The 288,358-nt window shown below is 40.3% G+C and overlaps 4 protein-coding genes across 13 annotated transcripts in view; 2 read left to right on the forward strand and 2 right to left on the reverse strand.

Annotated features, from left to right (window-relative positions):
• Positions 1-27,984: 27,984 nt before the first annotated feature.
• LOC134347099 (F-box only protein 34-like) lies at positions 27,985-69,740 on the forward strand. Of its 6 annotated transcripts, none has more exons than XM_063049247.1 (5): positions 27,986-28,190; positions 28,330-28,535; positions 56,115-56,230; positions 56,339-56,416; positions 60,744-69,739. In XM_063049247.1, exon 5 carries the CDS (start codon positions 60,754-60,756, stop codon positions 62,926-62,928), a length of 2,175 nt encoding a protein of 724 aa, XP_062905317.1. In that variant the 5' UTR covers positions 27,986-28,190; positions 28,330-28,535; positions 56,115-56,230; positions 56,339-56,416; positions 60,744-60,753; the 3' UTR covers positions 62,929-69,739. The 6 variants fall into 6 exon arrangements, with proteins under 6 accessions (XP_062905332.1, XP_062905340.1, XP_062905317.1 ...); XM_063049228.1 differs by having other exon boundaries at positions 28,330-28,512; XM_063049253.1 differs by having other exon boundaries at positions 28,330-28,389.
• Positions 69,741-70,002: 262 nt separating this feature from the next.
• Positions 70,003-114,747, reverse strand: atg14 (autophagy related 14). The gene is made up of 10 exons (XM_063049283.1): positions 114,534-114,747; positions 101,155-101,217; positions 100,932-100,974; positions 96,304-96,385; positions 93,916-94,153; positions 92,656-92,885; positions 90,027-90,144; positions 80,873-80,963; positions 80,339-80,424; positions 70,003-72,637 (listed from the first exon to the last, which is right to left on the reverse strand). The coding sequence occupies exons 1-10, from the start codon at positions 114,731-114,733 to the stop codon at positions 72,328-72,330; spliced, it is 1,461 nt and encodes a 486-aa protein (XP_062905353.1). The 5' UTR covers positions 114,734-114,747; the 3' UTR covers positions 70,003-72,327.
• Positions 114,748-119,508: 4,761 nt separating this feature from the next.
• tbpl2 (TATA box binding protein like 2) lies at positions 119,509-146,275 on the reverse strand. Its single transcript, XM_063066572.1, has 7 exons — positions 146,141-146,275; positions 143,313-143,749; positions 140,984-141,071; positions 132,685-132,776; positions 132,396-132,563; positions 122,970-123,064; positions 119,509-120,557 (listed from the first exon to the last, which is right to left on the reverse strand). Exons 1-7 carry the CDS (start codon positions 146,183-146,185, stop codon positions 120,481-120,483), a joined length of 1,002 nt encoding a protein of 333 aa, XP_062922642.1. The 5' UTR covers positions 146,186-146,275; the 3' UTR covers positions 119,509-120,480.
• Positions 146,276-171,846: 25,571 nt separating this feature from the next.
• ktn1 (kinectin 1) overlaps positions 171,847-288,358 on the forward strand; it is a 131,201-nt gene continuing 14,689 nt past the window's right edge. Inside the window, exons 1-41 of one of the 5 annotated variants that reach the window (XM_063049322.1) lie at positions 171,880-171,994; positions 185,659-185,706; positions 195,667-196,216; positions 213,616-213,783; positions 213,868-214,044; positions 223,221-223,351; positions 224,895-225,017; positions 228,472-228,615; positions 246,882-246,976; positions 248,638-248,782; positions 249,531-249,642; positions 254,124-254,311; positions 255,379-255,447; positions 255,890-255,927; positions 256,879-256,960; positions 257,859-257,927; positions 260,992-261,029; positions 261,115-261,205; positions 264,544-264,612; positions 265,541-265,578; positions 265,659-265,749; positions 265,905-265,958; positions 266,191-266,228; positions 266,306-266,396; positions 267,226-267,294; positions 268,434-268,468; positions 268,544-268,634; positions 268,777-268,845; positions 273,877-273,917; positions 273,996-274,086; positions 274,181-274,249; positions 276,069-276,106; positions 277,405-277,495; positions 280,265-280,351; positions 280,963-281,052; positions 281,974-282,051; positions 284,490-284,579; positions 284,671-284,763; positions 286,536-286,607; positions 287,992-288,075; positions 288,341-288,358. The exon at positions 288,341-288,358 is cut by the window's right edge and continues 66 nt beyond it. In XM_063049322.1, the coding sequence (XP_062905392.1) occupies positions 195,694-196,216; positions 213,616-213,783; positions 213,868-214,044; positions 223,221-223,351; positions 224,895-225,017; positions 228,472-228,615; positions 246,882-246,976; positions 248,638-248,782; positions 249,531-249,642; positions 254,124-254,311; positions 255,379-255,447; positions 255,890-255,927; positions 256,879-256,960; positions 257,859-257,927; positions 260,992-261,029; positions 261,115-261,205; positions 264,544-264,612; positions 265,541-265,578; positions 265,659-265,749; positions 265,905-265,958; positions 266,191-266,228; positions 266,306-266,396; positions 267,226-267,294; positions 268,434-268,468; positions 268,544-268,634; positions 268,777-268,845; positions 273,877-273,917; positions 273,996-274,086; positions 274,181-274,249; positions 276,069-276,106; positions 277,405-277,495; positions 280,265-280,351; positions 280,963-281,052; positions 281,974-282,051; positions 284,490-284,579; positions 284,671-284,763; positions 286,536-286,607; positions 287,992-288,075; positions 288,341-288,358 (3,780 nt within the window). In that variant the 5' untranslated portion in view covers positions 171,880-171,994; positions 185,659-185,706; positions 195,667-195,693. Of the gene's footprint in view, positions 171,995-185,658; positions 185,707-189,135; positions 189,175-195,666; positions 196,217-213,615; positions 213,784-213,867; positions 214,045-223,220; positions 223,352-224,894; positions 225,018-228,471; positions 228,616-246,881; positions 246,977-248,637; positions 248,783-249,530; positions 249,643-254,123; positions 254,312-255,378; positions 255,448-255,889; positions 255,928-256,878; positions 256,961-257,858; positions 257,928-260,991; positions 261,030-261,114; positions 261,206-264,543; positions 264,613-265,540; positions 265,579-265,658; positions 265,750-265,904; positions 265,959-266,190; positions 266,229-266,305; positions 266,397-267,225; positions 267,295-268,430; positions 268,469-268,543; positions 268,635-268,776; positions 268,846-273,876; positions 273,918-273,995; positions 274,087-274,180; positions 274,250-276,068; positions 276,107-277,404; positions 277,496-280,264; positions 280,352-280,962; positions 281,053-281,973; positions 282,052-284,489; positions 284,580-284,670; positions 284,764-286,535; positions 286,608-287,991; positions 288,076-288,340 lie in introns of all 5 variants that reach the window. The other 4 variants (XM_063049297.1, XM_063049314.1, XM_063049305.1 and 1 more) reach the window with 4 other exon arrangements.

Genomic DNA, 288,358 nt, shown 5'->3' on the forward strand with positions numbered 1-288,358 from the left:
AAACCTGTGCCAACCAACAGGTGGGTGTGTTCAAAGACATTTTCAATCCCTCATTGCTACAGTTGTACATTTTCACCTACTTCAAAAGGGCAACAATCATACCAGTGCCCAAGAATAACAGGGTGAGCTGCCTTAATGATAATCATCCAGTAATACTCACATCTACGGTGATAAAGTGCTTTGAGAGGTTGGTTATGACTAGAATGAACTCTTGTCTCAGTAAGAATCTGAACCCACTGCAATTTGCCTACTGCTACAACAGATCTACAGCAGATGTGTTCTCACTGTCTCTTAATGCTGTCTTGGATCACCTGGAAAACACTAATACTTATGTCAGGATGCTGTTCATTCACTACAGCTCAGCATTTAATACAATCATTCCTACAGGTCCAAAACTTGGGCCTTTGTACCTTCCTCTGCAACTGGATCCTCTACTTTGGCACTGGAAGACCACAGTCTGGGTGGATCAGAAATAACATCTCCACCTTGCTGATAATCAACAATGGCACACCTCATGGATGTGTGTTTAGCCCATTGCTCTACTCTCACTACACTTATGATTGCGTGGCTGGACACAGCTCAAATGCCATCTATAAATTTGTTGATGACACAACTATAGTCAGAATTTCAGATGGTGATGAATAGACGTACAGGGGCGAATTACTGTATATCAGCTAGGTGATGCAGCATCAACCTTCTCGCATCTCGCACTTAGCTCCAACAAAGTTTGTCATATTATTAGAGCACTGTTCACAAACCTGTCCTTGTCTTGCTATAAAGCATCAAAGTGCATTAACAAAGAAATCTGTATCTAAAAAAGATGCCACTTCAATGTGAACAGCTCGCATAGCTGGACAGGTAAATATGACCCCATACCTCTTCACTCTACTCTTCTGGTGCTTCACCTTACAGTAGTCTACTCCTACACCTGTAAATGGAAGTTTATCTGAGGAGACCCTGTCCACAGGTAGATCTGCCATGTGCTAGCATCCTGGAGCTACCTGCAACCAGTGATAAACAACACACTTAGGCTGGATTCTTGTTAATGCTGTATGGGCACTGGGAATCCAGTCATTTTGGTACAACCTGGATAACATATGGTTACCGTGTCCCGCCTCTTCATGTAACGGCCTCAGAATGATGTCTGAGATATGAATATCCTTTGCCAGTATAACAGGATGTTTAAACTCTACAGGCATGGCTGCCCTACTAAGCTGTCCAGCAACTCTCCAGGCACCATCTTCAAGGACTGGATTGAGCTTGAAAATATGGCTGTTCTTTTTCACACTTTCTCCACTTTGCAAACTTAAGAATTCATCTGGAAATCTTTCTTTGACAAAACCCAATGATATCCATTTCAGCCTTTCTGAACTCCTCCATTGAGTGCCAATCTCACCTGGTCTGATCCTTGGCCTTTTCAATCTCTTTCTCTCTTCCCTCCCCCCCCCGCCCCCAAAAGAATACCCTTGTCGTCCTTCATCCAAGTCAGACTGAGGAAATATTTGTTTGCATTCTCTTGTGAGTAAGAAATAACAGCAGGTTCTTAAATCTAAGAATCCAGGCCACTGTCTTTCTCAAACAGATCCAAGATGAGAAATGATGGATTATATGTGTTACTGCATCCACCTTCCCTTCAATTTACGTGGCATTCATTGTAACATTCCCCTTGACTTCCAGGTCATCTAGCAGAAGTTCTCCAGGACAATCGGGATTCACAGGCCATTCACTTTCAGGCTGAAGAAGATACTGAGGCCCTGACACCCATGTCTCACTCCTCAGGAATGCTTTCACTTTCAACTGCCTAGATGCCACATCTACTGGATGTTTACATACCTCCGACTGAGATGCTTGTGATACCTTAAGCGTTTCTGAAAGTCTGTTTGTGACGAAAGTTTGGAACCTGGAAGTTTCATTTTTGATATACTTCAGCACAGAACACAAAACACTGAGTCCTGAAACTGCACGTGCAACTCCTTCCTCCACAATGTGTTCAAAGGGCTTGCCATTGTAGCAGTGGTGAGCTCCATTTGAGGGATGGAAACTGGCTTCACCAGACCCACCCTAGATTTTCCCATGATAAAAGCACTGTGCACCTGACAGTGCATGCTGTGCAACAATAGGTAGGTCACTGCTCCATAGCCATCTTTGCTTGCATCTGTAAAATGGTGTAATTGTGCAGCAGTAACTTCTCCAAACTCCAGAAGTTTCAAACATCTAACAACCTTTAAGTCTTCCAACTGGCAGAGTTCTTTCAGCCAGCTTGTCCACTCATGAGCAACTGATGTTGGTATAGTGTCATCCCAGCCAAGCACTTACTTACATAGATCTTGTAGGAAATTCTTAAGACAATAGGTGCAGGAGTAGGCCATTCGGCCCTTCGAGTCAGCACCGCCATTCACTGTGATCATGGCTGATCGTCCACAATCAGTATCCAGTTCCTGCCTTATCGCCATAACCTTTGATTCCACTGCCTTCTGGGGCAGAGCATTCCACGTATCCACCACTCTCTGAGTGAAAAAGTTTTTCCTCAACTCCGTTCTAAATGGCCTACCCCTTATTCTTAAACTGTGGCCTCTGGTTCCAGACTCACCCATCGGCAGGAACATGCTTCCTGCCTCCAGCGTGTCCAATCCCTTAATAATCTTATATGTTTCAATCAGATCCCCTCTTAGCAGATAGCACCACTGGACTCAAGATTCCTAAAGATCACAGATGGAACTAACTGTGCAGAGGATCCCCCGTCTGGTGATCGGTCTATCTTGGATCATGATCTTAAATTTGCAAGTATCAGACTGAATGCAATGTTGCACACCCAGTACTCTCTTCACTGAAGGTATATCTTGATCCAGATCCTTCATGTCTTTCACTCTTTGCTCTTCTGGTATCACAGCCAGCACACTATGTCTGTTGCTTATCCACCTTGTGATTCTAAAGCCACCTCTAGCAAAAATGGATACAGGTGTCCCCCGCTTTTCGAATGTTCGCTTTACGAAACCTCACTGTTACGAAAGACCTACATTAATACCCTGTTTTCGCTTTCAGAAGGTGTTTTCACTGTTACAAAGAAAGGCAGCGCATGATAAAAAATCAGCGCGCGCCCCGAGCAGCCGCTCTGCCCCGGATTTGGAATGGCATTGCTGAAACACGTTGCATTGAGCAGCCGTTAGCAAGATGAATTGTAAGGTGTCGGAAAAGCCTGAAAGAGTAAGGGTGTTACACTTAGCGTAAAACTAGACATAATTAAGCGTTTCGATCGTGGTGAACGAAGCAAGGATAAAGTGAGTTTAGCTTGTGGAAGGTGACGAAGATGCTGTTGAAGAGGTTTCGGCATCCCATGACCAAGAACTGATAGATGAAGAGCTGATGCAATTGGAAGAGGAAAGGATAACAATCGAAACCGAATGCAGAAAGTGAAGCAACTGCATGAGATTTTCGCTGCAATGATAAAGTACGACTTTAATTTTGAAAGGGTACATAGGTTTAAGGGATATTTGCAGGATGGTTTGAGTGCTTACAAACAACTGTATGATAGAAAACTGCGCGAGGCTCAGCAGTCAAGCAAGCCTTCTATATTAGCCACAGCAGACGACGAACCTCAACCTTCGACATCGAGGCAGGCAGTCATAGGAGAAGATGAGCTGCCTGCCCTGATCGACGATGAGATGACACCCCCGTGTCCCACCACCCCAACATCCGGGCCCCGGACAGATGCTGTACCGATTCGCAAAGAACACAGCGGTAGCCGGGAGGCACACAGCACATCTTTAAGAAAAAAGCCAAAATAAACATGCTAATTAATTAGGTGCCGCCTAGAACGTAATTGTCAGCCCAGATCAGAGGCGATGCAATCGGCAATCGCCTCTGATCTGTGCCGACATTTATGTGCCGGGCAGCGCCTAATTAATTAGCATGTTTATTTCGGCTTTTTTCTTAACGATATGCTGTGTGCCTCCCGGCTACCGCTGCGTTCTTTGCGGCAATGTATCGGGTTGGCGGCCCGTAGGGTGGGGGCCACTGCACCACCCAGCCTGCGACAACTCAGTCTAACACACCATCATCAGTGTGCACGGCGCTGTTTTCCCAATTCCGGTAAGTGATACTACACTGTACATACATTATTTCTACTTTATATAGGCTGTGTATTTTTAAGTGTTATTTGGTAGATTTGGCAGCTTCATAGTTTAAAGGTTACTGGAGAGTGCGTTTATGCCAATAGCGCTTGTGTGAGATTTTCGCTACTGAGATCTGTGCAATCGTTGTACAGAAATATTTCTACTTTATATAGGCTGTGTATTTATCATATCATTCCTGTTTTTACTATATGTTACAGTTATTTTAGGTTTTATGTGTTATTTGGCATGATTTGGTAGGTTATTTCTGCGAACGCTCACAAAATTTTCCCATATAAATAAATGGTAATTGCTTCTTCGCTTTACGACATTTTGGCTTACGAACTGTTTCATAGGAACGCTCTACCTTTGGATGGTGGGGGAAACCTGTATAAGGCCATGATAGCGAGACACCGCTTCTTCCTCAGAGGACAATGACACAAGATAGTCATCAACATAGAAACAATGCATAACCTTATCTATCATCAATGAAGAACTGTTCTTCATTGCCTCTGCACATTTCCTAAGAGTGAAGTTGACACAGCTCAGTGATGAAGTTGCTTTAAAGAAATGTACCACCATATAAAAGTCAGAAGTTGAGCTGCTAATAGAGCCAAATGGGAGCCATATCAAAGCTGAGGTCACCATCAGGCCACTAGAGAAACCTCAGCAGATCTGCATCTTCCACTGGTACCTCAACCTGAGAAATATTAATTCAATCTCTGTCATGATCATTACTGGTTATGAATCTGGCTATGACTCCTATCAGTGAGCTAGTATGATACGTTCTTTGTAAAAGCTGAACATTAAGTGGTCACTCCACAGTAAACACAACATGAAGTTTCCCTTTCCTTTTTCTGGGGTGATAAACACTACGATGTGGAATATACCAGACTTCCACATCACTGCATTCCAGATCCTCCGCTGGCACTCTTTCAGCATAAACTTTGGAGATGACATCACATGAAAGTTGTGTAGTCAGTGTGAAATGACAAATCTTCCTTAAAACTCTTCCTTAGATTTAGAACACTCTGTTCTGCAATCCTCCTATTATTTGGCATGTTCACCTCTTTCTTTCTCAAAAATAAACTAATCTGGTAGTGGCCAACCACCAGTTTTACAGAATTTGCAACCAGCTCCATGAACTTGTGGTCCTCTCTTGACAAACTAGGTTGTTCATCCTGACTGCTTTCAGGGAAGTCTGCTTTAAACTGCTGCTGTCAAAGCTCGTCCTATTTCAAACCTGAGATGCTGTTAACTGTCAGCTCATGCTTTGCACAATCTCTCCCATCATTGTCTCCTTTCAGTGGTCCATTAACAGTCCAGCTCAACATTGTTCTGGTTGCATAAGGTCCATCATTAAGACTATGAATCTCTTGCAATGGCTCCAATGCTTTAGCAGCTCAACTTCTGAATCAATCGCTGGCAAATGGACACACTTCAGGTGAGACCATCCCTGGAAATCCCTCTCTCGTGGAATGTTCCATTTATGGACAGGCATACTTTCCTGCATATAGATGTTAAGTAGTTCACAATAGTTTTCATTATCTAAGCCAGACGCTTCCAATCCTGAAACAATGTAGCTACTCACGATCTTCTCTTGACCCATGGCATGTAAGATAATGTGTCCTTTTTCCTGTGAGGTTGGGCTTGTTCATGGAGCTGTTCCAAGCACTGCTGTACTTCCTAGGAAAGCATAAGTAACCACCGTGTTGTTACCCTTCTTAGATTTCACTTGTACTGGAAGTTTACAATCATGATCACCAGCCCTTGCAAGGCCATTAGATACCTGGGCACTATTCACTGCTGTGTCTGTTTCTTTCACGGCTTGTTCAAAGTTCAAAGTAAATTTATTATCAAAGTGCATATGTAACATGCTGTAAAGTTTCACTGCTAATGTAATGGCCTCTCTGTAATGTTTCACTGCTAATGTAATGGTTTCTCTGTAGCAGCAATGTTTGGGTTATGACTAGAGACAACTGGGATTTTGGAATGTACGTTATCCAATAAGAGGGATGTTGTTCTTTCTTGTGAGTCTGTTAGAGAGATTTTCATGGTCATTTGTCGGTGAGAGAAGAAGAAGGAAGACGCGTGTGCAGGGAGCTGGGAGATGACCAGACCGAGTGGACTGGGAGCGAGGGTCCGAAGGTTGGCGACTCATGGAGGAGGTCGATGGTTGATGAATAGCCGTACCAGTGAGCTTCAACGTGCACCTTTGACTTTTTTCCTTAAAATGGGCTCATTTTCTTTACTAACCCTGTATTCAGATTAAGATTTATAAAATTCAATCCTTTAATTGTATATGGTGTACTGTCTGATATTTTGCGGTGCAGATTTGTAACCGGGCAACACACCATGAGGTTTCTCAGTTTGGCGGGGCCAGAAGTGGTCTTCCCCTAGACAAACGCATGCTGGCCAAGCCTGAGGGTTATCACCACGTACAACCCGGAGATTCTTTTTCTGCAGGTGTGTTTAACAAATCTATAGAACAGTAAATGTAAACTATAAATATCAGGAACTTTAACTGTAAATAAACTGTACAAATGCAGATATAAACAAATAGCAGATGTTTTGATTCTGCACCCTTTTCTTCAGAGTGAATATGATGTCTGCTGGGATGCTTGCCATTGCAGGTCATGCATGAAATATGCTTCCTGCAATCCTTGCTGATGAGTCCTGTACACAGATAGCTAAGCAGATCATCATCATCAGGTGCCATGCCCAGTTTGAGCTTTGACTGCCATGGCCCACACACTCCAGTTTTGGGTGAAGTGGATCAATTCATTGGTATTCACTTCCAGTTCTCTGGCTGCTGTCTCATTTATCATTTGTCTTTGCCTTCCTTTTGCTTTCTTCCCTTCAACCTTTCCCATAATTACTGTACATTCTAACTCCTCTTTCCCAGTCACATGTCCAATGAAGTTACGTTGCCTTTTCATGATCTCATACATTATTTCCCTTTTTGTGTTTGCTCTGTTCATGACATCCTCGTTAGATATTCGTTTCATCCATGATATTCTTTGCATCCTCCTCAAAAAACATATCTCTACTGCTTCAATTCATTCCCTCATGTTACTAGATATTGTCCAACATTCTGATCCATATAACATAACTGGATAAACGTAACATTTCAGTACTCTGAGGCGGGTTGTCATGCCTAGTTTAGTGTTGGTCAGTATACTCTTCATTCTTGTAAAGGTGTCTTTTGCCATCCCTGTTCTTCTTTCCATGTCGCACCTGCCATATGATTTCACCCAGCTTCCTAAGTAGCAAAAGTTCTGTACTTGTTTTATGTCTTCCCCGTTTATTTTCAGCCTACAGATAGGAATCTCCTTCTTTTTGGATATCACCTGTTACGAGAATACACATAAAATTAAGATGTTTGCTGGCCTGGGCTAGCATCAGTGGCATCAGCAGTTGGTCTGCCACCTGCCCTCAGGGGAAGGAGAGATAAGGAACAATGGAGCAGCGTCTGGAGATGTGTAATGAAGGGATGTGGGAGGAAGAGCTGTCTGGAGCGGCTCCCCCCTTTGAACCCTGAACTGTTTGAAGTGATGGACAGGCGATACCCCAGCAGGGGGATAAAAAGGGGACAGGTTCGCTAAGACAGACACACGCCACCCGAGGTAACGAGACCCTGGAAGCGGTGCGCCTCTCACGAGTGGTGAGAAGTACCGGACAACGCACAGGGTGGAAAGGTACGATCAGCGGGAACCCGGTGTGTGTCCGCCCTTGCCTGGGTGCCGGGTTCACTGCAGAGGATCGACCGCATCTGGAGGAGGGGTCACAGTCGGTGACCTCAGGTGACATCACCAAGGACCCGCCCAAAAGTTGCTCGTGAGAAATCTCGCTGGTCTGTGAGTGAAGCTGTGCTGAATGATGAGTTGTTCTCTCTGTCTCTCTTCCCCCACCTTTGTCCATCGCCATGGCAACGATTACTGCGAACTGAACTACAAACTGGACTGAACTTTGAGTCATTTTGAAATTGGTCATTTACCCCTAGACAACGATAGAGCTTGATTGATGCTGTTATCTTAATTCTGTGTACATGTGTGGTTATCATTGTTGAATTGTTGCATTTATTATCCTTTCGATTACTGTGTTGCTTGTTTCTTTAATAAAACTTTCTTAGTTCTAGTACTCCAGACTCCAACTGAGTGATCCATTTCTGCTGGTTTGGCAACCCAGTTACGGGGTACGTAACATAAGTGGGGGCTCGTCCGGGATTTTGAACGCTAAATTTGGGACGGAGTAAATTGATTGGGTTAAAATTCCCGAAAGAAAGAAAAGACAAACAGCAGAAATGGAGGTTAATTTATAAAGGCGCCGACCTTGGAGGCATTAGAGGATGCCAGGAAATCGGAATTGATAGCTGTGGCAAAACGGGTGAATCTTGCTAAGGTGAAGTCGACAATGAGGAGAGAGGAGATACACAGAGCTATTGTAGAGCACTATGTATCTAAAGGTGTGTTTCCCCAAGGTGAGCTGGGGGAGGTGTCTATTGAAAAACCTGCTGGAGACGCGGTACAGGTACAGCTTGAAAAACTGAGACTCGAGCACGAGTTCCGGGTACGGCAGTTAGAACACGAAGAGAAGCAGTTAGAAAGGCAGGAGAAAGAGAGAGAGTTAGAAAGGCAGGAGAAAGAGAGAGAGTTAGAAAGGCAGGAGAAAGAGAGAGAGTTAGAAAGGCAGGAGAAAGAGAGAGAGTTAGAAAGGCGGGAGAAAGAGAGAGAGTTAGAAAGGCGGGAGAGAGAGAAAGAGTTAGAAAGGCGAGAGAGAGAGAAAGAGGTAGAAAGGCAAGAGAGAGAAAGACAGTTGGAGAGAGAAGAGAGAGAGAGGGACAGACAGTTGGAGAGAGAGGAGAAACAGAGGGAAAGGGAATTTGAGCTGGAGAAGTTAAAGATAAGGGCCGAGCAGGGGCTCGTGCCGAACCAAGGTGGAGGGTTCCGGGCGACCCAGGAGGTTAGGCTGGTTCCCCCATTTGACGATACCGATGTGGATCGGTACTTTCTCCACTTCGAAAAGGTGGCTATAAGTCAGGAATGGCCGAGGGATAAGTGGGTTGTCTTACTTCAGAGTGTACTGAAAGGGAAGGCCCAACAAGCTTACTCCGCTTTATCCGCGGAAGATGCCCAGAAGTATGAGGTGGTGAAGGAGGCCATCCTCAGGATTTATGAGTTGGTCCCGGAGGCATACCGGCAGAGGTTCCGGAATGCGAGGAAGCGGTGGGACCGCACGTATTTGGAGTTTGCTCGCGAGATGCAAACATATTGTGAGCGTTGGTGCGCCTCGAAGGGGGTAGAGGGGGATTATGACAGACTGCTGCAGCTGATTCTGATTGAGCAGTTTAAAGGTTGTGTCCCTGAGGGTATGAGACCCTACCTCGATGAGAAAGAGGCAGCCACGTTAGCCGCAACTGCTAAGTTAGCGGATGAGTATGCGTTGACGCATAAAATGAAGGTTGCCCCGAGTAAAGGCTACCAGAAGGGTAGTCAGGACGGAGGGGAGAGTCCGCCGGAAAAGTCAGAAAGTAAGCCGGGGACTAGTGAAAAGGATAAGGTAGACCGGGAGCAGTCTGGTAGGAAGTCTCCTGGGGTCGTCTGTTATAATTGTGGGAAAGTCGGACACTTTGCGTCCAGGTGCTTTGCCCCAAGGAAGGAGACGGGGAAAGGAAAAGCGGAAATTTGGAATGGCTGTATTGAGCTGTTAAGCGAACCGCTAGGGAAGGACAGGTCTGAAAAAGTCCAGGAAGGGCGCGAGAGGTTTATCTCGGCCGGACTGGTGTCAGTGAAAAAGAGGTTAAAACCAGTTCCAGTGCGGATCTGGAGAGACACGGGAGCGTGTCAGTCACTAATACTGAAGAGTGTATTAGAGTTTAGCTCAGAGACCCAGACTGGGGAGGTAGAGGTCAAAGGTGTTGGGGAAGGGACAGAGTCAGTCCCTTTGCACCAGATACATTTACAGAGCAACCTGGTCTCTGGACTAGTCACGATCGGGGTGAGGTCCGAATTACCAATGAAAGACGTGGAAGTCTTGCTCGGTAATGACATCGCCGGAGGAATCGTGTTCCCAGTCGTGAGATTGACGGGTCAGCCTGCCAGCATGGAGGCCCCGCCCGCGATGGTGAATTTGGCTGAAACATTTCTGCCAACCTTGTATGAGACAGGGTGTAGTGAGATAAGAGGTAGTGAGGGAGCTGGGACGGACGTAGCAGTAGCCAGGAAAGAATTTGTGCAGACGCAGGAGCGAGACGAGGGGCTGATGGTTTTTGCCGAGACCGCTCTCTCTGACACAGCCTTGACAAGCTATTGCGCGGATGAGGAAGTGCTAAGGAAGAAAGGGAAATCAAGTACAGCATCCGCAGATGAGGAGTGGGGGGTGGTGCAAAAGAGTTATGGGGATGAGGTTTTTAACATGGCCCACGAGGTACCCCCCGGTGGACATTTTGCGGTGCTGGAGGAAACAGTTGGTGGAATCATGAAAGAGAGTTACCGGCTGCCCAGGGGGAAAAATGTTATTGATCATGACCGACGCGAACTGAGACGGTCACCGGCTTTTGATATGCTAACAAACCTAGTCGGTGTTAGCGTGGAAATCAATGAAGCTAGGGGCCCCCTGCTAAGAGAAAAAAACCATTTTGAAAAGATTAGGATGGGATCGGTCAGATGGGAGAAGGCTATTGTTTTGGCCAGGTCTACTGATAAGGTCTCTCCCTTAATCCCCGAAGGAGTAATTAAACGACTCGCACCTATGTGTTTGATTGTCCCGAGGAAATGCAAAGAACTGGGACGTTGGGTTATGTCTGTTACAATAGGGCAGCCAAGTAAACAACACCCATATTTTTCGAGTAATTCAGTGACTAAAGGGCTGATGAACACAGAGGTGTGTATTGGCAATTTAACACGGCTGTCTGAAGCCAGCTTGATAGTGAACCTTGGAAAAAATGAATTCGGCCACACGAATGTCACTTACCTGGGAATTGTGGTGACACAGGGGCAGCTGGCAGTGATGCAAGCTACAGTGCAGGCTATCGCTGACCTCCCAACCCCGACAGACAAGAGGGCCCTCAGAAGGCTTTTGGAGATGGTGGGGTACTGCAGGAAGTTTTGCAATAACTCTGCGGTCAATACCCGTCCCCCTCCTACTAAGCCCTTGCGAGAGAAAACTGAGTCGGAATGGGACGACCCTTGTTATTGTGGTCCGGGACAAAACCAAATGAGAGGTTACATTGGTCGCAATTCATCAGTGTTTTTGGCCACTATGAAGTTTGCTGAGTTGGAGCCTGGTCTAAGGGATTATTAATAACACGTGTAAAAGGAACAGAAAATGTGATGACTGTCTGTCAAGGTGTTGACAGCTTCAAATTCTCTGTATTAGCTAAATAACTGTTAAAGATGTATATTGTGTATGTATCAGATAATGTAGTCATGTTTGTAATTTTTACCTCCCGGTAAAAATCCTTAAAGGGGGGAAGTGTTACGAGAATACACATAAAATTAAGATGTTTGCTGGCCTGGGCTAGCACCAGTGGCATCAGCAGTTGGTCTGCCACCTGCCCTCAGGGGAAGGAGAGATAAGGAACAATGGAGCAGCGTCTGGAGATGTGTAATGAAGGGATGTGGGAGGAAGAGCTGTCTGGAGCGGCTCCCCCCTTTGAACCCTGAACTGTTTGAAGTGATGGACAGGCGATACCCCAGCAGGGGGATAAAAAGGGGACAGGTTCGCTAAGACAGACACACGCCACCCGAGGTAACGAGACCCTGGAAGCGGTGCGCCTCTCACGAGTGGTGAGAAGTACCGGACAACGCACAGGGTGGAAAGGTACGATCAGCGGGAACCCGGTGTGTGTCCGCCCTTGCCTGGGTGCCGGGTTCACTGCAGAGGATCGACCGCATCTGGAGGAGGGGTCACAGTCGGTGACCTCAGGTGACATCACCAAGGACCCGCCCAAAAGTTGCTCGTGAGAAATCTCGCTGGTCTGTGAGTGAAGCTGTGCTGAATGATGAGTTGTTCTCTCTGTCTCTCTTCCCCCACCTTTGTCCATCGCCATGGCAACGATTACTGCGAACTGAACTACAAACTGGACTGAACTTTGAGTCATTTTGAAATTGGTCATTTACCCCTAGACAACGATAGAGCTTGATTGATGCTGTTATCTTAATTCTGTGTACATGTGTGGTTATCATTGTTGAATTGTTGCATTTATTATCCTTTCGATTACTGTGTTGCTTGTTTCTTTAATAAAACTTTCTTAGTTCTAGTACTCCAGACTCCAACTGAGTGATCCATTTCTGCTGGTTTGGCAACCCAGTTACGGGGTACGTAACACACCATACATTCTGCCTTTTTGCAATTGATTGATAGACCCATTTTCGCACTTTCTTCAACAACTATATCAATTAAGTTTTGTAGTTCTTCCTCCGTACTTGTAATTAACACAGTGTCATCCGCATATCTAAATTATTGATGTTTTCATCGCCAACTTTGATTCCCAAGATGTCTCTTATTTTTTGTAATATTGTTTCACTGTACACATTAAACAAATCAGGGGAGAAAACACACCCTTGTCTAACGCCTCTCTTGAATTTCATAAAGTGACTCACTTCTCCATCTATACCAAGCAGATACCATTTTTTTTTCCACCAAGAGCCCTTTTCTCCAGCCAAGGGTATGTATCCCTCACAGAACAGACAAACCGATGGACTATTTCTGTTCCATTAGTTCTAGCCTCAGTTAGAGCACAGGACCTTAAGAAATAGGAGCAGAATTAGGCCATTTGGTCTACCGAGTCTGTTCCATTATTTCATCATGGCTGATCCATTTCTCTCTCAGCCCCAATCTCTTGCCTTCTCCCATATCCCTTCATGCCCTAACTAATCAAGAATCTATCAACCTCTGCTTTAAATATACCCAATAACGTGGCCTCCACAGCTGCCTGTGGCAATGAATTCCACAGATTTACCAATCTCTGGCCAAAGAACCACTTGCTGGCTAAAGAATCATTAAAGAAACAAGTGTTTGCTTTACTTCTCACAGTGGCCACAGTAGTGGCAAAGCTGCTTCCTTTAGCCTTAAAACGAAATTGTGACTTAGTTTTGTTTACACCTTTGCTTATTGTCGGTGATGTAGCATCCTGTATATTTCCAAACACTGGGTGTGTAGTAATCCTCACTTGCCTATCAATAAAATCAACAAGGTCTGTGAAAGTAATCTTCCGGTTGTGTCTTTCTTGCTGTTTTCAGACCATTCTCCATTTATCCCTAAGCACATAGGGCAATTTCTACATGACAATCTACATATTAGCAGGCATGTCCAGCTCATGTATGTGCAGGACTTCTTCCACGGCTTTGCAACACCCTTTAAGAAAACGACTGTTCTCGGCCTGAAACATTGACTCTACTTTTTCCCATAGATGTTGCCTGGCCTGCTGAGCTCCTCCAGCATTTTGCGAGTATTGCTTGGATTTCCAGCATCTACAGATTTTTGCTTGCTTGTGTAAGAAAAAGACTGTAGACTTGAAGTGTTTTCACGTATTCAGATTCCCATCGCCAAGACTTAGCTTTTAACAATCATTTCTTATTTGTCAACATGCTGGCAACTTCTGATAAGTTCTCAAGGGCGACCCCTAGTGTACCTCAAGGAAATAGAGGCAGTCACCATAGCTCTCAGTCTTGCCTTCAACGTTATTTTCAAAAGCCCTCATGAAAGCATGATACTGCACGGCTCTTCATCAAAGATTTGAAAATCTCTTTTAGGCAATGATGAAATACATTGTCGTTGTACCAATAAGGTTGTTATTTCATTTTGTTCCACATGATATCAATAATACTATTCTAACATCTATTCTCTAAAGAGCAGTTCGATATGACATAGATTCAGAGTACCTCATTAGTGTAGGCTATAAGTAAACACTCTGAACAATCTCTTGTGGGGGGGGAGGTTATATTCATGTTTCACAGACACTTGAAGAAGAAATGAATCAACATTGACTTTCAGCTTGCTCCTGCCCCACCGAACTCATTTCTGCATACCCCCCACCCCGTTCAATCCCTTCCCACCTATGTTCGTGACACTTCTCACGTTCTGAATCTTTTCAATGATTTTAAGTTCCCTGGCCCTCACCGCTTTATTTTCACCATGGATGTCCAGTCCCTATATACCTCCATCCCCCACCAGGAAGGTCTCAAAACTCTCCACTTCTTTTTGGATTCCAGACCTAATCAGTTCCCCTCTACCACCACTCTGCTCCGTCTAGCAGAATTAGTCCTTACTCTAAATAATTTCTCCTTTGGCTCCTCCCACTTCCTCCAAACTAAAGGTGTAGCCATGGGCACCCGTATGGGACCCAGCTATGCCTGCCTTTTTGTTGGCTGTGTGGAACCGTCCATGTTCCAAGGATCTGGTTCGGAGGGGCTGAGGCGTGCAACAAGAACTGGCAGGAGCGGACTGCCAAGGCGAAACAGAAACTGGGACTGTGGGGAGGGCGCTCCCTGTCGATAACGGGCAAGAACTTGGTCATCAGGTGTGAGGTGCTCTCAGGGCTGCTGTACTTGGTGCAGGTCTGGCCTGTCCCCCACTCTTACAGCTCGGAAATCACCCGGGCTGTCTTCAGATTCGTCTGGGGATCCAAGATGGAGCGGGTGAGACGGACTGTCATGCACAAGTCCCTGGACAACGGGGGCAAGAACGTCCCCAATGTCGCCCTCACCCTGATGGCCAGCTTCGTATGTGGCTGCATCAGGTTGTGTGTAGAGCCCAGGTATGTGGGCACCATGTACCACTATGTGCCCAGGTTCTACTTGTCGCCCTGGCTACGAAGGACGGGTCTGGCCCCACTCCCGCGCAACGCCCCAGTCAGCTGGTCGTTGCCAGCATACCTGTCCTACGTAGCAAAGTTCTTCCAGGAGAACGCCTTTGACCACAGGGCCATCAGGCAGTGGTCGGCACGTAGTGTCCTGCAGGCACTGCAGGAGTAGGACGTGATGGACACAGTGGGGTGGTTCCCTGAGCAGACCGTCCAGTTCATCTGGCAAAATGCCTCATCGCCAGATCTCACCAACAGGCACCAAGACCTCGCCTGGCTGGCGGTGAGAGGGGCCCTCCCAGTCAGAGCCCTCCTGTACGCCGGGAACGTCGTCTCCGCACCTCACTGCCCACGGGAGGACTGCAATGAGGAGGAGTCTGTGACCCACCTCTTTGCACACTGCCAGTTCGCATAGAGGGTGTGGAGGAGGATGGACGGGCTAGTGTCACGTTTTATCCCCAGCAGCTGCGTAACAGAGGACTCTCTGATCTACGGGCTGTTCCCGGGGACGCACATGGAGACCAACATCCGGTGCTGCTGGCAGATCATCAACTCGGTGAAAGACACTCTTTGGTCGGCCCGAAACTTGATGATCTACCAGCACATGGAGATCTCCGTGGGAGAGTGCTGCCGACTGGCACATTCTCGGCTGCAGGAGTACGTGCTGAGGGACGCACTGAAACTTGGTGCAGCCACCGCAAGGGCCCGGTGGGGAAGGACCACAGTATAGGTTTCTCCACCCGTGGGAGTGGGAGGGGTCGGTGGGCGGGGAGTATACCCCTCAACAATGATATGCTGAGCTGAACTACTGGAGTGCCACGTGGGTGGCTATAAATACGGATATGTACTGAGTATAATGGAAACGTATGTAAAGGATGAAAAGTTATTGAATGGTTTTTTGTACATAGTTATTTTTGAATAAAGTATATTTTGAAATAAAAAAAATATACTGGTATCCGTCCCCAGCTTTTCCTTTGCTACATCGACGACTGCATTGGCGCTACTTCCTGCGCACATGCTGAGCTTGTTGACCTCATTAACTTTGCCTCCAACTTTCACCCTGCCCTCAAATTTATCTGGTCCATTTCCGACACCTCCCTCCCTTTTCTTGATCTTTCCGTCTCTATCTCTGGAGACAGCTTATCTACTGATGTCTACTATAAGCCCATGCCCTCTCACAGCTACCTGGACTACTCCTCTTCCCACCCTGTCAAAATACCATCCCCTTCTCGCAATTCCTCCATCTCCGCCGCATCTGCTCTCAGAATGAGGCTTTTCATTTCAGGATGAAGGAGATGTCCTCCTTTTTAAAGAAAGGGGTTTCCCATCCTCCACCATCAACTCTGCCCTCAAACGCAGAAGATGGCGGTGTGACGCAGTGCGCAGCGGCCACTCTGGAATGAATATCTGTTATTTGTTGAGTAGGATGCCGTGCACAATCCTGATTTGATGGAGGCGGACATGAGAAGCACGGAGGAACATTTGTTGAAACTTCTGAAATGCCTGTTTCGCTGCCGCTGCTACTGTGCGATCCAGAATCTCCAGAGGGGAAGGCCCCGAATCCTCGGCTTTGCCTATTGCTCGGCGGCCGGGGCCAGGGTCGAAGCGCTCAGCAGAGATGGTGCTCGGTGTTGGAGGCTCGAAGTTTTCGGACGGACTCAGAGCTGGCTGTGGTCAGGTGCTTCCAGAGTGCTGCATCGGCAAGTTTGCGGCGCTAGAGGTTCATGGCAGGGAGAGTTTTTCTTCCTTCTACCGTCTGTGTGAGATGATGGGCTATTGGGGCTTTGAGACCTTTTTTTTACCGTGCCAATGGTCTGTTCTTTATCAAATTACGGTATTACTTTGCACTGTTGTAACTATATGTTATAATTATGTGGTTTCTGTCAGTTTTAGTCTTGGTCTGTCTTGTGTTTCTGTGGGATCATACTGGAGGAACATTGTATCATTTTTTAATGCATGCATTACTAAATGACAATAAACGAGGACTCAGTGTCCTCATAATCTAATCTAACCTAAACGCATCTCTCCCATTTCACGCTCATCTGCTCTCACCTCATCCTCCCGCCACCCCACTAGGGATAAGGTTCCCCTTGTCCTCACCTACCACCCCACCAGCCTCCGTGTCCAACATACAATTCTCTGTAACTTCCGCCACCTCCAACGGGATCCCACCACCAAGCACGTCTTTCCCTCCCCCCCAAATTTCTGTTTTCCGCAGGGATCGCTCCCTACACGACTCCCTTATCCATTCGTTTCCCTACCTCCCCATCCCTTCCCACCGATCTCCCTCCTGGCACTTACCCTTGTAAGCAGAACAAATGCTACACCTGCCCTTACACTTCCTCCCTCACCATCATTCAGGGCCCCAGACAGTCCTTCTAGGTGAGGAAACACTTCACCTGTGAGTCTGCTGGTGTGATATACTGTGTCCGGTGCTCCCGGTGTGGCCTTCTGTATATTGGTGAGACCCAACGCAGACTTGGAGACCATTTCGCTGAACACCTACGCTCTGTCCGCCAGAGAAAGCAGGATCTCCCAGTGGCCACATATTTTAATTCCACGTCCCATTCCCATTCTGATATGTCTATCCACGGCCTCCTCTACTGTCAAGATGAAGCCACACTCAGGTTGGAGGAACAACACCTTATATTCCGTCTGGGTAGCCTCCAACCTGAAGGCATGAACATTGATTTCTGTAACTTCTGCTAATGTCCCTCCTCCCCTTCTTACCCTATCCCCTATTTTATTTATTTATTCATTTATTATTTCCCCCCTTTCTTTTTCTCTCTCTCTTTCCCTCTCGCAATCACTCCTTGCCTGCTCTCCATCTTCCTCCGGTGCTCCCCTCCCCTTTTCTTTCTCCCGTGTCTCCAACTTTGTTTTGCTTTTAGCCAATCAACTTCCCAGCTCTTAGCTTCATTCCTCCTCCACCTGTCTTTGCCTATCATTTTGGATCTCCCCCTCCCCCTCCCACCCTCCTTCTTTCAAATCTCTTACTATCTCTTCTTTCAGTTAGTCCTGACGAAGGGTCTCAGTCTGAAATGTCGACTGTACCTCTTCCTATAGATGCTGCCTGACCTGCTGTGTTCTACCAGCATTTTGTATGTGTGTTGCTTGAATTTCCAGCATCTGCAGATTTTCTCGTGTTGACATTGACTGTTTTTGCGCCCTATCAATATAAGAACTCACACCATAGGACTGTCCTGCTGGAGCACTTTTAGCACATGGCTCACTTGAAGCCCTTAGCACATTAACCTTGGCCACCTATGTGCAAATTTCTTGCTGCAGCTTAAGCTGCTCCTCTCTTTTCCATAGCTGTTCCTCTTGCTTTTCCAGTGCATGCTTGTCCTTCGATAATTGTTGCTGTGTAATTAATGCAGCTAAATCAACCTCTATCTGAATGCATGCAGAGGATGTATTAAATAGGAGTTGGGATGTAATGTTGAAATTGTACAAGGCATTGATGAGGCCAAATTTGAAGTATTGTGTACAGTTTTGGTCACCGAATTATACGAAAGATGTCAACAAAATAGAAACAGTACAGAGAAGATTTACTAGAATGTTACCTGGGTTTCATCACCTAAGATACAGAGAAAGGTTGAACAAGTTGGGTCTTTATTCTTTGGAGTGCAGAAGGTTGAGTGGGGACTTGACAGAGGTATTTAAAATTATGAGGGGGATAGATAGAGTTGACGTGGATAGGCTTTTTCCATTGAGAGTGGGGGAGATTCAAACAAGAGGACATGAGTTGAGAGTTAAAGGGCAAAAGTTTAGGGGTAACATGAGGGGGAACTTCTTTATTCAGAGAGTGGTGGCTGTGTGGAACGAGCTTCCAGCAGAAATGGTTGAGGCAGGTTCAATGTTGTCATTTAAAGTTAAATTGGACAGCTATATGGGCAGGAAAGGAATGGAGGGTTATGGGCTGAGTGCAGGTCGGTGGGACTAGGTGAGAGTAAGAGTTTGGCACGGACTAGAAGGGCCGAGATGGCCTGTTTCCGTGCTGTAATTGTTATATGGTTATACGGAAGATGCTCTGCCTCCAGTAGAAATTCGAGCACTGACATGTTGCTCAGGTTGACAGCATCCTGTGGGACCTCTGCAATAGAGGAGCAGATTGGGAGGCAGATCTTGGAAAGGTGCAAAAATAACAGGGTTGTTATCATGGGTGACTTTAACTTCCCTAATATTGATTGGCACCTTATTAGTTCCAATGGTTTAGACGGGGCAGCGTTTGTTAAGTGTGTCCAGGACGGATTCCTGTCACAGTATGTTGACAGGCCAACTAGGGGGAATGCCATACTAGATCTAGTATTAGGTAACGAACCGGGTCAGGTCACAGATCTCTCAGTGGGTGAGCATCTGGGGGACAGTGACCACCGCTCCCTGGCCTTTAGCATTATCATGGAAAAGGATAGAATCAGAGAGGACAGGAAAATTTTTAATTGGGGAAGGGCAAATTATAAGGCTATAAGGCTATAAGGCTAGAACTTGCAGGTGTGAATTGGGATATTTTTGCAGGGAAATGTACTATGAACACATTTTCGATGTTTAGAGATCTCTTGCAGGATGTTAGGGATAAATTTGTCCCGGTGAGGAAGATAAAGAATGGTAGGGTGAAGGAACCATGGGTGACAAGTGAGGTGGTAAATCTAGTCAGGTGGAAGAAGGCAGCATACATGAAGTTTAGGAAGCAAGGATCAGATGGGTCTATTGAGGAATATAGGGAAGCAAGAAAGGAGCTTAAGAAGGGGCTGAGGAGAGCAAGAAAGGAGCATGAGAAGGCCTTGGTGAGTAGGATAAAGGAAAACCCCAAGGCATTCTTCAATTATTTGAAGAACAAAAGGATGACAGGTGTGAAGATAGGACTGATTAGAGATAAAGGTGGGAAGATGTGCCTGGAGGCTGTGGAAGTGAGCGAGGTCCTCAATGAATACTTCTCTTCGGTATTCACCAATGAGAGGGAACTTGATGATGGTGAGGACAATATGAATGAGATTGATGTTCTGGAGCATGTTGATATTAAGGGAGAGGAGGTGTTGGAGTTGTTAAAATACATTAGGACAGGTAAGTCCCCAGGACCTGACACAATATTCCCCAGGATGCTCCACGAGGCGAGGGAAAAGATTGATGAGCCTCTGGCTAGGATCTTTATGTCCTCGTTGTCCACGGGAATGGTACCAGAGGATTGGAGGGAGGCGAATGTTGTCCACTTGTTCATAAAAGGTAATAGGGATAGTCTGGGGAATTATAGACCAGTGAGTATTACATGTATAGTGGGAAAGCTGTTGGAATAGATTCTTAGAGATAGAATCTATGGACATTTAGAGAATCATGGTCTGATCGGGGACAGTCAGCATGGCTTTGTGAAGGGCAGATCGTGTCTAACAAGCCTGATAGAGTTCTTTGAGGAGGTGACCAGGCATATAGATGAGGCTAGTGCAGTGGATATGATCTACATGGAGTTTAGTAAGGCATTTGACAAGGTTCCACATGGTAGGCTAATTCAGAAAGTCAGAGAGCATGGGATCCAGGGAAGTTTGGCCAGGTGGATTCAGAATTGGCTTTCCTGCAGAAAGCAGAGGGTGGTGGTGGAGGGAGTACATTCGGATTGGAGGGTTGTGACTTGTGGTGTCCCACAAGGATCAGGTCTGGGACCTCTACTTTTCCTGATTTTTATTAACGACCTAGATGTGGTGGTAGAAGGGTGGGTTGGCAAGTCTGCAGACAACACAGAGGTTGGTGGTGTTGTGGATAGTGTAGAGGATTGTCGAAGATTGCAGACAGACATTGATAGGATGCAGAAGTGGCCTGAGAAGTGGCACATGGAGTTCAACCCGGAGAAGTGTGAGGTGGTACACTTTGGAAGGACAAACTCCAAGGCAGAGTGCAAAGTAAATGGCAGGATACTTGGTAGTGTGGAGGAGCAGAGCGATCTGGGGGTACATGTCCACAGATCCCTGAAAGTTGCCTCACAGGTAGATAGGATAGTGAAGAAAGCTTACGGGGTGTTAGCTTTCATAAGTCGAGGGATAGAGTTGAAGAGTCACGAGGTATGATGCAACTCTATAAAACTCTGGTGAGGCCACACTTAGAGTACTGTGTCCAGTTCTGGTCCACTATAGGAAGGATGTGGAAGCATTGGAAAGGGTACAGAGGAGATTTACCAGGATGGTGCCTGGTTTGGAGAGTATACATTACGATCAGAGATTAAGGGAGCTAAAGCTTTACTCTTTGGAGAGAAGGAGGATGACATGAGACATGATAGAGGTATACAAGATATTAAGAGGAATAGAGTGGACAGCCAGCACCTCTTCCCCAGGGCACCACTGCTCAATACAAAAGGACATGATTTTAAGGTAAGGGATGGGAAGTTCAAGGGGGATATTAGAGGAAGGTTTTTTACTCAGAGAGTGATTGGTGCGTGGAATGCACTGCCTGAGTCAGTGGTGGAGGCAGATACACTAGTGAAATTTAAGAGACTACTAGACAGGTATATGGAGGAATTTAAGGTGGGGGGGGTGTTATATGGGAGGCAGGGTTTAAGGGTCGGCACAACATTGTGGGCCAAAGGGCCTGTACTGTGCTGTACTATTCTATGTTCTATATGTGCGTAGTCAAAACTAGCCTTGGAATTTGACAAACATCGTCTGTTGGAAGGTGAGACATGTATTCACTTGTTGAAGCAGTATCACCTTCAATGGAACATTTTTGGTTAACCATTGTTTCATATCCTCTGTGAGTGCACTACTAACTCATCCAATGTTTGAAAAACACTGGTTCTGTTTTTCTTGCTCGACCTTGGGAAGTAATAAGATCAACATGTAATGTTACTTAGCAACAGCTTCACAGAGACTAGTCAAGTCCTCAAGATGAGATTGCACTTGTAAGTCATTTCCCTTATTTCCCATAAGATCCATGATTGATGGTATTCATTATCATCATTATCTGCTGAGTCATATGACATAAGCAATCATGGTCTTATGACCATGACTGACCTTGGCCAATTTTTCTACAAAAGTAGCTTGCCATTGTCTTCTTCTGGGCAATGTACAAGACGGTTACCCCAGTCATTATCAATATTCTTCAGTGATTATCTGCCTGATGTCAGTAGTTGCAAAACTAGGGCTTGTCATATGTACCAGTTGTTCATACGACCATCCACCACCTGTTTCCATGGCTTCACGTGACATTGATCAGGCTAAGCAGGTGACATTGCCCAAGAGTGACCTACAGGCTAGCGGAGGGAAGGAGCGATTACACCTCCTTTGATACAGATGTATCTCCACCCTGCCACCCAAAATGGTATTAAACCTTTAATTTTGTTCACACTTATTTTATATTCCTTTTGAAAACTTTCGATTCTACCTGCTAAAGCTTCAAAGTAAGTTTAATTTCTCTTTTGCCAGCCCTGATGTGAGGATCGCTGACATCAGTTCCATGCTTCGATTCACGAATGTTACTTTCTCCTTCATGCACCACTCATAATTAACTCTTTGTTCATCCGCAGCACCAGCAATATTCGATTCAATAATCGTAGTCAACAAACTGTTTGTGCATCTACAGTGCTTAAAACCAGACTGAACAAACAGCCTTCAATTCAAACATCAGCAACCAGAATATTTCAGCACCTCAATAAAACAAAATGACAAACCCTTGGGCAAACACCGCGCGATTGAGCAACAATGGATGGGCAGCGCAGACCATTGAAAACTGTGTTCAAACCACAAACACACAGCATGAATCAACAAAAGGTCGGTACTTGCTGCAATCTGCTCCAGTTTCGACATGCAGTTTTCAGTGTAGCAATTCAAATTTCTCTAACAGCTCTGAGGTAATCCTTTGCGTAGATTGTTGTTCATTTGGAGTAACTATTTTTTGTTGACAAAATGTAGCAGCTACTTTAAAACAAAGACCGCTGAGAGATTAAGCCAGGAAATCGACACTATATGATGTGCTTCCAAAACAACAAAGTTCCAAAAATTGAAAAAGGCATGTTTAATCCTCTATTACAAAACCAACAAAGACAAAAAATCTTATAGTGATAAAAAAACTAATGAAACTAAATTTGTGAACTCACAAAGTTAGTGTTGAACTAACTTATTTAAGTTAAGTTATCAATCTACTTAGTATTCCAATAAATTTCCAATTTGCGCTCCCAATTAGGATAATTGGTTGAACTAAATTAGTAGTCAACAAAAAATATCATTCTCTGTGGCTCAATCCCTCTTCATTAGACTAAACAGAACAACTAACCACAAGAGTGAATACGTAACTATACTCAATTTATTTCTACAATGCCCCAACCCTCGTGACAGATTACCAGAGCAAATGTGCCCACCATAAAATGTAATACAGACAGAAAATTGACAGATAGCTCCAACAGACAGAAAATAGATACATAGCTCCTATTGTGCCTTTGAACAAAGAAACACAAAAGGGAACCCCAGTGTTTCACTCTTAAAGCAAAACACAGAAGATGTTCATATTTACGCAAATAAGGGATAGTTTGCTCACTGTTCTATGAGTCAGGGGCCATTTCAGATCTTGTGATTGTACATTGCAGTTAATTTTAAAAAAGCCTTTAAGAAACAAAATTTTTGCCCCCATGAAAAATATCTTGGCACAATTGTCAGCCGAAGAACAGTTGGGTGATTTAAGAGTGCTCATTAGTTTCACTTACATCAAACAGTAAAGACCATAAACTGCTTCCATCCTGGTGAAGTATTCTCTCCCAAGAACAAGACTGAAAGCAAAAATTAAGTTTACTTGTCTACCAGGTAAAACAGCAACTTGAGTTGATGAAAAATGATTTCATTGGAAGGCTTGTTGGACATTGTACCAGACAATACTAATATAAACATTGACAGTGCTAAATGAGCTGAAAAGAACAGTATCAATGGTGTAAAAGTTGTTATTTCATATTTCCTTACAATATGGGAGAAGCCATTTAGCCCACTGAGTCTATGCTGGCTGTCAGAGATTTATTTCTATTTCAAAAATAGACTTCATTCACGATAAAAATCTATATAAAGGACACAACAGTATAAAACATTTGGTAGCGTGAACTTAAAAGAAAAAACAATCATTGCACCATTGCCACTCACATGACCTCCTGAAGTGATACACCCTCTATGTGTGGTCATGAAGGAGCCTACACTGTAGTCCTTCCCCACTTAGCTTTAGCATTGGTTATATTGAGTTTCAAGTGCATCCCTCAGCACATACTCCTGTAGCCTATTCACTGTACTGCAAAACCACCAAGTTCCTTCACTGAGTTAATGACCTTCCAGCAGCACTGGATGTCTGTCTCAGTGTGTGTCCCCTGTAGATCTAAGCATCCTCTGTTAAGCACCTGCTGGGGATGAACTGGGACACAAACTCTTGCATCTGTCTCCACACGCTTTTACAAACCCACGGTCTGCAAAGAAGTGGGTGACTGCAGCTCTCCCGAGGGTAGTATACATCATCTGTAGAGGAAAAGTCTGACTGGGTGGCTACCTCTCACTGCCAGCCAAGTGAAGTGTTTATTGGTGAGATCTGGTAAATAAGGCAATCTGCCAGATGGTTTGGACTATTTGCTTAGGGAACAAACCACAGAATATACAGCGTCCCTGTCCCACGGTGCCTAATGGACTTGTGTCAAAGGTGTTTACTTGAAAGAGTTCTTCCACAAAGAACAAGTGGTGCAGCAGCATCCATCTGATTGGGCCTTTGTGTGGTAAGAGAGCCAGGCCTATCTGCCACAACACCCGGGGCAGGTAGAACTTCAGTATGTAGTGATATATTCTGCAGTTTGGTTCCACATACTGAGTGATATTCCCACGAAGGTGGCCGTCAGGATGAGAGCAATGTTGCGCACATATTTGTCCCTATTCTCAGGGGACTTGTGCATCAAGACCCATTGGACCTCTCAAATAGATGGAAGACATCCTGGGTGATTACAGAGGCAGAAGAGTGAGGAACAGGTCACACTTGTGCCAAGTATGGCAGCTCTGAGAGGATACAGCACATGATGACCAGGTTTTTCCCAGTTCTTGACACAAAATACCATTTCCACAAATCCAACTTTGTTCAATCTGCTTCACGCAATTTTTGTTACATCCCTCCTCTGCTCTGAACCAGATCCCCAGCACCAAAGAGCATGGCCTTGCTCTTCCTGCAGTTGACTCTGGCCCCGGATGCCAACTCCAACTCGTTGCAGATTAATCTGTAACTGCGAAATACCTTCACATTTACATTGTTTGTTTCAGAGAACTAAAATACTTATGCTGATTTGTAGGCTTTGAGCATTCCAATTTGTGAGAATGCAACAGCACACCGTTCCTACCTCTGTACTAGAGTTACACTTAATTTGGTGGATGAAGGCATGTTTTCTATCACAAGAAAAGTCACCAAACCTGTTGAAAAATATCTTTACAATCCTTACACCAAATTATGGCCTGTTTTTGCAAGTAAACATAGAACCAATTTTCAGAAACTGGTAGGGGCTATTGATATCATCTGTGTGAAATTGCACTGGAAATATATACCTTCATGCAGAACTTAGCAGAAGGGAAGTTGGTCACATCAGATGCAAAGATATTCCAACAAATCCAAACATCTTGTAGTGTTTAGTTGTGAATGGAGAAATTCTTGAGGGGGAATTTTATAAAGCAGTCAAAATTGTATTTTTGTCTCAAAAGCACTGAATTGCCTGGATCTGTAGAAATTGTTTTTTTTTCAATTCTGTTTGAGTAGGCTTTTAGCTAAGAGGAAATATTTAAATGGTAGAAGTGATACCAATATTCTATTTTTTCAAAAATCCAAGAGGATTCAGTTGCTAGTTGACAGCAGTTGGAATGGAAGGTTTCCACACGTTCACCTTATAAATACAAATACTTCATCCCACTGCAGCAGACCATCCTAAAGAAGAAAAAAACGAGAACTATAAGTAAGAACAGAAGTTTGAATCTGAATTCAAACAAGGCTGTGTGCTTAGCCCCCTGCTCTACTTGATTTATACTTATGCCTGTAAGGCTAAGCACGGCTCCAATACCATATTTAAGTTTCCTGACAACACCACTGTCATAGACTGAATAAAAGGTGATGATGAATCAGCATTTAAAAGGGAGATTAAAAATCTGGCTGAATGGTGCCACAACACCAACCTCTCAATCAATGTCAACAAGACCAAGCAGCTGGTTTTTGACTTCAGGAGGAGGACACCAGAGGTCCATCAGCCAGCCCTCATTGGGGGATCAGAGGCGGCGAGGGTCAGCAACTTTAAATTCCTTGGCATTTATCATTTTAGAGGATCTATCTTAGGCCCAGCACGCAAGTGCAATTATGAAGAAAGCACAGCAGTCCTCCTACTTCCTTAGAAGTTTACGAAAATTTGGCATGACATCTAAAAATTTGACAAACTTCTATAGATGTGTGGTGGAGAATATATTGACTGGCTGCATCACAGCCTGGTATGGAAACATTAATGCCTTTGAATGGAAAATCCTACAAAAAGTAGTGGATATGGCCCAGTCCATCATGGGTAAAGCTCTCCCCTCCATTGAACACATCTATATGGAGCACTGTCGCAGAAAAACAGCATCCATTATCACAGAACCCCACCACCCAGCCATGGTCTCTTCTCAGTGCTGCCATCAGGAAGAAGGTACAGAACCTCAGGATACACACCACCAGGTTTAGGAACAGTTATTAGCCCTCAACCTTCAGGCTTTTGAACCAGTGGGGATAAACATCATGTTCTTGATATTTATTGCTTATTTATTTATCTATTATTTTGCTCTTCTGTATTTGCACACTTTGTTGTATTTCACACATTGGTTGTTTGTCTGTCCTGTTGGGTATGGTCTTTCATTGATTCTATTGTGTTTCTTGGATTTACTGAGTATGCCTGCAAGAAAACAAATCTTAAGAATATATATCGTGACATATGTGTACTTTGATAAAAAATTTACTTTGAACATGAATCCTGAGGCCAGTAGGTCACAGAGCACATAACAGATAGAAGGCTGCCACTCAGATTTAAACTGAATTGCATGAAGTATTGAAAGCAGAGAGGCAGAGAAACAGAATTGAACTGAGACAGGAAATTCAAATTGCAGGAATGGCAGGAGGAGTAAATACCATTGGAAAGCAGAAGGGAAAGGGTTGCTGGTGTCAAGTGTATTGAGGATTTTACATATTATTTGCCAGGGTTAAATTGGCTGGATGATGGTGGTGGGGTGGCAATAAATTAGTTTATTATTGTCACATGAACTGGGGTACATTGAGAAGAATGTGCTTTACCTAGTGAAGTAACGATGCAAGGATGTGCTCAAAAGCTCGTTGAAGAAGTGCAACCTCCTTGATGCCTCCAAGGACTATTTGGCGCATGCTCACTCAAAATGGAGTAGGAACGTTGAACTTGGCACAGTATTGAGAACCATGAAGCCATTCAACTGGAGCATTTGGAGGGGGTAATGTAAGCCATGGAAGGAATGGACCACTTCAGCTGTTCCAAATGTGGAAGTCTACAGTTACCTCATGGGTCCAACTCAGAATCCACAAAACCCAGAGTGAAAGTATGTCATCCTCAATCACTTTTGGTAAATCATGTAATTCTGCTACTTTATATTATTTTTCCCCAAAAGCTATTATCTTTGTTCCTTTGTACGTTCGCAGGTCAGAACGCACTCTGAAGTGAGTGAGACTACATGCGGTATTTCTCTTCCCTTTCACATACTGTTATCTCTTCACGGATGCTGTGTGACTTGACTAATGTTTCCTGAACTTACTGTTTTTGATAACTTCGACTGCTTGTTCAGCAGAAAGCAAAAAAACTTGTCATACATTTTTAAAATCATAGTGCCAACTTCTCTCGCCTAGTCTACGAGTTTTGAAAAGTCATACCTTGTCTTTTGAAAAGTAAAAGCATGTACTTTCACACCGCACTGGTGTGACTGCTGGAAGTCTGCGGTTGTTTTCCTAAGTCATCACATTTGAACCTAACGACAATATTCGTATCTCACGGCAGTGGCCGTGGCCTCGGGAATCCTCAGCGCGCAGCATCCTGGGATACTGGCTGTCTCACGGCCTTAAGTGCGGGAGGAACAACGGCGGAGGTAGATTCCGGGAGGTCGACGGCTGTAGTAACTGGACAAGTAGTTTAGAAGGCCAGCAAGGGACTTACGTGTGAGTGCAGAAAGAATATTGCGGGCACACAGCCTACTAAGCTTCGGTTCTTCCCGTGAATCGTGACTCCGATTCCAAGGAACCGGTACAGAGGGTCACGAATTCAGGTGAGCGGTTGTTTTTCAACCACGTCCCGGATGCAAGCGGTTTGAGGGTAGTAGGGTGCGGCGGGCTTGTGACTCGGTAGGGACGGGTTGTATTCGTGTAGCTTTTGTTTAAAATTCGGTAACTTTTTTTAAAATATAGGAATCACCGAAACACAGCCGGTTAGGCCGCAGCCATGGCCTCTACTGACAACAGTATCCTGTAAGTCGCGATTTTCACAGTGCAGGGTGGCGAGATGATTTAGGGTACAGCAACTTTCCTTTTCTTCGACTGCTGAGATCTGAGTTGAGGCACTGCAGGGAAACCTGAGCCCCGAGCATCAACGTAAGCTCCGTTAGTGCCATTGGGTCAGTTTGATATAAATACTTGCTAATTAATAACCTATGCTCTTCCAGTTTTTTTGCGCGTTTTGGTCCGTTTGTAAAGCAAGAACATTTAGATTTGTAGTTCCCAATTTCAGTTTAAAATCAAGCTGTAAATTTAATATCAATTATAATTAGTACAGATGTAGTCTTTATTGTTGCCATTGTGATAGCACTACACCTCATTTTAGTTGAACTGAATGCTCTTGGCTTTGACTTTGGCGAGGGGAAGGGTGGTTTGACGATATGTCCACCTTACCCCATTTGTTGATGGTTGTCTATATGTCATGAAATAAGTGTGCCTTTCAAAGAAGGCTGTCAAAAATTGTGTAAGCTGAAAAGATAAATGCAAGAGTGAAGGTTTTAAGTTTTCTGTTTCTGAGAGACCGAGGTCTGTAGAACGTACACCTGGGCTGGATGTAGAAACATAAAATAAAGACTTTTAAGAGAGGTTTAGAAAGGCACATGAATGTGAGGAAAATGGAAGGATGTGGACATTGTATAAGCAGAGGGATTAGTTTAGTTGGCCATTTGAATACTGATATCATTGGCTTGGCACTGCATTGTGGGCTGATGGACCTGTTCCTGTGCTGTATTTCTCTATTAGTGTTGCCTGCATAACTAAGCCACCTTGGACATCACAGTTTTGTCACTTGAACCTTGAAAAGTGGTAGAGTTATTGTAAATTCTGGCCTTCCAAATGTCAGGCAGTGTTTGACAATATAGATCCTGAGCATACAGGGGAATTGGTTGTTTTTTTTTGTGGTGACGTAGTTTTTGTGTTTTTGCCTTGCGTTTTTAATCCAAGCATAGACAAGGTAAAAAGCACATGCATAATGATGTGTGTGATCTTTGAATATCTGCCAACTCATCCCTTGGATTTTCTTTGTAGTAGTGTTGATAGTGATCTGAAATAAATCAAAGCTTTACTAATGTTGGAAACCTAAAATAAAAAGAAACAAAACCTGCTGGAAATAACATGAGGCAAGTACAGAGAAAAACAAGGTTTCATATTGGTTGACCTATCATCATAACCAATTAAAAGCAGCCTTCTGGCTCATGTCACTTTAGGCCATGACACTTGAGTAGCAATATTAAATGTATTGGTAACACTGTTGTGGGATAATTAGCATTGTTGATATGAATCATTATTATCTGTTACTAAGTCTTGACTAGAAGTTGTTTGTAAGTTAAGGTTGTCATTTTTTTTGAGACTGGAACATAAAAATTGACACTTTCAGCCATTCCTTTAGCTTTCGTTCTTGTATCTCTGCTGATTTGCTTCATTTCAATTCTGTAATTTTGAAGGTTTGGAAAAGCTTTTTTAATAGGGGAAAAAGCTTTTTTAATTGATTCATTGGCAAATAAACCAATGGTTGTGTTTTGGCAATTTAAGGTGAACACGAATCTGTAGGAAACTTGATTTATAATAACATGTGAAACCAAAAGATGTTGTGGGCTTGTACTTTTTTGACCAGTATTGTTTCTGATTGGCTTTCAGTTTCTTTCTGGTAAGACTGAAGTTTACGAAAAACTGAGTTAATAGAACGAGAGTTGTAGTTCCAGTATTGAATAGCTGCTGAAAGTGCTATAACTTCCATTTGGTTGTATCTGTAGTTAAAATAAGTATAAAATAACTTCTGAAGTGCTTGTCAATAATATAGTCACTTTAATAGAATTACTATATTTCTGGAAGTCACTTGTTTTCTCTGAAAACAGACAACTATAAATATATTTAATATCTGTGTAGTGATTCAACTTGGTGACCATTCTTAAGAACTAATGAAAGGTAATTGATCTGTAATATTAATCATTCAACATTAATGTACTTTTGAATGGTCTAAATGAACCAGCGATTTCACGATTGGGAAATGTATGATAATGCATTTTGATAAAAGGAACAATAGTGTGGATTATTATCTAAATGGGGAGAAGGTTCAAACATAACAGTTGCAGAGGGACTTGGGAGACCTCGTGCAAGACTCCCAGAAGTTTAATTTACGGGTTGAATCTGTGGTAAAGAAGGCAAAGCAATGTTGGCATTTATTTCAAGGAGAATAGAACATAAAAGCAAGGACATAATGCTGAGTTTTTATAAGATGTTAGTCAGGCCGCATTTGGAGTATTGTCAACGGTTTTGGGCCCCATTATCTCAGAAAGGATGCACTCTCATTGGAGTGAGTCCAGAGGAGTTTCACGAGGATGATTCCAGGATGAAGGGGTTAAGGTATGAGAAGCATTTGGCAGCTCTGAGCCTGTACTCAGTGGAATTTAGAAGCATACGAGGGAATCTCATTGAAACTTAACCAAATGTTGAAAGGACTAGATAGGGTGGATGTGGAGGGGATGTTTCCTATGATGGTGGTATCCAGAACTAGAGGACGCAGTCTCAAATTGGGTGGGGGGGGGTGTGTTACCCATTTAGAACAGGGAAAAGGAGGACATTTTTAAGCCTGAGAGTTGTAAATCTGTGGAATGCTGTGCCACAGACTGCGGTGGAGGCCAAATCTGTGCATATATTTAAGGTGGAAGTTGATAGTTTCCTGATAGGTCAGGGCATCAAAGGATAGGGTGAGAAGGCAGGTGTATGGGGTTGAGTGGGATCCGGGATCAGTCATGCTGGCATGGCAGAGCAGAGTCGATGGGCTGAATGACCTAATTCTGCTCCTATATTTTATGGTCTTATGATCCTCTGAAGAACTTGGTGGACTTAACTCTCAAGGATGCAGGTATGGCACCTTTAAGTGGATGAAGGTATATCACCATCCCAGAAGAGGGGGAGGAGGAGAGGACTCCATGCCATGCTAAAATGCTGAGGAATGAAACTCTCTCTACACCATCTTGTTAGCAGAAGTAAAGTTGCTGGAGAACAAAATTGAGGACCTATGGGCTGGAAATGTGGAATTGCTGTATTTTGTGTTTCACAGAAACATGGCTCATTCCAGATACGTCGGTAAAACCCAAGGGCTACTTGTTATACAGGATGGACCAGACTACAGATTCTGAAAAGGCAGAAGGTGGGGGTTTGTGATTCATGATAAACTCTTGGTGATGCTCGGATACAGCAATCTTGTTGCTCTCTTGTTCCCCTGATCGGGAACATCTGATGATGTTCTACTTCTACTTACCAAGAGAGTTTTCTTCCATGATTCTGACCGCAGTTTAAATCCCGCCAAAAGCGGATGTTTAACAAACAATCAATATTTTGAATGCAGTGATTTGCAAACAAGAAGCGGCCTACTTCTACGCTTTTCAAATCATAGTTGGGGACTTCAATCAGTCTTGTGTGAAGAAATCTCTGCTTGATTATTATTAACATATCATCTGCAGCACCAGGAGTCCCAACACATTCTACCACTGTTGTACTACAATTAGGAATGCCTACTGTTCTATGCTTGGATGGCATTTTGGGAAATCTGATCAATTAGCTGTCATCTAAAGACCTGTGCTTATCAACTGGCTAGAGTGTTCACCAATATCTTTAATCTCTTGCTTCGGTTGTCTGAGGTACCCACCTGCTTCAAGGGGGCTTTAATTATACTGGTGCTAAAGAAGTACGTGGTAACCAGCCTCAATGACTATCGTCCAATAGCATTTGTATCCACATTAATGAAGTGGTTTGAAAGGTTGGTAATGAAACGTACCAGCTCCTGCCTGGAAACTACTTAGATACACTCCAATTTGCCTACCATCACAACTGGTCCACAGCAGGTGTCATTTTATTGGTTCTTCACTGAATCTTGGAAGATCTGGATTGTGAAGATGTTGTCATCATCAGTGTGCTCTTTATTGTCTACAGCTTGGCATTCAATTTTATCACCCCCCCTCAAAACTAATCAATAAACTTCAAGTCCTAGGCATCAATACCTCCTTGTGCAACTGGATCCTCGATTTCCTCACTTGCAGACCCCAGTCAGTTCGAATTGGCAACAACCTCTCCACAATCTTCGTCGGCACAGGTGAACCATAAGTCTGTGTGCTTAGCCCCCTGGTCTACTCACTTTATACTTATGACTGTGAGGCTAAGTACAGCTCCAGTACCATATTTAATTTTGCCCGGGTCTCCTCTGCAGGTGGCTGAATCAAGGGTGGTGATGAATCAGCATATAAGAGAACGATTGAAAATCTTGCTGTATGGTACATCAACCTCTCACTTGATGTCAGCAAAGACTAGGAGATGATTGTTGACTTCAGGAGGAAGAAACCAGAGGTCTATGAACCAGTCTTCATCAGGGATCAGAGATGGGAGGGCCAGCAACTTAAAATTCCTTGGTGTTATCATTTCGGATTACTTATGGGCCCAGCATGTATGTGCCAAAGAAAGTACGGCAGCGCATCTACTTTCTTAAAAGTTTGAGAAGATTCGGCATGACATCTAGAACTTTAACTAACTTCTATAGATGTGTGCTGGAGAGTATATTGACTGGTTGCATCACGGCCTGGTATGGAAACACCAATACCCTTGTAAGGTATATCCTATAAAAGTAGCAGATACTGCCCAGTCAATCCTGGGCAAAGCCTCCTCACAATTGAGCACATCTACATGGAGTGCTATCACAGGAAGGTCGTATCCATCATTAAGGACACCCACCATCCAGGCCATGTGCTCTTCCCATTGCTGCCATTGGAATGAAGGTATAGGAGTTTTGGGACCTACTTCGGCAGGTCAGGAACAGTTATTACCCCTCAACAATCAGGCTTTTGAACCAGAGTGGATAACTTCACTCACCTATCACTAAACTGGACTCACTTTCAAGGATTCTTCCTCTCATGTTCTCGATGTTTATTTTTCTCTTTTGTATTTGTACAGTTTGCATGTAGGTTTGTCCGTCCTGTTGGGTGTGGTCTTTCATTAGTTCTATTGTGTTTTTTGTCTACTGTGATTGCCCACAAGAATATGATTCCCAGTGTTGTATATGGTGACATACATGTATTTTGTATTAATCAGTGCTGCCTGGTCTCAGTATTTTTAATTTTATATTTATTACAGATTGCTTATATTTGATATTTTGCTAAAAATGTCTATGGGGATTTCTGCTAATATCTACTGACTTTGAACATGTTGCTCCGTAATAAATAGTGGTGTTGTGACATATTTAAAATTGGATGACTGGAACTGAGGGGATTATTTTGAACCTCAAGAAACAACTGACACTGTAATGTTCAACCTGAAAGATACAGTATAGAGCATGTACTATATACTTCCAGGAAGTGGTGATCCCACATTGAGTGTATGTAGACAAAGAGGAAACCTTCCATGACTAATGAGTTCCAGCCCTGAAGTATGAAGAACAAGACAGGTAGTGCTGGAATTCCCTGACTGAGTCTTGCCCTTTTAATAGGTTTTCATACTTGAAGGTTGGAAAAGGGAATAATGCTGTTCTTGGCACTGAGCATACTTGTCTGGGGTTTGAGTCTGTGTGAAGAGAGATAGAACTTGGAAGGAGATAAAAGAAGCTTGTTAATCTGCAGAGAGCTTGGGAAGCCCAGCATGCTAAGTATTTCGAGCATTTTGTTTTACTTTAGATTGCCAAAGGACTTGAGAGCAACATCAGGCGTTGTTAAACAGATGAGATACTAGCTAAGTAAAGCTACTTGTGTACTAAATGACAAACAACAAGTAGTATGCAGAGTTAGTAGTTGTTACAACCAACTTTTCATATGAAAGCTTTGCATTTCTACCACATTTGGTCATGAAGTGCGTTGGACAGTTAAACATCTTGAAAGATGGTCCAAAAAACACCTCTACACATCACAGTGGAAGGATAGAGCTCATGAATGCCAAAAAAAAGGACATTTGTAACCTTTTTTCACGAAGTGCAGATCTGTGGATCTATCTGGTCTTATTCCTGAGGTCCCCACCATTAGAGAAAACGGTCTTCAGCCACTCTACATGAAATCAAGAAAGCACTGCTTACAGCAAAGGCTGTCATTATAGACAATATCCCAGTCGTGGACCTGTGACTCAAAACTAGTTATGCCTCTAGCAAAATTGTTCAAGTACAGTTACAAAAGTTGACAAAAAAAATAGAAGTAAATGAAGTTGGCTTGATTACTTTCTCATCAGCCTACTGTCGATCATCAGTAAAGTGATAGGATGTGTTGTCGTGTGATGTTTATCTACATACACACTGATAGTCAGTATGGTTTCCAGTAGGATCATCCCAAACTTTATTAGAATCTTCATCCAAACAAGGCAAGGTGAAAGTGATATCGAGGCAACTTTTAACCAGTTCTGGTAAAACCAAGGTCAGTGGATTTCAAAGGGAAAAGTTCCAGCAGCAGGAGTTGTACTTTACATAAAAGAAGATGGTTGTTGTTTGTGATCAATAATCTCAGCCCCAGGATCTGATTGAAGGCATTTCCAGGCAGTGACCACTGCTCAATGGTCTTTATTAAATTGGTTTATTATTGTCATATGTACTTTGGGGAAAAATGTTTTTCATGGCATCTGTAAAGATCATTTTATTACTATAGTCCATTAAGATCATACAAGGTAAAACAAATGCAAAATAAATCGTTATAGTTAGAGAAAATGCCCTGCAGGCAGACAATATGGTGCAAGGCTGTAACAAGGTAGATTATGAAATCAAGAGTCCAGTTTATTGTATAAGGGAACCATTCATATAAGCTTCCTTCTATCAAAACAACACACACAAAATGCTGGAGGAATTCAGTAAGCCAGGCAACATTGAGGAAGAGTACAGTTGACGTTTCGGGCTGAAATCCATCCGCAGGACTGGAGGAAAAAAGCTGAAGAGAAGATTTAAAAGGTGGGAGGAGGGGAGAGAGAAACAGAAGGTGATAGGTGAAACCTGGAGGGGGAAGGATGAAGATAAGATCTGGGAAGTTGATTGGTACCAGAGACAGAAGGTCATAGAAGAAAGAAAAAGGGGGAGGAACATCAGAAGGAGGTGATGAGCAGGCAAGGAGATAAGGTGAGAGGGAAAAGGAGATGGAGATCCCACTTTTTCTGGAGGACGGAGCGTAGGTGCTCAGAGAAGCAGCCTCCCAATCTATGTCAGGTCTCACTGATTGTACAGGAGGATAATTATCTCCCAGTGGCCACTCATTTTAATTCTGCTTTCCATTCCCATTCTAATATGTCCATCCATGGCCTCCTCCACTGTCGTGATGAGGCCATACTGAGGTTGGAGGAACAACACCTTGTATTCTGTTTCGGTAGTCTCTAACCTGATGGCATGAACATCGATTTCTCAAACTTCTGGTAATGTACCCCCCCCCCCACCCATCTCTCCTTCACCATTTCCCACCCCCTTTTCCCTCTCTTACCTTCTCTCCTTGCCCATCTATCACTTTCCTCGGTGCTCCTCCCCCCTTTCTTTCTTCCATGGTCTTCTGCCTCTTTCACCAATCAACTTCCCAACTCTTTACTTCATTCTTTCCCCTTCCAGGTTTCACCTATCACCTTGGGTTTCTCTCTCCCCTTCTCTCCCCCCACCTTTTACATCTACTCAGCTTTTTTCTCCAGTCCTACCGAAGGGTTTCAGCCCAAAACATCGACTATACTCTTTTCCTAGATGCTGCGTGGTCTGCTGAGTTCCTCCAGCATTTTGTGTGTGTTGCTTGGATTTTCAGCATCTACAGATTTTGTCTTTTTTTTTTATCATAAGATGAGATGCACATGATTGTGCAATATTTAGTTCTCATCTCTATGGCAAATGAAAGTAGCTTCAAAGACCAAAACCCATCTGGATGAATGGAAGGCCAAAAAGAAAGGAGTTAATGGAGATACAAAAATAGGGGATTTATCAGCTGATGTTGTGGATGATCAAACTAAGAGATGATGTCAGATCGTAAAGGGAGCAAGAGGAGGAATAAGAAGAGAATACTTCAGTGAACTAAATGCACCTTCCCAAGATCAAGATACACATTTGAGAAAGAAAAAGAGTGGGAACAAGAGGGAAAGAAGCTGGGACTGGGAGAGAAGCAATGTTTGAAGTAGATGCAGAGAGAAAAGCTGAGAAAAGGAGAAGAAAGGTGTCTAGACCTGTCAGAAACACTTCCTGTACTCCCAGAGTCGAATCCTCCAACCACCATGGAGGAGGCCCCCAGAACCTGAGATTGTTTCACAGACGCAAGTCTCACCTGTGAAGCCCTTGAAAGCCTACTGCGATTAAATCTTCGGCCTGAAAGGGACAATTTAAAAGATTTCCTATGCTGTGGATGTTTGTATAGTAGTTGTGTAATATAGAGTATATTGTGTATATAGTTGAGATGTATTCTATATTGAGTTTGAATTTATAGCGAACCGGGGAGGACTGTTGTGTACTTAATATTTCAGTAGTATTTGAGTGCCGTGAAGTACGGAAAGGGCATCCCTTGCATTGAAGCTTGGTCTGGCCATTCACTGCAACAGAACTTCCCCCAGCCGTCTTGGACCCCACCATGCTGCTGGATCCGGGAGGGGATGTCGAGAGGGTGGGTCTGGACCTGTGCAACCCCCTACTCACCTAAAATCCACTCACGCACATGCTGTTCTTTTCTGAGGAGTGGGATACCACCCCACTAACTGACTGAAAGGAACCATCATCATCCTATGGGCTGGATAGCCAGAGAGTATTTGAGTAATATTGTAAATATTGTTTGGCTAAGCATTTTTGTTTAAGTAATTCACTGAGTTGTATGTAGAAATAAGTGAAATGTAAATGCCATGACACTACCATGTGATATGTGTACACCTTGTTTAAAGTTTGAGGAAAACACTAAGACTTTTATTTCCAGCTCCTTTGTTTTCCCTACAATTAGTTACGTTTTGGAGTTCTAAAACATAAGTTAGCATATAGGTATGGAAGGCAACTTTTTACAGGAAAAATTGACTAGACAATAGGTGCAGGAGTAGGCCATTCGAGTCAGCACCGCCATTCACTGTGATCACGGCTGATCATCCACAATCAGTATCCAGTTCCTGCCTTATCCCCATAACCTTTGATTCCGCTATCTTTAAGAGCTCTATCCATCTCTTTCTTGAAAGCATCCAGAGACTTGGCCTCCACAGCCTTCTGGGGCAGAGCATTCCATATATCTACCACTCTCTGGGTGAAAAAGTTTTTCCTCAACTCCGTTCTAAATGGCCTACCCCTAATTCTTAAACTGTGGCCTCTGGTTCTGGACTCACCCATCAGCGGGAACATGCTTCCTGCCTCCAGCGTGTCCAATCCCTTAATAATCTTATATGTTTCAATAAGATCTCCTCTCAGCCTTCTAAATTCCAGAGTATACAAGCCCAGTCGCTCCAATCTTTCGACATATGACAGTCCCACCATCCCGGGAATTAACCTTGTGAACCTACGCTGCACTCCCTCAATAGCAAGAAAGTACTTCCTCAAATTTGGAGACCAAAACTACTGACTACTGATGTGTAAAAGACAAACTGTTCAAATAAAAATAATACTGAGAGCATTGAGTTGTAAAGAGTCCTTGAAAGTAATACTGTAGGTCATAGAATCAATTCTGAGTTATCCATGCAGGTTCAAGAACCTGATAGTTTTGGAGTAATAACAACTTGAACCTGGGAGTATGGAATTTAAGGCCTCCTGCCTGATGGTAACAGTAAAATGAGGGCATGTCCTGCATGGTAGTGGTTTTTTTGATGATGAATGCTCCTTTTCATTGTGCAGAACTCTATGTAAATATGCTCAATGCCGGGAAGGGCTTTGCCTGTTTTAGGCTGGGCTCTATCCACCACTTCCTGTAGGCTTTTCCGTTTTTGGGTATTAGTGTTTCCATACTAGGCCATGATGTTAGGATACTCTCCACTATAGGCATCTATAGAAGTTTGTCAAAAGTTTGATGACGTGCTAACTATGCAAGCTTCTAAGAAAGTAGAGGCACTGTTATGCTTTCTGATGACACTTGTGTTTGAAGTTTCATAACACTCCACCTCTGATCCCTTAATGAGGATGTTACCTCATTAAAGGAAGTGTGGTAGCATTGATAGAGCTGCTAAGTGGTCAGAAAAAGCAGCCTTTTGTGCTTCATCTGTACTGTTCTAGAGCAGCAAACAAGGTGCTGGAGGAGAACAAGTAGATTATGCACTACATTTACAAACTTTAAAATGATTTGGGGTTCAGATACTAAGCTTTTAAAATATTTGACAAAATAAATGGAACCCTATATTTTGTATTGGGCATCTAAAGCATGGAAAGGCAGCTAAATCTATGCACATGATCAGGAGCAGTGAAGTACAGCCTGTTTAAGGAAGATTGTTCAGATGGAAAGAGTACTGAGCAAATTATAATAGTAGAAATATTTCATTTAGGCTCAGACTTAAGACTGGAGGTGATTTAACAGTTGTTCAAAATTGAAGTTTTGAGATAATTTGATCATTGCACACAAAATGCTGGAGGAGTTTGGCTGGTCAGCCAACATCAACAATCAACATTTCAGGCTGAAATCCCTCATCCAAACTGAAAGGAAATATAATTGGGCATGGAAAGGAGCAGGAGCTGGCAGGTGGAATTAATTCAGGTGAGAAGGGAAAGGCAGGAGGGTAGGGGGAGGGGTGAAGGGAATAATGTGAGAAACTGGGAGGGTATAGGTAGAGAAGATAAAGGGCTGAAGAACAAGGAATCTGATGAGAGTAGACATTTGAGTTTGGAATAAAGGAAGGAGATTCGAAACCAGAGGGAGGAAAGTAATGGGCAAGTGATTAGGGTCGGGTAAAGGAAAAGGAAGGGGTACAGGGTCACGGGGTAATAGGGGGAATAGAGATAGTGGTTGCTGGAAGTTAGAAGACTCAATGTTCATAATGTCAGGTGGAAGTTGAAGATGGAATATGAGATGTTCCTCTTCTAGTCAGCATTGCGCTTCATTATGACCACTGGAGGTGGCTATGTTGGTGTAGGAAATACAAAGTGGGATTTAAATAGCTGGCAACCGGGAGATCCTGGCTGTTGTGGGAGGCAAAGTGAAGGCAGTTGATGAATTGATTTTTTTTCTTCTTTTTCCCTGCCCCATTTGCATTGGGTCACACTGATTGTAGGGGCTGCTGCACTGTTTGTTTGGGATACAATAAATTACATTGATGGATTCGCATTTGAACTGCTGCCTCACCTGGAATGACTGGGGTCCTGAATAGTAGTGAAGGAGGCAGTGCAGGGATAGGTGCAGCACCTGGGCTGGTTGCAGGGATAAGAATCTGCAGGGTGATCATTAGGGAAAGATGAGTGGACAAGGGAGTCACAGAGTGATCCCTCTGGAAAGTAGGGAGAAGATGATGTCCTTCGTGATGGGGTCCCATTGGAGATGGTGGAATTTATGGAGGATGATGTGTTGGATAAGACATTATGAATGAGTTCAAGACAGCATGAACTTCATGTTCTTCACAACTTATTACATAGGAAATCACACTCTGATACAGGATTAATGCATGTATTATGAAGTAAATTTGAACAACAAAAACATGAAATTCAAGCCTTATGAAGCCAATGCATAAATATTCTGGGTTTTAGGAGTCTAAGTAGTTACTCATTGTCAGATTGCTACTAAATTCTTCAGTGCTGATTTTGAAAATTAACAAAGCGGAAGTGATGAAGTTGTATAGAAAATGTGGACCATAGGAAATGGTAACAGGGTTTAGTTCATTGATATTATGATCTGGAAGTTATGGTTTTCCTCTTGGTGCTTACTGCTGTCACTGTGCAACCGAACCAGCATCGGCACAAACATGGTTAAATGTTGAAGTGGAATTTGCTGTTCAAATGATCCTGTTTAGGGCGTGGCGTCAGAATCTTCAGTTAATGAAATGATGTGAACTATACCCTTGCGTGTATTTTTTAAAATATATTAGAAGTGGGATCTTTTCAGAATGGCAGGCAGTGACTAGTGGGGTACCGCAAGGCTCAGTGCTGGGACCCCAGTTGTTTACAATATATATTAATGACTTGGATGAGGGAATTAAATGCAGCATCTCCAAGTTTGCGGATGACACGAAGCTGGGCGGCAGTGTTAGCTGTGAGGAGGATGCTAAGAGGATGCAGGGTGACTTGGATAGGTTGGGTGAGTGGCAAATTCATGGCAGATGCAATTTAATGTGGATAAATGTGAAGTTATCCACTTTGGTGGCAAAAATAGGAAAACAGATTATTATCTGAATGGTGGCCGATTAGGAAAAGGGGAGGTGCAACGAGACCTGGGTGTCATTATACACCAGTCATTGAAAGTGGGCATGCAGGTACAGCAGGCGGTGAAAAAGGCGAATGGTATGCTAGCATTTATAGCAAGAGGATTCGAGTACAGGAGCAGGGAGGTACGACTGCAGTTGTACAAGGCCTTGGTGGGACCACACCTGGAGTATTGTGTGCAGTTTTGGTCCCCTAATCTGAGGAAAGACAGAGGGAGTACAAAGAAGGTTCATCAGATTGATTCCTGGGATGGCAGGACTTTCATATGAAGAAAGACTGGATGAACTGGGCTTGTACTCGGAATTTAGAAGATTGAGGGGGGGATCTGATTGAAACGTATAAAATCCTAAAGGGATTGGACAGGCTAGATGCAGGAAGATTGTTCCCGATGTTGGGGAAGTCCAGAACGAGGGGTCACGGTTTGAGGATAAAGGCGAAGCCTTTTAGAACTGAGATTAGGAAAAACTTCACACAGAGAGTGGTGAATCTGTGGAATTCTCTGCCACAGGAAACAGTTGAGGCCAGTCATTGGCTATATTTAAGAGGGAGTTAGATATGGCCCTTGTGTCTAGGGGGATCAGAGGGTATGGAGGGAAGGCTGGTGCAGTGTTCTGAGTTGGATGATCAGCCATGATCATAATAAATGGCGGTGCAGGCTCGAAGGGCCGAATGGCCTACTCCTGCACCTATTTTCTAAGTTTTCTATGTTTTTCTATGTGTACGGTGTAATTAAATTTTAGCTTTTATTCACTTTTTGGTGCCTAAGGAATTCTGGCAAGGCTAGCATTTAATGTCCATTCACAGTGCTCTATGAATTGCTGCAATCCTTATGGTGGAAGTATTCCCAGAGTGTTGCTTCGTAGGATATTCTAGGATTCTGACCTATGACTGACCAAGAAGGGAAAATTATACTGTGTTTTCATATCAGAATGGTGTGCAACTTGGAGATGATGGCTTTCCCGTTTGCATGCTGCCTTTTCCTCTCGGCTTCGGAAGATCCAGTCAGAATAGATGAGTAACAGCCATGCATTTTGTTGAGTGCAGCCACTGTGTGAGAGTAGTGCAGGAAATGAATGTTTGAAGGAGAGCAGTCATGGTGCACAGCTTTGCTAATCAATGCAGTTAACTTTTTAAAAAAGCATTTGATGAGATTTTCCAATTCAATAGAGCAGGGATTTTTTTTATTGACATATCCATTAATCAGAATCATAAATTGTGAAAATCTGATATTGTCTCTGATTGTGGTTCTGGATTAGTTTTTTAATGGATAATATTCATATTTGATTACTGGATCAAAGACAGGTGAGATATATAAATCAGCTATAATCTAATGAAATGGTGGAAAAGGCTTGATTTTTTTTGTGTGTGAAAACTGAATTTGTGAAAGCTATGAAAGTGATGCTTTATCTTGATGTTATCAAACATTAGTGTAGGTATATTTCCTGATTGTTTTGCTATTTTGAGAACCTATTATGTACACAATGGTGTAAGATTAAGCAGTTGAGTTCTTTCTTCTTCATGTGTTTCAGAAATACCAATTGCCCAAGTTCTGTGGATTGTATAGGTTTTCCTTTTAAGGTTGTGCGTAGAACAGTTGGCCCTCCTTATCTGCGGGTTCCACATGCACGGATTCAACCAACTGCGGATTGGGAAAACACGGAAGTTCTCTCTCCAGTACTCGTTTGAGCATGTACAGACTTTTTTCTTCTTGTCATTATTTCCTAAACAGTACAGTATAACAACTACATCGTATTAAAAGTAATCTAGAGATGATTTAAAGTACAGGCAGTCTTTAAGTCAGATTTGTACGTAAGTCGGAACAGGTACATCTGGTATTATTTAGCATCAGTTAGTCATACTTTTGTCTTAGTATATATTTTACCTTATTTAGCATCAGTTAGTCATACTTTTGTCTTGGGATATATTTTACCTTTCTATACATATAAAACACAAGAAACGTATGTATTTCAATAATTAAACCACTGCGTTGCTTGGTAATAATTGTAGCTTTCATCTGGGCAGGGCCTTTCGCGTGCTCCGTTATTCTCACTTTATCTTTTAAAATTGTTCCAATCATTGACCGACTGTAGCCTAATGCTTTTCCAATGACTGACGTTTCACCTCTTTCTGATCGCTTTATTATTTTCACTTTATTTTCAATCATGATCGTTTTCCGTCAACGGAACAGAAACACTGCGGATTCATCAGCAGCCATGGGCGGCAGGTCCTGAACTCCACTGGGTCCTATAGCCCACTGCACTGAGACATGTTAAATCAAGGACTTGAGCATCCGCTTTTTTTGGTATTTGCGGGGGGCCCCGGAACCAATCCCCTACGGATAAGGAGGGCCGACTGTATAGAAATATCTGTAAGATGGAGAGGATCAATCAATATCATCTCAGAAATGCAATTAGTGTAGTTTTCCCAATTGAAATCTAATGAAGGGAATGAAATTGCTCAGAAATATGGGTAGAAAGTCTTGCAGAAATACTGCAAAACATCACCAACATTCTCTGGTTCTCATGTAGCAAATGCACAATAGGGTTCATTTTAATTGCAAGATTCCATTCCTTCCATATTATGGCTCTGTTATACCTGATCTTATCAACTTCAGCTCCTCAAAATCCTTACCAGATATTACAGTGAGGATAGACAGTAGACACTAGATACTGGTTTCTTCTCCACAAATGCTGCCTGACTTGCAAAGTTCCTCCTGCATCTTGTATCTGTTGCTCTTGATTTCCAGCATCTGCAGACTATCTTGTGTTTAGATTCCACAACTGCTTTAGACATAGAAACATAGAAAACCTACAGCACAATGCAGGCCCTTCGGCCCACAATGCTGTGCTGAACATGTCCCTACCTTAGAAAGTACCTAGGGTTACCCATAGCCCTCTATTTTTCTAAGTGCATGCTTTGTCTATCCCCCTTCCCTCTCCACCTCAACATTGCTATTTCATGATCAGTGAACAATATTTCAGCTGTCATGGACCTACATTTCCCTAAAGCCTTGCGTCCTGTACTTTTGGAAAATATATTCAAAACATGTGCTTTGGCTTCCCTGCTAACTCACATCCTCCAGGATGGAAGATAACAGAGGTTTCTTATCTGTCAGTTCCAGTCATCTCAAGTCACGTGCTCTCTTTTGTTTTCCTTTGCATTGTGCACTTATTTTTGATTAACCAATGTAATCATTATTGACTTAGATAAAATTAAGATGTATCACGGAAATTGATCAGCAAATATTTCAAAGCTTGATTCAGTCCGGATTTTGATTTCATAGGTAGTAAACCTTTGACACTTGGTGAAGATCAAGTATGCATACATGATGATAGATTTGAATAATGATTGGCTTTGTGAGACAGCTCCATCGTGTCCCCTCATGTCACCCACTTTTCAACTGGCTTTGTTGAGTTCTAGTCAGGAAAATACATTTGGGCAGATTTCAGTCTCCTCTTTCCCTGTTTGAAGTCGTATCCCATTTGAAGTACTTTTAAGGTCTAGACTAACTTGATGGAAATCCATGGCTCACAAGTTGAAGCACTAGATTTTGGGCTAATTTTGTTGGCATTACATATGGACTTGCAAAGTTTAATTTGGAAGTGCCTGTTGACAGGTAAGGGGGTGTCTGCCATGTGGGAGGACTTTGGAAAGTGAGCAGCAAGGCTGGCAGGATTAGGGAAACCTGGATGACTGGGATCTTGAGGATGTAGTCGGGGTGGGGGGGGAGGAGGCAACTAGGGTAAAGTAAATCTCTTGAATATGAGGGATTTAGAAGTACTTTTAAGAAGGAGACCAGGCAGGAAGGGCAAATGAGATATCCTTGGCAGATCAGGCAAAAGAGAATCCTAAAAGATTCTTTAAGCATATTAGAGCACGATGATAACTGAGGAGAGAATAGGTCCCCTTAAAAATCAGTGTGATGAGTGAGGTCTTGTATAACTTTTTTTCCCTCTGTATTTACTGTGGAGAAGGTCATGGAAGCTAATAAGCTCAAGAACAGTAAATTCATCGTGAAATAACTTACCAACGTTATGAAAGAGATGTTGGTGATCCTGAAGCACACAAGGTGGATAAATCCCTAGGGGCCATCCAAGTGTTTCCTAAAACATGGGGTTGGTTTATGATGTTAAAAGTTCGTTTCGTCACTTTTTTCGAGCTCTGTGCCTGAAGATTGCAAAGATCTTGCGTCTTCGGGCCCACAGCGAAAGATTTTCCGGCCTCCCTGATGACACATGAGTCTCCTGCCGTGATACCGACCCTCGATCCGCCTGTCTGCAGAGCCCCGAGATCTTAGGCTTCTGAACATGATCGAGAATCACAGGCCAAACTCTTGGCATGTCGAATAATGACCAGTCATGGAAACCCTAGGACGGGTCCCATTCCCACAAAGAACTGAAGCCTGCATGTAACTCCAGGTTAGGGTCTTCAAAAGAACCCTGAAAGGGAAAAATGAAGATATTAAAGGTAGAAATAGAGCTGTTTACGAAGATGCAAGCAGAGGAGTCACCGTTAGGTGCCATTATCCCTCCTAAGCTCCGCCGCCTTCGATAACAATTATCTATGTGGGACTTAGCAAGACTTTTAACAAGGTCTTGCCTGGTTGGCTGGTCCAGAAGGTGGATCACATGGGATGCATGGTGTAACAGCTAACAGGATATAAAATTGGTTTGGTAATAGGAGTCAAAGGGTGGTGGTGAAGGATTTCTTTTCTAGATTCAGTTCCTGCGATGATGCCAAAAGTGGTGGTGTGTTGTTCAGTGACGAAAGTTGTCTGAGATTACAACAGTAGCTAGATCAACACAGAGGCAGAAAAACTTATGGTATCTACTATACATTAAGCATAAATTTATCAAGAACTACTTAACTACATTGCTTTACAACACAAAGGAATGGCAGGTGGAATGTAACTCCGCGATGTGACACACTTGGAGAAATTAAACCAGAGCAGTGCATGGGCATTAAATGGCAGGGTCCTGGAGTGATGTGGATCAGCATTGTTGCACAGTGGTGAAGAAGACAAATGTCAAGGCATTGAGTACAAGAGTCGGAATTTCGTGTTACAGCTGAAACAAGACATTGGTGGGACAGCACTTGGAGTAGTGTTCATTGAAGTGCAGAAGATGATCGGCAGATTCTTCCAATGATAGTGAAATCCAAAGTTCAGGACACAAGCTTGACAAATATTTGAAAGATGCATGACGTGCCAGAAAACACATTCTGGAGCAGCAGGAAAGTTACCAAGGTTAATTGCTCCCATCTCATCTGCTCCATTTTTACACTTACCAGTGGACTACATTTATTTTCCAAAGCGTCAATGATACTCAGGAGGTACTGGTACTAGTGGACAAGTTTTCAAGCTGGGTGGAAACTATTCTAACAAGGAAAGCCACTCTCACGTTATATTCCTGGATGGATATTGCTATGTCATATCAGCTCTGACCAAGAACACATTTCATTGGGAGTGTTTGTCAGGAATTATGTCGACTGATGAACAATGAATGGTCTTTTTTATTGTCCACGTCACCCAGAGTGATCAGGACAAGTCAAATGAATGAATGGAACCATCAAACAATGACCGAGTATCATGTGGAAGGTGTACCATGGCCTGTGGTTCTTCCTATGGTTTATTGTAGCATCAGAACAACCCCAAACAAGGAAACTAAACAAAGTCCATTGGAGGTGGTAACTGTCACTGCCAGGAGCTATCGATCTCAGAAAAGCTACACATTATGGCAGACAGTTTAGTTAAGTATTGTGTGAAATTAACCCAAGCTGTCCAGTCTGCTTCTCAACAGATTTCTGCTACTTGGAGCGATTCAAGAGAAGGAGAACACACCCTGATTCCTGGTGAGTGGGTCCTGATTGAGAAGCTACATAAGGAACCATTGGGAGATCGATGGAAAGAATGCTGTTAATTAACAACTCAGCAGTTAAAATGGATACACCTCAGCCACTGCAAGCGACCTAAAGTGGTACCCAACAAGGACAACAAGTGCTAGTAACCTCTGACAGTGCCTGTGCTGCTGGGCTACAGTGAGAGAATCACTAACTAGCCAAAAAACATTGTAGAAAGTTGACTACTACTGGACATTATAAAGTTGCTTCTAATATTAGTTATATTTTTGCCAATTTCCCCAACTTAGAATGGGTACTAATATTTGTACTAATAAGCTTTCTCATAGTTTACATCTTTTTACTTGTTTAAGGATGATCATTAATAGAATAGTTTGAACTTGTGTAAGTGTTGTCTACTAAGCTACCTAACCATGACATAATCCTATAATACCATGCTTTGATATTTCTGTAACTTAAGTATAAAATTATCAAAAACTACTTTATGTACAGTAGTTACAAATTCTTCTGTCTCTGAATTTTCAGATGCAATGATTCTAAATGTGTGATTTAGAATCAAAGGTGGGGATTGTTGGATTGGACTAGTTAATTGATGTTTTCTTTGTAGCTTAACAATTACTTGCTAGTATTTTTGCAACTATTTGTATATAGCTAATTGTTCAATATGTTTCCTAGTGGTCACAGTATGTATATGCAAATATTCAGTGTGTCCCCAAGTGGTTACAATACTATGTATCCTGGAAAGGTCAGGAAGCTTTTCTGATGCTGTACTATTTGAATAGGGGAAGTCTGGTTGGTTGACTCTTATCTACAAATTTGAATGGAATGTGCCTTATGGCTACAGAAAGTGCTGACCATGTGGCAGCACAATCTTTTTTGCTTCTCTCACCCTTCACTTATTAGACCTCTATGACTGTTTGTTTTTCAATTTTCTTTCTTCTGTTAATGCTTAATAAAATGATCCAGAAGCAACAAGTTTTGTGCCTCTTTCCTGACTTCTAAAATAGCCTAGTATTTAAAAAGCATCAGATTCCAACAATGCCATACTATAGGAAGGATTACAGCACAGAAATGGGGTCTTTGGCCCATGTAGTCTGTGCTGAACCATCAACTTGCGATTGGACCATTGCTGTCCATACCCCTCCCATCCATGTACCTATCCAAATTTCTCATAAATGTTGAAAGCAAACCTGAATCCACCACTTTAGCTGGCAGCTTGTTCCACACTCTCATCATCTCCTTTTACCCTTTTCACCTTTTACTCTTAACACATGCCTTTAGGAGCAGGAGTAGGCCATTTGGCCCATCGAGCCTGCCCCGCCATTCAATAAGATCATGGCTCTGATCTGTCCGTAAACTCAGCTCCATCTACCTGCCTTTTCCCCATAATTCCCTTACTATGAAAAAATCTATCAACTGTTTCTTAAATATGTTTAGTGAGGAAGCCTCAACTGCTTCCCTGGGCAGAGAATTCCACAGATTCACCACTCTCTGGGGGAAAAACAGTTTCTCCTCATCTCTGTCCTAAATCTTCTCCCCTGAATCTTGAGGCAATGTCCCTTAGTTCTAGCCTTGCCTACCAATGGAAACAATTTTCCTACTTCTATCTTATCTATCCCTTTCAAAATTTTGTATGTTTCTATAAGATCCCCTCTCACTCTTCTGAATTCCAGAGAGTTTAGTCCCAGGCAACACAATCTCTCCTCATAGGTTAACCCCTTCATCCCTGGAATCAATGTGGTGAACCTCCTCTGGACTGCCTCCAAAGCCAGTATATCCTTCCTCAAGTATGGAAACCAGAACTGCACACAGTACTCCAGGTGTGGCTTCACCTGTACCCTGTATAGTTGCAGCATGACCTCCCAGCTCTTGAATTCAATCCCCTTAACAATGAAGGCCAACGTTCCATTTGCCGCCTTAATAACCTGTTGTACCTGCAAGCCAACTTTTTGTGATTCATGAGCAAGCACTCTCAAGTCCCTCTGCACAACAGCATGCTGTAATCTTTCACCATTTAGATAATAATCTGCTATTCTATTATTCCTTCCAAAGTGGATGATCTCGCATTTACCAACGTTGTGTTCCATCTGCCAGATCTTTGCCCACTCACTTAACCTATCTATATCCCTCTGCAGACTCTCCACATCCTCTGTACAATTTGCTTTTCCACTCAGTTTAGTGTCATCAGCAAATTTTGCTACGCTACACTCAGCCCCCTCTTTCAAATCATCAATGTAAATGGTAAACAGCTCTAGTCTACCATTTTTCTCAGTTCTAGTCTGACACAACCTCAGTGGAAAAAGCTTGTTTTCATTTACCCTATTTATACCCCTGATAATTTTGTATACCTCCATCAAATCACCTATCATTTTCCTACGCTCTAGGGAACAAAGTCCAAACCTATTCGACCTTATGACTTAGGTCCTCAAGTCCTGGCAAAATCTTTGTAAATTTTTTCTGCACTCTTTCAATCTTATATCTTTTCTGTAGGTAGGTGACCAGAACTGCACATAATACTCCAAATTAGGCCTCACCAACATCTTGTGCATCTTTAATGTAACATCCAAACTCCTCATACTCTGATTTATGAAGGCTAGTGTGCTGAAATCTTTCTTTACAACTCTGTCTAGCTGTGACGCTTGTATGTGCTTGTCAGTATAAAAGGTAAACATAACAAGTGTAGGAAACCTTGGTTTCCAAGAGATATTGAGGCCCAGGTTAGGAGAAAAAAATGAGGTGCATAGCAGGTACAGGCAGGTAGGAACAAATGGGGTGCTTATGAAGTACAAGCATTGCACGAGAACACTGAAGAAAGAGATCAGGAGTGCCAAGAGAAAGGCATGAAGTTGTCCTAGTAGACAAGGTAAAGGAGAATCCTAAGGGATTCTACAGATATGCTAAAAGCAAAAGGATTGTGAGGGACAAAATTGGTCTTTTGGATGATCAGAATGGTAATGTATGGAGTCAAAACAGATGGGGGATATCTTAAATAAAGTGGTTTTTTTGCATCTGTATTTACTCAGGAGACGGACACAGTCTATAGAAATGAGGCAAAGTGGCGTCAATTTCATGGACCCTGTACAGATTACAGAGGAGGTGTTTGCTATCCTGAGGCAAATAAGGGTGGATAAATCCCCTGGGCCTAACAAGGTGTTCCCTCAGACTCTGTGGGAGGCAAGTGCAGAAATTGCCCTAGAAGTGCCTTAGCAGAGATATTTAAATCATCCTTAGCGAAAGGAGAGGTACCAGAGGAATGGTGGATAGCCAATGTTGTTTTGCTGTTTGAAGAAAGACTTTAAATGTAAACCAGGAAATTAAAAGCTGGTGAGTCTGACATCAGATCTGGGAAAGATATTGGAAGGTATTCTAGGGGACTGGATACAAGTGTTTGGATAGACATGAACTGATTAAGAATAGTGTGTGGCAAGTCATGTCTAACCAATCTTAGTTTTTCGAGGAAGTTACCAGGAAAGATGATGGCAAGGCAGTGGATGTTGTCTGCATGGACTTTAGCAAGGCATTGGACGAGGTCCCGCATGGGTGGTTGGTTAAGAAGGTCAGTCGCTTGGCATTCGAGATGAGGTTGTAAATTGGATTAGATATCAGCTTTGCAGATGAAGCCAGAGAGTGGTTGTAGATGGTTACATCTCTGACTGGAGGCCTGTGAAGAGTGGTGTGCAGCAGGGATCGGTGCTGGGTCCATTGTTGTTTGTCATCTGTATCAACAATTTGGTTTGCAGAAGACAGTGGGGAAGGCTATCATGGTTTGCAGGGGGATTTTGGATCAGCAGGAAAAACAGGCTGGAAAATGGCAGATGGAATTTAATTCAGACAAATGTGTGGTGTTGCACTTTGGTAGGACCAACCTGGGTAGGTCTCACACAGTGAACAGTAGATCATTGAGGAGTGTGGTAGAACAAATGGATCTGAGAATACAGGTCCCTAATTTGTTGCAAGTGGCATCACAGGTAGATAGGGTTGTAATGAAAGCTTTTGGCATTTTAGCCTTAATAAATCAAAGTATTGAATAAAGGAGATGGGATGTTATGTTGAAGGTGTATAAGATGCTGGTATGGCCTAATCTGGAGTATTGTGCACAGTTTTGGTCACCTACCTACAGGAAAGATGTAAATGAGGTTGAAAGATTACTGAGAAAATTTACAAGGATATTGCCAAGTTGACCTGAGTCATGAGGGAAGATTGAATAGGTTAGTTCTTTATTCCTTAGAGTGTAGAAGATAGAGAGGAAATTTGATAGCGGTGTACAAAATTGAGTATAGATAGGGTAAATGCAAGCAGGTTTTTTCCACTGAGGTTGGGTGGGACTACAAGTGGAGTTCATGGCTTAAGGGTGAAAGGTGAGGTTTAAGGGGAACATGAGGAGAAACTTCTTCACTCAGAGTTGTAAGAGTGTGGAGTGAGCTGCCTGGACAGGTGGTGCATGCGAGCTTGATTTCAAGGTTTAAGCAAGTTTGGATAGGGGTATGAAGTGCTATGGTCCTGAGGCAGGTCAATGGGAGTCGGCTGTTTAAATGGTTTCACTATGGACTTGATGGGCTGAAGGCCTGTTTCTGTGCTGTACTTTTCTATGACTCTATGATTCCACTTTCAAGGAATTATGGATCTGTATTCCCAGGTTCATCTGTTCTACCACATTCTTCAGTGCCCTGTTGTTCACCATGCAAGTCTTCCCAAAGTGCAACATCTCACATTTATCCAACTGCCATTTTTCAACCCATTCTCCCAGCTGGTCCTGATCCCATTGTGAGCTTTGATTGCCTTTTTTTGCAGTCCACTACACCCCCAATCTTGGTGTCAAGCTAGATTGGGTGCAGGAAAGATTCACAAGGACTTTGTTGGTTCCTGTGGATTCGGGTTATGAGTAGAGCCTGGATACCCTCTGACTCTTCCCTGGAGTGAAGTGATCTTGAAGGGTTTTCTAACACATTCATTCTGTAGTGTGATGACGAGAACTATACACAGTCCTTCAAATGTGATCTAAACAATGTTTCTATAGCTGCAGTGTGAGTTCCCAACTCTTGTACTCGATGCTCTGGCCTTTGAAGGCAAGTTTGCCTAAATCAGGAGGGACATAGATAAGTGGATGGTTAGTCTTTTTCCAACTTGAGCAAGTATAAAACTAGAGGGCATATGTTTAAGATGAGAGGGGAAAGATATGAAGAGACAGGTTTTTCATACAGGGTGGTGATTGTATAGAATGAGCTGCCAGTGAAAGTGGCAGTGGCAGGTCAGTTACAACATGTAAGATATTTGGATGTGTTCTTTGACATAAATAGACCAAATGTAGGCAAAGTAGACAAACTTGAGAAGGAATCTTGGTCAACATGGATGAGTTGGTGCAAGTAACTTCTTTGCATGTAGTACATCTTTAAGGCTACATATAGATTTCAAAGTTATAACTTTTATTATACAAAATTGAGATCATTTCCACATTTCTCATTAAGTGTGATTATTCCTTTCTATATTATGTCCCTTTGACGTAAGAGCATGTAAATATTTTGTATGCTTGCCAATAGACACTTCATTGGGCAAGCCAATAGAATAATTATTTGGACATCTCCAGTAAAGGTGTTATGAAATTTGCAAAATACTTGCAAGGCTGGACAGGTTGGATGAAAGGGAGGATGCTTCTTTGGGCTGGAGATAAGAATGAGGGATATTATCTTAGAATAAAGGGTAGGTCTCCTCTGCACCTTCTCTGAAGCTTCCATATCCTATAATAAGGTGACCAGAACTGAACACCATACTCCAAGTCGGTCTAACCAGGGTTTTACAGAGATGCAATACCACCTCACAGTTCTTGAACTTAGTCCCTCCACTAATGAAGGAAAGTACACAATACACTTTCTGAACAATCCTGTAACCTTACACAGAAACTTTGAGGGATCTATGGATGTAGGCACTTAAGTTCCTTTTGCTCCTCCACGCTGCTAAGAATCCTGCCATTAACCCTTCAGGTTTGACCTTTCAAAGTGTATCGCTTCGTACATTCCCAGATTGAACTCCCATCTGCCACTTCTCAGCCCAGCTCTGTATCCTATCAATGCATCCATAACTTTCCTATCATCTACTAATAGGCAAACCTACTAACTCACCCTATTTATAAATCCAAGTATTTTATTTTTTAAAAATCACAAAGAACAGTGATCCAGAACAGATGCCTATGAAATATCACTACTCACCAATCTCCAGTAGAACACACTCATTTTCTACCACCCTCTGCCTTCTGTGGGCATGCTAATTTGGAATTCGTATAGTCAGGTTTCCCTGGATTCAGTGCCTCCTGATTTTATGAGCCTACCATGGAAACCCTTGTTAACCACCTTACCAAAATCCATGTACATCACATCCACTGCTGTACCTTCATCAATTTCTTCTAGCTCTTCCTTGAAGAATTCAATCAGGCTCATGAGGCAAACATATGTCAATCTCTCCTACTTCCCATAGTAATTTGGGATATAACCTGTCTGGCACTTGGGGACTTGCTTATCCTAAATATTTTTCAGAAGTTCCAGCACTTCTTTCTTAATCTCGACATGTTCCAGCATCTCAGCCTATTCTACACTGTCCCCACATTCGGCAAGGTCCCTCTCACTTGTGAATATAGAAGCAAAGTATTCATTAAGGACCTCTTCTACCTTCTGTGACTCCAGGCACCTGTTAAGAGCAACACACACAAAATGCTGGAGCAACTCAGCAGGTCGGGCAGCATCTATGCAAATAAATAAACAGTCAATGTTTTGGGCCAAGATCCTTAATCAGGCTGGAAAGGAGGAGGAGTGGGATGGGGTGGGGGAAGGGGAAGGAGTGCAAGCTAGAAGGTTGATAGGTAAAGCCAGGAGGGTGGGATATGTCATCTGGGTCACCTCCAGCCTAATGGCATGAACATCAGTTTCTCCAACTTCCAGTAATTTTTCCAATGACTCCTTCACTGTTCTTCAATTCCATTCTCTGAGCTCTTACCTCCTCTCCACAGCTGCCTATCACCTCCACCTTCTGCCCCTCCTCCCCTTTCTCCCATGGTCCACTCTCTGCTCCTGTCAGATTCCTTCTCCAGCCCTTTACCTTTTCCACCTATAACCTCTCTCACCTTATTCTGGCTTCTTCCTCCTTCCTTTCCAGTCCTGATGAAGGGTCTTGGCCTTATTTTCCTTATTTGGTTGTTGCTGCTTTTGTCTGAAAGGCTGCATCCCCCAACAGTATCCAGAATGGAGAGGGAATAAAGACTGGGTACTCTTGTCTGCCCTTCCTGGTGGTTGGTCATCATTTCCTATTGAGCTGAACCTGTGCTATGCTTCCATCTATGACACTTTGTCCCCTAAGTTCTTCTGTGAGTCCACCTGCAGCTTAAAAATGAAAAGTAATTTTGTGTGACCTTATGAGAAATATGTTTATTATTGTCACGTACCACGATACAGTGAAAAACTTGTCTTGCATACTGTCCAAACAGATCAAATCATTATAGTGTATTGAAAGCAAAACAGTAACACAGTACCAAATAAAGTGCAACTATGACAGAGAAAGTGCAGGCAGGCAGGCCATAAGGTGCAGCATGTTAATGAGATGGATTGTGAGGTCAAGATTCCAGCTATCGTACTCGGGAACCATTTAATAGTCTAATAATGTGGGTAGAAGCTGTCCCTGAGCCTGGTGGTCCATGCTTTTAGATTTTTGCATCTTCTGCGCAACGGGAGAGGGGAGAAGAGAGAATGTCCAGTTTGCGTGTGGTCTTTGATTATGATGACTGCTTTACTGAGGCAGCAAAAAGTATAGGCTGTCCATGGAGGGGAGGCTGGTTTCCGTGATGTGCTGAGCTGTGTCTGCAGTTCTGCAGTTTCTTGTATTCACAGGCAGAGCAATTGGCATACCATATAGTGCAGAATAGACCCTTCCGGCCCAATAAGCTGCACTGCCCAGAAACCTATCTATTTACACTCGCCCAATCATTGGACCATTTACAGTGACCAATTGACTTATTAACCGGTGCATCTTTCCACTGTGGGAGGAAACTGGAGCACCCGGAGGAAATTCAAGCAGTTCGCAAGGAGAACATACAAACGGTGCCAGAATTGAACTCCAAACTCTGGAATGCTCTGAGCTATAATAGCCTTGTGCTAACTGCTACACTTCGTGGTGCCCCAACGGTGACAATGATCATGATGAATGTATGATTGGAATTGGCAATGCATACATAGTTCTAACCTACTTGAGTTGATTAGGCCAAGATCTTTGGGTCAAACTCTACTAGTTGTGAAAGTATCTTGTGTATTTTGTGCAGTAGAACTAAAAAAAAGAACTAATTTAAGTGTCCAATAATTGGAGCTGAGTTTTGCCAGGCATTTTGTGTTGATGTATGTGCTAAAGGACAGAATTGAACTTTGTGTGTGTTTAAATATCCTACATATGTTTGATTTTCAATGTAACAGGTTTTAATTTGAAAAGTAAACAAAGGATCAGAGTTGTTGGCAGCATTGATTCTCTTGGAATGGAGGGAGTGAAAAATGAAATATACTCTTTATTGATTGTATAGTTTCATGACTAATTCTTTCACAAAATGTATAAGGTCATCAACAGAAATATTTTCTCATTCTCTGCTTCGATAATTCATGGTACTTTGCATGAGTAAGCTATCCTGCTATGACAGCTGGCTAACAGAGCAGTTAATATATGTTATGAACTCAGGGCTGAGCCTAAAACTAAGTAAGTCATCAGATAATACTTTATAGGTTTGGCTTCTTTTATCAGTCAATTGCTTGTGATAACTAACAGCCCGCCCAAAGGAAACTTAACCTTTTTGTTTAGGAGTAATAAAATATAACCATCTTGTGTGTCAGGTACTTTGTGCAAAATTCAAGTGCAGATGAGCCATATAGCATGGTGTTGGATATTTTTAAGGATGTGCTTGCCAAAAGGAAAATAACTTTTTAAGATCAGCTCTACATTTTTTTGCATTGCTGTAAGTTGATTAGTACTCTGCTGCAGAAGTGGTATTGTACTTGATAGCAAAAATAGTTAGATATGGATTTCTTGGACAGAATTTGCTACAAATGCTAAGTCAGAACTTGATCTCTGGAATATCTTGTAAAATTCCGTTGCTCTGAAGCTCAGCATTGGAATCTTCTCGTCTAGCTTATGATTTGTTCTGTGACCATTCTTGTGCTATGTGCATATTTAGGTCAGAACCCATTATGAGAAATGGGTTACTTTATACTTGTCTAATTCTTTCTATGTTACTTTGAATTATGTAGTTTTTAACTATTTAGTAATATACTATTATGTATTTTCATTAGATGAATTTGTAGTTATAAACTCACTCCAGTCCTTTGCAAAGATAATTGCAAAGGTGCATATTTATCAGAGAATTTGGAATTTTATTTCCTTGTCCAAAAACAAGTTGAATTACAAATATGACTTTAATGATTTTTAGTATCTGTTTATATTATTTGAAGTCAACAGAAGTGTGATTTGACTAACATTTGTGTACAATAAAACTAGTTTTGGTACTTCTCCATGTAAAGTAACATTATTTCCTCTCTTTCAGTCTGTTCTGAAGAAAATGTGATAATATTGTGTGGTAAGAAGCCATGCCAGATTTTCAGAGTTCATGATAAAATGGTGAAGGAAGTGACTGTATGCCTTACTTTGGAATTACCTCGGGTAAGAATGAGTTATTGATTGCTTATTCAATTCATTATTTAGTTGTATTCATGTATGGTTGAATGACAATTAAAATTGAATTGAATCCTCTTACATCAATTCACACAGACTTTTGTTCCCTTGAGCAAGTTCGCTTTGGTGTACTTCGGACTCCAAATGAGACACAAGGATGTGATATGATTTATGGTGGGTAGCTTAAAAAGGTATACTTACAAACTTAGTAGTTCTGTATTTAATCAGCCTGTTTCTGATTGCTTAGTTTCTCAGTTTGGTATTATCTACAAACTTTGAATGATTGGTTTCAATTCCCACTCCAACATATTAGATACATTATAAACAATATTTAGCCCAGCACTGTTCAATGATGAACTTGCAGGTTACATTGTTCAATGCTTGTCTATATCTTTATATCATTTGCTCTGTTTAAGATAGTTGTCCGTGAATTTTGGAAGTATTGCAACTGTGGTTTGTATGCTAACTTTGTGCTAGTGCCTTGTTAGTACAATGTGAAAATAAACAACGAGATCATTATTCCTGAGTGTGAGAAATATCTGAAAGAACACCGATGACTAGGTTATATCTATAAGTGTTCTACTGACCTCTGAGCTTTGGCTTTGTTTAAATATTAATTGGAAATTTTATCAGTTGAATCTAATTTTCTTCAAATCTTGGCAAGTTGCATTTATGACACTAATATTAAACCTTTTTTAAATTCCTGAAGTGTAGCAGGGTGGCACTGTTGGCTCACAGATCCAATGAGCATTGTTTGCTCCTGACCTCCAGTACTTGCAGTTATAGTTTGCTCTTCCCTGAGGTAGTCTGCTTTCCTCCAGAATACCAAAGAACTGCTGGTAGGTTAATTGGCTTCTGTAACTTACTCCTAGTGTGGCAAAAATATCAAGGGGGAATTGAAAGCAATCAAGTGGGAATGTAGTTCAGGGAAATAAAGGATAGTGGGACTGATGAGATATCTCTGGAAGGTAGCATCACCTGTTGAAAAGAAGTCTTCCCTTCTGTAATACACTATTGAGTTAACTATTAAGTAGTTGCTTCACTTTGTGGAAATTACAATGGAAAAGCTCACACTGTGGTAATAAACTGGAAAACAATTTGTATATCAGAAAATGGTGATGTTTCCTAATCATTTACACAAGAACCTCATGGTGATTCTACATGGAGATGCAATAATTATTGTAAAATTTGCCTAAAAGAAGGGTTAGGTTTCTTAATTTGAGAGGATAATAAGTATACATTATTACTAATTACTATTAAATAACCACCTTGGCACTGAAAATTATTCCTTCTGACTTTAACCATTTGCGATTTTTGTATATAAACCAATTAAATACTAACTTTTCCTCCCTCTGTTTTTTTAGAACATAATTTTGCATGGAAATGATAATTATCGTATTTAATTCACAATCTTCATAGGTACTACCATATCTGCTTAATACTTAAAGAATTTGCTTTAGTTTACTTTTTCTATCGCCTGTAGTTTATGTTGATTTTTCTATTGTTTTGTACTCAGAACAATCCAATTCTCATGTATTTTGGCTTGTGAATCTTTTGTAATTTGGTTTTGTATTTGAGGAAGACATTTTTTTTAATCTATGCCACCACAACACAGCATTTTTTTTTACTCCTGTTCATCTCATTTTTTAAATCAGGTTTCTCTTTTATATTATATTCCACCATGCACTAACAGGAAGATACTCTCTAATCTTCTCTCTTAAATAATATCAAGTCTATATTTTTGTCTTTATAAATCAGTGGATTCCGGTTAATTGGGCCATCAATTAGTCAGGACAGCTGTCTATTTTGGACAACTCTGAAAGAACAAAACCTAATCGAGAAAATAGCTGGGATTCTTTTGTTTATTTGGGACACCATGCTGCTTATTTGGCACAGGAGACTGTTGCCAAACGGTTTCCAACAAGCATCGGTCACAAGTACTTTTGTGGCCATTAGGCACTACACTTTACTTGCAGTGAATAGTTCTTAAATGGTGGCAGTTGTGTGTACTTCTGTTCAAAAAACATTGATTTTTATCACTGATAGTTGGCAAGAAATAAGCAGTGAGACAATTTGGAACTGTTTTGCCCTCTGCAGTTTCAAACATTAAGGCTTGGAGATGTCAGAAATAGCCAGGAGTTAAAATAAAACAATTTCACTACTTCAACAGGTTAGGAATTACGAATGTATCAACAATCATCTTGAATGTTACAATGAAAATGAAGATTGGAGAATGCAATTGTCGATAACAATTAAGAACTAATACATAGTTTTATAGAACTGTAGTAGTTTTGCTAGTGTTTTAATTTATTCTGTATTTCATTTTAAAACCTAATTTGTTATTCAGTTAAACGATAGTTTGTCTTTTTTTATATCTTTTTAACTATTTCCATGAAACTTCGACTAATTGGGACAGCTGCTTATTTGGGCCAAAATGCACTCGTCCTGATGTGTCCCAATTAACTGGAACCCACAGTATTTTCTTTCAAACAATCTTCTACAAAATTTGTTTTATTATTATTATAATTTTTGTTTCATTTTTTTCTTCTATATTGTGTATTGCATTGCTGCTGCTAAGTTAACAAATTTCACGTCACTGCCAGTAATAATAAACCTGATACTAATTATTCACTTTGGTTGGCATCAAGCAGCCACTACGTTCCACTATGTTCTGATTACTATTTCCAAGGTGATATCTCATAATAAAAACAGAATATTTCCAGAAACACATTTTAGTTGTGGAAATGTCTGTGGAAAGAGAAATAAAATTTAACAATTCATTTAGCAGAATCTGCATCAGAAATGAAAAAGAAAGATAGTGTACATTTTAAATTAGAAGGTGAGAAGGAGGGATAGAACAAAGGGCTTTTATTTGTCAGTCTCTTTTCACCAACAGCAAGGCTGTAGGAATACCCAGCAGGGTAGTCTGTACTGATGGAAAGAGAAAAGCGATAAAACTCAGCATCACAAATGGATGGAAAGGGCCGGCTCTGATAGAGAAACAAAGGTGGAGAGTGCAACATTGCCACCAGAAGCCTGCAGTGTTCCCTGGTAGAAAATGAGGTGTTGTTCCTGAAGCTTCCAATAGAACTCAGCAGTGCTGGATATTACAGGTAGTTAGCAGTGGGAATAAATTAGAGATCTGTTAGCTCAGTGGAAGCTGTTGAGGATTGAGCACACATGCATTGCCAAGTGATCACCACTTTTTATTTCCTCATTGTAGAGAAGACTGTGTACTGAATACCGCATGCCCTACACTAGATTGGAGAAGTGCAAGTGAATCACTGCTTCATCCAAAAAGATTGTTTGGGTCCTAGGATGGTGGGAAAAGAAGCTGTGAAATAACAGATATTAGATATCTTGCAGTTACTGTGATATTTTTCTCACTCCTTTTTATTTAACATTACCGTATGAGATGCGAAATAAATTAAGTTAAATCCCTACAATGTTAATTTATAACAGCCTGAACAACTGAACTTGATTTCTGTTTTCCTCCATGCAGTTCAGTTCTAGAAAGTTGCATTGTCATGGAGAGCATCAAATGTCAGGATCAAACTTGAGTAACTGGAGCTGTGAGGCAGCACCACCACCATGCTGCCGATTGAAAGAACTTATTCATTCCTTTCACGTGAATCCAAGTGCGTTACAACTTAGCTGTTCCCAATACCAATCTGGCAACAGCTTTGTCATTATACCTTGAGTTACCTTGCAGTGCATTCCAGTCCTAAGAATTTATTCCTAGTGTCATTATGTAGTTAAATCTCTATAATGCTGTTTATTATTAGCACACACATATTTATTTCCCTTTTTTTTTGACAAGGAGTTAACTTTCCTCTAACTTCAATCCTGAGTACTCTTCCTTGTGCCATTTGGATAATGCATTTGTTTTAAGCCAATGAAGGCAAAAGCCTGCTTTGAGTTAGGTATAAAAATGTAATGATACTCAGTAATGTGGCTTGCCAACAATTTTTTGTTCATTCATAAACACCATAAGACATAGGAGCATAATTAGGCTATTCAGCCTGTGGAATCTGTTCTGCTATTCCATCATGGCTGATTTATCAAACCTCTCAACCCCATTCTCCTGTCTTCTCCCTGTAACCTTTGACACCCTTACTAATTAAGAACCTATTAAGCTCTGCTTTAAACATACCCAATGGCTTGGCCTCCACAGCCATCTGTAGCAAAGAATTACATCGATTCACCACTTACCCGCTAAAGAAATTCCTCCTCATCTTTGTCCTAAAGAGACGTACTTCTACTGTGAGGCTACGTCCTCTGGTCCTGGACATACCCATGAAAGGAAACATCCTCTCCATGTTTGGTCCATAAGTTTAGGCCTCCAGAACTTGAACCATAGAGTAGTTTGCTGCTATTACTATGATATCAAGACTAAATATTTCTGGGTATCATTCACAGTATATGAAATATTGCAATCTCTTCCTCTTTTTTTTATGTTTCTAAATGGTTGTATTATGATTATCTCTCTCTTTATCTGTAGGTTTGCAGCCATGCATCTTAAGCCGTACCCAAAGCTACAAAAGAAAGATGCATCGCTTGAATCAAGCCAAGAGGCACTCAGAGAGCTCCATTCAAACCACCATACATCCGTAAGGGTTGAAAGATGCCAATCCACCTACAACAAACCATTATGCTGTAAATCCATTGCTTTGGCATCTCATATCAGCTTGTGGTGTCCAAGACCTTTTAATTTCATTTCTCAAAATAAAATGTGCAATATGAGGAATCTAGCTGATAATGTTAGCTTTAAGGGAAGAAAGAAACCCTTGTCTGAAAACATTCTGCCTCCTTCAATTCATCAGGAAGAAGGGGAGGCACAATTGGATATTTGGGCAGTCATAAAACCTGGTAACACAAAGGAGAAAATTGCCTTCTTTGCAGCACATCAGTGCAATAACAGGACAAATTCCATGAAACTGAAAAGCAGTTGGGATGCTGAGGTCACAACTGCTAAACGCAGAAGGAAATCTATTGATCGAGAGAAAATAAAAATTCAACCACTGAGAAAAGATAGTGTAAAGGATGATAGACGATATTTGTGTGCTGACCCACAACCAACCAGTACCTATGATGAGAATTCATTTGTAAACATTGATAAACAAAATGCTGATGGACATTGTCATAGCAGCTCTCTTTCTGTAGCAGAAATGGTGGCTCTTCTAGAACAAAGGGCAAATTCCCTTCTCCCTGACTGCAGCAAACCATTTACAAATGCCAATGCTCACTTGCCGAATATTGTGCATTCAAAGGGAGGGTCCCCATCAGTTGAAGCCATTTCGCACACAGGATCTGAATCTGATTTAAGTCACAAAAAGTCCACTGAAAATAAAAAACTACAGGGTGAATACGTTCGAGTTATAGAAGTAATAGCTAAACTTGAATCTGAGTGCTTAAAAAATCAACACAACAGAAATGGAGAAGCTAGAAATAATAGCTTTCGAAGAGGGGTGGGGAGAGTTTTGTTGACTAATCCTCACCTTTCAGAAGAAAGTGCCAAGAGTATAGGCATAATTCGAAAATCAGCTGGTGCACCCAGAGCAGTTGATAACATTGGGCAAAGCAAAGAACAATGTAGCCACATAAGCACAAGCTATACTAAACCATGCACTGAACCACAGGATAACGCTCCATCTCTAGCTATTAACTTTTCTGGTGTGGTATTGAATCTCTCTTCTAAAGAGGCTTCATTAACCCACAAGGAAACAACATCATTGCCAAACAGTACAAGAGAACATTTTAGTAGTGATGTTGAGACATCAGTGGAGTCCTGTAATACCCCATCACTGTGTTGGGAAATGGACAATAAGTTTGTATCAAACTTTACTTTACCGGAGAGTGGTATGGGTGAATATGCAAATGACTTTATTGTCAATGAGTTAGAGTCTTGTGTGGTGGATAGGAATATGGTTAGGAGGGTCAAGGAAGCAACAGAATGTACGTCAGTGACTAAACTAAAGTCTGAGGAACCCCTTCCTGGAAAACTATTTTTCACACTTGAACAGTCCCACTTGGAAAACTTGGATTCAATTGAAAATACTACTGAGGAAATCCTGGATATTGCACATTGCAGGGATGACTTTCTGATTGCTGAAAGCAGAACATTGAACAGAAGTTGCTCAGAAGCGAATCAGAGCAATTCTTGCACACCTTTTGGAACTATGTGCCCTTCATTAACTGAGCCCTTTCCTCTAAGAAGGCAAGTATCTCATGAGTTCTTAGAAACTCGCTTCAAAATTCAACAGCTTCTTGAGCCTCGGCAATACATGGCCTTTTTACCACACCACATCATGGTGAAGATTTTCATGTTCCTTCCTACTAAAACCCTGGCAGCTCTCAAATGCACGTGCCATTATTTTAAGTTTATTATAGAAAACTATGACATTAGAGCAACAGATTCACGTTGGGTCTGTGACCCACGATACAAAGATGATCCATGCAAGCAATGTAAAAAACATTACACAAAAGGGGATGTGTCAGCATGTCGGTGGCATTCAAAACCTTATTATAAAGTTCCACCCTATGGGCGTTCCTACTGGATGTGTTGTTGGCAGACAGAAAAAGATTCACTAGGCTGTAAAATTGGGCTTCATGATAATAACTGGGTGCAGTCTCATAATCATGTGCAACAAATATGTGAAAAGGTAAAGAATGGAGAAGGAATATGACATTTAAAAAAAAAAGTGAATTTGGTTCAGTATGATTGGGGATATAAAATACTGTTATTGAATTGTTTGCTTCCTGTAGAAATTGGAATATTGGTTCTGCACTGTTTACATTGTACAGTATGAACATATTAGCTTATGTGAATCTGCATGAACCAAACTGCAGCAGCCAATAGCTGTAAGAGAACTGCAGTATTTGCTCTATCATGTGTTTGATTTACGATAATATTGTACTGTTAATGTAGCTGGCACAGCAACAAACCACTACAATGCAGCTATATCAGTGTTGCAGTTAGTCTGTTTTAAGTAATGGTCTTTCTTTTGAATAGATTGTATATTCTACCTAAACTTACATTTAAGTGCAAAAATATTGGCATGGAAATGAATAAATATAAACAAGATCGACCACTTAAGACCTGAGAATTATGATGAGCAAGTGTTGCTAAACAATGTTAGAGCAAGTACAAAAAAATAGCAGCACTGCAGAATTACAGGTTATGCAAAATGAAAACTGGTTGAAAATTAATCGCATTACTTGAATTGCCACTGTCAGTGTATAGCAATGCTTACTTTGGTTTAATGAGTCTCAGATCTTTGGGGGAGGGGTTTACTGCTCTTAAAGGTTTGGTGGTATATATGGAGTTATATGAACTATTGTATAGTGATCATTTTAGTGGGGTGGATGTTTTAATAGGATTTACCAATTTTGTGTTGAAGCATATAACTCAACTGTACATCAAAAATAAAATTCATTGTGCCATGGCAAACAATTCTTTGGTCCAATTGATATCTCAATCATAATTGAATTCTTGTTTGCAGACAAGAAATAAATATTTTAAACAAAGCTTTCCACACAACGATTCTAACTCAATGTATACCTAGGTATATAAAGTGCTGTGGGAGGGAAGGAAATTGGGTTTTCATCCCATATATATCAAGAATAGGCCACGTTTAAATCCAAACACATAATAAATTGCCAGTTTTTAATATTAATACTTGAGCTTTAGCACCGAATTTAAAACTTGAATCTGTTTTTATTTCCAGTCAAAAGCCCTGTTCCAACTTGACTTTAAAAAGATTAGTTTTATTTTTATTGTTTATCTTTGCCTATCTCAAACGTAAAAGCAAAGTAAATCCTCTCATTGATTTAATGGTTAAAATTATGTGTCGAGACTCTTTTACGTTTATTTGTGATTTAATATCTGATCTGCAGTGTTTCCCTTGAAAGGGAAAAGAACTTGATGAAAATAAGACTCAATCCAAGTCCTGGTATGAATAACTATTTATTTTCTTAAGTCTTTATATAAATGGAATTTTATTTTCATAGAATTATACTTGTTGCATTAATAAAAATTCCCAAAATTCTGAAACAGTTGAATCTTAAGGCTAAAGCTGTAAATATTCATCAGGCTATGCTCAGCAGAAAGAAGGGAAGTGGAGTTCTGAAAATGAATACTTTATTCTTCAAGGATACTCCTGATTAGACTATATTTCTCCTCCCATTCTATAGTTTGATTTTTTTTACTTGTGGATAATCCCAAGACAGAATGTAAGAATGCTGTAGAGATATTAATTTTGTTATATAAATGTTTAAAGTGCTTTTAATACTGCCTTTGCAAGCTTGGAGTACATATTTACATATTTGTACATTTATGTTATTGGGACTAGGATTTTTATTTTTGCATTTATATTGTCTTAAGTATTCCCCTTTAAATTTCATTACTTGTAAATTTATTGCATCTTTGTTTTTCTTTTATTCTCACTGCACTTATTCATATAGTGCCTAAAATATTCATCTGTTGCCTACTTAATTCTGCATAACCTGTAACACTGCATATAGCTTTGCTTTAGAATATATTTTATTCCCACTAAACTTGCTGCTTGTTCTGAATCTCCATTTACAAGGGAGCACAATTATCAAGCTACTGTTTCTGTGTATCTTGTACATTACTTGCAATTTTCTATAAGCTTAAAAAATGTTGTAAAATGAATAAAATGGAACATTAATAGAAAATATACTGGTTGTAAATGTTTGGTACCAAATTTTGAAATTCATTTCATCTACTTTTCTGCATTAGAACTTTAAAAAAATATATTATGTTGGAAGCTGTTTAAGACTCCAGATATTCCGTTTGTTAATAAAACTAGATTCTTGGTTGATTGCAAATTAATCAGTATTTCACCATTGAAATGAATTCTCACTTTTTAGCTACAGTGTTTTGCAACTGCACTAATACACAATTCTTAAGAATTTTGTTCCAAAATTAGATCTTTGGACATCATTTTCAGCTGTTGTGGTTATATCTGTTATTAGTTATTCCTTTACATTTGGTTACTTCTGTCATACCCCTTACTGTTGCCACGTGTGTTTAATATGCAGATGTACATGTTCAACTCGCATTTTTGTGCAATTTTTCAGTTTGGTGCAGTTTAAGACGCATGAAATGGGTATCCATGCTTTGGACCGTTAATTCTTCTTGGATGATGGCAACATTAGTGGCTTTGTGTAATCCAACCTATGGTGAATTAACCAATGTTGACAGTAGTAATTCTAACACAATGTGCAGGTAATTACAGGTGGTAATATAGTTTGTGTTAAATTGAAGAATAGTTTACCTGTGTGAAGTTCCGCAAATAATGCGTGTTTGATTTGATAGTTTTTGAAAATATTTGCCTGTCAAACCTGAACTACTTATTCCCCTCCATAGATGCTGCCTGACTTACCACGTTTCTCCAGCATTTTGTATGAGTATTACTCGACTTCTAGCATCTGCCGCAGAATCTCTTGTATTTTTGTTTTTTGGATCGGGTAGTCTGGCCTAAAAGTTTGAGCCTAGTCTTTGAGGAATGAAGTTCTGCTTGCAGAGGTTGATACCTATTTGAAACTTTTCCATAAATTTTTAAAAACATTTATAGTTGAATTAAAGTAAACTACTGGAAGAACATAAGGGGTCAAGCAGCATCTAGAGAGGCAAAAGGATGGATGACATTTCAGATCAAGATCCGGCATCAGTTTTCTTTCTGTTTCAGATTACAGCAGCACAGTAGTCTCCATTTAAATTAGAATATTCAGCTGTTTGCTAACCCGTGGAAAATTCAGGAAAGAATGCTATGCAATGACACCCAATGGGCAGAGATCGTAACTACAAAAATCCATAAAGCCATAAATTTTGAACTAAAATGAAAAGCATTATTGACATTACTTACCTAAAACTGGAAAACAATGTTGAGTAACCAGTTGGTTGATAAAATTGCTAGCCGAGATTTGCTGTTTGTCCCAAAACTGCAGTAACTATTGTTTATTAACCTAGGCCTTCATAAGTCAATGTATTGAGGACAGAAGATGGGATGTTATGTTGAAGTTGTAAAAGGCATTGGTGAGGCCTAATTTGGAGTACTGTGTGCAGTTTTAGTCAACTACCTATAGGAAAGGTACATGTTTGAAAGAGTGCAGAGAAAATTTATAAGGATGTTGCTGAGTCTGGAGGACCTGAGTTATAAGGAAAGATTGAATAGGTTAGGACTGTATTCTTTAGAACGTAGAAAATTGAGAGAAGATTTGATCAAGGTATACAAAATTGTGATAAGTATAGATAGAGTAAATGCAACCAGACTTTACCACTGAGGTTGGGTGGGACTACAACCAGAGGTCTTTGCTTAAGGTATAAGGAGAAGTTTAAGGGGAACGTGAGGGGAAACTTCTTCATTCAGAGGATCATGAGAATGTGGAATGAGCTGCCAGCATAAGTGGTCCATGCGAGCTTGATTTCAACCTTTAAGAGAAGTTTGGATAGATACATGGATAGCAGGGATATAGAGAGCTATTGTCCAGGTGCAGATCGTTGGGAGCAGGCAGTTTAAGTGGTTTCGGAATGGACTAGATGGGCCAAAGGGCCTGTTTCAGTGCTGTACTTCTCTGACTCTACTTAAATAGAAGCACAACTCCTTTCCCTTTCACAGGTTTCAAATGCTGTGTTGAATGCACTGTCTCATTTGGATCTTTAATATACAAATCAAATTCCAGTACAAAACACATGGGTATAAACACTAAGAATGCTGTACATAACACAGTTGGTGAGTTGACGCACTGTGGTTTAAGGACCTAGGGAAAGATAGGGAACCAACAGGCAGTGCAGGAGACCTTTGTGGTCATCTCCTTCAAAACAAATACCTCTCTTTGGATACTATTCGGAATACTCATTAGGGGAAGACAGCAGTAACCAGGACCATGGCACGGTGAATGGCTCTGCTGCATAGGAGAACAGGGAAAAGTGGCTGAGCTATTATAAATGATTCTACAGTTACTTCTATGATCGCAAATGGGACTCACAGTTCGTGTGTAGTCTCACAGTTACAAGCCTCCTGGTTCTGATGGGTGCATCCTAGGGTAGTGATATAAATGGTGGAAGTTCATGTAGATGCACTTGTGATGATTTACAAAATTCTTTTGACTCTGGGCAGGTCCCAGAAGAATGGAAGACAGTGAATGTCATGCCACTGTTTAAAAAAGGATGTAGAACAGGTGGGTAAGTATAGACTAGTTAGCTTAATGTCTAATCAGAAAAATGCTTGATACTATCATTAAGGAAGACATAGAGAGACATTTAGATAGAAGTGGTTCCATCAGGCATAGGTCCTTTTTGACAAACTTACTGGAGTTCTTTGAGGTTATAATGAATGCGGAGGATAGAAGGGAAAAGGTGGATATTGTATACTTAGATTTACAGAAGCCATTTAGTAAGGTGTCTCATAAAAGACTCCATAAGATTGCATGGATTTAGGGGTACTGTATTAGCATACACAGAGGATTGGTTAACCAACAGAAGGCATAGAGTTGGCTGTTTCTGTGGCTGGCAGTCAGTGGTGAGCCCATTGTTCATGATATACGTTAACAGTTTGAAAGAGGAGACCGAGTGTAGCATATCTAAGTTTGCTGGTGACAGTAAATTGAGTGGAAAAGCAAATTGTGCAGAGGATAGGGCGAGTCTGCAGAGAGATGCAGTTAGACTGAGTGGGGCAGGGTATAACAATATAACATTAGTAAAGGCGAGGTTCCACTTTGGAAGGAAAAATAGGTCAGATTATTATCTGAATGGTGAACAAGTGAAATTATACAGAGGAAATTAAGAGTCCTAGTGCATGAATTGCAACAGACTGGTTTGTAGGTGCAACAGGTTATGAAGGCAAATGGAATGTAGGCTTTCATTGTAGAGGAACTGAGTGAGAAAGTTATGTTGCAATTATAGAAGGTATTGGTAAGATCACACCTGGAGTAGTGCATGCAGTTCTGGCCTCCTTACTTGAGGCAAGATATACTGGCTTTGCAGATGGTACAGAGGAGGTTCAACAGGTTAATTCCATAGACAGGGTTAATATATGAGGGGAGAGAGTCACCTAGGATAATACTTGCTGAAATTCAGAAGAATGAGAGTGGATCTTTTAGAAACATAGAATTACAGAAGGGATAAGATAGAGGTGGTAGTTTTCATTGTTAAGTGAGAGTAGAGCTAGGGAACATACTTCACTATTTGTGGTAACAGATTTAAGAGGGGGATGAAGAAAAACTGCTTTTCTCAGAGTAGTGAATATGTAATTCTTTGTCCAGGGAAGCAGTAGAGTATAGTTCATTAAATATATTTAAGCCATTGTTGGATATTTTTGCATAGCAGTGGAATTAAAGGTTATGGGGAAAAGGCAGGTAGGACGAGCTGAGTCAACAGCCAGATCAGCCATGATCTTACTGAAAGGCAGAGCAGCCCTGATGAATCAGATGGCGTACTCTTGCTCCTATTTTTTTTATTTATTATGTATAACAATTAGTTAGCTTTGTTAATTTACTAGTGGCTGTACAACTGGACTTGTGACTTAAGACTTGACTACATTAAAATCCTTAAAAAAAAACAACAACAGAAGATAGGGAACAAAGTGAAGTTGAGGCAGGAGATTACTATGATAGTAAATGGTAGAACAGGGTTCAGGAGCTGTTTTGCTTTCTGTTTAAAACAAAAAGTTAGTTCATGCACCCTTTTCATGATGGGACTTTGTCAGTAACTGAGTTACTTTTTTTTATACTGCAATTATTATAAGTGACTGACCACTGTGAAGCACCAATAACACATTGAACAGATGAAGTGCATGCACCTATCCCTTCAAGATACATATTTTTTGAAAATTCTGCATGAATACCAGATCTTAGGTTTTCAAATTTAACACTTTTTTAAACCCTCAATTGTTTCTTTCAAAAGTATTGTACTCTTTGACATTGTGTTGTTTAAAATGGCAGAACAGGTGTCAAAGAGTTGTTAAGGTTTTTTTTTGGCATATTTGGATTATTTCTCCCATTTCATAAAATTCTACTTTTCCTATCATATTTATGATAAATATACGTTAAGGTATATTTTGTAGGTTTAAGAATCATGATTGCATTCAGGAATGAGACATTAAAGAGCCTGACACTGCAAAGGTGTATTGGAGCTAGACTGAGCAGTAGGCGTGTGTTCCAAACTTAAATATAATTCTACCCACATTTGTTCTTCATGGACGACTATCATCAAGCCAGCTGAAGGAGAAAATCTGGTGAGCCCAGTGCTAAATGTTACTTTAAAAAATTAAGTTGTAAATTGCAATCAGTAGATTGACTTAGTGGTTAAAAGATATTTCCTGTTTCGTGAGGTAAAAATTAACTTAAACTTTCAACAGAATGGTCTGACTTTTAAATTATAAACCCTATCTATTTATATTACTACAATATGTTAACTTTTAAAGCAGTTAATTTCCTTTGATTGCTTATTACCATAATTGTTATTGGTGGTAATAATGATTAGTGTTTTACTACTTATTTTACTACTAGTAGTTTAGCCAAAATTAAAATTAATATTATTAATTAACTGGATAACTAGAAGTCATCAAGCTCATAATATTCTAATAACTTAAAACAACTAGTTTTATTTAATTTTAAAGTATTATAGTTTTGTGGTTATTTTACCTGTGATTTAATGGATTATTTTCAAGACTGAAAGGAGTTAAATAGATTTTAAATTGCTTTAAATTCTTAAGTGCTGTGCACTTGGTGATTTAAGAATTGTCCATTCACCTCATTAGATTACATTGAACTGAATACCAAAAGAATTAAACTTACTCTATTGTATTGAATTAATCTGTTAATTTAATCAATATACCTTAGCTGTTGAAACTGCTGAAATGATTTTATTTTGGCATACCAGTTCAGTTTTTCAAGAAAATATTTAGAATTTCTACAGTGGAGTTGATTACTAAAAGTGTTGGTTTGATACTTAAGCAAAATAAAATCCCTTCAAATAGACAATTAATTTCAGTGATTAAGAGACTTGACCTAAGTGAATGTGATTTATTTTTACAGGTAAAAGTATAAATAAGTAAGGGGAGGGGCTGTATGTTCATGAATGAAAGAGAGAGCATCTAAACCTAGGAATGCCTTGATACCTGAAGATGGACTGAAAGGAAGTACCGTACACAAACTTGTCATGTTCATCAACATTCGGAACCATTCTTAAATCAGAAAGTGAATGAGAAACACAAAGTTTGTAGCAAACTTAGCTAGACCATTAAAGGGATTACAGAAGTAATCTGTATGTCACTCAAAAGCAAGGTAGAGTATCTTGGGTACCAAAATCCAGATTGTATGGCGACAGAGAATGTGTAGTGGATCTGGCATTGAGTACTTAGTACCTCTCTTTAGTTAAAAGAATGCTTGTATAAAAGAATTACATTTGCTTAATTTTGGCATGGCATGAAATTGTGAGATCACTCAAACTTTCCCTAAACCTAAGTAAATATTTCAAATATTACAATCTTTTTCAATGTGGGGTACAAGATATACCAGTCAACCTTCAGTTGTGGGAAAAGTTTAAGATTTTAATCTTGTACAAGATAGTGGCACTTAGGAAAATATGGTTTTATGACAAATGCAAGTCAAATTGCATTTGTGTAACTGAATTTTTTTTTAATGTAATGGAGAGGTGAATTACAGTGTTAATGTACGTTTTTTTTCCCCCAAGAGATTTGATAAAGTACCACATAAGATTCATCAGCAAAACTGAAGTCCATTGATTAAAAGGGGAGGGGCTTCATCAATATAAAACTGACCTGAACGAAAGAAATGAGGTTCAAGTGAGCAATTTATTTCTTAGCTGCTGTGTTTAGTACTGGCATCACTGCATTTGAAATTATAGATACAGACAACACTAATTTTCAAGTCATGTATTAGCGGCCCAGATATGGATTTATTTCAAATGTTTGCTGATGACATGAAACTTTGAAATTGTGCACAATGAAGTGGATTTGAAACACAGGACAGAATAAGAAATAGGAGCAGGCCATCTAGCCCCCTTGCTTTTACTGCACAAGGTGAAATGATGATGAAACATTACAGATGCAAATCAACACAAGTTTGAAGTGAACATTTTAGTAGTTGGAATAGGAGACCACACAAACTGAACTATACAGTTTTAATGTGGGTGCAACAATAAGAAAGGTATTTATAGACAAATCTTGAAAATGCTAGGATAAATTGAGAAGGTCATTTAAATACTCGTGTAAATCCATAGTTACGAAGAGTAAAAACAAAAATTACTTCAAACTTTTATCAAATGCTGTTTAGGCCCAAGATTGAAATCACAGTTTGGGAATGTGGCAAGATGTGAGAGTGTGCTGAAATGATTATCATCAAGGAAAAGAGACTTCAGTAATACAGTGTTTCTGTAGAAACTGGTGCTTTTCTTAGAGAAGCTCCATCAGTGCTTAGAATCTTGAGGGGTTTCGAAAATAAAAATCACAATAAACTGTTTGGGTGACAGAAGGGTTGAAGGGTTACCAACTAGGTAATTTGCAAAATAACAAGGCAAAATGAGAGGGGAAAAAGAACTGCTGTCATTTGGAATAGTCAGCCTGAGAATGGTAGAATTTGAACTGGTACCATTAGTAAGGATGAATACCTTTCAAATTCTTCAACAGTGTATGCCTTGAGCTTAGTGAATTGCAAACAGATTTAAAATTGCACCATCCTTAGTTTTCAAGTGTCACTTAAGGATTCTGCAAATATTCCAACAGCTGACATTCACTGGTGCAAACCACTGAAAAGTCCTTCATTAATAAAGTTGTCATTTAAATCACATCTGATAAGATCATTACCTAGTACTCTGAAATAAAAATGTGCTCCTACCATTTCCTTTGCACAATTACATCTTGTACACAAATTTGTTCAAAGTAGTTCCATTATTCCAAAACAAAATTTAACCAGTTCTAATCAGCTGATTATGCTTCTGAGCCATATAAAGTTTATCTAGTTTTATATATTTTATAGGCACTACAAGTAATGTTATGTGTTTTTCCCTTCATAAATTTATACTCCAGTGCAGCAAGTAATCAGCGCTGTCCATAGTACTGCTTCCACCATGATGTAACAGAAGCTGCTGCAGAAGATATCATACCACCAGTACTGTTACTGTTGCTGACAGGTTGAGATGCTTGCATGGCTTGACTTTGCAATACTTCAACTGGTTGAGAGGGAATATCATAAAATTTAGGACTAGGTACAGTCTCCCAATCTGTTCCCAGATCAGTTTCTTCATCACTTATGTATTCATCACCACTTTCATCAGTCTGAGCAGCAATATTTGGATCCACTAATTCCATTGAATCTTCAAGATCAGCACTGATTTCAAAAGGACCAGATCTAAATTTAAAAGAAAATATTACTTTGTACACATGTAATAACACAGATTTTCAAGTATTAATGTTTTGGTCAAAGAATTTTTGTTCTACTCATGGAAATGTGTGGGTGTCAGAATTAAGCCAGTAAGTGCTGTCTATCATTGGCCTTAGAAAGTTAGTGGTGTGCACCTTCCTTGAAAAACTAGCCTAGCTGACGTTCATTCTATGCTACTATCAATCAAGGAGCCCATTTGGATACTGACTCAGCAATAATGAATAGCAATATTTTCCAAAGAAAGTATCTAAAAGGTTGTGGTCTTTCCATTCATCTGCTGTCCTTGATCTATTGGGGAGTGGGTTTATGAGAAGCTTCAGTGAATCTTATAAATATTACACACTATAGTGATGTCATGCATGAAGCTGCATTCATCCAATTTTTTAAAAATTCCATTACCTGCCTTGTAAATAAAAGGAAGTACTTAGGAGTTGTCAGTTAAATCAATCATCAATGAATGCTAGGCTTTGTTTACTAATGTAATTAGTAACTATACAACTGATCCAGTGGTTTCCTCTCGATGAAAGACTATTGGCACATTTTCTCTCCTTTCAAAACAACTCAAAATGATTTAAAACAAATGAAGTTCTCTGAAATGAACACTGAGGTAATATCAAAAAGCCCAGCAATCAGTTTGTGAAAAACACCAGATTATTTGTTTTTGGCACATTGAGATATTCTACACTTAGTTACAGTGTGATAATTATTTTTCTTTAGATTTGCATAAGGGAACTCATTTTAATATCTCATTCAAAAAATTGGCACCCGCACCCCCCCAAAGAATCCCCACTCCCTCATTACTGCTTTAGCGTCAGCCTTGATTTTTGTGCTGAGACAACATCCTGATTCAGAGTCATGATGAACTCAAGTGAATTCCACTGATTTCCCAAAGTACTGCAAACTTGCTTGTGGGAGATTCACAATGATAGTATGACTGAATGTCAAGGAGACCATATGAGATTCTCCCCCCTCGGCTATTAGTGACTATTATGATACATTTCTGTATTATACTTAATGTTTAACCAGGTTGTGTCCAAACATTAGCCTTATTTTGGTGCACAAAGGCACAAACTGCTTCAAAATTCCAGTTAAGATGGTACTACCAAACGTGAGTAGCCTAGCATTTTTTGTCTTTGTATAAGAAACTAGAGGTTGTTTCAAGTGATCCTGTTAAAACTGCTGTATGCAGATCAGCCATTTCAGTTGCATTCACGGTCATCACTGAGAATATGTACAAAGTTTTGATCTAATCTGTTAAACAACCCATCTCTTTTGTGTTCTTAACTGAAGCATGGTTGTTCAGAGTCAAATCAGGTTCATTATCACTGATAATTTATTATTTTTGTGGCAGTGTGAAACAAAAAAATTACGATATTACATTAAAAAATGTGTTAATGGATCATTCATAAATCTGATGGCAGAGAGGAGAGGCTGTTCCTAAAACACCGAGTGAGTGTAAGTTTGAGTATGTATGTATGTTCAAGCTCCTGTACCTTCTCGATGATGGTAGTAATGAGAAGTGGGCATGTCCCAGATGGTGAGGGTCCTTAGTGATGGATGGTATCTTCTTGAGGCACCACCTTCTGAAGATGTCCTCAGTGGTGGGGAGGTTGAGCCATAATTGAGTCCACTCTATTAAGGCCTTTCACCATTCGATAGGTTTCAGTGAGATCACCCCTCATTATTCTCAATTCTAGTGAATACAGGCCCAAAGCCATCAGACGCTCTTCTTAAGACAAGCCATTCAATCCTAGAATCATTCTCGTGAACCTCCTTTGAACCCTCTCCAGTTCTGGCATGTCCTTTCTAAGATAAGGGGCCCAAACCTACTCATAATACTCCAGGTGCTTTATAAAGTTTCAACATTATATCTTTGCTTTTACATACTCGTCCTCTTGAAATGAATGCCAACATTGCATTTGCCTTCTTCACCACCAACTCAATCTGCAAATTGACCTTTAAGGAATCCAGCACAAGTACTCCCAAGACCCTTTGCATCTGTTTTTTTGTATATTCTCTCCATTGAGAAACCCTTTCATTTCTTCTATTGAAGTGCATGACCATACACTCACCAAGACTATTCCATTTGCCATTTCTTTGACCATTCTCCTAATGTGTCTGGCCTTCTGTAGCCTCTCTACCCCCTCAAAACTACCTGCCCCTCCAGCTATCTTCATATCGTCTGCAAACTTTGCAACAAAGCCAACAATTCCATCATCCAAATCATTGACATACAACGTAAAAAGAATTGGTCCCAACACAGACCCTTGTGGAACACCACTAGTCACCAGCAGCCAATCAGAAAAGGCTCGCTTTATTCCCACTCTTTGCCTCCTCCCAATCAGTCACTGCTTTATCCATGCTGGAATCAATACCATGGGCTCATAGCTTGTTATGCATCCTCATGTATGGCACTTTGTCACAGGCCTTCTGGAAATCCAAGTACACAACATCAACTAATTCTCCTTTGTCTATCCTGCTTGTTACTTCTTCAAAGAATTCCAACAAATTTTGTCAGGCAAGGTTTTCCCTTGAGAAACCACGCTGACTACGGCTTATCTTATCATATGCCTCCAAGTACCCCAAGAACTCATCCTTAATAATCGACTCCAACATCTTACCAACCACTGAGGTCAGACCAACTGGCCTATAGTTTCCTTTCTTCTGCCTCTCTCCCATCTTGAAGAGTGGGGTGACATTTGCAATTTTCCAGTTTTCTGGAACCATTCCAGAATGTAGTGATTCTTGAAAGATCATTTCTAATGCACCCACGATCTATTCAGCCACCTCTTTCAGAACTCTGAGGTGTACACCATCTGGTCCAGGTAACTTATCTACCTTCAGACCTTTCAGTTTCCCAAGAACCTTGTCTCTAGTTATGGTAACTTCACACACTTCATGGCCCTGACACCTGGAGCATACTGCTCATGTCTTCCACAGTGAAAAATATTTGTTCAGTTCATACTGTGGGAAGACCTCAAGCACAAATATAATTATTTGACATTATTATAATCTACATTTTTTGTTTGTTTAAAAGTGATTATTATCAGAATAGCCCAAACTTGTATAAGCATCACAAGTGTATCCAACCATAATGCAGTATTATAAATGCTTTTGTGAAGTAGTTTTTGACTACCCAGTCATGTAGATAAAGCTTTTTCCACCTCTCAATTTTCAGGTGTGTTTGATGTGATTCTGCCAGGGTCCCTTATAGAATCACTGGGGGGGGGGGGGGGGTGGCGGGGAGACTGTTGGAAACCGCTGGTTTTTAATACTTTTTATAAGATGAATTAATGTCAGACTAAAGTTGTATTTTAATTATTTGTACTTTTTAACAAACATGTATTTTTCACAGTATATGGTGGGTCGTCCCCACTCACTAGCAGAAAGCGGTATCACAGTCAAACGAACAGTTTATCACCTTTCTCATTTTGCCTTGGCTAAGTATTAGCATTTTACCAACATGATGGAATTGTGCAAACATCGATCGGTTTATTTTATCCAAGGTATTTTTCTTATCTCAATTATAAAAGAAATGGATGTTTCAGAGGCTTTGCTTCTTATTCTCTCTTTTTTTTCTTTGGCTTCTGACTGCTTTTCGTTCATCTTAGCTTTGTTTCTCAGGTTAGTATTTAGTTTGCTTAGTATCTTTATGTTTGTTTGTTCTTTAAAATAAATGATTGTTAGTACGAACTGAGGCCATAGGAGAATGGTATAACAATTTGATCCAGGATATAAATTTCGGGCTGAAGTTAAATATTTCAAGCACCTTAAATAAGTAGGGCCATCCAACTCTATCAAAGGCTTTTTCAGCGTCTAAGGAAATGACACATTCAGGATCGTTTTGTGACGGGGTATAGACAATAGTTAAAAGTGTATGAATATTATAAAAAGAGTAGCGATTCTTAATAAAACCCATTTGGTCTTCCGAAATAATATAAGGAACTGCCTTTTTCTAGTCTATTTGCTAATAATTTAGAAAAAATCTTAGAGTCAACATTTAACAAGGATATTGGTCTATAAGATGCACATTGAGTGGGGTCTTTATCCTTCTTTAATATTAAAGAGATCGATGCTCTATAAAAGGATTCTGGTAGTTTACCAAGTTTTAATGAGGCCTCCAGAACCCTGGATAATCAGGGGACTAATGAGGGTGCAAAAGATTTTTAAAATTCCACGGTAAACCCATCAGGGCCAGGAGCTTTCCCCGAGTTCATAGAAAAAATAACATTCTTAATCTCATCAGTAGTAAAGGAAGTTTCTAACATAGAAGATACATCGTGTGTAATCTTAGGGAAGTCTAGGTTATCTAAAAAGTCACACATATGTTTAGAATCTCGTGGAGATTCTGATTGATATAAAGAGGAATAAAAATCAAAAAAGGATTGATTAATCTCAGCTTGATCAAACGTCAGTTGATCTTTTTGATTATAAATCTGATTAATTTGAAATTTAATGGAGTTTGTCTTCAATTGATGTAGCCAACAGTTTACCAACTTTGTCTTTATGTATATAAATTTCACTTCTTGTCTTCATTAATTGATTTGCAATAGAGGACGAAAGTAATAAACTGTATTCCATTTGAAGTTCAGTTCTTTGTTTATACAGCTTCTCAGATGGAGCTGTAGCATATTTCTTATCTATTTCCTTAATCTTGTCCACAAGAGCAACCTCTTCCTTCTTCAACCTTTTCCTCAACGCAGCAGAGTACGAAATGACCTGGCCACAAATATAAGCTTTAAAAGTATCCCAAAGGGTGTTCATGGAAATATCGTCTGTACTGTTAATTGTAAAAAAAAAATCAATCTGTTCATTCATAAAGTTAACAAAATCCAAGTTTTTGGCCTCAGTTCGTACTAACACTCTAAATTCACCTTTTTTCCCTCTTTTTCGAGGTACCAGACAAGGTTGTCCTCTTAGTCCTTTATTATTTGATATAGCATTAGAACCTCTTGCAATTGCTATTCGAGAATCTCCTAACATTATTGGTATAACCCATGGGTTAAAGTCTCATAAAGTATCACTTTATGCTGATGACTTACTTTTATATATCTAATCCACTTTATTTAACTTTGACTGGTCGTATTAATGCTGTTAAGATGTTTATTCTGCCAAAATTTTTGTATATATTTCAGGCATTACCGATTTTTGTTCCAAAATCCTTTTTTGATAAAGTAGACGCTAAAATCTCTTCATTTATTTGGCAAAATAAAAACCCAAGATTGGGTAGAATCCATCTACAGAAAGCTAAGAGAGATGGAGGCTTGGCATTACCTAACTTTAGATTTTATTATTGGGCAATTAATATTTGACACATGAAATTTTGGTTACTTGACCAAGATATACTATCCATTCCTAAATGGGTAGTTCTGGAATTACATTCTGTTCAAGGCTATGCACTTGGTTCTATAGTAGGTTCTTCTCTTCCTTCCAATTTGAAACGCTATAAACAGATTTGCAATCCGATAGTTAAACATACCTTACGCATTTGGTTTCAATTCTGAAAATTTTTCGATCTTAATCAATTTGTGCTAGCGATTCCTATTATTGGCAATATATTTTTTCTCCCCTCCTCTATGGACCGTGCCTTTCAAATTTGGAAGACTAATGGTATATCATGGTTTTTGGACTTGTTTTCAGATGGTTTCCTTATGTCTTTTGAACAGTTATCTAATAAATACAATTTACCAAGAACACATGTTTTTTAGATATTTGCAAGTTAGAAATTTCCTAAATACCATACTTTCTTCCCTTCCGGCGTTACTCCCTACAAATATTTTAGACGCTGTCATTAACCTCAACCTGTGTCAGAAGGTGTAACGGCTATTACTTATAATACTATCATGAAAATAAATGATTGTTAAGAATTTAAGCCATTCTTGACTCTTGGTGGAACTCCAAGTATCAGAAAATAACACATACCAAATCTTCTCAGACTCCTAATGAACTATGGCCCCTGGCATGCTTTCTTCATGATTGCATCAATGTGCTGGGCTCAGGATAGTTATTGACACCCAGGAACTTGAAGCTGCTCACCCTATCCACTGCTGACTCCTCAATGACTTTCCCTTCCTGAAGTCCACAATCAATTCCTTGGTCTTACTGACGTTGACTGCAAAATTGCTGTTGTGACAGCTGATCTAGCACACTCCTATACGCCCCTCCTATGCCACTTGATATTCTACCAACAACAGTGGTATCATTGAACTTGTTGATGGTGTTTGAGTTGTAACCAGCCAAACAGTCATGAGTGTAGAGGGAATTATAGTTATTATAGGCATCCGTTAGTCTCGTGAGACCATGGAATTGCACCTTGGAAGGTTTCCAGGGCGCAGGCCTGGGCAAGATTGTATGGAAGACCTGCAGTTGCCCACGCTGCAAGTCTCCCCTCTCCACACCGCTGATATTGTCCAAGGGAAGGGCACTAGGGACGATACAGCTTGGCACCGGTGTTGTCGCAGAACAACGTGTGGTTAAGTGCCTTGCTCAAGGACACAATACGCTGCCTCAGCTGAGGCTTGAACTAGCGACCTTCAGATCACTAGACCGACGCCTTAACCACTTGGCCACGCGCCAACATGTAGAGGGAATAGAACAGTAGGATAAGCAGGCATCCTTTAGTTGTGCCTCTGTTGATTGTCAGCAGGAGGAGATGCTATTACTGATAAACACCGACAATGGTCTCCCTCTGAGGAAGTTGGAAGGGGAAGGCACAGAGGCCCAGGTTTTGAAGCTTGTTGATCAGTACTGAGGGGATGTTGGTGTTGAATGTTGAGCTGTAATTAGTAAACAGCAACCTGACAGAGGTATTGCTGTTGTCCAAGAGGTCTAAGGTTGAGTGGAGAACAATTTGCCTTTTAAATGTTTGCTGCACTTGCATAATTGTTGTACAGGGATACTCAGATCCATTCACATCAACATTCCCCAGTCTATCACCATGTAAATAATATTCTGCCTTTGTTTTCCCTATCCAAGTGGATAATTTCACATTTTCCATGTCATACTGCAACTGCCATGTATTGATGTATTGGTTAGCTTCTTTAAATGGTCTTGAAACTGTCTGACTTGTGCCCTAGGATGCTCAAACACTGTAAGAGTAGGTCAGAGCCTGAACATCCTACGGCATGTGGCTCAACTCCAGATACGTGAAAGTTATAATACAATCTACAAGGCACAAGTTAGAAGCATGATGGAATACTTTTCACTTGCTTGGATAAGTGTCCCCACAATACTAAAATATCACAAAGTTGAAGGACAAAGCAGTCTGCTTGATTAGCACCCCCTCCAACACCTGGAGCATTTATTCTCTCTTCCTGTGCACTTGGTCTGCAGTGTACACCATCTGCAAAAGTACACTGCACCAAGCGAAGTGTTTCCCAACCTGAGATGCAAGAAACCCTTGGGAAGGATGCCAGTGATCATGGGGCAACCATGAGAATTCAATAAAGTTAGGTAGTTACAAATGCAAAAATGCAAACACCTTCAGCAAATTAGCTACTCAGAAGCAGGCTAGGCAAATAAATACAAAAGCCAATTTCTATTTGAAAATGTGCCAATTGACATAAATATTTACATATTGTGCTTTGAGTTTATAGAATTAATTTAATCAGAACTACACTTTGTAATGCAAGCTAAATTCCCTTCAATTCAATTAAAGATCCAACCTACCTTCCCAGGCTTTTATTTTCTGGACTGACCAAGTGCATAATGTTCCGCAGTGTGTGCAATGGATGTAACAGCTCTGGGTTAACATGCTGTACAATAAGAAATGTTACAATATATGAGCAATGTTGCTTACTGAAAATAATAAAATGAAATAAGAATTCTACCTACTTCGTTACTACAGCAAAACTCATATTCTGGCAAGTTTGGGATGTGCTGATTTTCTTTTAACATCCCAAAACATTTGTAAACTCCTTTTAAAGTTGAATGGGAACATTAGAACTGGGGTACCACTGCAAAGATGATCTCATAAGCCAGATATTGAACTATCACAATTTTTCAATAGTTGGATGTTAGATTACTGCAGTTCTAGTATTTTTTTTAAATAAACAGCCAACTTATTGTTGCACTTTTTTCAGTTTATAACAACTTGATCTGCACCAAGAGGCTCAGCAGCAACAATTTTCAGTGTAAACAAGTCATACTTCTTTAAAAATATGTAAAATAAAATTTAATCCATTTCACATTAAAATGAGATACCTGGGAAAAGCAGAGGTACAGGATATTTGTATTTAGTTTATTCACTGCTCGAATGAACTTCTTTCTGCTCATATTCTCTTCACAAAATTCACTGCAAAAAAAATCTTGGTTATGAAAATCATCAGACATATTTTAAAGCAATGCCAAACTAGAAAATTGGGAGAATGTTAACAACTGAATGAAATTCATGCCTACATTTTCAATCATCTCAGACTCCTAGTTTTTTGCCATTTCAAGCAGTTATAAAAACCAAACTCTAAAATAATGGGGAATATAGACACGAGTTTTATTTCTATAGAATTTAATTTTTTAATATTCTCCAAATTCTCAATTTCTGATGTGTACCTTCACACTCTTCAAAGCACACTGTCATCTTCAACCTTTTCTCTGGTCCAATGATAGCCCCCCCCCCCCCGCCACACACACACACACACACATTTACCCACCCCCATCCTTTATTTTTTTGCGGCGCAGTTGAATTGGTGCAGGAAGCTTCATGCAGGTCAGGAAGCATGAGATTTTAAAAAAGGAGCTTTTGGCTTTTTTCACGTCACAATCACAGTCACCAATTTGTGCAGAAGATCTCATGCAAGTCAAGGAGTAAGAGATTTTTTTAAAAAGCGTTTTCGTGGGATTTCGGCTTTTTCCGGTGACATAGTTGCAATTCATTAGCAAGGGCAAATAAAAATAAGACAGGGACAAGTGGAGTGGCCACTGTGTGAGTTAATCAGTGAGTTAAGGAGTGGGAAGGCTTTGGCAGGAACAGGTTTGGGCAAGGTACAATATCTGGTAATTTTCTTCTTCATTCTTCGTCTCTTAGTGCATAGTTAAAGCAGCGAGGATGACTCCAGACACTGTTGTGTTCTTTGTGTGACTTCCTGCCTCCCAGATAGCTACATCTGCACCAGGTGCATGGAACTAGATCTGCAGTTCATATGGGAAACTGAGGAGATGATAGGAGCTACAGGGAACTATTCACCTGAAAGTGGCCTGTGGCTGGAAAATAGGTGACTGCCAGGAGAGGGAAGGGAACTGGGTAGTCAGTACAGAATACCCCTGTGGCTGTTTTGCTCAATAAAAAGAATACCGTTTTGGATACTGTTGATGGGGAAGACCTACTGGGTGGGAGCTGCAGCCACCAGGTCTCTGGACTGTTTGGCTCAGAAGGGAAAGGTGCAAAAGAGGACTGCAGTAGTGGTAGGGGATTCCACAGCTACAGGAGTAGACATGAGATACTGTGGGTGCGATACAGATATCCCAATGGTATGTTGCCTCGCAGGTGGGTGCCAGGGTCAGGGACACTGGGATTGGGTCCACAACATTCTAAAGGGGGATTGTGAGCAGTCAGAAGCCTTGGTAAATATTGGAACCAATTACATAGGTAGGAAAAGTGAGGAGGTCCTGAAGAGAGAATTTAGCAAGCTAAGCAGAAAGCTGAAAAGCAGGATCTTCAGGGTAGCAATCTCCAGATTGCTGCTTGTGCCATGTGTCAATGAAGGGAAGAATAGGATATTCACAGATGAATGCGTTGCTGACAGACTGGTGCAGTGGGCAGGGTTTCAGATTTCTGATCATGGGGGGGGGGGGGGAAGGCATGACCTGTACAAAAAGGACAGGTTACACCTGAACCTGAGGGGGACCAATATCCTTCCAGACAGGTTGAGTGTTCAAACTAATTTGGCAGGGGAGTGGGAACCAGAGTGATGGGGCTAAGGATAGGGCTGTTGGTTTGGTAGCAGAGACAGTCAGGCAGATGATAGGGCAAAATTGCAGTCAGTGGGATGAGTTGCCATGTAAAAGGGGGACAAAATTGAAAAGGGTGATACATAAAGTACTGAAGGTGTTATATTTGAATGCACACAGGTACAAGGAATAAATAAAGTAGATGATGTTGAAACTCAGGGATTGGCAGGTATGATGTGGGCATCACTGAGTCATGGCTGAAAGAAGTTTATATTTGGGAGCTTAACATCCAAGGATACACGTTGTATCGAATGGACAGGCAGGTAGACAGAGGGGGTGGTGTGGCTCTGTTGGTAAAGAAAATGAAATCAAATCCTTAGAAGCAGGTGACATCAGATCGGAAGATGCAGAATTCTTGTGGGTAGAGTTAAGAAACTGCAAAGGTAAAAAGATCCTGATGGGAGTTATATACCGAGCTCCAAAAAGTAGCTGGGCTGTGGGCAAAACAATTACAAAGGGAGACTGAAAAGGCATGTCAAAATGGTAATGTTACGATAATCATGGGAATTTCAATACACAGATAAACTGGGTTCAATATGAAGATAAACTGGGAAAATCAGGTGGGTGCTGGATCACAAGAGAGGGCATTTCCAGAATCCCTACAAGATGGCTTTTGAGAGCAGCTTGTAGTTGAGCCCACTAGGGGAGCAGTTATCATGGATTGGGTGTAATGAACTGGATTTCATTAGTGAGCTTAAGGTAAATGAACCTTTAGGAGGCAGTGATCATAATATGATAGAAATCACCCTATAGTTTGAGAGGAAGAAGCTAAAGTCTGACATATCAATATTACAGTGGAGTAAAGAGAATTACAGACGTATGAGAAAGGAACTGGCCAAAGTTGATTGGAAGGGGAGACTAGAGTAGTATTCTAAAGGCAGGATGACACAACCATGGTTGACAAGGGAAGTCAAAGCCAACATAAAAGCAAAAGATAAGGTGCATAATAGAGCAAAAAAAAAATTAGTGATCAGTTAGAGGATTGGGAAACTTTTAAAAACCAACAGAAGGCAACTAAAAAAGCCATAATGGGGGAAAGATTAAATATGAAGGTAGGCTAGCCAACACTATCAAAGAAGATACCAAAAGTTTTTTTTCCAAATATATAAAGAGTAAAAGAGAGACAAAAGTAGATTTTGGACTGCTGGAAAGTGACGCTGGAGAGGTAGTAATGGGGATCAAGGTAATGGGGAATGAACTGAACAAGTATTTTGCATCAATCTAAATCATGCAAGACATTAGCAGGATGCTAGAAGTTCAAGAGTGGCAGGAGGCAGAAGTGAATGCAGTTGCTATTACTAGGGAGAAGGTGCTTGGGACACTGAAAAGTCTGAAGGTAGACAAGTCACCTGGACCAGATGGACTACACCCCAAGGTTCTGAAAGAGGTAGCTGAAGAGATTGTGGAGGCATTAGAAATGATCCTTCAAGAATCACTGGATTCTGGAATGGTTCCAGAAGACTGGAAAATTGCAAATGTCACTCCACTCTTCAAGGAGGGAGAGAGGCAGAAGAAAGGAAATTATAGGCTAGTTGCCTGACCTCAGTGATTGGGAAGATATTGGAACTGATTGTCAAGGATGAGGTTTCAGGGTACTGGAGGCACATAATAAAACAGGCCAAAATCAGCATGGTTTCCATCAGGGAACATCTTGCCTGACAAATCTGTTGGACTGCTTTGAGGAAATAACAAGCAGGATACACAAAGGGAAAGCAATGGATGTTATGTACTTGGATTTTCACAAGGTCTTTGACGAGTTGCTGTACATGAGGCTGTTTAACAAGATAAGGGCCCATCATATTACAAGAAAGATACTAGCATGGATAGAAGATTGGCAGGAGGCAAAGAGTAGGAATAAAGGGAGCCTTTTACGATTAGCTGCCGGAGACTAGTGGCGTTCCACGGGAGTTGGTGTTGGGAACTGTTTGTTTTTACGTTGTATGTAAATGATCTGGATGGCAGAATTAATTGCTTTGTAGCCAAGTTTGTGGATGATACAAAAATAGATGGAGCGTCAGTAGTGTTGAGGAAGCAGGGAAGCTGCAGAAGTACTTTGACAGATTTGGAGAATGGGCAAAGAAGTGGCAAATGGAATACAGAGTCAGGGAGTGTATGGTAATACACTTTTTTGTGGGGAGGGGATTCAAAAATCTGAGGAGTAAAAACACTTGGGAATCCTCGTGCAGGATTCTCTGAAGGATAATTTACAGGTTGAGTCGGTGCTGAGGAAGGCAAATGCAATGTTAGCACTCATAACGAGCGGACTAGAATATAAAAGCAAAAGATGTAATGCTGAGGCTTTATAATACACTGGTGAGGTCCACATGGAGTATTGTGAGCAATTTTGGGCCCTTATTTAAGAAAAGATGTGCTGACATTGCAGAGGATTCAAAGAAAGTTCATGAGAATGATTCCGGGAATGAACGGCTTATCATATGAGGAGCAATTGATGGCTTTGGGCCTGTACTCACTGGAATTTAGAAGAATGAGTGTGGATCTTATTGAAATGTACTGAATGTTGAAAGCACTAGATAGAGTGGTCATGTAGAGGATGATTCCTATGGTGGGGGAATCTAGGACAGAGGGCACAGCTTCAGAGTAGAGGGATGCCCATTTAGAACAGAGATAAGGAGAACTTCTTTAGCTGGAGGGTGGTGAATTTGTGGAATTCATTGCCACAGGTGGCGGTGGAGGCCAGGTCATTGGGTGTATTTAAGCGGAGGTTGATAGATTCTGATTAGTCAGTGCATGAAAGGTTACAGGGAGAAGGCAGGAGAATGGATTCAAGAGGGAAATAGATGAACCATGATAAAATGGCAGAACTGACTCAATGGGCTGAGTGGCAGAATTCTGCTCCTCTGTCTTATGGTCTTATCCTTCCATTACAACCTTTTGTCATCATAGACTGCTCTGGAAACTCAGTTATCACCATCTATCTCTAAAAGCTTATGCGAAGACGCTAACAGGCAGCATTCTTGAACCTTTGCAATCCTTCTGGTGAAGCTGCTGGATAGGGAATTCCACAACTTGGTCATTCCACAACATGTGTCTGTGGTTGCGATATATTGCCTAGTCAGAAAGGTATATGTGTTGGAGGTTTATATGGATATTTTGTTTTCCTATACAATTGTTCCTCTTGATGGTAGAGTTTAAGCATAGGCTACGTGACTGACCGCAGACACTGTACGTTGATGGTGGAAGGAATGAATATTCAGAGTGGTGGGTGGGATATAATCAAATGGGTTGAATTTATTCTGGATGTAATGTATTTGAAGTTCTTGAGTGTTGTTATGAGTTGTACTCATCTGAGCAACCTACACTCTGCATATGTCTTATTGATCGAAGAAAGGGTTGGGATGGCACCTGGCAAGTCATATACTGAGGGACACCCTACGTTTGCAGCCAAATTGTTTACGTGGATTATGCATTTACCCTTCTGTTCTATATGGTTAGACTTCCCTTTTCTTTTGAAAAGTATCATTGTCTGGAATTTTTTAAACAGCTCAGGCCTGAATGCGTCCAAGCCTTGCTGAATGCTGGCATGAATATTTTGGTTTACTGAGAAGTAGAATTGGAATTGATATGGTGTAACGCTCAGTGAATATGCCTACTTCTGACCTTATCATGAAAGGAAGGTCAACAATGAAGATAGGACTGACAGCATATTGGATAGTGCAGTGAAGAACTTACATTTCTTTTTGTGCAGCCTCTAGTGACTGGAGTCATACCTTCCAGTAAATGTTATCCTCAAGGGTGAAACTGATATGAAGAGACACTGAGGGTAAAACAGATCTCACTTTTACCAGGGCACCTCAGTGCCACATTGGATTAAATGCTGCTGATATCAAGAGTGTTCTCTCTCCCTTGTGGAACTGAGCTCTTTAATTCACATTTGGACCAAGCTTGTGACAAGATCTGGAGACAAGCTATTCTGGCAAAAGCCAAACTGAGCAATGGTAGATAAGTTATTAGTGAGTATGTAGCTGGCAACATCAATTTCCATAACTTTGCTGATGATTATGAGCAGACTGATTGAGTATGTGCTTTGGAATAAAGTGTACAGAAATACACTGGGAGAATTATGTTTGAAGGTTCTGAAATGTTTACAATTCATATTAAAAATGCGGCCAAAACCCTCACTTTGGCAATGTAATCTAACTTCAGTAATGAAAAATACCAGGTCAAAAACTAGGAGTTACTTTGTGCTGGACATTTTTACCTTCTGGTAAAGATGTCCAAGTTCTATTTTCATTAACCATGATATTTACTGGTTTTCATCAGTATGAAAGGTGGGTATATTTTAAAAGAAACAATTACAGAGTGCTACAACTTATAGCATGCATCTTATGAAATGGTATTTTGTTGAGGTTCAAATTCTTATAAATTTTGCTTCAAGTAAGTCACAAGCTTTACTGCAATTTTTGCAGCTCAACATGCAGATAGATTTTTTAAAAACTGGTGAATAAAGCAAATTCAAACTCAGAAACTGAATCATTTAATATCACAGGCATATGATAATTATATGATATGAGGTAAAGAAAAATTACTGAGGTGGTGTTCATGGGTTCATTGTCCATTCAGAAATCTTTTGGCAGAGAGGAGGAAGCTGTGGCTCCTGTATCTCCCTCTTGATGGTAGCAATGATAAGAAGTATGTCCTGGATGATGGAGGTTCTTAACTATGGTCTGGATGCTACCTTTTGAGGCATCGCCTTTTGAAGGTGTGCCGGACGTCGGGAAGGCTGGTGCCCATGATGAAGCTAGCTGAGTTTACACCATTCTGCAGCTTTTTCTGATCCTGTGCAGTGGCTGCTCCATACCAGATGGTGCTGCAGCCAGTTAGACTGCTCTCTACGGTACATCTGTAGAAATTTGCGAGTCTTTGGCGACATACCAAATCTCCTCAAACTCCTAATGAAATATAGCCACTGTGGTGTCTTCTTTGTAAATGCATCAATATGTTGGGCCCTGGATAGATCCTCAGAGGTGCTAATGCTCAGGAACTTGAAGCTGCTCACCCTTTCCACTTCTGCTCCCTTGATGAGGACTGGTGTGTTCTCTCCACCTCCCTTTCCTCAAATCCACAATGAATTCCTTGATCTTTCTGACGCTGAATGCAAGGTTGTTGTTATACCACTGAACCAGCTGATCTATCTTGCTCCTGTATGTCTCTTTGACACCATCTGGAATTCTGCCAACAATAGTTGTGTTGTCAGCAAATTTATAGATGACGTTTGAATATGCCAAGCAACATAATTGTGGGTGTAGAAAGAGTAGAGCAGTGGGCTAAGGACACATCCTTGAGGTGTGCCAGTGTTGACTGTCAGAAAGGTGTTATTTCCGAACCGCAAAGATTGGTCTCCTGGTGAGAAAGTCAAAGATCCAGTTGCAGATGGAGGTACAGAGGCCAAGCTTTTGGAGCTTGTTCAGTAGAACTGAGGGTATGATTGTGTTGAGCGCTGAGCTGTAGTCAGTAAACAACAGCCTGACCAAGTCCAGGTGATCAAAGGCTGAGTGAAGAGTCAGTGAGACTGCATCCACTGGAGACTTACTGAGGTGACAGGGAGACTGCAGAACGTCCAGGTCCTTGCTGAGGCAGGAGTTGACCAACCTCTTAAAAATATTGCATCACAGTAGATGAGAGTGCCACTGGGCAATAGTTGTTGAGGCAGACGTTTAAGTTAATTTAAAGTTAACATTAAGTTACTAATTCCAGTAACTTAAATATATTCTTTCTACTTTTGTATTTGTGGGAAAAATCTGAAAACGTTCATTATGATAGGAAAATAATCCAACTGGTGACCCGAAAATTTAGCTTGCAGTTACTACAAACAATAATATAAGAATAAAGACCATAAGATATAGGAGCAGAATGAGAACCATTGAGTCTGTTCTGCCATTTCATCATGGCTGATCCATTTTCCCTCTCAGCCCCAATCTCCTGCCTTCTCCCGTATACCTTCATGCCCTGACAATCAGGGGAAGTTAACAATATCACTGTTTATTGCAAGGAAAACTGAATACAAAAGGAAGAATATATTTGGTTGTTTTCGAATTGGTATCAAATAAAGAGTGCTGTGAATAGTATTAGTCTGTCTATTCAAGGAATAATTGATAAGGCTTTGGAATAAGTTCAGAGAGGATTTACTAGCCTAACCATGGAAAGGACAAGATATCTTGTGAAGAAACTAAGCTTATATCTTCTGGAGTTTAGAAGTGTTAGAAAAGATCTGATTGGAACATAATATCCGGAGGTACTGAAAAAGAGGAATTGGAAAGATGTTTCCTCTTGCAAAAGGGTCTAGAGCTGGATGTCACTGTTTCTAAATAAGGAGTTGCCCATTTATGACAGATGAGAAGGTTTTTCTTCCTCCAAGGACTACGAGTCTTTGGGACACTTCCTCAAGGGGCAGTTGAAGCAGACTCTGCAAGTTTTATTAAAGTGATAGGTTAATACTTAACAAGCAACAAGGTGAAAGGTTACCAATGGATAGAGGAACAGCCAGACTGAAGTTACGAACAAACCAGTTGTAAACATGTTCAATAGCAGAGCAGGCTTGAGAGCTAAGTGGTCTACTCTCTCCTTAACTTGCATGTACTTCAGATGATACAAGTATTAATCTTTGGCCAAAACTAAGTTAATAGTAATCTACTTCAATGCTCCACAACCAAGACAAAACTCAGACCGAGAGTGACAAAGATATTCCCTACATGTTCCTTACATCCAAATCCACAGAAAGTCTTGTTTTTACCGATCTCAAGGAATGCAATTTTTCTAATTCCTCATTTTTTTCACTTTTTTATCTTCCATTTATTTAGGATTTATTTTCAATCCTTCCAGTGCCACAGACTATTCTTCAGATGATTTGCCACACAGTAAACCTGCTCAAAGGGGGTTGTTCTGGGTGGGTATAAATTTTGACCTGCATTCTTCTGAGTTAAGTCAGTAAAAACATAACATGGATAGGACCTGAAATATGAATATGATTAGGTCCCAAGTTTAATTCATATTAATGATGATTAACCAATGCAGATTATAATAAAACAGGTCAGTACAGAGATGTTTCTTCCCAGACCACAAAATGAAAAAAAAATGTATCTGGGGGCACCAGTTTCTACTTACTGCAAAATTGACTGCATTTCTAACACACATTTGTTTACTGTCAGAACTCACAACGAATCCCAGAAAGATGAACCACAGAACTTTCCCCTTCCCTTAGGCAAAGTAGGTATCTTAAGGTATTTCTTCATGTTTACCACCTTGAATATACTCATTCTTGATTTCAAGAATTAGTTCAATTGCTATTGGATTTAGCTTAAACAAATAAAAAAGCAATTTTCAATTCAAAGTAGAGTTCAATATGCATGACGAAGATTTACTGTACTTACTACTATGACTTTACAATACTTGCCTGTTGCAAAGTCTTTTGGGAAGATTTACATCAAGAATGTGAGAAAGTATGTTTGCTAGTTGAGTGGCAAAGCACAAAGCTGCACTGATGGTAAATGCAGAGTTACTCTGTTCCATATCTGCGTGAGAAATACAAGCCAAGATATAAACTGACAAATGTTTAAAAACACAATTAATAATCTTTAATAGTATCAAACACTTGAAGATGCTGACTAAATAGAATACTGTAAGATATAGCATAATGCTTCAACAATCGTGTTATCAAATAAATTTTGACATAAAGTCAGAGAAATTAGGACAGGCAGCTAAGAGGAAACAGAATTTACTACTAATCTTTTCAAGGAATAAAGGGAGAAAATTACAGGACAAGCCACAGCTGCCAACAAGGGAACAGTTAAACATAGGTATGCCAAGGAGTTCAATGGTGCAGTCACACTGAAATCTTGGAAGCTGCTTGGAAGATCTCTTATGGATGCACAAGTACACCCTCAACAGACTGTAAGCCATTGAGACAGAAATAAATTAACACTATATTTTCTTGCAAAGCTGTAAAGCATGAATGTGTTCAAGATTAAAATAAAAAGTAGGCACAACAGCGTGAGCTGAGGGACCTGTACTGTGCTGTAATGTTCTCTCAAAGTAGAGCCCTCTTCGTGACTGCATCAATGTATTGGGGCCAGGTTAGAACCTTTGAGATGGTGATGTGCAAGAACTTGAAGCTGCTCATTTTTACAGAAGCACTACTAGTGTTATGTCTGTAGCGCCCTGGGATGCCACGGTAGCTGGTCCAAGTCTCAGCAGCATGTAGGAGGGATGTGACTACTGCTGTCCTGTACCATGAGTTGTGTGGCAGGTTAGAGGTCTTGATCTTTAAAAGGCCCTTTCTTTAAATACAAAGGCAGTTGCAGGTACACTGAGGATGATGGTGAATAGATGTCTGCCTTCATTCCGGAGAATGAATAAGTGGTTCACAAAAACAATCCCAGGAATGAAAGAATTAATGAGTGAGGAGCATTTGATGGCTCTAGTACTGTACTTGCTGGAGTCTAGAAGACGGATGCGGGGGGGGGGAGGGGGGGTAATCTTATTGAAACCTATCGAATATTGGAAAGCCTAGGTAGAATGGACTTGAAGAGGATGTTTCCTAACGTGGGCGAGTCTAAGACTAGAGGGCACAGCCTCAGAATACAAGGACATCTTTTTAGAACAGATATGAGGAGAAATTTCTTTAGCTAAAGGATGGTGAATGTGTGGAATTCATTGCCATAGATGGCTGTAGAGGCACAGTCATTGGGTATAGTTAAAGCAGAAGTTGATAGATTCTTGAGTTGTAAGGGTGTCAAAGGTCATGGGGAGAAGGAAGGAGAATGGGGTTGAGAGGGATAATCAATCAGCCATCATAGAATGACAGGTCAAACTCAATGGAGACAAATGGCCTTTTGTTCCAGTCTTATGGTCTAAACCAGCTATAAAACAAAAACAGTATGTAACTCTGAACCTGGATACACAAGGAATAGCTTTATGTAAAGATGACAAATATGCATCACTGATTTACACATGTACCTTTACACCTCCCAAAGCAACGTTGTGTGGAAATCACGAGTGACATAGGCATATAAAGCTTACATATATAATTGTACTAAAGAATAACAGAAAAGTCAGATTGTGCAATGATGATCACTTTTTAAACAGAAATTGTCATAAGTTGACTTTAATTCACAATCCTGCTCCTACTCTGACCTATCCATCTATGACCTCCAGCTCTATTAAGTATGGCCCAATGCAAGCTTAGGGAACAACTCCCCATTTTCCATCTCAGCACACTGTAGTCTTCTGGACTCAACACTGAACTATCCAACTGAAGTTGTTCAATTGTTCTTTTTATTTGTGTAAGAACCGGACATTTCTGCATCTTGTCATTTTGGCTCAGGTTTTCCTTTTCCTCTTCGTAGTTTGCCCTCCTGCACATTCCCTATCGTCGTAGCACTAGCAATACATTACACAGACACAGAAGCATTACATGATTTGATCTGCTACATTAAATCATTTGATCTCAACCTACCACAGATGGTATCTTTGTTCTCTTCATTTCCATTTCCTACCTTCTCTGTTCCCTATCTTGATGAGTAAATAACTTGACTGATCTGTTGTATTTCTAGCATTTTTTGTTTTTACTTCAGACTTCCAACATCTGTGTTTGATTTTCAAAAGCTGATTATTTTTGTGAAATGGATGGGAGAGTTCTTTCTTTACTAAAATAAGGCAAATATAAAAATTATATAGTCTGTGTTAGGCATTCCAAGTTAAACAGACATTAGATTCTGTAAACACAATGTACCTTAAAGTGCTGCACTGGCACACTACTGCTCTAATGCACCATTTCAGTTTCGCATTTTAGTCAAGCAGAGTGAGACTAATCATTTACAAGATGGGCAGTCTGATCCTTTTGCATAATTACTCTGACTTGCCCAGCTACACTTCTCTAATAGCCCTTAGAGAAAGAAAATAAATGATTACACATTGGTCACATTTTGACTGAACCCCTATCTGAATTTCTACGTATTAAAAAAAAGTTAACTTGGGTAAGACACATGTCATTAAGTACAATAAAACACACATGAAAACCTCACCTGGCCCTTGTGCAGATTTCTTCTCTTCCACCCAGTTATAGTAAGCAGAATAATCCCCATTGCTGGGCAGGTATATCCAACGGCCTACAATCCCAATGTTAGTTTCTCCATTGTTATCATCACAGATCCATCTTCCAGAGAGATAAGTGGTTCTCCTTGCCTCTGCCAGCTCACTTACGGTACTAGAGGTCATGCCACTGTCAGATTCAAATGGTGTATCTGCTGGATCTCTAGCAGTAAAAATCAAAAGCTGAATGGAAAGTCACATTTCATGCTAAAAAAGTTACTTTGATGGATGGTTCTGCTAAATCATAAAGGTTACTTTGAGAACCAAATATGATACTTAAATAGGGTTTGTATGAAAGTTAAAAACCGCAAGAGTTTTCATTTTAAAAACATTAACTGAATTAACAATTGATATGATTTTCAATTAAAATGTAAGGTTCTCAAAATACTGTTTTGGGATCCAAAAACAATGGATCACTGCCTTAAAGAACTATCTAATGCCTGACCATGTGTGTAGAGTTCTCCCTTCTGTTCAAATAGACCCAATTACATGCACTTTTAATCTTACTAAGGAAGGACCAAAGAGAGCTAAAGCAACGGAAAGGGGAAATATTCTTGGGAGGTATCATTGTCCAGAAACTCATGAGATCAGCCACAAAATTACAGCGGCTCCAAATACAGATCAGAGGCTGAATATGCAGCATCTAATCCATCTACCAACCCCTAAAAGTCCTTCCAGCATCTAAAGGCTTAAATCAGTATTGTGATAAAGTACTCTTACCTTCATTCTTTGAACACAGATCACACAATACTCAATGATCAATGCCATCTGTTGAAACCAATCATTGCAACAACTCACCAAAATTTCTATGGAAGAACCACCATTTAAATAGATAAGGGCAACAGGCACATGGAAACTCTACCCTTACAGGTTTATCTCCCAAGATTACACAGCATCTTGCTATGAAAATAAACTACCAAAGAATATTATCATGGTGTTAATAATGGAGCTCCTCAATCAAAGACTGGAGCAGATTAAGACAGTGCAAACCACCACACTGTAAAGAACAGTAAAAAAATTGCAATTATAATTGACAATCCTAGTGGTGTTCACATTCTGGCAACGAATTAAAAAGCCTCAGCTGTGCAATACATTTTAAACTGATGACTTTGTATCATTGGTCTACATTCATGGTAATCCAGTTATATAAACATATATAAAGAATATCCAATTGTAGTCTTAATGCTTCTTACCTCATTCCTGTTTTCACTTCTTGTAATGGGAAAATCACACGTGTTAACTCTAGGATGTGAGTCCAACGGTTGCGAGCAAGGTGTTCCTGATAATTCAAAAATTCTATGTTTTTCTTCTCAACTAAGTCACTCAGTTTTCGTATATGCCTCTGAATCTTGTCCTTTTTCTCATGATGTCGTTGGGCCCGTCGTTGCAACTTTTGGTTGTCTTCCTGATTTTTACATACCAGTTCTGCATCTAAATTTAGTAATAAAATTCTTTTTTTTTAAACTTTCTTCAAATTTCCATTAAGGAAAACATATATTTCTTAATGTTTTCCTTTAATGCGTTCCACAACTACCTCCTGTTCTTGGTCAGCGCTGTTTTAATCCTGGACAGTACATCATGCTTATACCTGGCTTCTGCTAGAGGGTCTCATTTAGATGTTGCTCTTTAAACTTAGTGAAATAATGAAATTGCTGCTAATGTGTACGAAGCAAAATAACTACTCTGAAACCAATTTGGGAACTTAAAAAGATGCAGTTCATAGAACTGTTCCATTATTCTAAATGTAGAAATAAGAGGAATATCGCATTATTCTGTCACATGATAGTTTACGAATAAAGCTCCTGTCAGAGATAGCCTGTCAGCAAGCAATTTATTTACAATGATTACTTGCATACTGGTTAAGCTTCAATGTCATAAATGAGATTATGATGTTCACTTTAAAATGCAAATAACTAAAAACACTGGAGATTTGAAATAAAACCAGAAAACGCTGAGGATACTTAGCAGACCAGACTTTATCTGTGGACAGAAGGAGTCTCACATCTGTGGGGTGAAAAGCATCAAGAAGGCAGCTTTAAGAGAAGCAATAATGGAGTATGGTGTCAACTCTGGGCAATGATGTGGTCGGGGTGGGGGTTGCAAGCCAGAAAGATGGCAAGCAAGCCAAATTGAGAAGGGTCGAGTGATAAGAAGGGCCTTAACAGTGAGTCCAGAAGTAATAACCAGGAAAATAGGCGCAAGGCTGAGTAGTAGTAGGAGCAGGTATTGGGCTAAAGGGACCCTGACAATGTGAGAGCTCAAGCGGTGTCTATTCTCCCATAGCCCTGCCATCCCAAAGCTAAAGGCTGAGGGAAATGAGCCAAAGACTCAAGTACAATGAGTCCAAACAAAAGCAAACAGAGAAGAGGAGTTGTTGTTCTTAACATTTATACCTCTTACTGCACTTTCAAGAGGTAGCATTTAAAAATTTCAGGAAAGCAATCTACAGAGCATGGACTCAGCCTAGGAATATACGATAGAAAGAATAGAGTACCTATGAATGTTTTCTAAATGAAGATTTATGAAGATATTTTTTATTTAAAGGATTGAAATGACTGAAGAATTTTTTAAAATAGCCACACAATAAATGAAATAGCAGATTATAGCAGTTACAGCCTGAAGTCCACTTACCATTTCTAATTGCACAGATTCAGTTATATTCCGTAAAAATGACTTTAGTTAATCTGGACTTTGCACAGTTAGTAAGTTATTTACCACAGTTTCTTGGTGACAAAATGTTATTTGCCTCCAATTAGTTTCTTAATTAGCTATTTTTTATGTGAATGTAGAATAAGTGCTATTTCTTTGAATATAAAAATGAACTAGTTAAGAAACATACACAAATTAAAAACAGATTGTTGCTTTGGAATTTTGTTTCAGTTTCTATTGCAATGTAGTTGAATCTTTAACTCGTTAACTTTAACACTAAAATTGGCAACACATTGCAAATAACAGAATGGGACATAGACTATTTTTTTGTATTTCCTGCTTTGCCAAGTATTTTCAGCACTCTTTGATTTGCTTTCAGTTCCTCCTGGCTAGATGCATCACTGCCTGGTATGGTCCCACAATCGCAGGACTCTGCAGAGGGTGGTGCGGATAGCCTAGCATATCTATGGATGTGAACTTCCCACTATTCAGGACATTTACTGCAACAGGTGCGTAAAAAGGGCCCAAAGGATCATAGAACATAGACCAGTGCAGCACAGTACAGGCCCTTCGGCCCACAATTTTGTGCCGAACCTTAAACCCTGCCTCCCATATAACCCCCCACCATCACTGGGGACCCAAGTCACCCCAACTACAAACTGTTCCAGCTGCTACCATTCAGGAAATGTTACTGCAGCATTAAAGCCCAGGCCCACGCTCTGGGACAGCTGGGCCATCAGACTAATTAATCCACGGTAACACAACTGTATTTCTAAGCTATTTTGCCTGTTCTGTTGTATATCTTACTGTACATACTATAAATTGCACATTGCACATTCAGACAAAAGACCTAACGTAAAGACCGTGACTCCTCACATACGTGAAGGATGTAAGAAATAAATTCAATATGATTCAATTAAAGACTTCTGTACCTTTTTGTACTTCTTCATTTCCTGAACAAATTGCATCTTTCAATAGTTCAATCCTTATCTGACAAGACATAATCTTCCATTTCTGAAAATAAAAATGGATGTTTGAAAATTAAGCAGCAGTACAAGACTAGGTAAATTCAAAGAACAATCTACACCAAAGATTTACACAATTCATATAACCACGTATTGCAAAATTATCCAATGCTTACTTCAATAAAGTTTTTATGATGGCAAACCATGGCTTGTTGATCAGAGGAGAGAATATTTTACAAAGAGAAGATAAAGTAAAAGAGAACAAAAATATTATTATTCCACTGCTAACTTTTAGCTTAGTATAATTTGATATATCCAATTCAAACACAGGTAAACTTTTGCTCGCTTTTCCTATTAGAAAAGTAGAGTCAATTTGAATACATATTCTGTTGTACTTTCCACCTAAAAATCATTTGCTTCATCTAAAGTAGGAAGCACACATTTCACTTTATTCTCATTTAAGTATTGAGAAAATTTTTCACAGTTGTATTCTTGTAAAGTTAAATGGTGTACGGTTTCTAACATAAAGTAAGAAGACACTCGTTTAGGACTGATGTAAGTGCTTAAGTTATTGGAAAGTTTTAACAACTTTAATGGTGAATGCATATAGATATCAAAATTTGCAGGACAAATTTTTTGCCCAGGTGTTTCTTAACAAACCTAATCGTTATTAGCGGAATACAGAGTTAAAGGTAAACACGAGGAATTCTACAGATGCTGGAAATTCATGCAACGCACATCAAAGTTGCTGGTGAATGCAGCAGGCCAGGTAGCATCTCTAGGAAGAGGTACAGTCGACGTTTCGGACCGAGACCCTTCGTCAGGACTAACTGAAGGAAGACTTAGTAAGAGATTTGAAAGTGGGAGGGGGAGGGGGAGATCCAAAATGATAGGAGAAGACAGGAGGGGGAGGGATGGATCCAAGAGCTGGACAGGTGATTGGCAAAAGGGATATGAGAGGATCATGGGACAGGAGGCCCAGGGAGAAAGAAAAGGTGGGGAGGGGGAGGGAGGAAAACCCCGGAGGATGGGCAAGGGGTATAGTCAGAGGGACAGAGGGAGAAAAAGGGGGGGGGAGGAGGAGGAGGAGGAGGAGGGGGGGGAGGAGGAGGAGGAGGAGGGAGGAGGAGGGAGGAGGAGGGAGGAGGAGGGAGGAGGAGGGAGGAGGAGGGAGGAGGAGGGAGGAGGAGGGAGGAGGGAGGAGGGAGGAGGGAGGAGGGAGGAGGAGGAGGAGGAGGGGGAGGAGGGAGGAGAGGAGGAGGGAGGAGGAGGAGGAGGAGGAGGAGGAGGAGGAGGAGGAGGAGGAGGAGGAGGAGGAGGAGGAGGAGGAGGAGGAGGAGGAGGAGGAGGAGGAGGAGGAGGAGGAGGAGGAGGAGGAGGAGGAGGAGGAGGAGGAGGAGGAGGAGGAGGAGGAGGAGGAGGAGGAGGAGGAGGAGGAGGAGGAGGAGGAGGAGGAGGAGGAGGAGGAGGAGGAGGAGGAGGAGGAGGAGGAGGAGGAGGAGGAGGAGGAGGGAGAGAGAGAGAGAGAGAGAGAGAAAGAAAGAAAGAAAGAAAGAAAGAAAGAATGTGTGTATATAAATAACGGATGGGGTACGAGGGGGAGGTGGGGCATGAGCGGAAGTTAGAGAAGTCAATATTCATGCCATCAGGTTGGAGGCTACCCAGACGGAATATAAGGTGTTGTTCCTCCAACCTGAGTGTGGCTTCATCTTTACAGTAGAGGAGGCCATGGATAGACATATCAGAATGGGAATGGGATGTGGAATTAAAATGTGTGGCCACTGGGAGATCCTGCTTTCCCTGGCGGACAGAGCGTAGGTGTTCAGCAAAACGATCTCCCAGTCTGTGTCGGGTCTCGCCAATATATAGAGGGCCGCATCGGGAGCACCGGACGCAGTATATCACCCCAGCTGACTCACAGGTGAAGTGTCGCCTCACCTGGAAGGACTGTCTGGGGCTCTGAATGGTGGTGAGGGAGGAAGTGTAAGGGCATGTGTAGCACTTGTTCCGCTTACAAGGATAAGTGCCGGGAGGGAGATCAGTGGGGAGGGATGGGGGGACGAACATTCATGCACTTGTAACCTAAGGCCATCTGCACAGTTCCCTTTTGTCAGTCTTCTCTTTATACCCTACATGATCCCTTTAGATCCACCTTTGATGGACTGTGAGATAGATTATTTTTGTTTTGGTTTCTTATCACAAGGAAAATTATTTCCAGTTTATCAAATCTTTACAGAAGCTGAGCTCAGAAGCCCAGGTTTATTGTCACTAACAAATGTCGTGAAGTTTTTTTTTGTGTGGCAGAATACAGTGCAGGATTAACAAATTAGTATAAGTCACAATAAAAATGAATGAATACTGCAAAAGAGGAGTAGTGAGGTATTGTTCATGTGTCCATAGACAATGACATCTGATGGCAGAGGAGAAGAAGCTGCTCCTGAACTTTGGTTGGCCACCTCCAACGGGATCCCACCACTAAGCACATCTTTCCTCCTCCCCCCCCGCTTTCCGCAGGGATCGCTCCCTATGCGACTCCCTTGTCCATTCGTCCCCCCCATCCCTCCCCACTGATCTCCCTCCTGGCACTTATCCTTGTAAGCAGAACAAGTGCTACACATGCCCTTACACTTCCTCCCTTACCACCATTCAAGGCCCCAGACAGTCCTTCCAGGCGAGGTGACACTTCACCTGTGAGTCGGCTGGGGTGATATACTGCGTCCGGTGCTCCCGATGTGGCCTTTTATATATTGGCAAGGCCCGACGCAGACTGGGAGACCGCTTTGCTGAACACCTACGCTCTGTCTGCCAGAGAAAGCAGGATCTCCCAGTGGCCACACATTTTAATTCCACATCCCATTCTGACATGTCTATCCATGGCCTCCTCTACTGTAAAGATGAAGCCACACTCAGGTTGGAGGAACAACACCTTATATTCCGTCTGGGTAGCCTCCAACCTGATGGCATGAACATCGACTTCTCTAACTTCCGCTAGGCCCCACCTCCCCTTCGTACCCCATCCATTATTTATTTATATACACACACATTCTTTTTCTCTCTCTCCTTTTTCTCCCTCTGTCCCTCTCACTATACCCCTTGCCCATCCTCTGGGTTTTAACCCCCCCTCCCCCTTTTCCTTCTCCCTGGGCCTCCTGTCCCATGTTCCTCTCATATCCCTTTTGCCAATCACCTGTCCAGCTCTTGGCTCCATCCCTCCTCCTCCTGTCTTCTTCTATCATTTTGGATCTCCCCCTCCCCCTTTCAAATCTCTTACTAGCTCTTCCTTCAGTTAGTCCTGACGAAGGGTCTCGGCCCGAAACGTCGACTGTACCTCTTCCTAGAGATGCTGCCTGCCCTGCTGCGTTCACCAGCAACTTTGATGTGTGTTGACAGAGTTAAAGGTTGTAGTTATTGTTGATCACTGGCCAGAAGGATGAACCCTACTATACTCTCTGTAGATACTTGCCCCACTGAATCTTTGCACCATTTTCAGCTGTTAGTCTAAGTTCTCTATAACAGGAAGAGCTTCCATATCCCTTTCTAAAACACTAGAGAGGAAATTAAATGAAAATCAAAGAATACAGAGTTTTACAACTGGCAAAATGTTGCTATGTCACTTTAAAATACACGATGAAATTGTTCAGTCTGTTTCAATGGAATGGCAGATTCACAAAATGATTCAGAGGTTTGAAACTAGTTGTTCAACAATGTTATTTTATAAGTATTTTGAGAGACACATTTTGGCCTTAGAACTGTGGTAACAATATCTTATGGACTGAAAATTTAGTGTTTAGGTGTGCTGAATGGGACAGTATGCTTTGTAAAGATGCAAAGATGGTTTTTCGATGTAGAAGACTGGGTGGCTGAGACTGTAACAATGTTGGAAAGATGGGTTGGGGTGTGAGCATATTAGAAAAACCTCAAGGAGCAGCAACAGTTATTTAGTGATTATTATTTGGGTACTCTGGTTCTGGGAGAAAGGACATCTTGGGAATACCCAATATTGAGCATATATTAGAAACACGTACATTACCCTGAACCACTACTGGGGTTAACAGAATGAAAGAATTTTGAAAAAAAATTCCGTGGTGGAAAGAAACAGACTGGCACTCTTGAGAGAGACCTTTAGTGGAGAGTTAGAAAACAAAGTAAAATAGACTGCTGTCAATCAAAATAAACTAAGGACACTGCCACTGAGATATTCTCTGCGGAAGTTCATCCCTTTATCTTCGGGTCAGAAGTGGAGCTGTTCAATGATGGTGCTTGAGTTGCATTTTTTTTTTAAGAACTCTGCTAATAAAGTAGCCTAAGCCAATCTACAGTATTCAGTCTTTGGCTGAAGCAGAGTGAATAAAATTCACACTATACTAACAGTAAATAATGTCAAACAGCATAAACTTTCAACAGGCTTACAGTCAGATTAGGGATAGTAATTCATCAGATGGGTTGCTCCATATTGGTCCAAAATATAAACTATTAAATGTTATAAAAATTTATTTTGATTATTCAGGTGGAACTGAATCTTTGTGCAGCAATGTGAGCATACAAATATCAGCTACTAATAAATATTTACAAAATGCATTGTATACTAAACTCACCAACTGATCAGTTTTCCACTTCCCTTCAACAGCTTTTATAACTCTGAAAAAAAAATACAGGATTGAAATCCAGTCTTATATAGGTCCAGACAAGTACAATATTTATTATTTAATTTCCCAGCAGATATATTGAACTAAATGTAATTAGTAACATCTCAGACACATGCTGTAGCAAAATGTAGATGAGTACTCCAAATAAAAAAATGGTAAGATCAGTACTTACTGTTGCTGGTACTTTTCCTTCTCATTTCTGAAGCACTTTAACCGTTCCATTTTGTCAGCATATCTAAGGTAAATGAAAAGTTCCAGTTTTTGATTTAGTGATTATTGATAATTCATAAACACACACTAATTATTCAATATATACACTTATTTTTAAAGACAATGAGTAATGAACATTTCATAATTGCAAAGCAAATCATATTAAAAACAACTATGGAACCTGAAAATTTGGAGTTGCTGTGTCCTCTTTACATTGGTGGTACAGCAGAGGAAACTGCAAGGAGTTTCAAACTCCTGGGAGCGCACATCACACACAACTCATTCATGTTCCCAGAACACATCCTATGTGGTCAAGAAAACTCACCAATGCCTCTACTTTCTTGAGGAAGCTGAAGAACTGGATTTTGCACATCCATATTAGCATCATTCTACAGATGTGCAGCAGAGAGTATCCCAATAAGCTGCATCACTACTTGGTATGCTAACTGCACTGTGGCAGTCAAAAAGGTTCTACAATGGGTAGTCAAAACATCAGTGGCATCAGCTTACCTACCATCAGAGACATACATACAGAAAGGTGTAAAGAAAAGGGCCAGTAACACTATGAAGGATCCTGCCCACCCTGCTCATGGACAGCTTGTACCATTCCCATCAGGGACAGAAAGAGGCTACCCGGCTTCTACACCAGATCCACCAGACTTAAAAAGTTACTTTCCCTAAGCAGCATGCAAACTTAACTTTGCTGGATCAAATAACGACAGCACAAAAAGATCGTTACTTATCTTTTCACCCGTTTATTTCTTCAAGCTCAGCCGGCGAGTGAACTTGGACCCGACATCAAGGAGAGACCCTTTCTCATCTCCCCGATGGTTCTACAAGTTCACTGCCCGATGTCAGAATTGTCAGAAGTTATAAGGCCACCGATACAAAAGAACAACCAGTTTGATAACCATTCCGGTCAAGTCAATAGACTATTGATACAGAGAACAATCAGTTTGAGAACCATTCCGGTCAAGTCAATAGACTATTGATACAGAGAACAATCAGTTTGATAACCATTCCGGCCAAGTCAATGGGCTATTGATACAAAAGTGCAATCAATTTGTTAGACACTCCAGCCACCTTAATTAAAGAAAAGAATGTCCTTCCTGGTTTGCTGGAGCCACAACTTAATTACAAAGATAAGAACATCTGTCAAATTTATGCTTGAATTAAAAAGGAATGTTTTGTCTAATTTCCATCAGGTACTGCTTTTTGTCAAAATCAAAAGGTGTGAAAAGCCCAGAGACATCTTATGTGGATCTGGGCGACCTTTAATCCTCATCTTGCTCCAAAGAAAGCAGCTGTGAGACATTATTCAAACACACTTCAGACACAGACATAGTACTTAATTCATTGTTTACAGGAATCTGAGAATCCCCCATTCCATTAAACTTCATCAAACCGAACAATAGCAAAGATGTGGGCATAAATTACAAGGTAGAAAAGTTATGTAAAAAGGACAATGTTATGATGGCCATGGGGGATTTCTTTCTTTTCTTTATTAATCTTTTCATTGATTTAAAAACATAGATACAATTAAATACAATCAAGAGGAGAGGGGGATTTCAATATGCAGGTAGATTGGGAAAATATGGTTGGCACTGGATCCCAGGAGAAGGAATGTGTAGAATGCCTATAAGAAGGCATTTCAGAGCAGCTCATGGTTGAACCCACTAGGGGAAAGGCAATTTTGTATATGATGTGTAATGAACTAGGTTTGATCTGGAAGTGTAAGGTAAACGAACCCTTAAGAGGTAGTGATCATAATATGACAGAATTCACCCTGCAGTTTGAGAGGGAGAAAATAAAGTCAGATATATCAGTATTAGAGTAGAGTAAGAAGATTAAAGAAGCATGAGAGAGCAGCTGGTCAAAGTTGATTGTAAAGGCACACTAGCAGGGATGATAGCAGAACAGCAATGTCTAGAGTTTCTGGGGGTAACTCAAAAGGTGCAGGGTTGATACACCTCAAAGATTAAGAAGTACAGCGGATTCCAGTTAATTGAGCCATTGGTTAATCGGGGCAGCTGCTTATTTGGGAATAAGATTCTTGATTAGTTAGGGCATGAAGGGAGATAGGGAGAAAGCAAGAGATTGAAGCTGAGGAAGAAAATTGATCAGCCATGATGAAATGGCGCAGCAGACTCGATGGGCCAGTGATCTAATTCTGCTCCTATATCTTATGGTCTAACACTTAAAAATCAAGAAAATAGCCAGGACTCCCTTTGTTTATTTGAGACACTACTCCACTTTATCGGGACATGAGACTTTTGCCAAACAGTTCCTAACTAGCATCAGTCCCGTGTGCTTGTGTGATCATTAGATACAACATTGAGCGTCAAGCGAAGTTTTTATATAGTTTCAGTGTGTGTCTTTGTGTTCAAAAAGCAGCGATTTTTGTCACCGATGGTTGGTGAGAAATAAGTAGTAAGAAAATTCAGAACTGTTTGGCTCACTGCAGTTTCAACCATTCAGGCTTGGAGCTGGCAGAAACAGTCAAGAGTGAAAATGAAACGATTTTACTACTTGAATAAGTTATAAACTACAAAGAATTTGAATGCATCGATAATGATCTTGAATATTACAATGAAAAATGAAGATTTGGAGGTTGCAATTGTCGACAGCACTGTACGAAGGCAGTCCATTATCCGCACTAGGTGTCTGAGCCGATTTTGTTCACTTACACTCATAAGAATACAACATATATGAATTCCTCCACTGAGTTAGTGGGTAGAGGTGTAAATCATCCTTATTGCTTGGGGAAAGTAATTGTTTATCAGCCTGGTGGTGGTCCTGGCATGGATGTTACGTAGCCTCCTCCCTGACGGGAGTGGGACAAACAGTACATGAGCAGGTGGGTGGGATTCTTCATGTTGTTACTGGCCCTTTTTTGGAAACCTTTCTGTATACATGTCCTTATTAGCAAGTAGGCCGATGCCGGTGATGCATTGGGCAGTTTTGACTACCCGTATATTAAGCTTTCAGGTGCAGTGCATTTTCTGCACCAAGCAGAGATGCAACTTGTTAGGATGCCCTCTACTGCGCATTTGTAGAATGGTAAAGAGTATAGATGTACATAGTCAAGCTCTCTTCAGCCTCCTCAGAAAGCAGAGGCATTGATGAGCTTTCCTGATTATGTAGGATGTGTTCTAGGAGCATGAAAGGTTTTGCAAGATGGGATACTCCCAGGAGTTTGAAACTGTTCACAATTTCTACTGTTGTGCTGCCAATGTAAAGAGGGGGTTGAGCGTTGCAAGTTGTCTTGAAGTCAATAACCATCTCCTTTGTCTTGCTGACATTGAAGGAGAGGGTATTTGCTTGGCACCAGGTCTCGATCTCTTCTATCTCCTCTCTATAAACCATCATATCGTTGTTGGTGACGAGCATCACCACTGTTGTATCATTGGTGAACTTGAAAATGTGATTACTCAAGTGTTTGACCATGCACTCATGTGTGAGTGGATCCTACATTTTCTTATATGGAATCACAGACCCAAAACTCAACTGTTTCTCTTTCCGCAGATGCTGTCTGACTGACTGAAAAACTTGTTTTTGTTCAAGACTTCCAGCATAGAAACATAGAAAACCTACAGCACAATACAGGTCCATTGGCCCACAATGCTCTGCCAAACATGTCCTTACTTTAGAAATTACCAAGAGTTACCCATAGCCCTCTATTTTTCTAAGATCCATGTACCTATTAAAAGACTCTATCATATCTGCCTCCATCACCATTGCCAGCAGCCCATTCCACACACTCACCACTCTCTGCGTAAAAAACTTACCCCTGACATCTTCTCTGTACGTACTTCCAAGCACCTTAAAACTGTGCCCTGTCGTGATAGCCATTTCAGCCCTGGGAAGAAGCCTCTGACCATCCACACGATCAAAGCCTCTCATCATCTTATACACCTCTATCAGGTCACCTCTCATCCTCTGTCGCTCCAACGAGGAAAGGCCAAGTTCACTCAACCTATTCTCATAAGGCATGCTCCCCAATCCAGGCAACATCCTTGTAAATCTTGTCTGCACCCTTTCTATGGCTTCCACATCCTTCCTGTAGTGAGGTGACCAGAACTGAGCACAGTTCTCCAAGTGGGGTCTGACCAGGGTCCTATATAGCTGCAACATTACCTCTGAGCTCCTAAACTCAATCCCACGATTGATGAAGGCCAATGCACCATAAGCTTTCTTAACCACAGAGTCAACCTGCATGGCAGCTTTGAGTGTCCTATGGACTTGGACGCCAAGATCCCTCTGATCCTCCACACTGCCAAGAGTCTTACTATTAATACCATATTCTGCCATCATATTTGACCTACCAAAATGAACCACCTCACACTTATCTGGGTTGAACTCCATCTGCCACTTCTCAGCCCAGTTTTGCATCCTATCTATGTCCCGCTGTAACTTCTGGCAGCCCTCCACACTATCCACAACACCTCCAACCTTTGTGTCATCAGCAAACTTACTAACCCATCCCTCCACTTCCTCATCCAGGTATTTATTAAAATCAGGAAGAGAAGGTGTCCCAGAACAGATCCCTGAGGCACACCATTGGTCACTGACCTCCATGCAGAATATGACCCGGCTACAACCACTCTTTGCCTTCTGTGGGCAAGCCAGTTCTGGATCCACAGAGCAATGTTCCCTTGGATCCCATGCAACCTGACTTTCTCAATAAGCCTTGCATGGGGTACCTTATCAAATGCCTTGCTGAAATCCATATACACTACATGTACTGCTCTTCCTTCATCAATATGTTTAGTCACATCCTCAAAAAATTCAATCAGGCTCGTAAGGCATGACCTGCCCTTGACAAAGCCATGCTGACTACTTCTAATCATATTATACCTCTCCAAATGTACATAAATCCTGCCTCTCAGGATCTTCTCCATCAACTTACCAACCACTGAGGTAAGACTTAATGCATTTCACTTTAGGAAGGACAAATCTGTGGAGTGTGTTTAATTCAAATTTTTTCCTATTCCCTAAATATAACTTTCTTAATATTCCTGAACTTATATCTTATATGTGTCCAAACGCATTAAGGGTGGGGGTGGTTTAATGTGGTTACTATTTTGTAAACCTCTAGTGCTAATTTTCCTAGCCATTTCATGAAAGACTGACAAAAGTTACACAAAAGTTAACTATAGGAAAATAAACAAGTTTAGTTACAGATTAAAACCTAAAGCCAACACCTTATTACATCTTTTTCTTTTTGGCTTTTTGCTTTATTTAGCTCAAACTTTCATCTTCTCTGAAAATTCATTTTCAATTATCTTTCTCATATATTCTGTGCAAACTTTATAACAAAATGTGTTAGATATTAAGCTAAATTATTTTATACAAGTTGTTAAAGTGATGATATGATTTGCCACTAACGACAGGTTCAATTACGTCTGCAACTCACCCAAACCCTTTACTACATTGATAACTGCATTGGTGCTCCTTCCTACACTAGTGTGGTAGTTGTCAGTTTCATCACCTTTGCCACCAACTTCCACAGTGCCCTTCAATACATCTGAACACCACTTTGTATTCCAAATGTATCTGTATCACTCACAGGAGACAGATTTGCCATTAATATCTTCCATAAGTATATAGTTGTGTGAAAATGGCAACACAGGTGTTTTCCTTTATTGGCTATAGTATTGAATAAAGGAAATCAGAATCAGGTTTATTATCACCGGCAAGTGTTGTGAAATTTGTTAACTTAGCAGCAGCAGTTCAATGCAATACATAATATAGAAGAAAAAAAAAGTAAATTAATTACAGAAAGCATATATTGAATATATTAAAAATTGTGCAAAAAACAGAAATAATATATTTAAAAAGTGAGGTAGTGTTCAAGGGTTCAATGTCCATTTGGGAATCAGATGGCAGAAGGGAGAAGCTGTCCCTGAATCGTTGAGTGAGTGCCTTCAGGCTTCTGTACCTCCTACCTGATGGTAACAGTGAGCAAAGGGCATGCCCTGGGTGCTGGAGGTCATTAATGAGGAGCTGCCTTTCTGAGACACCGCTCCTTGGAGATGTCCTGGGTACTTTGTAGGCTAGTACCCAAGATGGAGCTGACTAGATTTACAACCCTCTGCAGTTTCTTTTGGTCCTGTGCAGTAGTTCCCCCATACCAGACAGCGATGCAATCTGTCAGAATGCTCTCCACGGTACAGCTATAGAAGTTTTTGAGTGTATTTGTTGACATACCAGAGCTCTTCAAACTCCCAATGAAGTATATGGGAATTGGGATGTCATGCTGTACAAAATGTTGGTTAGACCACACCTGGAGTATTCTGTGCAGTTATCATTGCCATGTTATAGGAAGGATGTGATTAAGCAAGAGAGGGTGTAGGAAAGGTTCACAACGATCGTGCCTGGGCTGGTGGGATTGAATTACAAATAGATTAGGTAAACTGGGGCAGTTATTCCCAGAGCAAAAGAGGCTGAATTGTGACCTTATAGAGGTTTTCCATCGCACCCACAGCTTGAGCCTGGCAGTGGTTTGGGGAATTAGGAGACAGGATTCCTAGCCTCTGAACCGCTCATGGCCATATTGTGTTTAATGGCTACCCTAATTCAGTTTCTGGTCAATGGTAATCCCCAGGCCGTCGATGCTGAGGGATTCATGGATAGTATATAGAATCATAGAAAACTTACAGCATAATACAGGCCCCTTTGGCCCACAATGCAGTGCCGAATATGTAATTACTTTAGAAATTACCTTGGGTTACCCATAGCCCTCTATTTTTCTAAGCTCCATGTACCTGTCCAAGAGTCTCTTAAAAGACCCTATTGTATCCACCTCCATCACCGTTCATTCCACGCACTCACCACTCTCTACGTAAAAATCTTACCCCTGACATCTCCACTGTATCTATTTCTAAGCACCTTAAAACTGTGCCCTCTCGTGTTAGCCATTTCAGCCCTGGGAAAAAACTTCTGACTATCCACACAATCAATGCCTTTCATCATTTTATACACCTCTATTAGGACACCTCTCATCCTCTGTCACTCCAAGGAGAAAAGGCCAAGTTCGCTCAACCTATTCTCATTGAATATCAGGGGGTGATAGCTAGATTTTCTTTTGTTAGATATTGTTTTTGCATGGTACTGCATTGCAGATGTTACTTGCCACTTATCAGCCCAGGTCTGTATATTATCTAGATCCTCCTGCATTTGGATGTGATACAGGGAGGTACAACCACATTTAGAAGGCATTTGGATTGGTAAATTGGACAGGAAAGGTTTAGAGCAGAGGTTCCAAATCCTTTTTTATGCCATGGACTCCTACCATTAACCGAGGGTCCATGGACCCCAGGTTGGGAACCCCTGGTTTAAAGGAAGATGAGCCAAATTCAAATAAATGTGATCAGCTTAGACAGGGCCCTTGTTTGGTATGGATACGTTTCCATGCATTATAACTCTACGAATCTCGCTGGCTCTCCACTTGGCATTGGATCACCTAGACAATAGTAATACCAACATCAGGCTGCTGTTCATTGACTACAGCTCAGCATTCAACACCATCAAACCCTCAGTATGAATCAACAAGCTCCAAAACCCGGGACTCTGTACCTCCCTCTGCAAATGGATCCTTGACTTTCTCATTGGGCAACCACAGTCAGTGCAGATTGGAAATAACATCTCCTCCTCACTGACAATCAACACTGGCACACCTCCAGAACACGTGTTTAACCCACTGCTCTGCACCCTCTCTACACACACGACTGTGTGGCTAATCACATCTCAAATGGCAATGGTAAATTTGCCAATTACACACCTACTGTTGGCAGAATTTCAGATGGTAATGAGGTGTACAGGAGTGGGATAGATCAGCTGGTTGAATGGCATCTGTTCTCTATCTACATTGTATTCAGTGTTGTGCATTTATTATGGTAACTAGTCACATAAGTGGGGTCATGGTAAAAGCAAAGGGAATAAGTGACATCTTGTTTGTGGCAGTTTGCAGCTGGGGGCCAATGGATGTTGTATCTTTTGTTGACCACTCAATTACACTCAACTTACACTTGGGTGCTCCTAAGTTGCATCACTTTAAGATTGTAAGTCTGCTAATTGCTAATAAAGGATCAAATACATATCTTTGACTTTTGGAACTATCATTATTGGAGCTGAGGACACGTTATACAAGTACAACAAATCCATGGGGGTCGCCAGCAGCTGCAATTTGGTTTGGTTAGAATTGACCGTTACATTCTGTCAACAAAAGTTTTTGACAGTTGTACCAAACAGACATCAGCATTCGGATGTGTCTGCGAAATTAGAAGCACTGCAGCCTGGAGCAGGTTGTGGCAAGTAACAACCTTTTGTTGATTCCACAGTTTGAATGGTCAGCCCTGCCTGACCAACTGGGGACTGTAAGCTCTACAGTGCAGTGCTTGCCTAAGGGTTCAGCGCTTGGTTCTGTAGAAATGTTAACCACTTTGAATGTCGATATCTGAATTCAATTGTTGTTGCTTGGTCTGCTTTGTGCACTTGGTAAACAACACAAGTCGAGCAGTGACCTCAAGGTCAAGACTACGAGAGAAATTAAACCTGCTGGGAAAGCTCTGTCGGCTAGAATTGACAACTTTCAAAAGGACTATAACAAATTTGATAAAAAGATTAAAGATTTGCGATTGAATGCTTGGTGAGTGGAAGGTGCTGATGCTTTTTTGTGGAAGGGTCGTTGTTTTGCTGCTGCTTGTGCGTAGGAAGGGAAGGGGGGGGCTTAGAGGTTCTGATGTTTTAACCGTCATTTATTCTTTGGGGTACGCTTCTGTACTCGTGGATGTCTGCCAAGAAAAAGAACTTCAGGGTGTATATTGTGTACATTTCTTTGATATTAAACAAACTATTGATTTAATATTAATTAGAAACCTCTTACATGTAGACCAGCATGCTTCACAAGTACATTCTCATTTGGATGATTGAAAAACTCTTTGTGAAGACATTGCTAAGCAACATAACTTATTGTTGTCTTTAATGCTTATCTCTGACATAGACTGAAAACTTTGTACATACTGATACACTTATTAACACAGTCACAGTAGAGGCTGAACAATGGGTGAAACAAATGTGTGGTTGAAGGTCAAGATGCTGGAGAAAATGAAAATATTTATAAAGCCACAGAGCATGCTGTGACTAGGTATAAAGCTAATGACTTCCAGGGTGACGTATACCCTGAAGACAGCATGTCTAATGTGTGTGCAGCAGATTCTATTGCTAGCAGAGCATCCCATATGGCTGATACCTCATCAGCACACATTAGAATGGAGGTTGATTTAGCTGAGTTATGTGCAAGACGACAAATATTGAAGGATAAACACGCATTGGAAGAAAAGATGGAACGACTTTGGAGAAACTGAGCAGAAAAGATAGAACAGCTTCAGAGAAACCAGGAGCAGATGGAAGAACAGCTTCAGAGAAACCAGGAGCAGATGGAAGAACAGCTTCAGAGAAACCAGGAGCAGATGGAAGAACAGCTTCAGAGAAACCAGGAGCCACTTAACTTGCAGGAAGAAATTGCAGCCAAGATGGGCAGGGTTGAAGTGCTGTGGGTGCTAAAGGTGCTCTAGCAGGGCAGTTCTATGGCAAAAGATCCTATGTTGATATAGCACAGAGAAAATCTAACATACTCGAAGTCAATGTGAATACATTTGTTCCTCAAATGTCTATGAGCCACGAGTTTGGACCCCAAAGGGTAGTTCAGAAATGTTCTCTCTCAGTCTGCACCAAGGAGGCATTCTGAACCCATGCCATCTCCAATAGCACAAGATGTTTCTGAGGACATTAACTTACAGTATGGTGACACTCGTGTTTCAGATGATACAAGTCTAAATGCTGCACTGGAGGCCATAAGGACGTGAAAGGAAATAGCAAGCTTAGTGATTCAACAACAACACATTGCACTTCTGCCTAAAAGAGAGATTCAAATCTTCACTGGCAATCTATTGTAATACCATTCGTTTATGAGGGCTTTCAAGAATAGCACTGAAAGCAAGACTGATGATTATGGTGACTGTCTCAATTTTCTCAAACAGTTCACTGGAGGTTACCCTGGAGAGTTTGTCAACAGTTGCCAGCAAGCCAGGCAGGAACAAGGATATCTAAAGGACCAAGCTTTATTGCAGGAACACTTTGGTAATGAACATAAAATTGCTGTGGCTACATGGAAAACGCTCTTTCTTGGCCACATATAAAACCAGAAGATGTGAAAGCTCTTCGAGGTTACAGTCTTTTTCTAAGAGGCTGTTGCAATGCTATGGAAGATGAGCAGGACATGTGCGAGTTGGACATGCCTGCTAATATGAGCATTGCATAAATAAGTTGCCCCATAAGCTTAGGGAAAAATGGAGATCGGTGGTCTGTAAACTGCAAGAAAGGCATAACCTTAAAGTTACGTTCAATGACATTGGTGATTTTATTGAAAGGAGAGTGAAGATTGCTACCCAGTCAGTGTTTGGGAACGTATACGATACTACACCACCAGCAGTAAGCAAAGGTGTGAACAAAACTGGATCACAAATTTATTCTAAGGCTAAAGGAAGCAGCTTTGCTACAATTGTGGGGCTACGGCAAAAAGTAAACCTAAAACTGAGCCTGTAAATAATAAGAGGGTTTGTCTGTTTTTCCAGGGTGAACATACTTTGACTTCACGCTTTCAGCTGGAGAAAAAGGTTCATTTCAAGAAGATTGCCTTCCTAAAAGAAAATAGTGTCAGCTTTCATTGTCTGTGTATGGAACACTTCAGCAAAGATTGCAGGAAGCATCATTCATGCAAGGTATGCAATGGCAAGCATCCCAACATACCTCATACTCACTCTGAAGAAAAGGGTGCAGATTCAAAACAAGTCATGAATGAATCAAACACAGCAGGGAGTAATGCCCCGGTAACTAATGGCCTTAAGGGAGCTGGTGATCATGATTGTAAATCTCCTATAATTCCAGTTCAGGTGAAGTCTAAGAAGAGTAACAAGACAGCAGTTACTTATGCTTTCCTAGATCAAGGAAGTACAGCAGTGTTCTGCACAGACAGTTTCCTGACCAACCTCAACCTGGCAGGAAAAGGAACACACATTTCCAGCATCTGCAGATTTTCTCTTGTTTCGGAAAAGGAAAGCACGTTCTTTTATGCACCATGGGTCAAGAGAAGGTCGTGAGTAGCTACTTCATTTAAGGGTTGGAAGTGCCTGGCTTAGACAGTGAAAACTACTGTGAATTGCCTAACATCTCTATGCAGGAATGTATGGCTGTCCACAAGGGAAATACTCATCAGAGAGATTTTCAGAAATGGTCTCACCTAAAGCATATTCATTTGCTGGAAATTGAGGCAGCGATAGAGCTGCTGATAGGAGTGCACGTGTCCAAGGCATTGGAGCCATTGCAGGTGATTCACAGTGCTAATAATGGACCTGATGCAATCAGAACAATGCTGGATCGGACTGTTAAAGAACCATCGAAAGGAGACTGAGGTGGTGGAAGAGACTACACCAGGCCAGAGCTGACAGTTAACAGGATTCCAGTTTTGAACTTGAATAAGCTTTGGCAGCAGCCCTTCGAGACAGATTTTCCTGAATGCAGTCAAGAGAAACCACCTGGTTTGTCATGATCCAGGTTAGTCTACTTACCAGAAAGAAGACATTTTGTGTAAATGTTGAGATTCCATGGCTCCTGTGTCTTAATAGCATGCAGTTGTAATTATTTTAGTGTAATAATTAAGGGGCTGGAATGTAGGAGCCATGTATCTGTTCTCTATCTGCATTGTATTCTGTGTTGTGTCTGAATGTTTATTATGGTAACTAGTCACGTTAGTGGGGGCATGGTAAAAGTGAAGGGAATAAGTTACGTATTCTTGTTTTGTTCGTGGCAGTTTGCACCTGGGGGCCTACGTCTGTTGTATGTTTTGGTTGTTCACTCAGTTATGCTCAACTTACACTTGGGGACGCTTAATCGCTTCAAAGATTGTCTGTTTGCTAATAAAGGATTGAACACATATCTTTGACTTTTGGAATAATCATCATTGGAGCTGAGGGCTCGTCATACAAGTATAACAAATTCGTGGATGTCACCAGCAGCAGCAATTTGGCTTGGTTAGAATTGACCACTACATTCTTGCACCAACAACCTTGCACTCAATGTCAGGAAGACCAAGAATTGTGGACTTCAGGAAGGGAAAGTTACAGAAACACACACCAGTCCTCATCGAGGGATCAGCAGTGGAAAGTTCCTGGGTGTCAACATCTCTGAGGATCTATCCTGGGCCCGAAATATTGATGCAATTACAAAGAAGGCACAACAGCACTATATTTCATTAGGAGTTTGAGAAGACTAGGTATGTCACCAAAGACTCTTGTAAATTTCTACAGATGTACCATGGGGAGCATTCTAACTCATTGCATCACTGTCTGGTACGGAGAGGCCACTGTACAAGTTTGGAAAATGCTGCAGAAACTTGCAAACTAGCACGGGTACTAGTCTCCCCAGCATCAAGGGCATCTCCAAAAGGCAATGGTTCAAAAAGGCAGCATGATTATTGAGGACCCTCCATCACCCAGGATATGCCCTCTTCTCATTGCCGCCATCAAGGACACACTAGAATCTTAAGACACACAGTCTTTCAGGAACAGCTTCTTCCCCACTGCCATCAGATTTCTGAATGGAAAATAAACCCATGTACCATTACTTTTTTCTTCTTTTGCTCTTTTTGCACTAATTTTATATAATATACCTTATTACATCTTATATTTTTGATTATGTATTCTGCCGCAAAATAACATAAACTAGTGATATTAAACCTTATTCTGATTCTGAATCTGATAGTACCCATTGCACTAACGTTGGATCTAACACAGCAAATCGCTTCCAATTTTTTTTAAAATGTTAAAATCATAAGTTGGAAATGAGTCCCGCACAAACATAATATGCGCAGCATTTGCATTTATTTTCCTTTGAATCTATTCTTTCTCCATTTGACTCCAGCAATGGATTTAATCCGATATCAAATTACGTCCACACCAGAGGAAAATATACAAATTTTAAACTTGAAATTTGAATTAAAAGATTGCAACGGAAATAATAATATTCCACTCTCGCCTGGAGTCAACTAGACTCCAAGCGAGAGCGGAGGATAGAAAAATAAACGATCACGTTTCCCTGACCGAGGTCAAGGGTAATTTTAAGTATCAAATATCTTATGCAATCCCCAAGGGAATCTGACCGTGCTTTCCTCAGTGTTTCAGCACTCATTAAACTTCGCACCGATGCTGGGTGCGGCCCGTCCGCTTCTTGTACTAGCAGCAATGCTGTCATTTTAAAAAATGTATTTCTGTTAAACAATACCTTTCCGAGTTTCTGTTGTCGAAGTAGACGAAATCGCCGGCCAGGATACACTTCGCGCACGTGAGACGCCTCCTGGCTGTGTTGCAAAGCGGACAGCGCTCCACGGCCACATACAATCCCTCGGCATCATCCACCGAATCCAGCGGCGGCTGATCGCGACCTGCTCCGGCTCTGAGAGGAGCCACCGTGGGAGACGCCATACTAGCAGAGCGGGGTCCTGTCACGTGGTTTTGTTTTACTGCGGGGCGTTGTGGGTACAGCCGCCTGTCGTCACGTGGTTCTGCAAGAGAGCGTCCACCAATTGCCATTCGAGTCCCGGAACGAAGAAGGAGATTGGAAAAAGTAGACCAGAGGCTACTTCTCTGGCCAAGCTCAGTATTACCTGGAAGTTCTCGACATCACACGAGCAAAGAGTTTTTTTTTTGTCGTTTTGTGCACTTGGACATAGGTAAACTCTTTCGCTACCTTTTATTAAAAAAAAGTATTTTTAAACGGGGGAAATCAGCGTCATATAAATGAATGATCGAAGACAGAAAAGTTCACCTTTTTTTGGCAGGGAATACAAATCCTAATTATGAGCTGTAAAGTTAAATGCTAGAAATATACACTAGTTGGAATCTGAGAGTATTAGGGAGAGTATTAGGGTCGAGCAGGGGATTATAACGCTCCCCAATTACAACTGAAATATAGTCATCTATTTAAAAATTAGCTCAAAACATGCAGATGACTATAACAGGAGTTTTAAAAATTGCTCTCGCTATTACACTTAACATGTTCCTGATGATGGTGGCTTGACATTTTACCAGCGTGACAAAGCGAGAATAGAGCATCATTTAAAATATATTAGATATGCTGCATAATTTACTTGGGCAATAAATCTTATATAGGTATACGCACTAATTATTTCAAAGATTCTTGCCTCCAGATAAATAGAATTTATACCAATAGCATTTATAATAGCAAGTAAATTTAGAGTCCTCTTGTCACTTCCCACAGTCCCACCGCCCTACCCCTTCAGTTAGAATCAGGTTTAATTTTACAAGCATACGTCGTGAAATTTGTTGTTTTGCGGCAGGAGTAGAGATTGGGGGATGAGGGATGGGGTATAGAAATATAACAATACTGAGTCATGTCATCTGCAGAAATTCTCTGATGACTCAGTAATGGTTGAGTGTATAAAGGGAGGATGAATACAGTCCCTGGTGGAGGACTTTGTCAAATGGTGCAAGCTGAATCATCTGTAGCTCAACATTAGTACAACAAGGAGATGGTAGTGGACTTTAGGAAGACTAAGCCTGCACTGTCCACTGTTAATATCGATGGTGAAGATGTGGATGTGGTGAGGACCTACAAATACCTGGGGGTGCACCTGGATGACAGGCTTGAGAGGAGCATAAACACAGAGGCCGTGTACAAGAAGGGCCAGAGTCACCTCAACTCCCTGAGGAGATTGAGGTCCTTTGGGGTATGCAGGCCTCTCCTTCACATGTTCCACCAACCTGTTATGCCAGTACAATTTTCTATGTGATGGTCTGCTGGGGCAATGGCATCAACATGGGTGATGCCAACAGGATTAATAAACTGATTAGAAAGGCTGACTCTGTTATAGGAGTCAAACTAGACACACTGGAGGCTGTAGTGGATCAAAGGACCCCGCAGAAAATCCTGGCAGTTCTGGACAATGTTTCTCACCTTCTGCATGCTACCTTGGCTGAACAGAGGAATAGTTTTAGTAATAGTCTAAGACAACTGTGCTGCTACAAAGACGTCATTCTTACCCTCAGCTATCAGGCTCTATGAGTCAACCTACAGCCGGGGGAGTGTTGACTCCCTCCTGTTTGAGGTAACTTTTTTTTAATTCTTTGTTACTTCTCTTCTAATATTTGTATATCTGTACACTTGTAATGCTACTATGATGCTGTAATTAATTACTATAAGTGTATATAAATTAAGTAAGTAGGGCAAAAAGAGAGGAAAGAATACTAAGGTGATGTTCATGTGCTCATTGCCCATTCAGAGTCTGATGGCAGAGTGGAAGAAGCTGTTCCTGAAACATTGGGTATGTGTAACTCCTCCTTGATGACAGCAATGAGAAGAGGGCATGTCTTGGGTGATAGGGGTCCTTAATAATGGATGCTGCCTTTCTGAGGCTTGAAGGTGTCCTGGAATCTGCAGAGACTAGTGTCCATGATGGAGCTGGCTGAGTTCCCAACTTTCTGCAGAGTTTTCTGAACCTGTGCAGCAGCCTCTTCCGTACCAGACGGTGATGGAACCAGTTAGAATGCTCTCCACAGCACACCTAAAGAACATACCAATTCTCTTCAAACTCCTAGTGAAATATAGCCACTATTGTGCCTTTTTTATAATTGCATCAATATATTGGGCCCGGGATAGATCCTCAGAGACATTGACATTCAGCAACTTGAAACTGCTCACGCTTTCCACTTCTGATCCCTCGATGAGGACTGGTGCGTGTTCCTTCAATTTCCCCTTCCTGAAGTCCACAATCAGTTCTTTGATCTTACTGATGTTGAGTGCAAGGTTATTGAAGCGACACACTCAATCAGCTGATCTGCCTTGTTCCTCTACCCTTCCTTGTCACTGTCTGAAATTCTGCCACGATAGTTGTGCTGTCTGCAGATTTATAGATGGTGTTTGAGCTGCGTCTAGCAACACAATTGTGGGTGTAGAGAGAGTAGAGCAATGGGCTAAGCATGCATCCTTGAAGTGCACCAGTGTCGATTGCCAGCAAGATGTTATTCTGATCCACACTGACTGTGGTCTCCTGGTGAGGAAGTCAAGGATCCAGTTGCAGAGGGAGGTGTAGAGACCCAGGTTTTGGAGCTTGATTAGAACTGAGGGAATGATTGTGTTGAAAACTGAGCTGTAGTCTATGAACAGCAGCCTGACATAGGTAACAATATTGTCCAAGTGATCCAAGGTCCAGTGGAGAGCCAGTGAAATTGCATCTGCTGTAGACCTATAATAGCAATAGGCAAATTGTGAGGGTCGAGTTATTTGCTTAGGCAGGGGTTGATTCTGGCCATGACCAACCTCTCAAAGTACGTCATCACAATAGATGTGAGTGCCATTGGGTGATAGTCGTTGAGCTAACTCACCTTACTCTTTTTCATACTTGTATGATGGTCACCATTTTGAAGCAGGTGGGAACTTTTGACTACAGCAGTGAAAGATTAAAGCTGTCCTTGGAACACTCCCGCCAGTTGGTTGGCACAGGTTTTCAGTGTCCTAGCAGGTACACCATCAGGGCCTGACACCTGGCAAGGGTTCACCTTCTTGAAAGATGTACTGATGTCTGCCTCAGAGACAAATCACAGGGTCACCAGATGCTGCAAAGATTCACACGGGTCTAGTTTTATTCTCCCTTTCAAAGCAGGCATAAAAAGTATTGAGCTCATCTGGGAGTGAAGCATCACAGCTTAGGTTTCGTTTTGTAGAAAGTAATGGCCTGCAAACCCTGCCAGAGCTGTTGTGCATCTGATTCCATCTCTAACCTCAAATGGAATTGTTTATTTGCCCTTAAAATAGCCTTGTCTAGCTCTCAATAGATCACAAATCTCCTTGTTCATCCACAGCTTTTGGTTTGGGCATGTCCATTATGTTTTCAAAGGCACACACTCATCCACACAAGTCTTCAAGAAGTCAATGACAACTGTAGCATTTTCATTCAGATCCAAAGGTGAATCCCTAAATATTGTCCACTCCATTGACTCAAAGCAGCCCTATCAGCACACCTCTGCCTCCCTTGACCATACTTTCAGGGTCTTCATCACTGGTGTTGTGGTCTTTAGTCTCTGCCTCTACGCTGGGAGTATAAGTACAGCCAGGTGATCAGAATTTCCAAATCCTGATTTATCTCTGTCAGAAGCTTGCTAATACAGTAATAGTACATAAAAATCAAAACTAAATATACTGTAACTTACAATCAACATTGAAATGAGGCATGTAAACAATCCTGAGATATGGCTAGTTATTTAGTTAACTCAGTACAGACATGAACCCTTTTAAGTATGATGAATAAAGCTCTCTGGGCGGGGGGGGGGAAGAGATGTAGTGAAGGGAGAATGTCTGGGGTAGCAAAGGTCTTCGATTATACTGGCTGCTTTACTAAGGCAGCAATAAATGTAGATAGAGTCCGTAGAGCAGAGGCTAGTTTCCATCATGTGCTAAGCTTCTCCAGAACACTGTAGTTTCTTGCAGTCACAGACAGTGTCATTGGCAAACTAAGCCATCTGGATAGAATGCTCTCCATAGTTTCTAAGGTTGGAGAACAGAGCCTTGGACTAAAATTGTGGCAACTGAAGCCTGAAGCCCTGCTGGTTTTATATCACTTGTGTAAGATGTTGTCACTTTTGTGAAACCATGAGCTGATTGAGGCTTGGCTTGGCAAGGGTTCACCCATTCTGGGATATTGTTTAAGCTGTCCACATTCCTTCAGGTTGGTGCAGTAAGGCGCCTCCATCAACAACTTTTCCCAACTACCCACTGCCACTGTCCTTAGCATACGTTAACATATTCCTAACCCTCTCCAATCTTCTAGCCCAACATCACCATCCATTATCTGGAAGACTCTCGTATTCTCTTAACGTTACATCTCCACATGACGTTCTCCCAGCTCACTTCCTTCAATACCGGAATGTGTCGGAGTAAGGCACTTAGCTATTGCAGGTGATTGTTTTGGCCTTGTGTGATAGAACTTCCAAACTGCTCCAATTGGATTATTCCCTTTCACTGGGCCAGGCCAGGCCATGTGGTCCTGTGGAAAAGTGTGATCCAAGGGCCATAGGGTGGACGTTCCAGTTCTTCACAAAGTAGCAATAAGTGTGCAGGGGAAAAATGCAAAAAGAAATTTCAATATTGTTTAAAATTTCCAATGAAACCAATACATAAAGATCAAATGCCCACATGCCAGAAAAAAAAACACTAAGAATACTGCTAGGAAAGGTTTATTTTTGACATAATTATATGTTTAATAAACTATGAGTTACTATTTGCAATATGGTACAATTTATTTTGCTTATTTTCTGTGTAATATTTTGTCTCATAAGGTTGGCACCTTTAAAGCATACAACTTCTTTCCTCTCACATCAGACAAAATTGACATTGTTACATAATTTAGGTCTGTTTATAAAAGAACATTTTAAAGAGAGGCTAAAATATTGAATGTGCTGCTCTAGAGATTAATGTTGGAATTACTACTTTCAAATTTATACTAACAGTTTGGTTCAAAATGGTAAAACATTAGGAACAATAGTGCAAAATTTACAAAATTACCTGAGCAAAACATATGTGGTTCAAGAAATGAAATGAAATTTAAAGAAAAATAAATAAGATGCTGCATAGAAGTGTGTGTGTGGGGGGGGGAGGAAATGGCACAAACACCACAAAGAGATCTAGCATTCCATTTTCAATCAATGCAGAATAACAATTAGAAAAAGTTAAATAGAAAAAGAAAGTTCAAAACAAAAGAACCTAAATAGCAGGGTACAAAAGCAAATTGCATTTAAAATTTAGAGTTCAGAATCAGAGGTCAGTGAAGAATCAAATGGCTTTCTGAACAATTTGGAGAAAAGTCTGAGAAAACTTGGACTTTTCAGTCTTAAAAGGAGGTGAGTTAGCATTGATATCGTCTGGTATTTATAAGGGGTGAATAGTATAAATAAGTTAATAAACGGATATTTGAAAGGATCAAAAGTAAAACATTAGTTGCAACATCAAGAAGCTATTATTTAAATAAATTGTGATTACTACATGGAATGAATTCCCAGCAAGAATGTTACCTAATGAGGACTGTGTGAAAAGGTGGTGGTGTGAATATTTATCATCTGAATTTGTGAACCTGCAGCATTCAATGTGCTGCCCTGTGCTCAGCTGTGTGTATTGATCTCAGTATCTAGATGTCAGCAGAGAGGTCCTGCTTTTGTCATTATGCCTTCTTAAACCCTTTTAAGATGGGATAAATATTCTCAAATGCTTCATAGATCTCCGAACGTACTTTGGCACCTACAGGGAAACAAACATTTTTAATTTCTTTGAGAACTACATCCTGATTATAAATTATAAAACATAAATTGAATAATGCATCAGGAAAACTAAAAAATCAAATAATGAATCAGCAAAACTAAAAAATCTTACATTGATGTTCTCTAAATTTCTGTGATAAAACCAACAGCTAATTCTGCAAAACACTTGCCTTTGGTGGAACATGAACAATGAAAACACGAATGAGGAGCAGAGGTAGGCTGTACAGCCCTTTAAGCCTACACTGCCAATCTACCAGATTTCCATTTTCCTCCTCTGCTATCACACCCCTTGATTACCCCAACATCCAGAATTTGTCAATCCCTGTTTCGAATGAACTTATTGACTGAGCGTCCTCCACTGTCTAGGTTAGAGTACCCATGACTTACCTATAGGTGAAAAGGTTTTCCATCATTTATATTTTTAGATATTTCAGAACATAACCACAGAGTCCTACTTAATTCAACTGATAGTTTAATTTAAGATGAGATTTCAGTTATCTATTCTTAAGCAATCTCTTTGAGAAATAAATACATATTTTCACAGGAAGTTATATTAGAGACTACAGAAGTATAGAATGATTACGATACATTTCTCCAATTCTCATCTGAAGGCCATAATGGAACCTATCTCACACTACATTTACAAAATGCTGGATTCCAGATGCCAACCAAACACAACTTATAAAAAGGATTTTATAATGTTGTTTTAAATTCTTTCTCCTTTTATATCCATGACTTCTTATCCTTCAACCCTCCACCAAGTGGAGCAGTTTACTGTATCCACAAATGTCATTTGATCAAAATTAATGAGTGTCTTTGCATCAAATGCTGACACAATCTGTACAACTAGAATACATAGTCGCTCAGTAACTATACAGTTACTTAAGGAAAGTGAAAAGGAAAATAAGTGAGAGAATGAAAATAGAATCATAATTGTAAATTGCAAGTTTGTAGTAAGGGGATGACCAATACACAGGAGATGGAGGACCTGGCTGCATAACTTTTTTAAACTGGGGAAGAGGATGCTGCAAAACTCTCAATATAAATGGAAAGAGCAGATATGGTAAAAAAAAATAACAGAGAAGGGACATCCTGCAAATTGTGCAAATTGGTAGGTTGGCAGAATGGATAGATGAAATTTAATTCAGGGAGTGTGAAGTACTGCATTTTCACAGAAAATTGGGAGAAAATAACAGACTGTTATTTGAAAGGGTGAGCAGGAACAGAAGGGCCTTAATGCTTATGTTCACAAGTCTTTGAAAGTAGCAGGACTGGGTCAGAAAGCAGTTAATAAAGTTGAATGGATCCTTAGATTTGTAAATTGAGTCAGGAAGCTCTGATAAACTACTGAAAAAAATACAGTTTGAGGACTGAGTCAGGAAGCTCAGATAAGCTACTGAAAAAAATACAGTTTGAGCATAGCTGAAGTTTTACATCTAATTCTGAATACCACACCAAGATGTAAAGATCCTTGAGAAGGTACAGAAAAGATTTATACAGTTGTTCAAAGATGAGGAATTGTATCTGCAAGATTAGACTGGAGAAGCTGGTGGTGTTCTCCAAAGAGCAGTGAATGTCAAGAGAGTCAGGTGTGCATTCCTGGTTCTGAAGGATTAAAAAGAGATAATCTACTAATAATCAGAACACAGACATAAATAATGGATATGAGATATAGGGATGATACAACACTTTTAAAGTAGAAAATTATTACAAAGTGGAACTGAATACCTCAAAAGGCAGTTAGTTAGTCAATATTGGTGCTTTCAAAGGGAATTGGACAAGCAGCAAGGAAACTAAGGTTGAAGTCTGAGGAAAGAGCAGAACAGGAATGAATGGGTTGGTCTGCAAATAGTCCACATGGATGGTAGATCAAATGGCCTCCTTTACTACTGTAATAGGCGTGATTTCAATTATTCTTGTAAAGTGCATGATCTGACCTGCAGCCAAATTGATGTTTCTTATGCAGTACTCGCTATTTTTACTTCAGATCACTGGAAAAAAAATCTACAAAAACTAGACAGCATATGTACAAATACATCTAAATTCACTTTTTTTACATTTATTTGAATCAGAAAAAGATTAATAATTAGATTATCCATCTTTTCAAAAACGAAAATGAAACAGGTGACATGAAACAATATATAAATCCCACTTCAAGGTGAAATAGAATTTGTTAACTACCATAGGCTGTGAGGTACTACAGCGTTTGGCTATATTTTTTATGTGTCTTTCCACCCACATTAGAAACAAGTTTGTTTCAATCTATCCTTCATTAAACAGACACCAAGCAACAAATGTGCTCAATTAAAAACATGAAATTAAAAGTGAATGTACTGAAATTACTCTTAAAAACAATAGATTAAACTTAAAAATGTAACATAATTGTTTTTACCTGTCAAAACAACCTTGCCAGAAACAAATATGAGCAAAACAATTCTTGGCTTAACCATTCTGTAAATAAGACCTGGGAACAATTCTGGTTCATAGCTGAAAGTTAAAATACGAAGAATGAAATTTGTGAATCTGGCAGCCCTGAAATTTAATATTCTTGCAATTCAGCTAAGATTCCTAAAATGTAGATCACAGTTTGCTCATCTTCTTAAGTAGTTATAAGCCATCTGCTCAAACTTAAATCTATCAAAACCAGCTTTGTCTTATAAAATAAGGGCAAAATGGTTTTCTCAAGACACCACTCAATGGGTGACCAATCTGAACCACTAATTCTACAATATTTTCACAGCAGCCTTTGATTTCACAGCAGCCTCCCATCATCCTCTGCTCATTGCTTTGAAAATTTCAGTACAGTCCTGATTTACTGAGTAGCTAATTAAACACAACTATTTATAGCATTGAAAATTAAAGAATGGATAAGCCTTGGAAATTGTTTACTAAGCATTACTGCAGTGGTCTTAAGCTTGCCAATGTATTTTTACTCAGTCGAATCTGAATTTCAATGGTGAATAATTGTACATTGCAATTCAACCAGAGAAATTATTAATTGAAACTCTGATAAGGAAATTAAGTAAATATGCTTTGACGTGAATGTGGCAGTGTGAAATCTCTCACTTGAAAAGAAAGAGAAATTGATTTTATATGTAAAATTAGTTACATATAACCCATTGTCTCTAAATTAACAGATAATCAATGGAAATAAAAATGAATACAATAACAGGAACATCATACATCATATAGAAATCTACAGCACATGTTGTGCTGACCATGTAACCTACTCTAGAAACTGCCTAGAATTACCCTACCACATAGACCCCTATTTTTCAAAGCTCCATGTACCTACCTCAGTCTCTTAAAAGACCCTATTGTATCTGCTTCCATCACCGTCACTGGTACTGGTAATGTATTCCATGCACCCACCACTCTGTGTGAAAAGCTTACCCCTGACATTCCCTCTGTACCTACTTCCAAGCACCTTAAAACTATGTCCCCTTATGTTAGTCATTTCAACCCTGGGAAAAAGCCTCTGGCTAGCAACAAGATTCAAATTCCTCTAACTCTAAAAATTCAAATGTTCCCACTGTTGGAGGGGTAATGTAAACATGTTATATCATACATGAGCATTAGGAGCATGCCTAATGATTATTGGCTTCCTTCAATGCTCCAGCAATGGACACCTTTTGCTCTTGAACCCTCAACCATCACAATACAGGTAAAAGAGATTTTGTTTAATTTGGCATAGACATCGTGGGCCAATTAAGAAAATTGATGCATGCCCTTTACTGGCTGACAATTATGAATAAGTCATTTTGAGTAAGTCACATTCACTGAAAATAAAGCAGTCACGTAATTTTATGCAGTTATGTAATCTCTCTACTTTTAGTGTGTTGTTTCTTATCAGTCTTATGTGCATTTGATACCATTTATTACATTAGTGTGGAGTTGTTACTACATTGAGGGTTTTTGTGTATTTTCCAACCTATGGACATCTATTAAAGTAGAACCCATTTGCCTCCCAGGAATGTGTACAGGTACACGTAAATTCAGTAACTCCATGTTTACATTTCGTTACTACGGTATTTACAAATTAGACTACCATCAAGTGAAATTTTTAAATTTGATAGAACTATTGAGCAAATGATTGGATATTGAGTTGATAGTGACAGACTAAAATAATAAACCAGATTTTGCAGGGAAATATCAGTATTTTCCAAGCACTATTATCGTTAGGATGTATATGTACAAATGGAAATCCTAAACTCATTAGGTGATCTTCACTGATGGTGTCCTGTCTGTGTTGTACTGTTGGAGCCCAGTATCAGAGCACAATATTACAATATTTCCCACATTATTCTTCTAGGGAGTTTACTGTTAAAAATACATCATCACTGCCTACATTAATGTGAATGAAGCTGAATGCTTGCAGTAACATAGGTATTGGGTCATTTATTTTTTAATCAATTGAATTTAGTTGAGAATTTTTAAAAAGTTAACACTTGAACTATCTTCAGCCAACATCTCCAGGCACTGTGAAATACTATCTGCACAAAATCCTCCAAATGCACTGGAAGGATAGTTAACCACCAGTGTCATCTCCTAGACCAACATCCCCAGCGTTGGGTCTCTATGTTATTCTGGTGTCAGTAAATTTATTCAGCATTTCTCAACATCTCAAAAACTATTAAATATCAAAAAAAAATCCAAAATTTTATGTTAAATTATGCAAACATCCTCTTGGACAATCCGTCATGATTGAGTTTTACTTACTTCCACTCTGATTTTGAGAGTGAGGTCATACGCTCTTTCTGGCAGTCTGCCCACTTTGGGCAGAACAATCTGTATACTCCCTGACACCAGAGTACAAAACAGATGCTCATTTCAAAATTACCTCCCGAGTGATTGATTGCTAGGCAGACAGAGAAAATAATTCAAGGAAATTTTCTGCACATCCATCAGATACAACATCCCTACTAACTCCCAGAAACTTCTGGCCATTACCATTCATGGTGGAGGAGATTTGGGGACATTGAGCATATCTAGACAATACACGAGAAGATCATGAAAGTCTTGGGTGACTGCCAGAAAGGGTGTATGACCTCACTCACAAAATCAGAGTGGAATTAAGTAAAATTCAATCATGGCAGATTGCCCAAGAGGATGTTTGCATAATTTAACATAAAATCTTGGATTTTTTTTTTGATATTTAATAGTTTTTGAGATGTTGAGAAATGCTGAATAAATTTATTGAAGTTTGGCAGCCAGTTAATCCAGAGGTGGTGGATTAGTTGACCAATGAATTTTTCTTGATTTTTGTATAAGAGTCTTATTTTCTCTCCTCAGATTATGACAGTATTTACTTGCACAAGGATGGAATGTCTCACAGGAATCTCAAAATAAGTAGTTGACCATTCGGGGTACAAGATGAGAAGAAATGTATTCATTTAAGACCAACAGAATCTCAGTCAGGATATGTTTCCCAACACAGATCAATAGATTATTGGAAATAAAGGGAATTTAGGGAAATACAATTACTATAGGAAAGGCAGCCAGGTGCAAGAAACTGAATGCCCTACTCCTGTTTCTATTTCTTAAAAATGTTTCAATTGCCAGGATATCTCTTTTCATTAAAATAAAATGAAATCATACTGAATAACAAATATAAATATTAGGAAGTGCAAAATCAAGGAAAGCTTTACTATTGCCCTTTTGAAAGTAATAGCATTACATTTTAATGATATTAAAATTTTAAACAAAGCAACGTTAAAGGGGAAGTTTAAAGCAAGAATACTTAATACATGGCTTCAATCATTTTCAGAACATCCCTTTCCACATTACTGGTCCAGTGCCTCTCCTTTTACATATATGAAATATTTTATTTAAATAAAAACATTTCCTTCCTGGGGTGCGACCTTGGCAATTCCAGAATATTAACTTTGTGTATATTATTAAATATCCATTCTAAGAAGTTGGGAATCAGCAGTATTAAATTCTGAGGTTTTGGTAAAATTAACAATTCCTGGACTAGAGTGTGGGAGTTTTGGAATTCAGTAGGGCCATATGAATTTTTGTCATCTTTGTGTTTGCAAGTTACTTTGAGTGATTATTTTTCATTATCATTACAAAGTAAATATAGTACTCCTAGTAGTCTGATCTGAAATACCAAGCTGGAACTTGCTTAATCTAGGTATCTCATTGCGTGTACCACTTTATATTTCTTACCATAATATTTATTTGCATTATTGTAAATTAAGCCATTCCATGTACCTCAATGAGAAATTTCAGGATTATTTGTTATTCTTATAGTTTATTGTGATTATATAGGAATTTGTAGATATCCTCAACATGTATATACTTTCTTCATGCCAAATTACCTGATTTAAAAACCAAAGTGATAATGGTAGCTGGTGTTAGTGCTTCATTATTTTCCTAGCAACTTCTAATCTGTAGAATTAGTGCTCCCAAAACATACAGTTCTAAATTACAAGTATAATAATGCAATGATTGAACTGCACAAGTTTTTAAGATTAGAGTCATCTGCAAGCAAAAGTATGCATTAATACTTTAATTGCATCAGTTGCAAAATCCTCTGTTGGATGTATGTTTATTAAGTAAAAGGTATGTGACAACTTTTCAAATTCAGTCACCAGTGTGGTTATTCTGTGCAACTCACTTCAGTTTGTTCTATGGCAAAAAAATTATTACTTCATGAATTAAATTCTTTGGAAAACTGATCAAAAACAGTGATTAAAATTTAGTAATTGATGACATTAAAGTAGAGCAGTTTGATCATCTGAAGCTTTATGGGAGCAATGTTTGACATTTAAGGCAAAGTTAGCACTTGTTACAAAATACTGCGCATCCAACGCAATTCATTGCTAAATTACTGGATGAGGGGAGGGCTTCTCATGAGTTTACAAACCTGGATGGTTGTCCGGTTTTTAAAATCATCGAAAGCCCTCCAAAATATGATAGTTATATTCACATCAAGAAAGAATAGCTACAAAACAAAAATACTCAAACCTGGTAGCAGCTATAAAGAAATCTAAAGACTTTAGGATGTGTTTACCCTCAGTATAAAAATCTATGCTCCCATTAATGGGATTATCTACTAGTAATTGCAAAGCCCGAATAAAAAAAATTTAAAGATCACTTTATTAATATACCAAAAAAAATCATGCTTGTGAGATTTAGTGGAAACAGTATCAGTTGTCTGTTCAGCTGGCAAACATACTTAATGTCCAGGAAAAAAAAGCAGCAAGAGATTTTCTTCTCCTCTGTGGTCTCTGCTGCTTTCTGACTCTTCAACCATGTGCTCACACAGACTCACTCTTGCTTGTGTCCCTCCTCCTTCCCTTTGTCCCATGGTCCACCTTCCTCTCCTATTACATTACTTCTTTTTTAGCCCTTAACCTCTTCTCTGCTTCTGACTTCATTCCCCCTCCTCCACCCACTTTCCCTCTCACCGGGTTTCACTTATCTATCAGCTTGTACTCTTTCCCCTTCTTTTCCAGTCCTCAGTCCAAAACATCAACTCATTATTCCCCTCCATATATGCTGCCTGACCTGCTGAGTTTGCCAGCAGAGTGTGTGTGTTGCTCCGGTATTCCAGTAGCCATTTTGCTTAATTTCTGCAGCTGACCATGATATTTTAAAGGTTTACATGTGTGGATCCCCATTTCTTTGGAGTTTCACAGCTTCTGGCTTTAAACCATTTGGAAATATTCAGTTCTAAATTCTTTGTTAACCATGCTCTCCTAATTACCTACACTAAATGCCGTTTGCCATGTTTCAATCCTTTTGGTTAATTTCAAAGTCAAAGTAAACCTATTATCAAACTACGTACACAGGTCACTGTATACTACCTTGAGATTTATTTTGATGCAGGGATTTACCAGAAAATAATGAAATACTATAGAATTTATGAAAAACTATATTTAAACAAAGACTGAAACAATATGCAAAAGACAACAATTTTGCGTAAAAATCCCTCTAGGTTGTGGAATCAGTTCAGAATTGTTGTGCGCGAAGTTATCCACACTAGTTCAGAAGCTCGATGGTTGTTGGTTAATAATTGCTCCTGAACCTGGTGGTGTAGGACTTCCTGCCCGATGGTAGTAGCAATGGTAGATATTTATTAATATTTCTGGAATTGCATACTTCCATCTACACCATTGATAATATCACCTATCCTTGTCTGAATGAAAACATCACATATATAGTATTCTATCCTAAAAAGTGAGTTGTTTATGTTGATGAATACTTGCAGCCCCAACACATCTGCATGGGGCCCTACTGGTTGCATACCAAAAATTAGAGTATTTGAGCAGTATCTTTGTTGTCACCAGTTGCTCAGCCAATTTCTTTGAGGTCATGAAGTTAGTTTCACAAAGTATGTAATGTATAACTTTATTTAATGCTGTCTAGAATACAGTATCAACAACATCCACAGACATTGTTTAGTCAACTTTCAATAATAATGTTTCTTTCGGCATGACATGGCTTTCTGAAAGCCTTTTAAAAGTTTTTGTCCTTAGTTATGCACTTTGGTAATATGCTACCAATAGATATTAGGGCAAGTAGTCAATAATTCCCGTGTTTCCCTCCTTCATCAATAGAAAAGCATCAAGCACAATTTTCCAGTTAAAAAGATATATGGTCATGAGTACTTCGAAAAATTAATAAGGAGTGGGGGAAAACACAGTTTTTAACACAGTTTTTTGTTAAAAACTGAATGGATTTTAATTTATGAGATTAGTTTCACAATCAACAGTCTCTGAAGGTAATAACCTAATGATCCAAAATTGGATCAATCTAGTTGGTTTATGAAATAAAGTGAAATAAATAAATATCTATTGCTACCACATATATCAGAGATCCATTATGGTGCTCTTGGCCTAGGGCAATATTTTTTATTAAAAAGAAATTAATACATTTACCAATGTGTTCAGACAGCTTGCTAACTACAGCCATGTTATTTATATTTGTTTGGCCAATGAAAATCATTACATCTTTGGAGCTTGCATTTACCGCATATTCTACCCTCAGCTGATTGAATTGGTGCCCTCATTACTGAAAATACATTCCAGTTTTTAAATCAGGTATCAGTAGACTGTATTTTGAAAAAAAATTACAGCAGTAATTAATATAACTATATGTAATGAAAGTCTAGTTTTAAATAAAGTGACTCCCATCTAATTTTTATCCTTAATTTAATTTCCCTCACTACACCAAAAGATTTATTGTACTGTAAATCAAATCCTGAACTTCCCATTTCTCTAGCAACTTTCTACCCATCACTCTTCCTACTTTATTCTCCTGGAATCCACCATTCTTATTTTATCTTCAGATTCCAATTTCACCAAGAATACTGGAATAGATTGCTAATCTTGCTTTTCCTCTCTCTCTTCTTTAAAGTTCAAAGTACAAAGTAAGTATACTATATACCATCTTGAGATTTGTCTACTTGCAGGCAGTCACAAAACAAAGAAACCCAAAAGAATGCAGTAAAAAAAAGACCATCAGACACCAAATGTGCAGGAAAAAATAAATCGTGCAGACAATGAAAGTAAGAAATACCATTCAGAACCGAAACTCACGGAAGTGAGGCCACAGTCAGGAAGCCAGTCATCACTGCAACTGATCTAGAAGCACGTTAGCCACAGGACACAGCCTCAGTTCAGTACAGAGGCAAGTAAAGCTCATAGAGCAGTCGACTAACACCGCCCCGTCTCTCACCACTGGGTCCAACACCCTGACCTTTACAATGTGGCCTGGCAGGTACACCATTCAAACCTCAGCTTGGTGCTCTATCTTGGTATCAGGCCCCGCCACCTTGACTCTGCCTATTGTTGGTTCTACTGCTTTGAATTGCCTCCAAGTCACCCCCCCCCCAACCCACGGAAGTTTGTGTTGGACACTAATCAACAAAAAAAAAGACTCTTTCGTGTCAAAGTGAAAACAGATCTCTCCAAAGCGATCTAAATTAATTACAAATATAAAACAAAACTAATTGATTGCAAAAGTGTTCACCCCCTTCAAGTCAGTATTTAATAGATGCACCTTTGACAGTAATTACAGCCTTGAGTCTGTGTGGACAGGCTTCAGACTCTGCAATTTTCCCCCATTCTTCTTTACAAAACTGCTCAAGCTCTGTCAGATCACATGGAGATCATGAGTGAACAGCCCTTTTCAAGTCCAGCCACAAATTCTCAATTGGATTGAGGCCTAAACCCTGACTTGGCCACTCCAGGACATTAACTTAATTGTTTTTAAGCCATTCCCGTGTAGCTTTGGCTTTATTCTTGGGTTCATTGTCTTGCTGGAAAACAAATCTTCTTCCAAGTCACAGTTTTCTTGCAGACTGCATCACATTTTCCTCCAGGATTTCCCTGTATTTTGCTACATTCATTTTACTCTCTACCTTCACAAGCCTTCCAGGGCCTGTTGCAGTGAAGCATCCCGTCAGCATGACATAGCCACCACCGTGCTTCAAGGTAGAGATGGTGTCTTTTTGCTGATGTGCGGTGTTTGGCTTACTCCAAAGATAGAGTTTAATCTGATGGCCAGAAAGCTCAATTTTGGTTTCATCAGACCATGGAACCTTCTTCTAGCTGACGTCAGAGTCTCCCACATGCCTTCTGGCAAACTCTAGCTGTGATTTCATGTTTTTTTTCCCCCCCAACAGTGGTTTTCTTTTTGCCACTCTCCCATAAAGCTGCAACTGGTGAAGCACTTGGGCAATAGTTGTTGTATGCGCAGTGTCTCCCATCTCAGCCACTGAAGTTTGTAACTTCTCCAGAGTCACCATAGGCTTGGTAGCCTTCCTCACCAGTGCACCCCACTTCTTGCAAGGTCATTCAATTTTTGAGGGCAGCCTGTTCTAGGCAGTTTTACAAATATCATTTCTTGATGATTGACTTAACTGTAGTCCAAGGGATATTCAGTGATTTGGAGATGTTCTTGTATCCATCTCCTGACTTGTGCTTTTCAATAACCTTTTTGCAGAGTTCCTGGTGTATTCTTTTGTCTTCTGGTGTAGTTTTTGCCAGGATATTAACTCAACAGCATTTGGACCTTCCAGATACAGGTGTATTTTTACTACAATCAATTGTAACACCTTGACTGTACACAGGTCTCCAAAAGCAGATCTTCATTTAACTGATTATGGGACTTCTAAAACCAATTGGCTGCACCAGTGATAATCTGATGTGTCATATTAAAGGAAGGTAAATACTTATGCTGTCAATTATTTTGTGTTTTATATTTATAATTGAGATCACTGTAGAGATCTGTTTTTACTTTGACATGAAAGACTTTTTCTGTTGATCAGTGTCAAAAAAGCCAAATTAAATCCACTGTGATTCAATGTTGTAAAACAATAAAACATGTAAACTTCTGGGGGGTGGGGGTGAATACTTTTTATAGGCACCGTACAGGCTCTTGATTGCAATGACCATTTCAGGAAAAGGTGTGATTAATAAGGTAATTAATAGTTAGTTGTATTTGCTGCCAGCAAGTCATCACTGTGCTTCACCGATGCTACCTTAAACTGGAAGGACTTAGAATTTGTTTAGTTTTGATGAGATGTACATTGGAATATTTTAGTTGTTTAGGTGAAAAATATTTAAAGCACATTGCTGTAATTTTGATCTCACAGAAGGAACACAGAATTATTTAACAAAGGGTTGTTATATTAAAAAAAAGACAAATTGATCCTCTCTTTCTTTCACCATTGCTGTCTTTAGACTTGTAGAACATTGTGGTACCACCGCACCCTGTGTATTTTATAAAAAAATAATTTAAAATGAATCCATTTAGACTTGAAAAAATGTACAGGATAGCCAGTTCTGAAGTATTATTTGTGTACCTGCTGAATTGTTGATGTGTAAGAACCAAACCTTCTAATCTTATTGGAAATTTCACATCACAACTTCCAACCATGTTCTGGATTTTAAAATCAAGAAATTTTGCTGGAAATCCAAGTTTCTGAACAATACGAGCATATTTCCTAGCTGCTAATCGAGACTGTTCTTCACTGTTAGGTTGAATAAAACAAAAAAGATTCAATGTTAATTAAAATCCTGTACATTAATCACATGCAACTTACCACAAGTGATCTTATATTTTAATGATTTATCAGAAACAGGATACCATGCCTTTTAGCTCCCGTGCAAACCATCTTGCCTGAACTGAAGATTAGAGCTGTAGTTCTGGGTTCTCGAATTCGCATTATCACTGCAGCAAACCGCTATTTTTAGGAACAAGTCAGTAAACATAAAATTAGATCAAAATTATAACAGACTAATTGTTTAGTGGCAAAGGCAATATCAATTTTCACTTTACAAGGTCTTGCCAAGTGTGCAGAAAGCTTCTTTATCTAAAACTTACAAAAAGCTTACATATATTTTGTCGATTGTAATTACATTATACGTGAACCTGACAAAAATAAAAGCAACGGGCAAGTTAGAAGCGTTTTGGAAAGGAGTCCCATAGTTTTCTTTTAAAAATCTACTCTAATGAGAAAGGCATGTGAACTTACTTTATATTTTATCTGTTTAGAATAATCTCAATTTTTGTAGCCCTTTGCAAGAATATCTTCTCTTCTACCGGCATTAAATTTTCTAGCAAAAATTCAATTTCTATTATCTATTTTTCCCCTTCAATTTCTGACATCAAAGACTTGCTTAATTCCAACGGGAGGAATTGCCTCCTCCTGATGCAGGGTCTCGGCCTATAACATCGGCTGTTTATTCCTTTTCATAGATGCTGCCTAACCTGCTGAGTTCTCCCAGAATTTTGTACGTATTACTCAGGAATTGCCTTCTATTAGCTACAATGGTCATTATTCACTCAATGCCAAGGTACTTGTGAAGCATGATTCTAGCCTTATATAATGCCTATACATTATCATTTCCAAAAGATTGATTTGTGATGATCAGAAGAGAAGTATGAATGATATTTCCTTTTCTTCAACACTCAGAAAAAAGCTCTTGTGACAATCTACCCATTTTCATTTAGGTAAGCAGGATCTGCGATATTTCTGGTACATATGGTGTTGTGGCATATAGTTTATTTTTCAATGCACATTTGGTAGAAAATAAGCAAAGTGGTCACTATCCCCCTTTCTGAATACTTGTTAAGAAAACTTGCATTTCCTTTCTATTTCCTATGTGTGATGGAAGCTGATTGAGGAAACTTAATATTGTGTGATTACATTCACTCTTTAGTGGAAGCAAAGCAGCACAATGCATGTTCATGAAAGAGTAAGCAGCTGTAACTTGGTTAACTCTAGAGATGAGTGGATTAGCCCGAGGAGCAATTGAGTCACCTGGGACTATAGTACCTGGAATTCAAAGAATAAGAGTGGATTTTATAGAAATATATGAAATTATGAGGATAGGCAAGAAAGGTTGGAAAGTTACTTCTACTGGTAGGAAAGACTAGAAATGGGGACATTGCCTTGAGGTGGAACTGTTTTTTCCCCCCATAGGGAATCTGTGGAATTCTCTGCCCAAGGAAACAGAAGGTACTTTATTGAATACATTTAAGACACAATGAGATATATTTTTGCAAAGTAAGGGAATTAAAGATTATGGGGAAAAGGCAGCTAAGTGGAGCTGAGTCCATGGCCAGATCAGCCATGATTTCATTGAATGGTGGAGCAGGCTCGATGGCCCAGATAGTCTACTCCTGCTCCTATTTTGTTATGTTCTTAGCTACAGACAGAGAAGCCGCTAGCTTCACCTTTTACTGATGTTTATCAGTAAACATCAGTTATTAAATCAGATGTGCCCATCTACTGCTTCCCTGGCAACGATTCTACCTTCCATGAGAATTCTCCGCTGTCATCCTGATTGTTGTTTTCATCTCATCTCAAGCGGACACTTGAGAAAACAAAATGCTGTGAGAATGGAGCAGTGTACCCTGATGCCTGAGATTTTAATCAGGCTCGCTTGAAGAAGTCTCTGTCAAACTATTTTCAGCACATTACCTGCAATACTAAAGGACTCAACACACCTGACTACTGCTTATACCACAATCAAGAATGTCTACAACTCCATCCTTCGCCTGCACTTTGGTAAATCCATGCACCTGGCTGTGCTTCTTCTGCCCTTGTGTAGACAGAGACTAAACAGCACACCACCGATGAAGAGACCTACGAAGTCCTGACGAAGGGTCTCGGCCCGAAACGTCGACTGTACCTCTTCCTAGAGATGCTGCCTGGTCTGCTGCATTCACCAGCAACTTTGATGTGTGTTGCTTGAATTTCCAGCATCTGCAGAATTCCTCGTGTTTGAGACCTATGAAGAGCTGGAGGGTAAAAGTGGAGGAGTGGATTCAGGGTCAGTGGATTGGAACGTTTTCAAGGATTTGTCATTGGACCTAAATAAGTATGCCAGAGTCATCACCGACTTCAGAAGGCCATGCATAGACAACTATAAACCCACTGGAACATTTCAGGCCTTCCCCAAACAGAAGTCCTGGAGATACCAGGAGATTTATAATCTGCTAAGGGCTAGACTGTGGCATTTAGGACTGGTGACCCAGAGTCCAGGTATGACCTCTGGAAGCCAGTATGAGTGCAAGAAGGCAATTTCAGACTAAACCAGAAACACAGAAGGATGCACAACAGCTGTGCCAGGACGTGCACAATATAACTCCGTACAAAGCAACATCAGGCAGCATAGGTGGCAATGACTGATCACTCCATGATGAGCTCAGTGCAATTTATACTTGTTTTGATAGACAGAATTATTACACACCCACACGAGCCTTCTAAGCTCCCCTTGACCACCAAAGGGAGGAACTATTGTGTATTCCCGTGTCTCCTGATGATCCTTTGGTCTCAGTGTCTGGAGATGATGTGTGGGCTGCCTTCAAGAGTGTGAATCCAAGGAAAGCACCTGGTCTGGACGGGGTACCTGGCCGAGTACCGATCGACCCTAATGAAGTACTTTGAAAGGTTAGTTATGGCACAAATCAGCTCCTGCCTCAGGTGACCTGGATCTATTTCAGTTTGCCTACTGTTACAACAGGGCAACTGCAGATGCAGTTCCTCTATCTCTTCGCTCTGTTCTGAATGATCTGGACGACGGGACCTCAAGCACCAAGCCGCTGCTCATTGACTGCAGCTTATCAATCCATCCAAGCTCATCAGCAAGCTTTGCCACCTTAGCCTGTGTCCCCCTCTTCAGTAAGGATCGGAAACAGCATCTCCCCCTCACTGACCACCAACACAGGTGCACCTCAGGGCTATGTGCTTCGTCTTTTGGTCACTCGCTATACACATGACTGTGTGGCTAAACACAGCTCCAACACCATCTTCAAATTCATTGATGATACTACTGTTTTCGGAAGAATCAGAGGTGGTGATGAATCAGTTTACTGGAGCGAGATAAGATACCTGGTTGAGTGGTGCTGCAAAAAAAAAACCTCTTGCCCAACAACAGCAAAACTAAGGAGCTGATTGTTGACTTCAGGAAAGTGATGGAGGGTCAATATAGGACCGTTTACACTGGGGGATCAGCAGTGAACAGAATCAGCAGCTTTAAACTCCTGGTTGTTAACATGTTGCATGGCCTGTTCCTGCACCCAGCACCCAGCACATAGATGCAATTAGAGGCAAACATATCAGAATCTTTACTTCCTTAGCAGATTGAGGTGGCTTGGCTTGTCAGATTCAGAAGTCTGACTTGTCACCAAACACTAACAAGCTTCTACAGATGTACAGTTGAAAGTATTCTGACTGGTTGCATCATGGTCTGGTATGGCAATTTGAATGCATAGGAATATAAAAAACTGCAGAGTAATGACCTTTGCCCAATATATTATGAGCACATCCCTTTCCTATCACTGGTAGCATCTACAAGAGGTGCCACAACAAGAAGGCAACATCTATCAAAGATCCTCATCATCTGGGCCATGCAATCTTTTCACAGTTACTGTTGGGCAGGAAGTGCAAAAGCTTGAAGTCCCACAGTATCAGGTTCAAGAACAGCTATTTCCCTTCAACCATTCGGTTCATGAACAAACCAGCAAAGCCCTTATCACCACTAGAGTTTAGCAACAGTGACTATTCTGAACACTTTGCATGAAAGTAAATAGTTTTTTTTGTTCTAATTATGTTTACTTATAATTAGGTTATAATTTGTTTAATTTATGTTTTTTCTTGTGAATCCTGCTTTATGTGCTTGTGATGCTGCTGCAATCAAGTTCTTCACTGCACCTCTGCATACATGCACTTGTGCACATGACAGTAAACTCGATTTCAATGCACTTGTGCACATGACAGTAAACTCGATTTCAATGCACTCGTGCACATGACAGTAAACTCGATTTCAGTGCACTTGTGCACATAACAGTAAACTCGATTTCAGTGCACTCGTGCACTTGACAATAAACTCAATTTCAGTGCACTCGTGCACAATAATAAACTATTTCAATGCACTCGTGCACAACAATAAACTATTTCAATGCACTCGTGCACATGACAGTAAACTCTACTTCAGTGCACTCGTGCACTTGACAATAAACTCGATTTCAACTTCTCATTTCTAGATGCTTTGGTAAACTTTTTTGTCATATTAACTTTTGATACAATACAAACAAGATTAAAACTGACTGAAAGGAGATGATGAGAGCTCAGAGTAGAGCACAAGAGATAACACAAAATGAAAGAGCAGCAGATGGCAAAGACTGCTTAAGTACAATAGTCAAGGCTGAAACCTAAATACTGTGGGAAGAAAAGACAGAGTTGAGTCTGGAAAGTGAGAGACAGCAAGAACTGATAGTAGGGATAGTGGTAAGGAGTGAGAACTAAGATCTGACAGATGGAGGGCAGGGAAAATTAGTATAGCCAAGTTTCAAATCTAAGAACGTTCCCTTTGGTCCAACTCATCCATGATGACCAAGTTTCCCATGTAAACTCGTCCCACTTATCTACATTTGGTCCATAACCCTCTATATTTCCTATCCATGTACTTTTCCAAATGTCTCTCAAATTCTGTTATTGTACCTGCCTCAACTACTTTCCTAAGCAACTTGTTCCATATATGCATCATCTTCTGAATGGTTTCAAGTTGCAACTATTTAGCAATATAATATTCATTAAGCCCACTTTATAATTCTTAGAGGAAATATATATATTAATAAACAGAAATATAGCAATAGAAAAATACCTGGAGAAAACAGTATGTTAGAAAGAGGAAAGGAATCTAGGAACTTTCACAAGTTTGTTAAAAAGAGCTTTCAAGTGAACATGGGTTCTCAGAGTCTGAGAAGGGAGAAGTAAAGGATACATTGAGAAGATGTTAAAATCTGTTTCTAATGAAGTTCTAACAGTTACTTACTAAGTCTTAATAATGATTGGAGGTATTGTAGCTTCAAGAAAAGAATTTTCAAATCCAAAAATTGGTTAGTGGATGTAATTAGTAGGATGGTTAAGTGAGAAACTGTGTATTGAGTATTTCCAGATCTTTCAAAGCTCAGGTGCTGGCATTATGATTATAAATATTCATGAGGTTTTTGGTTTTAAAAAAACTACTGTGGGCACAGATCTAATTAATGGAGAATGATAACAAATAAGCTGCTTTCAGGTTGGAGTGACTTAAACATACAAGTCATAGGTCTCTCTCCCTGTACTCCCTTTAAAATGACATTAAAACAAGGATCAGTGTGAAGGAAATTACTGAATTGTAACCCACACTAGATGGCTGTATGTCATTTCTCCAAGTGTGCTTGCTGGGAATACAACTTATGAATAGAAACTACAGTCTTTAATGCAATATTAACAGGCTAAGTGACTGAGAAGATAGCAGTTAGCATTAAATGTAGGAACTTAAAGTTTTTATAAATGGTAAAAAAAACTATCAAATGTGTATTGAGTCTGTCCCAGCTCCACTGAGTTTGGTTCCGCTCGCCTCACTCCCCAGCACTTCTAGAGCACCTTGCAAATTTATTTAGTCTCAATTACTAATACATACACATTAAATAATTTGAGCAAACAGAGACCAAGACAAATAATGAGGTAGCGTTCATGGATTTATTGTTCATTCAGAATTCTGGTGGCAGAGGGGAAAAAGCTGTTCTGGAAATGTTGAGTGTGTCTTCAGGCTCCTGCATATCTTCCCTGACAGTAGCAATGAGAAGAGGGAATGTCCTAGATCAGGGATTTCCAACTTTTTTTATGCCATGGACACGTAGCATTAACCAAGGGGTCCATGGACCCCAGGTTGGGAACCCCTATCCTAGATGATAGGGTCCTTCATGATGGATCCTGCATTTTGAGGCATCACCTTTTGAAATGTCCTTGATGCTGGGGAGGCCAGTGCCCATGATGGAGCTGGCTGAGTTTACAACTTTCTGCAGCTTCTTCCGATCCTGTGCAGTGGCCCGTCCATACCAGACGGTGATGCAACCAGTTAGAATGCTCTCCACGGTATATCTGTAGAAATTTGTGAGACCTTAATGACATACTAAGTCTTCTCAAACTCCTAATGAAATATAGCCACTATTGTGCCTTCTTTATAATTACATCAATGTGTTGGGCCCAGGATAGATCTTCAGAGATGTTGACACTCAGGAAACTGAAACTGTTCACCCTTTCCACTGCTGATCCCTCCATGAGGAATGGTGTGTGTTCCCTTGACTTACCCTTCCTGAAGTCCACAATCAATTCCTTGGTCTTTCTGAGATTGAGAGCAAGGTTGTTGTTGCAACACCACTCAACAAGCTGATCTATCTTGCTCTTGTATGCCTCCTCATCAGCATCTGAAATTCTGCCAATAGTCATGTCATTGGCAAACTTATAGATGGCATTTAAGCTGTGCCAAGCCACACTCAAACTGTGTCCAAGTTATTAAAGCAGATTAAGGGAAACAGTGGCCATGATACCAACTTCAAGGAACACCACTCCCTCCAGTCCATCAAACACCCCCAAAAAAAGAGAAAATTTCACTCCAGATAAATGAACTAGTCAAGATGGAAAATTATGTCTTGTTCTCTATTACTCAGGAATTAATATACACGAGTAAATTTGTTTGCTGCAAATAGACAGGACTTTGTTAAGTTTACCATACATTTGGAGCACTTTGTGCAGTTTTAGTGTTGATTCCCAATGGATGATCTGTTTTTTGTCTTGGAGATTGAGTCCTACAGATCAATTTGATTAATTATCCTATTCCTCAGCGAGAAGAGATGGAGCTATTTTCCCTTGAGTTTAGAAGTAATCTACTGACCTCCATAAGATTCTGAGACAGATTGTAATAAATGCTGAATTGCTGCATCATCTGGCTAAAACGAAAGAGCATAGTTTTAAATTGTGGTCCCTTTATCTAAGATTTGGAGTATTGTGAATCTTTGGAATTCTCTGCTCCATAAATCTCTGGATGCCATGGCATTGAGCACAGACTCTAGGGATGAGATCAAGATTAAAACTGGATTTCATCCTGATGAGTGAAAGGTGATGCACTTTGAAAATGGTTGGGGTCTAGGAACATTGAAGAGCAGAGCAATCTTGGTGTACAAATTCACAGGTCTCTGAAGATGGCAGGACAAATATCCTGTGAATAGAATTTAAAAGGAAGCTTATGGTGTAGCTTTACAAAACATTTGTTAAGCAATAGCTGAAGTACAATGTAGAGTTCTTGTCACCATACTATATGAAAAGAGCTCAAGAGATTTACCAAGTTGTCTCCTTGGATGGAGCATCTCAGTTATGAGGAGAGACTGAGTAGGCTGGATTTGTTTTCCCTGGAACAGAAGCATCTGTTGGAGGGTCTTGATAGTGATATACTAGACTATGAAGTCCAAGATAGGATAGAAAGTAGGAAACTTTCCCCCCAGAGCAGAACCAGCCAAAACTGGAGGACATACAGTGTTTATGATGAGGGGCAAGAGATTCAGGTGAGATCTCTGAAAGAACTTTTTCCACACAGATGGTGTTGGAATCTGGAATGCAATGTCTGAGTAGGTGATGGAACAAATTCTCTTACAACATTCAAGGCACATCTGGACAAGCAGTTAAATTACTAATGTTCAATGCAAAGAACACAACAGACCAAGTGCTGGTAAATCAAATTTGTCTCCATGGGTACTTAATGGTTGGCCCAGACATAGTGGGCCAAAGGCCTTCTCATTTATGTGCTACAAGGCTCTAGGACTCAAAGAAAGAGAAAGTATCAGGTCTGAAAGTGAATTAAGAGCAACTCTGATCTCATTAATTTACTCAAGACATATGCCTTATCTTTGTAATAGTTACATTATTCATCCTGTTTTGAAGAGCCATGTGATGTAGTACACCGCTGTGGGAGAAACCTAACTCAATATAGGGAAGTGAAAAAGTCAAATTTTAAAAGTTTATACTGCACAAAAAGTATGCAAGATTGACATTAAAGCTAAAGAGAACAAAATTACAAATGTATAACATGACTGAATTAATTTGTTTGAGAAAATTACCTTTGGATTATATTCGGCATTTCTTGCATGAAGAGCAATTCTCTTCAGTTCCAATTTGCAGGCCAAATTAACAGTGGAAACAATATTTCTATAGAGAAGAAAAAAAGCAAAAGGTTATAAGTGATTTACTGTAGTCTGATATTGCAGGATTCTCTTAAGAATTGTATTAAAATGTTATTTCCAGTTTCTGGAATGAAATGTGAGGCTAATACAGACCTCTAATTAATCAGAAGGAGCTAGAGGAGCAAAGTTGAAGACAACTTTTTGGCTAGGGCTGTAATGTCGGAAGATTTCAGTTATTCAAATATTAGTTAGTTGGTAAAATGTGCTAATTGTATTAAAGAAAACTTTTCTTTGCCATTTTCTTAGCAAGTGTGCCAAGAGTGGGAGACATTTAGGATTTAGTTTCAAGGAATGAAACTGAGCAGGTGGAAGGAATGTTAGTGGGAGAGCAATCATAATTCAGTTCATTTGGCATAGATTTATAAAAGACAGAGACAATGCAGAAGTAATTTATGCCACAACACAAGTAAGTTATGGATATGAAAAGTCTTGAGGGAATCTGTGCAAGATTTAGAAAAACAATGCCAGGACTAAAAATTGTGGGTGTGAGCAAAAATAGGATAAACTAGCAAATTTTCATTAGAACAGTGGAGGTAGACAGAAAAGATAAAATATTGGAGCAGAATCAGGCAATGCAGCTGATCAGGTCTGTTTTGCCATTCAATTATTGCTGAGTTTTTTCAACCCCATTTTCTGCCTTCACCCTATAACCCGTCATCCCTTTACCAGTCAAGAACCTATGAATCTCTGCATGAAATACACCCCATGACTTGAACTCCACAGCCCTCCATGGAACAGAGCTGAATTCAGAACAAGAACAGCTTAATGCTATATTGACCTCATTTCACTGTGATCATGGCAGATGGGTTGAAGTTGAAGACTAATCATTTGGGATCAATGAAGAGGAATGGAAATATTACACTATTGTGAGGAATTTAAAGGAGAGATGTGGTCAGAAGGTGAAGGGGGAAGGAAGATCTAGAGGGAAGTTTGCATTTACAGAACTGGTGAAGCTTGCCTTTCTCAGAGCCTAAAGGAAAATGCATTTTTTTCTGTTGGAATGCATGTTGAGGTAAAGCATGAAATGGTTCTGGAGACAAAGAAAGCTTTGAATCAATGCTGCTGGAAAAAAAAGGTCAAGAACATTCATGCAGGAGATCAGGGCAAGTTATCATTCTAGGTCATCTAGGAGTCTGACATGATAATGCACAAAGGATTCCAGTTATCTGCAGTAACAACAAACAACTTTTAATGCACTCCGGATGCTGGTTCGACAGTTTTCATTGGCATATAAGCGATCCACATGTCCAAGGCTCCCTTACGTACAAGAAGCTTTTATAATGGGCTTTATTCCCTGAAGCGCAAGAGAATGAGGGGAGATTTATAGAGATATACAATATTATAAGGGGTATAGATAGAGTAAATACAAGCAGACTCTTTCCGCTGAGATTAGAATTAGAGGTTATAGGTTTAGGAGGAAATGTGAAATATTTAAGAGGAACCCCTGGGGGCAACTTCTTTACTCAGGGCTGCTGAGAGTGTGGAATGAGCTGCCAGTGGAGGTGATGGATTTAGGTTCAACTGCAATTTTTAAGATAAGTTTGGATAGCTACATGGATGGGAAGGCTATGGAGGACTATAGTTTGTTGGCGAGTAGATTGGACTAGGCAGAATAACAGGCCAGTATGGACTGGATAGGCCAGCGGACTTGTTTCTGTGCTGCAGTGCTCTATGACTGTACATCCTGAATCTCATAAGGCCAGGATGCAGTACTTTTGTGGCAGTGCTTTCATGATCTAGTGAGAAAGTTTTATGGGGAATTCTGGCATCAATGTTCAGAAACCAGTTTCAATAGGAATCTGTACTTTCTTACAGCTATTTGGTATTCACAACTGACACTTTTTGAACTGCTAATGGAATTGCAGTCCTCACTGTCAGCAACGACTGAATAAGGATCCAAACCATAAACTTAAAACAAGTCTTGTCAAAGGACCATTTAGTTTGGAAAAATGAGTTGACAGTAAGCCGGTTTACTGAATGTTCTACCTTGGAGACAAAGCACGGTGGTTTATGCCATGGTTAGAAAAATCAAGAGGTAAATTCAAGCACAAAACAGTATAGCATGAGCACAATAGAAGTAGTACTTCAGAAATTCATGATAAACAAAGTGCCCTAGAAAATAAGTACAGGTTCTCTACTTATTGTATTATTGTATTACACAAAGAGGTAGTTTTGAAGAGATAATCTTGCTAACAAAGATACTTACTGTAACTGGGGACATATTCCAGAACTTTCTACTGGGGTCATTGGTGTTACAGGGGTCATAGGGGTCATTGGTACTCGGCAAATTGATGATGATTCATTATCAATTGGAGTGGCAATTCCTTCATTTGTTGATTGGCATGGCAATTGGCTAATGTTTTCAGGTCCAAGTGTAGTAATACCATCATTATTATTATTAACATCTGAGAGCAGTTGGCTCTGCTTTATCATTTGTTGCTCTGTTGTATAACTGTTTCCCCCATCATCATTTTGCTGGTCCTGGTCATCAGTGAGAAAGCTGAGATCTGCTGAAGTAAGCTCCGCAGATAATTCCTGAGGTTGGAGAAGCTGAGGAGCGTAACAAGACTCCTGAATTGCTAGGTCTGAATCATATGGAATCATAGGATCAAAGACATGGGAATTATTTGTTGGGAGATCATCCTAAAAAATAAATTTACATAAAACATGTTAAAGAGTAATCATATAATACCACATCATCCTCATAAGACTAAGTGATAATTGGTTGTTGCTTACATCTTTAGGCTTAGGGACATCCTTTAAATTCACTTCATTTTACTAAAAACAGATTGCCTGTAAACTCCCTCGATCACCAAAACCTTTAATGAACCACTATGTGCTCAATATCGATCAAGCACTACATCTTGTATTTAAACTCATATGCCCAAGGAGCACCAAACCCACAACCATTCCTGCTCTTCACTAAGTGGTTATTTCTGCAAGTAGCTTGTGGTGTAGTTGTTCAGCAAGGGACAGGATCCGTACGTTCTACCCTCCACTGTTAAATAGCCTTTCAAAACTCAACAGGGCAATTTACAAATAGATACTTGCTTCATGTACTAGAATTTGTGGATATCATCTCACAAGTACATTTTAGAAAGGAAGGCGAAAGAAAAGTGTTTTCTCAGTGTAATTAATATTGTTACAATGGCAAATAGGATCAAATTTCACACACACAGCAGGAGGTGAAAGACTTTTTTTTTCCTGTTAGTTAGGGAAAGAATATTGTCTAAAGCACCAGGAATAAAAGTAGACAAAATCCATTCTACTAGCTCTCTTTCAGGTCCATTCCAAGTGAGTAACTACCAGTGATGTCCTGTGTTTCTCCACCTGCCATACCAATAGCTACCACAGGACAGAAAAATAAATCATGAATAATACCAAACAACTATTCATAAACTTGAAAAACAAAGTTTAAAATCACCTTGCACAACTTAGAAAGTAACAGCTAATATGTTTGTTGCAAGACACAAATCTTCTATTCTGGAGTAGAACACTTCACTTGAACCTGCTCAGTAACATCTGTGGCAGGGTTAGGTAGGGTGATGACGTCAATTTACATCGTGGGGGGCTATTGATTTAGCCTGAGGACTACCCATCCAGCTGAAAGATTCATCCTCAGTTCTAGCAAGTTTAAGGTCTTTTCACGCAAACAGTCGGCAAGATGTACTTTATGAAGTCCTTCAGTTAGTTACAAGAATTGCAAATCAGGGAGGTCAGGTAAAATTTCTATGGGTTCCAGCACATGTAGGGGTGAAGGGGAATGAGAGGGTGGATGAGTTGGCAAAGAGGGCGTTAAAGAAAGAAAATGTGGAAATGCACATTAGTATCAGTAAAGCAGAGGTTAAGTGTGTAATCTGGGAAAAAGTCAACCGAATGTGGCAAGAAAGATGGGACAGGGAGGGGAAAGGGAGGCATTTATATCAAATACAAAAGAGTGTTGCAGTTGCTAGGGTAGGTAATGGAAACAGAAGAGAGGAAATTGTGTGGACTAGGTTAAGGCTGGGGCATTGTGCATTAAACAAAACATTGAAAATAATAGGGAAACACCAGACAGGATTGTGTGAGGAATGTCAGGAAGAGGAGTCAGTAGAACATGTAGTTTTGTGTTGCAGGAAGTATGGGATACAGAGATAGATGATGAGAAATAAATTAAGGGAGTTGGGGGTGCAGGAATTCATATTAAAAGGGTTGCTGGGCATGGGTGAGAGAGCACAAGTCCGGGTATTTTTAGCGTTCTTAAGGGGTACAGGGGTTTTTTATAGAATATGACGAATAAACAGGAATAGGATACTAGGATGGTCAAAGATAGGAGGGTGAAGTGTAGGTTTGTATATATATATATGTGTGTGATTGGGTGAAGGGATTTAGAATGTATGTCTAGTGCACATTCCGGAGCAGAGGGTGGCGGTAATGCACCTTTAAGCTGGATGCCAACCGCCGTAAAACAAGATACAGACAGACAGATTTTTTTTCTTTAAGAAAGAAACTTCTATTAGAACAACAGGAACAAAGTTGGCAATGAGTCTTTAACTGTATGAATAATTAAAGCATCTTTTGCAGATATTTAGATAGTGGAAATGATAGTTTACTTTATAAGACCGATGTCAAAAAGAATTCATTTTTAAAAAAACCGATTAAATTCGGTATCCAATTCCGATTCTGAACTACAGAAACTGAAAAAGGTGTACCAAAAAATACACAAAACTAGAATACAGTGTTTAGCCAGTTTTCCTTTCTGCTGCCCACCTTAAACTTGATCTTTAGCAGCTTTAAAATGTCTTATGCCCAGGTAGCAAGTGGTAGCAAAAAAAATCGAACTATAACATAATGAGCTTCTCCATTCAGCGAATTGGTAGAAGGATAAAAATGTGATTTCGGTTTGGGATACACTACTGCCCGACAAGTAGCACATACAAATGACGTTCATGTTCTTTTTTAAACGTGATATTTCATATGTAAAAACTTAGAGAATAGGAACGAAATGAAACCCATCGTGCAATTAGTTTTATTACAAGAGAGAAATTAACTTACATTTTCAATAGATTGATCAAAATAACTCTCCAATGTTGACTCCATAATGACTTTGTTTAGTTAGCTGGGCTCGCAGTAAAGGAAAACCTTTACCCAGAATTGCTCTCGACGTCTTCAATCCACCTCAGGTGGCCTGTATTGATATGAAACACGTAAATCCATGCAGCTTTACAAAAAAAAATGTTTTATTCTATTATAGTTGATAAAGATTGGCATGCGAGTTATGAGATTACTTGTTTTTGCAGCAAGTATTGTTTTCGCAGAAAACATTCATAGGACAAAATCCACTTAAAACGTAAGTACAAATAACTGGCGTAATTGAATTTATACGCAATATTTTCTTCCCTTCCCAAACTGACAAAGCATTTATTTCCTGTTCATTTTACTTTTGAATGATTTTATTGTGAGTACAGTATTGCTTAATTACTCTGTCCCGCAAAAAGCTTAAAATGATCTTGTATTTTGTTCCGGACAAAGCGCGATAAGGCGATTATTTTAATGACGCACAATCTCTTCAAATTAAAGTTGTGTCCCTGGCCTTTAATTACTAGATAACTTTATTGTTTAAAATAGTTGGTATGCTGGCAGAAAGCTAAGGGCAACTGAATACTGTTTTCCATATTAATGGCCAGAACGTGGAGAAAAATTGAAAATCCCCCCTTCTTTAATGACGATTGACATCTGGAACTTACTTGTAACATACCAACCAAAACGCTTTATGTGCAGGTTGATTGCATTAGGCAAAATTGCGAGTAGTTATGACCTTATCGAGAGGAATGAAACAAGTACTCTGAGTGTAATTATACAAAATGTAGTATCATTCTGCTTGCGGAAAGACAACGGAATTACTGGACATTTTAAAGGGAGGAAGTCAGGTAATTAGGCAAGGGAATGAGCAGATGTTATTGGCATGATGGTTAGTTAAATGCCAAAGCTCCATGTTAAAGAAGTTGTACGTAAGTGCATCTGATTGGTGACAAATGAAGTGAAATTGTTAATGAGACTTAAGATATAATGAGGTTTCTTTTAATAGAAATAACTGATCAAATACTATAATGCCAAAGTAAACAGTCAAAAACAATGAGGAAAAAAAGGAGGGGGAACTAATCAGTAAAATATCCCTCAGGAAATGAATTTAAGGTAAGTGAAAAGTGCTGGATAGGAATTTACACATTTTCTGTGATATATAATGAGACCCTCTTGTATTTGGTGTATGTTGGCTCACTGTAATCCCATTTTTCCACATTTTCTCTTAATTAAATCAGACTGGACCCTTTAAAGCAACAAGCTATAACTGTAATGAAAATATTCTTCTAAACTGACATATTTCACAATTAGCAACTAGAAGATTAATTTGCCATTGGAACTCTTCTGTCAAAAATAGTTCTCTTGAGTCATGTTATAATTCTGCCTTCCTGAGTAGGATAAATTAACCTATTGTTGGCTTCTTAATCTCCAACCTGGCAGAAGTTGGAAATAACTCCCCTTTGGAGACATAATAACCCTTATTCTAAAGAAAATCACAAAGGCTTGCATAAATTGTAATTCATCATTTTCTGAAAATATATTTCTCAACCAGTGGGGGGGGGGTGTTAGTTTAATCTGAAGTACTTGTGCTGAATTATATTTGAGTAAACTAAGTAATGAACTTGATAAGGTATTTATGGGTGGATATTTATTGTAGAATTACTTGGTATGTGTATATCAATAGATTTTGGTTTAGAATAAAGAAATACCTTCTCAAAAGCATTTTGTATATTGAGATGATTACATGTGTGTCTAGTAAATATAACAGTTTCTTGAAAACAGTATCTCTTAACATGCTTAGCAACTTCGTAAGGATAACTATTTTGGAGAGTATAAGTAACATGGGCTGAAAATTAGTTAAGTATCTCACTTACCTGGAGCTTGTTTGATTATGGAATTGGATGAGTAAACTTCTACCAGAAATTGGTTGTTGTTTTCTTTCCCCGCAGGGAAGTATAAAGGATCTGTTGGTGTTAGGTAAGAGTGAAAGTGGATCATTTAAAAAGCTATAGATGAATTTTAATGACTGAGTGTTAGATTTTCTTTAAGTTAAACATGTATGGTTGGAATTTTTTGAGTCTCTATGAAGATCAGGTGAAACAGCAATTGACTAAATTCTCAATTTTTTTTGACTTGCTTCAAATAATTACATCACATTCTTGATATAATTCATAAAGTATGAACATAAGGAACAGGAGCAGGGGAAGGCCTTCTGGTTCATCGAGCCTGCTCTGCCATTCAATAAGGTCATGGCTGACCTGACCATGGACTCATCTCCACCTACCTGCCTTTTCCCCATAACCCTTAATTCCCCTACTATGCAAAAATCTATCCAACCTTGTCTTAAATATATTTACTGAGGTAGCCTCCATTGCTTCATTGGGCAGCGATTCACCACTCTTTGGGAAAAGCAGTTCCTCCTCATCTCAATCCTAAATTTACTCCCTCGAATCTTGAGGCCATGTCTCCTAGTTTCAGTCTCACCTACCAGTGGAAATGACTTTCCTGCCTCTATCTTATCTATCCCTTTCATAATATTAATGTTTCTATAAGATCTCCTCTGATTCTTCTGAAAGATGGGTGGTAGTATTTAATTTGAAATTTGTAAGGAATCAAAATTGAAGAGGTACTGAGATTTAAGAATGATGAAGGAGATTTTAGGATGGTTGAAGGAAGAGCATATGGGATTTGGACAAATGTTCTTCAGAAAAATCATGAATCATGCATTACAAATGGAATGTATTAGGATATAGACAGCAGAGTTGTAAATTATATTAATAATAAACATGAGAAATTCTGTAGATGCTGGAAATCCAAAGCAACACACAAAATGCTGGAGGAACTCAGCAGGTCAGACAGCATCCATGGAAATGAATAAACAGTTGACATTTCAGGCCAAGGACTGGGAAGGGAGGGAGAATATGCCAGAATAAAAAAGTGGGGGAGTGGAAATTGGATAGCTAGAAGGTGATAGGTGAAGCCAGATGGGTAGGAGTGTTAAAGGGCTGGAGAGGAAGGAATCTGAGAGGAGAGTGGACTATAGGAGAAAGGGAAGGAGGTGGAGACCTGGGGGAGGTGATAAGAGGTAAGAGACCAGCGTGGGTGAAAAGGAGAAGGGGAGGAAATTTTTTTTCAACCGAAGGAGAAATCAATATTCTTGCCATCAGGATGGAGGCTACCCAGACAGAATATGAAGTGTTGCTTTTCCATCCCGAGGGTAGTCTCATCTTGGGATGAGGAGACCATGGACTGACATGTTGGAGTGGGACTGGGAATCAGAATTAGAATGTTTGGCTACTGGGAAGTTTCGCTTTTGGCAGATGAAGTGGAGTTGCTCAACGAAGCAGCCCGCCAATTTGCAGTGGGTCTCACTAATATAAAGGAGGCTGCATTGGGAGCACTGAATACAATAGATGACCCCAGCAGATTTTCAGGTGAAGTGTTGCCTCACCTGGAAGGACTGTTTGGGGCCCTGAATGGAGGTGAGGAGGAGGTGAATGGGCCGTGCAGCACTTCGTCTGCTTGCAGGGATAAGTGCCAGGAGGGATGAATGGACAAGTGAATCATGGAGGGTGCGAGTCCTGTGGAGAGCAGAGAGAGGTTGGGAGGTAAGGATATGTTTGGCAGTAGGATCCCTTTGGAGATGGTGGAAGTTGCGGAGGATGATGTCTTAGATGCAGAGACTCATGGGGTGGTAGATAAGGACAAGAGGAACTCCCTGACTATTAAGGCAGTGGGAAAATGGGGTGAGCACAATGTGTGGGAAATGAAGGAGATGCGGATGAGGACAGCATCAATGATGGAGGAAGGGAAACCCTTTTTGAAGAAGAAGGACATCTCTGATGCCCTGGAAAGGAAAGTCGCATACTGGGAACAGATGCCGCGGAGCCGAAAGAACTGAGAGAAGGGAATAACATTTTTACAAGTGCTAGGATGGGAAGAGGCATAGTCAAGAATATCATGGCAATTGGAAGGTTTATAAAAGATGTTGGTCAACAATTTGTCTCCAGAGAATAGAACATAAATAATATAAGAAAACCGGAGCATAAATTGGCCATTGGCCCCTTCAGCCAATCCTGCTCCGAGTGTCACCTCCTTTCCTGTGCCAGTTCCCCATAGCCCTCAATTACCCAATCTAACAAGAGGTTATTGATTTTTCTCTTTAAATATGCTTATAGTTTGTGGCACAGAGCATTAGAGAGATTCACCACTCTCAGCAAGTTGTTCTCTACACTTCATCTTTAGATGACTGCCCCCAATCTTAGATATAAGCCTCTTCATTTTGATTCCCCCATAAGTGGGGATATCTCAACACCTGTCCTGTGATCTTGTATGTTTCATTAAGATCACCCTCTTCTAAGCTCCAAAGAATATAGATCTAATTTTTTTTTTTTTAGCTGCTCATGATAAGCCAACCCTCTCATCCCAGGAATTAGCCTAATAAATCTCTTTTGGACTGCTTCCAATGCTAGTACAGTATATCCTCTCTTTATCAAGGGAACCAAAGATGTGTTCTGGACTCCTGCTGTGTGGTCTCTACATTACCTCATACAATGATAACAATACTTACTTTATGCTGAATTTTAGCCCTTTTGCAACCAAGTCCCAGATGTCATTTACCTTCTGAACTACTTCACTTATTTGTAGTCTTTGTTCATTTAGATCATAATTTTCCCTCAGATTTCTCTTACAGAATTAATCAACTAAATTCTGTTTAGATTAGTTTTTTTAGGGTTTTTTTTAAAAAATGTTTTTGTTTTTTTTCTCTTTTCACGATTTTTGTCCAGATTTTTTTTGTTCTCTATTATTCATTGGTATCCTATATGATTGGGAGTTTTGTTAATTAAGTACTATTTGGTTCTATAATTACTCATGTTAAGTATAACAATGTATTCCCAATAACTTTGTACTATTATTATGTTATGTTTATATTTTATGAAACTAATAAAAAGATTGAAAAAGAAAGATTTCTCTTACAAATTCATGACCTTGAGCTTTCCAACATTAAACCTCATTTGATATGTTTTTGCCCACTCGTTCTATCCATATCCAGTTGTAAAACCTTAATATCCTTATTGCAAAATGCCTTCATACCTATTTTTGTGTCATTAGCCGAACTGGCTAGCTTGAAATCTGTTGCATACTCCCAATTATTAATATATGTTGTTTGTAATTGTGCGTCAAGAACTGTTTCTTGGGGAGGATCAGGAGTAACTCCACAGTTCTACTAGTTGCATCCTTTCTGCCTGAAAAAGATCCTGTTATTCTAACTCTTCCATGTAGTATTCAGTCTACAAGACATGCTCACACATTGAGTTGAGTTCTGATGCAGGGTTTAAACATGAAATGTCCACAATTCCTTTCCTTCCACAGATGCCGCTCAGCCCTTTGAGTTCTTCCAGCAGATTGTTTGTTGCCCCAGATTCCAGCCTCTGCAGTCTATTGTGTATCCATGCTACTACACTTCCCTCAATAAGGTACGCTCTTATCTTGTTCACCGTCCTTCTGTGTGAAGATTGCAAATGAGTGAAGTACAGAGAGACAGATCTACATTAGCAGAGTTATCAGGCAAGTAGTTCAGAAGGTAAATGACATTTTTGTCTTGGTTGTAAGAGGGTTGGAATTCAGCAAATAGAAAATGTTGTTATAGGTGTTTGAGGTACTGTGGAGACCACACCTAGAGTCCTGACATATCTTTGGTTCCCTTGTTAAAGGGAGGATATACTGTACTAGCAATAGAAGTAGTCCAAAAGGGATTTATTAGGCTAATTCCAGGGATGAGAAAGTTGTCTTTTAATTTTTTTGTTACATCTTCAAAGAATTTTATCTAACCTTCATTAAGTCACATTGGTTGGTTTGACTACATTAAGCTTCTCGCAATGTTTATATCACATATTTATTCTTCAATTCAAAACTCTGGCATTCTCTCGATAATATATTTTGATATTGTTGCAGGTAACTTTTTTCAGTTCCAGAGGAAATTGTATGTTATTGCTCGTGTTTTACTAATATTATTAGTAAATACAAATTAAAAAAGTAAAATTTGGGCGGGAATTGGCCAAGAACCTCAATTCCATTATTCCCTTAACTTTTGTAGTTTTTACTATTTTGCTGGCTGTCTGGCTGTCTAGAAGTTAGTAAGCTGAGAAACAGATATTTTATTCCAGGAGCAATGAAAAAGTCTAACGATTTACATTCGGAAAAATGCAACATTTTCTGGAAAAATGGCAAGTTTGAAAACATCAGGGAATATTAAAAATACTTTAAATTTTAGTGCCTGGAAACTTCATTAAATCATAATTAAAGTTAATGAAGCAGCAACTAAGATCTAAACAATGGATTGAAAAATGATGCTCAAAGAGAAGTAAAACAACATAATCCTGTAATTTCAGAACAAAATTGCACAGAAGTTATGATCTGTATCATCATAAGAAATAAAGAAAATAACTTGAGCTAGTCAATTTCTCAACATTATACATTAATTCTAATTAACTACCTTTATTTTGTATGCAAAATCTTTAATGAAAAAATATTTTGCTGTAAATATTTAAATTAATTTTGTCTAAATTATTATTCTTGAGAGTTCCACCAGTTTTTATAAAATCAGAATTATACAGCACACAAACAGGCCCTTTTGGCCTACCGCATCCATGCTAATTGTGATACCTATCGACACTAATCCTATTACATTACATCTCATTAGGTCTGTATTTTTTCATCTTTTCCTGTTCAAGTACTTGACCGAGTGCCTTTTAAGCATGTAATTTAAATGTGCATTTTGACATTCTCCTAAATGTTCAAGTAGCAACAGCCTGGCTCAGTAGATTTTAGCATCACTTTAAACACTTCGCATGAGAATGGACCTTTTTTTTCTCTAATTGTGTTCTTTCTTGTAAAAATTATGTATAATTTATGTTTAATTTATATTTTTCTTGTGAATGCTGTTTTTATGCTATATGCCTGTGATGCTGCTGCAAGTAAGTTTTTCATTGCACCTGTACATGCATGTACTTGTGCATATGACAATAAACTTGACTTTGACAGTGATCTGGGTCTAATTTTAAATTCATTGTCTTTGTTTGGGGCTCATCTACCAGAGCAATAGATTCTTTCAATCTACCCATTGGTATCCTTTGATCATAAGCTTTTCAATCTCAGGTGACAGAAATGCAATTTGTGCTATCTGCTATTATCATTTACTGCTTTGTTATCATTTTAATGGATCTGTGTTCCAGCTGCACCTTCTAAAATGGAGCAATTGGAAATAAACATTTGGCGTACAACTAAAGCTCTGTAACACCCATTCCTTTTTATCATTGTCTTCTTCAGATGTAATCCCCAAACTCACACTTGTATTGGTGGAGACAAGATGCTTGATGTCACCCAGGTCAATGGTAGTTTTACCACTGTACCATTGAGAGCATACTCACCAACTGCATCTCAGTGTGGTATGGCAATTGTACCGTATCAGACTGCAAGGCACTCTAGTGTGCGCTGAAAACTGCCCAGCGGATTATCAATACCCAACTGCCCACCATTGAGAACATCTACCATAAACGCTGCCTGGGCAGGGCGAAAAGTATTATCAGGGACGCATCTCACCCTAACCATGGACTTTTTACTCTCCTCCCATCCGGTAGGCGCTACAGGAGCCTCCACTCCACACAGGAAGAGCTTCTTCCCTGAGGCTGTGACCCTGCTGAACCTCACATCACGGTGCTAAGCAGTATTGCACCCATATTGTACTATCTCAGTACTTTTATATTTGTGTGCTGTAGCACTTTTTTAATTTGCAGTTATTTTGTAAATAACACTATTCTTTGCATTTCTGGTCAGATGCTAAATGCATTTCATTGGCTTTGTATCTGTACTCGGCACAATGATAATAAAGTTGAATCTAATCTAATCTAATGAAAAAGGAGGAAAAAGAAACAACAGTATCTCATAATCTGGATTTGGTTAATTCACAACAAAAATTCATAAACTGCACTCTAAGGCATTTCCATTGGAGAATAATGTGATGTCCTTTCATTATATATTTGAACTTCGAACCATTGAATTACACAAGTTCTTTTGATAAGTGATTGCATCTGAGACAAGAGGTATTAAGGAAACTTGAACTTCATTGTCTTTGAATAAACGACTCTCAATAGATCCAAATTTTCTCAATTGTATTATATATGGTACATACATTTGACTGCACAAATTTTTAATGCTGCGTCACTCCAAAATATATACTTCAAGTGAATTTATTCCAACAGAAATTTCCTTAAACTGGTCATTAGATATGAAATTTTAATGAGTTGCTAATTTTAGCCTTGATTGACTATTAGTGCCAAAGAATGCAGTACAGAGTTACAACCTTGTTATACTTTTTCTGTCAGGTTTGGCCCAATATGAATAAAATAACTTGTACATTATATAATGAATTATTAGTGAAATTCTCTCATATTTGTATTGCGGTCAGCATTCTTTAGTACAGTTAAATATTTACGCTGCATTTCATCTGGACACAACACACACTCACCCTTGAAAGTTTAATGAGTTTAAAGTTTAATTGATCTTTGGTCCAAGTGATCGTGGACTTTGAATCCCATAAAGATAAAGGAAAAGTTTTCTATTGACTTGTAAGGTGTATCTTGAACTATTAGAGGCAATCTAAATACCTTTTGTACACCGCTTAAAGAAAACTTAGCTCTATTTTGCTGAGCAGTTACCTTTCTCATTAATATTCACAACTGTTTGATCATATTGATCTGTTCATTTGTGTTTGCATCACTATTTCCCAAGAAACAAAACTAATGTGTTCAAAATCCCATAGTTAAATTTCAATTCTAACATTTTCCTTTTGCTGAAACTTGGCTCTGTTTCCATGTTCATGTTTTCATAATCAAAGTAGCTTTGTTTTATGAATATGAAATCAGAAATGTTTTGTTATTTTATGAAGACTACGTTCATTGATATTCTACTTTCAGTCTGTTTGTATGTTGCGGGTTATAATACAAAACTAGATATAGTTTTGGATCTTTACTAGCTAGGCTTGTAACTTGTGAAATAAATTCACAGTTATTATTGAAGAATTCTTCAGTACTTTACCTGTCATGGCTCATGTTATCTCTGACTGCCTCTGGGATACAGTGAGAGCACAATTACTTTATCAATCTCTCTTGTTTTCTATTTTGTTAATCTTGTATTTGCTTCAATGTTTCTTATTCATATGATTTACAATGTTAAAACAAATAACCAGCTTAAGTATATGGAGTAGTGCAAATGGAGTATTTGAGCTTTAAAGCTCGGTGCCAATTGCAGATGTTATTCCCTTTCTAGAATTCGCACACGTGATTAACTTCTTAATACAGCTATACCATTAATAGTAACTTGCAACCAATGCCCATAAGTAGATTGTGTGATTTGCAACTTGAAATTAAAATACTTAGTTCGGTCATACTGACCTGAGGTTAAATGCATTTAACACTTGAACGTGATAAATGACTTAGCATATAGAATGATTACTGTCTGGAATGTAGATATTTTTATAAAGAACTAAATAATTATTATCAACAAATCACGTGTAGTACAAGAGGAAATAATACACTGGATCACAGGTACGCTAAGATCAAGAGAGCCTCACCCACACTTTGGGAAGTCTGATCACCTGGCTGTACTTCTACTTCCTGAGTATAGGCAGAGACTGAAGACTGCAGCACCAGTAGTGAGGACCAAGAAGATATGGACCAGGGAAGCACAGGAGCGCTTACAGGACTGCTTTGAATGGGAAGACTAGACTGTATTCAGGAAGTCATCTTCAAGTCTGGATGAATATATGCTGCAGTGACCGACTTCATTAAAACCTGTGTGGATGAGTGTGTGCCTATGAAAACTTACTGTATATTTCAAAGCGAAAACAGGAATGAAACAGGAGGTTCATATTCTGCTGAGAGCTAGATCTGTGGCATTTAAGTCTGGTGACCAGGTCTGTACAAGAAAACCAGGTATGACTATTTCAAGAACCAAGAAGCAATCCTGAGAGAAGTTGGAGGTGACTTCGGATGCACATCAACTCTGGCAAGGTTTGCAGGCCGTTACTTCCTACAGAGCAAAACCCCGATGTCATGAATGGCAGTGATGCTACACTACCAGATGAGAAGGAGGATAATACCACAGCTATGAGATCTCTGGTTGAAGACCAACATCAGGCTCTTTCAAGAGGGTGAAACCTTGCAAGGTGGTAGGGTCTGATGGAGTACCTTGTAAGGCTCTAAAAACCTGTGCTAACCAATTGGTTGGGGTTTTCAAAGACGTCTTTAATCTCTCATTGCTATAGTTGGAAGTTCACATCTGCTTTAAAAGGGCAACAATTATCCCAGTGCCCAAGGAGAGCAGCATAGGCTGCCTGCATGACTATTGTCCGACAGCACTCATATCTATGGAAATGAAATGCTTTGAAAGCTTGGGTAGAATGGCTAGAATCAGTACCCATCTCAGCAAGGACCTGGACCCCTGCAATTTGCCTATCGTCACGATAGGTCTACAGCAGCCGTGATCTCAATGGCTCTCCACACGGCCTTGGATCACCTCGACAATGCAAATACCTATGTCAGGTTGCTATTTATTGACAATAGCTCAGCATTTAACACCATCATTCCTACAGTCCTGATTGAAAAGCTACAGAACCTGGGCCTCCGTATCTCCCTCTGCAACTGAATCCTCAAGTTCTTAACCAGAAGACCACAATCTATATGGATTGGAAATAACATCTCCACCTCGCTGACAGTCAACACTGGCGCACCACAGTGATGTGTGCTTTGCCCAATGCTCCACTCTCTCTCTACTCATGACTGTGTGGCTAGGCATAGCTCGAACACCATTTATAAATTTGCTGATGATACGGCCATTGTTGGCAGAACTTCAGACGGTGACAAGAGGGCGTACAGGAGCGAGATATACCAGTTAATTGAGTGGTGTCGCAGCAACATCCTTGCACTCAAGGTCAATAAGACCAGAGAGCTGATTGTTGACTTCAGAAAGGGTAAGATGAGGGAACACAAACCAATCCTCATAGAGGGATTAGAAGTGAAGAGAATGAGCAATTTCAAGTTCCTGGATGTCAATAGCTCCAAGGACCTAACCTGAATGCAATATATTGATGCAACTATAAAGAAGGCAAGACAGCAGCTATGTTTCATTAGGAATTTGAAGAGATTTAGTTTGTCAACTAAAACACTTGAAAATTTCTACAAATGTATTATGAAGAGCATTTTGGCTGGCTGCATCACCATCTGGTTTCAGGGGGCTACTGCAGGAGATTGAAGTAATTTGCAGAAACTTGCAAAATTAGTCAACTTCATCATGGATGCTAGCCTCCAAAGTGTCTACGGCATCTTCAAGGGGCAGTGCCTTTGGAAGGCGGTGTCCATCATTAAGGCCTCCCACCACCCAGGATATGCCCTCTTCTTGTTGTTACCATCGGGAAGGAGGTACAGAAGCCTGAAGGCACACACTCAGTGATTCAGGAACAGCTCCTTCCCCTCAGCCATCCAATTTCTAAATGGACATTGAATCCATGAACACTATCTCACTCCTTACTAATTTATGGTTTTTTTTTGCACTGCTTATTTTAACTTAATTATTTAAGATATATATATTTACTGTAATTCAGTTTTTCTCTATTTATTATCATTGTACTGCTGCTGTAAAGATAGCAAATTTCATGACACATGCCAGTGATATTAAACCTGATTCTGATGCATTACTTTATGTATGCTAAAGCTAATATCCCTTGGAATATCAATGAGAGAGTAAACATTCTGGGATATATCTTGGCTGTTGAATAGTGTAAAATGCCTGATATCAAACAGCAGCCTGCTTGACCTGAAACGCTGACTACTTCACTTTCCACAGAACCTGCCTGATCTGTTAATTTTTTTTCAGCATTTTCTATTTTGTAATGGAAAATACAGTTCACATTTGGTAGAGTTCTTAATATTAGAAACATGCTTTAATTATTAATTTGGTTCCATTCCTCATCTCAAGGCCCCTCACTGTCTTTTCCAAGCTTGGACAAAATCAAAAACTCAACAGTAAGAAAACACACCCGCCAGTTGGTTGGCACAGGTTTCCACAGCCCTACCAGGAACCCCATTGGGGCCTGCTGCCTTGCGAAGGTTCACCTCCTTGAAAGAGAATTGGACGTCATCCTCCGATATGGAGATCACAAAGACAATGAGTGCTGCAGGGATGCTCATAGCTGTAGTTTTATTCTCCTTTTCAAAGTGTGCATTAAAGGCATTGAACTGATCTGGGAGTGAAGCATCACTGCCATTCATGATGTTAGGTTTTACTTTGTTGGAAGTAATGGTCTGCAACCCCTGCCAGAGTTGAGGTGTATCCGATTCTGCCTCTAAACTCATTCAGAATTCTTACTGTGCTCATAGATAGCCCTCCGTAAGTCGTACCTGGTCTTCTGGTATAGTCCTGATTCACCAGACTTGAATGCCACATTTCTAGCCCTCAGCAGATTACGACTCTCCTGGTTTATCCCTGGCTTTTGATTCAGATATGTCATTTGTCAAAAGAATTTCAGGATGTACTGTATATTGTATATATTTCCTGGACATTAAATGTACCCCTGAAACCTATCTATTGTTACTGACCTGTAGCCACAGTATCTATATGGCTGATTCTCTTGAGCTTAAGGTGAATCCAGGATTTAGATGGTTGGAAACTTGATAATGATAGTACTATTGAATGCTGAGAATATGTGGTTAGACTTTCTCTAGTTAGAGATGGTCATTACCTGGCACTTTTTTTTGACATTAACAAGGTTTGTCACTTATCAGTCTGTGATGAGAGGCTGTTTGATCAAGCTGGAGAATTTAGTTCAAATGGCTTTATGTCATGGACCCAACATTTTTCCTGGATAAGGAGAAAAATTACAGGAGGGGTTGAAAACCTTTGGTGTTTTCTCCCTCAGTTGTTAAAAATAAAAAAAAGTTAATTTTTATTCTCAAAGTATATATATGTCACCATTTACAACACTGAGATTCATTTTCCTATGGCATAGAATGGTAACTATAATGGGATCAATGAAAGATAAACCAGAGTGTTAAAGACAATAAACTATTCAAATGCAAATATTAAATAGCAATAGATAATGAGAATATGAGATAATGAGATAAAGAGTCCTTAAGGTGTGATCATTGGTTGTGGGAACATCTCAATTGTTGGGCAAGTGAGTGTAGCTATCGCCTTTTATTCAATAGCCTGATGGTCGAGGAGTAGTAACTATTCTTGAGAGGAGGTGTGGAGCTCTTGTACCTTCTATCTGATGGCAGCAGCAAGAAAAGAGCATGACCTGTGTGGTGGTGATCTCTGATGATGATGGATGCATTTTAGTCCATTCAAGACTGAAATCTATTGAATTTTGAAAGACATGGACATTGAGGGTGGAGAGGGGGGGGAAGTGGACTTGAAGCATGGGATTAGTTAAATCATGTTGTACATAGATGTGTGCCTGAGAGACTGTATAACCAATACAAACTTACACTAGTGAGGGCACAAATGATAATTTCTCTAGGTCGTTTTGAAATGTTGTAAAATTCACCGTCAATCTAACTGAGATGATAGGGTCTCCATTTAATGTGTTATTGAAAGACAGCATCTCAAACTTTACAGCATTCCCTGAGTAGAGTACTGGAGTAACACACGCAAAGTACTCGAACTCAGCAGGCCAGGCAGCATCTATGGAAAAGAGTAAACGGTCAACGTTTCGGGCTGAAACCATTCTTCAGGACGAAGGGTCTTGGCCTGAAATGTCGACTATTTACTCTTTTCCACAGGCCAAGGCCCTTCATTGGGGCTTGCCCCAAATATTGACTGTACTTTTTTCCATAGATGCTGCCTGGCCTGCTGAGTTCTTCCAGCATTTTGTGTGTGTTGCTTTGGATTTTCAGATCTGCAGATTTTCTCGTGTTTGTGAGAGTACTGGTGTATTGGTCTAATAGGTTCTGAATTCAAGTTACAGGAGTGGGCCTGAACTTGGAGCCTACAAAATTCCTACCAATGAGCAACAATATTTTGTACAAGTTTTGTTCAGTTTTGAAAATCTGAAATCACTTAATTTTTTTAAAATGGCATGACTGAAAACCTCTAAATGTTACTAGTTATGTATATTAGTTTAGAAGCCACTGATCTTCTATTTGGTGAGGCATTAACAAGTTTTTTTTCAAAGTGTGTTTATATTTAAATGCTTTAAATATGTTTATGAGCACTTGCATTTAGTTGTATGATCATTTCATTGGATTTCCTGTTGTGCTTGGCAAACGTTGTTTAACCTTTTTTTCATAAGTCAAGGAAAGAATACTAAAAGAATTTGAAACATCTTCCAAAAGACCAGTAACACACACAAAGTGCTGAAGGAACTCGGCAGGCCAGGCAGCATCTATGGAAAAAGGTACAGTTGATATTTGGGGTAAGCCCCGATGAAGGGCCTTGGCCTGAAACATTAACTGTTTTCCATAGATACTGCCTGGCCTGCTGAGTTCCTCTAGCATTTTGTGTTGTTGCTCGGATTTCCAGCATCTGCAGTTTTTCTCTTATTTGTGGTCCGAAAGACCAGCCTTTGTTACCTCATCTATGTTTTCTTTATGGCGGATATTGGTGTCAAAATGTCTATATTGTGTATGGGTGTATAGATGCAGACTTGACTGGGAATTGTGATAGAAATCGCTTTAATTTGAAACACAGCTGAATTATTTCCCTGAGTGTCTCTTGTCTGTCCAGTGTAGATTAAATACTCTGAGGAATTCCACTGACATGAGGAAATTGTTTTTTTGTGATGAATTTGTAAATTAATATCTGCAAAAGCTAATCCAAGGATGAAAACTAGCAATTTCCAAATCATAATGTATTCAAGTTTATAATTCTCATCAGCCTTTGTTTCAGAACTTTTTCTAATCTGTATCTTTACATAGTCATTGATTCAGATGTAATGGATTGCATTTCATAGATCCGTTGCTCACTGGGTTAAATTCAGACCTCCCAGTGTTGAGTTGAGTTTGCACATTCTCCTCGTAACCACATGGACTTCCTCCTACATCCCCAAAGGTGTAGGTTGGTAGGTTAATAGATCTCTCTTCTGTATATGATTCATTACTACAATAATTAAACATTGTTGCAGGCAAAATGTTAGGGAGTTGATGGGAACGTGTGCAGAATAGATTATAGAGAAAATTATTGGGAAGTGGAACTCCTAATGTGGAATATGTGGAATTGTTTTGTGAGCTGGCATAATGGGCTGAAATGGCTTATTGTCACAAAGAAATACAGTATGATTAAAATAGCACCAGACTAATTCCCTTTCCTGCAGCCAGCTACCATATCAAGCCCCTGTCCATGAGGCTATGACACATGCCTGAAGGTTTACACAATCTTTATGTTTATAATCTAATACTACCACCTGCATTGTTGTCCAAGAGTAAATGTTTAGCCAGAGTAGAATGTTGCCTAGGAGCAATGATTTGAGGTCATTGGATTCCCTTTGATCATGTGGTGCTGAAATTGACAAAAGTTGCAGTACTGGAGGTAACAACAGCACCACATTTCTAATGAATCCTTTGGGTGTATAATATTTGGAAGTTTTTAACGTAATTGCTCAAACTGTCATCTTTTGTTTACCCCAAATCTGAAGGGGGGAGAAAGGCAATGTAAGTGACTTGGTAATTGTTAGCCCTTTGCGGAAATAGACAAACTGGAACCTCATGAAGGCTTTCTCAAGTACTTCCATTGTGTTTTCTATTATCACAGGCTTCTATCATTCTACAATGATCTTTGGTACAAATTGCTGGATAGAAATCCGGTGATTATTGAGTCTACACAAATTTACAACTAAACTAATGGATTGCATATAACAACCACCTAAGGGTAGTAAGTAGTAAATATACTGTGAACTACAGTGCCTATAAAATGTATTCACCCTCTGAGGAAATTTTCATGTTTTATAACATTGAATCACACGGATTTAATTTGGCTTTTTTTTAATACTGATCAACAGTAAAGACTCTTTCATGTCAAAGTGAAAACAAATTTCTACAAACTGGTCTAAATTTATTACAACTATTGAAAACAAAATAATTGATTGCATAAATACTCACCCCCTTCGAGTCAGATGCACCTTTGGCAGCAATCACAGCCATGAGTCTTTGTGGATAGGTGTCTTATCAGCTTTGCACATCTGAACTCTGCAATTTTCCTCCATTCTTCTTTACAAAACTGCTCAAGCTCTGTCAGATTGCATGGGGATCGTGAGTGAACAGTCTTTTTCAAGTGCAGCCACAAATTCTTAATTGGATTGAGGTCTGGACTCTGACTTGGCCGCCCAGGACATTAACTTTGTTTTTAAGCCATTCCTGTGTAGCTTTGGTTTTATGCTTGGGGTCATTGACTTGCTGGAAAACAAATCTTCTCCCAAGTCACAGTTCTCTTACAGACTGCATCAGGATTTCCCTGTATTTTGCTGCATTCATTTTACCCTCTAACTTCACAAGCCTTTCATGGCCTGCTGCAGTGAAGCATCCCCATGGTAGGGATAGTGTGTTTTTCTTGATGTGTGGTGTTTGGCTTATGCCAAATAGCATTTAGTCTGATGGCCAAAAGGCTCAATTTTGGTTTCATCAGTCCTAGAAACTTCCAGCTGACTTCAGAGTCTTCCACGTATCTTCTGGCAAACTCTAGCTGAGATTTCATTTTAAGTTTTTTTCAATAATGGCTTTCTCTTTGCCACTCTCCCATAAAGCTGCAACTGGTGAAGCACCCAGACAAAAGTTGCTGTATATGCAGTCTCTTCCATCTCAGCCGCCGAAGCTTATAACCCCTCCAGAGTTGTCATAGGTCACTTGGTGGCCTCCCTCACTAGTCCCTTTCTTGCATGGTCACTCAGTTTTTGAGGACAGTTTGCTCTAGGCAGAATTACAGCTGTGCCATATTCTTTCCATTTCTTGATGATTGACTCAACTGTACATGAAGGAATATTCAGTGACTTGGAAATTTTCTTGTATTCATCTCCTGATTTGTGCTTTTCAATAACCTTTTTGCAGAGTTGCTTGGAGTGTTCGTTTGTCTTCGTGGTGTAGTTTTTGCCAGGATACTGACTCACCAACAGCTGGGCCTTGCAGATATAGGTGTATTTTTACTACAATCAATTGAAACACCTTGACTGCATACAGGTCTTCAAAAACAGATCTCCATTTAATTATGTGACTACTGAAACCAGTTGGCTGCACCAGCGATGATTTGGTGTGTCATATTAGGGGGGGGGGGTGAATACTTGTGCATTCAATTATTTTGTGTTTTATATTTGTAATTAATGTAGGTCACTTTGTAGAGATCTGTTTTCATTTTGACATGAAAGAGTCTTTTCCTGTTGACTTGTAACAAAAAAAGCCAAATTAAATCTACTGTGATTCATTGTTGTAAAATAATAAAACATAAAAACTTGTGGGAGGGGGTGAACACTTTTTATAAGCATTGTGTATCTGAAAATAAAATTATGCTATCTGAAATGTCTTGCAAATGTAGTAAATTTATCTAGAATATTAGTTGAATGTTCTTGTTGATTTTTCTTTTAAATGATCCAAAACTCAACATGTAGATGTCATGGATTTTTTACTTTTCATGTTTACATTTCTTTGGCTAATTTGTTAATTGAATGTATGAATATTGTATCCATCCTGTTTAGCATATCGTGATTGTATGGCTTCCAATTCAAGATGTCATAGCCATCCTCTGTTGACAATGTTTGATTGCTGGGTGACCAGTTGTTTTTGGGTGAATGTGGATGATGGTCTTCATTGTTGCCAGAGTCCCCACATGCGCCTGATGTATCCTCTTTCATGTGGGTTGCTTTTGAAGTAGCATTCCACTAATTCCATTTACGGTCTATTCTGGTAGCCAATTTCCCATCAGATGGTCCCGGTTCCCCAGCCCTTGGTTTGGATCTTGTTAATCCGCGCAACATCCTAGCTGGCATGACTCTTCTCGTTCTTGTCATTCTCATCTGGATGTCAAATAAATATAGTACTCGTGCATTAGCAAAGGCAAATAAAATTAAGGCAAGGACAAGCAAGGCAGCAATTGTTAGAGTGGGGAGACTTTGATTTATCAGGCTCGGGCAGGGTACGGATCTGGTAATTTTCTTCTACATTCTTCATTCTCTATCTGTTAGTACTAAGTTGGAGCAGTGAACATGGCTCTAGAGGCTTTGTTGTGTTCATTGTGTGAGATGTGGAATGCTGGGAGTCCTCCAGCCTCCTGGATAGCCACATCTGCTCCAGGTGCACCGTGCTGCAACTCCTCAGAGAATGTGTTAAGAAACAGGATCTGCATCTCAATGACCTTCAGCTCATATGGGAGACTGAGGAGATGATGAATAGGAGCTACAGGGAGGTAGTCACCCCAAAGTTGCAGGGGGCAGGTACCTGGGAGACTGTCAGGAGAAAGAAAGGAAATGGGCAGCCAGTGCAGAGTACCCCTATAGCTATTCCCCTCAATAATAAGTGTGTACTGTTGAGGGGGACAACTTAATGGGAGAGCCTGGGTCTCTGGAACTGAGTCTTGCGGTATGGCTCAGAAAAGAAAGGTGGAGAAGAGGACTGCAGTTGTGATGGGGAATTCCATAGTTAGGGGAGTAAACATGAGATTCTGTAGATCATGATAGTGACACCTGGATGCTTCCTGGGTACCAGCGTCAGTAATGACTTGGATCTTGTCAATGACATTCCAAAGGGGGAGGGTGAGCAGCTAGAGATCTTTTTACATTTTGGCACCAATTCTTCTTCGGCTGTCCATCGATTTTGATGTTGACTGAGGCCTGGGCAAGGATGTATGGAAGACCGGCAGTTGTCCATGCTGCAAGTCTCCCCTCTCCACGCCACCGATGTTGTCTAAGGGAAGGGCACTAGGACCCATACAGCTTGGCACCGGTGTCATCGCAGGGCAATGTGTGGTTAAGTGCCTTGCTCAAGGACACAACACGCTGCCTCAGCTGAGGCTTGAACTAGCGATCTTCAGATCACTAAACCACTTGGCCACGTGCCAACACACCAAATGGCACGAATTACATGGGTGAGAAAAGTGAGATGATCCTGAAGAAAGAATTTAGGGAGCTAGGTAGAAAGGTGAAAAGCGGGACCTCCAGGGTAGTAATTTCTGGGTTACTGCTTGTCCCACAGGTGTGTGGCACTAAGAATAGGATGATCTGGCAGATGAATGCATGACTGAGGAACTGGTGAGGGGGCCAGGGTTTCAGATTTCTGGATCAGTGGGATCTCTTCTGGCTATGACCTGCACAAAAGGGACTGGGCGACCAATATCCTAGTGAGCGGGGTGGGGGTAGCAGACGAGACCAATATCCTCGTGCACAGGTTTGCTAGAGCTGTTGGGGAGGGTTTAAACTAATTTGACAGTAGAATGGGAACTGGAGTGATAGAACTGAGGATAGGGCTGTTGGTTTACAAGCAGAGACAATGTGAAGTGAGACTATCAAGACAGACAGGTAAATAATAGGACAAAATTGTAGTCAGTGGGATGAATTGAAGTGCAAAAAGGGGACAAAATTGAAAAGGGTGTTGGATACAGCACTGAAGGTTTTAGATTTGAGTGAGTCAATATACACAGTAAAATAGATGATCTTTTAGCACAGTTAGAGATTGGCAAGCATGACGGTATTGACAGGCTTCAATGAGTCATGGCTGAAAGACGATTATAGTTGGGAGCTTAACATCCAAGGATATACACTGTATTGAAAGGACAGGCAGGTAGCTAGAGGGCGACGCAGACCCGACGCAGCCTGGGAGACCGTTTCGCTGAACACCGCCGCTCTGTCCGCCAGAGAAAGCAGGATCTCCCAGTGGCCACACATTTTAATTCCACGTCCCATTCCCATTCCAATATGTCAATCCATGGCCTCCTCTACTGTCAAGATGAAGCCACACTCTGGTTGGAGGAACAATACCTCCTATTCCATCTGGGTAGCCTCCAACCTGATAGCATGAACATTGACTTCTCTAACTTCTGTTAATGCCCCTCCTCCCCTTCTTACCCCATCCCTTATTTATTTATTATTTTTTCCATTTTTTCCTTTTTTTCTCTCTCTGTCCCTCTCACAATAACTCCTTGCCCGCTCTCTATCTTCCTGTGGTGCTCCCCTCCCTCTTTCTTTCTCCCCAGGCCTCCCATCCCATGATCCTCTCCCTTCTCCACCTCTATCACTTTTGCCAATCAACTTTCCAGCTCTTAGCTTCATCCCTCCCCCTCCTGTCTTCTCCTATCATTTCAGATCTCCCCCTCCCCCTCCCACTTTCAAATCTCTTACTATCCGAAATCTCCGGAAAGGAAGGCCCTGAATCCTTGGCTTTGCCTGTTGCTTGGTGGCCGTGGCCGGGGTTGAAGCGCTCGGCAGAGATGGTGCTCGGTGCTTGGCGTCGGAGAGCTGGTTGGAGGCTCGAAGGTTTCGGACGGACTCCGAGTCGGACTGTGGTCGGGTGCTTCCAGGATGCTGCATCGGCAAGTTTGCGGCGCTAGAGGTTCATGGCAGGGAGAGTTTTTCTTCCTTCTACCATCTGCGTGAGATGATGGGCTATTGGGGCTTCGAGACCTTTTTTTTTTACCGTGCCCATGGTCTGCTCTTACCAAATTACGGTGTTGCTTTGCACTGTTGTAACTATATGTTATAATTATGTGGTTTTTGTCAGTTTTAGTCTTGGTTTGTCTTGTTTCTGTGATGTAATACTGGAGGAACATTGTATCATTTTTTAATGCATGCATTTCTAAATGACAATAAACGAGGACTGAGTGTCCTCATAATCTAATCTAATCTCTTTCAGTTAGTCCTGATGTGGGCTACAAATTACAATGGGAGATAGAAAAGGCTTGTCAAAAAGGTAATGTTATGATATTTATAGGGGATTTCAATATGCAGGTAAATTGGGAAAATGAATTTGATGCTGGATCACAAGAAAGAGAATTCATGGAATGCCTAAAAGAAGGATGTTTAGAGCAGCTGTGATTGAGGCCACTGGCGGATCAGCTATTCTGGATTGGGTGTTGTGTAATGAATGAGATTTGATAGGAGACGGTGATCAATACGTGATTGAATTCACCATGCAATTTCAGATGGAGAAGCTAAAGTCAGCTATATCAGTATTATAGTGGCATGAAAGAAGAGCTGGCCAAAGTTGATTGGAAAGGGATACTAGCAGGGATGACAGCAGAGCAGCAATGGCTGAAGTTTCTGGGAGTATTTCGGAAGGAAGGTGCAGAATAGATACATTCCGAAGAAGTATTCGAAAGGCAGCATGATAAACCTGTGGTGGACAAAGGAAGTCAAAGCCAAAATAAAAGCCAAAGACAGGGCATATAATAGAGCAAAAATCAGTGGGAAGTTAGAGGATTGGGAAAATTAAAAACAAATAGAAGACAGCCAAAGTGACCATAAGAGGGTGGAAATGATGAAATACGAATGTAGATTAGCCAACAATATCAAATTTTTTCAGATATATAAAGAGTAAAAGAGAGGCATGAGTAGATTTTGGACCGCTGGAAATGATGGCGGAGAGGTAGTAATGGGGGACAAGGATATAGCAGATGAACTGAATAAATATTTTGCAATTGTCTTCACTGTGGAAGATACTAGCAATATGCTGGAAGTTCAAGAGTATCAGTGGGCAGAAGTGAGTGCAGTTGCAATTACTAGGGAGATGGTGCTTGGGAAAATGAAAGTAGATGAGTCAGATGGACTACATCACAAGGTTCTCAAAGAGGTGGGTGAAGAGATTATGTAGGTATTAGTAATAATCTTTCAAGCGTCACTGGATTATGGCATGGTCTGGAGGACTGGAAAATTGCAAATGTCACTCAGAAGGAGGGAGGAAGAAGAAAGGAAATTAGAGGCTAGTTAACCTGACCTCAGTGGTGGTGAAGATGTTGGAGTTAATTGTTAAGGAAATAGTTTCGGAGTACTTGGAGGCACATCATAAAACATGCTGTAGTCAGCATGGTTTCCACAAGGCAAATCTTGCCTGACAAATCTGTTAGAATTCTTTGAGGCAATAATTGCAGCAATAATTAGAGTTTGTGTAACAATTAAAGTGGGACTTGTGTGATCTTAAAAGTTCTGTTAAATAAGGAGCTTTTCTCTATAATCATTTGCCATGTTTCAGTACGCTTGCTAAGAAATTCTCATTGGGAATTCAACATTTATTACTGCAGTCTGCTCATCAAAATACTTTATAAACATATTGAAATCATGCTATCAATATAAGTAGTCTTGTGCTAGATTTCCAGAATTAGTAGTGTATATTACAACAGACCTTGGTTTTAAGAAACAGTTGGAAAATGACAATTCACATTATTGCATTGGAGAGGAGGCTTGAGCTTGGCTTGATATTATTGTCCAAGGACATGGGACCTGAGGAACCATTATATTACATCATTTTCTCATAGCAGCCTTGTTGAGTGTTATTACCTACTACTTGCCTGTTTTATATTGTTTGAGTGTTCTTCAAGTCGAATATGTATAAGAAATCTGTGACTCGTGTTCATAAGTGCATTTGCTCCACTAGTCTGGGTTAAGTTCTAACTTGAAAATCACAAGCTGAGAAGGTAGTATTAATTAACAAAGCCTTTTCTCTCCAACTCCACACTTTTATTGATGCCAGAATTGCCCAAGACAATAGGCAGAAGCTCAATGGGGCTTTTTAAGTAATAGCATTGGACACCAAATAAAGAAAGTGACTGCTCCTGTTGTGATATATATAATATATCCCATAGCTTCACTGATTAAATACTAGGTCGATAGTGTCTAAATGAATTGGCAAAACAGTATTCCATGACATTTTCCTATTTAATTCACAGTGAAGAGGAATTTTAGTACAAACTTTGGTATTAACTTTTGCTTTGATTGGGATTATGATTTTACTGAATTTAATACCAATTACAAGGCTAGCAAATTTTCCAGGGCATCTTTGAAATAAAGAAATTAAGTTGTATTTTAATTTGAGTTAAAAAAAAAATGTCTGATATGCCTGCTGAATTTTAAATCGGCACATGAAATGTTGTCCACATACCAAAGCATGCTGAAACTAGTCAAATGGAATGCTACACGTACTTGTTGGTTTAGAAAAATAGTCCAACACCCAAATGAAAAATTAACTCAAGCAACATTCTTTTAACAGCATTATGTAATTAGAGTGGTGACTTAAATTATTTGGAAGTCTAAGTAAGAATATTGCTGTCTTTCATCTGTACTTTTAACAGTACCTTGTTAGATATTTTGCTGTAAATGTTATTCCAATATATTTTAGATCAGTGTGAAGATTGTTTATTGAGAACTAATTGTAGCCCAGCAAAGGATAGAGTGCTTTAATTTGGTCAGAAACCAACCTTTGGTGGAATGTGTACTTTGAGAAATGTGTATCCCTGAATGAGTAAGATTCAACAAGGAAGACATGATGTTGTACACTTGCTCCTTTGTATAGCACTACTTGATATCCATCACTATGTATTCAAAATGCACTCTGCCAATTTGTGGAATTGAAGCCGTATCACATGGAGAAAAGAAAGGAACTTCTCTGATTTGGGGTCGTGCCAAGATTGTCCAGATGACACAACGTTGTCGATACTATTCAAGAAAGGTGATGAAACAAACAAATGAGAGAGGTTGGTTGTTTGGAGCCGATTTCAATTTTGAGTTCTGAGGACTGTAACATGCCTATACAGAAAATGAAATTCCTCTCTGTGGTTTCAAAGACAAATGTCAGAGTGGAACTCAGATGAAGAATCAAAATGATAGGTAATGTGATGAAATCTGTGTTTGCTTTCCCAAATCCAGAGGGGACAATATTGTCATCAATGAATGTAATGCACTTAATTAGAAGTGCGTTGAATTACTGCTTAAGTTGGAATTTTTTGGGTGTCTGGATAATGGCGAGGGAAGAGGAAAAGGGGGTAAGTATTGTATTTTGAGTGATTGGACAGGAAAGTAGTTGGTGGAGAGGAGAAGAATGAACCAGTAAGTTGCAAAGGGAATAGTATTTTGAAAGGGGAGAGGAAGATTAGTCTGGAATTTAATTAGACATAGCAGAAATTACGAGGGATAACCAGGGTGGAAGAGATAGTCAAGAGGAACCCAATTCTTTCTCTGGTTGGAGGAGAGTGAATGAGACTAGAAATGTGAAAATGCAAATATAGCTGAGAGTCTTTTTAACTTTGGAGGAGGAAACCACATTTCAGGATAAAGGACAATCTTTCAGAAGCATTGGATTGGAAAGTTGCATCATGTGAGAAACTGGGAGAATGAATGGAGTTATTGCAAGAAACAGAGGGAGAGAGGAGATATATTTAAGAAAATGATGGTGGAAGTCTGCAGGTTTATAATACACTTTGGTGGCTAACCTAATGTTTAATATTATGTTTAAAAATATGAAGACTCAGTAATGGATATGTGAGAGCAGGGTAGACACTGGCGGTAAACTAATTACATTTTCAAGTTCTCTGCAAGTTTAAATAGTAGCACCAATCCTGTTACTAATGCAAGGAAAGAGAGGGATTTTGAGTAGTACAGAAACAAGGAATCCCCCAACAAAACAGGCAAAGGAACTTCCCATAGTGTTTCCTTGAACTTTTGATTTGATGAAAGTGAGTGGAGTGACTTATCTGGGGGATTTAGCCCTTCCAATCCTATTGATACTCGTGACTTTTATTTTACTGATAAATTCTCCACTACAATCAGGTTTTTGTGTCTTCCATGAAGTCAGAAATAAAATGTTAAATTTCTGTAATTTTTTAAATTTTTAGCTTGAAGGGATAAATATTACATGTATATTGTTTATTAATTGTTTAAATGTTGGCCTTGACATGATTACTCCCAATCTATCATAGCCTCGTATCTTGTCGATTTTAAGTGTTCTGTACGAACCTGACATTATTGGGGAAAATAGAAAGTGATACATTCATCAATCACCTGCATCTCTTCCTTGTATTTTAGGTACATATTTTTCTCGATAATATCTTTGTACTACTTTTACCCACTTCCCCCACGGTATTTTGTCATTGAAATTGTAAAATCACATTTCCGATGGTCATTTTAAAAATAGCACCTTGTGCGGCGACTCCATTGGTGTTTAAATGGGTCGCCTATCTAACTTTTCACTCAGTTTATTAAATAGGATATATTCTAGTATATTTTGGGTTGGTAACTGGAAATACCTAACATTTATAATAATTTTAGCCTATTTTCCTTTCTGACGAATATTAAGTGAGAAATCAGCCAAACGTTTGGGAACTTTTGTAAACTGCAATTTAGCATCCAAGGCGATTTGTGTATTATGTCTTATCGGTGTATATGGGCTAGTTTCTTTCCCCTCTCAACTTTTTGAGTACTGCTTCCTGCGAACGAACATGACAGCTCCGCCGAAACGGTGTCATCTATTTAGGAAAAGCTGTTTACGTGAGGAGAGAGCGAATATGAATTGGGAATGTTCTCTATCGGATTCTTAGCATTTTATTGATGTACAGAGACGCCTCTAGTAGAGGTGATGAAATCAAAGGCATTGCTTCGAGGTGGGGACCTAGCAAGAGCAGTGTGCATTCCCCCTTTAAGAGTTGACATAGTGGCTGCGCCGGGATTGGCTGCAGGCGAGCACAGGCCTATTTTGCAATGAAGTCAACGTCAGCGAGGCGACTGGGCGCTCTGTCTCCGCCTTTTGCTGCCTTGGATTCGGACAAACGGTGACAGCAGTTGGGAGCCGACCCGGCCCCTCCTCCGCCAACGAGGTGAGTGACTGGCGGGCGGGCTCCGGGCTGAGGGAAAACCCAGTCGGTAGAATCAGATTGTGCGGGTTTCAGTCTCAAGACCCGATCCCCGGCTCCAGCACGGTGACTGGGCCGTGCGAGGAAACGGCCGTGATTTAGCGTGGGACCTGGACAGGGCTGTGAGAGGCCGCAACTCACAATTGTCTTCAGCGGCTCGTTGGGGTGGGGGCGAGGAACTTAACATGGGTGGAAATTGGCTTTGAGATGTGCGAGACGGGCGGGGGCGATAGCGAGGAGAGTTGGGGAGGTGATAGGGTGGTCACCTCTGAGGAAACCCGCATTTAATGTTTCTGGGTCGCAACTCCAGCTCTTGCCTCAACAAGAGTTTTCTTGGTTCTTTTCGGTAGTGTTACACAGAATAGTTGTAAAAATATTATTCACCTGTCTTGACAACAGGTTTATCGTTGCTTTCTTTCCGCGCCCATTATGGTCAAGTTCAGTCACGCAATAGGTAATTTTCTGTTTCACCAGTGATCTGGTGAGCCACGCAGTCACATTTTGGGTATTCAAGCATTCTAACAGTATAAGAATACATATATTACACTTTCTTAGTACCCTATGTGTGTTAATTGTTAAAAAGAATATTCATCACAATCAGTGGAAATTGAATTACACTTTTTATGATAGGCTGAGGAATACACCTTTTGACTTGAGTGTGAGTCAGTCAGTCAAACCCTTTTCTCATACCAGACACGCCCTTGAACAAGAACGTTGAGTGTACGCAGATTTTATGGATGGTTCCTTCACTGCTATGTTAATATTTGCTAATTAATAATATGACATGGAATAAAATATTTGGGAAATGTTAAATAAAAAAAATTCTAGATAACTATTCGTTTTGAGTTTCCAAAAAAATGGTGACCTTCATTTGATAGTGATTTGTTTAAATCCTCTAAGAAGCTTTGCCAATGATTTTGAGAAGCGTTTGTTGATTAGGATAATTATTTTAGAATGTAATTTTAAAAATATATTGATCATTTTATTTTTTCAAATGTGTACATCAATGCCAATTGCCAGTACATTGACTAAAAAGAGGATTTCCAAAGGCATATTTAATTAGTGCTCAATCTCCTTATAAACTTACAAAGATGTCTAATTAGAACAAGGTTACCGTGACATTTTTGTACTTTGCTTAAAAAGTTGGAACTTTTGAAGTAAATTGCATTTTCCAAAATGGCTGTTTACCATTAGGTTGTTCCATTCAAAATCACTTCATCTTTAATGATGTTTGATGTATAGTTTTATAAGTGCCCTCTCGTAATTGCACAGAAATCTATATGGTCACAGTTCATGATCAACGACAATATAGTACTTCACAAAAGTATAAAAAATTGGTTCAGATATATGTGAGAAGTGAATTATGTCTTCAGTTCTTGGCCCAGCCACCTCTTGTAATGTAGTGGCTACTGTAGATTATAGATGGCATTCCAAGAGTATCTAAATTATTAAATTTTACAATTGTAATTGGCTCTAGGCAAAAAAAAATCCTGTACTGCCAGTTGTTTTAGTCAAATCTACCCACCATAACTTGAAATGAGGAGGTTTAATGCCAGTTTATGTTGGTAGAACAAAAGCAAGATGTTTATTGGACCATTATATTTATTGATATTGTTAAAGTAAGAGTTTCTTGCCTGCATTTCCCTTTCGTGATAGGATATATATATCCTCCCATTTGCTGCAGTGCAGTACTTGGCTATCAAGTGACAGTTGTTATTATTGCTGATCAAACAATTAAGAGGCCAAGAGGAATAATGCAACAAATTAAGAATTGAAACTTAATGCCAGTTGGATAACTTGAAGCCATTTAGAGAAATTTGGAATTAGATAAATGGTATCTGTAAATGGATCTTGTAGACCAGGAAAATTGGGCCATTTCTGAGATCAAATGGTATGTTTGACAATCAGTTGTCAAGTGATCTGTTTTGTGAAACATTAAATCATGCCTATCAATATCACCATCTTCTCCAGAAAACCAATGTGTGCTAGCTCTTTGCCATCCTCCCATAAGGCAGAAAGCTGGCAGTCATTACCCAGTTTTTCTGCTGACAAAATCCATTTACAAACCATTTCCAAATTTCTTCAAATATCATAGATTTTTGTTTTTAGTATTCATGTAAACAAAAGTGTCCTTGGTTTTATTTTCCACAAGGCATGGCAGTAGTACATTGTTTGATGTTTTGGTAAATATGTCTAGGTTCTTGAATTCAAAATAGAATCAGTTGGATATTCATTGTTCAGTTTCACACATACTGAAGGTTCCATGGCACAATTCTGTGATTTGGTTCTGATGCAGTGGAGTGAAGCTTGTGTACTTTTTGACCCAAATGATGTTGCAGTAAAGGCCAACATATCACTTGCCAAACTAATTACACATCTACATAATAACTTTGATTTGTGTAGGTGTCAACTCAGGTCCCTTTGAGCACCAACATCTTTTCAGTATCTCACCATTTTAGAAACAACTTGCCTTTTTATTTTTCTCTACAAAAGTAGATGGCCTTGTAATCTTTTTCATGTTTATATTTAATCTGCCACATTCTTGCCAATTTAATTAGCTCACATCCTTTGAAGCCTCTGTATTCTCCTCACAGCTGGTGCTGCTACCCAGTTTTTTAATCCTCTGCAACTTGGATGTGTTAGTCTACTTACTATGAACTGTGAATCCTGTTGTACAGTACTGATCCTTCCAACATCCTACTGGTCAAAACTTAGCAATTTAAAATTATTCATTTCTACTCTACAGTCTGTGTTCTTCATATATAACAAATCCTTATTGTTCCCAGTGCTGTGTGCTCTGACCTTGTGATCCCTATTAAAGACCTTATAAAAATCCAAACATACCATATCAACTTCTTTTTCCTATTCTATTGTTCTTTTACTATTCTGCTAGATGTAGTACCAGGGAGAAAACAGCACAAATAGCTGACATTGCAATAGATTGTTGTATGCTATTATAATTGGTTACTACTACAATGCTTTGTTATACACTGCTGTCGTTACATATTTACTAGATTGCTATATAGTGTGGCAATTGCTTACATACTGCGTTAGGGTGTTCCAGGCTACCATGAGAGTTAAGTGTAAGTAGTCAGTTAGCATTTTCCTTTCTACTCTTGGGTGGACAGATACACGTAGACATACACAGAGACACACAAAATCGGCTCATTGGTTAATCGGGGCAGCTGCTTATTTGGGACAACTGTTAAAGAACAAAATCTATTTGAGAAAATTCCCAAGATTCCCTTTGTTTATTTAGGGCAATATGCCACTAAATTGGGACAGGAGACTGTTACCGAGCATTTCTAAATAGTATCAGTTGTTTGCGTTGTTATTTTTTTAAAAAAAAAGTAGTGATTTTTGTCACTGATTGTTGGTGAAAAATAAGCAGGAAGACAATTCAGAATGGTTTTGCTCAAGCATTCCGGCTTGGAGATGCCAGAAGTGGCTGGGAGTGAAAATGAAACTATTTCGCTACTTCAACTAGTTAGGAACTACAGAGAATTTGAAGGTATTGGCAATCATTTTAAATGTTACAATGAAAATGAAGATTTGGAGGATATAATCATGAAAGCATTGTATGAAGGCGGTCCATTATCTGCACCAGATGTCTGCATTGATTTTGTTCATTTACAGTCAATCAAGAGAATGTTTCAGTGTCATCAACACACATAAAAGTTGCTGGTGAACGCAGCAGGCCAGGCAGCATCTCTGGGAAGAGGTGCAGTCGACGTTTCAGGCTGAGACCCTTCGTCAGGACTACGTTTCAGTGTCATCGTTAGGTCGCATCTGGAATTTCCTGTTGGACAATTTCCCTCCATGTCTCTCCGTCCCGACACTTGTCTACAACATCCCTAGTCTTGTCCAGCTTGGTCCAATCCTCGATGTTATCCAGCCATGTTGTTCTGTGCCTTTCTCTTCCTTTCTTTCCCTCCACCTTTCCATACAGCAAGTCTGACAAGATGTTATCTCTCCGTGTAACGTGTCCACAATAAGCAACTTTTAACTTCATAATCTTCTCCAGCAGTATCCGTGGTCTATCAACTTTGGACAAAACCCTCTCATTTGAAACTTTCTCTACCCAGCTGATCTTCAACATTCGTCGATAGCACCACATTTCAAAAGCATTAATTGGTTTCATGTCATTCTTCTTCAGTGTCCATGTTTCTGATCCATACCTCAGCAGTGACCATACAAAACACTGGAAGCGGATTCTACTTTGGATGTCTACCTTCCGATTGCATAGTAGATCTTTTAGCTTCATGAACTGGGAAGTAGCCTTACCTATTCTCCATCTGATCTCAATTTCACATCTCCTGTCATCTGTCAGACAACTGCCAAGATAATTAAACTTTCACACCTGTTCAATGTCTTGTCCATTCACTTGTAATGATTCCATCATGAATGAGTCTTTAGTGTTTGTTTTGCTTACCACCATCGATTTTGTTTTTTTAGGGTTGATTTTTAGTCTGTATTCAAGGCTTTTCTCATTCACTTTATTCAGCATAATTTGCAGTTCGCGTGCGCTGTCAGCTAACAACGCTGTGTTAGTGTACACTGGATGAATTCCTCTGATAACTGTTAGGAACTAATAGAGTTTTATAGTACTGTGCTAGTATTGGTAGTGTTCTAATGTGTTCTGTATTCGTTTAATAAATAATTTGTTGAGCAGTTTGTCTTTATACCTTTTTAACTGTTTCCATGAAACTTTGGCCAATTGGTACCGGTGCTGGCCCCAATTAACCAGAATCCACTGTTTTCAATTATCTTTCCTGCCTTTCTTAAATACTGGGCTTGCATTTACTATCTTACAATCTGAAGGAACCACTCCAGAGTTTGAGATCTTGGAGGACTGCAGCCAGTGCATCTGCAATCTCCATACCTGTTTCTTTTGGAAAAAGTAGGGTGCTGGTCACATCTTGGGAATTTATTGGCTTCCTATCCCATTCTTTTTCATTGTAAGTTTTGTTTTCACTCATCTTAATCTTATCAAGCTTCTCATTTCCCCTGAACAATTTTTACAGTTCCCCCTTTCACAGTTTCTACAAGGTTTTCTTCCTTTCTTGAAATAAAAAAAAATTTCTTTAATTGTGTAAACATTTCCTTATTCCCATGTAACTTTTATGTTGGTATGTTAACTTTGGCCAATTATTTCCTTTTAATATGTCAGTCACTTTTATGGCCTGTTTCTGTTTTCACATCAGCCTGCAATTCTTTTCTAGTCTGTTTTCCTTATCAAAGCCATGGTCGTCCTTGTTGAATTTCGACAACTGCTTATCTTCAGGCTTGTTGCTTTTGGTTTAATGTCATTTTAAATAAGCCCTTTCCATGGGTCCAGTGCCACCTTTTAATGTGAGACCACTTTCCTGCAGTTTTTTGGCCTATGTGTATGACGTACAACCGAAGTATTAATTTCAGTTTGGATTAAATGACTTCTAATTTTGGAGAGTGAGTGATTTTTGCACAGATTTTGAACATAGAATATAGAAAAGTATAGCATAGGCTATGATGCAAACTTTAAATTGATCCCTTCATGTCTGTTTCCCTGTATTTCCTGCCTATCTAAAGTTCTCTTAAATGAATCATAAGACCACATGACATAGGAACAGATTTAGGCCATTCTTTCCACTGAGTCTGTTCCATCATGGCTGATTAATTATCCCTCTTAACCATATTTTCTTGCCTTCTCCCCATCACCTTTGTCACCTTTACTAATCAAGAACCTATCAACCTCTGCATTAAATATGCTTAATGCCTTTGCCTCCAAATCCATCTGTGGCATTGAATTCCACAGATTCACTACCCTCTGGCGAAAGAAATTCCTTCTCATCTCTGTTCTGCATGAATGTGTTACTATTCTGAGGCTGTGCTCTCTGATCCTAGACTCCATTGACAATGGTAAACAACTTCTTTAAATCCTCTCCATCTAGGTCTTTCAAAATTCAACAGGTTTCAATGAGATCTCCCCTCATTCTTCTGAACTCCAGCGAGTGTAGGCCCAGAGCCATTAAACACTTTTTGCATGTTAACCCTTTCAGTCCCAGCATCATTCTTGTGAACCTCCTCTGGATCCTCTCCAACGCCAGCACATCATAAGGGGCCCAAAACTGCTCACAATACTCTCTGCATCCTCAGCATTTCATGTTGCTTTTATTTAGTAGTCCTCTTGAAATGAACGTGTTACAAGGATTACTCCTTAGTAATAACCGTCAGAGAGGCACAGAGAGAATCTGTATTTACTGACAAATGTCTTTATTGTCACAATGAAAGAGCATGTGAATTTGCACAACCAAATACCTGTGTGCACACCTGACCCTCAATAAACAGTTAAAGAAAAGGTAATACCCAGAAAAGAATTTTATGCTAGGCATGTATTCCCTGTGGTCCCAATCTAATCTCCAGATGTCCATCGGATATTTCCCATCTGCGATAATTGGTCTCTGGAGAGTTGTTGTTATTTTGCATTTGAAACATCTGCTTTTATATTCATTCCTTACCAGTTCAAGTGTTGTATTTCAGTGTTATTGGCTATGGGTCACCTGACAGACCTTGTAACATCTTATTGACTTCGGTCCAAGCCAGCATCCATTTATTGCCCTTCTTTTGCAAGTGACAATGGTAATTTATGGTTCTTTGTTCTAAATCAGTAAGTAGCTTGAATCTCTCAGGTAGACACAGACCCCACCATTCACAAACCTGTATGTTATATCTCACCAAAGAACACCACAAATAACTTATTGGGAAATTATCTCTTGTCCAGTAAATTACCTGGAGCATCATTATGTTTATTTTAAAACACTGATTAGGCCAGGCAACTCCAGTTCACAAAATGGTAATCTCCATTCATTTGACCTCATGGCAAAAACAAAGATGATTGGTCTGTTGTCTTCCACTGTTCTTGATTCATTCACATTCACTGATTTGTGGACTGCAGTTCTTTCTGGCCAGCTAATGCTAATGTTGTACTTGCTTTCCTTACCACCGACTTAACCTGCAAGTTAACCATGAAGGAATCCTGCACAAGGACTCTCAAGTCCCTTTGCACCTCACAAATTTTGAATTTTCTCCCCATTCAGAAAATAGCCCGTGCCTAGGTACTGGCATGGATAGAAGATTAGCTGACTGGCAGGAGACAAAGAATAGGATTAAAGGGGGTATTTTCTGGTTGGCTGTCAATCACTACTGGTGTTCTGCGGGGGTCACTGTTAGGACTGCTTCTTTTCACTTTGTATGTCATTGATTTCAATGAAGGAATTTGATGGCTTTTTGGCCAAGTTGATAGACGATACGAAGATGGGTGGAGGGGCAGGTAGTGTTGAGGAAGCAGGGTGTCTGAAGAAGGGCTTAGACAGATTGGGGGAATGGGCAAAGAAGTGATGGATGGAATATAACGTAGGGAAGTGCATGGTCATGTATTTTAGTAGAAGGAATAAAGGTGTGGACTATTTTCTAAAAGGGGTGAACATTCAAAAATCAGAAGTGCAGAGGGACTTGGGAATCCTCGTGCAGGATTCACTAGAAGTTAACTTGCAGGTTGAGTTGGCGGTAAGGAAGGAAAATGCATTCTTTTTGAGAGGAGCTGTATACAAAAGCAAGGATGTTAGGCTTTAAAGAGCATTGGTCAAACTGAACTTGGAGTATTGAGTGGTTTTGGATCCCTTATCCAAGAAAAGATGTATTGGCATTGGAGAGGGTCCAGAGGAGGTTCATGAGAATGATCCCAAGAATGAAGGGATTATCATGAGGAACGTTTGATGGCTCTGGGCCTGTACTCACTGGAGGTTGGAAGAATGGGATCTCACGGAAATCCGTCGAATATTGAAAGATCTGGATAGAGTGGATGTAGACAGGATGTTTCTTGTAGTGGTGAGTTTAGGTCCAGAGGGCACAGCCTCAGAATAGAAGAATATCCATTCAGATCAGAGATGAGAAGGAATTTCTTTTGCCAGAGAGTGGTGAATTTGTGGAATTAAATGCCACAGAAGGCTGTGCAGGTCAAGTCATCAGGTATATTTAAAGGAGCTTGATAGATTATTGATTATTCAGGGCATCAAAGGTTATGGGGGGAGGGGAAGGCAAGGGAATGGGGTTGATAGATGATGGATCAGCCATTATGGAGTGGTGAAGCGACTCGATGGGCCAAATGGCTGATTCTGCTCTTTTGATGGTCTTAAAACAATCAGTTTTGTGCATTCTCTCCTTGTAGCTTCTACATTCTAGTCCAGGAAGCAAATCTCACCTGCACCCTCTCCAAAGCTTCCACATCTTTCCCATAGTGTAGCAAACAGAACTGCATACAATCATTCAAATGTGGCCCAATTAAAATTTTATAAAGTTACTGCATCATTCAACTTTAATGCTCAATGTCTAAACTAATGAAACAAACATGCTATACACCACTCTTACTATCTTACCCAGTTGTGTTGTCATTTTCGGTGAACTACGTACTTGCATCCTAAGATCTCTCTGTGCATCAATGTTTTTGTCTAATCTCCTCTTGCGCTTGACATTGGACTTAAGTCTAATGTCAAGTGCAAGTGGACTTTAAGATTTAAGTCCATCTAACATTTCTCCACCGAAGTTTCCAACTGATGCTTATCCTGCTGTATCCATTGACCTCCTTCCTGACTATCTAAAACTCCACCAACTTTTGAGCAAATGATAGAGGAGGCCCCAGCACTGATCATTGCCAATCATCACTTGTCCCAGACCCTGTCAGATAAACAGCTTTTTATCCCATCCTCTGTCTTCTGCGATGAAGGAAATCTTGTATGCAATTTAACAGCTTGCTGTGGATCCCTTGAGGGACCTTGTTAAAAGCTTTATTTAAAATCCACATAGGTAATTTATACTGCCCTACCCTCATCAATCATCATCACCTCAAAAAAAACAATTAACTTTGTGAGACAGCCGCGCTCACACCCGAACCTATGCTGACTTTCCCCAATGTCCAAGCTTTTCAATTGCAAATAATCTTATCCCCAAGGATCTTGTTCAATAATTTTCTTTCAGTGATTGGCTTACCTGCCTATAATTTGTTGGTTGTCCCTATTGCTCCCCTCAGATAAAGGAACAAAAAAGGCTGTTTTATAGTCTTTTGAGATTTTGCCATGGCTTAAGAGGATACAGCAATTTCTGTCAAGGCCCAAGCGATCTCTTCCCTTTTCCTCTATCCTGAGAAAGATCATATTTGACCCTGGGCACTGATTCATCTTCACGTTTTTCAAGGCAACCAACCCTTTTTCCATAATAGCGATATAATGTCATAGTACTTGTCCATGATCTATCATCCTGCTCTTTGGTGCATACTGATGCAAAATTCTTGTTGAGGATTACACCAGCTTTCTGTGTCTCTGCATATAAAATCTTTCTCCTGTCCTTGAGTGGACTTAACCTTTCCCTGGTTTCTCATTGCTTTGGTTGGAGGTGTCTGTCTCTAATCCTACTTACCAAGGATAGTTCTTTGTCACTTCTGGCCTTGCTAATTTCTTGTTTAAATTCTTTCCTGATTCCTTTTATATTTTGGAGAGACAGTTCTGTTTTCGCATGTAAATGTAACTTCGTTGGATCAAATAACGACAGCACAAAAAGTTCGTTACTTATCTTTTCATCTGTTTATTTCTTCGAGCTCAGCCGGCGAGTGAATTTAGACCTGACATTAGGGAGAGACCCTTTCTCATCTCCCCGGCGGTTCTACAAGTTCACTGCCTGATGTCAGAATTGTCAGAAGTTATAAGGCCACCGATACAAAAGAACAATCAGTTTGATAACCATTCCGGTCAAGTCAATGGACTATTGATACAGAGAACAATCAGTTTGATAACTATTCCAGCCACCTTAATTAAAGAAAAGAATGTCCTACTTGGTTTGCTGGAGCCACAATTTAATTACAAAGATAAGAACATCCGTCAAATTTATGCTTTAATTAAGAAAGGAATGTTCTGTCTAATTTTCATCAGGTACTGCTTTTTGTCAAAATCAAAAGGTGTGAAAAACCCAGAGACATCTTTATGTGGATCTGGGTGAACTGTAATTATCTTGCTCCAAAGAAGGCAGCTGTGAGGCATTATTCAAACACACTGTAGTCACAGACATAGTACTTAATTCATTGTTTACAGGGATCTGAGAGTCCACCATTCCCTTAAACTTTATCACACACAGTCAGCAGAACTTTAGTGTCATACAACATCATCTTTGTGTTGTGCAACTATAAATTTGCACAGAATGGGGAAGACACAGAACAGACCTGATGGCATAAAACTAAGTATTCACAAGGTGCTGTGGACAATCAGTAGCAGAAGAAATTAACTGCATTCTATGATTTCATGGCTCAGCATTTCCCTTGCTCTGCCATTACAAGCCAGATTAGGCCATTCCCTGAATTTTATAGTTTAGATAGACTAACATAGGGCTTCTACTTGGGAAGTTACTTTTAGGTCTAGTGGCAGACTAAGCCGTTGTTTATTTGGTCAGATACATTCATCATCATCATTGTGCTGTGACATATATTGTGGGTGATCATAGTCTTTCATCTGTCTTTAATCTGAAGTTCTAATGACTATTCAGAAGTTTTGCTTATCAATCCCTTGATGTAACTTATGAATGTCATGTACTGTCAACCACGATTTTTTCTTCCATCAGCTTTTCCCATCACTGCAAGTTGTTCGAGTTTCTCTTTCCTCAGTACATGTCTCAGAAATTCCACCTGCCATTTCCTGATTGATGATATCAGCTCTCATCTTCTGGCTTTTAGCAGCACTTCCTCATTTTGCTTTGATATCATCCAACTTTCACTTCCATGTGTTAGTATGGAATGGATATAGCACCACAACACTGGGTTTTGTATCCGGAGAAATTGTTATTCTTTAGTATCTTGTTCAAATGTTCGAATGTGCACTTAGCAATCCCAATCCTTCTAACTTCAACATTAGCCCTTCCATCAGATGTTATCGTGCTGTGTAAGTAATTGAACTTCCACGTTTGTTTAATTGTTTTGTTTTCCACTTTGTTGGTATTCCTGTGATTCTTTGTGACAACAAAGGTCGTCATGCAGTTGATGGTCAATCTTCTCTTTGCACTTCCTTTGACTTTATCCTGTACTACTTGGAGCTTCTCTTTAGGAGTAGCTATCGGCACTTTCATCTGCATATGGTAGGTTGCTTAAGTTGTATTCGCCAATTACACCTAGAATACTGCTAATTTCTCTTAGAATCTTCTTGCTATAAAGGTTGAATAGGTCGGGTGAGATAACACAACCCTGTCTGACTCCCGTTTTAATCTCAACAAAATCACTAGCCTCATTTTTCAACACTCATTTCCCAATACAAATTTCTGATGATTCTGATATCTTTTCTATCAATGTCCAAGTGCTGTAGAATTTTTATAAGCTCTTCATGTCTCACCTGTCAAAAGCTTTAGTATAATCAATGAAACATAGGTATAGGTCTTTCTGAACCTCTATAACGCGCTCACAAATCATTTTAAGGATTTTGCATTCCATTATCTTCAATGAAGCCGAAGTGCTCTTGTGCTGTTTCTGGTTTCATGCTTTTTCTTGTTCTCATAATGATTCGTAGCAGGGCTTTCATAACATGACTCATCAAACTAATTGTGCATTGTAATTCACATTAATTTACTGCATTGCCGAAAAAAAACCTAGCGCAAATACTGACTTGTTCATTTCCTCTGCTATTTCCCTGCTATCATATACTTCATTCAGTAAACCTGTCAGTCTTTCAATCCTGAAGTCTTCCAGCACTTGGATCATTTCTATAGCAATGTCATCTGGTCCTAATGCCTTATTCTTTTTCATTTTCCCCACTGCTGCTTTAATTTCTGATTTCATATCGGTGGGCCATCCATGTTCTTAGTTAATATTGGATTCTCTCTTCTCACATCTTCAAACAAGTCGGCAATTTATTCAGACCATCTTGCCAGTATATCTGTTTTTTCCATATCGATTCATCCTCCTTCTTCAAAGACAAAAATTAGCACCTGTGAGTCCTCACCTTATGCATATCGCCAGAATTTTTAAGTTTCTCTACCTCTTCACATTCTTCATTTTTCCATTGTTCTTTCACTTCTTTACATTTTCGCTTGATTTTTTTTGTTCAAAGTTTTATATCTGTTGCTGTTCTTTGGTGTGATACTGAGATTGTGGCCTCTCCACACTTGTTGGTTTGTCAGTACTGCTGAGCATTGACCATTTGTGATATATTTGATACAGTGTAAAAGGGAAAACAGGGGTTTTAAATTGGTCACAATCCTGCACTTCTTCCCTTCCTTCTTCTTCCCACTACCTGCAGTTTTCTGAAAGAAACAAGTGTTGATATGTTGAGAATATCTTGACAACCAATTTCAGGATTATTTCATATCAATTGCAATACACAAGTGGGAGTGCACATCTCGCACAATCTCTCATGGTCCTCGAATGCATTCTACAGAAATCAGGAAAGCTCACCAATATCTCTACTTTCTGAGGAGAGCCAAATCATTGTTACTCTAGATCTGATGCAGCACAAAAAAAGATAAAGTACACAATAATAATAATAAACACATTCAATATAAATACCTAATTAGCTTGTATACTTTGATTTTATGTCAATAAAGTGGCGCAAGAGACAGGAGTGTCTGCACATAAGGTGACTCTGACAGGAAATTATGAAGTAGTGGTGGTTGGGGGTGTGAAGGTGTTGATCAGCCTTGCTGCTTGGGGAAAGTAACTATTTTTTGGTCTGGTGGTCCTGGCATGGATGCTGCACAGCCTCCTCCCTGATGAGAGTTGGCAAACAGTCCATAGACAGGGTGGGTGGGATCCTTCATGATGCTACTGGCCTTTTTCCAGCATCTTTTGGTTTAAACATCCATGATGGAGGGTAGGCTGCTCCCAATAATGCATTGGGCAGTTTTGACCACCCGTCGTCGAACCTTGCTGTCAGCCACAGTGCAGTTTTTGTACCATGCAGTGATGCAGTTTATTCTCTGTGTATAGGAAAATACACATCTGTAAAATTATGTGCGTATAGATGTGCATAGTTGAGCTCTATTCAGCCTCCTCAGAAAGTAGAGATGTTGGTGAGTTTTCCTGATTTGAGTAGAATGTGTTCAAGGACCATGAGAGGCTGTGCTAGATATGCACTCCCAAGAGTTTGAAACTGTGCCACTGATTTAAAGAGGGGTGTGAGTTCTTCTGAAGTCAATCACCTTTCTGTCATTGATATTGAGGAAGGGGTTATTTGCCAGGCAGTAGACCTAAAGTTCTTCAACTTTCTCTCTGTAGGCAGTCTCGTCGTTGTTGGTGATGAGTCCCACTATTGTTATGTCATTGGTGAACTTGGCCAAACAGCCAAGTCACATTGTCATGCAGTCATGTGAGCAGAGTGTACAGCAATAGGACACGAGCCGGGGGGGGGGGGGGTCACCCCGGTGAAGGATAATTGAGAAGGAGGAGCAGTTGTGCATTCTTGCTATCTGAGATCTGTTGGTTAAGAAGTCTAACGTCCAAATGCATAATGGTGTGTTTAACCTGAGGAGTAGGAGTTTGTTCACCAGGTCTGTGGGACAGTATTGTTGAATGCCGAACTGAAATCCTGAAACAGCAGTCTGACATAAGTATGTTTGTTTTCTAGGAATGCCAGGCCAGTGGATATAGAGCGGTTCCGTCAGTAAGCATATTGGTGAGTGTCCAATGTGGCAGGAATGGAGTCTTTGTGTGCCATTACCAGCCGTTCAAAGCACTTCATGATTGGCGTAAGTGCCACTAGGCAGTAGTTGTTCAGTTCTGAAGGTGTGGAGTTCTTTGGTACAGGGATAATGGTGGCTGATTTGAAGCATGTGGGGGTAGCAATCTGGATGAGTGATGTGTTGAAGAAGTCTGTGAAGAGATCAGAGTGCTGCTGCGCGTACTCTAAGTCTCGGCCTGAGATGTTGTCTGGCCCAGCCGCCCTACGGGGGTTGACTCTGCAGAAACCTCGCTTCTGTTGCTGTTGCAGACAGTGGCTGCTCATTTGAGAGAGGAGCAGCTTTTGTTGCTGCCATTGTGTCGCCTGCCTTCAAGTGCGCATGAGTTGTTTAGAGCATTAAGTTGTTTGTCTCCTATTATTGACTTGGATCACCTCTCGAGTTACTATTGGTTTGGTTTCTACTCTTCCACTGATTCTCATCTACTCCATACAATTTCCTCCCCTTCCCCAACTCCCCCAATCAAATAAACTCTGCAAAGAAACTCTCTGCATCCAGTGCCTTGAATATCGATCTACTGATAATGTAATTACCTTTCCCATCTCTCTAATCAGTCCTGTCCCACATGAAGAATAGTGTCTCTTAAGTCAGAATGCTGTTTATTGACTTCAGTTTGGTGTTAAATATGATCGTGCCTCAGAAACTGTTCTTGTTTGGACTCAAAACCTCCCTCTGTAATTGGATCTTGGACTTGATGAAGAGAGTTTAGTCCAGGGGTTTCCAACCTGGGGTCCATGGACCCTTACCATTAACCGAGAGATCCATGGCATAAAAAATTTTTGGGAACCCCTGCCTTAGATTGTCTGTGTTGGCAACAATATCCCTAGCTCTATCACACTTATCCCGGGGGGTGGGGGGTGGGGAGGGGATGGAGGGCTAGTGCTATGTGCTCAGCCCTCTGCTAGTCACACTGCTGACGCACAACTGATACAACTCTAGCCACATTATTAAACTAGATTCTACCACACTAGTTATAAAATGCATTCTAATTTGTATAATCCAAATCAAGGTGTATTTTAAATCTGTTTAGAACAGATACAAAAATACTTTTAAACCCTAAATCGCTTAGTTTCATCTCTGAGAAATGCTTAAATCCATGGAAGGATCATATACAAAAGGCTTTGTGCCAGGTGAACTGAGTGGAATTTGTGAAACAGCTTTTTTTTTCCCAGATAATCCTGCTTGGTTTCAGAACACCATGCAGCTTGTTTTCTTTTGTGGTACCCAAAACAGCAAGTTAAGAAATTCTGGCCCTATTTACTTGAATTAGCAAGCTTCTATTTTGGAAAGATTAGCCATAGAAACATAGAAAGCCTACAGCACAGTACAGGCCCTTCGGCCCACAATGCTGTGCCGAACATGTACTTGCTTTAGAAAGTACATGGCTACCCATAGCCCTCTATTTTTCTAAGCTCCATGTACCTATCCAAGATTCTCTTAAAAGACCCTATTGTATCTGCCTCCACCACTGTTGCTGGAATCCCATTCCACACACTCACCACACTCTGTATTTTTTTTAAAAAAACACACAGCAAAAACTTGCCCCTGACATCTCCTCTGTACCTACCGCCAAGCACCATCCTGGAAGAGATTTTCAACATGTTAGTTGATAAAGATAAATTTTTTTAGTAAGTAACCTAGTAGCTATTTTAATCTGAGGCTGCAGATCCGCGGTGCAGGAAATCTTGTTATCAAATATTTTAATTCTACTTTAGGCATGAACAAAGCTGCCCTACCCGTTCTGATTATCCAGAATAGCAGCAATTCCCGTATCTTTCCTTGGACTCAAAATTGCGTTGTCTAAGTTCCTGTTTACTTACATCTTAATAGATTGACTGCCACATTATGTACTGACTTTTATTTTGCAAGTCTCATCCTTCTGTTTGTATTGGTGTTATGGCACGTTTGCACCAGCTTTGTACATCTTGTCAAACATTTGTATGAGCAGGACTGGGATATGTCTGCTAGCATTTCAATAATAAGTGTACATTTGACAAATGTGAATTCATGCTATCTGCTGTAGTTTTGCTTTCATTATGAGCTGTACATTGAGGGGAAATTATTGCAAAGTATAGTTCACTCTAAGTCTATCATTTGAATAACTGGATTTACATAAAATTTGAGGTATTGACGGAGCATTTTAAAAGTTCTGATTACTGGTATTCAATAAATAGACTTGTTGAAGTAATGGAAGAGCAAACTCTATTTTTACAACTTTTCCTTTTAAAGTGTTAATTGACTAGTCACAACTGCATGTCATGCTTATTCCAGAGGGGATTGTTTGACCACCGCATGATAGTTTGTATTAAAACAGAGTTCGGATTGGTGTAATCCTATGAAGGTGACAGCTGTCGAAACCAATTGAGAAATCAAATTAGAGCACACTAAAGGTGACCCCTCCATTGCACTCCTTTGGGTTACAGAAATTAGTCCTTGTGGGTCCACAAATCTCTACCAAAATTTTGTATGTTTTTTTAAAGTAGAGGGGAGGAAAAGTAAATAATGCTATTTGTCGAATTTGTCTTGATGCTTGTGCAGATGGTATATCTTTGCATTACGAAAAATTGCTCTACATTCTACGAAGGCAGGCCATACCATAATGTAGGTGATGTGTAATTTGTTTAATTGGAGTATTGGGATAATGAAGGGTTATTGGGATAACAAAGACTATGGGGCTTACAAAGCACTGAACAATGAGTATTAAACAAAATATTTGTTTGTTTAATCAAAAATAGCTTAAGTGCTATTCCCATCCTTCAGATACGAAGACAAGTAAGTAAATCCATAATCAGAGGAAGCCAGCAGATGCTGGAAATCCAAAGCAACACACACAACATGCTGGAGGAGCTCAGCAGGTTAGGCAGCATCTGTGGAAATGTCGACTTTTTGGACTGAGACTTTTCTTCGGGACTGAGAAGGAAGGGGGAAGATGCCAGAATAAACAGGTGGGGCGGGGGAAGGAGGCTAGCTAGAAGATAATAGGTAACTCAGGTTGGTGGGAAAGGTCAAGGACTGGATAAGAAGGAATCTGATAGGAGAGGAGAGTGGGCCATAGGAGAAAGGGAAGGAGGAGGGGACCAATGGGGAGGTGAGAAGAGGTAAAAGGTCAAGAGTGGGGGCTAGGGGAGGGTGGAGAATTTTTTTTACTGCAGAGAGAAATCTATATTCATGCCATCAGGTTGGAGGCTACCCAGATGGAAAATAAGGTGATACCCCTCCACCCTAAGCATGGCCTTGTCTCGCACAAGAGGAGGATCGGAAGAGGAAGAGGGCGGGATTGGAATAAAATATTTGGCCACTGGGAAATTCCGTTTATGGCAGATGGAGTGGAGGCGATTAATGAAATGGTCTCTGATTTATGACAGATCACACCAACGCTGAGGAGGCCGCTTCGGACACAATAGGTGAGCCCAGTAGATTCACACTTGGAAGGACTGTTTGGGGCTCTGAATAGATGTGAGGGAGGAGATGTATGGGCAGGTGTAGCTCTTGAGTGCTTGTAAGGATAAACGCCAGCAGTGAGATTAGTGGGGAGGGATGAATGGATAAGGGAATTGTATAGGGAGTGATACCTGAAGAAAGGGGGATGGGGAGGTGATGATAGTGGGATCAATTTGGAAATGGTAGAAGCTGCAGAGGGTGATGTGTTGGGTGCAGAAGCTGATGGGGTGGTAGGTTATACAGGTAAGGACAAGAGCAAGAGCTTTATCACTGTTAAGATGGCAGGAAGGTGGGGTGAATATTCGGGAATTGGAGGAGATGCAGGAGAGGGCAGCATCATTAGAGGAGGGAGGGTAACTCTGTCCTTCCTGGGAACTGATGTGGCGGAGGAAAGGAAATAGCATTTTTACAGGAGACAGGGTAGGAAGAGGTATAGTCAAGTTAACCGTAGGTTTATTAAAGGTGTTGGTTGACAGTTTGGCTCCGGAGACAGGGAGAGAGAGATCAAGAAAGGGAAGGAAAGGAGTGTCCGAGATGGACCAAGTGATTTTTAAAGGCATGGTGAAAGTTGGAGGCAAAGTTGATAAAATTAATGAGCTCAGCATAGGTGCATAAAGCAGCACCAATGCAGTAGTCAATGTAGCGGAGGAAGAATTGGAGTCTTAATGAGGAAGGCTACGAACATGGACTGTTTACGTAGCCAGCGAAGAGGCAAGCGTAGCTGGACCCATGCAGGTGCCTGTGGCTACCCCTCAAGTTTGAAGAAAGTGAGGGGAGCCAAAGGGAAAATTGTGGATGAGGAATAGTTCTGCCAGACGGAGGAGGGGAATTGATTGGTTCTTTTGTCAAGAAAAAAGTGGAGCGCTTTGAGGCTTTCTTGATGGAGGTAAAAGTGTGTAAGGGACTGAACATCCATGGTGAAGATGAGGTGGTCAGGGCCAGGAAATTGACAGTTACTGGGGAGATTGAGGGCATGAGACATGTCGTGGATGTAGGTGGGAAGGGACTGAATCAAATGGGAATAGAATGGAATCAAGCTATGAGGACACAAGTTCAGTAGGGCAGGAGCAGACAGAGACAATAGGCCTACCTGGACACTACGGTTTGTGGATCTTGGGTAGGAGGTAGAAGCGAGCAGTGTGGGCTGAAGGAATTCAGAGTTTAAAGGAAGTCGATGGGTTCTCCAGAATTGTAAGTAAATAATCAACGAGAAGATTTTGCGAAAGGGCATCTTAAAGATGGAAATGCACTTCTATCTTTATTGCAGTGCACTCCAGTCAGCATTTTTTTAAATAGGTTATCTGAAACTTTGCTTCCCCTCAACTTGCATTCATCTATCTACCTCTGTCTGTTTTTTTGACTTCTAAGTTGATAACATCTTGATTTTTTTTTTTCTAAATTCATTTCCAAATCTCTTCACGGGCTTTCCCCTGTACCTCTTTATTTCCATCCCTATATGCCTCCAAAATGACTACAGTTCTGTAATTCTGGTGAGATTTTAATCTCCCAAAACTTGGTGGCTAGCTTGAGATGCCAAAGTCCTGAGCTCCAGAGCAACCTGAACCACTATTTGTGTGAGATTCTACAGATGCTGGAAATCCAAAGTAACACATAAGATGCTGGAGAATTCAGCAAGTCAGGCAGCATCTGTGGTCTCAGCCTACAGCATCAACTGTTTTTTCCTCTCCATAGATGCTGCCTGACCTGCAGAATTCCTCCAGAAACTTGTGTGTGTTACTTTGTGTCTAGGTCTTCCCCATCTTTAAAACGTCTTTTTACAAAATCTTCTCTTTGATTAAATATATACTTACTTGTCTTGGTATCTCAAGGATGAGACTGGCATCTAAACTATCTCTTAATTAAACAAACATGGATTTTGTTTAATGCTCATGTGAATCGTGAGATAGTATGTTTCAGATATTGCCATTGTTATGTTTGCTGCTTTCTGGTAAATCCTCTTTTTGATTTCGGTCACACTTTGCACATTTCAGTTCAATTAAACAGTTGGAAATCAATATCAAAGTAGAAGTACCTCGCAGCAAGAATCATTACTTCTGGCTGTTTGAAATATTAATTCATTAATTAAATTTAGGAAAATATACCAATCAGTTATTGAACAACCTTTCTCTGGGAATTTGTACTTGAATTGTAGAGAGGGATCAGTTTTCTTAATACTGTTTTTAGAGGTCACATGACCTATATGTACAACGATACATCTTGTAAAATAATTTGGATAGGAAAGAATGTAATTCTACTTGATGACCATGACATCGGTGTGGTTATAAAATGGTTTACGATTTTGTATTTTAAATAAGACTGCTGATGTAGTTTTCCTAAATATGCTGATCTATTTTATATAGCAATAATTCATATGCAGTAGTAATAAACAAATATTTATACTTTGTAGTCGCCAAACAATTGGTACTAGAACGTACAATCATCACAGCGATATTTGATTCTGCGCTTCACACTCCCTGGATTACAAATATTAAATATTATAAATGTTAAAAATTAATAAATATTAAAAATTTAAACTATAAATCATAAATAGAAAATAGAAAAATGGGAAGTAAGGTAGTGCAAAAAAAAAACTGAGAGGCAGGTACGGATACTTGGAGGGTACGGCCCAGATCCAGGTCAGGATCCGTTCAGCAGTCTTATCACAGTTGGAAAGAAGCTGTTCCCAAATCTGGCCGTACAAGTCTTCAAGCTCCTGGACCTTCTCCCGGAGGGAAGAGGGACAAAAACTGTGTTGGCTGGGTGGGTTGTGTCCTTGATTATCCTGGCAGCACTGCTCCGACAGCGTGCGTTGTAAAGTGAGTCCACGGACGGAAGATTGGTTTGTGTGATGTGCTGCGCCGTGTTCACGATCTTCTGCAGCTTCTTTTGGTCTTGGACAGGACAACTTCCATACCAGGTTGTGATGCACCCTAGAAGAATGCTTTCTACGGTGCATCTATAAAAAATTAGTGAGGGTTTTAGGGGACAGGCCAAATTTCTTTAGTTTTCTCAGGAAGTAAAGGCGCTGGTGGGCTTTCTTGGCAGTGGACTCTGCTTGGTTGGACCAAGTCAGGTCATTTGTGATATTGACCCCGAGGAACTTAAAGCTTTTACTTGTTCCACTTGCGCACCACCGATGTAAATGGGGTTGTGCAGTCCGCTACTCCTTCTGAAGTCAACAACCAATTCCTTGGTCTTGCCGACGTTGAGGGATAGGTTATTGTCTTCGTACCACGCCACCAAGTTCTTAATTTTCTCTCTGTACTCAAACTCATCATTACCCGAGATACGGCCTACAATTGTTGTGTCATCAGCAAACTTGTATATTGAGTTTGATGGAAACTTGGCTATGCAATCATGGGTGTACAGTGAGTACAGCAGGGGGCTGAGTACATAGCCTTGTGGGGCACCGGTTCTCAGAGTGATTGTAGAGGAGAGCTTGTCCCCTATTTTTACAGCCTGGGTCCTGTCTGTGAGGAAGTTGAAGATCCAGCTGCAGATCTGAGTGCTAAGGCCCAGGTTCCGGAGCTTAGGAATCAGTTTATTTGGAATGATGGTATTAAAGGCAGAGCTGTAGTCAATGGAAAGGAGCCTTACGTATGTGTCTTTATTCTCCAGGTGTTCTAAGGAGGAATGTAGGGCCAGAGAGATGGCACCTGCCGTTGACCTGTTGCTCCGGTAGGCGAATTGCAAAGCGTCGAGGTTGACCAGTAGGCTGTGGTTGATGTGTGCCATAACCAATCGCTCGAAGCACTTCATAGTAATTGTTGTCAGAGCCACAGGTCGATAGTCATTCAGGCATGCCACCTTGCTGTTCTTCGGCACTGGGATTATCGTTGCCTTCTTAAAACACGAGGGGATCTTAGAGTGAAGCAAGGAGCAGTTGAAGATGTCAGCAAGCACCCCAGCTAGCTCACTTGCACAGGCCCGGAGAACCCGTCCTGGGATGCCATCTGGGCCCGTCACCTTCCTTGGATTTATCTTCAGGAACGCCCTTCGTCCTCCTCGGTGACGATGAATCTCGATGCCACCAGGTCCGGTTCATCCGGAGGGAGAAGGACGCTCCTCTTCTGTTCGACTCTTGCGTAGAATACGTTAAGTTCGTCAGGAAGAGAAGCGCCACAGTTATTGATATTCCCAGCCTTTTCTTTGCGCCCAGTGATCTCATTTAGACCCTGCCATAGTCTACTGGCATCCCTTTGGTTAGCCTGGGCTTCCAACTTGGCTCAATATCGCCTCTTGGCGCCCTCAATGGCTTTCTGGAGTTCACGCCTGGATTCCATGTAGCAACTGGTATCCTCGGACCCAAAAGCCTCAGCTCTAACCTTTAAAAGGGGCTTGACCTCATAATTCATCCAAGGTTTCTGGTTAGGGAATACCCGGATCGTTTTGCGAGACACACAGTCCTCCGTGCATTTCCAAATAAAGTCCGTGACAGCGGAGGCATACTCATCGAAGTTAGCTGCCAAGTCCCTGAATACTAACCAGTCCACCGATTCAAAGCAGTCACGGAGGACCTCATCCATTTTCTCCGTCCAACGTGACACTACTTTTGACACCATGACCTCCTGCTTCAGTTTCTGTTTGTAAGCCGGGAGGAGGAATATGGCCTGATGGTCCGATTTTCCGAAGTGAGGTCGTGGGACGGAACGGTAGGCATCCTTGACTGCTGTGTGGCAGTGGTCAAGTATATTTGGGCCTCTAATGGGGCAGGAGACATGTTGGTATAACTTTGGCAGCGCCTTTCTGAGGTTGGCCTGGTTAAAGTCCCTGGCTTTAATGAGCAAAGCCTCCGGATACCTGGTCTCAAGTTCATTGATGTTGGCATACAGTATGTTCAGAGCACACTCCACATCCGCCTGGGGGGGAATGTAGACCACTGTCAGTATGACCGAGGTGAATTCCGGTGGCAGATAGTAGAGATGACACTTCACCGACAGGTATTCCAGGTCCGGGCTGCAGGAGTTTGTCAGTGCCACTGTGTCCGAGCACCACCCAGTGTTGATCAGTAGGCAGACACCACCTCCCCTCGTCTTGCCCGAAGATGCCGTGTGGCCCATCTGATGGATCGAAAATCCCTCCGCTCGGATGGCACAGTCGGGGGTGGCAGGGGAGAGCCAGGTCTCGGTGAAACAGAATACACAGCAGTTCTGCATCTCCCTGCAGTAGGTGAGTCTCCCTTTAAGATCATCCACCTTGTTCTCTATGGCTTGCACATTAGCTAGTAGGATGGTGGGCATAGGGACCCTGAAGCCCCTCAGCTTCAATCTGACCAGCCGCCCAACTCTTTTCCCACGCTTCCTCGGTAAGTAGTGCATCTTTCCAGGTCTCCATTGATGCAGTGTGTTTTTGTCAGCTCTTTGTTGGTGGACACGTCCCGTGGGAATCGATCGCCCGGTCGCGTCGTCGTGCGCTCTAGGTCGGGCCGAGTAACGGGAGGCTCCGCTGCCACTTCCAGCTGCCGGGGGCCCGGGCTGTCGATTGGGTTGGGCCCCGAAGCCGACACTTAATCCCAGATGGCTGGGCTCATTCCTTAAGCCGAGTCACGATTGCGGAGGCCTCTGCTCCAGTCGAGCTTCGGGCTCGATTTCCGAGGTCGGCGGCGGAAGCCTCACTTCCGGCAGCTGTGGATGGCCACCAACGGGACTTTACGGTGGTCGCTTCGGGGAAGTGTCTGGGGCACTTTGAGGTCTCCGCCGTCACTTCTGTGTGGTTGTCTGCTCCGGAGAGGAGCTGGTCGGAATGGGCCGTATCTCCAAGCGCTCCAGCAGGGTAGCAGACCGCGGGTCTCCGGGAACGTGGTGGGCCTCGTTGGTCGGATCCAGGTGTGGTCCAGAGTTTAAGAAGCAGTTCTGGCACGGTGGTCTCCAGCTCGGTCAGTAGCTTCGCCAGTGTGTTGTTTATCTTTATCTTGCTAAATTGGAGGTTTAGAAGGGTTTCTCGGGTATAGGATAGTGGAGAGGGCAGTTTGCTCAGGGGAGCATGCGCAAAGCCGCCAGTTACCAGCGCCATCTTTAATGGTCAAAAATAGATTCTAGAGTTCCTTCTAGAAAAAGCGACATTTTCAATGACTGTTGTGGTAAGTAGGTGAGAAAGTACTTTGCTTCCAATAAAGGTTCTCAAATAGCAGCAGCTACTGGAGATCTGAAACAAAAACAGAATAATTGTGAATATTCTGCAGGTTAGGCTCCATCTGTAAAGAGAGCAGGCAATGTTTTGTGATCTGTTGAATAGTTACATGAAATGTTAACTCTATTTCACTCTCTACAAATGCTGTTGGACCGGCTGAATATTTCCAGCATTTTCTGTGTTACATTTCTGTTTCTCAGGTTTATTTTACTGCAGGATAACCACACTACTTTGTTGTAGGGTTCGAAATAGTAATACAAGTCAGAAGGATGTTTGATTTCATTTTGTGTTTCAAAGAATTGATTTTGTTATTAATTTTCTTTTAGATATTACAGTAGACATAAGAAGCACCCATGGAATTTTACGAGTCTCAGTATCTCCTCCTCATTATCCCAGCTGTGGTCATTGCCATTATTTTTCTGTTCTTCTGGCTGTTTATGAAGGAAACTTCATATGATGAAATACTTGCTAAACAAAAACGTGATGCAAAGCCGGTGTCGGCAAAAACTGACAAGAAGAAAAATGAAAAGAAAAAGAATAAGAAGAAAGACAATGCAAATGGTAACATGCATGAATCTGATTCAGAAAGTGCAATACGAGACTCGGAGTTGGTAGATGTGTTAATGCCTGATGAAGAGAGGCCTGTAAGTATTTCATCGTCTCTAGGTGAAATTTCAACTGGGTTAAAAGAAAGAAAGAAGAAAGATAAGAAACCATCAAGACATTTATCTGAGGAAACTTTGGGTAAGGATTTTGAAGCATCAAAACATGCTGCAAAGAAGAATGAACCAATACCAGTTACCAAGCAACCTACTCCTCCAGAAATTTCAAGTTTTAAAAGAAAATCTGGACAGAAAAAGCACAAGAATGACACAGGTAAAAATATTTCATTGTCTCCTTCCCCTCATTCATATTTATTTATGCTTTATATTCTTTACAGCTGCAGTTTGTACTTGTATCTTATTTCTGATGTTAGCTTTACTAAATTGAGAGACTTAATTAGGATGACTCAACAAATCATTTGGATTTTATTTTTCTACAAAATCCAAATCTCTTTGCAATTTTAGATAAAAGCCTTAATATTATGTGCCTCCCAACACTTAGCAGTCCTGTCTCCTGTCATTAAATTAATAAAAATAGTTTTCTAGTGTGAAATGATAGCTTTGGTGCTTAGTTATTCAACCTCATCTGATATTATGACTAATAGTGGGGATATAGGGCAGAAAAATTATTTGGTTTGAGTATTAATAATGAATAAATGGAAATAATCTACAGCAATAAGTTAACCATCTATTTGGGCCTTGTGTTTAAATGGATTCGGCATCAAAGGCAGTATGTACAATATGAACATGCCTAGACTTCTGTGTCATTTGTATGAATATGTACTTAGGAAGTATGCAAAGGTTGCCTTCCTTTAAAAAGTGTTACATCTCCTGTTGTTTCTAACCAGAAATTTCTGTAATGAGGAGGGAAGAAATTTTCCTAAACTTATCTCCTATTATTTTGTTAATAGAGAAGGTCGTAGTAAATGCTGGATAATCACAGGCAAACCGAGGAAGAACCAACAGAAGGGGGATCATCAGGGCTGCTGGTTTTGTCTAATGGGTGTACTTGTTCTTGTGGCTGCAGTGGAGAGTAAGCAAGGTGTATCCAGATGCATTTTGCAGCAATGATTTTAATGTAGCACAACTTTACTTTGTGTTTGTGCTGTTGCTATTGTGGCAGTTCTGACAGTTCATCATTCAGACCTTAAATTCTTTAAAAGCAGTGCTAAGAAATGAAAAGAGGCAAGGTAAATGTGAATGTTCATGATTTCCTGGATGTTGCAACACAGCAGATAGAGAATTAAAGAATTGGCATGGTATACTTGCCTTTATCGATTGAAGTGTCGAGTATAAAAGTTGGGAAGTCGTATTGCAGCTGTATGGAAGTTTGGTTAGGCCGCGTATGGGATAGTGTGTGAAGTTCTGGTCGCATAACTGGAAAGGTGTGGAGATGTTGGAAAGGTTGCAGAAGAGGTTCACCAGGATTTTCCCTGGAATAAAAAACATTAGCTGAAAGGCAAAATGTTTTTCACTGTTCTATATATACCTCATATGCTTCCATCTGGTTACCTCTCAGCTTTGACTGCTCCAGAGAGAGGCTGGATAAACAGAAGAATTAACTGGATTGAAATGTACTGATTATGTGTGTGGGGGGTGGGGTGAGTACCAAAGCAATTTTGTTTTTTTAGGTAGATATATGTTAGTTGGTGCACTGTCACAGTTTGCCTGGACTAATTTTGGTGTACAGATTTTCTTTGCTCTAGCCAGGATGTTGTGTTTTGTCCTTGAGTCTTAGCTGCTACATGTGCTTTGTTGATTCTTGATTTCTCATAATGTGAACAGGGGTTATTGATGGTCGAGTTCCCAGTAGGATGGAGTTGGCTCAGCAACTGGTGGTTCAAACTGAATGTGGTTGCATGTGTGTAAACCTTTTACATCTGCATGTAGGATTGTGTCATCATCAAGACTTGAGGCATCCTTGGAACTGTCACCATATGTTTCTTGCTCAGCTGTCCATCACCAGTTGCCCCTAGATATATAGAGCACATGAGTGTTTCAAAAAAGGTGGTTTTAAGGTGCATTAAGATTGATAAATCCCTAGGGCCTGTTCGAGGGTATCCCAGACATTGTGGAAAGCAAGGGAAGATGCTGCTGGGCCCTGGCAGGAAAGATTACACCTTGACCTCAAATGAGATATTAGAAGACTGGAGGGTAGCTAATGATGTGCTTAGAATAAAGAAGTTTGCAAGAAAATGTTAGAACTACAGGACAGTGAACCTGACTTCACTGTGGGAAAATTAATGGAGCGGATTCTGAGAGATCGATGTATCTGTATGTGGAAAGACTAGTACTGAATAGAGAGATTGAGCAGAGCTTTGTGCATGGGCATTTAATCAGGAATTTGAGTTTTTGAAGATGTGACTGAGAAAATTAATGTTACCAGGGTTGTAAACGTCCACTTGGACTTTAGTAAAGTTGTTAACAAAGTGCTGCATGGTAGACTATTTTGAAATATTTGCTCACATTGTTATTTAGGTGAGCTCACCCATGGCTTTATGGAAGGAGTCAAAGAGTGGTTGTGGAGGGCTTTTTAGCAGATTGGATGCTACTGACTGGTGATGCAGTGCAGAAATTGATGCTGGCCCCTGTGGTTTTTCATATATATTTGCAGTTTGAATGAAAATGTAGGTAGCATGATTGATAAGTTTGTAGATAACATGAATATTGGTGGCATAGATGGATATTGGAGATCACTTTGAGGAAGTTGGTCAAAAATAGCAGACAGAAGTTAAACCAGGGCAGGCCATAAAGTGAGACCTGGAACAGAGAGAGTACGGGGTACAAGTATATACATCACTGAAAATGACAATATATTTAGATTGGATGGTAAACATGTCTAGCACATGCTGTCATTTGTCAGGACATTATGTACAAGTGTTGTGTTACAGTGCAAAAATACTGGATTGCACATGGTATATTTTGCATTTGTGGTAACTGTTCTATAAGAAAGATGTGATTAAGCTTGAGAGAGTGCAGAAGGATGTTACCAGGACGGAAGGCTTGAGTTATGAGAAGAGAGTGGATAGGCTGGTACTCTGGAGTGAAGGAGGCTGGGGAGTGACCTAACCAAGAGTTTTATAACGCCATGAATAGTTTAGTCAAGGTGAAAGGATCTATCATTTTCCTAGGGAAGTGGTGCTTAAAACTATATGGTATAGGTTTAAAATGGGGGGGGGGGGGGTTTTAAAAAGGTGTTGAGAGGCAAGTTCTTCCCACAGAGTGTGGCAGGTATATGAAATGAATTGCCAGGGGAGATGGTAGAGGTAGGTGCAATTATGATTAAAAGATATTTGGACAGGTACATGAATAGGAACCATTTAGAATGATGTGGACTAGACACAGGCAAATAAAAGTAGTTAAGATTGCGTCTTACTCAGCGTGGATAAGTTGGGCTGAAGGATCTTTAACCATGCTGTTTAGCTCTGATTTCAGATGTCACAGGATTGAAGGGCTTCAATCTGATGCTTTGGTTGCTTTGCACATGGGTTATTTGTCAGTCTCTGTTTATGTATACTTCATTCAGTTTTTCCCCTGTAAATGCTTGCAAGGAAATGAATCTCAGGATAGTTTATGGTAGCATATAAGTACTTGGATTATAAATTTGCTTTGAACGTGCTTCTTTCGGTGTGCTGCCCTTGCTTTCAGCATGTGTGGCTTTTGTAGTTTCATCAGGTTGGAACTTTATTTTGAGGTTACAGTTGGTACTACTGTCTTCACTCCTGTTTGAACCAACACTTTTTAAAAACTTGATTACATGTCCCCACTGCTATTATTACTGTATCAAAGTATTGCAGATGGTGGTGAATATTCCATTTAATGCAATGTTAGTCTTCTCCAGCTGATGTCCTAGTTGGGAAGATGGCAAGAGTGACTGCCTCACAGTCGTTTATGATTATAAAATGGACTTTGAGTTGACTGGATTAAATTGATGTTGGGTGGTTTGTCTGTTTTTTGCCTAAATTTAGTGGGTGGTATAATGTTGCATTCATTACCACATAGACTGTTTATTTTGTGAGCTTCTTGTAAGTGGAGAATTTCGTGACACAGTGGTGTATATGATAATAAATTTTAATCTCAACATTGTGCAGACATCCCACCTCTCCCGGAAGTTTTGGGAGTCTCCAGCATATTAATAGTGGCTCCCTGATGCCCGCAATTTATATACAATATCCTGCAAATCAATTTTTTTGAGAGCGAGAGCGACGACGAGAGAGCGAGAGAAGGAGCGAGCGTGCGAGAGAGCAAGCAAGAGAGAGCGACTATGAGAGAGAGAGCGAGAGAGAGAGAGCACCATGGCAGAGTGTTCCAAAAAAAGAAAATAAAAAACGTACGTCACCCCAGACTACACTGAAGTGTACCCCTGCCGAATAGGGGTCAAAAATGATGACAGTGTTACTCGCTGTACTGTTTGCAACAGTGACTTTTCTATTGCCCGTGGTGGGTTAAGACTGTAAAAGACATGTTGATGTGAGTTTAACAGGTGTCATTCATTCATTCATTAGCATAGCCAACATTATTTAAACTAGCTGGCTAGCTGCTAAGGAGCTACTCCATTGCAGACATCCCATCTCTCCCGGAAGTTCCAGGAGTCTCCCGCAAATTGATGCTGCTACCTCCCTGAAATGAATTTTTGCAGGTTGGGATGTCTGCATTGTGGCTGATTAGACTACGTCAGGAGACTTAAAAAGTTGCAAGAAAAGGCTGGAATAAAGCATTCAAAATAGTTTTGTGATCTCAATTTATGATTTTTAAGTTGCATATTGTTCAAATAACAATTTAAAAATTTTCCATCTTCCATTGTGAGATTTGAACTGATGTTTCTGGGTTGATAGTCTCTTGGGTTATGAGTAACTTAACAGCTAAGCCACCATGTCCGACAGCAACCAGCGGCAATAACTTGTAAAAACCAATGTTATTTAGAGAGAATAACTCGGAGCTAAATTTTTTTTTCCCCAGTCTAAGTGCATCTTTTATGTTTCTACTGTTCTGTCTAAAGGTTTAAATGAATGGGTTGTTATGCGATCCAAAGCCCATCTATTTAAATGATGTTTTTGCCAGAAGCATTTAAAGCCAGTAGTACTAGGTAAGGAAGGCGGTATTTTAATTGTGGCAACACACATCAAAGTTGCTGGTGAACGCAGCAGGCCAGGCAGCATCTTTAGGAAGAGGTACAGTCGATGTTTCGGGCCGAGACCCTTCGTCAGGACTAACTGAAGGAAGAGTTAGTAAGAGATTTGAAAGGGGGAGGGGGAGATCCAAAATGATAGGAGAAGACAGGAGGGGGAGGGATGAAGCCAAGAGCTGGACAGGTGATTGGCAAAGGGGATATGAGAGGATCATGGGACAGGAGGTCCAGGGAGAAAGAAAGGGGGGAGGAACCAGAGGATGGGCAAGGGGTATAGTCAGAGGGAGAAAAAGGAGAGTGAGAGAAAGAATGTGTGTATAAAAATAAATAACAGATGGGGTACGAGGGGGAGGTGGGGCATTAGCTGAAGTTAGAGAAGTCAATGTTCGTGCCATCGGGTTGGAGGCTACCCAGATGGAATATAAGGTGTTGTTCCTCCAACCTGAGTGTGGCTTCATCTTTACAGTAGAGGAGGCCGTGGACAGACATATCAGAATGGGAATGGGATGTGGAATTAAAATGTGTGGCCACTGGGAGATCCTGCTTTCTCTGGCGGACAGAGCGTAAGTGTTCAGCAAAACGATCTCCCAGTCTGCGTCGTGATTGGCAAAAGGGATATGAGAGGATCATAGGACAGGAGGCCCAGGGAGAAGGAAAAGCGGGGGCGGGGGGAACCCAGAGGGTGGGCAAGGGGTATAGTCGGAGGGACAGAGGGAGAAAAAGGAGAGAGAGAGAAAGAATGTGTGTATATAATGATTGGCAAAGGGGATATGAGAGGATCATGGGACACTTCTCGCCAATATATAGAAGGCCACATAGGGAGCACCGGACGCAGTATATCACCCCAGCTGACTCACAGGTGAAGTGTTGCCTCACCTGGAAGGACTGTCTGGGGCCCTAAATGGTGGTAAGGGAGGAAGTGTAAGGGCATGTGTAGCACTTGTTCCGCTTACAAGGATAAGTGCCAGGAGGGAGATCAGTGGGGAGGGATGGGGGGGTGTGCGAATGGACAAGGGAGTTGCGTAGGGAACGATCCCTGCGGAAAGCGGGGGGGGGGAGGGAAAGATATGCTTAGTGGTGGGATCCCGTTGGAGGTGGCGGAAGTTACGGAGAATAATATGTTGGACCCAGAGGCTGGTGGGGTGGTAGGTGAGGACCAGGGGAACCCTATACCTAGTGGGGTGGCGGGAGGATGGAGTGAGAGCAGATGTGTGTGAAATGGGGAAGATGCGTTTGAGAGCAGAGTTGATAGTGGAGGAAGGGAAGCCCCTTTCTTTAAAAAAGGACATCTCCCTCGTCCTGGAATGAAAAGCCTCATCCTGAGAGCAGATGTGGCGGAGACGGAGGAATTGTGAGAAGGGGATGGCATTTTTGCAAGAGACAGGGTGAGAAGAGGAATAGTCCAGATAGCTGTGAGAGTCAGTAGGCTTATGGTAGACATCAGTGGATAAGCTGTCTCCAGAGGCAGAGACAGAAAGATCTAGAAAGGGGAGGGCCGTGTCGGAAATGGACCAGGTAAACTTGAGGGCAGGGTGAAAGTTGGAGGCAAAGTTAATAAAGTCAATGAGCTCAGCATGCGTGCAGGAAGCAGCGCCAATGCAGTCGTCGATGTAGCGAAGGCATAGTGGGGGATAGATACCAGAATAGGCACGGAACATAGATTGTTCCACAAAGCCAACAAAAAGGCAGGCATAGCTAGGACCCATACTTGTGCCCATAGCTACACCTTTAGTTTGGAGGAAGTGGGAGGAGCCAAAGGAGAATATTAAGAGTAAGGACTAATTCTGCTAGATGGAGCAGAGTGGTGGTAGAGGGGAACTGATTAGGTCTGGAATCCAAAAAGAAGCGGAGAGCTTTGAGACCCTTCCTGATGGGGGATGGAAGTATATAGGGACTGGACATCCATGGTGAAAATAAAGCGGTGGGGGTCAGTGAACTTAAAATCATCGAAAAGTTTAAGAGCGTGAGAAGTGTCACGAACATGGGTAGGAAGGGATTGAACAAGGGGGGATAAAACCGTGTCGAGGTATGCAGAAATGAGTTCGGTGGGGCAGGAGCAAGCTGAGACAATTGGTCTGCCAGGACAGGCAGGTTTGTGGATCTTGGGTAGGAGGTAGAAACGGGAAGTGTGGGGTGTGGGAACTATAAGGTTGGTAGCAGTGGATGGGAGATCCCCTGAGTGGATAAAGTCGATGATGGTGTGGGAGACAATGGCCTGGTGCTCCTTAGTGGGGTCACGATCGAGGGGTAAATAGGAGGTATCCGCGAGTTGTCGCTGTGCCTTGGCAAGGTAGAAGTCAGTACGCCAGACTACAACAGCACCCCACTTATCGGCGGGTTTAATAATAAGGTTAGGATTAGTGCGGAGGGAGTGGAGAGCAGAGCGTTCCGAAGGAGAGAGGTTGGAATGGGAACAAGGTGCGGTGAAGTCGAGACGGTTGATGTCCCGTCGGCAGTTAGCGATAAAGAGATCCAGAGCAGGCAGAAGACCAGAGTGGGGTGTCCATGAAGAAGAGGAGGGTTGAAGACGGGAGAAGGGGTCATCGGTGGGGGTGGAAGAGTCCTTGCCGAAGAAGTAGGCTCGGAGACTGAGACGGCGGAAGAAGAGTTCCGCATCATGGCGAACACGGAACTCGCTGAGGTGTGGGCGAAGTGGGACAAAGGTGAGGCCCTTATTGAGGACAGAGCGTTCTGCCTCCGACAGTTGAAGGCCAGAGGGGTTGGTAAAGACCCGGCACGGATGAGAGCTGGGATCAGAGCGGGGAGGGGGGAGGCTGGGGGTGGCAGTGGAGAGGGGAGGGTTGAGATGAAAGGAAGATGGAGCTTCTGAGGACCTAGGAGCTGACAATGGGATCTGAGGGAGACGGGATTGCAGCGTATTGGTGGGGGAAGGGGAGACGGGAGTCACAATAGCAGCACATAAAGACCCGGCCTGGAGTTCAAGGCTGGAGTTGCAGTTAGTGGTTGCGCAATCGCTGTGAAGGTGTCCATGGTCGTTGCTGGAGTCCGGGTTTTGAATATGCCCTGAGGTGTTGGAGCCGGCAAGATCAATGGCAGATGTGAATTCTTTTAACTTTAAATAACCAAATAAATAATTGAGCAGAATAGCTTGAGCTTGAAAGGTCATAAACAGGAGAAAATCTGCAGATGCTGGAAATCCAAGCATCACACACACAATGCTGGAGAGACTCAGCAGATCACTTGCATCTATGGAAAAGAGTACAGTCAACGTTTCAGCCTGAGACCCTTCATCAGGAATAAAGGAAAAAAACGTGAGGAGTCAGAGTTAGAAGATAGGGGGAGAGGAGGAAAAAACACAAGGTGATGGGTGAAACTGGGAGGGGTGAAGTAAAGAGCTTGGAAGTTGATTGAAAGGGATACAGAGCTGGGGAAGCGGGAATCTGATAGAGGACAGAAGGCCTTGGAAGAAAAAGTGGGAGGAGCACCAGAACAATGTGAAGGGCAGGTAAGGAGATAAGGTGAGAGGGAATGGTGAGGGGGGAGGGGGATTACCATAAGGTCGAGAAATCGATATTCATGCCATTAGGTTAGAGGCTACCCAGATGGAATATAAAGTGTTGCTCCTCCAACCTGAGTGTGGCCTCATCACGACAGTAGAGGAGGCTATGGATGAACATGTTGGAATGGGAAGTTGAATTAAAATGGGTGGCCAGTGGGAAATCCCACTTTTTATGGCAGATGGAGCATAAGTGCTCGCTGAAGCAGTCTCCAAATCTGCGTCAGGTCTCACCAATATACAGGAGGCCACACCAAGAACACCAGATACAGTAGATGACTCCAACAGACTCATAGTTGAAGTGTTTCCTCACTTGAAAGACTGTTGAGGCCCTGAATGGTAGTGAGGGAGAAGGTGGAGAGGCAGGCGTAGCACTTGTTCTGCTTGCAAGGAGAAGTGCTGGGGGAGGGATGATAAGGGAGTCGGGTAGGGAGTGATCCCTGTGGAAAGCAGAAGGGGGTGGGGAGAATGTGCTCGGTGGTGGGATGCTGTTGGAGATGGCGGAAGTTATGGAGAATTATGTGCTGGATGAGGAGGCTAGTGGGGTGCTAGGTGAAGACTAGATGAACCCTATCCCTGATTGGGTGGCAGGAGGATGGGGTGAGGGCAGAGATGTGGGGTGAGGGTAATGTGATAGTGGAGGAAGGGAAACCCCTTTCTTCGAAGGAGGAGGACATCTCTTTCGCTTGGGATTGAAAAGCCTCATCCTGAGAGCAGATGTGGCAGAGACAGAGGAATTGAGAAAAGGCGATGGCATTTTTACAAGTAACAGGGTGGGAAGAGGCATAGTCCAGGTAGCTGTGAGAGTCTGTGGGTTTATAATAGACATGAATAGATAAGCTGTCTCCAGCAATAGAGACAGGGAGATCGAGAATGGGAGGGAGGTGTTGGAAATGGACCATGTAAATTTTAGGGCAGGGTGGAAATTGGAAACAAAGTTGAAGAAGTCTAGCTCTGCATGGTTAAAGGAAGCAACATCCATAAAGTCCTTAACTGTTCAGGGTGGTTTTCTGCAGGCTATGGTAGATTTGCTCTTGAATAATCAGCCCAATTTAGTTTGTTGTCTAATTGTGAGAATATTTACCTCATAGCAGTCTGAGCATTAAGTTCGAGGCAGTGCTTAAAAGGGAGGGAATTGCAACTGCTAAGATTCTACATTTGGGTATGGTTGTCATCTGCATTGAAGAGACTTGGCAAATCTGTCTATGGAAGGTATCCAAAAAGAATTTATGGAACAGAGATGGTTTAAATGCTTGGGAGCTGTACTTGCTTAAAAGCAGCTGCAGCTGACTAACATATGGTCATATACCTGTATTTAGAAAAAAAGGATGGCAATGACCAAAGCTAATGCAAGCCTCTGGAAATTAATGATGACTGAATAAAAATAAGAAATAAAGGCAAAGTAATGATTCTACATTGGTGTCATTTACAATAAAGGAAAAAGATAAGCCAAAAATTTGAAGGAAATTATCAGAGGATTGCATTGAGGAAAAATATCATTATAAGTACAAATCTCCAATTATGGTGGTTTCTACCCCACGTCTTTTTAAGAAATAGGTGTGTATATTTGCTGAGGACTAATTACAAGGTGTTCCATTTGGAAACTTTGAAGACGTTGCACATTCCATTCCTTTGAGAGAAGTGAGAGAGTAAAACTGAACAGTTGTATCCTAGCAAGGTTTATTTGTGTATTGGAGGTTACTTCATAATTAAAAATGGTGCTGAAATACCTCAAATGTTCAGCTGATTTCAGATAGCCAGTACATATTTTTGAAAAGTAATTTAGTCTTCACAAACTAGAATAAAAGTATAGAAAATGCAGTCAATGTTATAGAAAGGGAAATTAATTTTTTTAAAAAGGGCTTCTGGTTTTAACTTGGTAAAGCCTCTCTTGACAGACTTTTAACTTGGGCTGAATCTCACAAAATTAAAGGCAGATCAATACCATAATTTTCAAATTGGCTGAGGGATGTGTTAATATTCTAGTTCCTAAATTGTTGGGATGGATCTAGTTATTTTGGGGATCTGTATTAAAACTGAAATTGATTGCAATCCTTTGGGATTAAAATGGTTGTGTGGCAAAGGCTAATCATCTCAGTCTCAGGAGTTTCTCAGCACATTGTCATCTTTGGGTGCTTTATTATTGACCTTCCAAATTTTTGATTTTTGTTCTTTGTTTTAGTATGGTGTTTACTTTCATTAACAACTCCATAAATCATGAATGATGTGCACTCCATTCAGAGTTGGGCTAATGGGGAGGTGTGGATAATATGGATGTTACTTCCCATATGTGTTTGTTTCCTAATTGTGATATCTAACTCTATCATTTTCAATTACTTTTTCTGCATTGTAATCTCTTGTGATATCACTGAAAGGCATTTATTAATGTACATTGAACCCTGAATGACTATTGACTTATTTTGCAGTGCATCTCTCTCGGCAGACTCATGAGATTTCATCTTTATAGTTCAGTGTTGGATTCAATCACATACTCTTAAATATGCACATTCATTTGTTGAAACTAGATAATTCCATGTGGCAGAGCTGTTCACTGTCTGGTGTTTCCCTTTACGATTTTTGCAGTATCTTTTTGGATTAATGAGCGTTTTCCCTGAAACAGGCCCTTGCTTAAGGAAGTTACACTTTTTAGCTGTATAATGGATCAAGTCTTAAAACTTCATTCTGGCTACTGTGAGCATCACAATGTGGGTTAGTCTTGTTAAAGTATCTTTGTTCCTCAGGTACCTAGTGACCCTGCCACGGTGATAATTGTCGAGATGCAGTATGATCAATTGTGTTGATTCTGTCTTCCAGTCAGTGACATTAAAGCATCCAGCTAAGTAATTGCCTTCTTAAAAAAAATACACATACACCTTGGTGAGGATTGATTGAATTAACTGAATTTCTAGCTTAGCAAAATTACGTTTACACAGAGATTGGAAACTGCTGCTCTCGTTTGCAGAGCCAAGAGAGGATGTGAACTTTTTGAGGAGAAAGGACAGTAAGTTCATTTTAGAGGCAGGATGCTACATTAAGATTAAAAATCTGTTCTAAAAATATATTTTCTTTAAGCAGATCACTGATCTTGTGATGGAAAGTAACATAACATTACTGTTTGTTCTGGTTTATATGTGTAATGAAATTTAGTCCTAAAAGCATGCTATTTAAAGCTGTAAGTGAACGGTTCTGTCTCTCTAATAGAGAGGTTGCTTCTTGATGTTCATCAGCTATTTGAGAGTTACCAGTTCATAGGACTGGTTGTTTACAAGCAAGCTACCTTCATTCATCCTGTGCCTTTCATTTCTGAAAGTTGTTCCAATTGGTCATCCTTTTCAATCTGGCAGTTGGTGCACATTTAATATAATTATAATGCAAAATGACATTCTAAAGATTTTTCTGTTAATATATTACTTTTTATTACTATGATTGTTTTTTTCAGTATACTTCAATTTAGATTTTTCAGTATCAAGTGGAAGTCTGGCATTATTCCTCCTCTCTGGAATGTGGTTTCAGAGCAATATTAATACCCTGGGATCAGTGCTCAAACCTGTTCATTGATTGATGAATATAACATGCTTGCTTTTAAGAAATGATCTGTCTGGTAAAGGAGATCTATTACATCAGTGATCTATTTTAAATGCTTTTTGCCAATAGGCCCATGAAAACAAAGCTCAGTTTAAAACTAAGTCTGAAACAGTTTTCCATGGAGATGTAAGTAGGTGGTACTAAGGAGTTAAATTTGGAGATTGTTAGCTTGGTTTTGACAGTGATGGGTAAGGCAACTCTTTGACCCTGCATATTATTACAAGATAATTGGGAATCAAAAAACTTATTTGCACCACTTTTAATCTCTATTCTTAAAGACCAATTAGTTGCTTCCTACTTCAACCCTATTAATCCAAAATGAAAGCAGATGATGGTAGAAAACTCAATGCACATCAAGGCAGTATGACTAGAAATGGAAGTATTGTTTGCTTGGGTTAAAGATCCTTCATCAGAACTGGAACGGCACTTTTATTTCTCATTCTATAAATGCCTCACCTGAATATTTTAGCATTTTCTGCGTAACTTGTTTTTCAGCATATGTGGTCCTTTTTAATCCTCATCACCAGTTTTATTTTAAGTTTTTTTTTGGTCCTTCTGTCAGAAAGTCTATTTCAATGTTTAAATCTAACTTTTAATAATAACCATAACAATCAGTGAAAAAGCCAACTAGGGCTTTCGACCAGAGTGCAGAAGACAGCAAACCATGTAGGTACAAACAGAAGAAATAATAAATAAATAAGCAATAAATATCGAGACCATGAGACGATGAGTCCTTTAAAGTAAGTCCATTAGTTGTGGGAGCATTTCAATGATGGGGCAAGTGAAGTTGAGTGAAGTTATCCCCTTTGGTTCGAGAGTCTGATGGATAGTAACTGCTCCTGAACCTGGTGGTGTGAGTCCTGAGGCTCCTGTACCATCTTCCTGATGGCAGCAGCAACAAGAGAGCATGCCCTGGGTGGTGGAAGTTTGTGACGATGCTGCTTTCCTGCAACGGTGTTTCATGTAGATTTCCTTAATGGTTGGGAGTGCTTTACTTGTGATAGACTGGGCCACATCCACTACTTTTTGTAGGATTTTCCAATCAAGGGCATTGTTGCTTCCATACCAGACTGTGATGCAGCCAGTCAGTATACTGTCCACTGCACATCTACAGAAGTTTGTCAGAGTTTTAGATGTCGTGCCAAATCTTCGCAATCTCCTAAGGAAGTCCAGGTGCTGCCATTCTTTCTTCATCTTGGCACTTGGGTGCTGGGTCCAGGACAGGTGCTCCAAAATGACAACCCCTGGGAATGCTGACTGCCCCATGGATCTCTGGTTTCCTTCTGAAGTCTATAATCAGTTCTTTGGTCTTACTGACATTGAGTACGATGTTGTTATGACACTCCTCAGCCAGATTTTCAATCTCACTCCTATATGCTAATATGTAAAGCGAGTAGAGCAGGGGACCAAGCACACAACTTTGTGGTGCACCGATGCTGATGGAGATTGTGGAGGAGATGCTGCCAATCCGAGCCGACTGGGGTCTGCAAGTGAGGAAATCGCAGATCCAATTGCACAAGGAGGTATTGAAGCCAAGAGTTTGGAGCTTATTGATTAGTTTTAAGAGGATGGTATTGAATGCCGAGCTGTAGGCAATGAATAAAGAGCATCCAGATGTATGTGTCCTTGCTGTCCAGGTGTTCCAAGGTTGAGTGAAGAGCCAATTAGATGGCATCTGCTTTGGATATGTTGCTCCGAAAAGTGAATTGGAGTGGATCTAATTCCCTTCACAGGCAGGACTGATGTTTCATCACCAATCTCTCAGAAATCTTCTTCAATGTGGATGTAAATTTTAATGGGCAATAGTCATTGAGGCTGGTCACTATGTTCTTGGGCACCAGTATGATTGAAGCCTGCTTTAAGCAGGTGGGTACCACATACTGTTGAAGTGAGAGGTTAAAGATCTCAGTGAACACTCAGCCAGTTGATCAGCACAGGTCTGGTATTTGGCCAGATACCCCATCTTGGCTGGATGCTTTTCGGGGATTCACCATCTTGAAGACTGCTCGCAGGTCGGCTTCAGAGTCTGAAATCACAGGATCATCGGGGTGTGTGGGAGTTCATGATGGTTCCTCGATATTTTGATGGTCAAAGCAACCATAGAAGGTATTGAGCTCATCTGGAAGCAAAGCCTTGTTGTTGCCTATGTCACTTGATTTATCCTTATAATAGGTGATAATATTCAAGCCGTGTCACAACTGTCAACTATGCTTCATTGATTTAAGTTTGGTCTGTGACTGCCATTTTGCCAATGAGGTGGCTTTCCGGAGGTCGTACCTGGACCTCTTGTAACTTTCCTGATCTCCAGACTTGAATGCCTCTGATCTGGTTCTCAGTGGATTTCAGATCTCATGATTCATTCAGGGCTTCTGATTGGGGAAAACTCTGGATGATTTTGTGGGGCCACATTTGTCTTCAGCTGTTTTAATAAAGTCTATTGCAGTCATAGTGTATTCATTCAGATCCACAGACAAGTCCTTGAACACTGTTCATCAAAACATTTTGCTTACCCACTTCTCTGACTCCTACAACCACCTCTTTGTTGTCCTAATCTCTGGAGCTTTGCTGTTTAGCCACTGCCTGTATGCAAGTAGGAGAAGGACAGCCAAGTGATTCAATTTACCAAAATGTGGTCTGGGCTTGGAATAGTAGGTATTCCTTATCTTTGTATAAAAATGGTCTAGTGTGCTGGGACCTATGGTGGTGGTAATTGGGCAGGGATTTCTTCAAACAAGCCTGATTGAAGACTCTGACTATGATTGGAGACGGCATCATGCAGTATCTCAAGCGCTTGATTATAATTTGCCGCTGATGGTAAACTGCGGTCAGGATCACGGATGAGATCTCCCCAGGTAAATAGATCAGATGGCATTAAACCACTAGATGTTCCAAGTCGGAGGATCACGAATTTGACAAAACTGCCATGTCGGAGCAGCGGTGAGAGTTTATCGTGAAACACACCACCTCCTGGTATGCTGGGAGAAAGCCACGTCTTGGTCAGACATAGAATACAACAGTCTTTCATTTCTTTCTCATACAGCAATCTTCCCCTCAGGTGCTCAGTTTTGTCCTCCAGCAACCGCACGTTTGCCAACAAGATGCTGGGTGGAGGAGGTCTCATCCCTTTGCGTTTCAGCCTGGATTGGAGTTTTTCCTCCACCTGACTTCCGACCATGGTGATGAACCTTCATCCTCTGTGTGGTCCAACGAGTCCTTCAGATGATCATGAACTCTGAAGATTAAGTTGATTTAAAAGTACATTGCCTCAAAGGAGGTTGCATGCTGCAGTTAGCAGTGAGAGTAATTCAAAAGAGATGTATTTAAAGGTATATTTAGAACTATTGTCTGCAACACACAGAATATTGCCAAAGTTCACTGGTGCTATGGAGAAAATCCAAGAGTTTCCACCCTTATTCTTGCTCTACCATTTTGGTGACTGAGGTTTGAGGGGTGAACATTCATCCACTGTGAAGGTATATTTCTGCATTTTCAGTTTGGTCTGTTTATAGGACAACACCAAAGCCTATCCTTTTGTTCTTGCACATTAATTTCTTCAGCAAAAATAGCATTATGGTCCCAAAGTTTCTGATTTGTATCAGAATCGCGTTTATTATCACCGGCATGTGACGTGAAATTTGTTAACTTAGTAGCAGCAGTTCAATGCAATACATAATCGAGCAGAGAAAAAATAATAATAATTAAACAAGTAAATCAATTACACATATTGAATAGATTTTTTAAAAACCTGCAAAAACAGAAATACTATATTTTTTTAAAAAGTGAGGTGGTGTCCAAAGCTTCAATGTCCATTTAGGAATTGGATGGCAGAGGGGAAGAAGCTGTTTCTGAATCACTGTGTGTGTGCCTTCAGGCTTCTGTACCTCCTACCTGATGGTAACAGTGAGAAAAGGGCATGCCCTGGGTGCTGGAGGTCCTTAATAATGGACGCTGCCTTTCTGCTTTGTAGGCTAGTGCCCAAGATGGAGCTGACTAGACAGTGATGCAGCCTGTCAGAATGCTCTGCACAGTACAGCTATAGAAGTTTTTGAGTGTAATTGTTGACATGCCAAATCTCTTCAAACTCCTAATGAAGTATAGCCATTGTCTTGCCTTCTTTATAACTACATCAATATGTTGGGACCGGGTTAGATCCTCAGAGATCTTGACACCCAGGAACTTGAAGCTGCTCACTCTCCACTTCTGATCCCTCTATGAGGATTGGTATGTGTTCCTTCATCTTGTCCTTCCTGAAGTCCACAATCAGCTCTTTCGTCTTACTGATGTTGAGTGGCAGGTTGTTGCTGCGGCACCACTCCGCTAGTTGGCATATCTCACTCCTGTGCGCCCTCTCATCACCACTTGAGATTCTACCAACAATGGGCTGTATTGTCAGCAAATTTATTGATGGTATTTAAGCTATGCCTAGCCACACAGTTATGTGTATATAGAGAGTAGAGCAGTGGGCTAATCACACACCCCTGAGGTGAGCCAGTGTTTATTGTCAGCAAGGAGGAGATGTTATCACCAATCTGCACAGACTATGGTCTTCCGGTTAGGAAGTCGAGGATCCAATTGCAGAAGAAGATAGAGGCCCAGGTTCTGCAACTCTTCAATCAGGATTGTGGGAATGATGGTATTAAATGCTGAGCTATAGTCGATGAACAGCATCCTGACATAGGTGTTTTGTGTTGTCCAGGTGGTCTAAAGCCGTGTGGAGAGCCATTGAGATTGTGTCTGCCATTGACCTATTGTGGCGATAGGCAAATTGCAATGGGTCCAGGTCCTTGCTGAGGCAGGAGTTCAGTCTAGCCATGACCAACCTCTTCAAGCATTTCATCACTGTAGATGTGAGTGCTACCGAGCAATAGTCAGGGTGAGAGGTTGAAAATGTCCTTGAATATGCCCACTAGTTGGTTGGCACAGGTTTTCAGAGCCTTACCAGGTACTCCATCGGGTCCTTCTGCCTTGCAAAGGTTCACTGTCTTTAAAGACAGCCTAACGTTGGCCTCTGAGATGGAGATCACTCTCTGGAGAGAGTACTCTTGTACTTTCACTTTGAGTGATCAGGTGAGCCATTAAATCACTGCAAGGAAACTATTGGTAACCAGTATATTTTAGGTGAAGAATATTTTTAAGTTTTGAAAGAAGTCAGCAGGAAAAGATCCTAATGTAGTACTTAGGGATAGAACTGAAAAATAGAATTGACTGAAAAATTGTAACCATTATTCTAATTAAACTCTTGCTCCTGTAAATATTCCTTATTATTGTATTTTTCCACAATATTTTGTAATGTTCAATAATTTTGAAATAATGAATGCTGATTTGATATTTTGAGCTTAAATTCAGTTATGTATTTGGGGTCTCCATCAATCAGCTTGACCAATTCTCTGCAGTTTTTGTCATGTTTCATTTTAAATACTTTATTTCAATATGAATTTTTCAGATGAACCAGGTCAGGATATGCGCAATCCTCATGTTAAAGAGCACTCTGAAACTGCTCAAACAACAAGCAAAAAACAAGATCCAGTGCTTCTACCAATGGAAACGAAACCAAATGAAAGTGGACTTGTGAAACGAAAAACTATGCCAAAAAAACAAAAAATAGAGACTGGTTTGTTTATTTTTCCTGCTATTTTTAAAACACAGTTTATACATTTTCTGTGAAGTTATTTCAATCAGAAATGTTCTTTGGCAGTTTCAGCTTCAGCGGAGAGTCTCCCCATGAAGTCCACTGTTTACATTCCTTTGGATAATGCTCAGGCTTGTGGTCATGCTGAAAAGAAGGAAGCTGTGGCTGATGACAAAGGCCATGTGATCAGTAGTGGTATGCAGAAAATGATTGCCAAGAAACAAAGGTCTGAATGTGATAAAGGTAATTTGCTGTTTATACTTATGTGCAGACATTGTGTTTTTTTTTTGCGCAATTTGTTTTGGTACATGGCTGCTCTAAAGGTTGGAACAGAACTTGTTAGATTGTGTTAATGTTAGCACTTTTGCTGCTTGTTGACTGTTTTAAGCGGTGAATCAAATTATAAACTTGTTAAAGGCAATATGACATTTATTGAGAAATTAGTCCTTTTTTGTTTTTAATCAATTTGTTAAAAATGGTCAGTGTGTCCTGTTAGATGAGTGAGAATTATGGTTAGCTCTCTGTCATTAATAATTTGTTAGTAACTTTAATACGATGTCATGAATCAAAATAGGGGGTAGAAATTCGCCATAACCCAGTTGTGGATAATCCATAGTCATGTGTTGTCCTTCTAAATGGTGCCCAACATCTTTTCTAGTAATTGCCTAATTACGGCTTTTAGTGTAATCCATGAGAACTTCAGGTTAGGTATAGTTTATCCGAGCTGAATATTTTAATTGTTAAAGCACTTCAAAAAGGATTACAATAGTTCTTGGAAATACTATTTTGAACATTTTCAAATGTATACTATACATGATACGCTTTTGATGTCTTGATCATTCTGCTTTAATGAATAATTTTTTTTCTAGGTAAAGATCACCTTGTAGTGGTTTTTTCCTATGTGATTATATTCTTGATCTCTAGAATATTATTTGATGTTTTTTTGAAAGCTGTGCTTTATAAGCTTTGAAAACCCATTTAATGCTTAGAATTGCTTCCACCCTTGTGAGACTACTACAGAGTTCGGCACACCCAAATTCTATTGATCAGGAATTTATTTCTTTGTACTGGCGAGAAAGCTGTTTTATTGATCTGCACCAAGTCTTAGGCAGCTTTTCTTAGTAAGTAGCACTTGTAAAGGTTTGAGGCACTCATTGCATCACATGCTTTGAGAAATCCTAAACATGTTTATAGCCTGTAGCAAGTCAAGATAATCCCAGTTTGGGAAAAGTTCTTGACTGGTTCCGTTCTTTGAGATGGTAGCTTTTGCAAAGATGCTGCTGCCACAAAAATAATGAGTATCATTAAGAAATTAATTACTATTAATGACAGATATAAGTTAAAGTTAAGTAGTAGCTTCCAGGATTTCGGTTGGAATGTAAGAGATCTAGCACCTCCTTTAGTTACTTCCTTTGTTTCCACAAGGCAGTTGGCCACATTCAGATTGTCAGCTCATTTTAATTTATAGTAGCATGCACTGGAGAATGAGTGCATAAATTGAAAAAGGATCTGGTGCTTTCCTGGTGTATATGATGAACATATGCTTCTCGGGGTTCCAGCTGGGTACAAGTATTGATTTTTTTTTTAACCAACATTTTAACAGCAAATTCTGCCATCTTCATCTGGGATGACTGCTGGCCATGTCTAGTTTGGTGGTATGTATACCCCTGTCGTCTGTACCTCCTGATTGGTTAGAGCTCATCCAATCAGGTTGCCACTGTCAGTGGTATCAGAACACTGCATTCTCAGTGGCCATAGGATTAACTTTGGCATGATACTAGCGCCAATGGTTTTTGGGACCGCATGGTGAAGGAAGCCATTGAAATAAAACAAGAGGAAAAAAATTTTAACAGACGAAGGTCTCACTCTAAGTAAGAATTGGAATTTGATTGTAAACAAGGTGGGACATCAGAAACCTTGATTGGTTAGTCCTCATCCAATCAGGAGGAATGGATGATAAGGGTATAAATACCAACAAACTAAACATGCCCAAGCAAATCAACCAAATGTGCTAAGAAAGATGGGACAGGGAGGGGAAAGGGAGGCATTTATATCAAATACAAAAAAGTGTTGCAGGTACTAGGGTAGGTAGTGGATACAGAAGAGAGGAAATTGTGTGGACTAGGTTAAGGCTGGAGCACTGTGCATTAAACAAAACATTAAAAATGATAGGGAAACATCAGACAGGATTGTGTGAGGAATGTCAGGAAGAGGAGTCAGTAGAACATGTAGTTCTGAGTTGCAGGAAGTATGGGATACAGAGAGAGATGGTGAGAATTAATCTAAGGGAACTGGGGGTGCTGGAATTCACATTAAAAGGGTTGCTGGGCATGGGTGAGAGAGCACAGGTTAGGGTATTTTTAACTTTCTTAAGGGGTACAGGGGTTTTTTTATAGGATATGACAGATAAGCAGGAATAGGGTACTAGGATGGCCAAAGATGGGAGGATAAGGTGTAGGTTTGTGTGTGTGTGTGTGTGTGTGTGTGTGTGTGAGAGAGAGAGAGAGATTGGGTGAAGGGATTTAGAATGTAAGTCTATTGCACACTTTGGAGCAGACGGTGGCGGTAATGCCAAGCTGGATGCCAACCGCTGTAAAACAAGACGAAGAAGAAGATGATGCCCTGGCATCATCCCAGGTGAATTTGGCAGAGTTTGTCATTGAAACATCAGTTAGAATCGATACCTGTACCTGGCTGGAAGCCCGAGAGAATTTTTATTCAAGTGCATAAATTGTTTGACAACCACATTGAATACCCAGAAGATTTTTTTTGTGCCTATTATGCAAAAATAAACTTGGAGACGCCACACTAGTGAAGTGGTTATCATGACTCTATCACAGCTTGGAGCCTCAGGAGTTTGGTGTTTAATTCTGGTGTCTTCTGTACAAGTTTGTGCGTGCGAGTTTCCTCCCACAGTCCAAAGACATGGTGGTTAGTAGGTTAATTGGTTATTGTAAATTGTCCTGAGATTAGGTGAGAGTTGAAATAGATTGGTTGCTGGGTGGTGTGGCTCATTCGGTCGGAAGGGTCTGTGCCATGCTGTATCTCTAATAAAATAAAGTAACTCTAGATCTCCTGCACTGACTAATTTGATCCTTTGTTCCAGTGTGTGCTGGGAGACATCTGCAATTTCACCATTCTTCCCTGGGAGCTAAATTTTGTCATGGAGCAGTGGTGGGGTGGCCTGAGCTAGCTGTGCGGTAAATTGTTCAGAACCTGATGAGTTGTTGACTGAGGGAGAATGTGTACTGTGCTTACTCAGCACAATTCAAGAGAGTAATGTTTTCATTTGGAAGAGTGAATTGTGAGTTATTCATTATGGTTGTGAATGAGGACAAAATCATCTTGAGGCCCAGTTGTCAAGCTATTGTATTAACATCTACATTTTTTTGTAGGCCTAGTCCATGCTGTGCCTGTTGAAGTCTCCAGTGTGCTTGAGTCGGTATCATAGAGTCTTCGTTGAGAATTGTGGGCAGATATAATCCAAAAAGAAACAACCTGGAGAGCACCACAAATTGGTGGATATCAATTGGGCATGTGTCACTGCTATAGTTTGGAATAAGTCACATCTTCCAATTTTGTGGCTGTGTAATCTTGACAACATTTAGACAGGAAGAAGACAGAATAGGTTTCATTTGGCAGTCAGGATGTTTTCTGTTAAGTTGCAAGTTTGAAAATGTGGGCCAGCTGCAGAATTGCACAGGTTCTGGTTTTGGTGGCAATGGGATGGTAAATTCTTTAACAGCTTGCACAACTCGATTCAACTGGCGAAATCATTAGTTTCCTCTGAATGGGCAGGTGCTGAGTTAATGTGAGATGGACGCTGATCTGTTGCTGATCATGACTCCTGATCCTGTCACCCATTATTCATCATTGTTTTAAGACAGTTGTACCCAACAAGCCAGTGAAGGCGATATACTCAACAGATCCAAGCCTACGAATAATTGGCATGGATTATAGTCTATAGTGTTGCTGTATTGTTGTTTGGAGAAGACAGTGGAAGAAATTGACTTTAATGTCATCAATCCTAAATCAATACCTGCTAATGGCTTGAAAAAATTAAAGATTAATTTTTCACATATACATGGAAACTTGCAGTGAAATGTGTTGTTTGTGTCAATGACCAACACAGTCAGAGGATGTGCTGGGGGCAGTTTCCAGCGCCAGTATAGCTTGCCCCCAACTTGCTGACCCTAACTTCCAGATCTTTGGAATGTGGAAAGAAAACACAGCACCCAGAGGAAATTCATGCTGTCACGGGGAGAACATACTAACTCCTTACAGACAGCAGTGGGAATTGAACCCCAATCTTCTGATCACCAATTTTAATGAAACGTTATGCTAATTGCTACACTACAATGCTGCCCTTTGATGAATAGGCAATGGCAGGGTTGTATTTGTGGTTACTGGTGGCACAGATCCTGATTTGACAATGTACAGCTTGCGTAAAGTTTAGTGAAATACAACCTGTTTTATTTGTGCATTACGAAAATATTTTAAGCCCTATTGTTCATTTAGCAAATAGATCAATGGAGGCGTAAAAAAAAACATTGGCGCAGAATGATTTTGACTTTCGGAATCCTAAAGTTAACCTGGCTCTGGCTTGTGGCTAACAGTTACTTGGCATTCTTTGGGGAAGGATTGCTGCTGTATACTGTGGCTGTGCCCTGCAGTGTTGTCATACAGAATATGCTAGACATCAGCTCGTGTCTCTGAACACCTGCTCATACGTCTTAAAATTATTCCTGATTGCACTGATCTCTTAGCTTTATGCTTGCTATAGGTGATGCATCAAATGTGGCACCAACCTTTACTGAAATAAAGTTTTTTTCCCACTTTACTTTGTTTAAATTAAAAGCACTAACACATGTTTTAAGTGAATTATTATTATTAATTTCTTAAATATTTTCTAGCTGTTTCTAAAGCTCTGTTCATATCAAGGTGTATAGACGATTCTGTGGACGAAGTTAGGAGACCCGGATGGTAGTTTGCCTCCCTGGTGCCAGGGTCCAAGATGTTTCTGATCGCATCCAAGAGATCCTGAAGTGGGAGGGAGAGGAGCCAGAGGTCGTGGTACATATGACATAGGTTGGAAAAGGGGAGAGGTCCTGAAAGAAGAATATAGGGAGTTAGGAAGGGAGTTGAGAAAAAGGATCGCAAAGGTAGTAATCTCGGGATTACTTCCTGTGCTATGCGACAGTGAGAGTAGGAATGCAATGAGATGTAGGATAAATGTGGCTGAGGGATTGGAGCGAGGGCAGGGATTCGTGTTTTTGGATCATTGGGACCACTATTAGTACAGGGGTGACCTGTACAGAGGGGACGGTTGCACTTGAATCGTAGGGGAATGGATATCCTAGTGGGGAGATTTGCGAGGACGACTGAGGTGACTTTAATCTAGAATGGTTGGGGGGAGGAAATCAAATTAAGGAGACTAGGAGAGGGGAGGTTGATTATAGGGGGAAAAGGAAGAAAAAGATAAAGTTTGCTCCATTAAGGATAAACAGAGTGGAAGGTGGAGAGTTTCTTAAATGCATCTATTTTAATGCTAGGAGCATTGTAAGAAAGGTGGATGAGCTTAGAGCATGGATTGATACCTGGAAATATGATGTTGTAGCTATTAGTGAAACGTGGCTGCAGGAGGGGTGTGATTGGCAACTAAATATTCCAGGATTTTTTAGTTTCAAGTGTGATAGAATAGGAGGGGCAAGAGGGGGAGGTGTTGCATTGCTTGTCAGAGAATATATGACAGCGGTGCTCTGGCAGGATAGATTAGTGGACTTGTCTAGGGAGGCGATTTGGGTGGAATTGAGGAATAGGAAAGGTGTTGTGATGCTTATAGGGGTGTATTATAGACCACCTAATGGGGAACGAGAACTGGAGGAGCAAATTTGTAAGGAGATAGCAGATATTTGTAGTAAGCACAAGGTTGTGATTGTGGGAGATTTTAATTTTCCACACATAGATTGGGAAGCCCATTCTGTAAAAGGGCTGGATGGTTTGGAGTTTGTCAAATGTGTGCAAGATAGTTTTTTGGAGCAGTACATAGAGGTACCAACTAGAGAAGGGGCAGTGTTAGATCTCCTGTTCGGGAATGAGACAGGGCAGGTGACGGAGGTATGTGTTGGGGAGCACTTCGGGTCAAGTGATCACATACCATTAGTTTCAGTGTAATTATGGAGGAGGATAGGACTGGACCTAGGATTAAGATTTTTGATTGGAGAAAGGCTAAGTTTAAGGAGATGTGAAAGGATTTGGAAGGAGTGGATTGGGACAATTTGTTTTATGGGAAGGATGTAATAGAGAAATGGAGATCATTTAAAGGTGAAATTTTGAGGGTTCAGTATCTTTATGTTCCTGTTAGGTTGAAAGGAAAGGTTAAAAGTTTGAGAGAGCCAAGGTTTTCAAGGGAAATTGGAAACTTGGTTCAGAAAAAGAGAGGGATTTTCAATAAATATAGGCAGCTTGGAGTTAATGAGGTACTCGAGGAGTATAAAGAATGTAAAAAGAATCTTAAGAAAGAAATTAGAAAAGCTAAAAGAAGATACGAGACAAGGTTCCACACGGAAGGTTAGTTAGGAAGGTTCAATCATTAGGCATTAATATGGAAGTAGTAAAATGGATTCAGCAGTGGCTAGGTGGGAGACGCCAGAGAGAAGCGGTGGAGTGTCAGATTGGAGGACAGTGTGTAGCGGTGTGCCTCAGGGATCTGTACTGGGTCCAGTGTTGTTTGTCATATATATTAACGATCTGGATGATGGGGTGGTAAATTGGATTAGTAAGTATGCAGATGATACTAAGATAGGTGGCGTTGTGGATGATGAGGTAGGTTTTCAAAGCTTGCAGAGAGATTTAGGACAGTTAGAAGAGTGGGCTGAAAGATGGCAGATGGAGTTTAATGAAAAACGTGAGGTGCTACATTTTGGTAGCACTAATCAAAATAGGACATACATGGTAAATGGTAGGGCATTGAAGAATGCTGTAGAACAGAGGGATCTAGGAATAATGGTGCATAGTTCCCAGAAGGTGGAATCTCACATGGATAGGGTGGTGAAGAAAGCTTTTGGTATGCTGGCCTTTATTAATCAGAGCATTGAGTATAGGAGTTGAGATGTAATGTTGAAATTGTATAGGGCATTGGTAAGGACAAATTTGGAGTACTGTGGACAGTTCTGGTCACCGAATTATAGGAAAGATGTCAATAAAATTGAGAGAGTACAGAGAAGGTTTACTAAAATGTTGCCTGGGTTTCATCTCCTAAGTTAAAGAGAAAGGTTGAACAAGTTAGGTCTTTATTCTTTGGAGTGTAGAAGGTTGAGGGGGGGACTTGATAGAGGTGTTTAAAATTATGAAGGGGATTGATAGAGTTGATGTGGATAGGCCTTTTCCATTGAGAGTGGAGAAGATTCAAACAAGAGGACATGAGTGGAGTGTTAAAGGACGAAAATTTAGGGGTAACATGAGGGGGAACTTTACTCAAGGAGTAGTAGCTGTGTGGAACAAGCTTCCAGCAGAAGTGGTTGAGGCAGGTTCGATGTTGTCGTTTAAAGTTAAATTGGATAGATATATGGACAGGAAAGGAATGGAGAGTTATGGGCTGAGTGCAGGTCAGTGGGACTAGGTGAGAGTAAGAGTTCGGCACGGACTAGAAGGGCCGAGATGGCCTGTTTCCGTGCTGTAATTGTTATATGGTTTAGGAATAGTATAAACCACCTTAAATACTTGGCTTAGAATATTTCAGTATATTTATAAAACAAATTGTATCTCAATATACTCGATAGGCAGGGCCATGGTGTCTGTTGCCCTTGATGTCATTAGCACTTCCAAGTTCCTCAGTCTTGCAGAATGCTGCAGCAGAGGTGGGCAGAGGACAATCAATTTTACCAGACAGTTTTGCTTTTGTGCTTTCCGATTGGGGCAGACTCAAGTACAATCAGTAGATTCTGACTCTTAGCTATTTTAAGGAAGAATGTTGTTAAATTAATAACATTTTTTAGAACCTGAATACATTTTCTGTTTAGAAAGTTTGATTTGTAGGCTTAGAAAGTCAACTTTATATTACCAGCTATCCATTTACAAGCAGTATTCAAGTCAAGATTTGCTGAGTATACTTCAGCCTAGATGATGAGTATATTCAACTATCTTGCAGGTGCAGAGTGCTGTGGTTAGAGATGTCATGCTCAAAGATAACAAAATGGATATGCAAATTCCTTTACTGGTCCATTTGTAATCTGCTGTGCTGAACTTTCCTTCTCACACAGTCGTGGAAAAGTGTTCATAATTCTGTTTAGTTATACTTGTGGCTTTCTGGAAGTTAGTTGACATTGCAGTGTATCTGGTTGTAATCCATAGATTCAAGGGAATTCCAGTTTCTTCTTGTACCCACAGATTTGCATGAGTGTGGACAGGTATTTGCCTTGTCTTGTATATACATGCACTCAGATACCACTGGGTGCATGTTTCTGGTCTTTTGCTGTTGCAGCCCATCCACTTAAAGGTTCAACAGGTTGTGTGTTCAGAGATGTTCTTCTGCACATGTGAATATTTGAGTTATTATTATCTTTCTGTCAGCTTGAACCAGTTTGGCTGTTCTCCTCTGTTCTCTCTCATTAACAAGGTGTTTTTGCCCACAGAAATGCAACACACTGGATGTTTTTTGTTTGTCACGCCATTTTCTGTAAACTTCAGAGACTATTGTGTGTGAAAATCCCAGATCAGTGGTTTGTGCATTGAGTTGCTGCCACATGATTGGCTGATTAGATATTTGCATTAACAAGCAGGTATACAGGTGTACCTAATAAAGAGGCCACGGAGTGTATGTGGATAAGAAATTTGATTACAAGAATTGCTGCCGGTTTAACTTTGCTGTGTCGAACTTCTCTTCGCAGATGGAAGGTGTACTTCCACTTATGATAGAACTCTGTGTATATTTGAATACAAGCTCTTACTGTCTCATTGCACTTATTTTAGTTGCTCAGAGGTCAATTGGGGGCTGCACTTTAGAATTTTAAAATATTTCTGTGAATTGGAATAGGCGCATGAATGGAGCAGAATAAATAACTATGACTTTCATTTGGCTTGTGATCTTTTTAATCTTGCTTTGCTGAGTGCAGTATCCCAGCAGGAATGCCTTGGATAACTCTAGTGCAGTTAAATTACCAAAACAACAATACAACCCAGTGACACTCCCCCCCCCCCCCCCAGATAAAAACATGCTAGATGGCATTTCGGCTTTGACAGTTGCCCGGAGTAATTTGTAGCTAGTTTTTGGAATTTGCTTCTTCAATGTAACGAATATTAGAATTTTAATTTCATAGAATCTTCCAGAACTGTATAAATTTAAATATTCATAGAAGGCAGATAATGTACTGAATGACTTTTTATTATGTTGGTGCTGATTATATTAACTTTCTTTTCAGAAAATGCAGATATAAAATTTAAAGATTTTCTCTCTTCTTTGAAAACTATGACATTCACTGAGGAGGAGGCTCTCTATGTTGCTGAGATTCTAAAAGATAAAGCTGTGGTGATTCAGGATATTTGGCAGAAAGTAAGTGTTTATTTATTGAGTAAAATAATTATGAAGCATGAGGCACACCATCTGGCCAAACGTGTTTCAACTAATACACTCAACAGATCTTCTAATGGTGCATTTAAGCTATAATTCGAAGCAGTCACTTGAATTTGTTAGCTTGTTTTTATTTGCTTGCATGCTGCTTATTGTTTTAGTGCATAAATATTCGGGAAGACAGGTTTCAGTTTCTGTATTCTTCCTTGAGAAAAATCTCTTCTTTTTGGCATTAGTCATGCTGTTCCTCTTCATACCCTTCTCAGTGCATTTTATTTGGTGAATGGTGACAAATACTGAAAATAGTATAATATTTATTAGAAGTTCACCTTAAATTCTGTAAGTATGTAAATCAGATTACAGGGAAACTAAGAATTATGTACCAGATTGTTTGTGGCGGTTTTAAGTCAACTACCCTCATTATATTTAATTTATCCGGTCCTTGCTTCACATTGAACTTCATGAGTAGGGAATATTTTCATTCTTACCTTTTGCTTGGTGTATTCAATAAAATCTACACCAATTAAATTAATACGGACAGGATAACAGATCCAAATAGCAAGTGATTTATTCATTCCACAATTGAGATTTTTTCCATAATTTACTTTGTTTCAAAGGTCATTTATTATCTAAGTGTGTATACTATATACAGCTTTGAGATTTGTCTCCTTACAAGCAGCCACAAAACAAAGAAATACAATAGAGCCCATTTTTTTATATTAAAAAAAAGACCTTCAATGTGCGGGGGGGGGAATAAATTGTGCAAACAATAAAAGTAAGCAAATAACATTTGGAGTTGAAGTATACTGCCACAAAGCCAGCCACAGCTGATCAGGGAGCCTGTTAGTTGCAGGCCACAGCGTTAGTTCAGCACAGAGATGAGTAACCTTGCAAGCATTAGGTCACAGCCGACCCTGACCCTTGACCTTTTCAGTCTGGTCTAGCACTGAAATCAGTCAGACTTTGTCTTGTTCCTCGCTCTTGGCCCATCACATCAATCTTGCCTGTCCTCAGATCTGCCACCTCGAGTTGTCTCCGAGTCTACTCCAGCAGCAGAATGTTGGGTTGTTCCCCATCTCAGGCCCTGGCCCCGCCATCTTGATTCGCCCTGTACACACCATGCCACAGCTGTGCTGCACCTTCGAAACTTCAGTTCACACTACAAAAACGTATGGTCGTATAGGCGGTTCAAAAGCTCAATTCTGAAGGCGAAGTAGTAGTAGCAGCAGTGATAGTTTACCAGAAAAAGTGAGTAATAAAGTGGTTCATGGTTGTGTTTGCTGCCAGCAACTCATTGTTGTGCTTCACTAGTGCCATGTTAAACCAGAAGCACTTGTAGTTGTTGGACACAAGCAAACATTTGGAAATGCAAGAAAGGGTTCAGAAATCATGTTTATGGATGATTAAATGATTTGTCTTTACTTTGAACATTCCTTTGTGCTTTATTCAGTCTTGGTTTCATTGTAAAAGCATTTCTTTTAAAAGAATGTAGCACTCATCTATTGATATTCATGTTCTTCTCTAGCCTGGAGTAAAATGTGACCCAGTTCCTAGTTTACAGCAGCAATTACAAGATAAAGAAAAATTGCTTAGAGCTCTTCAAGATGAAGTTGCGCTTGCAAATGACAAGTGCAAACAATTAAACCAGGTAGTGTTTTTTAATAAAATGTTAGATTATGGTTTGTGTATGGCATTGTAACAGGCAAATTTTCCTTGATAACTGATGCTTATGTAAACTTCTTAATTTAGAGATCAAATTCTCTCTTACTATTTCAATATAATAGTGGGAAAATGGTTTTTGGGCTAAAACAGAAAATACTGCAAATAGCTCAGTAGGTCAGACTATCTGTGGGGGGGGTGGTGAATCTCAATATTTGGGGTTAAACAATTTGTCAGAACAGTTTTGTTTTAATAGATTTTCAGTCTCCACACTGTCTATCTTATATACTTCGTGAGTTCGCATGTGGAAAATAATTAACTCTGACTAGCATAGTTTCTGGGCAGAATTGGCATCAGATGTATTTTTTGTTACAAGAGCCTTGAGAAGGTTTGAAGCAGTTGGATACATTTGTAGTAATATACAAAACAAATGATAGCGGGTTTCACTTGATGCACCTCAGGTGGAGCTTAGTTGAGCAGACAAAAATAGAGATGAGTTTTCATATCAGTGGCATTTAGGTGGTAGTTTATTTAAGGGCCCTTGGAGACTTGCCATCGTGTCAGTATTGGTGATTAACAGGGATCTTAAGAATACATAAAAGCATAATTTATCTTTTTAAAATAGTATTTGGGATAGTAAAAAATAATGCATTTATTATTTTTAATTGGTCCTTTTTTTTTAGTGAATTGCCAACAGTTATTAAGTTGAACCACACATTCTCTAAAGCAGCCCATTATGACATTGCCAAAGAAACCAGTCATACCATTTTATTGTGCTCTTAAAATTATGTCTAACTCTTAAGCAGAAATTATGACCATTATTTACATAAAATACATCTGTAGCATCACAGAGCTCTGCAGAACAGAAACAGGCTCTTTGGCCCATCTAGTCACTGCCAAACTCTTATCTTGCCAACCCTATCAACCTGCACTTAGACCCACAGTCCTCCAAACCCCTCCCATTCATGTAGTTATCTGAACATCTCTCAAATGATCCATATTCACTACTTCCGCTGGCAACTTATTCCACACTTGCACCCACATCTGAACGAAGAAACTCCCCCTCAGGTTCCCCTTAAATATTTCACCTTTCTATCTACCTATGACACCAATTTCAAGGAGTTGTGGATCTGTATTCCCAGATTCTTTTGTTCTACAACGCCGCTCAGTGCCTTCTGCCTCGGTATTCCTACCCTGGTTTGCCCTCCCAATGTGCAACACCTCGCATTTGCCTGCTTTAAATTCCATCTATCATTTTTTTTCCCAGCCAATTTTTCCAGCTGGTCCTGATGCTACTGAAAGCTTTGGTAGCCACTCTTGCTGTCCTCTGCACTCTAATCTTTGCATCATCTGCAAATGTTCTGATCCAGATTACCACACTATCATCTAAGTCATTAATATAGATGGTCAACAACAATGGACAGAGCCCTGATCGCTGTAATGCACTCCTGATAATAGGCCTTCAATGAGAAGCAACCATTAACCACCACTGGCTTCTCCTGCTAAGCCAGTGTTGAATCCAATTTACTACTTTATCTTGAATTCTAAACAACAGAACCTTCAGATTCATTTATCTGATGCTAATTTGTGTAGAATATCTAGGAAACCATTGGGGAAACTTAATTCAGATTGGAGATGTAAGAGAATGGCTTCATAAAGATAAGAACCCAGAAAATGTATCAGTGGTAACATCTATAGTATCCTAAATTTTAATCAAGTCTAGAAGGAGAGGACATTCAAAGGCAGAATGCTGATAAGGTGAAAAACATTTTCATGATTAAGTGAAAGCTATTAGAAATGTTACACTATAAATTGTATGCAACCAAGACAATTATAACAGGAAAGCATTGGAGCTGATGTTGTTCCGTTGTTTAAGAAAGGCTGTAAGAATAAGCCTGGAAATTATAGACCAATGACCTTGATGTAAGTAGCGGGTAACTAATTGAAAGGTATTTCAAGGGACCAGATATAAGTATTTGGATAGACAGGGATGTAGTCCACATAGCTTTGGGCATGGTAAGTTGTGTCTAACCAATCTTATACAGTGTTTCGAGGAGTTACCAGGAAAGTTGAAGGAAAAGCAGTGGAGACGGTTTAAATGGACTTCAGGAAGGCCTTTGAGAAGGTCCCACATGGGAGTTTGGTCAAGAAGGTTCAGTCGCTTGGCATTCAGAATGAGGTAGTAAATTGTATTCGACAATGGCTTCAATGGTGAAGCCAGGCAGTGGTTGCAGATGCTTGCCTCTCTCACTGCAGGGATTGGTGCTGGATCCAATGTTTGTCTTCTGTATCAACCATCTGGATAATAATGTAATAAACTGGATCATCATATTTACGGATAACACCAAGATTGGGGGCATAGTGGACAGTAAGCAAGACTATTAAAGCTTGTAGCATGATCTGGAAAAGCTGGTAAAACGCGCTGAAAATGGCAGATGGAATTTCATGTAGACAAGTATGAGGTGTTATGTTTTGTGAAGATAAACCAGGGTAGGATTTGGACAGTAAATGGTAGGGCACTGAAGAATGCAGTAGAACAGGGGGATCTGGGAATGCAGATTCATAACTCATTGAAAGTGGTGTCACAGGTCGATAGGGTCATAAAGTGTGTTTTTGGCACTTTGACCTTCTTAAATCAAAGTATTGAGTCCAGGAGTTGAGATGTTACACTGAAGTTGTACAACATGTTGGTGAAGGCTAGTTTGGAGTATTGTGTGCTGTTCTGGTCACCTATCTACAGGAATGATATCAATAAGATTGATAGAGTACAACAAAATTTCCAAGGATGTTGCCAGGACTTGAGGACCTGAGTTATAAGAAAAGGTTGAATAGGTTAGGACTTTATTCTCTAGAGCGAAGGAGAATGAAAAGACATTTGAAAGAGGTATACAAAATAGAGGGGTATAGATAAGATAAATACAAGCTGACTTTTTCCACTGATGTTGGGTTAAGGGTGAAATACTTAATGAGATCATGAAGGAAACCTCTTCGTGTAGAATGTGGTGAGAGTGTGGAATGAGCTGCCATTTAACCAAAGTGTGGATAAGTGCATGAATGGGAGAGGTATGGAGGACTAGGATTCAGGTTGATGGGACTAGGCAGAAGAATAGGCCAGTGTGGACTGGATGAGCTAAAGGGCTTATTTCTGTGCTGTAGTACTTTATGACTGTAGATGTCTAAATTGCTGCAATAAGCATGCATGCAAAACTCATTCACTGAAACATCTATATTAAAAGATAGCATACTTTGTTTTCTTGAATGTTTAGGGTTGTCTTGAAGGAATAACTATTGTGGAAAAACTGTGCTGGTTTGGATTTGAACTCTAATAATTACTACTTGTGCAGCCTTCCCTATCATTCTGAGAAAATACCATTGATATTATTGGCAGTACTGATGCAGATTTTTCTGTCTTGTTTTAACTATGATTTTGGTAATTATTTTAGGAGTTGGTGACAGAAAAGCAGAAAGCTAATGTAGTTGAGACCAAATTAAGGGAACAACGCAGTACTCTTGAAAAAGAACTGGGAGCTCTGCAAAACAAGCTGCAGGTCAGCTACCAAGATCATATGAATGAAACTCAGATGCAGGTAAATCAAAGTCAAGTTCCCATTAGGATCTCTAATTAATGAGTTGTTGCAAATTTGAATTGTCGCTAAAGTATATGCTTGCATTTATCATTTTCAATCTTAAACTTGTTTAAAGAGGCCAGCTCAGTTTGGAGGGCCTGAAATGAGAGTGTGTTTCTCAGCGGGGAGAGTTTATTACAGAATGGTTACAGAACAAAAGGAGACCATTCAGGTCAATGTGTCTTCACCAACTCTCTAATTCCACCCCATGCTGCTTCTCCAAAGAGTTGCAATTTTTTCTTTGTTTCATATTTATCCAATTCATTTTTGAAGGCCAAAATGGAATCTATCTCTGTGGATTAGCAATACCTTCGGGATTACAACCACCCTACAGTGACATGAGGGAAAATGCTTCAGTCTTCTTCCCTTTCATTTTATACCCGTAAAGTCTTGGGATTGACCCCATAAGCAATATAAACTGTGTTTGTGTAACCATTCTGTCCAGACTCATTGTTTTACAGTAGTGCTAAAAAGTTTGTGAGCCCTGCCGAATTTTCTCTATTTCTGCAATAAATTGACTTAAACTGTGATCAGATCTTTTTGCACATCCTAAAATTAGATGAAGAGAACCCAATTAAAATAAATAACAATAAATTATACCTAAAAGTTGCTGGTGAATGCAGCAGGCCAGGCAGCACCTCTAGGAAGAGGTGCAGTCGATGTTTCAGGCCGAGACCCAATTATACCTTTTCATTTTATTTATTGAGAAAAATGATCCAGTATCACATGTATTTGTTGAAGGAAAAAATATGTGAACCTTTGCTTTCAGTAACTGGTGTGACCCCCTTGTACAGCAATAACTTCAACCAAACATTTCCAGTAATTGTTGATCAGTCCTGCACATCGGCTTGGAGGAACTTTAGGCCATTCCTCTTTACAAAAACTGCTTCAGCTCTGGGATGTTGGTGGGCTTCCTTTCATGAACTGCTTGCTTCAGGTCCTTCCGCAACATTTCTATAGAGGACTTTGACTCAGCCATTCCAAAACATGAATTTTTTAAATCATTCTGTGTTGATTTACTCTTATCTTGGGTCATTGTCTTGTTGCATTATCCATCTTCTACTAAGCTTCAGGTGACAGACTGCTACCTTGATATTCTTCTGTAAAATGTCTTGGTAGAATTTTGAATTCATTGTTCCCTCAACAATTGCAAGCCGTTTTGGCCCTGAGGTAACAAAGTAGCATGATGCTCCCTCCACCATGTTTCACAGTTGGGATGAGGTTTTGGTGTTGGTGTGCAGTGTCATTCTTCCTCCAAACATAGTGATGTGTATGTCTGCCAAAAAGTTCAACTTTTTTCTCATCTGGAGACAAAAGGAGGGAGGAGAAGATGGAGGTGCGATGCAGTGCGTGCGGCCGTTCGGAATGAATATCGTATGTGTAACTAGGGGGGCCGTGCACAATCCGGATTTGATGGAGACAGCTGTGAGAGTATGGAGGAACACCTGGAGTAACTTCTGAAATGCCTGCTTTTCTCCCGCTGCTACTGTGCGATCGAGAACCTCTAGAGACGAAGGCCCCAAATCCTCGGCTTTGCCTATTGCTTGTTGCCGGGGCTGGGGTCAGAACGCTTGGCAGAGATGGTGCTCGGTGTCGGTTAGGTGGTTGGAGGCTTGGAGTTTTCGGACGGACTCAGAGTCGGACTGTGGTCGGATGCTTCCGGGATGCTGCATCAGCAATTTGGCGGCGCTGGAGGTTTACCATCTGCATGAGATGATGGGACTTTCGAGAAACTTTGAGATTTTACCGTGCCATGGTCTGTTCTTATCAAATTACGGTACAGGTTTCCCCCGCCATCCGAAGGTAGAGCGTTCCTATGAAACGGTTCGTAAGCCGGAATGTCGTAAAGCGAAGAAGCAATTACCATTTATTTATATGGGAAAATTTTGGGAGCGTTCGCAGACCCAAAAATAACCTAGCAAATCATGCCAAGTAACACATAAAACCTAAAATAACAGTAACATGTAGTAAAAGCAGGAATGATATGATGAATACACAGCCTATATAAAGTAGAAATACTTTTCCACAATCATTGCGCACTGTTCTCCGTAGCAAAAATCTCACGCAAGCGCTCTCGGCAAAAACACGGCACAAGCGCTGTCCAGTAACCTTTAAGCTATGAAGCTGCCAAATCATACCAAATAACACGTAAAAATACACAGCCTATATAAAGTAGAAATAATGTATGTACAGTGTAGTATCACTTACAGGAATCGGGAAGACAGCGCCGAGCACACTGATGATGATGTGTGAGGCTGAGTCGTCGGAGGTTGGGGTGGTGCAGTGGCCCCCACCCTCCGGGCAGCGACCCGATACTGATCCGCGAAGCATGCAGGGGTATAGTGGTAGCCGGGATGCACACAGCACATCTTTAAGAAAAAAGCCGAAATGAACAAGCTAATTGATTAGGTGCCGCCTGGCACGTAATTGTCGACCCAGATCAGAGACGATTCGCCGTAACCCTCTATTTTTCTTTCATCCATGTGCCTATCCAAGAGGCTCTGAAATACCCCTAACGTTTTAGCCTCCATCACCATCCCTGACAAGTCATTTCCAGGCACCCACAACCCTCTGTTTATAAAAGAAAAAACAACTTACCCCTGATGTCTCCCCTAAACTTCCCGCTTTAACTTTGTACATATGCCCTCTGGTGTTTGCTATTCATGCCCTGAGAAACAGGTACGGGCTATCCACCCTATCTATGCCTCTCATAATCTTGTAGACCTCTATCAAGTCCCCTCTCATCCTTCTACGCTCCAAAGAGAAAAGTCCCAACTCTTTAGAACTTGCCTCATAAGTCTTGTTTTCCAATCCAGGCAACATCCTGGTGAATCTCCTCTGCACCCTCTTCATAGCTTCCACATCCTTCCTATAATGAGGTGACCAGAACTGAACACAATACTCTTAAGTGTGGTCTCACCAGAGATTTGTAGAGTTCCAACATGACCTCTCTACTCATGAACTCAATCCCCCTATTCATGAAGCCGAGCATCCCATAGGCCTTCTTAACTATCCTATCAACCTGTGCAGCGACCTTGAGGGATGTATGGATTTGGACCCCAAGGTCCCTCTGTTCGTCCACACTCTTAAATAACCGACCATTAACCCTGTACTCAGCCTTCTGGTTTGTCCTTCCAAAATGCATCACCTCACACTTACCGGGATTGAACTCCATCTGCCACTTTCCTGCCCAACTCTGCATTCTGTCTATATCCTCTTGTAACCTTCAACATCCTACAGCTCCATCCACAACTCCTCCAATCTTCGTGTCATCTTCAAACTTACCCATCCTTCCACCTCTTCATCCAGGTCATTTATAAAAATCACAAAGAGCAGGAGTCCCAGGACAGATCCTTGCGGCACTCCACTCATCACCGACCTCCAGGCAGAATATTTTCCTTCCACTACTACCCTCTGCTTTCTTCCTTTAAGCCAATTTTTTATCCAAACAGCCAAGGTTCCACTGATCCCATGCCTCATGGCTTTCTGGATGAGTCTCTCGTGGGGGACCTTGTCAAATGCCTTGCTAAAATCCATGTAGACCACATCTACCACCCTACCCTCATCAATTTCTTTTGTTACCTCTTCAAAAAACTCAATTAGGCTCATGAGGCATGACCTTCCCTTCACAAAGCCATGTTGACTATCCTTAAGTAGACTGTACTTCTCCAAATCCTCGTAGATCCTATCCTTAAGAATCCTTTCCAATAATTTGCAGACCACCGACGTAAGACTCACCAGTCTATAGTTCCCAGGATTCTCCCTATTACTTTTTTTAAACAAGGGAACTACATTTACCATTCTCCAATCCTCTGGCACCTCTCGTGCAGCCAAAGAGGATTCAAAGATCATAGCTACTGCTCCAGCGATCTCTTCTCTCACTTCCCATAGCAACCTGGGGTATATCGCGTCCGGCCTGGGGACTTATCAATCTTGATGTTTTTAAGAAGATCCAATGCTTCTTCCTTAATCTCCACATTGTCCAGCACACAGGCCTGTTCTATTTCGATCTCACCCTGATCAAGGTCCTTTTCACTTGTGAATACTGAAGCAAAATATTCATTTAGGACCTCCCCAAACTCCTCCGCCTCCAGGCACATGTTGCCTTCTTTATCCTTTAGTGGCCCCACCTTCATTCTTGTCATCCTTCTGTTCTTCACATACGCATAGAACTCCTTGGGGTTCTCCTTCATCCTACATGCCAAGTCCTTTTCATGCCCCCTTCGTGCTCTCCGAAGTCCTTTCTTAAGCTTCTTTCTGGCTACCCTATATTTCTCATGAGCCCCCCGCTTCCTGCTGCTTATATCTAACATATGCTTCCTTCTTCCTCCTGACGAGTTGCCTCACATGTTTTGTCAGCTATGGTTCCCTTTTCCTACCAGTTTTTCCTTGTCTCAGTAGGACAAACCTATCCTGAACCCAGCACAAGTGGTCCCTACACTTCCTCCTCATTACTTCTGTGCTTTCACCCTTGAACATCTACAATTTACTCCACTAGTTCCTGCCTCATCCCTTCATAGTTAGCCCTTCCACAGTTAAACACTTTCCCATTTTGTCTGTTTTTATCCTTTTCCACAGCTATACGACCAAGAGGTCTGCCACCTGACCAGATTCATTACCCTGAACTAGATCCAGTATGGCCTCTCCTCTCATCGACCGGTCCACATACTGTGTCAGGAATCCTTCTTGAACACACCTGACAAATTCAGCCCCATCTATTCCCCTTGCGGTCAGGAGCTGCCAGTCAATATGAGAGAAGTTGAAATCACTCATAACTACAACCCTGTATTTCCTGCACCATTCTAAAATCTGCATGCTTGTTTGCTCTTCGGTGTCCGGAGGGCTATTTGGGGGCCTATAAACTACTCCCAGCACAGTGATTGATCCCTTCCTATTTCTGACTTCTACCCACACCAACTCAATGGACATTCCCTCTGCAGCTCCTCCCTTTCTATAGCCGTGATACTATCCCTGACCAGTAATGCTACTTCCATTCCCCCCTTTTCTACCTCCCATCCTATTCCTTTTAAAACACCTAAACCCCGGTAGCTGCATAAGCCAATCCTGCCCTTCCTCCAGCCAAGTTTCAGTAATGGCCACAACATTGTAGTTCCACATACTAATCCATGCTCTAAGTTCATCCCCTTTATTCCTAATACTCCTAGCGTTGAAATAGACGCATTTCAACCCCTCTAACTGGCTACATTTATGTTTCGTCCCCTGCTTGTCCTTCCTCACCGACTCAGAACACACAGCATCATGCCCTTGTCCTTCTACCCTAATCTCTGCACTCACATTCTGATTCCCACCCCCCTGCCAAACTAGTTTAAACCCTCCCCAATAGCTCTATAAACCCGCCCGCCAGGATATTGGTCCCTTTCCAGTTCAGGTGCAGCCCGTCCTTTTTGTACAGGTCAGACGTTCCCCAGAAGAGATCCCAATGATCCAGAAATCTGAACTCCTGCCCCTTGCACCAACTCTTCAGCCACGCATTCATCTGCCATAACTTCCTGCTCCTACCCTCTCTGTCTCGTGGCACAGGCAGCAATCCCAAGATTACCGCCCTTGAGGTCCTGCCTTTTAACTTCTTTCCTAACTCCCTATATTCTTCCTTCAGGACCTCATCCCTACTCCTATCTATGTCATTGGTCCCCACTGTGGTCTTACGGTTAGGAAGTTGAGGATCCAATTACAGAGGGAGGTACAGAGGCCCAGGTTTTGCAACTTCTCAATTAGGATTGTGGGAATGATGGTATTAAATGCTGAGCTATAGTCGATGCTCAGCATTCTGATATAGGTGCGTATGTTGTCTAGGTGGTGAAGAGCCGTGGAGATTGCGTCTACTGTTGACCTATTGTGGCGATAGTCCTTGCTGAGGCAGGAGTGCAGTCTAGTCATAACCGACCTCTCAAAGCATTTCATCACTGCAGATGTGAGTGCTACGGGGCAATAGTCATTAAGGCAGCTCACATTATTCTTCTTAGGCACTGGTATAATCGCTGCCTTTTTGAAGCAAGTGGGAACTTCTGCCAGTAGCAGTGAGAGGTTAAAAATGTCCTTGAATACTCCTGCCAGTTGGTTGGCACAGGTTTTCAGAGCCTTACCAGGTACTCCATCGAGATTTTCCACCATGTGAGGATTCACTCTCTTTAAAGACAGTCTAACATCGGCCTCTGAGACAGATCACAGGGTCATCAGGTACAGCAGGGATCTTCACAGCTGTAGTTGTGTTCTCCCTTTCAAAGCGGGCATAGAAGGTGTTGAGTTCATCTGGTAGTGAAGCATCGCTGCCATTCATGATATTGGGTTTTGCTTTGTAGGAAGTAATGTCTTACAGTCCCTGCCAGAGTTGCTGTGCATCTGATATTGCCTCCAACCTTGTTCGAAATTGTCCCTTCACCCTTGAAATAGCCCTCCGCAAATCATACCTGGTTTTCTGGTACAGGCCTGGGTTGCCGGACTTGAATGCCATAGATCTAGCCTTCAGCAGACGATGTACCTTCTGGTTCATCCATGGCTTTTGGTTTGGGAATGTACAGTAAGTCTTTGTAGGCACACGCTCATCCACACAGGTTTTAATGAAGTCAGTAACAACTGCAGCATACTCATCCAGATTCAAAGATGAATCCTTGAATACAGTCCAGTAATATTGGATAATTTTTCTCAATAAATAAATTAACAGGTATAATGTTTTTGTGTTATTTATTTAATTGGGTTTTCTTTATCTAGTTTTAGGACGTGTGAAGATCTGATCACAGTTTAGGTCATATTTATGCAGAAATAGAGAAATTCTACAGGGTTCACAAACTTTCTAACACCACTGAAGGTACTTTTCAGATCTATCCTCTTATTCTATCTTTAGAGAAAGCAATTCCAGCGTTTCTGTCATTATAACTTTAGTTCCCTCATCCCAGGAACCATTCTCATAAATCTTTACTGGACTCCTCTCAAATATATTCACATCTGTCCTCCAGTGAAATTATCATTATTACATGCAATATTCCAGTTCAGCTGAATGGTGCTTTATAAAGGTTCAGTTTGATTTTCCTGATTTTTATATTCTATGTTTCTGTAGAAGTCCAGAATTTTATTCTTTGTTAGCTACTTTATCAATATGATCTATTTAGTACACACAACGCCCTAGGTCCTTCTGCTCCTGAACTCACTTTAGTACAGCATTTTATTCTTTCCACCAAAATGCATCATCTTACATTTCTGCATTAAAAGTTCTGTCTGCCCATTTCATCATATTGTTTATATCCTGCTGTAACTTCTGGCAGTTACCTTGCCAAGTATTGTACATATTTAGAAATGCTCCCCAATAATATCAATTTTTTTTTAAAACATCTGGTGGACATAACGCCAGTCAGTGGAGAATGCCAGCACTTGCCTTCCTCCAGTCCAGGGATTCTCACCCTGGGGTCTACAAACCCTGTGCCTAGTGGTACTGGTCCTTGGCATAAAAAAGGTTGGGACCCTCTGCTCTAGTCCAAAGGAAACATCATATACCACAGCCCCCTGGCTGTTTCCTAGCCATGGTCTCATCTATGCTATAAATTCCCCTTTTAGGCCAGATTATTCAACTTTGGTGACTCTCCTATGATGCACTATATCAAAAGCTTAGTGGTGGTTGCATGTACCCTCCCTTATCCTTTGTCTCATTGAAACTACGTCACTTTTTATAAACATGCAACAAACCTGTGCTGGCTGTCTCGACTTATTTTCCATTTGATGAATAATCCTGTTATAGGACCATAGAACACTACAGCACAAAAAAACAAGCTATTTGGCCCTTCTAGTCTGTACCAAATCATTGTTCAGCTAGTCCCATTGACCTGCATCCAGTCCATAACCCTCCAGACCTCTCCCATCCGTGTGGTGGTGGCATCCGTTAGTCTCGCGAGACCATGGATCTGCGCCTGGAAAGTCTTGCTTCAGTCTGTGTTAGAGCAGCATCCGTTGTGGCTGTAGAGTCCCACACGGGAGTGACAGTCTTGGCTGCATCAACCGCACTTGAAGGCGCTGTCCTCCAGTGTTGACTTGGTGCTGTTTTTCCAACGCTTGCGCTTTTCTTCAGCAGCAAGCCTCAGCTTCTCTTCTCTTTTTAGATCTCTGCGTAGTTCCAGCCTCCAGCGAGAGCGATCGCTTGCGATATCCTCCCACCTCTCAACGTTCATTTTCAGTGACATCATGTCTCTCTTGCAAACATCTTTGAACCGAAGATGGGGCCACCCTTGTGCTCTCTTGCCAGAGGCCAGTTCCCCGTACAGCAGGTCTTTCGGGATCCTCCCATCTGATATGCGGTGTACGTGGCCCAGCCAGCGGAGACGGCGTTGTTGGAGCAGGGTGAAGAGGCTGGATATCTGGGTGTGGGCCAGGACCTCATTGTTGGTGACTCGGTCAGTCCACGCGATGTCCAGGATGCGTCTCAGGCTGCGAAGGTGGAAGACGTTGAGACGCTGCTCTTGTCTGTAGTAGAGGCTGCCGAAAAGCAGTGTACTGAGGACGCAGGTCCTGTAGACTGCAACTTTGGTGTGCGTCATCAGCTTTCTGTTCTCCCAGACTCTTGGTCAGCCTGGCGAATGTAGAGACTGCTCGTCCGATCCGTCTGTTGATCTCAGGGTCTAGGGAGAGGCTGTCCGTGATGGTGGAGCCAAGGTATGTAACCTCGTGAACTACCTTCAGCTCGTAGTTGTTGATGGTAATGGCAGGGGGGTGCTCAACGCCTTGGCCCAACATGTTGGTTTTCTTCAGGCTGATGGTCAAGCTGAAGTCCTGGCCGGCTCTTGAGAAGCTGTCCATGAGGCGTTGCAGTTGTTCTTCAGAGTGTGTTGCCAGTGCCGCATTGTCTGCAAACAACATGTCCCTGATGAGTACTTCACGAACCTTGGTTTTTGCCCTCAGCCGGGACAGACTGAACAGCCTCCCGTCTGATCTGGTGTGGAGGTAGACACCATCAGTTGATGTTCCAAAGGCGTGCTTCAGCATGACTGCGAAGAAGATGCCAAACAGGGTGGGGGCAAGCACACAGCCCTGCTCCACACCGCTGTGGATGTTGAAGGCCTCTGACGAAGAGCCGTCAAACTGAAGGACGCCCTTCATGTCTGTGTGGAATGACTGAACTATCCTGAGGAGACTTGGGGGACAACCAATCCTGGCGAGGATTTTGAACAGGCTGTCTCTGCTCACAAGGTCGAAGGTCTTCGTAAGGTCAATGAAAGTGACGTAGAGTGGTTGTCTTTGCTCTCTGCATTTCTCTTGTAGCTGTCGAAGGGAGAAGATCATGTCGATTGTGGAGTGTTCCGACCTGAAACCGCACTAAGACTCGGGATATACTCTGTCAGCTATTTTCTGCGTCTGTTCAGGACCACGCGGGCGAAGACTTTCCCAATGATGCTCAGCAAGGAGATTCCCCTGTAGCTGTTACAGTTGCTTCTGTCCCCTTTGTCCTTATATAGGGTGACAATATTGCAGTCTCTCATGTCTTGCGGCACTGCTCCCTCTGTCCAGCACTGGCACAGTAGTTCGTGCAGGTGGTTTAGCAGGATGCCCTTTGCGCATTTGATGGCCTCTGGTGGAATGCCATCCAATCCTGGTGCCTTCCCAGTGGGCAGGCTGTCGATGGCTTTACTCAGCTCTTTGGCAGTCGGCAATGCATCAAGTTCCTCCATGACAGGCAGGCATTCCACGGCGTCCAGCGCGCTATCCAAGATGCTGTTTTCTCTGGAGAAGAGTTCAGAGTAATGCTCCATCCATTTCTCTATCTGCTTGCCTTTGTCATTGATGGTCTCACCTGTTATGGTTTTCAATGGTGCTGTCTTGCTCTGGGTTGGCCCGATGGCTTTCTTGATCCTCTCGTACACTCCACGGATATTGCCTGTGTCAAATGATGACTGAATGCTTTCTCATAGTTGTAGCCAGTAGTTATTTGCACAGCGTCTGGCTGTTTCCTGGGCCTTGCTTCTTGCTGTCCTGAGCGCTTACAGTGTTGCCTGGGTGGGGTGGCATTTGTGCTCTAGTAATGCAACACGCTTCACCTCGATGACAGGTGAGCTTACTTGAGCTCGCTTCAAACCAATCCTTTGTCTTGGCCCGTTTCTTCCCGAAGGCCTTGAGGGCAGTGCTGTGGATAGTGTCCCTGAGAGAATCCCATCTCTGCTGAGCCTCTCCTTCTGGTGGGTCTGCAAGGAGGGCATCCTCCAGTGACTTGATGAACTCTGCAGCTTTGTCTGGGTGTTGTGTCTTACTGGCATCCATGCGCTGCTTGCCTGGAGGCTTGGCGCAGTGCATCTTCTTCAGCCGAAGTCTGATCTTGCAGCAAACCAGAGAGTGATCCGTGTCGCAGTCGGCACTCTGAAAGGAGTGAGTCATGACGGCGTCTTGTGATTATCAGGTCGAGCTGGTGCCAGTGTTTGGAGCGGGGATGCCGGCACGACACTTTGTGCTGAGCTTTGGTCTGGAAGTAGGTGTGGGTGACACACAATTCGTGGAGCATGCAAAGCTCGAGCAGTCGTTGCGCGTTGTCATTCATGCTGCCAATCCCATACCGCCCCAGGCAGCTTGGCCAGGAGTCGTGGTTGGCACCCACTCTGGCGTTGAAATCGCCAAGTAGCAGCAACTGTTCCTGACTTGGGATCTCCTGTATCATTGTTGAGAGCTGGTCGTAGAACTTGTCGTTTGTGTCTTGTGCAGAGTAGAGGGTTGGGGCATAGACGCTGACAATGTTGACAGGCCCGTTGGATGTATGGAGTCGAAGTGAGAAAACCCGCTCTGTCCCTTTCTCACTAGGCTCTACCATCTTCAGTAGCAAGTTTTTCACAGCAAAGCCAACACCATGCTCTCTGGTCTCGTCTGAGCCCTTCCCCTGCCAGAAGAAGGTATAGTCTCTCTCATGTAGGGTTCCCGATTCTGCGAGAAGTGTCTCTTGGAGCATTGTGATATCTACTTGGAGTCTTGACAGTTCATTATTAATCACTGCTGTCTTGCGTGTGCCGCTGATCTCCCGAAGGTCATCTGATATACCAGTTGTCATGGTCCGTATATTCCAGCATCCTAGTCTGAGTGCTGGCTTCTTTCTTTGTCTTCTAGTTGTGCTTGGTGCAGCGTTTACAGTCCGCAGTTCGGGCTACTTGTATCCCTAAGCCCCACGCACCCAGTGGAGCGGGCGGACTGGGGTGGGACAGCACCTAATTGGCTGGGGGCTGCCCTGCTTGAGGCGGCCGGTAGCTGTCCAGTGAGACGCACTGGTCTCTCTCTCCGTCGAGAGCAACCCCTGGCGCCTTGCTCTACGCTAGTCGAGCACAGGCTTATAACCGGTAGACTGCTGCTTTCCTTGTTGTGCCGTCGCGGTGAGGCGACGTTGGAGTGTCCTCTCCAGGGCGCAGGCCTGGGCAAGGTTGTATGGAAGACTGGCAGTTGCCTATGCTGCACGTCTCCCCTCTCCACAACACCGATGTTGTCCAAGGGAAGGGCAAGGGCCGATACTGCTTGGCACCAGTGTCGTCACAGGAGTTGCCAGAACGAGGTTGAAGGCAACGTCGGACTGCCTTAGGGACTCCAGCTCCGGATTTGTCCTCAGGGTTTTCTCCCGAAACCTTTTCCATCAGTGGGTATGGCCGCAAGGCAGCGGAGGTTTGAAATAAGAGTTTCCCTCTCTTAGATGGACTGCCTTCCCAGGCTGACGAGCTCCATCTACCCATCCATGTACCTATCAAATTTATTCTTAAAACTTAAGAGTGAGCCCGCATTTACCATGTCAGATGGCAGCTCGTTCCACACTCCCACCACTCTGAGTGAAGAAGTTCCCCCTGAACCTTTCCCCTTTCACCCTAAAGCCATGTCCTCTTGTATTTATCTCTCTTAATCTAAGCGGAAAGAGCCTATTCAAATTTACTCTGTCTATACCCCTTATAATTTTGTAAACCTCTTATCAAATCTCCCCTCATTCTTCTACGCTTCAAGGAATAAAGTCCTAACCTGTTCAATCTTTCCCTGTAGCTCAACTCCTGAAGATCCGGCAACATCCTAGTAAATCTTCTCTGCACTCTTTCAATCTTACTGATATCCTTCCTATAGTTAGGTGACCAGAACTGTACACAATATTCCAAATTTGGCCTCACCAATGTTTTGTACAACCTCCCCATAACATCCCAACTCCTATACTCATACTTTTGATTTATGAATGCCAGGATGCCGAAAGCCTTCTTTACAACCCTGTCTACCTGTGACAGCACTTTCAGGGAATTATGTATCTGAACTCCCAGATCTCTTTGTTCCTCCGCACTCCTCAGTGCCCTACCATTTACTGTATATGTCCTACCTTGATTTGTCCTTCCAAAATGCAACACCTCATACTTGTCTGCAATAAATTCCATCTGCCATTTTCTGGCCCATTTTTCCAGTTAGTCCAGATCCCTCTGCAAGCTTTGAAAACCTTCCTCGCTGTCCACAACGCCTCCAATCTTAGTGTCATCAGCAAACTTGCTGATCCAATTTACCACATTATTATCTAGATCGTTGATATAGACAACAAACAACAATGGTCCCAGCACAGATCCTTGAGGCACACCACTAGTCACGAGCCTCCAGTCCGATAAGCAATCATCCACTACCACTCTCTGTCTTCTCCCACACAGCCAATTTCGAATCCAGTTTACAACCTCTCCATGGATACCTAGTATCTGAACTTTCTGAACTAACTTCCCATGTGGGACCTTGTCAAAGGCCTTACTAAAGTCCATGTAGACAACATCCACAGCCTTTCCTTTGTCTACTTTCTTGGTAACCTCAAAACTCTACAAGATTCGTTAAACACGATCTACCGCGCACAAAGCCACACTGACTATCCTTACTTAGCCCTTGGCTGTCCAAATACTTGTATATCCGATCTCTCAGAACACCTTCCAATAATTTACCTGCTATTGATGTCAGGCTCACCGGCCTGTAATTACCTGGTTTATCTTTGGAGCCTTTTTTAAACAACGGAATAACATGAGCTACCCTCCAATCCTCCAACACCGTACCTGTGGCTAAGAACATTTTAAATATTTCTGCCAGGACCCCTGCAATTTCTGCACTAGTCTCTCTCAAGGTCCAAGGAAGTATCATGTCAGGCCTGGGGGATTTATCTACCTTTATTCGCTGTAAGGCAGCAAGCACCTCCTCCTCTTTAATCTCTATAAGTTCCATGATACTGCTGCTTGTTTCCTTTCCTTCCATATAGACTGTGCCAATTTCCTGGGTAAATAATGATGTTATCGATCACTTTTTCTGAAGCATTCCCACCATTGAGGTTCAACCAACTTGCTCATTTGCAGGGCTATTCCTTGTTTCTTTTTGCTGAATAAATGAGTATTGTTCACCCCTGCAGTCCTTTGCACTAACACCTTACTTGGAGAGCACCGAAAAGTTATAGCCAATGCCCCTAAGATTTATTGACTTGGTAACCCTGTTGAGAGTCCCTGTATGCCATTACATATAGCTGTTTTCAGCTCTTTGGGTGCAAAGGACTTTAGCGCTGGGGTAAGAATTCTGGTCTCCAGTATTTCATTTTGGGTGGCAACAGGGCCTCTGCTGGTGCTGGCTATAAAAACAGCGAGTGTTTTGATGTCTCATGTAAATATTTATAACAATAAATAAAATTAAGTTCTATATTATAGGTAGAAAGTTCCCTTCTTGGAGGTGAGATTCCTTCTTGCATCATCCTCAAACAGCCATCCCTTTATCCCCAGGTGTGGCTCTGGTTTAAGGCCATCAGACAGAAGAGCAGATTTAGGCCATTCAACCCATAGAATCAGCTTTCCCTCTCAATTCCACTCTCCTGCTTTCTCTCCGTAATCTTTGAAACCCTGACTAATCAAGAACTTTTCAACCTCCACTTGAACTATACTCAATCTCCTGGTTTCCAAAGCTTTCTGTGGCAATAATACCCACATAATCATCACCCTCTGGCTACAGAAATTCCTTTTCTTCTCTGTTCTAAATGGATGTCCCTCTACTCTGAGGCAGTACCCTCTGGACCTAGACTCCCCTACTACAGGAAACATCCGCTCCACACTCACTCCAGCTTGGCCTTTCAATATTCAAGAGGGTTCAATGAGATCTCCTCCTCCCCCCCCCCCCCATTCTTTTGAACTCCAGTGAGTACAGGCCCAGAACCATCAAATGCTCCTCGTACATTAGTCATTTCGTTCCTGGAATCATTCTCATGAACCTCCTCGATCCTCTCCAAAGACAGTACATCTTTTATTAGATAAGGTGCCCAAAACTGCTCTCAATACTCCAAGTGTGGTCTGACCAACGCTTTATAAAGTCTCAGCGTTACATACTTGCTTTTATATTCTAGTCCTCTTGAAACAAATGCTAACATTGCGTTTGCCTTTTTTTTAGCCTTCAGCTTAACCTACGTTAACCTTCAGCGAATCCTGCACATGGACTCCCATTCCCTTTGCACCTCAGATTTCTTTGAACTTCCTCCCTGCATTTTATTCCATCTGCTATTTCTTTGTCCATTCTCCCAACCTTAGTCCACCTGCAAATTCTGTGCTTCCTCAACACTACCTGTCACTCCACTGACTGTGATATTCTGTGCAGTCTTTGCCACAAAGCCATCAATTCTGTCATCTAAGTCATTGAAGTATAACTTGAAAAGAAATAGTCCCAATACTAACCCCTACAGAACACCACTAGTCACCGGCAGCCAACCAGAAAAATACTCTGCACTGGCTGCCTTTTCCCATTCCCTTTTCTGACAGTCACCCAGGTACCTGCCTCCTACAACTTGGGGGTGACCACCTCCCTGTTGTTTCTATCTATCACCTCATTCTTCCATATGAGCTGAAGATGGCAACCCCCGAGGCTGTGTGCTCAGCCTGCTGCTGTTCACACTGCTGACGCGTGACTGTGTCACTGGATCCAGCTCAAACCGCATCATCAAATTTGTGGATGACTCACCAGTAGCTGGCCTCATCAAGGACAATGACAAGACGGAGTATAGATGGGAAGTGAAGTGGCTGGTTGATTGGTGTGACAAGAACAACCTAAACCTGAATGTGGAGAAGACAAAGGAAATCAGTGTGGACTTGAGGAAGGTACTGATGAACCATCACCCTCTGCGAATACATGGCTTCTCTGTAGAGAGAGTTAAGTGTACCAAGTTCCTGGGAGTTCACATCATGGATGACCTCACCTGGTCCCTTCACATCACCTTCCTGAACAAGAAGGCACAGCAACACCTCCACTTCCTTAGAAGATTGAGGCAACCGAGCCTCTTTCTCCCCCCCCCCCATCTTAACTGCATTTTACAGGAGTACCGTTGAAAGTGTCTGACAAGTTGCATCTCCATCTGGTATGGGAACAGTCAAGCATTGGACCAGAAGTCCCTACAAAGGGCTGTGAGAACAGCTAAGAGGATCACAGAGGTCTCCCTATCATCCACTGTGGACGTTTATCAGGAGCGCTGCATATGCAGGACCCCCAGTGTTGTTAAGGATCCCACCCACCCATCAAGTATCCTCTTTGACTTTCTGCCATCAGGCAGGGGACTATGCTGCATAAAACCAACAACTGTGTGATTCATCTGTAGATTTTGTCCTTGACTTCCCAAGTTATTGTGTATTATGTGTGCTGCTGTGCTTTACACTCTGGTTCGGGGAAACTTTGTCTCATTTCTATATACATTATATGGTTATATATGTCATATACATTTTATATATATATGTGTGTGTGTGTATATATGTATATGTGTGTGTATGTATACAGTTAAATGGCAATAGACTTGACTGTGCTTGAAATGAACATATCAGTGGTTGTGCAAACTTTTCATGTTAGATGTTGATTAAAGTTTGGTTGCGCTATACCTCGAGGGAAAATGTACTGAACTTCTGCACTAACTCAACTCCTCAGGAATAATTCTTGAAATTGAGTTAGGGCAATAATATTTGATGTAAGATGCCAAGATAAATTCTGTGAAGGTTAATATTGAAACTAGTTGGAATTAAGCAATGTACTGGGGAAAAATCAGCATAGGTATGTTAGACTCTGAATTTGTCAATGCAGTGGGCTTGTGACAGATGCTACAAAACTAAATTAATTTTTTGGATTTTATGTTATGAGAATTGGGGCACAGTATTTGAACAAATAGATGTCCACATGACATACAGTAAAAGTTTGGGCACCCCGGTCAAAATTTCTGTTACTGTGAATAGCTGAACGAATCAAAGATGACCTGATTTCCAAAAGACACAAAGTTAAAGATGACACATTAATATTTTAAGCAAGATTACTTTTTTATTTCCATCTTTTACAGTGTCAAAATAACAAAAAAGGAAAAGGGCCCAAAGCAAAAGTTTGGGCACCCTGCATGGTCAGTACTTAGTAACACCCCCTTTGCCAAGTATCACAGCTTGTAAACGCTTTCTGTAGCCAGCTAAGAGTCTTTCAATTCTTGTTTGGGGATTTTTGCCCATTCTTCCTTGCAAAAGGCTTCTAGTTCTGTGAGATTCTTGGGCTGTCATGCATGCACTGCTCTTTTGAGGTCTATCCACAGATTCTCGATGATGTTTAGGTCAGGGGACTGTGAGGGCCATGGCAAAACCTTCAGCTTGCGCCTCTTGAGGTAGTCCATTGTGGATTTTGAGGTGTGTTTAGGATCATTATCCTGTTGTAGAAGCCATCCTCTTTTCGTCTTCAGCTTTTTTACAGACGGTGTGATGTTTGCTTCCAGAATTTGCTGGTATTTAATTGAATTCATTCTTCCCTTTACCAGTGAAACGTTCCCCTTGCCACAGGCTGCAACACAAGCCCAAAGCATGATCGATCCACCCCCGTGCTTAACAGTTGGAGAGGTGTTCTTTTCATGAAATTCTGCACCCTTTTTTCTCCAAACATACCTTTGCTGATTGCAGCCAAAAAGTTCTATTTTAACTTCATCAGTCCACAGGACTTGTTTCCAAAATGCATCAGGCTTGTTTAGATGTTCCTTTGCAAACTTCTGACACTGAATTTTGTGGTGAGAACACAGGAAAGGTTTTCTTCTGATGACTCTTCCATGAAGGTCCTATTTGTGCAGGTGTCGCTGCATAGTAGAACAGTGCACCACCACTCCAGAGTCTGCTAATTCTTCCTGAAGGTCTCTTGCAGTCAAATGGGGGTTTTGATTTGCCTTTCTAGCAATCCTATGAGCAGTTCTCTCGGAAAGTTTTCTTGGTCTTCCAGACCTCAACTTGACCTCCACCGTTCCTGTTAACTACCATTTCTTAATTACATTACGAACTGAGGAAACGGCTACCTGAAAACGCTTTGCTATCTTCTTATAGCTTTCTCCTGCTTTTGTGGGCATCATTTATTTTAATTTTCAGAGTGCTAGGCAGCTGCTTAGAGGAGCCCATGGCTGCTGATTATTGAGACGAGGTTTGAGGAGTCAGGGTATTTATAAAGCTTTGAAATTTGCATCACCTGGCCTTTCCTAATGATGATTGTGAACAAGCCATAGCCCTAACAAGCTAATTAAGGTCTGAGACCTTGGTAAAAGTTATCTGAGAGCTCAAATCTCTTGGGGTGTCCAAACCTTTGCATGGTGCTCCTTTCCTTTTTCCCCCACTCTAAAATTGTACAAAACAAAAATAATACACTAATTTTAAAATGTTGCAAAGAATGTTTCATCTTTAACTCTGACTTTTGGAGATCAGTTCATCTTCTACTCACTTAACTATTCACAGTAACAGAAATTTTGACCATGGGTGCCCAAACTTACGCATACCACTGTACATATGGTACATTTTCATTGCCTGTCTCCAATATTCTGTGACTCTCAGCATTCTGGTCATGCCCTCTACCATCACGGAGGAGGTGCAGGAGCCTGAAGACCCATATTCAACAAATTGTGAACAGCTTCTTTCCCTCCATCAGATTCCTGGAATGGTCCAGGAACTCTAACTTATTATTGCTTTTGTACTATTTATTTTGTAATTTAAAGCTTTTTATCTTTACTCTTGCTACAAAACAACAAATTTTCATCAGATAAGACAGTGGTAATAAGCTTGATTCTTATTCTGATGTGAACTGGTGCTGTTTTCAGTTGTCAACTAAAATTACTTGAGGTTTTTTTTTGCACTGCTTTTTTTTCCCCCAAGTACTGTTGCAAATTTTATAGTCTAATCCCATAATTTGAACTTTAAATTTGCAAAGAATCATTTCTACAATTGTAATCCCTAAAATATTTCATTCAGTTTCGCCAACTTCAAGAACAAACAGAAGCATTGAAACAAGAAAATAGGATCTTGAGGGATGCTGTGAGCAAAGCACCCGGTCAAATGGAGAGCAAGTGAGTATCCTTGAGAGCTAAAATGATAAATATGAATCATTGCTGTTTTGTTGTTTATTATTTCCGCAATAGCAAATCCACAGAACTGAAATGGAAGCAATTTGCCTCAACCTTTGGGGACTGCTGAAGATAATTACTTTTAATATTTTTCAGTCCATTAATGGTAAAGGGACACTTGGGTTGATTGAACTTCCATGTGAGTTGATTACAATTTTTTTTTGTTAAAAGTTAAGCCAACATAGTAATACATTTAAAATTTAAGTGAAAATTCAAATTGCAGTTAGGACAAATATTTTAATGGAAGTAATTGTCAACTATACAAATTCTACTTGAAGTGAACAAATTAGTTTAATTTCATGGAAAATGACTATTAAAAATGAATATTATAACATTGTAATTGCTGGAAATCTGAAGTAAAGGAAAATGTTGAAGGCACTCTGACCTGCGTGTTTTCAGCATTTTCTGTTTATATAATTACAACTTTGTTGGAATGAATATGACTCTTTATGTGATTAAATCCTTGGTCCCTAAAGGAAGCCTTCTATTTCAATGAACATAATTATTTAGCTGCCTTGATTATTGTTAGAGATTCCAGAGGACTGTATTTCTGAATTTGAGCTGACCTCTCCTCCACAAACTCTGGAATAACTTCATTTGCACCATCTGATGGCTGACTTGCTATTCTAAATTCTTAGCTTTTTAAGAGGAGAAAACTACTGTCAATAGCTAATATATCCAACTAAGTATTCAGTTTGGTTCTGAGCTGCAACACTCATTTGATCTCAAAGATGTGCCTTCTATTGAAATGAAATGGAAAGGTATAGCAACACACATCAAAGTTGCTGGTGAACGCAGCAGGCCGGGCAGCATCTCTAGGAAGAGGTACAGTCGACGTTTCAGGCTGAGACCCTTCGTCAGGGCTAACTGAAGGAAGAGTTAGTAAGAGATTTGAAAGTGGGATGGGGAGGGGGAAATCCAAAATGATAGGAGAAGACAGGAGGGGGAGGGATGGAGCCAAGAGTTGGACAGGTGATTGGCAAAGGGGATGATGTGAGAGGATCATGGGACAGGAGGTCTGGGGAGAAAGACAAGTGAGGGGGGGGGAACCCAGAGGATGGGCAAGGGGTATAGTCAGAGGAGAGGGACAGAGGGAGAAAAAGGAGAGAGAGAGAGAGAAAGGATTTGTGTATATAAATAAATAACGGATGGGGTATGAGGGGGAGGTGGGGCATTAGCAGAAGTTAGAGAAGTCAATGTTCACGCTCATAGAGAAGTCAAAGGTATATGTTTTTCAATTTGTAACTCATTTATCCCAGAGTGTTTCACGCTGCTGCCTTCCAGGATGATCCCAGCTGTTTTGCTTCCCAGTGCCTTGTTCCCCAACTATGCTGGATTAGTATGAGTAATTGTCCAAGTATCTTGTTTTTAATGTAGGCCTGTCTCACTTCCCTCTCTCTGAAAGTTAGTACAAAACAAAACAAAGAAAGCTGTGCTATCAATATTAAATAAACAGGCAAAGTCTAATGCAAAATGGGTAAATATCACATTTTTCTGCTTTCACGTAAAATGTGCTGCCAGATAGGTAAAAATACTGTTTGATTAGTATAGAATGTTAGTAAAGCCAATTTTTTTTTTTTTTTTTTTGTGAATGTTGAATGTAGGCAATCGACAGAACTGAACAAACTGCGGCAAGATTATGCTAGATTAATGAATGAATTTACAGAGAAAACAAATCGCCTTCAGCAGGAAGAGGCACAGAAAAAGAATCTGGAAGTTTCCTATGAACAAACAGTTCAACAACTCAAGGTATAAAAAGCTAACAAATTAATAAGAAAATTGAATAACAATTCATTGGAATGATTTTGCTCATATGTTCTCAGTGGATAATTTGTGTATTCAACTTTCATTTCTTTGGAAGCATAAGCCTGTAAACTGTAGCAAGAGATTTTTTAAAAAGCTCAAATTAATCTTGTTTTAATCTCACTTGTATAGGAATTTTCTTCAGTTTCATTCTTGCAATGCTTTTTTATGTGGCTTTAGTCTTTATCATCCCATATTGAATAACACACTTAAACTCTGTTTAAATGCTTGGATAATTTCTACAGATACAATTCATTCAGGCCATGATGTTCTTTGATTACTCGTTGAAAGAGCCAACCACATTGTCCTATTTTCGTGTCCTTTTAGATTGCAAATGTTAGTGATCGTCTATTTCATTCTTGTCTGATTCATTTCTTTTTGGTATAGCCAGTTAATTAAATATCCTGAATACTGTAAAGAATAGGATTATCTTGCACTGTAACTTAAAGATGGCCTAATGCTCATTCTTGTTTTATGGAACAAGGTGAACATCGTGATAAGAGAAATATTTCAACTCATAGTTCATTTTTGAATTTGCCTATGTAGCTGAACTGGATATTTTACAATTATCTGTGCACTACAATGGTCTTTCTCTTAGGAGATAGAATATATTTGTGTCCAAGGCTTTTAGAATATTTGTGCTTTTAATGATTTGGAAGGTAAGCTAATTTAATTTTTATTTTTATTCCCAAAGAGTAAGTTGCAGGAGGAAGCTGAAAGGAGACAAGAGGAAGTGCAGAAATATCTCAGGAACATAACTGCAGAGCATGACAAAAGACTAACAGAAGTTCAGAATGCGAAACAAGGTATTTATTTAGTGGAGCAGATACATACTTAACTCTTGGGCTCTTACAGACTGCTGTGTCTTTAAAGTTTCATTGTTCCTTGTGCTCATAGCCTGTTACCAGCTGTTAAAACCATAAAACATAAGAGCAGAATCAAGCCACTCAGCCCAGTGAGTCTCCTCCACCTTTCCATCATGGCTGATTTATTATCCATCTCAACCCCATTCTCCTGCCTTCTCCCTATAAACTTTGACACCCTGACTAATCAACAACCTATCAACCTCCACTTTAAGTATACTCAGTGACTTTGCTTTCACAGCCGCCCATGGCAATGAATTTCACAGATTCACCACCCTCTAGCTAAAAATATTCCTTCTCATCTTTTTTTCTCAATGGACATCCTTCTATTCTGACCCTGTGCCCTCTGGACGTAGACTAGTCCACTCTAGGAAATGTCCTCTCCATTTCCACTCTATCTAGGCCTTTCAGTATTTGATGGGTCTCAATGAGATTTCTCCCCCACCCCCGGCAATTCTTATGAACTCCAGTGAGTACAAACTCAGCCATCAAATGCTCATGGTGCATTAACCCTTTCATCCCTGGCATCATTCTCCTGAAACACCTCTGGACCTTCTCCAATGGCAGCACATCTTTTCTTGGATAAGGGGCCCTGAACTGCTCTCAATACTCCAAGTGCAGTTTGACCAATGCCTTATAAAGCTTCAGCATTACATCTTTACTCTTGTATTTCAGTCCTTTCATAATGAATACTAACATTGCATTTGCCTTCCTTACCACTGACCCTGTAAGTTTACCTTCAGGGAATCCTGCATGTGGGCTCCCAAGTCCATTTGCACCTCTGATTTTTGAGTTTCCTCCTTGTTCAGAAAATAGTGTATGCCTTTATACCTTCTACCAAAAGTGCATGACTGTGCACTTCCCTACACCGTATTCCATCTGCCACTTCTTTGCCCAGTCTCCCAGTCTCCCAGATTCCCTGCTTCCTCAACACTACCTGCCCCTCCACTTACCTTGGTATTGTCTGCAAACTTGGCCACAAAACCTTCAATTCTGTCATCTAAATCATTGAAGTAGAACTTGAAAACAAGTGGTCCCAATGCTAACCCCTGTGGAACACCACCAGTCACTGGCAGCCAATCAGAAAAGACCCCCTTTATCCTCATTCTTTGCCTCCTGCCAGTCAGCAAATCTTCTATCCATGCTAGTATCAATCCTGTAGCATCATGGGCTTTTATCGTGTTAAGCAGACGCATATACAACCCCTTGTAAAAGGCCTTCTGAAAATCCAAATAAGTGACATCCACTGACTCTTTGTTATTTGACAGTACATCAAATAACTATTCATGTGAATTCTCGGTGCACAGCAATTAAAGTTGGTTTGAGTACTATTTGTCATCTGTTTTGATCTGACAATGTTTTAGAATTAGATTTAATAAGCTGCAGGGATGTCTGCATTTTGTTTTAGACATTCCTTTTGAGAAAGATTGTCTGAAGATAACTGCCTTTGTGCTTCATAGTACATAGCTCTAGAACATCAAGAAAGAATTGCTGAAGCCAGCATTCTGAAATAAATAGAGGGCTATCACATCTGTTGTTAACCTGGTGTGGTGGTAAGCAAATCTGACTGGATCCAAGTCACCTTTGAGGCAGGAGTTGATTGCTGCCATAACCAATTTCCTCAGAGCTTCATAACAGTTGATGTAAGCACTACCAGGTAGTATTGATTAAGGCAGGTCACAGAACTCTTCTCGTGCACTAGTACAGTGGATGCTTTATTGAAGCAGGTGGAAGTCTCAGACTGCACAAGTGAGGGGTTGAATATGTCTCTTAAGTTGGTCCACACAGATCTTGAGTAGCATTCGGATGAGGTGTCTTTCACCCTCTTGAAGGATGCACAGATGGCAGCCTCAGAGACTGCAATTACAAGATCATCTGGAGATGTGGAGGCTTAAGTAGGCTTTTTTACAGTTCTCCCCATCATGGTGTGTGTAAGGGGCATTGAGCTCATCCAGGAGTGATGTGTTTTTGCTACTAATGCTATCCAATCTCACCTTGTAGGAGGTAATATCATGCAAACCCTGCAACATCAGAGTTTAGTCTGAAATTGCCTGCTTGCACTCAGTGGCCTTCTAGAGGTTGTAGCTGCACTACTCATGTGACTTTGGGTCTCTAGCCCTGTAATTCACAGATCTTAGCTTTCAGCAGATTACCAATCTCCTGATTTATTCAGGGCTTCTGACTGAGGGACAACTCAGAATGTGTGTACCTATGTGGGTACACATGTGTCCACGCATGTCCTAATGAGTCAGTGACAAATGTGGCATATTCATTTAGGTCTACTGACAGATCCTTGAATAACTTGAAGCAGTCCCAAATTCAGTCCTCTATTTCTGTGCACCATGACAAAGCAGGCACCATTGCCTTTTGCCTTGCCCAATGCTACTAGTCCATGCAGTGGATTGTAAAACTCTTGGGTGGGGTTGTTTATTTTACTTTTGAGGTATAGCACAGAGTAGGCACTTCCAGCCCTTCGAGCCATGCCACCCAACAATCCTCCAATTCAATCCTAGTCTGATCATAGGACAATTTTCAGTGACCGATTAATCTGGAGAGTTAGAAGTGAGCCATGTCTTTCTGAAATAGAATGCACACCAGTCCCTTGTGTCCCTCTGGTAAAATAACATTGCTCTGAAGTCTTCAATCTTGTTTTCTCATGGCTGCATTTTAGCCCAGAGAATGCTATGATAGGGAGAGTGGTGGTTTAGGACTCTGAAGCTGACAGTTCATTCATTTTGAAATGGGTAAAATTGTCTTGAACAGCTGAGGCTTTTGTTTTCAGAAATAATTTTGAGATTTGTGTTTATTTTCTAGACACAGGTTAGTGCAATTTCTTATCGGGGTGCTTTTAAGTAGAAAGCAATTTTCTATAACTTGCAATTGCATTTTCACAATGGCCAATGAATGCGATGCTGCGTGTGTGAGTGTATGTTTCTTACTGTGTTGTACTGTAGTTGTGGATTGGCTCTCTGTACTGCCTGGCATTCATAAATTTTAAAAGGGTGATGAAAACACAGCAGCTCAGGTAGCAACTGTGGAAAGAGATAATGGGTCTTCTACCAGAAACATTTGTTTGCTTCTTCTCTCCATAGACGCTCCCTAACCTGCCTTTTATTCCCCACATTTTCCATTTTTATTTTAGATTTCTTGCATCCAATTGTTTTTGTTTTAATTATTTATAATGTGTAAATGTATTTTCTCTTCATCTTGTACCTCTACCTTTGCAGTTGCTTTTTATCACCTGTACACTCAGACTTTGTATTTTGGTTCTGAGAAATTTATGAATGAGGCCATTAGCTCATTGTGTTCCTGTGAAACTAAAATGAGTGAATTAGCACCCCCCCCCCCCGTTTTACCACTGTCTGTGCATTGCTGATTACAGCAGGTTGGGTGATCTTCCATTTACTTTGAGAGTGGTGCTCTATCTTGCATCACAACTGTCAAGCCTTTAAAATTTTGTCTTTAACATTCAGACTCTTTAAAAACTAAAAATTATTCAAAATTATAACTTTTAATCACTAACATATTAAAGCTCAGATGAAGGGTTTTTAAAAATTTCACTTGCCTTTTTACACCTAACATTCAAGATAGGATCTTCCATTATTATGATTCGATTTTAATCCCAGGTTGTGTTTGGCTGCCTGGGATCAGAATTGTACATTCTCCTGCTGCTATTATTCTGAAAAATGTTACTCAGTACATTCCAGACTTGAGTCAATCTTGAAGTTGCCTGGAATTGCTCCAGCTAGAGTGGTTGAAAACCTGGAAATTCCATTTGACTCCCATGACTGTAACTAACATAAACAAGTCCATTTACTTTGGAATCTTCCATTTTGAACACAAATATTTATTTTAAGCTTTTGGGGAAACGCATAGTTTCTTCAATCTGTCCATGCAGTTGTAAGTCTTCATCTAGTGTGCTGTACAAGTGCAGCAAAACTTCCCTTTCCTTGTGCATCTGAATATTGTATTGGATAAAAACCTGTGGAGAAATGGGGTAACTAATTCAAAAACTTCCTGATTTCTGCAGACATTGGAAGCTGCTGTGGAATTTGCTTCATAACAGCTGTGAACACAGTTTGTCTCACCACTGCTGTCAGACCAAAATTTTGTTTTTTGTCTTCTTCATGCGAATGCTAATTTTCTTTTTTGCTTGCAGTTAATGATGGAAGCCCGTGTTTATTGTTGACTTGATTGTCTGCTTGAGACCATTGCTGTAATGTTGCAAGATTTATGTAGAGAATCAAAAAGAATGTGACTGAAAACTTAATATATTTTGAAAAGTCTCTGCTCAGCTGCTGGGAAGTTGAGCATTTGTAAAACAGTAATGTAATTTTGTAAAGTGGGCAAATCTTTTATAATAGGAATGCTCTAGTTCAGAATGCATTTTAATTTGTTAATTGTGGCTTCTTTGTATCTTTTAGATTTACAAAATAAACTTATGGTTGCTGAGAGTGAAATTAGCAACAAAAACAAAGAGGTACAGAGCCTGCACAGTAAGCTCACTGATACCATGTTATCTAAACAACAACTAGAACAAAAGATGATGCAGCTGGTAAATGCAGAACAAAAGCGAGCTACTGCAGATGATGCTATGAAGATCCAAGTGCAGGTATTAGCAAAGCTAAGTTTCCCTTTTTTTTTGAAGAAAAAATGTTTCACTACTCTTCATTTTCACCTAGAGTACTCAACCAAAAGGTGCATAAAGAAAGTAGAAAAAAATCTTTTCACATTCTATATTTTAGCTGGTTGTTCTTAAACATTAAGTCTTACTTAAAGGTCATTTTTAAAAAATCTGACATTAATGTGGTAATGAATTTTTTTTTTTTTGCTTGTGTGAGGCCTGGGTATTGAATCATTGCATAATTTAGTCATGGTCTATGTGCTGTTCTGCTCTTCAATAAGGGAAGAATAGTCCAACTTTCCCAGGTGCCAAAAGAATTTTGTCAGTCAGGAATAGTTCACTGTGAAACCACCCATTCTCCCTGTATTCAGTTGTATTGTGCCAACAGCATTTATCAAATAGTTTTCATCCCACATAGCCGTCTTCTGTGTTGCGCACAGCTCTAGCATTGATTCCGAACTATTGCATTCCATGCCTCCACTAATACAAAGCTATACCTTCGCAGCAAAATGATTTTTTTTTTATTGGATAGGTACTATTGCTAATAAGAAATGAATGTTGTATTTTGTAAAGGCTTTGTGTTTGGGTTTTATATAGATTATTGGTAAGTTGGAAGAACTTCAAGCTCTGAATCTTTCATCAGTTAATTTGTAGTTAACTCAGAAGTAAGTGTGGTTTTCAGTAAAAATTTCCATTGGTATAATTCCCATACCTTCCTAAAACAGTAGTTGAAACTTTTGATTCTCCCTTAATTTATCTCTCAAATCTATTTGGATCTTGAATTTCTGCCCAGTTTGATGAAAGAGTGCTTTGATCTAATTGAAATTAGTGCCTCTGAAGATTTTGGGTCCATCTAGGAAGTGGGAGAACCCCAACATTATTGAAAATAGAATAAAAGTGAAAACAAGATCTTATCATTGCTAGGGCAAGTACAATCAGACATTTGGGAAAGGACATCTGAATATATTACTAAGCAGTTATTTTCATAATTGAAGTTTAATATGTTTCGTAAACTAACTTTTAGTCATTTCCTTTCTCTTCTGTATTCCTAAAAGGATCTGTTGGAACAGAAACAAACAATGAGTGCTCAAATCCAAAACCTCCACGCCCAAGTGGCAACTCAGGTACAGAGATGCTTGAAGATGTAAATTTCAATTTATCAATGTTTAAAATGTGAATTATCTTGTACTTTTAAATTAACTTATTGCTGGTAGGTTCCAGATACCTTTTGTTTGATGCATTACTGCAGTTACTCATTAATCTATTGAGCTACCCAATTTCTGTATTTGATTTGTATGCTGAGCTAGGACATTGAAATCTCCATACTTCCAAGTCTATCTTGTGACATCATAAAGTGCACAAAGCTGCCCTTTATTGTGTTGATACCAAATAGGTTGTCATTGTTTGCTCTAAATCTTGTGTCCTCTTGGGTATGCTAAAGGTTATTGGCAAACATGAACGTTATTGAATTTGCTTGAATATTTTCCTTGTTCTGTAGAAAATGTGAAGTTTCTCTAATGCTGAAGAATGCAGTTTACTAAATCATGTATCTATCCTTTTTTTTAGGCTTCAGCAGCTAGTGTGGTTGAAGAATTGCAGAAGAAGTAAGTCAGGGAATTAACTCTGGAGGTTATTGTCAATTGCGAGAAAATGCTGGTTTGACAATTATAAAGGACCCTAATAATAATCATTTATAGGCCATTAAGATCATTGGGCATCAAATGCACAGTCTAAATAAACTGTGAAATTGCATGCAAAATGCAGTTTTCTGCCTCAACGAGGCAGAGGCACAAGTAGACCCTTGTATCTTAATCAAGTAGTGATGCATGACCTTCTGTACAACTGCAGAAACATTAAAATATGGGTTCTATTCTTGGAAAGCTTGCTCATCATAGCATCCACCACTTGATCTTCACAGGCGCAGCTCTGAATCATGAAGATTAACAAATTAATAAACATGACCAGAATGGTTGCTAACCTTTCTTTACACTAATGTAACCTTCATTTCTATATACTGCTTAATTTATGGTCATAATTGCTTACCAAATTGAATAGTCGGGAGCATTTCTGGAATTTAAGTACTGTAAAATCTATTTTCCACACTTTTGAAGAGAAAGTAATTTAAGTCCAATTTGTATTATCCAAAAGTGAAATCATTTCTTACTGGAGGCATGCCATTTTGGGTTCCTGATTGGAAGTTTAATTAAAAATAGTTGGGCAGGCTAGCTGAATTCTTGACCTCTGTTTTAAGTCTGAATTGGCCCAGTTAGATCATGCAGATTAGGGAAATCGTACTTGAAATGAATTATCTATGTTTACACCATAAATCTTAAGTTGGTTACATATTTGCAAAGGGGGGGTGTAGATTTAATGCAGGTATTACTGCAAAAGTCATAAATTGAGTAGTCTGGAAGACTCTCTAAACAAGTAGAAATGCATGTAAGTGGAGGAACAGAAGATTTACTCTTTCCTGCTAATAATTATGGACTTCTGATAAAATACAAGATGATTGTGGGAACTCAGCTATGGGTTTGACTTGTGTCATCCTTTTAAAGGATTGGAGAAAAAGAGAGACAAATGAAGTTAATGGAAGAATCTTTACATCTTCGTGTAACAAGAAAAGAACAGGATATACAAGTAAGAAAACTATTTTTAAACTAAGCAAATTTCCTGATCGTTACTACAGCTAAGTCTTTGGATACAATTCCAACATTGGTGTTTCCTAAATAAAATTGTATATGCTTCCATGAAATTTTACACTCAAGATATCAAATCATTTTAATCTCACGTCTTTACGTTGTTTTTAAAAAGACAGTATTGTATAGATGATGTTTCAGGCTGAGACCTTTCATCAGGACTATTGAAGGGTCTCAGCCTGAAATGTCAACTGTACTCTTTGCCATAGATGCTGCCTGGACTGCTGAGTTCCTCCAGCATTTTGTGTGTGTTGCTTGGATTTCCAGCAACTGCAAATTTTTTTCTTAATGTATATTTGTTTCTGTGGAATTGCCAGTTGGGTAGGCTATCATAACAATTCCATTTCAATTGTCTGAAAAGTTCTATGAAAACACAGATGAGAGTGAAGTGTTTTTAACTTCAACTTCATGTGTATGTGCAAAATGTTTGAGATGAGATGAAATATATTTCACATATTTAAATTTAATTTAAGCTACTGAGTTCATATCCCTCATTGTGAAATTGATGATTTAATTTCTGTAGTTTCTTTGGGTTCTTGTATTCCAGTCTGCAGTAATGACCTAAAGAAAAATCATGTTTGGAGCTTTTGATTTGGCTCCTTGTGGAATTGAGTTCATACAAATGTCATATTCTGCAGGGTAGTTTAAATCTGTGTAGCAGAGTAGATGGAGCTTTTTAACGTATGCCATTCTCAACATTGGCAGTTTAACGTTGGCTTTACCAACACTGACTTCATTTCAGACCAAAAAGAACAAATTGACCCTTTTCACTTCATCATGAAAACATATTTTATATTAATTCATAAATAAACAATATAATAATATCCATTTTTATTTAGAGTTTGCACAAAGAGAAGGAAGCTTTAACAGCTGAAGTACAAAAGCTGCAAGTTCAGACATCTGAACAGGTAGGTTATTTTATTGTTTAACTATATTTTTGAAAGCATCCCTTCTGCCAATGTTGACAATATGCATGTAAATCTTTTGTTCTCTTGACTTCTCCCAGACAGAGTTCTTCTTGTCCTGTATTCCACCTTACCAGTCCAAAAACTATGTTCCTACTTTCCCTTAACTCTGCTGTGTCAGTTCCCCATAGTTTTTGGTCCCCTGATCTTTCAAAAATGTTAAGGGTTCATTTGAAAAGGAAGGTACAGAGGCCCGGGTTTTTGAACTTGCTGATAAGTTTGGAGGTGTTAATAGTATTGAACTCTGATGTAGATGTATCTAATCAGGACACTTTTCATGGGGTTGCCCTCTTGAAGGATACTCTGTCAGCCTTGGAGACTGAGATCACAAGACCATCAGAAGCCTTGTGGGGTGGGGAGGAGATCTGGCAGGAGTGTCGTTTATTCTCCCTTTCATAGTGTACATAAACACCATTGAATTTGTGTGGGAGTGAGGTGTTGCTGCTATTTATGCTACCCATTTTCATGTTAGGAAGTGATAGATGCAGGCCCTGTTACAGTTGTTGAGCATCATCTAAGACTCCAATCTAGTCTACAGTTGTCTGTACATGTTTGCAATAACCTTCCTGAGGTCATACCTGAACTTGATCACTCTGGATTGTCCTAAATGCCATAGATCTAGCCTTCAGGTTGCTAATTTCCTGGTTCATTTAGGCCTTCTGCTTGGATAAGACTCCATATATTTTTGAGGGTATACACTTGTCCTTTCAGTTCTTTATGAAGTCAGTTATCATTTCAGCATGTTCACTCAGGTCTGCTGACAAATCCTTGAACATGGTCCTGTCCACCAAGTCCTTCTGTATTTGTCCCTTTGCCTTCCTTGATGAGCTTATCATCGTCCTCACACCTAGCGCCACTCTCTTCGGTCTCTGCTAGTACACAGGAAGAAGAGGCACAGCAAGGTGGTTGGATTTGCCAAAAGTGTGAGCAAGGGTTGGAGCAGTAGGCACTCCTGATGCTGGTATAGCCATGACTGATTACATGTGGTTCTCTGGGTTGAAGTGAACATCTTGATAGTCAAGCAGCAATTTCTTCAAGCTTGTATGGTTCAAGTCCCGAGCGATTATAAAGGAGATGGCAAGGTACACCACTTAGTGTTGATCACAGCACTCAGTTCCCAAGGATTAACTTGATTTCTGTCTGAGACAGAACATCACTTTGGGTTAGAGTTTGAGTGCATCTGGGAGGAAGCTTCCTCAACAAGAGAGTGGCGAGTACTTGGAATGCACTACTAGAGAAGATGGTGGAGGCAGAGATGCTAACAACATTTTAAGAAGTGCATTGATGAGCACTTGAATTGTCTGCGCATAGACAGCTTTAAGGCAAACGATGGAAAATGGGGTTCATATCACTGGGTGGCTCGCTGGTTTATATTTGGCTGCATGCTGCTTCTAAGATGTCTGACTCATTGTTTTATAACGAACTTGCTATTTATTTACTATTATACATTTAGCTGCCTTAACTATTTTCTGTACCTGTCTATTAACTTGTGATTCATACAAAAGGACACATAGATCGATCTGTACTTTGCATTCTTACTCCCTTAGATAATCTGCCTTTTTCTAGTACCAAAGTGCATGACTTCAAACTTTCCTATGTTTTCCATGTTTTAGGAACAGCTTCTTACCTTCTGCCATCAGATTTCTGAACATTCAGTGAACCCATGAATACGACCTCACCATTTTGCCCTCTTTTTGCACTAATTTAATTTATATCTTGTATTATTTATGTGTTGCACTCTACTGCTGTTGCAAAACAGCAAATTTCTCTTCATATCAGTGTTAATAAACGTGCTGATTCTGACATTAAGCTCCATTTATCTAACTTTAACTAAGTCATTCAATCTATTTGTATCCTATTACATTATCGCAATATTGCTTACAGTTGCAATGTTTGAGTTACCTCTTCTCGGCATCCAATGACCCAAATCGTCCTTACAGGTGAAGGAGTAATTTGTTTGCATTTCTTCCAATTTAATGCATTGCATTTAGTGCTCACAATGTTTATCTTTAATGCATCGAAAAAAACAAATGCAAATTAGGTGACTACTTTGTGGTGACCCCAAGCTTCTGGTTGCCTGCCATGTTAGTTCTCTGGCCCACTCTAACCTATCTATTTATGCCTCTTGTATCGTGGTAAACACTTCAGATTGAGGAGCAGCACTGCAGCTTCCATCTGAGCAAGTTGTAGCAACTTAGATGAACAACTTGGGTAACTTTGTGATAAAGGATCTCGGAATTGAAGAGTTAATTGATTTTCTCTTTCTGCAGATGCTGCTTGATGTAGTGAAAGTTTCTGGCTTTTTCTTTTTTAGTTTCAAGGTGTTTTTAACATTCAAGTTGTGCTAATACTTTGAAAATTCAGCTGAACAAATGCGATTCAATTGACACTAGTCTGGTAATTTTATTTGGTAACAGCATTTTCTGCAGATTTTCTTTTGAGAATTCATGCCTTATAATGAATTATAAAAACAAAACACTGTCAAATGTCATTCATATGTTGAGGGCACCCAGTATGGATAATACATCATCTCTTTGTCGTAATAACTTTTAATACTTCTAGGGAAAAAGATCCAGTATATCTTGCTACACACACGAAAATTGCTGGTGAACGCAGCAGGCCAGGTGGCATCTATTTGGGCCGAGAGGTCGACTGTACCTCCTCCTATAGATGCTGCCTGGCCTACTGCGTTCACCAGCAATTTTTGTGTGTTGCTTGAAATTCCAGCATCTGCAGATTTCCTCATGTTTGTGTAGTATATCTTGCTACTTTAGTGCTCCATCTTGGTGTCTACTTGAAAATTGGGATTTGATTTAATCTTTTAACTTCCTATTTTTCTATGTAAGTTTTTTTCGAAGCAATTGTAGTTCAAAACTGTCCAGCAAAAGATATTGCTGAGAAGACTCTCAAATGTGGTTTAAAGGAACAAGAATACTTTGACGATATTTTTCATATTCTTTGTCAGATGGTGCTCCTTACTACTTTCACATGTTTCTTTTGTATGTAGGCTTCAGCTTTATGCCAGATGGAACAGATGCAAAAATGGTGAGTCACCTTTATCACTTGGTTTAATCTAGTGCTATTCCATTGCACTTTCATGTGTTTGATACGCTTTTTTTTAAAAAATAAGTCTTCAGGAACGGGATGAAAAAATAAAAACAGTTGAAGAATTATTGGAATCTGGACTTATTCAGGTGGCAGAAAAAAAGGAAGAAATTGAGGTATGCCAAACATCTACCACAAAAATAATTGTAAGGCATCTTTAATTTGTAATTCCTGCTTTCTTTTAGATTTTTGTCAAGAAAGGATGTGTGGGTGTGGAGAAGATTTGCCAATATATTTTCTAAATTGGAGGTTGGCAGTAGTATGAGACAGTGGATAGTTTGTTTTCTCTGTGAGGAAACTGAGCAGCAAGTTGATGTATATAAAACGATGAGGGAGATGAGGTAGAAAGAAAAAAAATCGTTCTCCCTTGGTGGGTTGTCAAAGACGAGCAACATTTGAGTGTACCTGAAGTGGAACTTTGTGTATAAACTGTTTGGAATTTGGCAAGTGCTCCCTGAAGGGATGTAGGCAGATTTGCTTATGATATTTAAGAAGCCTCTCGGCAATTATTTGAATCACCAAGGCACCAAAGGGAATGAACCTGAGGAAATGGGATTAGTGTAGGTAGAATGGGGCGTGGACACAAGGACCCATGTTTGTGCTGTATAACAGTGACTCTATGTACTGTTGAACTTGTCTCTATATTCCTAGCCCAGTAACATAACCACTAGCATAACTAAAGAAAGACACTTATGCAAATAATTCTAATCAATAACTAGCCAGGCTAGAATTTTATTCCTTTAGTGTAGGAGACTAGGGGGTATATACAATTATGAGGGATATAATTAAGGTGGATTATTTGCATCTATTTTCTAAATCTCCTATGGGGGAATGAGACTGGACAGGTAGGGGAACACTACAGCTCATGATCATCATGCCATTAGTTTCAATATAATTATTGAGAAGGACGGGTCTGGTCTACTGGCTGAGATTCTAAATTTGAGAAAGGGCAATTTTCATGGTATCAGAAGGAATCTGGCAAGTCTAGGTACTTTTCAGGCAAAGGTGTATTTGGTAAGGGAAGGCCTTCAAGAGTGAAATTTTGAGAATACAGTGTTTGAAAGTTTCTGCCAGAATAAAAGACTAGGATAACAGGTTTAGGAGAACCTTGGTTTTTGAGAGATATTGAGCTCCTGGTTTAAGAAACAGAAGGCTGTGCCTAGCATGTCTAGGTAGGTAGGAGCAAATGTGGTACTTGAGGAATATAAAAGAAGCACGAGAACAGTTAAGAAGGAAATCAGGAGGGTTAAAAGAAGATGTAGGTTTGCTCTAGCAGACTTCTATCCAAGGGCTTCTACAGATATAGTAAGAGCAAAAAGATGGGAAGGGACAAAATTGGTCCTTTGAAAGAACAGAACACTCATCCATACATGGAGCTGAAAGAGATGGGAGGGATCTTGAATAGATTTTATTTTTGCATCTGTGTTTATTTGGATGATGGACAGAATCTTTAGAAATGAGGAAAAGCAGCTGTGAGGTCATGGACTGTATACAGATGACAGAGGAGGAGGTGTTTGCAGTCTTGAGGCAAATTAGGGTGGATAAACCCCCAGGACTTGACAAGGTGTTTAAGATGGATCCTGTGGGAGGCTAGTGCAGAATTGTAGTGGCCCTGGCAGAGATATTTAAAATGTCCTTAGCCATGAGTGAGGTGCTAGAGGATAGTTAATGTTGTTCTGTTGTTTAAGAAAAGCTGTAAGTATAAAACAGGAAATTATCAGCCTGCCATTAGTTGTGGGAAAGTTATTGGTAAGTATTTTAAGGGATTGGATATGTAAGTATTTGGATAGAAAGTGACTGATTAAGGATAGTCAGCATGGCGTTGGTTGTGTCTAACCAATCTAATTGTTTTTGGAGGAGGTTACCAGGAAAGCTGATGAAGGCAAGGCAGTGGATGTTGTCTACGTAGATTTTAGCTTGGCCTTGAAGGTGGTAAGTTCAATTAAATATAGGCTTTGTGAGAACAGTCAGAGTGTGGTAGTGGGTAGTTGCCTCTCATTGGAGGCCTGTGACTAATGGTGTGCTGCAGGGATCAACGCTGGGTCATTGTTTGTAATCTATATTAATGATCTGGATGATAATGTGCTAAACTGGAACAGCAAATTTGCCAGTAACACTAAGGTTGGGGTTGTAGTGGGCAGTGAGGAAGGCTATCAAAGTTTGTAGTAGGATCTGGACCAGCTGGAAAAATGGGCTGAAAAGTGGCAGATGGAATTTAAGCAACACACAAAAAAGTTGCTGGTGAACGCAGCAGGCCAGGCAGCATCTCTAGGAACAGGAAGAATTTTATGCAGACAGTGTGAGGTGTTGCACTTTGGGAGGACAAACCAGGGTAGGACTTGCATGGTGTGCAGTTAAGGCACTGAGGAGTGCAGTAGAACAGAGGGATCTGGGAATTCAGATCCATAATTCCTTGATAGTGGCATCACGGGTAGATAGTATCTTAAAGAAAACTTTTGGCTTGTTGGCCTTCATAAACCAAGGTATTGAGTGCAGAAGTTGGAATGTCATGTTGAAATTTTATAAGATGTGAGGCCTAATTTGGAGTTTGTGTGCAGTTTTGCTCATCTACCTGCAGGAGAGATGTCAATGATTGAAAGAGTACAGCAAAAATTGATAAGTATGTTTCTAGGAATTAAGAAGCTGAGTTATAGAGAAAAGGTTTGGACTTTAATCCCAAGTGCATTGAATTATGAATTTGATGGAGAGGTACAGAATTATGAGGGATATAGATAAGTAAATGCAAGCAGATTTTTTTTCCACTTAGGTTGGTTGAGACTAGAACTAGAAGTCATGGTTTAAGCTTGAAAGGTGAAATGTTTAAAGGAAACATGAGGGTGAATTACTTCCCTCAGAGTAGCGAGAGTGTGGAATCAACTGCTAGTGGAAGTGGATGTGGGTTCAATTTCAACATTTAAGAGGAATTTGGGTAGGTACATGGTTGTTGGTGGGACTGTACAGATTGTTAGTTTGGCACAGACTAGATGAGCCCATGGGCCCTGTTTCTGTGTAGTAGTTTTCTATGTTCCTTGTCTTTATGAATATACTCAGTCTATTTCCCAAGGTTGATGAATCGAAAACTAGAATGCATAGGTTTAAGGTAAGAGGCTAAAGATTCAGGAGGAACTTGAGCAAATTTTTTTACACAAAGTGGTATCTGTGTGGAATCAGCTGCCAGAGGAAGTGGTTGAGGTAGCTGCAATAACAACTTCTAAAAGACAGTTGGACTGGTACTTGGATTGGAAAGGTTCAGAAGTGTATGGGCCAAATGCAGGTGAAAAAGGACTGGCTTGGATTGGGCGTCATGGACCAGTTGGGCTGTCGGGCCTGTTTCCATGCTGTATAACTTGGTGACTCTCGTCTAACAGGATACTTAGTGAACTTAGAATACGCAGTCAAAAATTTCTAAGCTTTAGCCATGAACTGACTAACCTTCTGGTATTCCATTTTAAAGATTTTGAATAAAGAAAATAATAGCTTAAGACAAAGGATTGAAGAACTTGAAGTGAAAAGTGTTGAACAGGTAAACTAAAGCTGATTTGTTTTTTATTATTTCATACCAGATTTATTGTGGATTTGAATTTTACTTTTTGAATTTGAGCATTGACCCAATTAATCTCAATTGCTCATTTATATCCACCTATAACTTGCTGTCCATTACAGTGCTGGCATTTAGGGCAGTAGTGAAGGTCCTCCATCTCTGTCCATGGTGTTTCAGGGCTTTGTTCATTATGCCATTAGCTTCCTCTCAGTTTTCACTATTGTCAACCATGCAAATCCAGAATGGAGACCAGGAACACCATTTTACACAGATGTAAAAGGATTCTTCATTGTTGTTTCCGTAACAGTTTTGTTTGACCAGTCAGGGTTGTTGGCCCTGGCTGAACCTGGACGTTAGTGCAATTAATAAATGAGAAGCTACCAATTATAATCTAATGAGAAATGATAATTCTGGGTTACTTGAAATTTCGAAAAAAAAAAGTGAAGTCTTTCTTGATCATACTGTCAGCATAACACTTACCATGCACAATGGAAAGCAAGGAATTATAAATATTTAGATTTTTTGAAAATTGCTGCTTGATTTTAGTCCAATGGCAGAAAAATTATGAAGGAATTTAGGAGAAAGAAATGTTCTTTTTTCAATGTAATTGAAAATTAAATCTATTTTTAAATTTGAGAGTCATAGAAAGGATTGAAATGCAGATCTAACTAAATTAATCTGGCTTGTTCTAATTTTATAAGATAATTTTAAAATTCAACATGTTATTGATGGTATTTAATTTATAGGTATTTTAGGGTTATGCAGATAGCCTCCCCTCTTTTAGAAGTTTTTTTTGAAGATGTTTCTACTATATGGAAAATCAGTATTGTTGGCCATGCATTTTATGTGTAGAATCCGAAATTTGTATGATTTTAATATGAAATAATATTGTTTCTTGCGTGTATTTTAGATTTCTTCTGCATCCAAAGTAGAAGAACTGCAGCAAGTGTAAGTACTAGGTTGAAGAACATTAATAATTTCTTCAAAATTTATTATGCTTCTGCTGATGACCATTTCTTTGACTGTAGCATTAAAGAGAAGAGTGAAGCTGTAAAGTCCATTGAAGGTCTTTTGGAGTCTCAGATATTTAAAATAGAAAGTAATGAAAAAACTATTCAGGTATTCAGTCTGTAAATTTTTCTTTGAAATTTCTGTTTCTGGCAACCATAATGCATTCTCATAATCTCTGTTCCTATATTTGCACATAACAGTGAAATTTGATTAGAAAGTTTTTTGCCTGTTTTGTTTTTTAAACTACTGCTTTCCTCTTCAAGGCTTTGCGGAAGGAAAATGAGATGCTTAGAGCTGAAGTACAAAGTGCTCAACAGGTAATGAAATGCCTTAAATATTTGAGTTTATCACAAGATACCTGGGAAAGGATCTACAGTTTCTCTCAACTTTGTATAATTAGTATAGCTCTTTGTGTACTAATTTGATCAAAAATAAAGTTCTTATTTATGTAGTTTTAAAAAACATGAGCAGTAGTTTAGAAAGATGTGTAAAGTTACAATTATGAATTATTAGTTGTCACTGATTTTTAATATGACTTCATTCTTATAGATGTCTACAACACCAAAATTGGATGATCTTGAGAAAATGTAAGTATTTTTCTCAGGTATTGAAATGTCATTTGTTTAATAATTGCTTCTCTGACTTAAGCTTTTTCTGCTCAAAGAATTAAGGCACAAGAAGAAGAAGTTACTAAGTTGAAGGCTGCATTGGCAGAAAGTACAGAAGCAGCTGCCAACAAAATGGCTGGAATTCAGGTAATCTCAAAATATTACGGCAGAAATAGTGATCATGTGATTTTCATTTATTTAACTCTACAGAGAAAAATTTTAAAAGAAAGAAAAGTTACTTTCTTTTTGAATTTTGTTGTCCCTTGTTTCTCTGTGTGCTGGAGATGTGAGCAGATGCTCCACCCCTACCCCCACCTGTATCTGCTTTAGCTGGTATGTGTTCATTAGACTACTGGGTGTAACCTTCTGGCTTGTCATCCTTTCCCTTCTTATTCTGGCATGTTTCCCCCTTTACTTCCAGTCCTGATTAGGGTCTCAGCCTGAAACATTGACTGTTTATTCATTTCCATAGATGCTACCTGACCTCCTGAGTTCCTTCAGCATTTTGTTTGTGTTGCTCTGGATTTCCAGCATCTGCAGGATCTCTTGTGTTTATAATTTATCTGTAGCACCTGAATAAGATATGTTAAATTAAATTTGTAGTTTTTTTATTTTCAACTAGCTTGTGGTTTATCAAATAAATGAATCATTTTCATCTATCTTTTATCGGGATTTAAATGTTACTTTTATAATTCCTTTTCTCTAGCTAACAACACAAGTGAAGTAAAACAAATAGTTTTATTTACAATACTTGTTCATGACTTTCTATTCTAGTTCGGGCATTAGATTTTTCAGTTGGCACCATTTGCCTGAAAACAAATTATGTCACTTCAGTATTTTTGAATTGACTTAATTCTAACTATTAATGCTATTAAAGAGATTCAGTATTTTCAGCCAAAGGTACATAGTCACAATATGCAAGTCTTCTGTTTGTTTCAAAAATTTCACCTAAAAAGTATGTTTTTGGTTTAAATAGAATGTTCTACAGGAAAATGATGCTTTGAACTTGGAGATTCAGCAGCTACAGTTTCAAATGATTAACCAGGTAAGTATTTGATCAGTAACTTGAAATTGTACAGCACCCACTGATGAATGCAATTTTATACTTGAAATCCAGGTTTATAATGTTGCTGAACTTAGATTTGTGAATGCCCAAGTTCTCTTCATCTGTCATCATGGAACAAAACTAAAAAGCTTGAGATGGCTGTTAGGATTTGTCTTTTCCCCTCTATTTTCTTGGCTGCATAAAAAAAATCCTCATAACCCATTCTCCTCAGATTAATTTCTGTTTCTTCACTTTCACAAATACTATGCAGGCATTTCTCTCAAATTGCAATGGCCAGGCTGCATGTTATGATCTTGTAAATTTATGTGGTGTATGTATTGTTCAATTTTAGTGACTGCCTTGATTTGTTCTCACATAAAAATAAAATTGTTGAACGTAAACCACAGATTGAGCAGCATCTGTGGTGTGAGAAATGGATAGTTTTTGATGACACTTCATTACGACCTTTTTTGTAGAATTTTGATTTTTTTAATAGATTCCTATTGTGGCCTGATGGGAAGGTACCAGTGTAATGTGTGAGGAGTGTTAGATTGCTCTGGCCTGTATTCGCTGGAATTTAGATGAATGAATTTTTTGCTGACCGTTTCAGTGCTGTCCCTGGTGATCTCTCCATAGAAAGTTACTTGATAATAATTTAGATCCCTTGTAGTTAAATGAACTACATAATATTTCTGTAGATACTATAGCAAATAAGTTATTGCACCAAGAATTTTAAATCTTCTGTTGATGACATTTCAAGGTTCTAGTGCAGTGGTGTGAAACACTAATAGGTGAGTTTTTAAGGCTTTTGTCTTTTTCTTATCCTTAAGACGTTCTACTGCTCAGCTGACCATTCCTTATCTCAGAATCTGGCCAGTTATTCATTGTGGGATTTTCATAGAAGAGATCAATTCTATTATTCCATGATTTTTCCCCTCTCTGTATGCACATTTTGGGATGACTCATACATAACCCTTGAAAGAAAAAGTCATAATCTAGAAATTTCAGTAGCCTTGATTTTTGTCTTGGTATTTCAGGTAATGCTGCTCTGGGTGTATGTGGAAAATATTTCATTTGATTTTGAATTATGATAGTTTGAGGTCATTACCTTCTAACTTTGTTTATTTTATCCTTAGCAGGATTCAGTGTCTGTGGTGGCAAAGCTCCAGGCGAAGTAAGTATTCTAATAAATTAATTTGAGGAAACCAGTTGAAATTGTATGGTCCTTAACTTGCTTTTATTACTCCAGTCTAGTTGAGAAGGATGAAAAGATCAAGAATGTTGAAGACCAGTTGGAAAAGGAATTGCTCAAATTAGAAAACAATGGCCAAAGAATTAAGGTATTTAGATATTTTTGTTAATTGATCAATGCCATGTTATTTTCTTTTATTTCTGTAAAGTGCTGTACTTGAGGCATGATACTTTGCTATGCTGAGTAACATGTACTTGTGTGGTTCATATCTTATTTGCTAAAATCTTTAGGATTTGCAAGAAGAAAATGATTTACTCAAGAAACAGGTAGAAAACTTCGAACTTCAAAAATCTGAACAGGTAACTGATGTAAGAATAAGATAACTGATAAAAGGATAAAATTCCTTTTTGATAGTTTATTTAGATACATAAAAAGAAAGAACCAGTATGGCCCACTTATTTCACACTTCCCTTCAAGCACCCATCCTCATTTTATTCTTGTGCATTTGCCTTGCCTCTCAGGTTCTACCATTCATCTATACACTAGAGACAATTTACAGAGGCCAATTGACCTAATAATATGCCCACCTTTGGAACTTGGAAAGAAAATGGAACACCCAGGGGAAACCTGTGAGACACCTGTTCCAATTATGCTTTATGAAGAAGCTAGTGAAACATAATACCTTTTTTCACCTTCTTAATAGGAACTTCCAATATTACATATCTAGATGGGGTTTCTAATGTAGAAAAATAATTGTGTGCATATCTATTCACAAATTGTTTATCTTCTGTCTTAGAATCAAATGGTTAAAGAATTGCCGCCTTTTAAAATATGCCTTTTTAAATACAATAAATCTTTGTTCAGTATTTCTGGGCTGCTATTAATAGTGAAGTACCTATATTAAGTTAAATCGATGTGAATCAGACATTGTACCCCAAGTATGTTTAAAAATGAACTGTTATTAATGTGCAAATCAGCTAACAATTTATAATTTTGGGGCAGGGAGAGGGTAAGGGAAAGAGAGCTGCAACCAAAAGGGTAACTGAAGTACAAATTTTTTTTCGCTAGTTTGCACTATTTCAGAACTAGCTTTGCAAAAGTAGTATCTCTCCATTAACATTATTAAAGTTGCGAGTACTGCATCTGTACTTTGTTTTCTCTAAACTTAATATGTCCACTTAAATCTAGTAATTAAGAATACAAAAGTGTCAGTTGACTTGAATTTCTCAAGAGTACTAACAATTGAATATTGAGTCCCAGGTGGGACATAGAACATGGACAAGAGCATGGAAGTCATGGTACAGATTTTTTTTTTTGTTGGGCACTGGGTGGAGTACTGTGTGGAGCTTTGTTTGTGATACTATAAGAGGGAATGTGATTGCACTGGTGAAGGTGAAGAGGAGATTTACCAGGATGTTGCCTGGGATGAATGCTGTAGAATAGATCTACAGTGGATTCATTTAATTGAGACACATTGTGACCAGTATATTTTGGCCTAATTAAGCGGCTGCCCTAATTAGCTGAAGTTTCATGGAAATCGTTAAAATATAAAAGACAAATTAAGTAACAAGTAATGTATTTAAAAGAAATACAGAACAAATTAGAACACTACCAATACTATAAAACTGTGATGGTTCCTAATAGTTAACTATGGAGGAATTCATTCAGTGTGCTGCTAAGTTCTTTTGATTGAGTGTAAATGAGCAAATCAGCATAGACACCTAGTACAAATAATGGACTGCCCTCTACAATGTTTTTGATGATTGCATCCTCCTAATCTTCATTTTTATTGTAAGATTCAAGATGAGTGTTGATGCCTTAAATTCTTTGTACTTCCTATCTTGTTGAATTAGTGGAATAGTTTCATTTTCACTCCCGGTCGCTTAGGGCATCGCCAAGCCTGGATACTTGAAACCACAGTGAACAAAATAGTTCTGAATTGTCTTGCTGCTTATTTCTTGCCAACTATCAGTGACAAAAATCACCGCTTTTGAAACGCAAATGCATGCAACTGATGCTATTTTAAAACTGTTTGCTCTAAGCATGGTGTAGTGTTTAACGGCCACACAAGTGCACGCGACTAATGTTAGTTAGGAACTTCAGCCGTCTTCCATCCCAGTTAGCAGCATTGTGTCCCAAATAAACAAACGGAATCCTGGCTATTTTCTCAGTTAGTTTTTGTTCTTTGACAGTTGTCCCAACTAAGCGGCTGCCCGATTAACCAGAATTTCTCTGTACTGGATTTGTTGTCCTTGGGGTAGAAAAGACTGAGGGAAAAACCTGATGGAAGTATACAAAAGTATGAGCGGCACGGAGACTGAGAAATTTCTCTCCATAATGAAGGCTGTTGAAAGTGAAATGCCTAGGTTTGAGGTGAGAAATAAGGGAGTTAGAGGGATCTGAGGAAGTTTTTTCCACCCAGAGGTGGTTGGAATCTAGAAACAGAAAACCTACAGCACAATACAGGCCCTTCGGCCCACAATGCTGAGCCGAACATGTACCTTAGAAATTACTTAGGGTTACCCATAGCCCTCTATTTTTTTCTAAGCTCCATGTACCTATCCAGGAGTCTCTTAAAAGACCCTATCATATCTGCCTCCACCACCGCTGCCGGCAGCCCATTCCGCACACTTGCCAGTATCTGTGAAGGGAAAAGAAAACCTTATCCCTGACATCTCTTCTGTACCTACTTCAAAGCACCTTAAAACCATATCAGCCCTGGGAAGAAGCCTCTCACTATCCACATGATCATTGCCTCTCATCATCTTATACACCTCAACCACATCACCTCTCATCATCCGTTGCTCCAAGGAGAAAAGACTGAGTTCACTCAACCTTTTCTCATAAGGCATGCTCCCCAATCCAGGCAACATCCTTGTAAATCTCCCCTGCACCCTTTCTATAGTTTCCACAACCTTCCTGTAGTGAGGTGACCAGAACTGAGCACAGTACTCCAAGTGGGGTCTGACCAGGGTCCTATATACAGTGGCATGCAAAAGTTTGGGCACCCCTGGTCAAGATTTCTGTGATTGTGAATAACTAAGCGAGTAAAAGATGCCCTGATTTCCAAAAGGCACAAAGTTAAAGATGACACATTTCTTTAATATTTTAAGCAAGATTACATTTTTTATTTCCACCTTTTACAGTTTCAAAATAACAAAAAAGGAAAAGGGCCCAAAACAAAAGTTTGGGCACCCTGCATGGTCAGTACTTAGTAACACCCCCTTTGGCAAGTATCACAGCTTGTAAATGCTTTCTGTAACTAGCTAAGAGTCTTTCAATTCTTGTTTGGGGGATTTTCACTTATTCTTCCTTGCAAAAGGCTTCTAGTTCTGTGAGATTCTTGGACCGCATTGCACTGCATTTTTGAGGTCTATCCACAGATTCTCGATGATGTTTAGGTTGGGGGACTGTGAGGACCATGGCAAAACCTTCAGCTTGCGCCTCTTGAGGTAGTCCATTGTGGATTTTGAGGTGTGTTTAGGATCATTATCCTGTTGTAGAAACCATCCTCTTTTCATCTTCAGCTTTTTTACAGACAGTGTGATGTTTGCTTCCAGAATTTGCTGGTATTTAATTTTACTCATTCTTCCCTCTACCAGTGAAATGTTCCCCGTGCCACAGGCTGCAACACAAGCCCAAAGCATGATCGATCCACCCCAGTGATTAACAGTTGGAGAAGTGTTCTTTTCATGAAATTCTGCACCCTTTTTTCTCCAAACATACCTTTGCTCATTGCGGCCAAAAAGTTCTATTTTAACTTCATCAGTCCACAGGACTTGTTTCCAAAATGCATCAGGCTTGTTTAGGTGTTCCTTTGCAAACTTCTGACACTGAATTTTGTGGTGAGAACACAGGAAAGGTTTTCTTCTGATGACTCTTCCATGAAGGTCATATTTGTGCAGGTGTCGCTGCACAGTAGAACAGTGCACCACCACTCCAGAGTCTGCTAAATCTTCCTGAACGTAAATGGGGGTTTTGATTTGCCTTTCTAGCAATCCTGTGAGCAGTTCTCTGGGAAAGTTTTCTTGGTCTTCCAGACCTCAACTTGACCTCCACCATTCCTATTAACTGCCATTTCTTAATTACATTACGAACTGAGGAAACAGCTAACTGAAAACACTTTGCTATCTTCTTGTAGCTTTCTCCTGCTTTGTGGGCATCATTTATTTTAATTTTCAGAGTGCTAGGCAGCTGTTTAGAGGAGCCCGTGGCTGCTGATTGTTGGGACAAGGATTGAGGAGTCAGGGTATTTATAAAGCTTTGAAATTTGCATCACCTGGCCTTTCCTAACAGTGACTGTGAACAAGCCATAGCCCTAACAAGCTAATTAAGATCTGAGACCTTGGTAAAAGTTATCTGAGAGCTCAAATCTCTTGGGGTGTCCAAACCTTTGCATGGTGCTCCTTTCCTTTTTTCCACTCTGAAATTGCACAAAACAAAAATAATACACTAATCTTGCTTAAAATGTTGAAAAGAATGTTTCATCTTTAACTTTATGACTTTTGGAGATCAGTTCATCTTCTACTCACTTAACTATTCACAGAAATGTTGACCATAGGTGCCCAAACTTTTGCATGCCACTGTAGCTGTAACATTACCTCTTGGCTCTTGAACTCAATCCCATGATTGATGAAGGCCAATGCACCGTATGCCTTCTTAACCACAAAGACAACCTGCACTGCAGCTTTTGAGTGTCCGATGGGTATGCACCCCAAGATCCCTCTGATCCTCCACACTGCCAAGAGTCTTACCATTAATACTATATTCTGCCATCATATTTGACCTACCAAAATGAACCACGTCACACTTACCTGGATTGAACTCCATCTGCCACTTCTCAGCCCAGTTTTGCATCCTATCAATGTCCCGCTGTAACCTCTGACAGCCCTCCACACTTTCCACAACACCCCCAACCTTTGTGTCATCAGCAAATGTACTAACCCATCCCTCCTCTTCCTCATCCAGCTCATTCAGAATGTAGTTGTGAAAAGATGGTGTAGCTGAGTCAACAGTTTAAAGGGTATTTGGTAGACACTTAGATCACCATAGCATAGAAGTCTTCAGACCAAGTGCTGGTAAATGAGATTGGTTTCGTTGCATACTTTTTGAGGTGAGCATTGTTATGGGGAGCTAAAGGGTCTATTTTGGTGCTGTATGACTGACTGGTGTATTTGTTAGTTTGTTAAAAATGCATCTTATTCAGCTTGTTAATGTTGTTGAGATTCTTGGTTTAAAAATTTATAAAATATATTTAGATTTCATTTCAATATTACTCATTGTTAGCACCAGGATATTGTAATTTTAACAGTATTCTAGTTTTAATTTTCTGGTCTCAAGATACTGTACTTAAATGTATATTCTACAAATTTTGTATATTACATTTTTAGGATTCAATAAAAGCCAATCAGAATGAAGAATCTCAAATTATGTAAGTATACTTGATAATTGTTTAAAATTATTCTGTAAATGTAATCAGTAGGTTTTCTGACTTCCATTTTACTTGCAGACTTGAAACAAAAGAGGAAGAAATTAATAGCTTGAAGGCTACATTGACAGATAGTAGAGAAGCAGTTGCTTGCTATGTGACGCAATTGCAGGTAATTTTGTGACCTCTGTTCACTGCTATAACTCTAAATCTAAAGTTTGTAGTTCTAAATCTAAAAATTACTGCATTGATTGTTTTTGAAATAGGATCTTGAGCATCAAAATGCCTCACTGAAAATTCAGATTCAGCAGTTACATGATAAAAACAATGAACAGGTAAGATTACTTATAATAAGTACTACACGTGACTCTGACATTATTTATTTCGATTGCAGAAATTCATCCTTGTAGAATTTGCAAATTACTGTCCAAAAATATAAGATGGAAAATAAAATTCACTACTATCATGGAATTTATGTATGGAGATAAAATAAATAAATCAACACAATAATTATTTCCACATTTATGAGGGGCAGTGCACCTGTATTCAAGATTTTATTCAAGAGAAGAGCAAGACAAATTAGGAAACCATACTAGTTCACATTACAGTTAACACTGGGAAGATGTTGGAAGAGCTTAGAAAATCATAAGATTATTAAGCAGGATTAATTTTTTTTAATTGATTTTTGCTAGAGTTCCTTTGAAAACCTAGGGTTCTGAAAGAGGTGGCTGGAGAGATTATTTGGAGGTATTAGTAGTGATCTTTCAAAAAACACTAGGTTCTGGAATGGTTCTGGAGGGCTGGAAAATCATAAATGTTACTCCCCTCTTTTAGAAGGGATGGAGGAGAATAAATTATAGGTAACATGACCTCAGTGGTTGGGATGGTATTTATTATTAAGAATGAGATTTCAGGTATTTGGAGGCACTTTATTAAGAAAAGGCCTAAATCAGCATGGTTTCCTTGAGGGAGACTCTTGCCTGACAAATCTGTTTGAACTATTTAAGGAAATATCAGACAGGATAGACAAAGGTGAGTCAGTGAATGTTTTTACTTGGATTTTCCGAAGGCCTTTGATAAGGTGCCACACAATAAGCTGCTGAGTAAGATGAGGGCCCATGGCATTACAGGAAAGGTAACAGCATGGATAGAGGATTGGCTGACTGGCAGGAGGCAGAATGGGAATAAAGGGGGCCTATTCTGGTTGGCTTTTGGTGACTAGTGATGCTCCGTAAGGTCAGTGTTGGGACCCCTTCTTCTCCCGTTGTATGTCAATGATATGGATGATGAAATTGGCTTTGTGGGCAAGCCTACTGACAATTTAAAGGTGGGTGATGGGCATTTTCTGTTGAGAAAGCAGGGAGTCTGTTGAAGGATTTGGGTGGATTGGGAGAATGGGCAAAGAAGTGGCAAATGGAACGTAGTGTAGGGAACTGTATGGTCATTCACTTTGGTAGAAGAATTAAAGGTGTAAAATATTTTCTAAACTGGGAGAAAATTCAAAAACCAGAAGTGCAAATGGACTTGGGAGTCCTCGTGCAAATTTTCCTAAAGGTTAATATGCAACTTGAGTCGGTGGTGAGGAAGGCAAAAACAATGTTAGCATTTATTTTGTGAGGACTAGAATATAAAAGGAAGGATGCAATGCTGAGGATTTACAAGGCATTGGTCAAACTGTTGGAGTATTGTGAGCAATTTTGAAGCCGTCTTGTCGAAGAAAAGATGAGCTGAGTGATCTTGAGATTAATTTATGAGGAGTGTTTGATGGCTCTGGGCCTGTACTTGCTGTAGTTTAGAAGAATGGAGTGGGTTCTCATTGAAGTGGATGTGGAGGAGATGTTTCTTAGAGTGGGGGAGTCAATAAACTAGTGAGTGGAGCCTCAGAATAGAAGGACATCACTTTAGAACAGAGATGAGGAAGAACTACTTTAGCCGTAGGGCAGTGAATATGTGGAGTACAACGGACAGCTGTGGAGGCCAAGTCACTGGGTATATTTAAAGCGAAGGTCATTAAGTCTTCATTAGTAAGGGAACCAAAGGTTATAGGGAGAAGGCAGGAGTTTAAGTTAATTGCCAGGAATCTTGCTACAATAATGACATGTATGCCTTGGATGTAATCTTGGATTTTTCATGTTTTTGATTCCCTTGATACAGGATGCTGCATTGGTGAAAAGTGAAGTACTGCTGAATGTGTAAGTGAATAGGCAAATGATTAATTTTAGTGTTGTAGAATAGTTTATTTCCATGACAGTAACTTGGCAAGATCTCATAAAAATCTGCCACCTCAGTAGACAATACTGCCTTTAAAACATTTATTGGCTCCTATAAAATTGTATTCTCCTAATATAACAACTTCAATGAACATTGCACATGTGGCATTGAATGATGTGATCAGATGCCAGGCACTGTTGTAAATGGATATATTTTAATATTCTCTTTGTCACTGAGGGATTTATTATTATAGCATACTTTCATCATTCCCTTCTCTCCGAATACCCTGGTTTACAAAGCACTTTTACTTTTGGATTGAAAATCTCTTCTGATTGTTAAAGCTTCATCGGTGTTAAATTAACCCTGTAGAAGATGTGGCTGAAGCATAAAGTTGCCTTTACTGCAGTGTCAAAACACTGCTGTGAAGTGGCAAAATGCATAAGTTTCATCCATCAAAAAGGACCTACTTGCCCCTAGCAGTTGTCCTACCTGCTAAATGTTTTTACATTTTCTCTTGTAGATGAGAATAATTTTGGGTTAGTCTTGTGTTTATTCTTGAACAGTCCTGCACAGGATCTCAACCTAAAACTTCGATTGTTCCTCTGTCTTCATAGTTTTTCCAGCAGTTTGATTTTGTTCCAGATTACAGTATTTACAGTCTCTTAGTTTAAATTCATGTTCCTATAATATGCTCTTCCAAATGACATGTAAAATACTATATTAGTCTTGCCTTCTCAACATCATTAAATTATGTAACAGTGCTACACAAATTATTTTATCTTTAAGCTGAAAAACTTGGATTTTATCTTTTCTTGACAACTGATAGTTGTGGTATAATAACCTAATCTGCTATTCAAGACATGATTTGATTAATATAGTCATGCTGTTTTATTAGTGTTGTCTGGTAGGTGATTTTACTACCTACTCTTCAAATGTTCCCTGGTGTTAATGTCCTTCATGTTGTCCTAGGATGTAAATAAATGTAGCTTTGGGTCTTGGATTAATTACCAATGTTAATTAGATTTTTGGATATTGAAAACACATTGTGCTTCAGCAGTTGCTTTGTACTATAAAAGACACACAGAATGTAAAAAGTTCAACAGAGAAAGAAGGAAACTAAGAGTAGTTAACAATAGTTTTTTGTTGTTGTGTGGTTTTCAATCCACCCAAGGTCCCATAAAGGAAATTGGAATTGAGATCCTCATGTAATGATTAAATATGTTGTCAAACAAATGTAAGCATTTACAAAGTTCTCTGCTTTTATTTCTATTGTATCTAGCCTTTCAGAAAAAGATCAAGAAATTGATTCTTTACACCAACAGACTGAGTCACTAAAAGCAGCTGTTAATCATCAAAGGATAAAAAACAATGTAAGTAAAATTTAGTTAATATTTCATTGCAAGTTATTATTTCAACAGATGGCATTCCAAACTCAACTATCAAGGTTTTCAATAGGAAAAATTCAAAAGTACAAATATATTTAAACTTGAACAATTGCCTCTATAATTACGAAAGTTTTGATTAAGCTCATTATGGTTTTACCTTTTGAGAAAATAATAATGGATTGTATTGATCTCTTGAAGGTCATAAAACAATTGAATATAGGATTCTAAGAATTGATTTTGAAATACAGTGGATTCTGGTTAATTGGGCTATCAGTTAATCAAACCAGCTGCTTATTTGGGACAACTCAAAGAACAAAAACTAATCAAGAAAATAGCCAGGATTCCCTTCATGTTGGACACTTAACTGGGATAGGAGACTATTGCTGAATAGTTTCTAGCTAGCGTCAGTTGTGTGCAATTGTGTGGCAGTTAGACAACGCACCGTGCTTAGAGTGAACAGTTTTTAAATGGTGTTAGATGTGTGTGTTTGTCTTCAAAAAAAGTGATTTTTGTCACTGATGGTGAGAAAAAACAGCAAGACAGTTCAGAACTGTTTTGCTCACTGTAGTTTCAAGCATTCAGGTTAGTAGATGCCAGAAATGGGCAGGAGTGAAAATGAAATTATTTCACTGCTTCAACTAGTAACTATGAAGAATTTAAAGGTTTGGGCAATCATCTTGAAAGTAACACTGAAAATAAAAGCATTGTATGAAGCAGTCCATTATCTACACTAAGTATCTGCAGTGAATTTTGTTCATTTACAGGCAATCAAAAGAACACGACAACGTACAGGAAATAAATTCCTCTGTTATTAACTATTAGGAACCAATGTAGTTTTATAGTATTAGTAGTGTTCTAATGTGTCATGGCTTTCATTTAATTACAGTAATTAATACTGAGTTTGCCTTTTTTGTATTTTTTTTTAACTATTTCCTTGAAACTTCGGCTATTGGGGGCAATCGATTAATTGAGCCAAAATGTATTGTTCCAGATGTGTCCCAATTAACTGGAATCCACTTTATTTGTGTTGTAGAAGGAAGTCTTGCAGGAGCTTGTTTTTCTTGAATAAGAAATTCTATTATCCAAACACTTGTGATGTATGTATACAAATGTTCTAAGAAAAAGATTTCTCTAATGAAACAAATATGTAATTTCTTAAATCTTGATGTGAGAAAGTAGTTTTTTATTGGTAGTTAGTGCTTGCATGCCTTTATATTATGGAGATATGTTCTTGGCTGCCGATAGGATTTTTTTTTAAAGAGAAAGTCTCCAACAGTAGTTGCGCAAAATACAACTGCTGAACATACAGAAGGCTGCACTTCATGCTGATTTTTCAGTTTTGGCTTGAAAGATTTTTTCATGTGACTGCTCTTTGGAACATTACCTTTGGGTTTTAACAATTGTGCATTGAATATTATAGTTGCAATAAGGTTACCATTGTGTGTGACTTCAAAGTTTTATCTTCTGCTCTTTGCACCAAATCATCACAAAGAATATTGATTACATTGGGAATAAAGAGGATATTCAGTAGCCATGTATTGTCCTTGAGAAATTAGTAATCATGATGTGATTGAACAAAAGCATCTACAAAAATTAGTGGATACAGCCCAGTCCATCATGGGTAAAACCCTTCCCACCATTAAGCACATCTACATAATGCTGTCGCAGGAGAGCAGTGTCCACCATCAAGGGCCCCCGCAATCTGGGCCATGCTCTATCCTTGCTTCTGCCATCAGGAACAGTTATTATCACTCAACCATCAGGTTCTTGAACCAGAGGGGATAACTTCACTCAACCCATCACCAAACTGTTCTGACAACCTATAGACTCAGTGTCAAGGACACATGACTTATTTCTATTATCTCTTTTTTTTCCCCTTTCTGTATTTGCACAGGCTGTTGTCTTTTGCACACTGGTTGGGAGCGGTCGTTCATTGAGTCTATTCTTTCTTGGATTTACTGTGAATGCCCACAAGAACATTAATCTTGGGGTTGTATATGGTGACATGTATGTGCTTTGGTACATTTACTTTTTGGTGAATTTACATCAGGAAATGAATAGTTTAAAAAGTGATTTTTTTTTTAACTATTCCCATGGTAATCACTGAAACAACTGTAATGTTTAATTTATCAGCGAAGATGTATGGAGAACTGGAAAGCAAATTAGTGAGATGGTTTTTCCCATCACTGTATTGTATCATTTAATGCATTCAGTGATTTCCCAAGTTTCATCAACTTATGGAAGTCCCAGTTTTACAATTCATCTTCCTTTAGTAAACCATTCAGCTGGTTCCCGAAAAAGGCATTCAAGTTCCAATCTATTCTATAGTCTTTTGGTGGTACTTCCTTACTCAGTAACCATGGATGTTTCTCCTTTTCTTGAAATGCAACTGCAATGCTAGAAATGCATGGGTTAGTGAAAAAGAAAGATAGGTGAAATGTTGTTATGTAATTCTGGCATTTGCAGTTCAATGTTTTGTTTTCCTGTTCTGCACTACAGACCTATGTCATGTTGGATCTAACTAACATAATTGTGAAAACTGCTTTCTTCATTTTTTTGCTTTCTACAGTAGATGCAAACTTTTGCTTCTCCCCAACCCCAACTTTTTCCTATTAAATGGAACAAAGTGCTTGATATGCATTTAAAGATTTGCACTTTAAATTCATAATTGTTAATCCCTTTTTTAAAATAAAAATTGAATAATTTAGAAAAAATATTGGCTGAACTGAAATAGTTCTTTCTAAAAATAATTAGGAACTTCGGGAGAAAAACTGGAAAGCAATGGAAGCATTGACATCCACTGAAAAAATGTTGCAGGACAAAGTGAACAAGACAGCCAAGGTTGTAATAATATGACATTTTTTTTTTACAGTAAATAATTTCTGCTGCAGTCTGAAAATGGAAATAACTTTAAATTTAAGGCACTTAGCACCTAATCATTCTGCACTCTGCTTGTTGTGCTCCTTTCGTAGAACTTGATTTAATACATGCATGCCTGTTTTGGTCTTTAAATTTCTGTAAAAGATCGTCTTGCGCTGTTTTTGCTTGCCATTCTTGTTTATTATCCTCAGAATTTATCTTTCCCTAATTTACTTGCTCTTCATCCTCTGTCTCTTTCAACCCCAACCCTATCCCCTGACTGCCAAATACACAGCCAACCTCCAGATTTAAACCCTGATATCTAACTGCTGTATGGAGGTGTATGAAGAAACTGCTGTGCTTTTTTCCCACATTTTCATTGCAAGAATGCCTTGTCAAAATCATTTCCCCAGTGCATTGTTGAGAGTAAAGGAATAATCAAAGGCCAGTCGAACCCTGTCCCTGAAGCAAAGCAAATTGGTATATCATTGTGCTGTGCCACTGCTTGCTTGCTTGTCAGCTAGCTACTTCATGGATAAAATTTAACCATCTTGTGTGTAACCCAAAATATGTTTGTTGATTTCTTGAAATAGGAGAGTAATCAGCAAGTGGTTGCTATTCAATCGCAAGCTCGAGATGTTCTCAAAAGACTTTTTCCCAGGGTGCTGGTGTCATCTTTCTTGGTAACTATTCTTCATTTAACTGGTTTAAAGCTATTTAACTGGTAAATTGACATGGGTGATTTTTATATCTGTGTTGATCTTTTAATGAAACTGTTAATTTGTAGTCATTCCTTCCTGTTGCCTGCTTTTGGCCCAGTACCCTCCAAGCCCTTCCCTCTCCATGCACCTATCCAAGTGCCTCTTACAAGTTGCAGTTGTACCACCTTGATCACTTCCTCTAGCAGCCTATTTCAGGTTTTTCACTGCCCTCTGTGGAAAAAGTTATCACTCTGGTCTACCTTAAACCGCCCCTCTATCTTGTATCTGTGCCCTCTAGTTTTGGACTTCCTGGGAAAAAGACCATGACCATCCCACCGTATCCATGTCATTCATGATTTCATAAACTATTGAGGTCACTTCTCATTTTCCTGTACTCCAAGGAATAAAAATCCAGAATGTCCAACCTCTCTCCGGAACTCAGACCTGATAGTGCAGGCAGCATCTTGGTGTAGCTCTTCTGCATTTCTCCAGCTTGATGATATCTTTCCTATAACAGAGTGAACAAAACATGTACACTGTACTCCAAGTATGGTCTCACCAACAATTCCTATATCTGCAACATAATGTCCCTACTCTGAAAATGCCCTGACTGAAAGCCATCATGTTAAACTCCTTTTTTACTACCTTGGCTACTGTGTTCTTGCAGTCCTAGGTCCCTTTGTTCCATAACACTGTCATTTAAATGCCCTGCCATTCACTGTATAGGTTTGAATGTTGTAAAACGTTATTATTCGCGGAGTATTAGCTTTTATTTCTGATGTTAAGAGCAGTTTAATAAAGGTGAGGAAAAATTGTTTTGAGAACAATTATAATTTTTCAGTATTTTTAAAAGTAGCAGAATTCTTGTGTGTTGTTTAAAGTAGCTGTTCTTTTTACTTGTAGGATTATACAGATTGGCTGCAGGAGTTTGAGCGTGCTGCACAACAGACTTCATCTTCACTGCAAGCAGAGCAATCAAAGGTTTGCATGCTTGAATTCTGGCTAGTTTTAAGTATATTCCTCATTAATTTGTGTGTCTTAACTCATTATATAAAATCAGTTTCTGGTTATTGATAGAAATTGTTTGGAAAAGATCACCTTTGAGAGTTTGATGCCAAATACAAGTCTGGATTTTGGGTTGTCTGGCGATGTTAACAGGAAATAATGAATGGAAAATATTATATGAAATGACATGAGCAACACACACAAAATGCTGGAGGAACTCAGCAGGTCAGGCAGCATATATGGAAAAAAGTACAGCTAGAAAGTACTTTTTTCCATAGATGCTGCCTGGCCTGCTGAGCTCCTCTAGCATTTTGTGTGTGTGTGTTGCTCGGATTTCTAGCATCTACAGAATTTCTCTTGTTTGTGACCTGAAATGACCTCATCATTTTAATGATTTAAATTAAAGTAAATTCTCCAGTGCTACTTCATCCCTCAATGCTGAAATGAAACGTGAAGGAGTACCACTTAGTGCGGTGATGACCAGAGACTACCCCTTATAGATATAGAACAGTTCTGAGGCTATTGGAGATGAGCTTCTGCTTTTCTTTCTTTGAATTGTTAGTGATTTGAAGACATTAAAAATAATCTTTTCTATATATATTACCATTTGTAGATTGTATATTTTCAAAGAAAATAATTCTGACAATGAATAAACCTGATATTTCATTGCACTTAAACTATTATTGATTTTTTTTTAACTAATCTTGAAAGCATAAATAGAAAAGTAGATAATTTTGCCACTTGTGGCTGCAACACAATTCAATGACATCTCGGCTTATCTTGTGCATCATTGTCACATTCCTGCACCAACCCATAACCCTTGATTCCCTTATTATCAAAATATCTCCTGAACTCTGTTTTGAATATAGTCAGTCGCTAAGGTCCCTTTGCCCTCTGAGGAATGCAATTCTACAGATTCTCCACTTGGTAGATGAAGAAGATTCTTCTCATTTTTCCACCCAACTGCACATGTATCTTGTTGAAACATGTATGGATTTGGTGCACTTCAATGAAACCGCCTTATTCTTTAAATTCAGCTGACGCTGGGCACAGTCAGTATAATCCTGCCCCACAGGACGAACTACTATTTCTTTAAGCAAGCTTATTCACCTTGCATGTTTTGCCCTTGACTATCGTTAGAAAATTGGTGATACATTGAACTGTAGGACTGTGATGTTTTCAATCCAAGACATTTATTGTAGATAAAATTACTTTTAATATGTTAAAGGTGTATCTATAGTCTTATCTCATAAAATGTAGAAATCAGTATTAATGCTAACATTTAATGTCCGTCTCTAATTGCCCCGAATTAAGGTAATTAAGAGCCATTCACAAAAAACTGACAATAAATGCAGCCAGTGCAGCATTTTCAAATGAACTCTTTGAAAGGGGAGAGTTGCTCTCTTGTACTTGAATTAGTTCCCTGTCAATTTTTTTTGTTACTTTAAACCCATGATTTTTAAATCAATGTTTCTAAGCCTTTTCTGATCTAAATCTATTTTGACTATTTGTCAGCACTATGAAATTAAAGTTGTGCTTAAGGCCAAGTAGCATAATGCACAACTAAGTGCTTTTGCCTCACAGGCTCTGGCAACTCATGCTCAATCCTGACTTTCAGTGTTGCCTGTGTGGAAATTGCACACTCACCTTGCGACTCTGTCTCCACTTCCTTAAAAAAAATTTGTTTTGGTGGATTCATTGGCCCTCGTGTGTAGATAAGTGATAGAATTCAAGAGATGGGTAAAGATGAGAATGAGAATTTCTTGTTTCTTTGTCCTCACTCTCTGAGTTGATGAGTTGACTTCAGCATGTTTGTCTGTTTAAATGTGCAAGTTATATTATTTATTGGTCATGCTTAAAATTTAGATCATGGAACAAAAAGAAAAGGAAGCTGAAGAGATGCATGCAATGTTGCAGTTAGAACAGTCTATTAGTCTAAGATTAGTATTTTGAAGGAATAAAAGTGCTTTATGGTTGGCACTGACTTCTTTGGCTGAAGAGCTTTTTCCATGACAATGTATCCATTTATTTCTCACACTACAAGAAGTAAATTTGCATTATACTGAGCCAAGACTATTCAGTTGACAGAAGTATAGAGGCAGTGAACAAAATCATCATGTATTTTATTAATTTCTGGGATATTTTGGTCAAGTAGAACCAGTGGAACTACAAACAGGAATGAATTGAAACCCTGGTTGGTCAGTTTGTCTTTTTGCAAAGGAGTACCTATCGTGCTTGCTTTGAATAATACGTTCAATTTTTAACATCCCCTTAAATCTATTTTCTTGGTTCTTTGCTCTCTCTCTCTGTCTCTCTCTCTGTCTCTGGGCATTTGAGTTGATAAATTGACTTCAGGATGTTTATGTGTTTAAATGTGCAAGTTGTATTATTTATTGGTCATGTTTAAAATTTAGGTCATGGAACAAAAAGAAAAGGAAGCTGAAGAGATGCATGCAATGTTGCAGTCAGAATGCGAGAAGTACAAAACGGTACTTGCGGAAACGGTAAGCTTTACTGTCTGTTTCCATGAGAGTTTGGTCTTCAAATTGTGCTCTTCTCTTAAAAATTAAACTACTTCAATGAAATTGCCCACAGGAAGGGATTTTGCAAAGGTTGCAAAGCAGTGTTGAAGAAGAGGAAGGCAAATGGAAGATGAAACTGGAAGAATCACAGAAGGCATTACTGCAGGTATGGCTTGTCCAATAATTTTCAACATTTTCTGTAATATGATTTTTTCAAAGAGCAACTCATTTTATTTGTATTTACTTTATAATTGACAGACTTTTCTATGATTAGTCAGTAATGTAATATTGATCATAAGTCTGAATGTGTTCATCGTGGATTAATGAAAGCACCATATCCATGAACGCAAACTGCCAGTATATACTCTAATTTTCTCCTGTTTCAACAAAGAATGGCCTTTGCAATATTTCACGTACTTTTGATATTATGTTCTGGTAATAGCAATGTTTCTGCAAGATCCTCCATGTCCATTGGCAGGATAAGCCAATCAATAGCAGTGTAGAAGTGTCCTCTCCCAGATCAATGTCCCCCCCCAGCACTGAGGGTTGAGTTACTTGGCTCTTTCTGTAGGACATAACACAATATTTGTGTGCCCTACAGCAACCTCCCAAAGAGGTACTCTGTTCCGAGCTCCAACTTGGCTGGGAAGACACAACACAATTCAGGTGTTTTTACAGCCACCTTGGGAAAAACTGTGACATACTCACTGACTTGTAAGTGCTCAAAGTTGAAAAAGAGCATTCAGGATGGCTTGAATAATCTCTGGATCATGCAGAAGCCCAGCATTAACAATGGAAGTAGCTATGTGCCAAGATTCTATCTGTACTCAGTGTTGTGAGGATGAGTCTGGCCTTGTTGCTGCACAACATCCCAGTCAACTGGACGTTTCCCCAGTGCCTGTCTCATGCATGGTCAACATGGGGTGTCCTGCAGACACTGCAGGAGAAGGATTCAATGGAGACTGTGGTGCAGTTCCCTGAGCAGACTGTCCAGACCATCTGGCAGAATACCTCATTGCCAGATCTCACTAACAGGCATCAAGACCTTGCCTAGCTGGTGGTGAGAGGAGCCCTCCCAGTCATATCCTTTCTGCATACTCAGACCATCAGCCCCACTGTGTCCTTGCCCACGGGATCACTGTAGTGGAGATGAGACATTAGCTCACCTCCTTGCAGCCTGTGAGTTTGTGAAGAGGTGTGGAGAAATATGCAAGGGCCTGTGTCACTCTTTGTCCCTAACAGCTGCATGACAGAGGACTCTCATCTATGGGCTGTACCCAGGGGGACACAGGCGAACATCACGTGCTGCTGGCAGATCCATCAACTCAGTGAATAGTGCCTGAAACTTGTTGGTCTTCCAGCACATTGACATGTGTGTAGAGGAATGTTGCCGACTGGCACATTTCAGGCTGCAGGAGTACATACAGAGGGATGCATGGAAACTTGCTGTAGCCACTACAAGGGCTTGATGGAGAAGGACCACAGTATAAGATTCTTCTGCTACGAGACAGGGAGAGACCTGGTTGGGTGAGGAAACCCCTTGATTAAAGCAGTAGTATACCAACTCACGGGGCCACGTGAGGGGCAAGAGTCCTTTTCGTTTGAAGAAGTGTAATAGAAAGCTATGTAATGCATTGACTGTGAATGTTGGAATGAAGAAGATTGCACATTTTATCTTGGAGTAATTTATTTTGATATTTTTAAACAAAAATAATGGAAGTAGCGTACCGCTCTCTTGCTACTTAACCCCTTCAAGCACCACCACTTGCAATAAATGGGTAGGTCTCTTTTTCCATAGATCTATCCAACTCACTGTCTAAATAAAACAAAAATGTGAAGTTTATTTCAGCTGTGCTGATGAGATTAAAGTTCTAAACTCTTAATAAGATGTTCTTCATCTCCTCACACAAGTTTTTAATGCTTTGCATTGCATTTCAGTCGCAGTCATCTGTCTACACATTGGAGCAAGAATTGGAAAAATTGAAGCTCGAAAGCACAGAAACAGAAAGTGTAAGTGGATCTTCAAGAAATAGATGCAGGCATTTTTGTGTATTGTCTACATACAGCTGTAAATATTTTTTGAGTGAAATTCATTTTGGGTTCAGGTTGACAAAGTTAAAAGAGGTTTGGAGGATGCAGTTGAAGGACACAGGGCCGAAGAAAAGGAAGCATTACTGAAGTAGGGCATTGTGATTCATTTACAGACAGAAAGGATGATAAAGGGTTTGTGTTCAAAATTTTACATAGAGGAAGATGAAATGCAGAAGGATTGGAGGTGGGGGGAGTATATGATGGGTTTCTACAGAGATTGATGATTGATATTAGGAGACCAGAAACTGTAGATGCTGAAATCCCCAATCCACTGGAGAAATAGTGGGCCGAATAACATATGGAAGGGAGGAATTGTCATTACTCTGGGTCGAAACCCTTCATCAGGACTAAGAGTGGAGAGGGGAAATGGTCAGTGCAAAGAGGAAAGTCAGAGTGTTGAAATGAGTGCCAGGGTGACTAGTGAACCGATGGGGGGTGGATAAAGTGTAATGGATGGATTTAAGGCTGTTGTTAGGAGTTGTCCATTGCAAAAGATAAGGAAGGAAAGGGAGTATAATACCTGTGAGTAAGTTACTTGGGGTGAGATCTAGAATTTTTTTTTATTTCTAAGACGTTAAGTTTAGAGGTGGGGAAGTAAGATAGATGATTTAAAAGAGGTTTCCTGAAGAAGGGGAGAAGATGCAAGGTGTGATTATTTATTTTTTTTTTAGTGATAGCCACATGTTAACTGCAATAGTTTACACCAGGCAAATTTTGGAATTGAAGCTTGGTGTAGGACTTCAGTAAGCTTCAAGATGTCACCGTCCGTGAGCCAGGCTTCTAATCTTATATAATTGTGATCATCCCCACTTAGGTCGAGTGCTTTGTGTGCAAGTGAATGAATATTATGCTGAGAGGGTAGAAGGTGTGGGTCCATGAGGTGTAGTGAGTGGGATAGAATCAGAATGAGGTTTATTGTCATTGACAGTAGTGATGAGATTTGTTACTTTTGTGGTACTGCAGCATTATTGTGCAGGCATGACTTTTTTTTTTAAATGCAAAAGAAAAGCAAGGTGGTGTTCGTTGACTGTTATTGAAAGAAAAAATGCCACGAGTTAATGGACAAAAATAATTTGGTTCCTTGTCTTGGGTGCAGTTTATGTTTAAAATCATTTAGTGGTATTGCATTGAACTCTGATCCTTGAAGCAGGTCCATTTTATATGTATAATTAGATACTGTGCTTTGAATTTAACAGTTGTGAGAGTAGTGATTTGATAGTAATCTGTCCTGTTAAGTAAATGTCCTTAAAATTTGTTTGCCTTCTACATATAATTCACATTAAAACCAATATAATCCTTGCAGCTTACAAAAAGGAACAATCATCTTGCATCTGAGTTGGAAAGGGTGGAAATGGAGAGAGCCACTTGTGTAACTGAAGTCAGAGAAGTGAGTCATATGAAGTCAGCTGACTTCATAGCCTACTATTTTCTTCTGCTTAACTGAAGTATACACTTTCTTTAGGATTGTTACAACTGCAGAAATTTAACTGAACTGATGGTGACCTTGCAATGTCTGAACTTTTCATGTTTAAAAGTAATTTCTATCACAACAATCAAAAAGGCTTAAAACTGCAACAATGTATTAACCTACTTTAAATATTTATACAACCATCCCAGATACAGATTAAACTAGATTTTAAATATAATTTCAGCTCAAAGTTCTATTGACT

The sequence above is a fragment of the Mobula hypostoma genome, chromosome 1, assembly GCF_963921235.1.
Source record: "Mobula hypostoma chromosome 1, sMobHyp1.1, whole genome shotgun sequence".
NCBI lineage: Eukaryota > Metazoa > Chordata > Chondrichthyes > Myliobatiformes > Myliobatidae > Mobula > Mobula hypostoma.

Excerpts from the sequence above, each read along its gene's own strand:
- atg14 (XM_063049283.1), bottom strand. The coding sequence starts at position 114,733 with ATGGCGTCTCCCACGGTGGCTCCTCTCAGAGCCGGAGCAGGTCGCGAT. Across the intron at positions 96,386-100,931 it reads AGTGGAAAACTGATCAGTTG|AAATGGAAGATTATGTCTTG; the intron begins GTGAGTTTAGTA and ends TTTTATTTTCAG. Across the intron at positions 80,425-80,872 it reads TGTACCTCTGCTTTTCCCAG|CATGTTAACCCAGAGCTGTT; the intron begins GTATCTCATTTT and ends CTTATTGTACAG.
- tbpl2 (XM_063066572.1), bottom strand. The coding sequence starts at position 146,185 with ATGGAGTCAACATTGGAGAGTTATTTTGATCAATCTATTGAAAAT. Across the intron at positions 132,777-140,983 it reads ATGCCGAATATAATCCAAAG|CGGTTTGCTGCAGTGATAAT; the intron begins GTAATTTTCTCA and ends TCCTAAAAATAG. Across the intron at positions 132,564-132,684 it reads GTTTGCACGGGAGCTAAAAG|TGAAGAACAGTCTCGATTAG; the intron begins GCATGGTATCCT and ends TCAACCTAACAG.
- LOC134347099 (XM_063049262.1), top strand. The coding sequence starts at position 60,754 with ATGCATCTTAAGCCGTACCCAAAGCTACAAAAGAAAGATGCATCGCTT.